The sequence below is a fragment of the Acanthopagrus latus genome, chromosome 11 (genome assembly GCF_904848185.1).
Source record: "Acanthopagrus latus isolate v.2019 chromosome 11, fAcaLat1.1, whole genome shotgun sequence".
Classification (NCBI taxonomy): Eukaryota; Metazoa; Chordata; class Actinopteri; order Spariformes; family Sparidae; genus Acanthopagrus; species Acanthopagrus latus.
This window is the reverse complement of record NC_051049.1, coordinates 7101297-7315281: the sequence shown is the minus strand read 5'-3', so window position 1 is coordinate 7315281 and position 213985 is coordinate 7101297. Positions and strand designations below refer to the sequence as shown.

Below are 213985 nucleotides of genomic sequence, written 5' to 3'. Positions count from 1 at the left end.
AATAGTCCAGGCTCATGATTGTAAACATGCACATGGCTCGCTGTTGAACAGCATGTTTCCACATCCAGCATGTGTGATTGTGCTATATTTAGCTCAGTGTGCCGTCTCCACATGTAAACTGGATGTAATCATGTAAACACACAGAGATCATATCAGCAGTCATATAGGTTATTATGTGGAAGAGGCTCAGCAGTACACTGGCCTTTCCTCCTCCAACATACGTCCCCTCTTCACCCTTCATTGTGAGTTGAAGTTGTTTATTTGGCTCCAGTCTCTCTCTGCTTATCGCTGTACGTACGTTTCAGCTCTCAGAGTTTCTCAGGCTCTCCGATAATCCAATCTAACTGTGCTCCACATCTCTCAACATACCGTCACTTTTATTACTCCTGATTTTCCTCGCTTTAGATGGGACAAAGAATATCTTTTAGAGTCAGCTTTGAAAGGAGAATGATAAAGTGCGCATGCTGTACACAGTCATCTGTATCCTATTATTGCTTTCAAAGATTGGTGGCTGCTTAGGAGGGGGAGCAGGTCATCCATTAATCAGGAAGCACTGACTCGATCCCCAGCCTCTGCAGTCCACTGTACATGTCCAGGTGTCCTTGGGCAAGATGCTGAATCCAAACCTGCACCATGTGGGTCTTCTGTGGGTTTGTGAGTGAGCACGTGAATGGTGTTGTTCCCTAAACCCAACCAAGTATTTTGTTCCCTAACCATAACCAAGTGCTTTTGTTGCCTAAACCTAACCAAGTATATTTTTGTTCCCTAACAGAGCAAGGTATTTTTGTTCACTAAACACAACTACACACAAACAGACAGACTTTCGTGACTATCTTTGCAAATAGATACCAACCAGAGGCCCCATTAAAAGGGTTTGTTTCCCAACGCAGTGATTTATTAGGTTCTAGAGGAGAACCTCAATAAGCAGTGGCCCCTGGGTGTATTAGTCTGATGTTGTATGGTTAATCTTAGACCCAAAAAGAGGACTCACGGGGCAAAATGCAGCCGTGATCAGAATACAGCTCACTCTATAAAATGTCTGGTTTACCGCTGGTCAAATTGAACAGGACAGGATCGGCCAATACAACAGAAATCAGGACAGACGTCATCGGCAACAGGCAGCCAGAACAGGCAACAGGTACAACGAAGCGAGAATGACTCAGACCCTGAAGCAGCAACACAACATAAACAATCTGGCCAACTACAACGCTAACTGCCCTCTATATATCCTGGGGAGCTAATGAGCGAACGAGCAGCAGCTGTGCAGGCAGGTGGCTGATCACAAGAGCAGTCAGGTGATTTAACAGAGGCAGGGAACTTCTGACAATGCCTACTGGGCAGGCATGGCATGACTGAGTCTGAAAAATGAACACAGAGCCCACGGACACAGGCTGGGTCACAATTCAGGGATGTTTAAAGACGGGAAACATCATAATGTGGCAGTCGCACTTTGTCTGAATTCTGAGGACACAGCCATATTCTTTGCATCCGTAAGTATCCCATAATCCTTTTTCACGGCATATATTTTGGCTTGTCATAAAAAGCAGGTGTTGCGAATATCATTAACCATGCATATGTTCTATTCAAGTGTCTAAGTGAGATATGGAAGTGTGACAGTGAGCCAGAATGAACAATGCCAGGACCCTGACACCGAAGCGGCTAAATGGAATTCATCCATTATTCATTTTTTTCCGATTTACATGTACACTTTTTCCACTGTGACAATGTTTGCAGAGAAATAAGCTCTCTGTTTGATGGAGCAATCAGGTGATCCACCACAAAATCATGGAACTGGGGGAAAAAGAAACGAATGACAGTGCGTCGGTGATCTGAAAATTGTCTTTGGGTGCCAATGTGACCAAGTTAGTTAGTTAGGCAGCTGTCTTTGGTTCAACTCAGGTTTTTTTTTTTCTGTTGTCATAAACCTGGCTCACTTTAACAAGGTATGTCACCATGGTAACCTCACCAGCTGGCAGATTGAGCAGCTCCAAACGACCAATTTTCATGTTCATTATGAAGTGGCACATCTAGTGGCAGTAGTTATTATGAAGCAAACGAAGGAGGAAGTGATGTGATGAAGTGTAAGAAACAACAAGAAAGGCAGGATTTGTTCTGTGTCCCATGTGAAACCAAATGTCAGCACTGAGTTATTTTACTGTCATCATTTTCAAACATATATTTTTAACCCTAATCACAATCTTCTCCTAAACCTAGCCAAGTAGTTATGTTGCCTACACATAAACAAACACAATGTTATCACAATGTTAACCATCTGATAGCAAAGGTCCAATAAGGCTGTCGCTGGTTTTGTCAACAGGTACTACTGACCAATCACCGCACTAGACATAATGAGTCATCATTCAGTTTTCAGGATCCTGACACCACATAAGGAGAAAGATTTCCTTTGGTGGTGGCATGTCGCTTTGGGTACAGATGTGACATGAGATGCAACCCAGAAAATCTAGGTTGAGTGAAATAGAAATTGAAGAGTGATGTTTTTAATACTCTGAGACAGGATTTTATAACTCTGGGGACATACTGTATCATGGCTACAGTTACTTTACCTTTTGTCCCGACGGTTGGACCCGACGCACTGGACCCCTGCCATGCCACCAGACTGGATCTATTAAAAAAATATGCGGTGGCTCCATGAGCTCAAGTTTCTCTGAGCGCACTCTAATAGATATTTTTATTGATCAGTAGAGGCATCCCTGCCTCTGAGGTAGTTTAAGACACAAACAGCATAATGAATGGTGATTGAAGCTGCAAATTAATTATGCATGCTGTTAATTAGCTCAGTAAAGACATGCCACACGTTGGCCACATTGTTCATTTCCGGATGATATATTTATTTTCCAATCCCCGTCTTCACCCTACTTTAGTACTTGGATATTGGTTTCTGATTGGCTGGCAGGAGTCCTTTTAAATCGCAAAACAGAAGGTAGTGTCTTACTTTCCCTTTGGTCAGGGACCCTGACACGAGCAGGAGTTTTCAATTCAACACATTCTGGATTCAAATCCTAAATCTAGGGATTGTCAAGACTGTCGTTAGGTGCTGACATCCGACTCATGGTGACCTGTACTCACACTGCAGAGTGGAAAATTTCTCGGTCCAGTAGAGGGACACTGGTCACACCTCACCTTCACACTGACCTCTGTTCACCTCCAAAAGCTGTTGATACTAAACCTGCTGGTTTATGGAGAGTGGAAGCTGTTGACAGGCAACTCCCCAGTGCGCTGTTAGCGCTGTCAGCAGCCGCTCAGCAGGAAATGCCCAGGCTTCGGGCCTATCAATGGGCCCTTTCATCAGGCACACACCAGCTCTGTTCAGGCCAGATAAACACAACGTGATTCCCACCTCCCGTGGCAACCAGAATGTATTATCGAGTCTCTGACATGTCATAAATCTTCTATCAAAAATCCTCCAAAAACAAGAATTACGATTCCACATACGGTTGTTCAGAAGGCTTATATGAGTGCACCAGCTGAGGATTTGCTGTGTCAGGTAAACAAAACCATCTCCAAACACGGAGGAAAACACTCTTGCTTGTTAGGAATTATCTGATTTGAAAGTCATTTTTGCTCACACCTGTATGCAGAATCATCTGGGTAATTATAATGAAGTGAGCTCTGAATTAAATGAGCCGAGGGACGCAGAGGGAAGGAGAAGAAGAGGAAGCGTCTGATGAGGAAGAGACGATGAATAAGAGCATTAATTGAGGACCTGCAGAAGTAAAGCCAGGATGAAATGCACGATGATCATGAAGATTAATCCACTGTAATTCCAGTTTGTGTGTGTGTGTGTGTTTACATTTTATTTCTGGGGAGAAATTAACACATTTTTAACAAGGGAGGCTTTGAAGTTAGTATTGATGAAGGTGGGGGGGCTGGGTTTGTGTATGTGTGTGTCTGAGTGTGTTTACGAGACGGAGACAAGACACAGACGGAGATAAAGGGAGAAAGGAATGGGAGGGTTACATCTCCCTCAGACAGCTGTTTTTTGTCGTTCTGCTTCACGCTCGGTCCATCTTCCTCGTTAGTGGCGACTCGCGCCGCTTTCATCAGGATTTCTCACACATCTCAGAGTTCGGGAAAGTTTCTCCCCTGTGTGGGTGTGTGTGTATATATGTGTGTCTGTGTGTGTGTGTGTGCCTCCTTTTCATAAGTCACCTTCCAGCAATTGTTCTGATTGCATTTGAGCCGGCTGATGTGATCCAGAGCCAAAAAAAAAAACAACAAAAAAAAAAACCGCAGCACAGAGCTGCTTTAATGAGGGCTTTGCATCACATAAAATATGAAACCGAAAAACATACAGGTAGACTTTGAGTGTTGCATAATGTGGCTAACCTGGTGAGTGGGAGAGCTTAATGATATGAAGCAGGGCTTTCAGATGATCTGATTATCATACTGAGTCATTCCCCTGTTGGCTGTGAGCCTTTCACATAACCTTGTCTGATCACTGATCTCCCACATCAGAAGTGTCAAGCGGCTCACATGAATTTTGGCAAATCAAAAGGCGGCACGCGGGGCGGCGCGCAGAATTATAAGTAAAAGTTGTTGCCTGGACTGGAACAAGGTGTTCTCCCCTTCTCCCCCCTCTCTCTCTCTCTCCCTGTCAGTCTGCCTCCCTCTCCTCCTGTATCACTCCCTCACCCCTCGCTCCCCACCTCTCCTTGCCGCTCTGATAAGAAGACAAAAGATAAACAACCCCTCCAGCATCTGCCATCGATCGCTGCGGGGTAAAGGCTTAATGGCTTGGCTCAAAGTAATAACACTCCTGGAGTTCTCTCTACTGATGGGAAAGATAGATCCCCTGCCCTCGGTTTGCACGCAGACAGAGTTCGTATGTGGAGGAGGAGGTGAAAGCAGGAGCACGGGGGGGAAAGAAAAGAAGAAATATCCAGCTCAAAGGAAATACTAAAATGAACAAAGGGAAAGCTCTTTTTTGTGATGCAGCGAGTGTGTCGTTAGCCGTGCCCTCCCTGGCCCCAGCGCTTGTCACTCATCTTGACGAGCTGTCCGCGCTGAAATAGTGTCTGGCTTGTTGTGGCTGAGGCAGCAGACATCCCTGTAGCCAATGTTCTTATCTTTGTTTCCTTCGTCGCTGATTTCCAATTTCCTTTTTATTACAACTTCCCGGCTTCTGATTACCGCAACCCGACAGCAAAACCCTGAGAAACAGATATTCTCTGTTCCTCCAAAAGAAAAATGTCCCAAATACAATTTAAAAAACCCAATTTCAGGCAAACAAGGAAACTGAGGCAACACACACTGATAATGTTTAACAGGATTTCATGGTCACTTTAATACAACGCGGTACATCACTGTAATACAATGAAAGATGTGCAGGGACTCAATATGGAAGACAAGCATATCTTTTAATTCAGAAAAAACAATTCACTAAGAAATGACGAGTGTCGTCAGACTGTTTTTCTCTAATGTGGATTGGGCTTCGTATCGCAATTCAGATGTTACAGCGAGCCGAACCACTCCACCAGCTTCTGTGAGTCACTGCCATCTTTTTCTTTCTTTGTGCTTTTATTGGTCTGGGGTTTACTACACATACTCTGAGATAAAATGACAGTAATAAATAAAAGAAGTACTGCGCTTGGTATCAGTTTAAACACTGATTTGCATTTTTCTTAGTATACAGAAAACTGCTTTTATGATTTTATGTTCTTGTATTGAGAACATTTTTATGAAGACAAATCGCTACTCAGAAATAAAACATCTACAGAGCTTATAGAGAGGTGCAAAATAAAAGCAATGTCTTTTCCTTAAAAAAACATTATTGAGATTGTGAATGAGTGATTTGATGTTTGTTTTGTTTATGTCTGTGAAAGAATTCTGACAATTGGTTCCAGCATCTAACAAGGTTTGTCGCTCAATAATATAATGACGTTACTATCACGTGGTGTTCATGTTTCGTCAGTATCGACAAACTTGGTATTTGATATTTGTGGAAATAAACATGTTTTCTACAGTATACGCCCAGCACACTGTACTGCCCTAATGTTAGCTTGCATGAGTAATGTAAATGTTAGCCAGCTAGCATTAGCAACTAAGGTAGTGCAACGAACTGGCAGCCACTTGAGGGGGCAGATGATCGGAACAACAACATTGGGTTTTTTAAATGCTGCTAAAAAAAAACCCCATACAATGACATCAATTAGATTAACTAGCTTAAATTCTACCATACTTATCCTTATATGGAGTGAACCATCGAGCATACTCTCACAAGGCCGAATTGTTCTTAACTTGCATTATTACTTAGGTTGAAATTTTGTGTGAGGTTTTCTTACTACACTTTGTCTCTCTTTCTGCTAAGCTGCGATGATGAAGACAGGAAGAGGAGGAGCGTCAGTGGGGGACAGAAATAGAGAGCACTACAGCAAGTCCCATCCTCCTTAATGCCTCTGTCTTTTAGATTAGTTTCCCTCAGCATTGGCTCTGACACTTTCTATAGCTTAGCCCTCCAGACTGTCCCACGAGACAGTGACTCCTGCTGCTCTCCCCAGTCAGCAGCGGCAGCTTTCTCTCCTCTGGAGTATTTAAAACATTAACTGGGGTCCCGACTCACTGCAAACATGTGTCAGACTCCATCACCCTCACATCACAACTCCCAGGTGCTGGTCCAGAGCTACAGCAGGACCAGGAGGACTGTGAGGGTTTGAAGTTTTGCTGGAGTGACACCACCTTCTCTGGTCGAGGAAAGCTCAGTAACACGGGGTTTTTGGTAATTTGGACAATTAGGGAACTAATTAGCCACTCAGTCATTACGGTGACTTAGATTCAGCGGTGTCAGAGATTGAAACAGTGTCAGCCTCCGACTAAAAATAACGTTTGCACTTCTGGTGACTTCAGTAATTCATGTGGGTTTAGAGCTGCCACGGCACGCACTGTAGCAATTCTCAAATTGGCATTAATCCGCTTAGAAAATTGTGTTTACAAGACTTTCTTCCATTTACTTTTATTGAAACGAGGATTACTCGGCCCCAATCGCTCGCGCGGGTCAAACGCCGTGAGTTCGCTGATGAGGTGACAGTGAGCAGAGACAAGCCCCCTCTGCTACTGTGGGAACAGGCGCGACCTCCGACCCCTGACCTCACCGCGGAGGCTCGCTCTCCGGTTGGCTGTCTCAGCGGCTCTGCGGGCCGCCTGATCACAAACACTCACCTTGGGCAGGATGGACTGTGATGGATGGTTCCCCGAGAGCCGCGAGGTCAGCGCAGTCAGCCTCATGCGGAGTCAACCGGCTGACCTCGCGTTGGTGTGTTTGTGTGGATGTGCGTCCCGATAATTCACGCGGCAGTTCTGAGGGGTTTTGTTTGGACCAGCTGGAAAAAGAGGGAGATGAAACTTGAAGGGATTGAGAGCTTAAATCTGCAGGTGTCAGGTGGGCATTGCTTAGCAACAAGCGGAGGCTGCACACTGCTTTTGTGTCACTTGAATGGTTCTTCTTGATGATTTAGAAAACTGAAGCCAGTAGGAATTTGTCAATATTCAGTCACGAACACTCGGCCACGTGTGCGTCTCTGTGTGTGCTGATTATTCAGCTGATGGCCTTGAGTTCCTCCTGCCGAGTCGCACTGCGGTAGCTCCAGTCTCCGTGATGATATCTCCCCTCTTAATCTTCAAAGTGAGTCCTGACACTCACGAGAATGTCCCCCGGCGTCAGCCCCGACACCCTTCCTCCACCCGGCTCCGTCGCTGGAGCGTACATGCGCATATACATATGGGAGGTGGGGGCGTTACGTAAGTGTTCCCTGATAAATGGGAGCGCTGGCTGGCTAACACGTCCTATCTCTGAGATCAGCGGGAGGTGGCTTAAAGATGATGCAGAGATGAAGAGGAGTTCAAAGAGAGAAGCTCCACCTGGTAATAACCGCCGATTACTGCATTATTAGGCAGACCACTTTGTAAATGACATTTTCTGGAACATGGTTCTGCGTGACGAGGATCCAGCCTTTGATTTTACAGCTGCAGCGGGGTAGAGAAAACCAGCTGCTGCTGAGAACACAGTGGTGCCCTCACATGATGGAGGTGTGACACTCTGATTCATTAATGACACACTAATGAAGGAGAGCATGAAGGAGGTGTGTTCGGCGTTCACATCCGCTGTTCTTTTAAAATCAGCTGCGAACAAACGGCCACATCAGTGGCTCCCCCAGGTGTCGGGCACGGGGCAGGCTCGATTGCAACTTTGTTAACACAACGCCACAGAAACTGAGAGTGGTCCACCTTTCATCATGAAGGGCATCATCAAGGTAATTGCTGATATTTCCAGAGGTAAAATTAGACAGTAGGCTGCTCTAAAAGCCCCTATAAATGGAAGCAGTCCTTTTGTTCTCCCCCTAGAGAGAAAGTCACACAGTCAGACAGGGAGGCAGATGAATCGGTTTTACAGCCCGAGTGGAAAGGCTTTTACGGAGCCCTTTAACAAAGTCTCACTGATGGCTTCCTGTCATGTAGCCATCACACAGGAGCTCACTCAAATGATATTTACCTACAGTGAGCTTAGCTTTGCAGTAGATAAGGCACATTCTGTTTTTATTTCAACTGTCTCATAAAACGAAAGACGAAGTCCCTGTGTGCCGGCTGGCTGGCAGAGGAGAAAATCACTGGAGCTGATTATGAGAAAGGTCTGTTCTCTGTTTGGAGGAGAGAGACAACAGGCCAACAAGACACTGTGAAGATAAAAGCCAGAGTGAAAGGAGCCAGCAGAGAGGCACACAGACAGAGATGTTTCTCCTCTTCAACCTGCAGTGTACCAGAAACAATCAAAGACTTGCTGTAAGTGGAGCCAGAAGTGGAATATCACGCAGAGATGGAGACAAAGGAATAAGACAAATCCTTGGATGAAGTAGTGCGAGTGCAGAGTAACAGATAGAGACAGAGAGAAGAGACTGACATGAGTAGTGACTGTACAGGCTGCGGAAAATTCGATTTTCCCCCCAATTGACGACCAACGAAGTGTCCACACTGAAGCGGCGTGTTGTCTTAAAGTTTTTAGCCCTTCATGATTCCAGGTCTTGAATGACCATGCCTCGTTTGGTACATGCACTGTTTAATGAACGGCTGCTGACAAGGTCATGATGTTTCCTGTGGCTGCTTCAAAATAAAAGCAACTTCCTGATTTGTCACATGACATGTTCGACTTAACGGTGTAAGAATTTTAGTTTGAAGCTCAAAGTTTAAAATTATTGGCAGAATATCAAGAAATAATAGTTCTGATTATTGTTGTCTAGCGGTGTGTTGCAGGGATATTTGTTGATGTTAGCATGCTAACCAGCTATCTCTTAGTCATTTTCTTCCACAAGAGGTGAAAGGCTGTTGGTAAATAACCGGGCAGAGTGAGCTAATTCGACCACTAGCAGCTAACGGCAGCAACAGTTTTGGAGTTAACGAGTTATTATTGGAGTATGAATCGACAAGCTTATACCAGCAGGATAAGGCTGTTTTTTTTTATCAAAATAAAAGGAAACAAGCAAATGAATGGCCGAGTCCACCACCGACAAACAAAAGGATCAAGAATGACTGAATGAATGAATGGAGGTAATTATAGAATGCAAAAACATCGACTGAGTAGCAGAGGTAAGAGAGACTGTGCATAATAATCTAAAATAGGGTTTGATTTTATGAACATTTTAAGGTTAGTAAGGACATTATATGTCTTTAATTAAAAGGCAAAAGCAGGACTAGGTGTAGAGATACTGGAAAATGAATGGTCGGAGAAACTGGAACATATGAATCACAAAACAAATCTGAAATATGGGAGGATGATTCATGCATGGGGGGGAAGCAAGCCTATTTTATATTCAGCTTTCTGGGTTGTTTTCAAAGATGTATGTTTAGTAACTGAAGTATGCTTTAAGAGGTTTCATTCTTTTCATGCAGGTAAATAAGGCCAGAGACAGACATAGGCCTCAGCGCACACTTACATACACTCTCGCACATTCACACACATGTATGCTCATCCTGAGGCACCAGGAGAATAATCTGCAGTTCAGGGGTCTGACTGGGTTCAAAGGTCACATATTGAGTCTGTCCTCGCAGCAACGTTCATCTCTGACACCTTTGAAGACGGGTCGTACATCATGGTGGGGAGTCCTGCGTGTCAAACGAAGACCTTGTGTAACAAGGACCATCCTTCCTGTTCGTGTGTGTGTGTGTGTGTGTGTGTGTGTGTGTGCTGGTGTGAGGGGGTTTACATCATCATCTACAATCTAGGTCCTTCCCACATCCTGGATTATTTGACCATGTCACCGGTGTTTTAGACTCCCATCATATTATTTAATAATATTTATCATGTCATATACTTTATGTAGGTGTTTCTACATGTGTGTCTGCCAGTGGATGCACAGGTTAGGTACATTAAATGTGTATATTTGTGATTTAGAGACTCCTCAGGTTGGCTATCTTAGTATTTGTTAATCGCTTTGGTGTTGAGTATTTGCATTATGTTGTTTTATAAGTCTTTTATCTGTACAGAAGACGAGTTTCGTCAGAAGGTTCCACACTCAGAAGCACTTGATCCGCGAATCCTTCACGACTTCTGGCTCCTTCCTCAATGCCCCCTCCTGAACATACCATCCAGCAGACATCGAGCAATGTCCGGTGGAGTTACAGTGGCCATCTTGGACCGGGTATCCTCTGCTCTCTCAACGGTGGATCATCAGACCACTTTCTCCCACTCCATCAGGGGTGACACGGTCCTGTCTACCCTGGCAAAGATCAGACACACCCTGTTCTTCTCGACAGAATCAAGACCTTCTCCCTCCACTGCTGCTGAGCGCGGTTGTTGATGTTGCAGCTGAACAGATTTGTGAGCTGTTTCAGTCCCGGCTCATCTGTCACCAGCTGTTGAACTTCCTGTCTCCACCCCAGTCCAGGATGGTTTCAACTTACCTCCACCTGAGGAGCAGGAATATTTCTGGTTCTCCAAAATCGGACTCATTATCAGTCTCCCCGTGCTTACGAGCAGCTTTACTTTCCCATCAGCATGTAAGTCTGGACGAGGCCGGGCTGTGCAGCCGGCACTAAACCTCGCCTGAAACAACAAACTCTCAACTGTCGAATTATTGATTCTTTCTGTTGTTCTCTGCTGCACTTGCGGTAAATAAAAAGCTTTTTATCCCTCTGAGAAACATAGCCCACTTTTCTTTTTCCTCATCTCTTTCTGCAAGGAAATCTGCTCCACTTCGGGGTCTCAGCGCAACACATCGAGAACCTCCCGTGATAAGGCACAACAACAGTGATGAAGTAGAGATACCTTCCTTCACCGGCCTATTTTCACCCGCTTGATCTATGACCCCCGTTTGCGGTCGTCCAGGTTTCTACCATTTTCTGATGGACGAGCAGCTTCTCCACCCCTCTGCTGCAGTGCCTCCACCCTCAATCCCTCAATCTCATTTTCCTTCGTCCATATCTTTTGTGCTCCCTTACGGTTTTCTCCTTCCCCTCTCGGCTATTCCTCTGTCTCCCTCCCCATCCCTCCCTCGCAGTGACTTTGTGGAATTTTTTTGCATCTCTGTTACGTAATGGCACTCAGGGGACGAGGGCACTTCAATCAATACTTCAAACAACCCGGCCCACCCGGAGGACTCGCTCCAAATGCCACGTGACAACATGACAGGATGACATTTGAAGAAGGAGGGGAGAGACAACCCCGAAATACCTACTGCTGCCAGCGGTGCTCAGACTTACGACTGGGAGGAGGAAACGGAGCGAGAACACTGATGAGAGCGATTAGAGACCACTGGAGAGAGGAAGAAATTTTGGGGGGGGAAAGTAAGAACAACGAGCTGATAAAGACACACTCGCTTGGGGACACGAGCCCAGGGTGATTCATATGTCTCACTGAGATAAAAGCCAGACGAATAAACAGAAATAGAATTATTCATACTGTGGCGTCAGAGGGGCAACAAAACTTTACTTTTAAAAGGGTAGCGAAGTGGCACACTCTTTGTTTGGGATAAATGCAGCTATTGGGACGAGTGTGCTTATCCCCCCCTGCAGCCTGATCCGATAAGGATTTCCGTATACACGATATATACATGATAATTACTGCCTACAGCCCGAAGAGCCCCTGTTATCCGGTATTCCGGTTGATGCTGAGCGAGCATCATCCCAGCGTCGAGCCCTCCGCCTGGGAGTCGCTCCGCGCTCCCCGCCCAGAGGAAGGTGAAGACTCCGGGCTCCATAAATCTCCCGCTGCTGCCTCGCTCGTTCTATTTCAGGCCCAAGTGGCCGCAGAGACCTGACTGTAATTGTGCATTCTCTTTGTATATGTCTATATTTATTTGAACCACCTCCCCACCCCTTGTGAAGGCACAGTGTCCTCCACTCAGGGTTAATCAAGTGGATCAAACACCGGGAGAGCGTTTGTGTGGAGGACGGGAAGAGAGAGCGAAGGAAACACTCGGAGTCGAGCTCATCCATCCACAGAGTTATTACAGTAACATGTTTAACTGTTATTTATTACACTGAAGCAGAGAGAGGCCTTGTGTTGCTTTAGTGTAAATGTCATGATAATTATAGGATAACGGATCGGTGGTGCAGTCGAGCAGAGGAAGGAGGAGGAGCTCATGTGTGCACGTCATGTATACAGAATGCACATGAGAGTATGAGTGAGGTGTGTGATATGAGGAAGATATCAACATTCTGTAAACAACAAAAGAGAAAAGGTTTCGCAGGCAGGATGACTTGACTGGTTTACTTCACGAGAGCACAACAGGAGCGCGTCTTTCTGTTATTTGAGGCCAGTGTGTTTCAGATTCAGACCTCCTCGTTCAGACCTGACCTGAATCTCTCAGCCTCCGGACTTTTTTTTTTTTTTTTTAAAAACACAGTTGTGTCCCCAAAGTTGTAGATCATCCTGACAGAGGAGGTTTACAATACCAGAACAGTAGTGTACTAGGTCATAGCATCTGGGTCATACCTGAATATGTGTTTGTGTGATGCATGCCTGCTTTTAGATGAAGGTAACATCAGTAATTAGGTTTAATGATTTCGTGGGCAAAGTGATGCTCATATTCTTGAATTCAGATCAAGTATAAAGGATGGACAACATTTAGTCCCAAAGACCTCAGCTTCACTGTTTGTGCCTTGATGTTTTGTGGGAATTTGGTTCTTTGCTATTTTCTTTGGTAGTTTACTCCACTAAAGCACAAACTGAAACAGTAAGGTCTGTTTTAATTAGCATGGTTTGGTGCACACATCCATGATCCCCGGAGGATTAACTGTAATAACTTCGGTGATGCCCTGACTTTTAAAAAAATGAATACTCTCCCATCAGCCTAAACTTTACTTTGTGCTAATTAGCGATTGTTAGCTCGCAAATACTCTGAAAATGACTGTGGAGAAATGATTTGATCCCTTTTCACGTCTTTGTGCGCACGATACGGTATAAAGTAACTTCGCATGATGATATTTCTGCGTTCTCATACAAATATCCTGCTACACACACCTCTCAACACTTCCACACTCACAACATGATGAAACACTTCAGTGCAGATGACCGAAGACCTTGATTCTGACACCAGCCTCCAGCCAGTGATTATAAAGCATTTACCTCACTCGGACTACTTAAGATCTTCACTTTTGTCCTTATCTGCCAAATTCTAAGTGCTGTTATATCTGCAGCTGGACTTGTTTCAGTTTCTTGAAGATACCTACGATCAAGCAACCATGACCTGGATGACAGAACAGTCATTAACATATCTGCCAAAGTTGCCGGCATGGCTTGAGATAGCCACTGTGCTAAAATCTAGTTTTTAATACCTAATATTTTTGATTAAATGATCACTAAACTAACTTTTGGAGTGCAGGCGGGACTGAATTGGTGCCCATCACCTCATGTGTTACACTGGCCCTTTGCAGAGATTAAGCAACTATTGTCTCTGTTCAATCTGATATTTACATGTGTAGAGACTTCGTAAAACTGCATTATCTAATCTAAAGTGTTATTAGATTTTTTTTTTTTTTTTTGCCAGCTCAGGGTAAATAAATAAATCCCAAACTCCAAAGCCTCTTATAATTCCATTCACTCTAAGTCATCTCCAGCAGTTTGAGCCTCGGCCAACAGCACGCAGTCATCCTCCACGGCTGCTAACGTTATGTATTGTATTTAAGATTAATAACGTCATCGAAGCCAAATCATTACTTTTGTGTCCATTCATGCATAGACTGGAGGTGCTCTGAGAGACTGTGTAGGTGTTCAGCTGTTAATACCGCAGCAGTACAAATCACAGTTGGGGGTGCTGTTCAGTCAGAGACAAAAACTTTTTCCGGCTCTGATTCATGAGTTACTCACCGAGTTTTTCCAGAAACGAGTCCGAGCTGACATTAAATCGCAAAGTGCTTTGGGAGCAGAATAACACCGACCACAGCAGGGTTGCCATTTCCAGAACTCTGAATGGAGCAATTTTATCCTACTTTCACGACCACCCTAATGTTGACAATTAGTGAGTCATGGTCGCGGAGAGGTTCTTAGTCACCACGGTAAAGAGCTCAGGCGAGTGAGGATAAATAAAGTAAAGCTCTCCAACAGTTCACTGTGGAGGATGCTTTCTGCTCCATCACCCCCTGGCATATTAAAATCTGATCAGCTGTCTAAAAAAGGTTGAAAATGACCTTCCATGTTTCGCCACTAGCAGCAGTCAGACATGTTTGGTTCAGCAGTAACGATGCGTCACTGGACTAAATGCATGTATTGTTTCATGTGTGTCCTTTGTGCATGTGAAGGCAACTTAAATCCTGCATGGGAATGGTGGACTCCGCCACTACAGCTGACAAAACAGCACAGAGATGTCCAGCACAGAAAGCTGCTGAGTTGACTGATCAAATGCAGACAACAGCAAATTCCAGAATGTTTTATTTCCACTTTTCCACACAAAAGTTTTACTGTGTTTTGACATCTGATAAACCTTCGCTGGTCTCACTGGCGCTGGTTTCGACACAGGGCTTTTTTTCATTCTGAATCCCTGCAAACAATGAAAATTACTGTAAGAAAAAAACCTTATTGCTGAATAAAAATACATTGAAGGATGATGTTACCAATAACAGTATCAACTATGGGGTTTTCATGAAAATATTAAAGGACACCCATTGTCCTTTATTGTTTTTCCTTCGGTGTGTTATCGAGGTTCTTGTGCGTGTAAAAGATTTTGACAGTTCAAATGTTTTTTGAACATTAAAACAGACAACCTATTCTAGTAGAAACCCAAAATAACATTATCAAAGTGAATTTAAACATAATATGTCTTCTTTAAGCATGACAACTTTTAAGGATGTAAAAGATGTGTCCTTAATATAAATCCTTAGATGATTGTGGGATTAATCCAAATGTTACTGTAAATATATTCCCTTAAGCTGTTGTGAACAGGAGCAAAGGCCACTGACATGATGTCCTGGTTGTATGTTATCAATCTGGATTAAGCCACTTGGTTGCACAGTTGCATTTATGGAAGCACTGTGTGCTTGTTTCTGCAACTTTGTGACTTTGGCGGTGGTTTATTCGGCAGCAGTTCAGCCCTGAAGAAACACAATCTGCACTGGCCAGTCATGGATTCTGTCTCCTCAACAGCCCAGCCGACAGCAGAGGTAAGTAATGTCTTTGCACTGAGGTATACGTTAAAGGCCAGCAGAAGTCTGTAACACCGCACACTGGGTGAGCTGTGTACAAGCAGAGTAATCTAGATGGCTGTTTCGCTGCCGTGCTTTTGTTAAATTATCTTATTTGACCTTCATTTATTCCGGATGGGTTCCCCGCGACTGAAATCTCATATTTTAGAGATGTTCTGGTTTAAATTGGTCCGTCACGGCAACACAGAGCCAGAATAGAATTAAAGGAAAACATTAAAAATCCACATTTCTGTGTGACTGCTGCATGATGAATGCTCTGCCGTGCACCTCTCAGGCTCTGGCACATGCGTCTCCTCATCTCTGTCACATCGGCTGTGACTCGGATCGTCGGCTCCACAGGCTGATCCATCAGCATCAGCGCTGACCTGTACGTATGCCATCCATCATGGCTACTTCGAAGGCGTTAGTGATGGCCTCTTCAGCGCCGTACTGCCCATGTTCAGACTCTGGAAGGCGCAGACAAGTTCCCGGAATTCATTTCATTTGGATCGGGACTGTTAGGATAATGATGATAAACATTGCTAATCCCCCTGTGTGCTTTGTTCTGGGTATTAGAATTGCAGAGTTGATCCATTGATCATTTCCCAGGGGATTTGGAGAGCGCGTGCGACAAAACACTGAATTTATTTCGGGATCCACAGGGCATTGGGCAGAAAGTTGTCTGTTGTGTAAGATAATTCTTTTAATTGCTGCGTGTTTGATTAATCCAGACTTTGTCTCCCACAAGTCTTCTGTCGAATTATTCTTTCTTGTTTCACGAGTCCTCGGCTTTGATTGTGAGATGCAATCAGTCGTTTCTCATTCACAGGCATGACAGGAAGGGAGGATTTTTGCTTGAGCGTTTTCTTTATAATGTAACTCTTTCTATCTCCGTTTGACTCAAATGGCCGTGGTCAAAGAGGGAGATGAAAAAGATTGTTATCCGCTAACCCAATTTGACTGCATCAGACGTTCATGTGTCAGCAGCCCACGTGTACCTCTTGGTGTCTGCTAAGCTACCTACACTATGATTATACCTCTCTGGATTTTAGCTGTGTGGTTAATTATCACAGTTGATGCTCTCAGAGCTGAGGGAGCAGGCTAAACTGTTTGCCTGCATTCGGTCCCAGTTCATTTAGCTGCTGCCTGGGGGACTGAAGCTCTTTATTATGAATGAGGCGCCTCATTGATGTGCCTCAAAGTCAGAGGCTCATTAGAGATAAATACTGTGTGCTGGCTGTAGTTGCATCTTGATGACTCCAGCAGCAGTAACAGTAGCACTCGGTCCAAACTCCATCATTTTGAAGACGCGTCTGGTCTCTGACATGGCTGCATATAAAAGCCAAAAGTGCATTTTTAACTCAAGCTGCTATAGAGAGATGTACTTGGAATTCTGTACCACATGTGTTATCAAAAAAATCAGCAGCTGGTTCATTTGAGAATGTGTGTATGATTGTATTTAGGTTATCAAGTATGCAGAGCCAGCACAGAAAGGCACAGTACACTGTCTGCAAAGCTAATCCGAGCTCCATCCATTAAGTTTCTACTGCGGTTGCTGTTAATGGAGCCTTTCCTAGATCACACTCAGAAAATTGTGCGAGACAGCTCAGCTCTTTGCTGAGGTTTCAAAACTATACAGCTGTTATATCTACACAGTGTAAACACCACGTGCAAGCAGTGCGTGTCAGCGCACGTGTGCTTAATCAGCTCTTATTTGTTTCTTCTTCTTTCTTTTTTTTGCATCTCAAAGGAATAGATTGATTTTTCGGAAAATATGTTTTTAATTAATTTGTTAGATGAGAGGATTGTCAACACTCTCATATCAGTCCATGCTCTGTGGCTCTCATCCACATCCTGATGAAGTGTTTTGAGAAACTGGTTCCGCAGCACATGAAAGACGACATCCCTGCCAGCCTGGACGCTCACCAGTAGTCTTTCAAAACTGAGAAATACTCAGAAGACGCCATATCCACTGGACCTCCACTCAGGCTCTGCGCACCTTGGGAATAGAAACGGCCACATCAGAAGGCTGTTTGTTGATTTCAGCTCGGCATTCAATACAATCTCACCCGTGAAGCTGATTGGAAAAATTAATGCTCTAGGCTTGAGTGCGGCACTCTGCAATTGGATATTGGACAAACCCAGACAGTTCAGTTTGGCAGTCAGACGTTCTCTACGTTGGTGCTCAACACGGGAGCAGGTGAACAGTTTAACCCACAGGCTCACTGTTTCCCCTGTTTCCAGTATCTGTGTCAGGAGAAGCGAACTGCTCCCAAACATGCGAAGAGCATCAAATGAAAACGTTGAACCTTTTCACCAAAGGTAAATACGGTAAAATCCATTCCGTGTGTTAGCTGAACGGTTCTCGCAGTGACATCCAGGCTGCGTCATTAGGCTCATAGGAGCTCAAATCCATTTTTACAGCGTACATAAAGCACGGGCAGCCGCAGCAAAGCTGTGCTTACAGCAGGGCAACTCAAGATCAATAGGAAAACATGATAGCATGAACCTCTAACGAACCACATGCTGTGCTACAACTGTGTGTGATGTGTTACCTCTTCACCACAACCACTCTTACGTAATCGTTTTGCTGTCACAGTTTGACGGGAATAACACCATCGATAACACTCCACTTTCAAATGAGCGAAAACCGAGTACTACACAGAACAAGCTGGAGCTGCTTTCATTAAAATAATTTAGCATAATGTGCATAATGACTAAACACAGATGCTTGTTTTCTTCTATTAAAAATGACAAAAGAGATTGAAATGAATTCAGTCTGTACATAATTTCCTACCTCACCAGTTCGCTGCCTCCCTTTTATTGGTCAGAGGCCTCTTTACTGCTCCTTCTCGTGTTGCTATGAGCAGCCGGTGAATATTAAGCCGCAAATTAACGCAACCTTCATTTGTGGCCGCTCGTTGCATAATACTAATAAGCAGGAGGGAGCTCTGCAGAGTGTTTGTTTTCATTTCTGTGTTTGTGTGTGTGAGAGAGAGATGGGGGGGGGTGATGAAAAGACATGCACAAAGCTCCCTCGGGAGTTGTTAACATGTTTATATGTGGGCTATGTCGCTGTTCCTCTTTCTCCTTCAGTTGACTTATTGATCCGTTCTTAATTATGTAACAATTTCAGTTTAAAAATAGGCCCTCGCCACAGTCAATAAGCATCCAGCTACCCAGCTCATTCCATCCATACCATGGGATTAGAGGTCACATAAATGGGATTACCACCCGTCCAAGGACCCCCCCCCCCCCCCTTCTTTATTCCCTCCTTCACCTCCTCCGAAATGAATAAACCACTTTGAATTTATTTTCGAGATGACGGTGGGTTTAATACAAACGGCACATCTGAGAATCTGCTCTTCATTTATCCATAATACGCAAGGTCCATGTGTGTGTGTGCGTGTGTGCGTCCTCCCTTGTCGTGTCAGCCAGCGGTTCGGCTAAATGGCTTTGTTCTGTACCAACCTTGCTCTGTCACCGTGCAGCACAGGAGCGCTGGCAGATAAAGCAGAAGCACAGTCACGCTCGGCGAACCTGAGATGTCTGATTACACCTCGACTTGTCGGAGAGGCAGAGCGAGAGAGGGGGACTGGCAAGAGACATCTGAGGGGAGGACATGAGTTCCCTGAGTCACCGGGGACATCCTACTCTGTCAGGCCTACAGTGGTTGGCATGTTATTTTAATCCTCCTCCTACAAAAAAAAAAAAAAAACCACACACACACACATATATACACACACAGAAAAGAGATTATGTTAATGCAGTATGTAACCTTTGCTAAATCCAGGAATGTGTGCGTTTTGCGTCGGCTATACTCCGTCTGCCGGCGCGTTAATGTTTGGTAACTGCCCGTGTCTGTTCACGATAGGTCAGCTTCTATTTATGTCCGAGCCCCCTCCCACTCTAAGCCCCGTCCCCTCCATCCTCTCAGTGATGCTAACCTCCACGTCTGCTCGACGTCACAGGACAGCCGCAGGGGAGGTCGATGGAGGGAGGGAGGGAACGAGGGGTAGAGGGATGAGGAGGAGTGGGATGAAAGGAGCTGGTGTTGGAAAATGCACGGGAGAGGGAGGAGACAGGGAAAACGACGGGGGGGAGGGAGGGAAAGAGGAAGAGGCAAAGCTCCAAGTGTGACCTAAGTGTCAGTCCTGGCCTTCCCTGCAGGTGGAACAGAGTCATTTTGCACAATTAGTCTGGCATTGTTTTCCTCACGTCCATCTGACCATCTCCTGCCTCTATCGCACTTAAAAGCCTCCGGTCTCCGTCATCTCCGCCTTCCTTTATCAGCCATGTCGGCTTTCTCCCTGCTTCCACTTCAACACAGCAGCTCTCCTCCTCCCTTTCGTCTCCCCCGCATCATAATAACTTAAGATTCAAACAGTGTTATTTCTTTATCTGACTCTGACCCTGTTTCTCTGCTAAGCCTTTCTCAGAAGCTCCGGCAGTGAATATCTTATGTCACCCTCAGGTTATGAAAACCGTATCTGCCATGTGTGTGTGTGTGTGTGTGTGTGTGTGTGTCTTCTGCAGATACTTGTAACAGTGCACACGCTGTACAGGACACACAAGAAGACAAAGACATATCGTTTGAAAAAGACTGTGGAAAAAAAAAGTCTCGCTAAAGAAGAAGAGGGCGAGATTCTCACATGGAAGATGGATTAAACATTCAGGAATAAAGTTTTGGATTATCTTCAGATTGGTCTGTGTGTGTCTGAGACTTACGGGGGGAAGACACGAAGACACAATACCAGAGCTGGGCATGAGTATTAAAGGTCCTCCCAAAGATTTTGTCATTTAAAAGCGGGGATGATTCAGTGTTTATTTTTGAATGCAGTGTTTAATCCAATCTACAAACTACAGCCACAGAAATGAACTAGTGGATTGTAACTAAGAAGATTTACTCGAGTACTCCAGGGAGCTCGTGTGGGCAGTTTTTGTATTCTGCTCCATTGCCTTCATTTTACTGCAGCAGGAAACAGTGACTTTGCACAAACACAAAACAGATGATGAGTTAAAGTAATTCAAGCTTAAATTCCTGAACATGACTTAAAGTAGCTGGCATGAGCTCCGTCTTAACCAGCTGCAACAAAAAAAAAATGCTTTTAAAGCTGCCATAATCGTCAATTCTACGTTCATCATGAATAGTATGACTACTTGTCCGTGGAAGGAGTCACTTCTAGTGGCAACAAAAAAACTGTTTCTCATTGCTGACTGCATTTTGACCAAATCAAGCTGCTATTTTCAGCAACAAAAAAAAAAACTCTGTATGCTAATTCCGTTCTTCAGTTCGTAACAGTCTGCTGTAGAACCCTTGTGCATCTCAAACAGTGGTTTGTCCATTCTGGGCTACTGTAGAAACATGGCGGTGCAACATGGCAACCTCTGAAGGAATGGTACCAACCTCTGTAGATATAAAACGCTCATGAAAAGATTTTCATGCAATTATACGCAAATGAAAACCTCAACTGTGAATATCGTCTCTCACGTCAGCCTTGATGAGGGACGAAGGATCAGAAAACTCGACCACTGCAAAAATTAACTGTGGCTGTTGCTGCTGAATTATTCTTCAATGCATATAAATACATATACTGTAGGAATATAACATATCATGATGAGTTGTGGTGCAGCAATGCAGGTATGGGTGCTGCTCTCCTGACTGCAAAGGTATGATCTCTCTCCTCCTGCAGTATTTCTTTGACATGGCTGTTGTCCGAGTCAATGTGAAGCTGTAAAGCTCGGCCCTGAGGCTGAATGAGAGCCATCAAGATGCTTCACATCAAAGACTGAGTTACCCACTGGTGGCCGGCTTAAGAGCAGAGCAGCTGCTGTGACTGGAGCAGTGAGGGCGACGGCCAGAGCAACACATCAGACTCCACTATAGCAACACGGAGAGACAGGCTGTGTACAGTGAAAATCAATACAGCACAGAAATACTGCAGCGGTGGCAAGAGGCTTCACAGACAGTCGGAAAACAAGAGTCTCAACCAACAGGCGTGTGACAAGAGGCACGAAATGAGGAACAGATTTCCATGGCAACAAAGGGGCAAAAACAATGGCCGTCAAGAAAAAGTCAAGAGAACAATCACGCCAGGCTCGCAAATGTGATTTCAGATGAGCGCGATTCCCTGCTGGCGCGTTCTCGTGTCTCGTTCTGAATACATGAATATTTCCTCCCAGCGAATAAACATGTTGCGTTTCACTGTACTAATACGTTTCCCAGAATCCCCTCTGGAAGCGAGCGCCCGCAAAGATCTGAGGCTGTTTGGACGCGCAGCTAAGCGATCGCAGTAGGGTAGGAGCGAGAGGAGGAGAGATCTGTGAATATTTATGACGCTTAATTCATTCAGCGCTCGACAGTCCTCCCCAAAATGATGTTTGCTTTCAGAAACACTAAACAGAAACAGGCCCCTCTCGTCCCCCCCGGCCCCGGCCCCCGCCCCGTCCTTTCATGCAGGTCTTTGGGTTTTGTCCTCACTGACCGTGCGCTGTTTCCATGCGAGGTGCTCATGCATGTGGATTGAGGGTTGCATGGCAGCAGAGTGGACTGACTGTCTAATAAAAGGATGAGAGGATTACGGCCGTGATGAATGACTCCGTCTGTTCACATTCTTGTAAGTCCTGGTCATCTGGACTGTTGCATCATAAGCCCAATTTAATCACTCCAAAATACTATGAAACGATTAGACTAAGACCTGCGCGGGCCCTAACAGGCCTCTTTTTACTGTATGCTGCAACCTGCCCCCGACTTTTTTTTTTTTTTTTTTTTTTACATAACTGTCACTAACATTATGAAAGATGGACGGAGTGGGACGAAATGACATTTCTCAGGTGAGGGTTCCGCTGATCGGAGAAGACGTTAAGGGGGAGCAGCCTCCACACAGATCCCTGATGCAAATGTCATGGACAATCAGACTGTGGACGCTCCCCGCTTGTCATCTATCCTCAGACGGTTGAGTAGGTTTTCACAGTTCTACAGAGGAAAGGAGAGCCCTGCTGGGGGATGAAGGGCTAGTCGGGAGGAACGGGGAGATGAGAAGCGTTACGGTGGATTCAGCAAACGGAGCGACTGATCTTTGCAGTTTATCTGCAGTTGTTAAAAAGAAAAAACCGCTGGGAGATCAAAGCGACTCTCGAATTCTGCTCCAAAAATCTGCATGTTGTTGCCTCGAAATCAAATCCAAACCCCCTGTATTTAAAGGGGCACTGCGTAGTTTTGGAGAAGCACTACAAACTCAGAGTTTTGATGTTGACAATGTTAATTACGTAATAATGCACACACTTTTCCATGACTGAATAAACAAGCCGTTCTCGGAGGAAAATAAGCACCCCAGAAGATTGTTTGAAGCTAGAGAGGTGGCAGGGTCCGCCACGTATAAACAAAGTAAAACAGTGTGAAGTTGCGGTGTCCTTTTGAGGTCAGTTTGTTTCTTCAGTTTATGCAGTCGTGAAAACAAAAGAGAGTTTGTTTGTTTAGTTTGTTCAGGAATTCAAAAAAAAGGATCAGTCTGCATAAAATATTTCACCCCAATTGCACCTTTAATTGCACGCATCCGCTGTGTGACTTCTCACACTAATTTTAATCAGCCCTCTCTCTCTCTCTCCTGTCACAGCACCCGCAGCCAATCAGGCTAATCTGTCGTTACCAACGGCAACGTCTGAGTGACATACGGAGTTGGCAGGGGTCGCTGGTAGCCTCTCACACTGGACCGGGATAATGAGACTGTCCCGCTGTCAAGCATCTGTGGCCCTGCTCTAGTTTTCCTTCGACAGACACTCTTCAGTACACACACATGCCCGCACAAACACACACACACACTCGGCCCGGGCTTTGATGAGCAGTGACAAACACAATTTTATCCACTCAGAGGAAGAAATATTGAAATGAATGTAAAAAGTTGTCTGCGCGTGTGAAGCCTGTGTTAGATTGATGGTTTGTGTGTGTGTGTGTGTGTGTGTGTGTGTGTGCGTGTGCGTGTGTGTTAGGGCCCTTTAGTGTGTGTCTCAATGCCAAGGTGTAGTTTTGGCAGCAGAGAGATTAAGTGCATTCATCTTCATTTGCTGGCTGGCGTTAGCTCTGTTACCTGCTGGAACAGCAACGCTCTGCTTCCCCCCCGAGACTCAGACCACCGATACGACGCTGAAAACTGAGCCAGACACGCTGCCCGCTTCCTCTCTCTCTCTCTCTCTCTCTCTCTCTCTCTCTCTCTCTCTCTCTCTCTCTCTGTCCACCCTCTTTCATTTTCCCTCGCTTCTCGCTCTGCATTCAGCCCAGCATCTGTCCCTCTTGTCCCACATGTACAAATGTCTCCCTCTTTTGTTACAGTCTGGCTCGGAGTCACTGTGACATTTGACAAATAGCATGACAAATAACACCATCCAGCCCCGTGCACCTTGAATGATGATGTTCACACCAGTGATTACTGCTTATAGAGCGGCTGTCAGATCGGGCACGCGTGTTCCTCAGCCGTTTCTTTTTTCTTCTCCCACGTCAAAAAGTGGAGGCCTCCTTTTTGACACCAGACTAATGACTTATTGAATACATCCTTATTCCCCCATAATATTGTGTCAGAGCCGGAAAAATTAATATCGACTGGCCTACTTTATCACCGCAGCTGCCTTTTTTGTGCAAACGAGGCTAGCTCTGCGATAAAAGAGCAGATGACAATGCTTCGAACCTCGTCCCCTTCCAATGTCTCGTCTCAGTGTGCGGCTCCAGACTGAAGGGTGCTGGAGGAGGGGTGGGGTTTGAGTAGGTGGCAGCGGGCCAGAGGTGTCGAGACAGGCGGTAATGGATAAGCCCCTCCTCCTGTCTGACGTGTGGCGTTTCTTTCGTGCCTATGTATGTGAAAGTGAAGCGTTTGGGAGTGATGGAAAAGCCACAATCTATTACTGCAGAGAGTGGAAGAGCAAAGGGAAACAACATGAGACAGGGAAAGGATCCGAGACAGATTTGTGTATTTCAGATGCCACCTTGAATTAGGCGGCTGAAGACCACCAGGAGAAATTGAAAATGTTTTACTCAGAAAATGTATTCATAAGAAAAAGAGAGAGAGAGAAGAAAAAAAATACACAGCTGTGGTGAAACAGCACCAGTTGTGTTTCTTAGATTGAATGAAATGAGAAGAGGTACAATAGACAGAAGAGAAGAAGCCGGTTCAGAAGTTTTTTTTGTTTTTTTTTTTCTGCGGCTGCACCACAAGATGGATGGTGAAATGGGATTGCAGGGGAGAGAGGATTGCTTCTTTTTTCGGCGATGTATGAATGTGCGTCACTCGCCTGCAGTGCAAAGAGGGTGACGTGCCGAGTGTTCTTCATTCGGGGTTGTTGAATAATTACACAGGGACCAAGTCTAAAAGCATTATCTACTGTACCAGCGCAGTTGGGGTAAAGTTCCCCAACAAACTACAACTAAAAATAGACGCGTCTTGTCACACAGATGAAGAAAGTCTGAACTCAGAGCTGTTGTGGAGGCCTGGTCTGATCAGATGAACGTAAAGGTGAAATCTGGTGTTTTTCCAACCTGGATGATGCTTGTATAGTTTTGCCCAAAATAAATAAACCTCAAAATTGGTTCCAGCAATTGAGTAAATGTGTTTGGTTGCTCTCCTCCACTGATCACGCTGATCTTCTACTCATCACTTGCAATGTAAAGACACCGACTCAAGAACAACATTGACAGAAACCCAGGAAGAAACCGTCTGACTTATTTTTGAATCAGATCTAAAAGGGAGCACAGAAAGATCCACAGAGCTGTTGGAGCTAACGTGCACTGCGGTGTAACAACTTGCCACAGCTGAGTCCATCTTTGTCGTACAGTATGTCAAAAGTCTGCAGTCCTGCTAGTGATGTTGTGAAGCTCTACATAGATTCCAAAGCAGTGTTCTGATTAAAACACCGGTATGCTAACGTGCACAAAAGCAACGCTAACATGCTGATGTTTTGTACGTTCACCATCTTCATTAAGCGTATCTCATGCTAACACGAGATAGTTAGTGCTCAACACAAAGTAAAACTCAAGCTGATGCTAATATCATCAGTGAAAGTATACCTGAGGCGGAGCAAGAGGAAAAGCAGGAGGCTCATTAAGTTCTATCTAAGTTTCTATCTTCTAGGGACCATGAATGTCCATACAGGATGTAAGATAAGTCAGTTTGAGCCGGTGTATAGAGGACATTTTGCTAAAAAAAACTTCCTATTGTAGAACTGATTTTTTGTATCTTCTCACAAACACACAGGCTCTGATCGAAAGTGAACCACTCCCTCACAGCAATCAACCAAACGATCCAGCGTGTACGCATGAACAGAGCCGGTATGTCAGCCTGCAAGTTCACCAGGAAGTGGCGGCCGTGCTATGAGGTTTATTACAGTAGCTACAGGGATTTCCAGGGGAATTTCTTTTTAAATATAGGATTTACAGGAAACACAATTGGGTGTATATCTGCTCTGTCACAGTAAACTTGTTTCTTCTTCAGAGAGGCTCACCTTGATCATTGCCGCTCCTGCTGCAATCAGCATTTCTCAAATCTCTACAACATTGTAAAAAAAAGTGAAAAAAGTTGTGGACAAACTTTTGAGGCTCCAGAAGAAGCTGCATTTAATCTCTTAAGTCGCCTCCAGAGATGTCACTCAGAGGCCAAGGTGCTTTGTGGGTAATGTAGGTGCCAGGTTTTGGAAAATACTGCTGAGAACTTTATGGACGGTTCAACTTCCACCTACATTACCCGCATAGCAGCTTGACCACTGAGTGACATGACTGGAGGCAATTTATCCGATTGCATGCAGCTTCCTCTGGAGCCGCAAAATGTGTGTTTCAATGTGCAGAACTTCTTTAACGTATTATAAATTGTAATATATATTGGTGGAGTTAAGCTTTCAAGAAATGAAAACAAAACCAAGGCTGACCAACACTGGAATTTCCCTTTAATTGTGGAGTGCACAAATACCTGAAACACTCACTTGTTTGACTTCATACATTCAGACTAAAGCAGCATTGCAAATCATTGTCATACTTTAAAGAGAACTGCAGGGTAGAATTAATAAATGAAATACAGCAACCATGGGGCTTAGTGGAGATAGAGGGCCATAAATATATTATAAATGTAGTTATACGACAGCTCAATATAATTGTTGAGTGCAGACACGTCTAAAGGTAGCTATTTTATCTCAATACGTCTGGCAAAGGCTGGTTGGAGCTAAATCGTTGCCCTTTTTTAGAGCAGGCGAAGGCTGAAAAGGCTGAAAAGGCTGAAAAGGCTGAGCGTGTATTTCTTTTGTTTGACGACCCATTTGCCTTTTTTCTCGGTCTGACCCCTAAATTTACACTCACAACACCAGAGCACACGCATCTGCATACACTCACACCTGCACCATCACACGAGAGGGACATGAAGGAGGCCGTCTCTGTGGCGACGGTGGAGTCGGCTTCGGTTGCTCCTGTTTGACGACCCTCTGTCTCCCGCTCCCCTCCTCTATATTCAGGCTACGAGGAGCATTTGCATTGAAGCCATGAAATATGGATGCTGTGTGGAAGGAAGAGAGAGACGAGCGACCTTTCACTGCCACATGAGGACTGTTGGAAAGAGAAGCTGATGAAGGGTATTTCAACGATCTGAGTTATGAGGGAAATATTCGATGTCTTTGTATCAGCCAGTTCTTTTACATCCTCATCTGCCATCCGAATTCCAGTCACTGCCGGGGACTTAGAGGAAAGTGTGTCAGAGGAATTTGAAACACGGCTAAGCTGGGAAGAGATGGCAGGAGCAGAAGAGTGTATTCAGCGTGTGTGTGTGTGTGTGTGTGTGTGTGTGTGTGTGTGTGTGTGGGAGAGAGAGAGGGAGCTAAGACAGAGGAGAGAAGGTGTCCTAGAGAGGCAGGAGGAGATTGGTTTCACCTGCATCACAGTGTTGAGATAAACTCCAGCAGCAGGGAGCTGAGGACTCAGCAGAAAATGAAACAGGATGCAGGTTCGACTCAGCACTTCAAAGAGAACTGAAGAGTTCATGAAACTCAGAATCTTTGAATCACTGTAGCAAAACAAACACTGTATAATTCGGTAACATTGCTTTTTCATGGGCATTTGCAAGCAAGTGGCGCATACTCATCAGACATAGATACCTTTAACTCTGCAGAGAATCACAATGACGAGAGTGTCTGTTCCTGTAAACATCTGTTCCATGAGTGATACGTGAACTTAAAACCGACACAAAAGTTTTACCTCGAAATGAAAACGCAACTAAACTGAACGCCTGGAAGCTGCGTCTGGTGTGAGAATTGGCAAATAAAACAACTTGCCTTCACGCTACTCAGCAGGTTTCTTCTGCTCCATTCTGATCACAACAAAACGCCCCATTTGGATCAGATAGGTAGGAGGTGGGTTTTTTTTAACATCGCTTGCTTTGGTCTGTGATTTTAACCCCCTGGAGCACAGATGTGAGCCATTTTTTTTTTGCCACCAGCACCAGAAATAATTACAGCTGCAATTACCTGATGTTTTTCAGCCAACTCTCTGGCCCTCCTGGTCCCCCCTCCATTTATAGCAATCTCCTAATATTTCTCCTTCTGTTGTTTTTTCCCTGTGGGAAGAGTTGTTTGTTGTTCCAAATAAAAAGGAAGTACATTGAGTTTAAAATTTGACTTGAACATTGAAAACAGAGTTAGAGGCGGGACTACCGACGAGGCGTTTCGGGAGCAGTGTTTTCTGTGGGAGAGAGAAGCTTCTGTTGGTGCGGACTTTGACCTTAAAACTTTCAAGAACTCTACTTGCACAAGAATATAAAAAAATAGAACACTGAAGGAAAGAGGAAAAAAATAGGGCTAATGTCTTTCATTTGGGGAATTTGGTCTGAAAACCAAACCAAGCATGAAACAAATTGAAATTTTGACCTGGTGACGACGCTCGACGAAAGGTTAAAGGCTCTATTAACTTATTATGAGTAATCCTGAAGGGGAAGATGACTTTTTATGCAAACTTTCACAGCAATCCAATAGCTGTTGAGAAATATTTCAGTCTGCACCAAAGAGGAACGCTAGCGGATGAACCCACATTGACAGACTGGTATTGTGACTAAAAAGATGATGTAAAACACACTTAAACCTACCTTTAACAAAAAAACAAACTAAAATATGGTGGGTTTTATTTCATTTTCATGTGTTTTCAAGGGGTTTCAGGTACAGTACACTCCCACTGTGCATATGTCACTTATATTCTGTGGCAGCATGAACACAGATGGAAAAAAAAAAAAAAGCGTTAAAGTGAAGTGCGCACCACAGTCAGAATATGTGACGAGCAAAGTGGGCAAAACTTGAAGTGCTTTGAGAATATTCATCACATATTGGATAAGTCGTGATTCAGCCCCACTTGCGTAAGAGAGTGACTCATGGAGAACGATCATTTTGTGTCTGCAGTTGTGTTTGTCTGGAGCACCTGTGGCTCACGGTGTCACGGTTTTAAAGAGCAGCCTGAGGTAGGAAAAGCCGAGAGGGAAACCACATCTGAAAACGAGGATAACGACTGTTTTTGTACAAAGCCGGAGTCACACGCACGGCTTAACAAAAGCAGCTATTGTCACAGAGAAGCAAAGCCACAACATAAAAAGAAGGCCCTGTACAAGCAACAAGTATTACAGAGTCTGTATTGTACACAGGTTTGAAGTACTCGCAGTATTTACATGGTAGCATTAGCTAAGCCTGAGACATGCTGTCATTAACTCAGATTATGGGCTTCCTGTTTAAAGAGCAGAGACTGGTCCTTCTGTTTACGCAAAATGGTCTGCAGGAAATCAATCATGTCGGCGTAGAAAATGTCGCGTGGGCTGTAAAGTTTTTATTGTGTTATAGAAGAAGTCCTGTCAGAGCTTGTACCTCAATCTGCTGGCGCCCTTTGGCGAGACATTTCAATATTTCATCACAGGAATAAAAAAAACAATGTTTGTCAGCGGTTCTGCAGCACTTTTTAAAAAAAAATGTCACGCAACCCCCGATTCTCCTGTTTCCCCGTGTCCAGTCCACTTTATAGGAAATGCCTGCTTCTCCCAAACTCCCTGAGCAGGTTTGGGCAGTGCTCTTGTTTACCTTTTTCTCAGGCTCCGCCCACTCTGCCCTGCCACTTCCTGATCACCTTGGCCTGCTGGAGGTGAGCAGGTTCTGAGCTCACACAGGAGCAGTATTTTACCACTTTGGGTTGCAGAATTCCCTCGAGACCCCGGGTTGGATAAAGTTTCTCAAGTCCAGGACCCGGCAGCCAATCGGCTGGCTCCGTGACTGGGACAAAGTCCTCTTCACTGAGTCATTTAACCCTCCTCTGCCCTCCCCTTCTGGGTGGTGTAATGTTACACCCTGTGCGAGGCTCTACCTGTCCAGGTGAGCTGCACTACTGAAAGTGAACGTCGCTCAGGAAGTCACGTAAGTAAACTCTCCCTAATCCAACTAGACTTCTTTTAATAGAACTTCTCGTCTTGGTCGAACTCTGACTTTGTTAATAGTTAGAGGACATTGTTCCAGTGCCTGTTACTGGCCTGTGTTATTGGACCCCTGTGGTGTGAGTGTGTTTCCACCCTCGCTTCACACACATGTCAGCGCTACAATATAATTATGCTGTACATGTAGATTTACTGTTACCTGTGTGTGTGTGCCACTGCTAATCCCGCCGTCTCAGCGGGAGTTCAGTACAGGCTGTGCCGATCCAGTCAGCCATTCTCCTGTTAGAGACACTTCACAGAGCTTCACATCTGCCCGCAGCTGTTCTCCCAGACTGAGGTGTCAGGTCTGGCTCAGACTCACCGCTGAGATTGCTATGAACTCTGCGTTCACAAACACGCACACGCCAGAGCTGTATGTGGAGGCTGTTGTGCAGGAATTACATTGTTCTGTCACACCACATCCCATATGTTCGTAGTAAATGGGACGAGATGTGCTTGATTTATTAAATAAAAAATTAAAAAAAGAGGCTAAAAATATTAAGTCATGTTACGTAAGATTGTCTGCGTGGCTGAAGCCAGACAACTTAATTTCTATATTAAAGGGGCCATATGTTGTTCTGGAGAGGAAATGCAAACTCAGACTGTTGATCTTGAATAAACAAGCTGTTCTCAGAGCAAAATAAGGTCCTAAGAATGCTGTTTGAAGCTACACAGGTGGCAGGGTCCGCCACATATAAACAAAGTTAAACAGTATGAAATTGTGCCGTCGTTTAAGGTCAGTTTGTTCATTCCGTCATGAAAACAAAGCAAGCTTGTTTATTTAGTTTGTTTAATTTAGGATAAATTAGCCTTTCTCTTTCAATTAAAATGTATTCCCCAAAAACTACATAGTGCACCTTTAAGACAGAAAGACTCCAAGTTTTACTTTTGTTTTTGCTACATGATCACTTTTACTCTCATCAGGTGCAGAAGAGAGATTAACATGCATGTAGCGATATGACTCAAATGACTCATGATGAGATTCTTGGGTGTGTTTTGTCTAACCCGTCCCGGTGAAACATACACAGCTGAGAGGTTTCAGTTACTTGTTTTCTGCCACAAACTGCAGAAATGACGCCTGATGTTTCAGTTTTTCCGCTGTTCGGTTGCAGATGTCTGCAGAAAGTCAAGAGATAATGTCTTACTGGAATTGTCAGGGGGCAGGTCTGAACACAACAGCCTGCGCCGGAGTCGCTCTTTGTACTTCAGGCTGCTTCATGTTCGTTTGTGCGCCCGTGTTTACTGAGCCGCCTGGAACGGCGGTGCCAATCTGCTATCGGCCCGCAACTCAGATTTGGACCTTTTTCAGGATTTGACGAAGAACTGGAGCATGAGCAACTTGTTGTTCAGCACTCCAACTCTGTGCCGCACTTGTGTCGGCCCTGCGATTGAGTTTCTTTCTGACATGACTCACAGAGCAGTTTGTGGTCCTGATAACACGAGACCTACGACTCCAACGACCAGGTGTGTCGGTCAGGATACACACGTACATGAATGTCAGTACAGCACAGACAATGATTTTATCCAGCTATGCTCACACACTCTGTCCGATGTGGCTGACTGTGTCTTCAGCTCTGAGGGTTTGCCCACTGTGATTGACACAGGTGTGATTGGATCTCTCAGGTGTTGGCTATATGGAGTGGATATGTACATAGCAACACGCTGGTTCAAGCGTGGACAGCGAGAATGCTGCTGACACGGACACAGTTATCTTGTCACTCTGTTGTTTTGGTTTTTTTCACACTCGATCGTTAGGAAAAGCAGCTGACTCGGCACGGCCTCGTACCATTATTAACTCGTCGGGTCATTTCTGATCGCAGGAGAGTTACCAGAGAGTGAATCAACAGCTCTATTTGCATAAAACTCACAACGAGTCAGGAAGAAGGTGGAGGCCATCTTAAACAAACAACTCTCCGGGCTCTCAATCGTTGAAATGGGACAGCCTATTGAGCCGAAGCTTGACATGACTTTGGATCAAAGGCTGGAGAAACACTTCAACCTCGGTGTTGAATTTACAATCCAAACACAGCTTTTTCTTTCGCTTTGTGCTCCAAAGTGAAATGTGGGCTGAAAGCAGCATGCCTGTCTGGATATTGGATTGCAGCTGTGGTTAATAATAAAACATCTAGGTAGTTAAGGTTCAGCCTATCAGCGCTCTGTTTTTGTCTCTTAAAATGTGTGACACGTAAAAGAAAATAAAGCCAACGTGGAAGTGCCAGCAACCGTAGTGCTTCAAAGTCCTTCGCTCGAGGCCGCCTCCAAAAGCAAATCAATTCCCACAGAACCCTGTATGAAAATGCCCAATTTTGTCGCAGAAATAAACATCTTTACAGCCTGGTTCAAAACACTGTTCTGGTCTCTAAAGCTTATTTCCACGTTGGTGATTACATTACGAGGGTGAATTTTTCTCTGACTCACTTGCTTTAATTATATTAAAAGATAAATTCCCCCCAAAATTGAAATGCAATCACCAACAAGCTGATGGAAGTCTTCAAACATCAAATGCATACAGCTTGTCAGACATAATCCAGTAAGTCTGCTGGGTTCCTGAATAGATTTGAGAAGACGTTATTTACACCCTCAACAAGCGGTAGAGCTCGCGTTACTACTGCAGATGGAGTGTGCACTAATGCTTTTAGCTTTGAAGCTAAAGCGAAGATTTCAACTTGAAATTTGGTGTAAATAATGTCTTTTCAAATCAATTTGGGATCTCTGGGCTTCTAGACACTTAAATTACGCTGGACGAGCTGTTTAGACTGATTTTACAGGGTTTTTTTCAGTTGTTTTATTTGTTTTTTACATTTCAAAACAAGTCCCCATCAAATTCAGTCGTTTCGGAGAATGATGCACCACCGTTTAGCTGTGATGCTGCAGAAATCTTTTGTGGACTGTGAAACTTCTCCTGACTTTCCATCGGGACGAGGGAGAGTAGATAATGACTGAATTTTCTGTTTTGGGTTAACTTGCTTGACAGCCAGCCGCCAGCTACCACTGAAGCCGCCCCACTGATGTCACAAGTGATGTCACAGATACCACGTCTTGTCACCTGAAGGAGCCTGAGAGAGCCGAGGCTCCTCAGGCTCGGGTGTGTCCCGTCATTGTGCCCCAGTGTACGAGCGGGTGCAGTTGCATGCTTGTATCCGACCTCATGTCTCTGCATGTAGCTACACGCTTTTGTGTGCGGGAGAAGTATTGTTACCGTGTGATCTTCATTCCAGACGTGCAAACACGGCTAATGGGTTTCAGTCGAGCTGTACAGTTTTGAATCTGTGTGGTGAAGGTGTCACCTACTTTGTTTCAGACTAAATAGGAGCTCATTCTCATCCATTCACTGCATTCTTATTGTCAGTGTGAAGTTATTGCTTCTCTTTGGATAGCAAGGTTTCCCACGAGAGTACAAACTTAAAAGATCATTATATTTTGTTCGGATCAGGAGGAGGTGGGAAATATGAAAGCGCCTTCATTTTTCCTTTTCTGAGTCACTCCTTTTTTTTTTCTTTTCGTCTCCCGCTGGCAGGTAGTTGTTCTCTCTCTCTCTCTCTCTCTGCATCTCGCTTTTTCCTGCGTGGTGATGAAAGTGCTCTGCTCCATAGATCAGGCCTGACCTCAGACGCAGCAGGTGCCACAGCATGTGATGAATCAGCCATGTTACCGCAAGCTCTCAGCGGGAAAGTTCATCTGTGTTAAGGCCGCTCAGCCTCTTCTTATTAGCCTTACCCCTCTCACAGAAAACACCAAAGACACCGAGCTTTAATGGCTGTCAGAACTTGCCCTGAGCTGTCGTCATACTGTTTATTTGCAAAGAAATGTGGAGGGCCCGTTTGTTTTGACAGCTTGGTGGTTACTTAACAGATTTGTATGTACTTGTACTTCAAATTTGTCTGCATTAGCACATTGGGTTGCACATCAAAGTCTATTGTTCTGATATTTACACTGTTTAGCACACCAGAATGGCACTGAGCACTATTTTGTCGACCCCAAACGCAAGTTGTTGTCGGTATGTTTTTTTTTAACAACATCTAGCGTCTCATTAAGCAGCCAAGACCCAACGGTGGGTCCAGAAATAAAGCTATTGGTGGGCCAACACGATGGCTGTTGCCAAGGTGACGTGTTTCTGACTGAGCCCATCTGTCAGCGTCCATGTGCTCGAGGAGCCGGCCTGTTTTGGATATGACGTGTTTGCTGGCACGCTCGCAGCATTGAGCACAATATAAACCCGTCCGGCAGTGAGAAAAAGTGAATTAACAATGATGTGTGTTTGTCATGCAGTGCAGCATGAGGGAGGGTTGCAGCGTTATCGGTGTCTATCCGTGTCTGCGCTTGCTGCTGAGATGAGTGGTATTGATGTTCCTGCACCCAGAGAAGAAGTCTCACTATTCAATATCCTTCTCTGTGCCAGCGCAGAAAATCAAACAAACTGAGGAGAGGACAGTTGGGGGGGACTGTCGCACACCGAGGGTGCTGCTGTTGTTCATGTGTGTGTGAAAGCGAAAGAAATCATCTTCTGCTCCGGCGACACAGCTTATGAATATTTTCACACACTGTTTACTTGACATGATAAATCTGACTGCTGTCTGCCTCCAGTTGTGGAAAGTACCTGAGTACACTGACAGAAGTGCTGTAGCCTACTCAAGAACAGTTAGTAACACTTTACTATTATGGTAAATTTAATTAACATTTAATGCAATATCAACATCAACTAACCGATATTTTACATTTAACTTAACTACCTTGTTATTATTAACTTGTAACTAAGGTATTTATTAATTTTACATAGTAATAAACATGAACTGACACTTGCTGTAAAATAAGTATGAAGTAATTGCATAACTAGCTGAAATGGCTACACTGAGGATTTCATGACATAGATGTTTATTAACATCCCAACAACCAATTACTTATACTAGTTAAAGCCGTAATTAAAATGCACACCGTTAATACAAGGCTAATGACTGCAACAGTCAAGAGTATAAATATAGAACACAAAAATTACGAGTAAAGAAAAATGTGTTTTAAACCGGTAAAGCTGCACAGTTTTGTGCAAACCTCTTCATCATGGGATGTGCAGAAGTTCATAGTATAGAGAATACCAGTCATGGGATGACGGTCGGAGATGTCAGAGATGTAATGTACAGAGACAGACGTCCTCTGGGGGGTTTGATGATGAGACCAGCTGCAGATGAAAAGAAAGGGCAGAGTGGTAATTCATCACTGGGGGTGGCTGGAGTGGAATGACGCTCCTGTGAAGACAAAGATGTGTCAAGGCAGTTAGTTTACTTCAGACACATTGTTTTTTTACTAGAACATGTTTATTTCACAGTGTGAACAGTGACGTGATCAGGCTCCGTGGGAACTCTTGTGTACATGTAAGATATGATATTAACCTCATCTTTATATTTCAGCTTAAGCAATACCACAGTACCTAGAAAACAGTCACATCACGCTGACTGTTACAGTCTGTGTTGTCATTAGTTACACTAACATTAGATCTTAATTACTGATCTAAAGAAACATTATGAGTTCAGCTCTTTACTCGTCCACAGCTGCCTCCAGTTTTAGAAGGCCTCATCAAAATGTTCTCCCCTCGAGCCTTTTTTTAATGTTGCTTGTTTTCTATACCGTGCACGTGGTTTCTTTTCAGGGGCTGTTGTTTGAAATGATGATTGAAAAAGCTCTCTGAGGCTTCTGCATCTACATTATGTGTTTACCGAGTAACTCATTGAGAATGTTAACCTCTCTACAGTCGTTCCTCTGGCCGGCACGACCTCTTCCTCTTCTCCTGAGGCACACTAGCTGCTACAGTGACTCACTATCGTCCCTCAGCCCAGGAGGTATTATTACATGAAGGGACAGCTTGAGAAGCGACAGTGACTCACTATCGCCCCCAGGCCAGACCGACTCAGTACGAGAACAGACGACCCTTCCTTGGCTGCGTAGCAGTCGATATCCCTGCAATACAGAACATTGGCATCTTACAGACAACACCAGATCTGTTCCTTCGTCACAGTCGATAGGGTTGATAGGGTCAGTTCATTTTTTAAATGTTTGAAAATAAGAGTATGTCCAGATCTTACAAAATGCACAAATAGATACTTTTATTTTGTACCTTTCTACAAGCTTTGCAGATTGTCAGTGTTGCTCCCAGTCTTTTTTGGCTTATTAATATTAAACAATAAAACACTGTGTCGTTTTGCGACCCCTGTCACATTTCAGAGATCTAGTAGTAGTCACTGGTTCCACCAAAGTTATATTTAATTTCTACAACATATTACATTAACATTTACCTTTAAGTACATTTTACCTGTAATGAACACTGTTGTGTTGGTACTTCTATTCGATTAAAGGACCTTAATAATCCTTAATAATTAATCTGCTGCCTTTCTCACACTATACTCACTATACTCACACTGTTCCCCACAGGTCTCTGCTGCTAATGACCTCACGGATTAAACACACATCCTGAAGCCTGCCTCTTCCAATGAGTTTCCAGGAGGAGAGCGTGCACTCTGAACTTCCCGCCATGATGGCCGAAGCATCGGCTCCGCCTCTCTCCCCCTCAGACTATGGACTGCCGTCTCCGCCTCCTGACCTGTGCGCCTCATGTGGCCACAGTCACCAGCTGGAGGAGAACCACGAGTACCTTTACGAAGACGAGGTGGACGACGACCTGGTCTGCCACATCTGCCTGCAGCCGCTCATCAGGCCGCTGGACACGCCCTGCGGACACACCTACTGCCAGGAGTGTCTCACCAGCTTCCTGCTGGAGAGCGACTTCTGCCCCGTGTGCCGCGCGCCGCTAATGCTGCAGAGCTGCAGGAAGCCCAGCCTGCTGGTGCACAAGCTGCTGGACAAGCTGACTGTGGCCTGCCCCTTCACTGACCATTGCACTGAAACGCTGCCCCGCGGTGAACTGGAGGACCACATCAGCAGCAGGTAGGATGGAGGACGCACCGTTTAGTTTGAGTCTCGAAGCATCTACAGGCCTATTACTGTGTGTTTCATATTAAAGTAAACAAGATACAATCAGTGCTATTATTAAACACATCAGCGAGCACTTGAGAAGCTTCCTTTCCCTCCTGTTTACCCTCGCTGTGTGGTAAAATCTTCAATGACCTGCAGTAAACAGGCACTCTGAGTTTCCCGCCCTCGCCTGCCCATCGTCATTAACCCCACAGCTCCGTCTCCAAAGGGAAGAGATCCTCCTCCAACCAGGCTTTCATCTAAACTCGGCCCGGCTCCTCTGTTTATATCATTAAAAGACAGTACTTTGGTTTCTCTCAGTCCGGGTGTGTTTTCATTAATACTCATTAACACTCCCCTAGCCCAAAGGCCTCTGGGATAATTAGTGCATCTCGCCACACATCACACACGAGCAGCAGAGTGTGTCCCATTCATTTGCACTTCAAGTTGTATAAAACTGTATAAAGTCTTAAAAAGTTCTTATTTCCTCTGCTCCCTTTCCCTCCGTCTACACATACACCCATTCCCTCTCTTTCTTCTCCTTTAAAAACTGTCTTCTCTGCTCCATCCTTTCCTCCATCTTTTCCTCCACACTGCTCCATGGTCTCTCTGTCTTTTCCGTCATGTAGTTTGAATCACATAATGAGGTGTGGAGCGCCGAGGCCGACTCCCAGAAGGATTCAGCTGCCCTCCCATAGTTACAAGGTGTTATCTGTGGAGGTGAGAGGCCACGTCCAGAGGGACGGCTCCACACATAGTGTGCGAGGATGAAAAGAATCATTGAAAGACCCACTTTCAACATCTCTATTCGGTTTTCTCCACAGTGGTCCAGTGATTGTAGTTATTATTTGTCCAGTGGAGTAAACATGTCTTCTGCTGAACAGTTTTTTTGTTGTTGTTGAAGAAAGCTTGTTGTTTTTGTTGGCCAAGTGTTTCTTGAGTTATTAAATGTCCAAATGTCTAGAAACCAAAGGACAAACCTTGGTTGTTTTAATAAGATGAGAATGAGACTCAAAAATGAACTATCTTTCTGTAGAACCACTTTAACCAACTTTGACCATCTCTCTTTCTACGTTATCTGCGTTCTTCTCAAGTTATATTAAGTCACCCCCCCCCCCCCAAAAAAAAGAAAAACACGCCTCACATCCGTCATAATAGATGGTGAGCTGATCATGGACAGTGTTGTTCTCTCAGATGTACTTCAGCGGCCCATTAATATACCCATGCCGCCTGCCCAAGCAAAGTCTATGTGTGGGAAACACTAGAAAAATATGAAACTACTCAGAGTGATTTCCCACCTCTAGAGCAGAGTGCTAATAGGTTTCACCAGACCATTTTCCAGTCCTGGCACAGCGCTGTGAAAATAAGTCCGGCTACGCAAGATTGGGTTCAACCAAATGTCAGACTTTGACACGGAACGTATTTCCCATTTCTCATTAAAATTCAGCATGGGTTTCTTATAACCATGGCTACAAACGTCCCCTAAAAGCAACCAAGTGGTTATTATTTCAACCATGACCCCCAAAGTCCATAACAGAGTAGTAATTTTACTCTGATTCATGATCTTTCCTTCAGCCTAACCAAATCATTTCTGCACCTCAACTTAATGAAATTGCAACCAGAGTGGTGTCAGATCAGAAAATGGTTTTATTTGTCCACCGGTACTTAGTTGGGTTGGACAGACACAATGAGGAGGAACGACACACAGAATTAATTGTATCGTTTAGTATCTTTCGGAAGAATTAGACCTGTCGGTTGACTGCAAAGGCCACAGCATATCAAACCACTCAGACACCCTTTATGTCTTATGTGGATGTAGCTGCATTATATTTCCTTGTTGGTACTTTATGTCACAGTCAATAGACTGAAAATGACAGCTCATAAACACATCTTTTCAGATGCATGCAATTCTAAATTGCCTTCTGTGGCAGAAACTGTGTTTTATTTGGTGTTGTTTAGCCCAGACACAACTAGGTTGAGATAGATTTTTCCAACCTAAACATAATGGAAGCCCGAAACAGGTATCATGGGAATAAAGACAATAAGATAAACAAGAACAAAGCATCTCCTCTGTATCGAGACACTGATATATGTTTCAGGACCTGTGTGTGATGTAACATCACTCTTCCCTGACCATATATGTTTGTGGTTTTTTGTGTTTGCGCCCGTGATGGCAGAGCGCACCGTCTGTGGCCGTTCTGCCCCAGAACCTGGCAGTGGGTCAGGAGTGGTAATGACTGAGACGGCCATGCCATCTGGTCGGAGCTGATTTCATACTCATCTAATCATTCATGACCTTTATTGGCCTTTGGTTGGAGAAATTATCATTCTGGACACAACCACTTCAATCCAGAGGGAAATCTTAATCATTCGATCTGTGGTATAATCTCTTGCTGCTTTTGTGCTTTATCCTGTGAGGGCATTCAGGAATGAAGGGCCAGCCCATCCACTCAGGTATTTTCTTGTTTTTTTGCCAGTTACAGTACATGTAGCTGCTTGTACTTGTACCGCAGGTAATGCTTAAAGCAGGTCTGCTCTGCTCTGAATGTCTCGCACGCTCATGTATTCTGTATTAGTCGAGATAATTTACACAGAGTTCCATGTGTATGTTTTACTGATGATCTGCCTTGAGCGAGTTGTTTCTTTTCTTTTTTCTCCTTTTTCTTTTTTAGGGGGTAAAATGTTTTGGCTTTGGCGCACAAAGCGCACAGAGGAATTCTTCAAAGCTTGTGTGAACATTTGGAAAAGAAAAAAGAAAGCGCATTGTCTGGCAGTCAGTATTGTCTTATTTTGCTACTTTTGCAAGTGACCTTGAGAGATAAAGACAAAGAAAAACCATGTAAGAGAAAAACACAAGGCCACAAGATGCAAAATTAGCCGTGAGTAAGCTAACCTGTTTTGCAATCCACATTTTCCCTCTCTCCTGGGTGTTTGTTTAACCTCTTCTTGGAGTTTTTGGAAAGAAATCACACCTTAAATGGGATAACGTGATCGTACCCCTCCCTCATACTACCAAGGAGATGAGAGAACACCTTCCAGAAGTGGCCTTGGATAGCAGTAACAAACTAAGTTAGCTTAACGTTAGCTAAGACTTTACAAAAGTATGGGCTTAGCTGCTCTGTGTGCAGTGGGACTAACTCTCAATCCAAACTAAATTTGTGGCACCAAGAAGTTTGTTTCAAACACAAACTACAACAAAAGTTATGGTTCCTGTCAGCAAGAGTTACTTTTAAATGCTGTCGCTAACTGTATTCTGCTCCATGACTGTACAGCTACTGTTAGCTTGCTAGCTCACTTAGCCTTGCAGCTTGCCAAGAAGTGTTGGTGTTTGCATTTGCTAATTTGCTGCATGCTAGCACAGGAGCTTTGGCCCACTGGGATATAAAGGGTTTTTCAGGCATGGGGCTAGCTAGGTTAGCATGCTAACTTGAGAAATATCCCAGTACATAGATGTCAAACCTGTTATATTTTCACATTCTGTTGATCATTTTGGTTAATTCTGAATGTTTTCACTAAAATTCTTGCATATCGGGCTCCACCTTTAATTGTAAGTAGCAACAGAATTGATAAAGTAGCTAAGAACAGCACAACTTATCCCTCAACTTCGTGATGTTTTAGCTAACATAGAAAACAGAGGTGAGACCGCCTGTTTGAGGTGTGACAGGTTGTGCTCTCACATCATTTATTTCCTACAAGCTCTGAGAAAAGAGAACAGAAAGGTGCAGCATACACTCACGGACCCTGGATAGCCACTATATCATTTCTCGTGCCATCTGGTGATTTGCGAAGCATCAATAGTCAATACTCAATATAACATGTACCTAAAGAGAGGTTCCTTGGTTTACAATTGTAATTCCAAACCCAAAATGTACTGTATCTTTGAACACACCCACTTTAACTTCAAATCAGTATGAAAAATCGTCTGTTGTAAGAAAAATGAAAATGAATAATGGGGGGAGGGGGGGATAATGTGTATATGCGCATGTTATGATGGTGTTGTGAGTGCGAGTTAATGTGCGAGTGTATGAAACGACTCCTGTGGGGCAGACTGGTTTCTGTTCACAAACTGCATCCTGTCACAATCCAATTACATTTCCATTTCCTGCGTGCCCTGTGGTCTTGTTGCTGTGCGCACTGTTCAAATACCACAGGAAAACTTATACTCCGTATGCACGCGTGCCTGCTTTAATACGCACACACACACACACACAAACAAACAGATGTGTGCACACATACACACAAACTCAGCCTGTAACCACATTATACCTCCATCCATGAAATATTCATTCAGACAGGGTATTTACACCAGTTAAGTGTCTTCCTAGAGGGTAGCAGACGGCTCAGCGCTATGAGAATCGGATAAGTTCGGGGAAAAAAAGGTAGAAAGAGGGAAAACAAGCAAAATGATGCAGGAGGGTAAAGGAAATGATGACAGGAAAGGTCACGTAAAATTTGAGCTTCATAAATAAACTCGACTCCACTTAGAATAAAAAAAAGAGCTGAATAAATAACACACGGGGAAGGGATTGAGGGTGCGATTTAGCAGGATGGGATGAAAATAGATTATAAACGCTGCCGTATTTCACATTCAAAGTAGCTTCTCTCCCTCTCGCTGTGAGAAGAAGACAGAGTGAGAGCAGAGGAGGGGATGAAAGAAAAAGGAAAAGGATGCTAGTGGAGAGAAAAAAACACACCTCCAACAGCCTTTAAATGCATCTCACCTCCAGCAGCACAGTCCGTCAACAAACACCTCTCCCCCCTCCCTCCCTCCCTCCCTCCAGTCACTTCCAGGCTGTAAGTGCCTCCCAAGGTCCCTGTGCGACCCATCAGAACAGGTGGTGATGACAGACAGGGTTAACCTTTGTTAGTGTATTTTTTTATTTATTTATTTATTTGTATATTCAGAAGTTGAACAATTGTATGAATGAAAGAGTGAATGAATGAATCGTGCACTCCGGATGGATCGATTCCACATCTTCTTATTTTTTCTCTTTCATGTCACTCACAATAACAAGCTCCCATCAGCGCCGAGAGAATTGATTGGCCGGTGTGTTTTGGTCACGCTCTTGCCCTTTTTTTTTTTTTTTTTTTGTCCCCCCCTCTCCACACATGTAGGCAGATTCTTTTGAGCGATCAGACCAATCTGCTGCGCAGGGAGCGGTCCATCGCTGGAGAGGAGGGGTGAAGGGTTTGGAGGCGACACAATCCCTTCCTCCTTCTCCTCTCCTCTCCTCTCCATCCTCCCCTTCACAGACCAACATATGTGCAGGAGGTGGGGTGGAGGGGGGGAGGTGAATGCAGAGGTTGTACGTATGTGTGTGTATGTGTGTGTTTGTGTGTGTGTCTGTGCGTGTGTGTGTACGCGTGTGATGAGGGGCAGAGCCAATCAGAGCAGCACCAGGTACCTTCCCCCCCTCCTCCTGTCTTTGTTTGGTCTGCTCCGGCTCCCCCCCCACCCCCTCAGTGGTTTCTGCTGCAGTATAAGTCACAGCCTGCGCCGTTCTCTCTGACATACACACGCGCACGCACACACACACACCGACGGGTAGACAGACATGCACACACACGCATACGAGCGCAAATCCTCTTACAACTCGCCAGTGCCCAGAGCAGATTAAGGGGCTGCACATCTCAAATTGTATTCCAAATGTGCCACCTTTGCATGGGTCTCCTTCCTCTTCTTCTTGCACTTTCTCCTCTTCCTCCTGTGCCACAACGGGACTTCTCCTCTGCACCTGCTCCTGCTGCTCCTCCTGCTGCTGCTGCTGCTTCTTCCTCCTCCTCCGCTCCGTCTTCAACCTCTGGCAACTGGCCCGCTTGCCTCTGCAGCTGAGATGACCAGGCAGCCAGCCTGAGGCACAGGAAGAAGCTGCCCCGGCTCACAAAGACAGGCACAGAGGTAGAGAAGCTGAGGGGGGAAGAAAGGAAAGAGGCTGAAAAAGGTAGGAAGCGGAGGATTAATTCCGATACCGAGAGCGCCTCTGGAAAAGGAAGGCAGGCGAGGGGGGCGGGCGGGGGGTCAGCACGGCCAGGTTCGGAGGATTGGAGGTGGAGGAGGAGGAGGGGGAGGAGGGGGGGAATAGAAGAAGAGAAGGAGAGGAGAGAGCGCAGAGAGGAGAGAGGAAGAGGGGGGAAGAGAGAGGAGAGAGAGCCGAGCGTTGACCATGAAGGCTCTGTTGCTCCTGGTCCTGCCCTGGCTCAGCCCGGCCAACTACACAGACAATTTGGGCAACCTGCACATCCTCTATTCTGAGCTGTGAGTACATCACTCAGCCTCCCTCCTGCATCCCTCTCCACCAACATCACCCCCATCGCTCCCCTCCATCAACAGTCCATGCAGCCGCTCTGTCCATGCATGTGTTGTTGTCACTTTTACCAGCCATCTGTGTTTACGTACATGCATGTGTGTGTGTGTGTGTGTGTGTAACTTTTTTAATCATCACTCCTAGAGTTCAAGTGTGCCTTTACGACCATAGAACTGATTTCTTATGCCTTGGTCACTGGTTGCTGTGGCACTGGGATGCAGTAGAGCCAGCAGGTAGGACTGTGTGCTGTCCAGGACAGTTTGGATGCTACAGCACTGCAGCATGCTCTCTCTCTCTCTCCCTCTCTTTCTCTCTCTCTCTCTCTCTCCCTCTCTTTCTCTCTCTCTCTCTCTCTCATCAGTGGCATGTGTGAGTGTGTCTGTGAGCGCCGTATTGATCCGAGCGAAATGTCAGCGCGTGTTTTCTTACAGTTGTAAGCTATATGCGCCGTGTGTGCACGACTTCCTGCTGACCATACGGGCGGCTGCTGTTGTCACGGTGTGTTTTGTTTGTGGAACAGACTCTCACCTCAGCATTAAAAATTCATGGCTGGCTACTCTCGCCTCACATCTGTTCGATATACAGTTTACATTTTACTATACGTACACATTATCTTTAATCTATTTAACGGGAACATAAAGTAAGGCGTAACATAAAACACACCTGTTTGAATGAATATTTAATCAGTAGTTACATCATCGTAAACACACAGGTGGGCAGCGACACGTTGGCAGTTGTTGTTCAGTTTCGACACCATGGAAAGAAAACATCAACACCAGCAGGCATATTCTTGTTATCAACTGAGCTATCAGCACTTTTTAGCGATTCATTTTAATTGTTTTTATTTAAAAGATGTCATAGAGGTCCTTTATGTTGCTTCTTTTGTCCGACCGACAGCCCAGAAACCCAGACAGATTCAGTCCACAATGAGACGAACAGAGACGGAGACATTTTGAAGAGTGAACCAGCGAATGTTTGGCATTTTTCTGGACTTGAATGAACAACTGATCCTCACATTTGTTGTCTGACTGAGCAGAAACGTCACACTCTCCTCTTTTCTTGGCTCGTCTCTCGCTGAACGTGTTCTCTGCTCTGTATTGGCCCTCACACTCTCTTTGTGTGGGAGTTAATGTTGAGCAGCACCGTGTGAAGCCACGGCTCTCTGATCCCAGAGCTGGGCTACCGCTCCTCTCTCCAGCCTGACGGAAATGTCCCATTATGCTCCATGAATACATGGAACAATGGAGCGCCTCGCAAATCCTCTCATTTCATTGTATGCTCTCTCCACTGAGTGGGGCTTTAGCTGCTGCAGACGCCACGAGCCCATGTTGGCCGGCGATGGATGCCAAAGAGGGGAGGAGAAGGGAGACGTGAGCAGAGGAGCTGGAGGACGAGACGGAATATCCTTGCGTCTGATTATATACGTGAAAGAATGGGAAGAGGGGGGAAGGATGGAGATGAAATGGATGAGCAGTTGAGTTTACAGAGAGGAGAGGGGAGATGAGGGAAGACAGGAGGGCGTAAGGTCACTTCCTGTGCCTGCCTTCCATCTGGCCATACGTACGGCTGCCACGGTATGTGGGTCATTTCTAAAAAAAAAAAAAAACAATCATCAGATTTCCCCCTCGCATGGCCAAGTGAGACGTATTGACAGTGTGTGTCTGAATGCTTTCCTGCGCCTGTGACAGTGATGTTTTTTTTTTTCTTTCTTTTTTTTCTGCTGATTATGACATGACAAGAGAGAGAAAGCAGGAGCAGACAAACGCGGACGTGGTGTTTTTCTGCCTGGCTGGAGAGCAGTGGCACACCATTCGTCTTTATCCACGCCGCTGACAGGAGCAGCCTCCAGCGCCTCCTGTGTGACCGGCGTTTCTGCCTCGCTCCCCCCCCCCATCCACCCCGCTTTCTTCCCTGATTTTCGTTCAATTTACCTGATTACCACAGCGACTTTTACGCCGCGTGGGAAAAATGAGAGTGGCTGTCAGTCTTACTCACACGTAAACACGCGTGCACAGGCTCGTATACGGGTCGTGTCGGTGCTGTGGACGAGGCAAACAATGCCGGCGGAGAGTAAATGTTTCTCCGTGATGAAATGCTTAATGTGGTTACTGCAGTTTGACTCTGTCAGCAGCAGCCAATAAAAAAGCGGCACTGACACACACAGGGGAGCACCTAGATTGTGATTCTTTTCTCCCTCCCTCCCCCCACCTCCCTCCCTCTCTAACACACATGCACATACACACACACACGCACACACACACACACATTAGACCTTGCCTGTTACCTCCCCCCAGCCCACATGGCCTCCCCTGATAATCACAGTGCAGTGCTGTAGAGCATTAATGATTAATCTATGTTCATTTCTGGGCCTGCGCTGAGATGTCTTAAACACTATGATTAGCTTAGCTTCCGTCCTTTCAGCCTTCATCTCGAAGGTGTTTGATCACCAGCAGCCGCGCGCACTTCCCAGTGTTCCGGACATCTTCGGCATGGACGCTTTCTAACAGGATTAGCTGCCCGGCCGCCACACACTCACCGGTTCTGAGCAATGCGAGCGCTTTTGTTTATGCCGGGTCCATCTCGAGTGAAAGGCAAGCGCACCACGCCGTGCCCTCTTCGCCTTCGAGAGCGCGGCAGGCTTTGCTAATTAGACGTTTGTTTGGATTAAATATTAATCCCTGATCTGTAGTGAGAATGCTCCCCTTGTCTTAGTGTATCCAGCAGGCCAAAACTACAAAGAAAGGCCAGGGGGAGAGCGGCTGAGAGATGGAAATCATTCAACTCGCACAGCTCTTCAAAAGGAGATAACATTAAGTCATCTTAATTATTTCTGTGTGTGAGATTTACAACATGTAGCACGTTCAGTGAATCCGTCACGAGAGCATTTATATGCATGGGTGGACAAAGTCTACAAGCTACAACAGTGTCGAGCCGTGTGTGCTGCATACGCTATCAAGCATGAGAGCAGAGGACACACCGAAGTTGGAAGAACGGACAGACAAACGTGCAAATCTCATATTACACAAAACAAATATGCGGGAAAATCTGCACACATAAACCCCTATTTGACCATGTGTAATTGAACTGCGCTGCACTTCACGTGTGCACACAGTCACAAAAGAAGAGATGAATCATGCATGTATTCATTTATTCATGAACAAAGTGAGGAGCGGGTCAACTTGTTTATTCTAGCAGAGGCCTCCTGTCAGATGTGCCTCTGTTCATGCAAAAATACAGCACAGCGGCACCAAGGTGAACAGGTATTAGTGTCAGAGAGGGTTTAAAGGGGCACTGCGTAGCTTTGGAGTAGAAATTTGAACGCAACACTTTAATACTCATAGTATTAATGAGGTAATGATACAAACTCAGAAACATTCATCTTTTCCCTAACTGAATAAGCAAGCTGTTCTCAGAGGAAATTAAGAACACTGTATGAAGCTATAAAGGTGGCAGGGTCCGCCACATACAAACAAAGTAAAACAGAATGAAACTGAGCTTGTTTATTTAGTCTTTTTAGGCTTAAAAAAACTACGTACTGCTCCTTTAAAGATCGGGATTAGGTTTACTAAACCTTATTGTACGCTGTTTTGGTTTCCGCAGTGCAGTGCACTTTCAAATCTGTGCTGAATCATTTACAACGAGCGCCCTACTTTCCTAGCCATGTCACTGAAGATGTGTGTATTGTGAAAATAGGTGTCAGTTAACCTCACACTGCCTCGCACGGGCGTTTAAGATCTCTGAGGCTTGGCGTGTTAAACATGCATTATTTGCTCTGGTCTCTTGTCTGCGGCTGGCTAATCTGTAGGAGGGGTTCCATATGAGCGACCTGAGCCGGCAGAGTGTGACCGACAGAGAGAGAGAGAGAGAGAGGAGAGTTAATCTCTCACGTGAACGGTGCCCCACTGTGTGCCAGGGCTCCGGGTCAGGCTGATCGCTGCTGGCCCTGTTTCAGCCAGTTGAACCACGGCACGTGGAGGTAGAGAAAACAGGACACTGCCAAGATCTGGTGTGGCACAGAGTGAGAAAAATATAGGCCGAAAGGTGCCGAGAGCAATGTGGGACAACAGCCTGGTGGGGATTCTCTATGTTCATGCACTGTAGTGTGGAGGGAGTTACAGTAAGAGTTGTGTGCACAGAAGTGTGTACAACATGTCCGTCACTGTTGAGGTGGACATATGTGAGGTGTATTATCCAGCTCAGCCAGAGAGCAGAGAATAAATCAGTGGCATTACTTCCTGTGCTCTTCTTCTTCTTCTCCGCTGACAAAGAGTGAGATCGACCTCTCGGTTGAAACCAGATACCAACACAATAAATGCTGCATAACTGTCCTTCCAGCCTGATCATGAGGTCAGGGCTCGACTGATGATCGTACGTATTGATCGGCTGAAAAGGCATGACTAAAGAGTTCGAGCCGTTTCCTAACCGGCTGACTCGGGCAGGGCTCTGCACTGACAACACAGCAGGGTGAATCCAGCGCGCCAAACCTGCTGAGCAGCCGCTCGCCGCGCAGGGAGAAGCACAAAAGCAAAGTTGAAACACAAAGGTGGGATTTATGTGCTGCGTGGGCCGCTGTACACATTCACTCTCGTTTTTTTTTTTTTTTTTTGTCTGCAGTCGTCTTCAAAGGGTGCAAGAAGTCGCACCCAGCTAAAGCCTCGCCTCCTACTTCGTTTTAGCAGATCCGTCTTTGGGCGCAAGCTTAGCTGAAAATTTCCTCCCACGGCGGCGTCCGGCCCCTCTAGCTGCGATCTCACCCCCTCCTCGCGCAGCAGATGGGATTACCCCTCACAACAGGCGGATCCAATCAACACACCAGCGCATCCTCTGATTAACACTCCTCTAGTTCATCATTAACTGGATTACTCTGTCTGTCTTTATGTCTCTCTCTCCTCTCTCCCTCCCTCTATGTATCTATCTATCAATATGTCAATCCCACCCCCCCCAATCAAACTTTACTTTATGTGTTTGGCACCTGGCCTGATGTGTGATAAACGAGTAATTGATATACTATTCTTAATCAAGGAAAAATGCTCAAGTCAAGCCTTTAACAACATAAATTCTAGTAATGACCAGCGCCCCTTCATGTTCTTGTTTGGCTACTTTGCGTGTCACAGGTGCTTCCCAGAGCTTTGCATGTTTTTTCCTGCTCAGTCTGGTCTGAGGCGAGGTGGTCCTTGATGAGTCTTAGCCAGCAGCTGTTTTGGACAGAGTTTGCTCTCGAGAGTCTCGTCCCTGAATCAGCTGCAAAAGATGTTGTGCAAAGCAGAAATCCTCTTCTATTTCATTAAAAAAAAAAAAAAGATATGAATAATTTCTGGATTCTAATGACGGTTTCTAACCAATGTTTGCCTTTATTAAAGTTGCCTGCGTTTAAAGTTAGCAGTGCAGCTAGCTGGACTACCAAGGCAGCATTGTTTACACCACTTTGGGCAGGTGGGAGAAAGAGGTTTTCAGTATAGCATGCTAACTTCAGTAAACACCTCTGTTTGGCACAAGTTAATTAATAAAGTGAGGCTGCGCCGCTGTCAGCGGTGTTGGCTCAGGTGTGCATGAGCTGACCAATCAGAGACAGGAGCTAAAACACAGAGTTTCAGACAGAGGGGGAATACAGCACGGTACAATACCGTATGAGAACATGTGTTAATTGAGCAACAAAGGAATGTCAACCTGTCCTAGCAGTTACCCAAAATAAAATCATTAACCTGTAAATGGATGTAAAACTCTCCTTCAGGAAAGCACTGTGAGATGTGCTGGTGAAAGTGGCAGCGTTACTCTCTGGCTTTTGAACTTTTTGGTACATTTTGTTTAATCTTCGTCACAGGCTGTCAAAACACACAAATAATCTCTCGCTCTAAACTAATCAGTAGGACTAAGAAGTCGCTAAATATTGTGCAAACAGCTTATATTCATTCCCGTATTCATTAGCGCTCCAAAAATAAACTCATTGCACACATGCTGTCACTCTTAAGCTTCTCTCACATTCCCCCATAGTTTTCACATTTACTGTGTACCACACATTCCACGGTGAGAAAAACCTGCAGGCTTCCTCCGGGCTCATGACGCAAGAGGAGATTCTCTCAATTTCTCTTGGGTTCTCACATGTCAGGTGTATTTTCGAGAGCGTCTGCAGGAGTGAGAAGTTGTCAGGAACAACTGCCTGTTGCTGTTTTCAGACAAATATGGAGGCAATAAGAAGATAAAGGAGAAAAGAAAGCTCAACTTAGCAAGTTTGCCAAACTTGTGGGTGAAACGCAGGGCAGCCCAACAGACGCAGGACGCGTTTATGAATAAACGAATCAGCCGGCGTGTGAACATGTCCGCTGAGACACATCCCAGTTTGCGTATCTGACTGCCTGACCTGGAATTGTCACCTCAGCCGAGGTAATTTGCGCTGCATGCCGTGTGTGGCCCAACACGATTGTCCGTGGCAGTCAGGGAGCGGAGAGAGTATTTGGGTTAGGAGGGATAATCCACTCACCCCTAAAGAGGATTGGAGAATCTCACAGGCTTTGATGAGTTGTGAGCTGGTGTTTATTTCACATCACAAGAACGGGGCTGTTTGTGTCACAGCCAGGGCGCCTCGGCACGACCACAGTGCCACCGAAAGCATCACGGGTAATTGTTAACGGAGAGGGTGGAAGGAAAAAAAAAGGGGGGGGAGTAGGAGGTGGAGGAGGATGAGGGATAAGAGGAGGGTGAGAGTGCTGAGGATGTTTTGGTGTCTTCGCTCCTTATCTCACCACAGATCCCGGGGTTTAGAGAGATGATGTGATAACTGAGGCTGCGCTGACCGAGACACGGATACTGCAGCGCTAATGAGCATCCTCTGAGCTCAGCGATCACCCCCCCACCCACCCACCTGAAAAATGATGAGAAAAAAAGGGTAGCTCTGCGTGAGCACTCGTGATTTTTATACATAAGGGATGTTTGTTTACACAAGGATGAAAAGAAGAAAGGAAAACAGGGATGAAAAGTGAGGAGATCTTTGCAGGCATACCTCCCTCGACGCACAGCACCTAGCAACTTAATTGGCCCGCGTAGCTCGGCTCTGAAACTCCAGGACCACCCCGGTGAGGGATACAAGGGGTTTCTGTCATGCGTCCCCGCCTTTAACCTCAGACAGCACAGACGGTGGCCTTAGCATTAAAAGTCAGACATTCAAAGTCTAGGCAGCTGAGACATGGCTACGCTTTTAAGGCAACTTATGCCCTGCAGGAAGGAGATTTTAATTAACGGGAGACAAAGCCTTTAATAAACCGATGGCACTCCAAACAAAGGCTGCTGTCTTAGACTCTCTGTCATAACGGCCTCTATGTTTCTGGGACTCATCAGACACTACAAGTTGTATCTGGTGTTCCTAGTGACAGCTCTAAATATATTTTTCTTTGGTTCATATCCTCTGTGTCTGAAATCCACCGACTATATATATGCCTGCACTAGAAACGAACCCCTTAAGATCTCCCGTTCTCAAAGCGTATGTGTAGCGTGCATTCATTACTACTCGGACAGACATTTAGCAAAAGATTTGGGTGGTCTGTAAGATTTATGTAACTGAGCGAACCTGTATTCAAAGGTATTCGGCCATCTCCACTGACTGACTGTGGTTTTCCATTTTCCACTAGCCGCGCTGAAACTGGGGAATGTTGTCTAAGGCTTCAATTCCATACAGTCAGCTTGGACCAGAAGTCCTATATGAGCCTATCAAAAGTGTGTGTGTGTGTGTGTGTGTGTGTGTGTGTGTGTGCATGTGTGTGCTTGTGTGTAAATCAAAGGGAGGCAATTGTTCAGTTAAGCGTCTGAAGTCAGTGCTGCTACACAAGACTTTGGAAGGCAGCAGATCTATATATAGATGAAGATATTAACAGCAGCTGGGAGGAATTAAACTTAATGAGGACAATGTTGCACAGGAATGGTCACAGCAGCTCTAATGTGTGTAACAGTAAGGACAATTAAAGCTGGAATCTGTAATGTTTGTCAGTCCGTTTGTTTATCTGTAAGTCTGAGTGTGGTGTAATATCCACAGGACGGAGCAGCAGCCAGGCTGGCGAGCTCGAGTGTGAGGCTGCACCTCGGCACCGCGGTGGTTTGGGGAGCTCAGTGCCAACGTCGGCGAGGCTAACGATGCTAATGATGTTCGGGGGTGTATGTTTACCGCGTTAGCACATTAGCATCCTAGCGTTTATAATTAACTAAACACAAAGTAGTGGAACAAGTGAACAAATGAAAAGTTTGATGGTGTTAAATGAAACGGCAAAGGAACAACAAAGTTAGAACGCAGCCTACAGGGAACTTTAATATCCGTAGCAAATTTCCTGGCAGTTCATCCGGTACATTTGCCTTTCTGTACTCACGTGCAAAGGTATTTGTTTGAGGCGCTCCTATTCCTGCCCTGAAGACAGTTGTGTGAGCGCCAGTGGTGTTTCGAGCCGCATACAACTTTAATTCTTCTAATTGATCGTGAGTGACACGAGGAAAGCTTCTGCCTCCTCAGGAGAGCAGCGCTGCCCTCTCCTCTGCGGCTGACTGAAATATTGCTCTGTTTCAAGCACTTCACTCAGTTAAGTGCTATGATGCCGTGCGGACATGCTTGATAGCATTCAATTTACTAACTGAATGAACAGGAATAACTGCCAGTGGCACTGCCCACACGCAGGTATATCGATATGCACACATGCAGAGACATATGCGCTGTACTGTAGTGTTATGTCAGAGCTCAAGAGTGAGATCAATAGGTACTTCAGCTCTGTGTAATGCTGTATCTAACAGTGAGTCCCATGGATACAAGTGAGATATAGGACCCACTTCAGGTTGAAATGATTTTCCCTGTGAAATATGGACAGAGTGCACGACCCACTCTGACAGCTGTGTTATTGAGACAAAATGCTGCTTCCACTGATGTGGCGCCCCGAGGGGGGCAGTGGCCTCTCCGGGCTCCAATGGCTCACCGGCATGTAATCTTGTTGTTCTCTGCAATCATGGCCACCATTTGCTTTTCCTCGACCCTTCATTCATGGCCTAACATCCCGCGTGTTAGATCCAGGGGTATCCGCGCAGGAGAATGATGCCGCTCCTTGTTTTCAGAGCTACTGTTGAAGAGGAGGCTGGGTTTGATCCAGCTCATTAAAACCCAGTTAATGTTTGTGCTGATGGCTCCGCAGAGACAGCCGGAGAGACAAGCCAGTGTTATTCCTGCCTCTGATGAAGCGTCAGCTCAGAGCCTTTATGGCTTACAGATGGAGGAAAATTCTCCAACAATACACCACCCAACTCTGTAGGGATATCTTTAATTCACACACAAACATTCCCAATTTAATAATGTCAGTGTGAAAAGCCTTTTATGGCGTGCAGCATAATAAGTGCGCAAGTGTGTACATGTGTGTATCTGTGTGTGTGTGTGTGTGTGTGTGTGTGTGTGTGTGTGTGTGTGTGTGTGTGTGAATGAGAGAGAGAGGCTGTGAATGTGTCCTGGTTGTTGACAGGGAGGAGACATCTGGAACTTGAGAATTAGATTTGTTTTTTTACAAAAACAACATGGAGACGATCTCTGTTTTATATTCAAACGCCGTGTCAGTTACCCGCCCTCTCGGCTCTCTAACGGGTGTTGACTTACATTTGTGTTCAATCATCTGTCAGGGATGCCAACACTCACGCCCACAGAGAAAACCCATCCTACATGTGATTACAGATGCCGTCACAGAGACGGCATGCAGGAATTATTTTTTTTTCTTTGTGCGAGTAAATATGACATTTCTGGTGCATTCTCAGAGAGGTGCCGCATAATTTCAAGTGAGAGCACCAGGAACTATAGTCATGTTGTTGTGGTTTATTGTACGGGCTGTGTGGTATCTCAGAGAAGTGCTGTTTGAAGTGTTGAGGTCAGATAAGAAGTCTTTGTGTGAGGCAGTCCCAAAGCAGACGACGGAGGTCGGTGTGCAGAACGCCTCAGGCTGGCCGAGATGCTGAAATCTGCTCGCATTAGTCTTGAGAATGTGACCTTTCCGTGAGACGTTAACATGAATTTGTTGACTTTCACTCTACTGTGATAATAAGAGAGAACAACAGAGTCCGAGCAACCTTTGTGAAATCATCAGTCATCATTTCATCAACATGTCCACTGTTAATCGCGCCATGCTGACAGTGTAACGTGAGTTTGAGACTGACCTTTAAACCCCTGTGTGCAGGTGTAAAGGGGCCTCTCACTATGGGCTCTCAGCGGACAGGAAGCGGCGCTCGCAGGAGGGTGAATGCACCGACAGCACGTCGGAGCTCACCATCGCCACGCTGCCCAATGACGGCCCCACCTCAGCCGCCGTGGCCCTTCTGTCGGACGAGCCCGGTCTGGTCAACCCCGCCTTCGACCCCAGCATGGAGGACCCCAACAGTCAGTCGGGCAGCACAACCAGCCTGGCCGCCCGCAGCAGCAGCAAGAAGAGTGAGTGTGAGTGGGCGAACGGATGTTTGTGTTCGTGTGTGGTCATGTTCAGTCCTGCATGACGTTACCCTGATGTTACCCGTCCAGAGACAGGGAGCTGGAGGGAGTGCTTGCCAGAATGACAGATTGAAAATCAATACAGCGTAGAGAGCTTTCCACTTCCACGGTTACATAGTCTCCCAGTCAAAACCAGATGCCAGCGACCTATGTTCAAACATACACTTACACCTGCAGACTTATAACCAGGGCGCTCGTTCAACCTCGAATACAGTCTTTGTTTTCCCTAACGTACTCTGATAGAAATCCTATTAGCCAATTAGCACCGCCGGCTTGTTTTTTTTGTTTTTTTCAGCAATCCATAAAATCTCTCTTTGAGAGTGAGAGGGCAGGTACATTATGCAGTCAAGGAGAAACAGAAGGAGAGCTGGGTTAAATATAGCTGATGAAAGTGTATGTTGATACACCCCTCTCACTCCGTGTCTCCCACCTGTGAAACCAGGAAGCAGTCACGAGTGTTCCTCTCTGCTCCCACCAACCCCACCCCACCCCTAGTGTGAGCACACACATGCAGTGGGGACACCAAATGACGCTGCACCAGCACTTTTAGCCTGGCCGGCTGAGCGCCCACCACCACCACGAGCGCCACTACTGCTGAACAAGCTGTCAGCTCCAGAAGCGGCTGGTGCTTTTAAAGAATAATGTGGCTGTCAGGAGCCCTCGCATCTCCCCGGGCCCGCAGAGGGAGGGAGGGGCGCTGCAGAGGCTCGCTGCCCCGTGCTCTGTGCAGCCAGGCTGGGACAGCTGCCTCTCCACTGCAGCCTCCTCCACCATGTCTGTTTTCTTCTTCTTCCTCTTCCAAGAAAAGCAAAGTACTAGACAACGGTCTCGCGGGGAGGGTCCGTTTTGAATGTTGTCAAGTCCAGGGTGTGTTACATCACTGCAGCAGTTATGCAACCCTGTTACTATACTCAGCACAGATTGGGTTTATTAATTAAAGAGCCACAAGTTGAAAGCTTTCATCCATCCACAAAAAAAGGACAATATTTGAGCATGTTGGATGTAACTCAACAAATACACCTCAGAAGAAAAAGGACTAGAGGCAAAAACACAGCCTCTCTATTCCTCTCAGCAAGACCACTGCAGCAACACAGCAGGTGTCCCAGTACACAGGGCTTGAAAAAAAGCTGCCTGGCTCAAGTTTTGCCTTGATGGTGCACTGTGTTTCCTTCTAAACAGAGTTATGTTTACATGCATCGGTACTGGCACAGATACTGACCTTGTAGAGCACATCAGGTACCGGCCATGACATGACTTTCGCCAGCACTGACACGGCGCTGTGTGATGACTATGACATGACCAATCCGCATTCAGTATCTTGCCCAAGGACACTTCAACATGCAGACCAGGGGAACCGAACCAGCAACCTTCTGATAACCTTCCGATAACCAGCAACCTTCCGATAACAGGACGCTGGCTCTACCCCTGAGCCACAGCCGTCATAATGAAATTCAATGTTTTTAGAACTTACATGTAATGTATGAAGTCAGGTTGAGTTGCTGACTCATTTAACTTTCATATGAGGGTACCAATGAGTTCTAAAAGTTGAAGTATTGGTACTCACAGATACCCTTAATTTCAATATTGGAGTCACATCTAGAAACCCATCGACACGCACATCCTTGTTTGTGTGCACGATACACAACCGTTACACACTAAGGCGCCACTAGAGATCAGAAACTCTAAAGAAAACTTTTAATAAAGCTCAGTTTTGTTCAGCAGTACCCTTCACAAAGGCACATCATTCCACTCTGTCTCGCCATGATCAAGATGAACGGGTGACTGATGACTGCAGACTTACCACGGTTGTAGTTGTACATCATAAGTCACCGTTCACTGTTTTGGCATCTGATAATCCTTCGGTATTATAGTTTATTGTTCAAACTGGACCTCCTGGATCACAGGTATTCCATCGTCTCAACATCGCCTATGGCAACACACCAAACACAGTTCTCACTACAGGACAGGAGAAGTCATCTGATTGGCTGTGCGGAGGCAGTTTGAGACATGTCCGGGCATGTTGAGGGTGAGCTAATCTATAAAGTGCCTCTCTTTCTCCCCCTGTCTCCTCTGCAGTCAGAAACTTTGACCGGTCTTCAGTGAGGAGCCGTTCCTTCAGGAGGTTGAACCGGGCGTTCAGCGTCCTGAGGAGGACCAAGAGTGGCAACGCGGTGAGCAATGAGACGTCCGAGGAGAGGGACAACGCCAGGAACTCCAGTGTGCCGCAGGAAGGTATGGATCGGGGCTCGCGTGTCTCGGCTTGGCTCCTGTGACGTGTGTGTTTTTGTGCTTGTTTGGTGCTTTTCTCTGTTGTGTCTTGACTGTATTATGTCACTGCTGCATTTGCACTTTGTGATTCCCTGAAGAGGGTTCCAGAGAGAGGGCGTGCTTCCAAATGTGTGTATCCGCGTTGTTCCCTCAGCTGTATGAGGAGGGTGACACGGCTGGGAGCCCACAGTGTAACAGTAGCATATGTTTCTTTAATAATTCAGCTGCAGATTGCATAAGTCCGCCGGTGCATCACTAGAGACAGATCAGGAGGGAGAGCGGTAGCCCGAGGCACTTTGGACAAGAGTGGAATAGGGGAGGTCAGAGGAGACGTCCTCCCTCCCTTCTCCTCCTCCTCTGCCTCTTCATCTCCTCATGCATCCCCCCCTTCCTCTCCTTCTGCCTCCTAAAACAACCAGGGTCAACAGGTTTGCGCCAACTTGATGGAGTAGTCTCCAGAGAGAGCAGTGTTCTTGACATGGCAATGACACGGCATGTTATGTCACAAAGAAAATGTGCTCTAGAGGTATTTAATGTAAAATCCGCTGCCCAACATCGGTGCTATTTAAGCGGAGGAAATATAGTTAACCATAAGAGAGCATTATGTCGAAGTAGAACTGCGGCGTGATGCGAAGACGAGAATGGATGTGGTATTGCGTAAGGAAGAAGGATGACGAATGATCAGGGACTAGATTATTCTCTGAGGCCATCACCGAGGAGGCTGAGAGAATAGATTAAATATTCATTGCCTGCCGCTGGAGAGACAAAGATAGAAGGAGAGGATGGAAGTCTGAAGAAGAGATGGATCCACGCAGAACAAATGGAGGGAAGAGAGGATACAGAAAATACAACAGAGACAATAAATAATGGCAGAGGAACGTCCACAAGGAGGGATGGGGGGAAAAAGAGGGAAATGACGGGGTGAACAAAGACGGAGGCTGGAAGAGTGTGATGGAGAGGAGGAGGGGTTACATAATAGCCGCAGGTCCCTGTGTTAATGTGGTCTCCACACTGGAAGCAATCTGCTGCGATAACGACAAAGTATTGACTCTGGAATGGAGAAAGTGCAGCGTGAGTAGAACGAACGACTGAGGCTACGGAGCCAGAGGCACAGAGGGAGACGGCCCATTGAGGGATACGGAGAGAGACATTTCTCATAAAGCAAGAGGAAGAAATACGACGAGGAGTTCATCTTCTCTGTCATTTATTGGCCGAGGGCTGTTGGCCAAAATAGTCACAGAAGATCCACACCCACCTCCACAAGGTCCGGTCCAGGATGTGTCATTCTGCCGCAGGGTGTAATTCACAACTGGGCATGAGGGGGAGTGAATGAAATAAAAGTAGCGGACAAGTACACATCTTTCATAAATGTTGAATGAGGATGAATGCATTACTGTTGAGAAGAACATATTTCTATGGCAGTCTGAGACGTATAAACAGGTTAAGAATGTGCTACAAATGCATATTTAAAATCTCTTGTGCAACGCTTGGGGAGATTTCGTTCAGGAAAAATGAAGAAGATATACGCCCTTTTGAGTTAACAACAACGGGCAATGGTTTGAAATACATGCATAGTTTTCTGAGTACAACTGTCCTCGCATCTCGCCCATGTAATAGCCTTGTGGAAATTAGAAATCGAGGGTTTTCCCAAGCATACTTTCTACAGATGTAAGTGACTAATGATACAAACATCGAGCAGGATGATCAGCCAAGTTGATTTTCCCTCTTGGCTTGTACAAGTTTGTTTTAGTAACCTGAGGGAGTAGAGACAGCTGGTTCCACTGCTGAACCTCTCCACCACGGTCCTCCACTCTTTCTCCCTCCATGCGTCTCTCTTCCTCCCACTTCCTGTCCTGTTTTTTTTGGCTGTTTGTCAAATTTTTCTTGTTGTACAGTAAGATTCAGAGCTAAGCGCAGCCATTTCTCTTCCTTCTGCACCTTCCCCCTTTCAGTGCTGGCTCTTCCTCAGCTGCATCATCTGATCCCTGATGGGGAACTTACCAGTATTAAGATCACGCGGGCGGATCCCTCAGAGCCGCTGGCCATCAGCATCGTCGGCGGCAATGAGACCCCCCTGGTTCGCATCCTCATCCAGGATATCTACAGAGAGGGCGTCATTGCTCGGGATGGACGCTTGCTGCCTGGGGACATGATCCTGAAGGTATCACAGTTGAGATTAGTTTTACAAATCAGTAAAAAGTAAACAAAGTTGTATATCTATGTGCTATATAGAGGGGACTGGACCTCTTGCTTGAGTTTCCTTCGTATATCACTTATCACATTATAACCATAACGGAGAAGTCCTATTTCTAAACCACATCTCTGTTGCCCCTTCAGGTGAACGGCATTGACATCAGCAACGTACCCCACTGCTACGCCGTGGCGACCCTCAAGCAGCCCTGCCAACTCCTCCGGCTAACCGTGCTCAGAGAACAGCGCCATCGCTACCGCTCACATTCGCACAGCCACCCACACGGCCACGGGCACGGCCACGACATCGCAGGAGGCCACCCGTCCCACGGCCTACCCCACCATCCCCTGAGGGATGACAGCATCCATGTGGTCCTGAATAAAACCACTCCAGAGGAACAGCTGGGCATTAAGCTAGTGAGGCGGCCAGAGGAGCACGGGGTCTACATCTTTCACCTGCTGGAGGGCGGCCTGGCAGCACGCGATGGACAGCTGTGTGTCGGTGACCGCGTGCTGGCCATCAACGGGCACGATCTGCGTTACGGAGCGCCGGAGCACGCAGCTCTGCTCATCCAGGTCAGTCAGCAGGTCTCGCTATTAAAGTATTGATTTAACTAAGACAGCGGGATTAGCATAGCTGTGACGGTAAAATGAGTCCACATGTTGTTGCACACCATAAACAACTGTGTTCTGTTCTGTTCTGACTCCAGGTCCCGGAGGTATTAAAGATAATTGTGGTGATTCAGGCTAATTGTGTTGTGCTGTGCTGTTGTGTCTGCACTCACTGCAGTTAATAGTATTTAATTGTGGTTAGTCCCTGATGGACCGAGCCATGCGGCAGTCTCCTGGTTCCTGGTTGATGCCAGTCAATGGTGGTGTGTTTGTGGTTAATGGTGGTTAATTGCAGTGTGTTTGCGGCTGGCTCTGCAGGGTCTCCGGGCCCGGAGTTCCTGTCTGCACAGGCTGCCTGGCTCTTCTGGGTCTCTGTGGAGCCAACATGGCCTCTCACAGCAGCCACTTTCTGTCAGAGATCAAGAACTGCCAGGGAAGAAATTAAATTAGCCCAATTAAGGCAATAATGGGCCGGACTGGGTAATTCAGGAGTCAGCTCTGTGCTGCAGAGACCAGTGGAAATCTCAGAGGAATGACAGAGTGGAGGGAGAGCGAAGCAGCCAGACAGTCTGCGTGTCCCCTGGACCCACTTACATGTAAATGTGTGAATGAGTGCAGCTGGACTGGCATTCAGAAGTCGAAGTTTGAGTCACAGAGAGGAGACTATAGTAGATTATTACTGGGTGGCAATGAATTTTAAACGATGACTAACTGGTTTTCCTGCTAATTTCTTTTTAAAGGGTGCTATCTGTCAACTGAACATAGGGCTCCAACCAGGGGCAGGTCAGCTTAGCTTAGCCTAAAGACTGGAAACAGCTGGCCAGGCTCGATCTGAAGATAACAAAATCCACCTACCAGCTCATCTCAAGCTCACTAATTAACACAATTTTCACCCTTTTTGAGGGTGATTTTGTGCCCAACTATTTCTAACTATTAATGACTTTTAGGAGTCCACAAACCTTGCAGGGATATACAATCAATGCTAATTCAATGTGCTGGTGGGCAGATTTTGACACCATTCAATGAATCCAGGCTACCTAAAATAAGCTAGCTTGCTGTTGGGATTAATATCAGTCTTGTCAATCTCTTGTTACAGATGTCTGTTGCCTTAATATCATTTGCAACTCACGTCTGAACTACGTGTTCACTCTGAATGTTCTCCAGGCAAGCGAGGAGGGTGTCCACTTCATAGTGTCCCGTCAGATCTGCCTACCGACCCCAGACATCTTACAAGAAGCCCCGTGGGGCATGGACGGCCCGCCACCATATTCCCCTGTGGATATAGAACAAACACTCCTGGTGAGCAGCACACACACACGCGCACACACACGTACACGGTACAAGAACACTACCAACACATGGAGTGGATCTTTGTTCCTGCGTCTCCCCTTCCCATGATAAATATTCCCTTTCAGGTGCAAATGATCCGTGGAGGTATTATTCTCCCATCAAAGCTGAGCATGTCATTACAGAAGTACATCAGGCTCTCTCCACCACTCAGAGAAGCGCTGCTGCATCCACATCAGCCTTTTTCACTTTACAGAAAACTCAGGACATCCTCCTCCATCCTTCCCTAAAAGAGTTCTCCCAGATCCTTATTGAACTTTGTGATACCTATAGTTCTAACAATGATCCATTTGACAGCTTCAACTTATTTTTTGATTAATAGATTTCATTTTTAGTTTCACTGTTTGAAGCAGAAAATGTATGATTACAAATTTGCTGTCAGTGAAGCAGGCCTCACTTTCCTTAAAAAAATGCAGCAAACCACTCAAGATTTGGGCTTAATATCCTGTAGACGGACACTTTGGGAAAGTTACTTATTCACTTTCTCGCAGAAAGTTAGATTAGTAGATTGATAACTCTCTAAAGTCTGTACAGTAAATATTGACAGTACAGGCAGCAGCCAGTTAGTTAAGCTTGGCATAGAGACTAGGGACCAGGGAAACCTGTGTCAAGGCAAGAAGTCCTACCAGCACTCCTAAAGTTGACAAAATAACTAAAGTCACTGTGAACAAGCAACAAATAAGCCCAGAAAAAAAACATGTGTACTTTGCACTCTGGTTTTATACAGTATTGACTAGAAAGATACAATATGTTGAAGGTACAATATTTAACAATTGGCCACCTTTCAAATTTACACTCAAAACAAATGATGAGGACTGCTGCTATCTGTAGCTGACCATAGCTAGTTAGCTCAGCTAGCCGGGCAGCTAGCTGTTCTGACGGAGAGCAGTGTACACTCATTCCTCTCTTGATGAAGTTGTATTATGCATGTATGTTCACAAATGCAGGACATCCCACAGGGGTGCACAGTAAACAGTCTACTCAACCTACAGTGTGTTGTGTGTATGCAGGCAGTAACTGTGTTCACACAGCCATAGTCGGCGTCGTGCCCCGGGGTCAGACATGTGACCACGAGTGATCCCCTCCTGTGAGCGCAGCAGAAATGTGTGAATGCAGCACATTAGTGAAGCAGCACAGGCTCCATCCCATCAACCTCAATGTGTCCATGTGTTATTCATTACTACTCCACTCTCCCTCGCTCTCCCCCATCTGACACACAGACACACTCGCCGTAAATAAAACCTCACGCACTTCATCCCACACACAGCCTCGCAGCTCACCAAGAGCGAGCTGCGCATCACGACGCCTATGAATAAATCAGTCTCTCTGTGTCCAGCATGCACGCCAAATGAAGAGGCGCTCGAGCTGCTTGATGTCCTATATTAATAACCGCCATATATTATACATGACCAGTTATGCTTATGAGGTCATTCATTAATTAGCAACTATGTCTATGTCACTGGACTCTTGTTCCCATAGCACAACACGGGATGGTGTTCATATGAGCTCTCCCATCATTAAGAGTCTATCGCTGCTCCCAGAGACAACGGTCCTTATTAATATGCAAATGTGCAGCTCCAAAACCCAATTAGATTATGTAGTCTATAGAAGGTGCCCTTGGTGCAACAATTAAGTTCATATCATGTTTGTTTTTTGAGTAATTGTGTTTATAAGAATGTGGATACACAAAGAACGACGCCCAGTGACAACTTCAATTATGAATATCCTGCATGTTTTTATATCTCCCACCACGGCGGTGGGACATAAATTAGTACATGGCGTTGGGGCTAAAACAGCTGTGCTGCTTTTAGATCTCCATTATTAATCTCCCCCCCACTAAAACTTGTTTCTCTCCGTCTTTTATCGCCTGTGAAGGACTCTTGTCAGAAGCCTGCATGCTACGAGAAGACGGTCACTCTGACGAAGGAGCCATACGACTCCCTGGGTATGACGGTGGCGGGCGGCATGTCCAGCCGAGGGTGGGACCTCCCCATTTATGTCACGAACGTGGACTCTGACGGAGTGGTGGGACAGGAGGGCTCCATTCGCAAAGGTAATAATGAAATACTAATGAACTCTTTGATGTCTCATTTCAGTACGCACCTGCATGCTCCATCTTATAATTATCAGACTATTACTCCCAAGTTTTATTACAAGAAACGTCATGTTCAGTGCTTCTGTGCAAATCATTTCTCATTTAGTGGATGGAGCGTTTGCTTGGCGAGGTTGTCGCCTGCTGGAGCTCACATTGCGTCACGTAGACTGTCATGGATTTGGCTTTGATGATTAATACTTTGTATATAACAGACTGAGTGATTGATGAACACTTAAGACTCATGTTTCATTATGAAGTTCATTCATCCAGCAGAAAAACTGCGCTGTGGTTCAGCGCTCCGCAAATTGGCTTTGACACACTTAGACAAAAACACAAACAAACATTAGCATAGCAGCACTAAGGACTTTCTGTGTTCCAGAGGAGAATTTGTGGAGTACGTAATTAATTCGTTATATGAAGTCAGTCAGCTCTGAAATAGAGCAAAACATGGAGCTGCACACAAATAACCGGATGTAGCAGCAGCAGTGTGTAGCCTAAAATGCAGCTGAAGTCAGGGGAGGGAGAGTTTTCTGCAAGTGCTGATTCCAGTATCTTACAACATGAACAGATTAAATCTGTCATTATGTTCATTCCTTCCTGCCAGAAGGTCTGTGTGTGAGAGGAATTGGAGAAATGCTGCGATGGAGCATAAAAACTTCATAAAAACACAAGTTAATTGAGTGTGTTTGTCCTGCGCATGGCTCAAGATGCACATTACTCTATTCATATGGGACACAGCAGCAGCAGCTGTCTGTGTTTGTGCAGTTATGAGACATGTTTGTGTATTGGAATAGACCATTCTTGTGCATTTGCATATCCATGCAGGGCTTACTAGCAAGCTAGACAGTGCCGTCTGTTTTTCTTTGCACCACTTTCATCGCGAGGAAGCCTTTTAGAGCACAGGTGGCACTCGGTTTCCTGCCTTTGTGTAGTAACGGGAAGGTTGCTGAATATTAAACAGGCAGATGATAAGTCCCTGCTCCGCCAGGTCTTTTGAAAAGCGTTCAACAGGGCAACAACCGTGGGCAGAGGATGAACTGTGCTGTCCACTTCCTTCCCCGCAGGTGACATCTTGCTAAACGTGAACGGGGTGGACTTGACGGGGGTGACGCGAGGCGAAGCTGTTGCCAACTTGAAGAACACCTCATCTCCCGTCGTGCTAAAGGTCTTGGAGATGCGTCCTCCGGAGGAAAGCATGCAAGAGTGCCCGTTGTCGCCCTGTCTCACACCCTCACCCACAGACAGCACCAAGAGCCCACTACCCAACGACGATTACTCCCCACTGTGGGTGTCATGGCTGCAGCTACCCAGGTGAGCACCCACTGATGTCTCAGTTTTCACTATACAGACATTTTTTTCTACTTTCCCCACTCCAATATAATTCACACCCCGCACCACACTGGGCCTTGTGACCTCTGCCAGCTGGTGCCAACTGCAATTTTGACAGAGCCAGCTGGGGAGAGAGAGCTCATTATACTTTCAAACTAACTTTTCAGCTTTAATATTCACCGCTATTATATCAGCTGAAGTTATGAGAAGGGAAAACTTTTCCTCGGAGTGTAACATGTGAATTTATCTCACTACAATGCACTGTCAGGGAGAGTGCGGTGCACTGACAGCAATAAACAGCTGCTGCCGCTGCTACTTAAAAGTGAAATGAAAATGTGTTTCTCCTCAAACAGTGAATTGATTAGGAGTCAGAAAGAAGTTCTGAGTCACCATGGAAATGTCTACAACAGCGGTGCATCCAAGAAGATTTTAATATCATTTTCACTCAGCCCTGGGCTATCTTTATGAGACCAATACAGAGGGTCCAACTATTCTCATTCTTCTACATCTCCTGGGAGAAATAAATCACACCTTCTTTCAAAGAGCCTTTGTTTTCAGCACGTGGCTGGTTTCAGCAATCCAGCGAGGAATAGATATAGAGTATATATAATTAAAAGATGCAGTTGAGAGATTAGTGTTTTTAATCTCTCCCTTGGCTCCCCTTGCAGGCATCTCTACTGCTGCAAAGACATTGTCCTGCGGCGGAGCACTTCGGGCAGCCTGGGCTTCAGTATCGTGGGAGGTCAGGAGGAGGTCAACTGCAATCAATCCTTTTTTATCCGCTCCATCGTGGAGGGGACGCCGGCCTACAACGATGGCAGGATAAGGTATGCAGCACATCACTTAATACTGCCCGTGAACGAAATGTTTTATTTATATCAATGGAACGTTTTTTTTGATTGCCTTCTCGGTCTGTGCAGGTGTGGGGACATCTTGCTCGAGGTGAACGGGAAGAGCACATGGGGGATGACCCACACAGCCTTGGTGCGCCTTCTGAAGGAGCTCCGGGGCAGAATCACCCTGACCATCGTCTCCTGGCCGGGCAGCCTGCTGTAGCAGTGCTCCAAGCCATCCAGCGCTGCTTCTGCGGCACTGACCAAGGAATGTGGAAGGCAGAGCTTTAAGACTGGCTGACCACCCTAAGCTTGCTGTGTGGGAGAAGCTTAGAATAGTGCTGTAGCTGTTATGGATATCACACTTCTGATGGACAGCTGAGACTTTGCCAGGAGTTTGGAGAAGGACAAACATGAGACTGGATTGTTACCAGAGGGTTGACTTGCCCCTCCAAGAATGCTGAACTGGTTGGACGCAAGACTGAGCCACTTCTAACAAGAATGGTGGGCGTCATCGGTTTAGAGGACATGGTCATTCTCTGGCACAGCACCCAGTGACTGCGGTGGGTGGATCGAGAGGAGACACAACACGTTGCCAATTCCAGTAGTTATATATTAGGGTATGCGTTAAGTTGGACTCACATTTCTTTACTGTAAATGTTGGGTGTCTAAAAAAGTACTGATCCAAGCACTTGTAATACGTTTCTTTTGTTCGTTTGTGGTATGGCCTTCAAATATAGGCTTCATTCTGTTTGTACTGACAGTGGTTGTCATCCTCATCCGTTGACCTGAGGACACGTTGCCAAGTAGTAGTCTGTGTTGAGATTTTGTTTTCTTTTTATTTCAAAAAGCTATGGCTAAATTATCAAACCACTGGCAATAAAAATATATGAAAAAAAAGGATCAGTGTGTTCATAACATGTTAAAAAATATTTAATTAGGTGAAATTGTGGAGGCCTTACTAATTTTCTTACTTTTAAGAAAAAAAAACTGACTTGGTTTCTGTGTATCAGTGGGCGGTCTGGGGACCGTCTGCTGTGGTTCTGTCTGTCACGCTTCGGCCTGTGTAGTATATCTGATGGTACATTTGGTTAAATGATCAATAAAGTCATTTGGAAAAGAGAGCTGTGTGAGAAAACTCGTGCTTAAAAGCCTCAACAACACTAAAAGCTTATGCAACATAAACATTCTGAATGCAATATATACATCGAATTATCTGTCTCTAATAATATTCTAATTAAATTCACATTTCTAGTACATTGAGATGCCACAGGGCATTTCTTCTCATTAAATAGATCGTCAGACTGAAAGTCAGTCACATTTTAATTTCCTCTCCTGCTCAGCGGAGGACACCTTGCTGCTCTCCTTGTCCTTCCTGATCCTTTTGGCCTTCTTGTTTCTGTGTCTACGCTGACTGTCTCTGTCCTCACCACCATTACTCCTACTCCTGTTGCTGCTGAGGACATGTATGACAATCACATTAGAAATCTGTCATCTTTCATTCTTTTTCATTAGAAGCATGCATATGTGTGTGAGTGTGTGTTGCTGTTTAGACCTGCATGAGGATCTTGGCTCTCCTCTTTTGTCTGTGTGTCTCCTTTCTCTTTGCCATTTTTCTCCTTTTCTGTTGAAGCTTACAGGAGTTTGGTGTTTGTGCCCTCGCTCTGTGGTCTCCCTGGGCCTCATGTGCTTCTCCCCACTGAAAAATATCAAACATGTATACAGTGTATTTTTTCCATTGGCTATTGATGAGACTTGAGTCGTATTCTCTTGTAAATAACAGAAAGGGAAAAAGAGCTTATGGCCCACAGGAATGAGACTGGTGGCCTTTCTCCCTCCTCTCAACTGGGACAGAGAAGTCAGAACTCAAGGGACCAAAACCTTAACCACAGTGCCTGCTGCTTGCCTGCCTGAGCCCTCACAGCTTCCCCTCTGGCCAAGACTTGGAGTAACAAAGAGTCGAACACTAGTGCCACAGCATGCCCTTTACATTAAAGCCAAGCGGCCGTGCTGCAGTATCCTCCAACCTGAAAAAGTCTATTTTTCACTGTAGGACTCGCAGTCCTGCGAGACCACAGGACTGATCATTACTTTTCAACTTCTCTCTCCTCCTATGACCTCTGGAAACTCACATGCTAAAACATATTCATGCGAAGGGCACAGTGACAGTGGATAGCTGCTGATTAAGCTACACCTACACATTTAATCATCGAGTAGGAACTAATAACTGATGTCAAATGATGATTGGAATGAACACCGAATGATTGGCAGGAGTTCTCAACTAAAGACTATAGAACATAACTTACATACAATTCAGTTCAATTTTATCATGTTTGTGCATCCCATTAATCTAAAATACATGTCTTATGTTTTCATATAATGACGTAACCTTTGCTAACAGTGAGTTGGAGATCCAATTTTCCACTTGGGCAACAGACTTAAGAAAATGACAGCTTGAGTTTACCCAAAAATAGCAGTTCGTTCAACTGGCGGCGAGATGTCACTGTTGGGTGGATTTGGTTAATCAAAGACTCAAGCAAAGCAACACAGCACATAAAATAAGCACAAGAGAAACTTCAGACTTGTTTGGGGTTTAAACTATTTTTAAGTCTTACAGATAGGGCTGAAAATGACAACAAACATAAGGAAATTTGCCTATATGACAAATCACCGCGATGAAAATCAACAGCCAGTTGTCTGCCCAGACGTAGCTATTCGGTGATTCCATCTATAGTGCAGTGGTTCCCAAAGTAAGAGCTGCTGCACTATAGGGATTTTTGATGACTGTGCAAGGGCACCCCAAGATTAATTCCAAACATTTTATTGTACATTAATAATAATGTTTTACGACATAAAGTAAGTAGTAAAATAAGAATGGCCACAACAGGTCAGCTGTCATGGTTACCAACATTATGCTGGTCTGGCACAGGTTTTCAGCTGCACAGCGGTCAGAGGAAGCAACTGTCAGAGCATGCATTGTAAATATTTGTCAGTGTGAAGGTCAATACATCTCAGCCCTCTACACAGTCAAATAGACAACAGAACTAAAGTATGGCTGTACAGCAAAAGCTATGTGGCTCACAACTTTTCACTGAGAGGGGAAGCTAGCTGGCCCGCACTTGAATGCCTCATCTGCAGGGAAACTTTGTCAAATGCATAATAAAAGTACAATCAAAAGACATCTCTTGATTAAGTATGATCAAGAGACCTATTAGCACATTTAATTTTTATTCACTCCTCCTTCTTGTAAGTGGCATTGGAGAGTGCCATGAAAATCACTATGAAGAGGTTTCCATCATTAAAACATGTTGGCATTTTGTCCCCAGTCAGTAGCTGCCTCATTTGAAGGATGCAGTATATTACAACGTGACCTTCAGAGGGCGTCTCTAGGAATCAGAGGCTGATTGGCTGAAATGAGATCCACTATAACATGATTGCACGTTTCTGCCACTAGAGTTGATTATGTTTCAGTTAATCAGCCATGTAAACGTTTGCACAGTTAATATATAAGACAAGAAAGTCAGTGAAGAAGGCATCGTCAGCTGCATTCTGCCTGCTTCTACCTAATGGGGATGAATGCCATACAGAATACACTGAATACAGACAATAAAGAGTAAACCTTACAGTCTGCTTAAGGGGAATTTGTGGTGTGTGCATACATTTAAAAATCCCTCACTCTCCCCCCACCTTAACACCAGATACATTGGCACAGCTTGCAGTTTCAAGTTTCAGAATAATCATTTTGACCTTTAACAATCATAACACTGAAGGCGTTTCTCTCAGCCACTATAGCACTATCATACTGCTCGAAAAGAACAAGTACAGATACTGCACCGTAAAAAGCAAACAGCTCACACATGGCCTGAGTAATTATTACCATTCACTCACTCAATACAGAAGAGAGAGAGAGAAAGCAAGAGCCTTTGGGGGCAGGGATGTTGCAAGTACAAAGCTTAATATATTCAATATTTGGAGACAGCTCTTCTGTTCGCAGCGGGGATTAGGACCCAAGGCCCACATTTGTTCTTGCTCAGAGCCATTAGCTTTAACACAGAAACTACCACCTCGCATAACACCAAGAACACAGTCAAACAGATCCCAAAGAGACCGCGTTAGAAAGAGTAAATTATAGCTCAGAAGCCTCAGGATTTGTTTTCACATTTCATGATTTTATTCATTACTGGTGCCCAGGCCTGTCGAGGCGGGCAGTAGCGCAGATTTCATAAGATGCCTGAGCCTGCTGCCGTGTAATTTCATCCACTCAATCCCTGCAGTAATTTAACTGAGAAGCCCAGATGATTAAGTGAGCCACACTGTGGATATGAAACTTGTGATTGACACAATTAAAGGTCCAGTGTGTAGGATTTAAGGGGATTAAGGGACAACATTTTAATGATAATGTTGACAGAAATGGATTAAATTTTCCTAGTGATGTTTTCATAATCACCTGAAACGGACAAAGCAAACACTCGCTCTCGAGACAGCATTTGCGTATAAGTGGCCACTGCAGAGGAGGAAACTTTCTGCAGAAGGTTAAATACTGTAGTGTTCCATTAATGCAACCTCATTTGGCTTTCATATCTCTCCCTCATCTCTCTCCTCTCCTGTTCTAAGTATTAATCTATTCTGTGGTAATCATGCTTGATATTTACATGTAAGAGCCAATTAATATGTAGATTTTACTAATGTGACCTTATTTGGTCACATTAACACACCCCATGGTGCTATGTGTCAAATGCACAGTCAGACCCACTTAGAAAATTCCAGCCTCGCCATGTCTACATCTCTCTGCGAGTGCATCTGAAGCCAAATGGTATGTGAAGAAGACGGTACTGTTTATTAAAGATTTGACTTGAGCTAAATCTTTATTTTAGTGTCCCAAACAGGATGCACGCACCTGCAGTGACAGATGTAGCACAAACAATATCAGCGATCCAGCTATCAGCACGTTTATGTGAAAGATGCAAGCAGAAGAATCAGAAACATGAACGAGGCACTTAAGTGGAAAAGAGATGAAGCAGTGAAGCGCATTAGACAATTTGGTTAAAGCAAAGAGCAAAAAGTGATATTTGACGAGGTAAAATTTATACAGTCTAATCACATGATTGAACAGAATGAGAAGCTGCATCAAACTGACAAATAACTGCATTAAAAGTAAGGCCAAAGCTTTGAGCAAAGGTGGGTAAAGAGTGAGCAATTTTGGTCTTTTGTGTGATGATGATCTATTATGAATATGTCATGCACATAAAATAGTTAAAAGTATCCTCAGAACTCTTTCTGCTGCCAAAGCAGGGAGGAGAAAAAAGAAGTCGATGCCTTTTATTTCCAATTATCATCACAAAGTCACCTTATGTTATTCTGAGCTGCACTGATGGAGTAAGAGTGTAAAAGCATCGATGCATCAGGGGTCTGTTCAGGATGAAAGAAGCTGTGCAAAAATTAAAAATGTACCTATCATTGTCATTACCTATTTATAGCGTCAGAAACTATCTCTCCCTGATACCAGAGTGGAACAGCAAAATGATTCTCTGATCTACGAAATAACTGAGTGCTCTTTATTATTTGTTCCTTTAATATGAAGGTTGTACTTGTGTCCATGTCAGGATTCTGCAGGATTAATTACTCTGCTTTTCTTTTAAGCCTTTTGTTCAATGGTTGAGCTGTTGGCAGATTTTTAGCCAGATCCTCATTGGTAACCACGAGGATGTACCCCAGTTAAAAGTGAGCCAGAAAACCTGAGTTAAAGCTGAGACTGGTAAGATTGTATAAACACGAAAGAGCAAACTACTCCTCCTTCGAAACACGTTAATGCGCACTGTCCGTCTACAGAAACACTGTGTGGTGTCGCGATACAATTCAAGAGTGATTGTAAAACAATCACAACTGGATGGCTTTCAATTCTAAGTATGAACATAAAGCACTGCATTCTGTAAAACTAAAATGTTGTATTCCATTTTACAGTGATCTGAGTTTGTAAGGACGGAACAAAACTCTTAAGTAATACTATATTTTGTTTGGGGTTTTTTTGTGTTTGTTTATCCCAAAAGCTTCACTTGTTTTTTTAGTGGATTATTTGATTTGACTGAACACAGAACCATTGAATTACTGGAGGTTTTTGAGGGGAACAATCTGTTTGCTCCAGACAGAACAAACATACTACTTAGAAGCCAAAATCTTTGTAGGGGGGGTGAGTGTAAAATCGAACAAAATTGGGGGCCCAGGTCAATATAAACCAACAAAACAATAGAGTTTGTGGCACGAGTTTGTGAGAAACAAACATGTATTGTAAAAGACAACCAGAGCGCAGTGCCCTTTGGGATGAGAGCTTAATTCCATACAAAGCAAGCAAATGAGTAAGTGTGTTTGGCTGGCTTTGGGGGGAAAAGAAGCTGAAGAACAAGATGTAAAAAGAGGAATGTACGGCACCTATTTATGTAAAGGTAAGACACAAAGTCTGTTTAATATTAAAGATGGATTGTACTGCTGAATGCAAGGGCAAGCAAGCACAGTAGAAAATATCAAAATCAATTTCGTATAGACAATGAGACTGGCTCTGGAAAGAAATTAGTTTCATGCCTGATGTTGAGTCAGAAAGACAAAAAGTATGTCACACTGAGGGCTAAGTAAGTTGAGCAGTGGGGAAAATAAAAACAGATGTAGGTGGAAGAATATACAGGCCCCAAGACAGAGCCTGAAGCCAGGATAAAAGTGGCATCAGGCACAAAAGCAGCTGAGGAAAATCAAGTCAAAGACAGGTTTTACTGTACCCCTCTCTGCCTACGGTAGAAGGAAAGAGGCAATTTGGGATCTGGCTATGCCTCCTAAATCTGAGACAAAAGCCTGGAAGAAAGACGGGGCTGTTCCTCCGAACCACACGGCTGCTATCAAAGCTGCACTGAGGAGTCTACAGGCAAGACTTACGAAAAAGTAACTCCAAATGTTTCCAACTCAGGAAGGAATCGCTCTTTCGTGCACTGAAGCAAATTGGATGAAGCTGTTATTGTTGACAGATGCAAATTTGTTTTAAGTCTGTTGAATGTCATTGCCATGCTTTGGCTGTTCTGAATTAGCAGTGTCCTAATTTGATTTCAGTGCTATGCATTACAGCTGCCTTTTTTCAATTATCACTTCCTGCTCCATATTCGCAGTCTTTTGTTAACCGTGAAACTAGCCTTACAGCATTTTCAAATAAAGCTTTTAGTGCAAGTTTAAGCAGGGAGACAATTATCATTTTAATTTCCTCATCACACCGGGACCTCTCCACTCAGTTATTATCCAATGAACTTACTGGCTTACGTGTGCAAGCGCTTCTGTCAGCCAGTGATCAAACTAGCCGAAGGGTATTTAAATTAGATTTAAGTCTCTTTGAACAGTTTAAGCAATGCCATATGTAAGTAATGGACCAAGACATAAAAGTGGATGCTGCATGTTGCCATTGTCTTGTGCAAGTGTGTGCATACGTACACATGAAAGAGATAATGACAGCGACTGAGGCAGTGCCAGCTGGAAAGATGAGAGCCACATTTATCACCCAGAGATGTGATTTATAGTCAGTGTTGACCAAATGGCCAAGCACATCCTCAGCCTACACCCATTGGTGAAAAGGTAGAGGGTGTCGGAGACAAGAAGAAGAGACATAAACACAGTATATCACTCAGTGGATAAATGCATGGGTGAAAATGTGAGTGTTAAGCTCATGGAATCTATTAGTGGTAGTGGTAAATCCAAGGCATGTGGTCACAGCCACAGCTGATAACCAGTAGCTGATGCCTGGAGGGCTGCCCTGCCACACTCTGCCTTGTGTGTGACTCAGCACAGGACATGTGGGCTACCAAGCACACCTCCTGCATCAGTAGCACCAAATGCACAATCTAACAGTCACACTGACCTCACCAATGAACAATAAGGGTGGCTGGCAACAGAGCCATGGTAGGCTCCATCTGTTTCACTCCCCTTCACACACACACACACACACACACACACACACACACGCATATTGCACACACGCACACGCACGCACGCACACACACACACACACACACACACACACACACACACACACACACACACACACACAAACAATGAATCCCTCTGGTTCCAGTCTAAAAATAGCTCAGGGCACAGTCATAAATCAATGTAACATAAAACACACAACCTACACATATGAACGTGCACGCGAGCATGTGTGTGTGTGAAACACAATGTGATCATGTGACCAGAATGTAGGGCATCAACAGAGCGCAGAAGGTGAGAGCAGCACACACTGGACTGTGGGCCACAGGAACAGTCGTCTGTGACTGTGACATTAGAGCAAATCTTATGACATAAATACCCAAATCTCCTGTGCATTCCCTGTGCGTCTGTCACACACATGTGAATCACATATTTCTGTATTTCTGCAGTTTGCCTACAGCTTCCCAGCTGTCCCCATGTCCCATTTCCCTCATTTGACCCACAAGACTGTTCTGAGCTTTTCATACAAAACCTAATTCCAGTCATCTAATGCACACAAATACTCCAGCAAGAGCTCACCACTTTAAGTAGGGGAAGTGCTGAAAAGCAGAACAGCTTATGTGGATATTTCAACAGAGCGTGGTACAGTAAGAGATACAGTTTGTCATTTTTGTTATTTTGCACTTATTTCCAAGTTCATTAATGGTGAAGCCTCAACACTTGCTGACATAGGACTTTATTGATCTCAATAGCATAACAACTTTTGCAACCACAGCCGCAGACTTTAGAAATTAGCCCAAATTTCAGTTGTACTCCTTGTATTTATCGATTTAACCAATAGACAGTCACCACCTCCAGATCTGAGGCCAGAGCCTTAATCAAGGACAATGTCAGGAGTATCCCTGATACCTAACATGTACATATTTTACTAAGGACTTGTCAATCACCATGAAATGTCACACTCACTCACCATACAATATGAGCCTTAGGTCAGCTAAGGGAGTAAGTGAGAAGGAGGGAAGATGTGCCTGTGTGTGTATTACAGTTGGCAGCTGCCTGCATTGATAATAATTAAATAGACATCTGGCTACTGGTCAAAACTGAGTGTGCAGAGAAAATGTAGGGCAGGATTTGGCTTGTGCATGCATGTGAGCATGAGTACACATATGACAACGCTCTAACTGTCAGACTGTGGGGTAGTAGGGCACTATGCAAAGAGCTGGAGTGAAAATCAGATTGGCTCTTATCATCCATGAGCCACAGGGAGGAAGGGTTCAAGCATCATGCGGAGGAGCATCGATCAATTATTTCCTGGCAGTAGCCGGTGAATACAAGGAGTTGTTCCCTCATCGAGCCTGCTCTTTCATTGCACCAGAACAAAAAGCAAATACAATACAAAAAAACAAGTTTTGCATATGTTGGCAATAATTTCTCCTTGCCTTGCAATAATCTTGATTCCTGTCACAATAGTCTTGCGCTCTTTTGCAATAGTGTGCATTTTCTCACAACAGTCATAGCTGGTTATATTATAGCTATCAGCTGAAGAAACGAGGAGCCACTCACAGAGTCAGAGCACAGTTTCAGCTGCAGCTCTCCTTCCTCTGCAAAAATGGACACTAAGAAAACACTCTGACATTACAGTGCCACGTAAAGCTATCAAAAATTACAACTAATTCTTGGAACTATACAATTAATGCAAAACAACACAATAGGCATTTCCCATTTCCCATCTAGAAGTCTTTGGTTCAGGCTCCTACAACAATTGCCATCACATACTACTACGGTTTCATACTGAAATATTATCCAGCGTGAATACCAGCACCATACTCTGCACTGTCCCACCTGGCAAACAGACTGCTTCCTCCTCCTTATCCTCCTCCTCCTCCTCCTTGTTCTTTGGTCTGTTTTTGTCTTTCGTCAGCACACATATTGAAGCAGCCCAAAAAAAATTGAATATCTGGACCAGAACCAATATACTATATGTTGGCCAATCCAGAAGGCCGCAGGTGCTGAGCAGACATTTGCATTTATTCACTACAGAGGCACGAGAGAGTGGATAGAGGGGCATGTAAATGTAGGGGTCATGCAGTGTCTTGCGCTTGATCAATGTGATACATCAAAGGAAACAGACTTGAAAATTAAATAGACTAAATATGTGTCACTCATTGAGAACCACCTGTTGTATGAAAAGGAACAATCCTCCCTGTCTCTTTCTCTGCCTCTTTTACTCTCTTTGTCATGACCATACTGTCTGGTTCTGCCTCTGTAACTGTCACACATTTCCTGCCTTATGTAGCACTCCCAGGCCTTGGCAGTTTCAATCACTCCAGTGGAAATTCCCCTGGGGATTAAGGATGGCACACCTATGAGAAGAACAGAACGATGCCAGACAGCTGATTGGAGAGTTCCAGAAACAGCACAAGTTGAGAAACACATCAGTTTTCAATCGCTAAATTTACAAACTGAGCATTCACCAATTCATTGCAGTCATGGCAGCACCTGACCCCTTTACAGAATGCCATTTTCTGTTGACCTTCTCCAAAACAATACTTATGTTTAATTCATGTAACTTCAGAGGGTAGGACAACAATAACGGTCTTTCTGGGAGCATATTTAGGACACTGAAAGTTCATACAGAATATATAGGGCAGGTACTAACAGCGTTTTTTACAGAAAATAAAAAGAATACATTAATACTGTGCTGAAAACAATATGAGCAAACTTTCAAGAGGCTGAAACTGTTCATTGATCTGTCTAAAAGGCCTCCGGGGCTGAAATCCCTTATTTTCATTGTCCTCATGGAAATGTCTCTGTATTCAAAGACAGTTGAGCACATGAAGTGAGTAAGTTCCCAGAGCAATTCACTCCTCTAAAGGGATCAATTAATACAGTACAGACAGAATACCCATGGTACTGGTACAGGAACTAGACTGAAGTCAGTATTACTAAGCATCATATATTCTGGGATTTTACAAAAGTAGACATACCTGATGAAGTTGCTGTTGAGGGTTTAAAGACTTTAGAGTATCCACTGAAAATAAAAGTGAACATACTGTCAAGTGACACATATAAACTCTACATGACCCCACACTCACATTTGCAACAAACATTTCTATTGAAATGCTTAAGAGCTGGTTTTTCTATTTGTGGTTACATCTGAAGTCCACATTTTACAGTATTCGCCTTTATCTCCTTGGTCGACTATTTTTTCCTGGCAGGCATGCAATTCCATCATTCAGCTCGATATAGTATGTCGGGTTATTCATTCTTAAACTGCCAAAAATAACAAATAAACTTACAGATGAATCAATGAATGAAAAAAAAAAAACAAAATAAGTGGATGGGTCTGCAACATGATCAAAGGAGTTATCCAAATGCGCAGCTGTGTTTTCCAAGTGTTTGAAGTGACTGGCTCATTGTCAAAACGCAGTGTGCGCTTGCCAGTCCATGAGGAACGGATGGAGGGCATATTGCTGATACTATCTAGATCTTCTGCCCCGGCCACGTGGCACAGGCCCACACCCGCTACCAATTGATCACTTCCTAATGTGCTGAAGGTGTGTATGAAGCTCATCCAATAGGAATGCTCCCCACCAGGTGTGAGTTCAAACACAGTGTGCCTTATATCTCGAAGCGCAATCATTCCATTTGCTACATTAGCACTGGCCTGGGCAGTTTACTCTCTTTAATATTTCTATTATATTGTAGCTGTAGAGATATAGAGAGGCTTGTTTGTGAATGGAGACACTGAGTGAATGGAGGAATGAGTCTGGCTGAGTGAGCATGTGGCTGCTGGCAAGGCTCTAACAGGAGGATAATAACTGTGTGTAATGGTTCTTCAAAGCACTCTGCACTACACCTCTTACTTTGTGGCCTCTGGGTTTCATCAACACGAACGCTGATGATTCTAACGTCATCTAAAATGCAACACAAGTTCCCCTAATGGTCAGCAATATATATTATGCTTATGACACATCAGTCTAAGAGGAATATGGCCCTGTTGCTGCATCACAGAAGAATAAAAACAGAGAGAACAGATGAAAAGTTAGTAGTAGGTGATATGGTAATCATTTACAATTTATTTAGGCAGTTTTACAGTCCAGTCGCCAATCTAATATGGCAATTTACTGAAAAAAATCCAAATAGCGTATTGATAATGTTTCGGTCTTGCTGTCTCTTTTCAAAGCACTGCCTGTGCTTCCTTATGAAATCCATTCCATTTACATTTTGAGGGAATGCCCAAATTATGAAAAATTCCATGCCATGTTTTCACTGCACACATAGCATGCGCACACATACGCATGAGTGTGCCGCAAAGATTAGCTACTTATTGATGACTGGATGCCACACACCATGCTTTCACTGCTTCCTTCCATCCAGGCAGTTTGACAAAAAACATGCACACACACACAAGCAGGCCGTGAACCTCAGCTCTTCATCGATGACTGGATGCCACCCTGCTGTCACCACAAAAAGCCTTACGCAAAGTGATTATACTAGACAGGAAGAAGGGAAACATGACAGGAAGAAGGCAAATGAGACTAATCGAGCGGGAGGGAAAGAAAGGGATGAAAAGAAGAGGCAAAGAAGGAAGTAAGCGAAGTAAACAAGAAGGGATGAAGGGTATCAAGGCAGGATGAAGCTTTAGCTGTAAGCTTTTATCTTTATCTTATCCTGATGCACTTGGTCACATGATAATGGTGTGAGGTAGGACAGTCAAATCACATAACTGGATGAGAGTTATTAAAATAGCTTGAGATGAATTTCAATATGTTTCTGGTTTGTAGTTGTTTACAGCATTGTACTGCAATAACTGACTGTGTGAATGTCTGTTATGGGACTGTTTTTAATTATTCCAATTTTGTTAGGGCAGCAATATGTGACAATAAGAGAAGTTTCCTATTAGATTGTGTGGCATTATTATTCTTTTTCAACAGTTGTCTGATAATCAATCAGTCCTCCCTCTAATCCACAAAAAAGCAGTTAACATGTCCAATAACACATTTCTTAACATGGAAAACCCCTAATGCCAGTGATTATCATTCAACACATACTGGGTTTATGTCACTATAAAAGCCACACACAATTATTTTTACTGGAGAGCTTTTTTCTGTGAAATCTACAGACACAGTCATGTTGGGTTTGGATTAAACAGTGTGATGACATCTAGTGTTTTCCATGGTAGTGCTTGTTCACCAGTGCTTTTCCCAGTGATAATTGTGCTCAATTTGACTTTTCATTCATCAAATACATTAGAAATAGATTTAGACTGAACGTGAGAATGTGAAATACTGGAAACCATGAATGTTCACAACTAATTCCCCTATAAATATCATCATCAGTGTATCATTTGGAAATTTACACAACTCTTGTTTACAAAACTAAATATGGAAATTGGGAGTCCTTTGGGCACTTGGCGCTCTTCATGGTACGAGAAGCCAGGGCCCAGATCATGCCAAAAATACCTGCTGTCCCTACTATTCTTGAGGAAAAGGCTGAGCACCAACTTTAGGCAGAGACTATCTGTGTAAACACTACACATGTGTGTGTAAGAGAAAAGTTAAAAAGGAAATGATTCATAAAGCTTACGGGAGATGGTTGGCAGAGTTCATTGGAACAGTAAGTCCCTGAAGGATGTGAGGATTTGGCAGATGGACTGAGATGTGAGAAAAACCTTCTTTTAGGGCAGAGTGAATTCAGGCACACGTAGACACAGCAAATTAGGAGAAAAAGGGAGAGAGTGGGATCGAGAAAAGAGAAAAAAAGATGAAGGAACAGGAAGCTGGAGAGACAGACAAACATAGAGATGGAATGAGACAGGCTGGATACAGAAAACATCCAAGGAATAACAAGCTGTGCAGCAAACAAAACTGGAGTTGAGCTGCATTTAGGGGCCTGTAAGAGAATGCAGGAGCGTCTAGGGTATAACGTGGCCCACTTGTGAACTAAGCAGTGTAAATTATAGCTGAAATGTTTGCAGACAGGTTGTGACATGGATCGGAAGAGGGGAGTGGGAGAGATGCCTTGGACACTGATAAACAGGCACAAACAAGGTTGCTGTATTGCTTTCTACCTTATTTGGCCATTTGTCCAGCTGCACAGTGATAAAACTGATCCGGCTTAGAATGAAAAGCAGCAATGTCTGAAACCCTAAATATGGGTTGTCCTTTGGTGACACTTAAGAGACACATGTTCTGCCTCAGAAATTAGGGAACTGCTTTCAACAGCAATTATTTTCAGCACTAATGCACCTTTTATTAATGATCTCCAGTCCAATCTCTGACTAATGTTTTCTTCTCTTCTTCCCACATTTCTGCTGAATTTGTTTCTTACCTGTTCCTGCACCTGAGTCAACCTCCCTGAATAAGGATGAGCTTATCAACTTGCTTTCCTTTCTCCATCCCACCTGCATTTTCTTCCTGCTCCAATGCTGCACCAAACACATACACCACTTTGTACGACACATATAGTACATAATGACAAATGAATGTACTCACCTGTCAAAAGTAGCATGGGAAGAGGAAGGAGGGGGCCTCTGTCGGTAAAGGATAGCTGTGTGAAGAAAAAGACGATCGTGAGACCTTTGAGTCATGGTCCTGACAGATTCAGATTTTTTGGATTTCTCCCCAGTGTTGAGCGTCCAGTTCCAAATGCACATTACACAACATTTCATTACATGGACAAGTCATTTTTACTGCTACCTCCACTGTTAGCCTGGAGAGGGAGTAGACTGCACACAGTATTACTTTGGGATTATTAGCTATCTTTCACTTGCTCAATGACTGTATTTCTGGCTTTGCTAAGATGAGTTTGCTTCACAGTTTCAGAAAAAAAGCAGACTGTTCAAGCCACAGTAGGGTTGCAGCAATACTGATTACAGGGTACACCACGTTACATTAGTACATTTGCTTAGAGGCTTAAAGGGGCCTAAATGTAAAAAAATAAATAAATAAATAAATAAATAGCTGTATAAAAATAGCTAAGAAGTTGCTTTAAGTATCATTCTAATCAATGGCCAATATTACTGAATATTCTGAGTTTAAATCATTTGCATAATCTGTAAACTAAACTATTTTGATTATGATTTATGAGCTCATGCAAAACTGCTCAAACATTCTGCCCTCTTTTTCAGTTAATACGTATGTTGCATAATCTGGAACCAGATACAATGTTCTCATATCACAAAGGTTTCTGTAATTTGCCTTTCACTTTACTATGTGAAGACCTAAAAAATCCAATATAAAACTGTAGTCATATGGGAAGGACAGCAATTACTTTAAAACACAGTTGACATGAGAAATAACAGACAGCTACCACAGAGGATAATGGCAAATGTTCAGCAAATCTTGGTAAAGACAGAGCAGATATATTCATATGGAAATCTTAGGACAGCAGGGGAGGATCAATGTGTCAGAATTAACAAGTGAAAGGAACAAAGAGCAGAAAACAAGTTACAAATTCAAAAGAAACGGCAATTACCAACAACATTGCCTAATAATTTATGGTGCTCCTCCATTTAAGGTAGAGAAATTAGATCAGCCTCAAAATGTCAGAGCAACAAAATGTGGCAGGTCCTACTTGCCTTTTCCTCCATCAATAAAACGGAGCGAGTCAAACGCTTGAGTGCACAGTTAATGGCCCCACTTGTTATAATGCTCAAACTTTACGTGACCAAGCAACACAATCAGTTCAGAGTCACACACTCAGGCCTGCACAAACATACACACACATATAGAGATTCCTTTGAAGCACCAAGGCAAAAAACACACATTCACATCTGGATACCATCCCCTTCTTTCTTCTGTAAAGACCCCTAACGTGAGAAGGGCTCAGAGCAGTGTTCAACAACATAAAGAAAAAAAAAAATGGCTGAAACAGGAGGAAGAATAATAAGAGCTATTGGAAGTTCAAGCTTGAATATGAAAAAAGGACACAGGGCTCTGCTGCTTTGTAAGTGAAATGTAGAACATCTTCCTTCCCTTTCAAATACAAGTCCCACCGAGTTGAGAGGGCCTGAACTGCTCACTATGGAAGACTGACCGAGTGAGGCCTTTGATACCTCAGATACCTGGACACCCAAGGGAAGACACACACAAATACAGACTTACAACAGTTTAAGAGAGGAAGAGCTTAAGTGTAGTGCTGAGGGCCGACCTGAAGCAATGCCTTTCAAGGAAACAAACCAAAAGCAAAACCAAAAACATGGTGATCCATCAGGACCATAGATTGTGCTGCATGCAGACAAACTATTGAGACAAAATATTGAGAGTTTAGTGTGTACTAAAAGTGATCAAAAAAACTGGCAAATCTGCATGCTTAATAAATACACAGACTGACACACATGCCACACATGCAATGAATGTTAGCGTGAGTAATTGCTTCTACCTGTGGTGATCTCAAATGAGTGTTTGATGAGGCCTGGAGTTCCATGCTTGGCAGCGTATGAGAGAACTAATGGCTGAGGGCTAATTGCCGCCAATTGTGCTTGCGTGGCATACTCTCTCATGCTAATGTTTCACAGAGCTACAGGCCAGAGGGCTTTAGATGGGGTTGATATTTCACATTGAAACACATGCTGCCTTTCTGCACTACAGTAGAGGTCTAAATGTGCTTTGCTTGGATAACAGCTACTGACTCAGATAGATGTGCACAATTCTTTTTGCTGGGACAGTGTCCTGTCATTGAGCAAAGCCATTAGCTGCTGGTCAAAGGCTTCCTGAGAAAAGGCTGGTTTTCTTAACTTAGAAATCAATACTGGATGCTGACTTTTCATCAAATCGAAGGAATCGCTGCAATACATGTTGTGTTCTTAGAAACCTGACGAAGCCCAAACATAAATCATACTGGTATTTTAACACATTATGTGACTGCTGAGCTTACATGTTCTCATTCAAATGATCCCTTCAATGACAAAGCTATATATAGACATATAGCTATATATAACTATAGAGGTCAGTAGTTCTTATCAATAACCATGATCTGAGGGGATGTGGTAATGGTATGGTCAATTCAGAAAAGAACTGATCATCAGCTGAGCATCAGCTATGTATCAATGGCAAATGGAAGGACACACAGGCTGTGCGGCTACACTGACTGTAGTGACCCACTAACCGGTAGCTGCAGCACAGAGCAGCCGACAGCCTCACCTTGGTGCTGCACTGATAGATGACAAGAACAACCCTGCAATGCCACAGTTCTGCTCCAAAATGTGCACCTATCAAACACATTTGGCATCTAATGTGACCTGAATGAAAAACAAACATAAAATTTAAGAAACAACTCCTTCTTTCCCTCTGCCCTATTCCCTCCTGAATAGTGGTTCTGTTCAGCACATTTCCCATGCCTGAATATGCTGGCCCAGCACTTTTTTCCAGGGGCTATTTTTATCACGTTACACATTTGCATCACAAAAGAAGGTCGGGCCTATTACTTAAAGAAAGGGGAGTGGCCTAGATAAAAAGCTACACAAATACATTTCAAAGCTGGAGTTGACTGTTCAAAGCGGCAGGATGTTTGATATTTTGGTTGCATTAGCAGCTCTGGCACAGGTTTACCAGGCAGTATGGGGCTCAATGGGGGTGTGTGAGGGGTTAGAAGGGGGCCTGAACCGGCGCATCTATTTTGGATCCTTTGAAGATGAAGATATGGCATGTGACAAGCTGTGTGCTGAAGCCAGGGAGTCTTCCTGGATTTAGATCTGATTCACTACAGAGGCCAAGAGGAAGTGTAGAGACTGAGAGCACCTGGATGGTACTACAGACACCTGCCTGGAAGGCATAGATCCATTCAGTGTCTTCAAACACATGCGTGTGCATACGCATACGCACGAATGTTCACCTCTGTCCTTCAGCTCTGCAGGATCATTTATTATGACACGTGTTGCAGCTTTACAAACACACACATACACACACGGCAGGATTGCCATTAGTCATTTGTGCAGCTGCATGCTGCGTGATGTGTCCCAATGGGGTTTCTGACAGGGCCCCTTCCATCTGAAATATTTCACTTAAATCTACTAACCCAGCTTCTTAAAGGGGCCCCATGTAGTTTTGGTGAAGTCGGGATTTTTATATTTTCAATATTAATGAGGTGATTATACAAACTCAAAAATATAATGTCCCCAGAACACTATTTGAAGCTAGAGAGGTGGCAGGGTCCACCAAATATAAAGTAAAACAGTATGAAATTATGCTGTCCTTTAACATCAGTTTGTTATTTAGTCCTGAAACCACTTTCTCTCCTGATCATTTTTTCCCCCCAACACTACTGTACATATTGTACCTTTAAAAGACAACTCATCTGTTCATAATCATAGCATCACATGAGAGAGGCTTAGATGCAAGGACATTTGCCAACAAAGTCTATGGATAAATAAGTTTATAAATAAGAGAGTTTTTTCCGGTGATGGAGTGACTTACCTGGATGAGTGGTATATGCAAAGAGAGAATTGACTTTAGACGGATGGGGCACATTATTAGAAGTAATTCTACCCTCCTCTGGGGACATCTTAGTAAGTACCTGCAACGTAAACAAAGGTATTAAAAGCTTCACTGTGTGTGTCTCTGTTTGACATTCTCACTAACACACACACATACACACACACACAATACCTGAGTGTTGTTTCCTTCGATTCTAAGATGTGTACACCCTTCCACTCTGCTGCTGCGCCCAGGTCGCTCTCCAATCACATCAATAGCAGCACTTGACTGTCTGTTGATCAGATCATATGATAAACAGTCTACATCATATGCAATCAGTTTTTTGATACAGTGCCAAAAGAAACAGATCAGACTTAGAACTCAATTTTAACCCCTACATGTGGTTTTGATGTGCACTTATTATATAACATTTTTAAAAACAGGATATTACTTTGTCCTAATCTCACTACCCAAGCCTCTATACTGCAACCCCCTGCAGGTCCATTAACGCATTAAACCTTCTTATCTGGGTCATCTCGCCTTCTTCACAAAACAGCCCTTTACAGTCCTAAACCCCCCACCCCCCCAAAGAGCATGCACACTCACACACACACAGATGGGACACTAACCCCTTTCTGTCACTAGGACTTAATCATGAGTAGAGACAAACATACAGGAAAACAAGAATTACAAGTATATGTAATGGTAACTTGATGGGGAAAGTGCTTGGAGCTCCTTAATGTCTCTGGTGCTTGCTTCAGCTTTGAAATACACACTGAATAAAATATTTAAGACAATGGCTTTGTAAAGAGGAAACACACAGTGTATTTTACATTCTCATACAACACAAATTTAAAATTCTAAACAGCCGAAAATTTTTGTCTGTATCTCATCACATCCCAGGGGACAGTTATATTGCATAGTAGGCAACACCAGTTGAGAAAATCACACTTAAATCCACTAATACAGCAAAAACATCCTTAAGCAAGCATCATATTTTCACAGTTTCCAAAAATGAGACCGCTGCTGTATCAAAGCCTAATTGAGAACATCATCCTCTACATAATAAAGTGCAAGTATTTGTCTCTGGCTTGATACAGACATCCTGGTTTCCCTCTGGTCCAGCTCTGTCATTGAAGAACAGGGAGATTCATGACAGCGCCCAGATCCACATGACCTCTCCTGAGGGGTAACCTTGCCATCGGAGGTTAACATCATCAAGGAACAAATCTTTAATTAAGTAGCAAGTCCTGCCACTCAGCTTCCTTGACAATCCTTCAACTGAATACGATGGAAAAGATGTTGGTGTATATTCACAAAAGCAATCACATGCATATAGCACCTGGTCCATAAATAACAGCGAAATGCATGCCGAGACTGGATGATATTTACTAACATGACAAGCATCTGCTGCTCATGAGTGTTTACATAAATGATGGGAGGCTGTAACTGGGTTGTAAAGCACCACTGGCCTAGTCTAACAGCCCTGTCTCCCACAGGCTTTAGCCAGCTCTGGTGCTCCAATCTTCCCCTTAAAAGCTGGCACATTTAATTTAGATGGGTTGGGTTATTCGATTATCCTATTTGTCTTATTTTTCAATAGAAATCCACCTAAATTATAGAAATGGAACATAATGTTGGCAAGAAAGGAAAAAAGGTAATGATAATAATGTTTTTATATTAATGTATAATCACTTCAAACTAAGAATTCACGTATTTTTGTTACCACAGAATGTGCCTTTAAGGATGCTTTTCATATGTTTGCATTTTAACCAGCCATTCTAGGGGAGGGGAAGACAAGGGTGTTTAAATTGTCGCAGCTTCAACAACACTGCTGAATGCCAATAAACCCCCGGAATTTTTAAGTTGCAGCTGGTCAAGGTGATATTAATTTTAATCACAACTTTCATTATAAAGATAATAATTCTAATCTAGATTTTCATCTATAACATCATATGTACATCATATGTTATGATCTGATTTTAACTAGTAGCAGCTATTAGATAACTGCAGTTGAGTATAGCACAATATTTTCCCTGAGCAATAAAGTAGTATGAGTAGAAGTTAATGGAAACACTCAAGGATAGATATGTCAAAATTGTACTTAGGTAATTGGGTACATGTACAGAATACTGAAATGTCAATAGAGAAAAAAGTCACGTTTTTTTCTGTATAAACAAAATAGATATAATCTTTCTATGAAATCTCACTTCAGCCTTTAACAGATGAACATTAGGCCTTTAGTCTCTGTTTACCTCAACACTTTTGGATCCCTTGCCAACAGAACCCTAATATGCTGAGTCCATCTTAGGATCAGAGAAAACAGATGGCCTGATAGCTGTTGTGTCACAAACAAACACAAACAACCAGCTGCCAGCCTCTCCGGGCTCTGAGCTCAGAGTTTAGAGCAAGGAATGAGATATGTGGTTGGGCACTGAAAACACGGACAGTAGGTAGAAGACATTTTCACCAACCTGGAGGCATGTGTAGTTCGGCTGTCTGAAGAAGCATAAGCAGAACAAGAGCCTTTTTTTCCATGTGTATTTTTCCAATTCTCAGCCTGAGTAGAAAAAGAACAATTTTAAACTCTACTCTGCTTTCTAATCTACTTATAATTCATTCCTAGTTAAAATGAAACCAAGAGCTATCTACTATCTGTTGTGAATTATGTTTTCAGATTAAGTTCTTCCTATTGGGTTTATGGCCTCTTCAAAAGGGAAGACTGTTAATTAAATCCCATCTGTGACATTTTGTCTTACCATGATTTGAGTGTATAGCTTTTGACTACTTGTACGCAGTTTCAACTGTTTCCTACAGTAAGTTTTCCAGCTTTCTTCATCAAAGCCATAGTTGAAGTAATCTGAGATGTCAGCACCTAAAAGCAAAACACAAAATAGTTATTAACAATCTGTGCATAATTATTTACATATTGAATCAATCATTGCACACTTTTGCACAGAAAGATTTACACAAGGCTCAAATACCATTACTGACCAGGTCTCAACCATGGCTTTTCCTGTACTTTTGCCTTTAGAACTGGGATTTGTTGTATACAGATCAATGCATCCATGTCTGATCCCACTGTATTATCACCTGTAAAACATTTTTCAAGAAATATGTCTGCAATAGATACCTCATAATTGTGACAGGCATATAAGCGAAGGGCTTTAATGAAGAAAATCATTTTTTCATTTTCAACAAGGCCATGGGACATTTTTTAGCATAAATACATCATTAAAGTGAAGTGATGTACAGCAATGAAGCCGATGTTGAAGATTTTTTAAGGTCAGATATTCCCTTGGTTGTCTGCACAGTCAAATTGCTGTTTCATAAACGAGCTATTCTGAAACTAGGCTGTATTATGAACAAGCTAAAAGTCTGCTGTTCTGTGGCTTTTTTAACAATAAGAAATACATTAATGCTGCATTTTTGGGGGCTGAATGCTCATCAGTTTTAGTTTTCCATCAGACCTTCCTGGTCTTTTTGTCTTTCTGCTTGTATTGTTTTATGTGTTGCCTCTTGTTCTGAGTCATCCCCTTCAGCAATATTTTTCAGGTGCACAGGTGAGGGCCTGGAGCTGCTAGAAAACAAGAGGCATAAACATTACCAACACAGTTAACTCCATCATCATGACATAAACTTGAACAATGAGAAACACTCCGCACTGGGTTGAGAGCTGATAACCTAATTTCGAATGGCACCTCCAAATGCAAGCTTAATATATCACAAAAAAAACATAAAAAATATCTCAAAGCTACATTTTGACAGAAGTGGGTTCCTGACAAATAATGCACATTCATATTATGCCCAACAGGCAAACACACACAATAAAAGGCTGAAACATTCTGCATTATTTTGTCACAAGATGGATAGTAAACAGTTACACTCTTATACAAACTGAATATGAGAATGTAAGTGGCTGCACACAAATCATTTTATTCATCAGCTGTTTCATTGTCACTGTTTTCATCAGCTGGGATGGTTTTCATATTACCCCATAAAACAAAAGAAAAACAAACAAAAAAATAATAATATCCACCTGCAGGTCAAAACACAGGTTATCTGGTAGGTTCTGTGACAAAAAGACAAAATAATGTGCATAGAACAAAATAATGACTGCTGGAGAGTTCAGTGTGGCTATTTTTAGCTGAGTGCTTCAATCAGAAAACTCTCATCCAGCCCAATCACAGGCTTAAGTGCCTCTTTTGCAGATTCTTTAGGGAATGATCTTACATTATTATATTTTTTTTTAAACATGCCAGTTCTGCAGCCAGTTAATAGGTGGCACAAAGGCAAACATGAACAAACCATCCAAGAAGAGGCAAACCTTTATTTTCAGCGATGGATTACAATGGCTGAAAAAGGCTTTTAAAAAAGTGTTTTTTAAGTACAGTTTTGCTTCAGTTTTGGTGGGTCATTCTAACTATCTGGCATCTAAATGTTAAATTAACTGGGACTGTCATGACATCAGATCTAACTTAACTACATGAAAAAAAAATGCTAGCAATCAAATCTGTTTATGACTGTGTTGACGGTGTGTTCTATCCCTTTTTTCAACAAATACATTACCCTCAAAATATGGGTGTCAAGGAGACATGAAAACTTAAAAAAAAAAGTGTACAGAAAGAACAACTACACAAATGAATTAAATATATTATCATATGCAATATCACAGCACCAAAAACCAAGACACTTGACTGATGAACGGCTTCACATTCAAGTTACAAATGTGAAAAAATAAATAAATAAACTTACACACAAAAAAATACTACTTTTGAAGCTTTGGTGTACATTATAATATATTCCTGTAATTGGCAGGTCATGCTACATTTACTCTGAGATAAAGAGGCTGGAGAATTGTCAGTGATCCAGTTACGTGATTTGCTTACATTAAACATTTCCCAGCTCAAAAATAAACACTGCTTCCCTGGCAGCAGATTAAATGAGCATCACAATGCTCCCTCATGTTCCACATGACTGGCTGCACACAGTGCCATCACTCACGTACTGTACAACTATAATGATCACAGTCATTATTGTACTGTAAAAAGTGTATTATCTGAATGCTTCTGTGCTTTAATATGGCATTTCTGAGGCAGGTCATGTTTGTGGTGGGCCAAGTAGTGGTTGCATTTAAATGTAGTTTTGCCTAAAACATTATTTGTGAGAGGTAATCGCATATTAAAAGTAAAGAATTAATATGCTAACAAATACATTATACTCACCTGGGTAGGATTTGATCCTCCTCACCCTCCTGCTTGTCACATGTAGTCTTCATGCCATAAATCCCTGAAACACGGACACACAAGACCACCCTCAATGTCCAAGTTTGCGGCCTTATTTTGACACTTATTTCGTATAGTGTGCTCAGTTCACTTTTAGATATTACAAAGGTAAGCGGTTGTGATTTTTACTCATGTTTAATTTAAGTTTATCATACCATTGTTGGCTAATGCAGAACATTGAAATAACAAATAATTACATTAGCATACAGCGGTTGGTCAGCTCAAACCTACATTGATAAATTTGTTCCTCTTGATCTTCATCTTCAGTGACAACTTTGGAGTCCGACTCCGAGTCAGAGACCATTTTGACACGGGAAAAGGTTGATTTAGATGCGGGAGAGTAGCTAGAAAACAGCGTAGAAAACAGTTATGTTGAATTATCTGTCACTGTCAGTATGTCAGTTGCACATGTTTTTATGGCAATTACGTGAAGTGACAGCTCGTGGCATTTACCGAGCCCTGCCATTGGTCAGAAACCGTCTCGTGCTGGGTTGACCAACGGCCAAGTATTAACAGTTAGCTTACTTGCAAATGAACGGTTGCTATATTTATAACGTTTTTAAGACTTCAGTCCTGCATTTGGATTCATTTTTCTTCCCTCTACCTTTTAAAATGTAGTTGCTGATAATGTTAATGCATTGAGTGTCTCAGTAATGACACTGAAACCAGAAAACTCATTGATAACTCTGTAACATTAACCGGCAGTTCATGCTAGGCGGTCCCTGGATGCTGCTTATTGCCATAACAACGAGTTGAAGCTTGTGTGACGTGTGTATTCTGCGACGCGCGTGTGCCACGTCACCTTTGAGAGACTCGTGTGTTTGTTTTGCTGGAGCTACTTAAGCTGTCATTCCTGATGTTTCTTCGATTTCGTGGCATTTAGCTAACACTGACGATTGGCAAAATGCTGACGACGGAGGACTTCACGCGCTTCCCGCAGCAGATGTGGGAGAAGGTGCTGTCGAAGGTAAAGAAAGCCGTTGTTTTCATGGATGACAAGTGCGCAGAAGCTCTACATTGGAGTGGAGGTGCTGCTGTCTTGTTGGAGGCTGGAGCCAGAAATTTAAAGGAGTTTTCGAGCTTCGAAGCCTGCGGTGCGAATGAACCGAAAGCCGTGTTTGTTGTGAGCACTTTGTTGAAGGGCACGACGGTCGACATCATTAAAGACATCATATCTCTCAGTCACTTCCAGTATTGTGTCGTCATCACCACCGTTGCTCACTCCGTGCACCTGCTTGCCAACAATGTCACGACAGAAATGGAAGGGAACCCCGTGTTCGAGCAGTTTGAAGAAAAGCTGTGCGAGTGGATGGGGAACATGAACTACACAGCAGAAGTCATGCACGTCCCAGTGGTCTTCGCCCCTGTGTCACAGCAGCTGATCCTCACGCCCATGTTTGCACACCTCTTCCCCCTGCTCTCACCTGACCTGGAGTCAATAAATGCAAAACGACCCGAGAAGAAGAGGTTCGGAAGCCTGGTTGACATAGACATGCAGTCTCTCCCTGTTGAACTGCAGCTTGAAATCAAATCTTTAGCTTCAGCGTTAAATTCAGTGTTTGAAGCGACAGGCACCAGGGAAGAGAGTTTTGCTGTGGGTCCCATGAGCCGCATCATAGCAGGAGAGCTGGCCAATCATCCTCAAGCCAAAAACAGAAGGAAGACAGCCCCCAATAAAGCATCAATCATTTTTGTAGACCGAACAATGGACCTAACAGGTAGAATATCTTAATCACATCACAATCATGACCCTGTGTGATGTTCTTTATAATACTCCTACCTTAAACTTCAAATGAGTGTTCTCTACCCACTATCAAGTATGGAAATGCACATGTTGATGTTGATGTCTCACTGAAAACTGCTGGTAATATCAATAGATAGTTGGTCATTTTTATTGTCTATCATTTTGATTCTTAGGAGCTGTTGGTCACCATGGTGACAACCTGGTGGAGAAGATCCTGACAGTGCTGGAACCCTTACCTGGTCATGTGACAGATGTACAGGTGGACATGCTGGAGCTCACAAGTCTGCAGCGAACCCCTCACTCCCAGACCACCCTTGCACCAGGCTGTCTTGCACAGACCCGGTGAGTTTGCCATAGTTCTTTTATAACAGTATTCATTTTCTCGTTAACTGGTGTCATATATATACACACACAGCTGTTATCATCACCTACTTTTAGAGACTTGTACTGACATTAGTTTTCTTAGTAGTGATCATTCATCACTTCTCTTCAGTACCATCATTTGAGTCTATTGTCTAGTTTAAAACCTGACACATTCAACAGACAACCAGCGACTATTAAGAAAATGAGTGTACATGACTAAATAAGGGAAATGACACAATAAGAAATATATATTGTAAAGTAATGAGGAGGTAATGAGTTGCCAACAAATGTTCAAAGATTTTGCTGGGTAGAGAAGTTGGCAGTTTATACACCTATACATGCTGTACATATATCTAAATATTTTCATGAAAGTGCTTGACTTTCAGATAATTTGGCTATGCATGTGTTGAATTTGTCAATACAGAGTTCTGGTTGTTCAGCTCACAGTAATGTCAAAGACCCAATATGACATTTAACAGATGTCTAAATGGCAAATTTTAAGGTCATCTTTTTGCAGCCTCATATTTTGCGAGCATAAGCCTGGCTTGTTTATCGAGGGGTTGTTGAATGATTTTAATATTCCCTGTGCTGATTTGTGATGTCGGTCCCATCTGGAGCTTATGGAATGTCAGATTTATCCCTAAGAGCTGCAACAATTAGTCAATTAATTGATTGGTCGGCAACAATTGATTAATAATTCAAATCAAAAATGCAAAAATTAAAGTTAACATTTGCTGCAGGACATCTTTATGAATTAATAACTTGAGGATTTTGGCCTGTTGGTCACACAAAACAAGACATTTGGCTTTAGGAAATTGTGACAGACATTTCACTATTACTAATGTTTTTTGGACCAAATGATGAATAGAGAAGATAAACAGTTGTAAATATATAAAATAATAGTGTTGTAGCTCTAGATTCAACCCCAGTAATAGTTATGTGCTGTTTTCAACACATTTAATAATTCTTCCATATTTTTATCGAGGGCTTTGATTTTAAAAGCGAATGTTTAATGTTTTTGCATACAAAGAACTTTGTTTCCCATGAAAAGAGCACAAAAGACCCCACAATCATCAAATGTAGCACTTAAGCTCCAACTGCAAGTTAGCATTTTGTCTGGCTAGCTACTCCCCATGGCTGATTTCATGTGCAGTGGAAGAGATGTACCAGGCCTATTACTTGCCCTTCAAAAAGAGCCATTTGAGTAGTTTTTTCTTACTTACCTCCCCATACAATATTTATCACGTCTTCATGGGGTTAATTCTTGTCCACTGACCAAGGATAGAGTTTGATAGCTTTTCAGGGAATCTTTACTCAGTATTATAAATAAACCAGAGATCAATAGAAATCAACAAGTCTGGTGTTACTTTACCAACTTGGAACTGGATCCAAAATGGAATTTACTATTGGCACCCACCCACACCACAGACACCACTACAATATACATTTGTACATACATTTCCCACCTGACCAAACATACATATGCTCTAAAACGCACTCACCAGCCTTCAGCCAGCCACCACTGTGTGAGCTGAGTGGCACATGACCAGCTTGGGTGCCAGTTGCTCAGTGAAGCTTGCCTCCAGTCCTGGCTGTGCAGATGCACGTGTTGGGCGCCTGCGGTGGGGCTGTTGTACATGGCAGGGATTAGTCCTACATCATGTGTTCCACTCCTGCTTCGGCCCTTCATGTGGTTGCAGGAGGAAAAGGCTTTGACTGAAAAGAAGAGTTTTGTGGCTGGAGCTGTCATGCAGTTTGTCTCTTCTTGAACGGGGCTTACACATACACTGAATTCAGCAGGGAAAGTTCTGAGCTAGGTGGGAGGTTCTGTTGTAATGGAACCAGTCTTAGATCTTTCTAGTCAGGGCTGTTTAGACAGTGTTTACTGTAGCAGATAATATGAGCACAGCGGGGGCAGGTTGTGCCGACCCTCGGATGCAGTGCTTTCAGGTCTGGGGCAAACGTCAAACAGATACCTACAGTACACCCACAAATCATGTCTCAAATCACTGCAGTTGTTCTGATTGTCTTGGCTACACAAACACAGCTGAGGAGAACTGCAAACAGATGAAAGCTTTCATATTGTATGCATGGTGCGGCTGCAACAAGCTTACCCTCTCAGATCGACTACATTTACATGCATAATAATATTCAACAATTTTCCAAATGCAACAATACTTATATGGTGTACTGGTAATGTAAACAACATATATCATTTGAATATTCACAAGAAGGTCTTATTCCAAATAAAGCATTTTATAATTGAGACATGCAGGATATACCGATATTACTCAGGTTTTTAGAGCATTCTCTGGATATCAGTAAAATGTTATGAGAATATGCATCAATTGGGGTTTTTCGTCACAGTTTGTGACACAAGGCCTCTTGCCTGTTTATGGTCAGTGTGTTGTCGAGCCAACAGCTTGTAAGCCTGGGGTAGAGACACATGCATAGGATAAGATAAGCACACATATGGATATGCCTGGAAGGAGAAACACATCTGCATTCAAATAATATGAAAGACTTGGATATCAGGGTTCTCCCCAGACTGTGGAACAACGGCGCTGTGCCGCTATACTGCTAGCTCAGCGCCACTATAGTCATTTTCAATGTTAGCTGCTTTATAGCGGGTGTTTGTGGGTTGCCACGGTCTTCTCACACAAAAAATTGTCCATCCGCCGGCTGACGGCGAGGACCATCCACCCCCGCCGCTCTTTCTGGCATAATAATATGACAGTTTAAAGTTAAGGATGTTGAAATGTCACAGTCTTTCTACTTTTTCCTGTTTCTCCCAGTGGGTTTGTGACGTTAAATGTGACACACCAGAAAAAAATCAGTAAACCAAACTCATCCATTGGCGTGGGGAACGAGTCGATCCTATTTTTTTAGTTTTTGTGCATTGAGAAATCCTGCATATACAAGCAAATTCTTGTGCAAAAATCAGATAAAGGAAACATTTAAGTGATGGTGACAAAGCACCCCAAGGAGGGATTGGTGGCCGTGGTCCCAGTGGCGGTGTTTGCAATCATTGTCCCAGATCTTTTTACCAAACATGGGTCTCAGCCAAACACTTTTATCTCACAGCATTTGGATGGCCGGTTCGGATGCTGTATACAAGTTCCAGCAGGCGTTCAGACACAAACACTCAGACCAAGTAGAAGTGTTGCTGACAGTAATAAGTAATGTGGCGGGGATTGTGTCTGTACGGAGTGTGTGTCTGATCGGGGCCGGCGGGATCAGCAGGGTGTGTTATTGCCTGTGCTATCTCTGAGCAGATGGCCCAGTTGAGCCTTATCACAGATGTTGAGGAGATTGAAGTGCTGCCGAGGCACAGCAAGAACGAAGCCTAGACTTCCCCACTTTATTGAATTGCCTTCAAGTGCCCAGCTCAGCATAGGCCGAGTTTATGTCAATCACCACACAGAACGGTGCTCTGCAACTGCATGTTTTTAGAGGTGTACTGCACTTAGACCTTAATCTCTCCAAAGTCTGCAAAAGATACAAAAGCACACAATTCTTAAACAGATTGTTTTCTTTGAATGATGTGAACTGTGCAAAGCACCAGACTCCACTGGCTCTGTGTGGTTTGATTGTCTATATAATAAGTTCCCTCCTACTGTATGTTTATACACCTATGATTTGTTAAGCTATTTTTAGCTTTCTACCACAGTGTGTTTTGATTGGTTTTGTTGTGTAGACCAGCTCAAGCCTTTAAATATTAGGTGCGGGCCTAATTTGGACCTTTTGTACAATATTTCCCCCAGTAATTCCAGGATATTTTTATAGATTACTGTGTCTTAAACATTCTGTGGGTGGTTGTTGATTCTTGCCCTGCTAGCAAGACCCCACGCACTTACTGCAATTACTGTCGTATTGTCTTTCATAACCTGGTGTGAATTTTCCTGATCCTGCAACCTGACTTTCACTCTGTGGTTCCCGTAGTCATGGCAGAGAGAAAGAGAGTATACTTTGCGTGGGTGTGTACGCCTACACACACTGGTGCACTTTTTTTGTTGTTACTCCGTTCTTATACTATGGCATTCTTCAGCCACTAAAAAGTGCCAGGATGCACAGTTTGCAGTATATAGAAGGATGTTGAGTGAAAGTGGCATTGGGAGTGGTGTTCTGTGTGTGTTTGTGTGTGTTTGTGGTCAGGTACCTTCCAGCCCAGTCTGTGTAATTTGCTGTGCTTGGCTGCACGGCCCTTGTGATCCTGAGTAGGACATATGAACCCCATTGGCAGAGGGCACCAAGTTTCCCTCAGTCTCAGGCTGAACCCTGCACCCCCGTCATCTGGCCGCCTCCGACCTTGATCCTGTGGTGGGTGTGTGTGCATGTGGGCAGAGCTGAGTACGGGTGGCCAAGGTGCTCTGGGCCTGCCTCAGGAGCTGCTGAGCTCCAGCCAGGCAGAGTAACCGACCGCACCCTGCCACGAGAAAACACTGCGAAGGCTGCCATCTCCTCAAATCTGGCCAGCAGCTCCTGCATGAGCACCACCAAGGATTGAGGGAAAACACCTATTTCTGTCCCAGCTGGGAAATATGAGCATGAATAAAAAGCCATGCACTCTTATTCCAGCGCAGGCTGTATGGGAAAAGCAAGATAGATAGTGGAGTGTGGAGAGGAGAGAGCAAATGACAGGCAGCGGAGGACAGCTAACCCTGTTTTTACCTCACCAAGAATAAAGAAAGGGTTTGGAAAGTGGCCACATTCATTCTATGGTGGTTCCTTACAGAGCAGGGATTGTTTTGCTTTTCTATACTTACTTATGCTTTTAGTTTAAAGTGATTTATAGCCCAAACAACAACGCTCCTCCATCATTACTTACAGTATTGTATGAGTTTCCATACAAGCCTGCCTAGTGAGTGTGTTTTGAGGATAACAAAATCTGTTGAGCCGTGGTACACAGGATATTAGTTCCGGACATTCTATCTTGGAACAACTTAAAGGTGCAATATGTAAGAATTGGAAACAAAATACACATACTTCATGCTCAAAACAAATAGGAGGTAGCATATCAAAGTAAAACGCTAACTGCTGCTGTTAACTTAGCTCAATTGGCTGTGCAGCTAGCAGTCTGGAAGTTTTGGCGTTCACAGAGAGAGTTTTTACTCTTTTTTTAATTTTTTTTTTTTTACCAAAATTCAATTAAGCTGAGCCTACAGCACTTTCCTGTAATGCCAACAAATACATCCTTTTTCTTTTCGAGAATAAAGCTTTTACTTGATGGAAATTGCAGCTATGCCCTATCCATATCAAATTTAGAAACAATCTGTGCTTGTTTTTTGTCATTCTTGCAATATACAGTGAAGATTAAATTAAAGTTGTCCGGCTTAATATTTTGAAGCCTTCTCCCTCCACTTAAAAGAAGCGAGCCAATTCTCCCTCTGAGCCATTTGCGTCACAAAGATTGGTTGCTTTCATCTAATCGTTTATCTCACTGATTTTATCAGTTACCCTAAAGGTCAATGATAACAGAATTGTTAGCAATAGTGTTCATATCTGTTGATTTTGAAGATGCAGAGATTTAGCCATATCCTAGGAACTGAGTGAACTGACATGTTCCCCTCTTTATTTCAGATGTCTGTGTTTCTTCTCCTACCTACATATAATTCTGTTTTCCTCTGCAGTGTAGAAAGTATCTCATTCTGAAACCCTCCCTACATCAATCACATAGATTACTTTCACCTGAACAACGTGTACTCCGTGTTTCCATCAAGACTGAGATAACAAACCCATTCTGTCTTGTATGCCGTCTTCTACTCTGTCGTTTGTTTTTCACTACAGAACAGACTTGAGTGTGCAGGCATTTATTCAGTAAGAGGATAAAACGCCCCCAAAGATGGCACTTTACATCCTTCAGCAGCACTTCTAAAAAGAGCCCCTGCTGCTGGGTTTCATTTGAACTGGTAAACTAGCCAAATGAGGGAGGAAGAGACTTCAATCACGCTTGTACAGATCCTGTCATTTCTCCCACAGGAAGAAGGTTTCTGATTTTCAATGTGATTGACATTCACTACATTTTTGTTTACCTGAGATTTTCCACCATAAATTGACATAATTCTACTACATAAATGATAAATGTATTTTTATCTTATGTCAGTATATTTGGTAATAACAGAATATTTTCATTCAAAAAGGAACTGTAATCACAAAGAATGTTAACAACAATGTATTTTACTAGAAGAGCATGTGGATTCCTGAAATGTAGTGTGAAACTGACCAATCAGAGCTCCTGCCACTTCTGTGTTGGTGTGTTTTGATTTTCATCTGTATCTCCCCTCCTCTCCCCGCTTCCTGCGGAACTCCTCTTCCTCGTCTTCTCTCCATAAATCCGCCGGGTCATTTGTCCCTCCTGCCAGGACACACAGACACTCAAGGCCAGGTCTGGTTTTGGTCCTTCTCTCTCTCTCTCATGTACATGAGGATGTTTACAGGAAACGGACAGTGTGTTTTGCCCCATTAAAAACACTCCATAAATTATCTTGCTGAGGAACAAGCCTGACCTTGCACAATTCTATTAGACTGGATATGTAACATGCAGACCTGTTGGAAATTGCACAGATCATCTGAATCATCTGTACCGGGGAACAGATTACAGTCTGCTTGTGCAGTCTGCTGACTGTGGACTTTGGATGCCCTTGATCGCATTAAAGATAGTAACATTAATATACGCTGTAGGACAGTGTAGTTTTTAGATGTGACTTGTTGTACAGAAGCTGACAAACTCCAAAAGTGATTTCAAATATTGATTAGATTAGATGCTTTGCAGCAGGCAGATCCACTTTGCGTATGTCAAGGAAGTTAGATTCTGATCAAATGCCTTGGGGGCATGTAAACTGGATAAGGACTGACTTACTGGATGACCTTATTTAGCACTCGTGTATGCAATCAAGTTGGAATCTCTAATCAGAATGAATTCAATAGTGTTGAAGTAATACTATCTATGTAACCACAGCTTTTGTGTTCTGTCTTTCACCATTACAGTTGTACCTCCTACCTAGATTTTGTTGCTGTTATGTTATATTTCAATGTTTTTCAGCACCGCAAACAAGTTTTATCATTCACTTCTGTTGTGCTACAGCAGAAATCTCAGGGACATTTACAGTAAATTATCTAAAAAATATATACAAATTGTATGATGAAGCTAGACTAGAGGTAACTGAGAAGATGTGGGTTTTTTTTCCAATACGGGCATGCTGACCCTTTAAAGACACTTCATCAATCGCATGACTCCCTTCTGAATCATGTCATGAATACCATATTTACAGTACAAGCTTGATTATGTTAGGGAGCGTCAGAGTAAAGACATAAACACTTAAACCTGCGCGCACGCATACACATACATGTTGGACCCAGTGATGAGGGGCCCACAGGATGGGGAGTAGATTTAAGAAATCCTGAGTCAGAACAGTTGGAGTAATTCTTTTCTGTTGTATCACACTCTTCCAGGAATACCATCCCCCACCCCCACAGTCATTAATGACTTGGACAGGGTCAGAGGTATTTCATCACTTTAAATGGCAGCATATGTGTTCATTCTTTCACGCGGTACGCACGTCTTCCTTCGAGCTATAGTATTCGATGCTCAACAGCCTTTTTAATGGTACGCCACTCATTACACATCTAGTGGAATTCAGTTTGGGCACAAACACCCACACTCTCCAAACACACCCACTCATCCTGTCCAAGTTGGCCAAAGAGGACTTCCAATGTGATGTGTGTACACAAGTCAGGAGCAAGAGTGCCCCCTTCAGTCTGCATCGGAGCGTCCTCTTCAACAGAAACAGCCACACTGCACTTAACGCTCCCAGATGGCCAAGCACACCGTACCCACCCACCCCCCACCCTCTCTCTCTCTCTCTCTCTCTCTCTCTCTCTCTCTCTCTCTCTCTCTCTCTCTCTCTCTCTCTCTCTCTCTCTCTCTCTCTCTCTCTCTCTCTCTCTTTCTCGTCCAGAGTATAGTAGTTACTCAAGGTTCCTGGCGGGTTATGGAGCCTGTCTCACACCTTGCCAGTATAAACTTCACCCCTGAACCCGACTCCGGTCCCCGCCTCCGTCTGACCAAATGGCCGAGGGAAAGCAGTCCAGTCCAAGGGGAGTGGGCTGGCTTGTGGGGGGCTGGGTGGGCAAAAAGCCAAATTAGAACCATATTTCATCCACACTCCACCATGGCCCTCCGTCAGCCAAGAACACACACGGATGCACAGGGGTTGTGTGCAAGCATATACAGATGCATGAACACACAGACATACACATGGCTGCTCACATATGGCCTGGACAAGTCACAGTGTTGGTATTCCAGCCATGACAAGTATGCAGGACTTCACGGTTTGCATAATCGTAGCAGTTCTGATACTTCATGAAGTGTTTTTGTGAGGGATCAAGTGTTTTCCAGAAATCACACCACGTCACTGCTCTTGACGAATGACTGCAGCACGCTACATTTTGTATTCATGTCTGAATCACAACTTAAGTAAATCAAGACATTCTCATCAAATATGTATTTTTTCTTTCTTTTTTTTTTTAACTGTGTTTCTACATCAGACTCTTGCCCTGGGCTGAGCGTTTGCCGGTCTTTGTGTCTGGTTCTGGTGTGAAGATGGCGGCCGCCCCAGTGTGAGCCCCTCTCCTCCCCATCCAGCCCCAGCCCAAGGTCTGGAACAGATTACATCTGATATTAAACACATGGCAGCAGTTAGAAAGGAGAAAAGGCGAGAGGAGAAAAAAGTTTTACAAAAAAAAGAAAAAGAAAAGAAAAACGGAGTGGATTTGTCAACGAGCTCCCTCCTACCTTCCCTCTCTCCGTACATCCTTAGCCCCTTTTCTCTCTTTGTCTTGGTCTCTCTGCAGTTTCTGGTCAATCCTGAGAGGACGCAGAAGATCATGTCCACGGGTGTCAGCCCAGCTATCAAAGGCGAAGGCATGGACGTGTAGGCTGTAGATGTAGGCAGCTGATGCCATTTTATCCAGCCAACAAAGTGTCAGTGCCTTTTAACAGGACAATCTCAGAGAAGACCAATGGAGACAGAAATGTTAAATATGCTCACAGCTTGAATTCAGATATAGGATCTGATTTATAAGAAAAAGTGTCACTTGATGATGAAGGCTCTTTTGATTCCTTCATGGAAGGCTTGAAGCTGTTTTCACTGTTCATGGCAGATGGTTATAATCTTATAAACATGCCTTGTCCTCAGTCTGCCATCAGAGATGTGGATCAGCGTGTTTCATAACCTAGCGGATAATGAGACGAGGGACTGAGATGGTATCAGGAGTCGTCTCTGTCTCCAGGCTCTGTTGTTTTGCCACTAATGTAAGGACAGCACCGATCAGTTTAGAGGAATGTTTGCAGACACACGTTTAAGGTGGATTGAGAACATTCCTGTTGTTCCCCTCCGCTAATTTCAGCTTTTTCCTGTGAGGGGTCCCATAGGGGAGTCACCAGCAGTCGCTTTATCACTGAGACGAGCGCTCAATCACGTCCATGTTGTCCTTTTGTGTTTATTGTTCAGAGCAGACTTGGGAGTCCTGCACGCTCTGAACAAACAGCAAGAGCAGAAACGGTTGCTTTGCTTGTTAGTGCTGACAACCGCTGCACAACCTCTGAAACAGGGCTGCAACGGATGATTATTTTCATTATTGATTAATCTGCCAGTTATTTTCATGATTAATCAGTCCATGTTCTCATTGATCATTATCAACTCACCCCCATGCCAATGGAGAGTCAGGGTGAAGTTGTGTAGTTCACAAAACATTTCTGGAGCTTCACAACAGAACAGAATTGCAGCATTTCCCCGCCCCCCCCAAAAAAATGCTATTTTCGAATCATAAATGACAAAGAAAGGCAGAAAATTCATACATTTAAGAAGCTCGAACCAGCAAATGTTGGAGATTTGGCTTAAAAATGACTGAAAACTGTGTTTTAATTTTCTTTTCACCAAATGACCTGTTTGATTGTTTTACCCTCCAGGTCACCTGCAGCACAGTCACTATGGGAGGCCATGCTGACCAATAAACATAAAGAGGCAGTGATGGAGGTCCGTCGGCAACTAGTGGAAACAGCCAGCAAGGAGAAGCTGCCAATCAAGATGAGCATGGGTAAGGAACATGATGCCCACTTATGCAACAAATAACACACAAGTAAAAGACATAGTTACACCAAATGCTTTGAAAACAATTTAATAAACATGAGCGTTCACATAAAGCAAAAGCCTCGCGAGTAAAGGTCACGTTGCTGTAGTGTTTTGTAGCAGAACTATAGCGCCTCCTACTGAGCTCCGACTTCTCTGCCTTTGCCGTGCGTTTGCCCATGTGGCCACAGAGGAAATCTGAACCACATGTTGGCTCTATGACACACACACACACTCACACACAAACACGCACATGCTCGCTCGCACACACACTGCTTTTGAAAACTTTTGTTGTTTGTCAATGAAGCAAAAGGGGGCCGAAGCAAGGGGTAAAAATATGTGGAGGCACGCAAAAAAATAAAGTAATTACATGCACAAGTATACAGTGCCCTCGTGCAAGTTCACCTTTACGCTACCCCTTGATTCACGTAGGTAATGAATGTACTACACACACACTTACACACACACACACAGCTAATATGCATGCTAGCATCTGGCAGAAAGGGGTCTGGGTTAAAAGGGAGGGGCAGTGTGGTCCCTCGGCTCCTATAATCTGTGAGGTAAAGAAGGTCTTGTCACTCGTAACAAGCAGGTTGTAATATGTTGGAGGTCGCACACACACACACGTGCGCACACACTCTGCCAAGCATCTGCATACACATAGTGGTTTTCCTTAACACATTTGTGCTAAACAGCAGTCCTTCTAATTCTGGATGGCTGCTAGGATTTATTTAGACAAATGCACCAATAACAAGAGCGAGAAGAAAGAGATCAGGAGTGACAGTGTACACAAGAGAGTGTGAAGAAGGTGTAACATTAAAGCTGCTCCCACCTGCACACTGACAGTCTGTTGACTTAATGTCTTCCCTGCGAGAGAGAATGAGAGAAAAGGGGGCACTGTCAGACTCCTCTCACACTGAACCTTTATACCCCACTGGCAGAGGACCAGATTCCACGAAGCCCCCTGAGCCTCACCCCCACACACTTCCCATCCTGCCCAGCAGCACCACCATCAGCGTTCTGCTCCGCTCATACGAGACCGAGACTAAACCCCATGAACATAAAAAAAAAAGCTTAGCATTAATACCTATCTGCTCTCTCAGTGCCCACTCACTCGCCAGGAGAGGAGAACTTTCCACTCGTAACCCCAACACATTCTCACTCCGGTAGGTTTATGCAGATCAGTGGAGAAAAATACAGTATCAGGATCCTCAAGCCAGGCCCCGCATTCTCACATCCACTTCAGCCCAACTTGGCTTCTTTTCATCTCAACAGGATAAGATCATCCAGAGAGAGACAGAGAAAATAATCCATTTCTCAGAGCCTGAGTATGACCCGTCAGGTTTCTCAGAGCACCAGTGGGATGATGAAATTCCCTCGCTGTGTGCATGTGTGTGTGTGTGTGTGTGTGTGTGTGTGTGTAGATGTGTAAGTGGTTCTGCACTGAATCTAGTGTTTGTCTTGGGTGTTTTTGCTCTTAGCAGGGAATTAGTGAGACAGCTTTGGTTTCATCGTCCTTAAACGTGTGTCCATCCTATCTGTTCATCTGTGTGTGTGTGTGTGTGTGTGTGTGTGTGTGTGTGTGTGTGTGTGTGTGTGTGTGTGTGTGTATGCATACGCATGCGTCACAAGGGCATGCAGTTTGTGTAAATATCATGTGCATTGATACCATGGTGTAAATGAGATGTGCTGACAGGACCTTTCTTCCTGTGGTGCACTTTGGAGGCTTTAACAGCAGAGAGAAGCGAGAATCAAGCAGAATATTTATGGCATTCGTCATTTCGTTTGGGAGTGTGTAATATCACAAGAGCCCAATTAAGTATTCATATTTTACAATATCATCTCTCCTTTTTGAATCTTTGTTTAAGTGACAATCAGAGTGCCTTTGTTAATGCCAAAAAAGCTTAGTACTTCATCTCCCAAATGATTTATGGCTTCCATTTTGTTAATGAATATCCGTCTGTAATTTGTTAGAACAAAGGAAAAGAATACGTTGAGACATAAAAGGCATTATATTAACTGTGTATGAGCAAATGAAATGAAAACATCATCACAGAACTCAGTTATTATTTACCATATTATTTACCATCACAGCCATCAGTCATTGACACTTTTATCATGTGTCGTGGCTGGATCATGTACACCATTCAACGTACTGAAGAGCTTCAGAGCTTTATATGCTACTATAAAACAAAGCAATAGTGAGGATATAAAAACATGAAAAGTAACTGCATGTTGGCTGATCATCTTTTCGCTACATGCCTGTAGAAATGCATTATCTGTATATTGTTCTGTATATATTTTGTTTCTGATAGAGATGTTTTTGAAAATTAATAACTATTAAATAAGCTACATCTTGCTATCAATAGAAAATGAAAAACAAAGTCTAACATAGCCTCTGGTCCAGACTGAAAATCTTAATCATGGTCCCCAGAGGTTGAATCCTAATAACTTGAGCAATCTCTTGAATTGTAATCCAGTAGTGAATGTTAGCTTGCTAAGCTTTGATACCATAAGACTGCCATAATGTAAATCAGGTCCAGCTGCTGCAGTTGGTATCGCACTGCTAATATCAGTGCAGACTGGCAGTATAGTAGCACAGGTTGCTAATGTTAGCCTGTGCTTATGAAGTATCGCTACTGGCCAGGTAATGAAGCAGTGTACTTTTTTTTTTTTAAAATTGATGACTTAAAAAAAAGTGAAGTGAAGTTGTAAAAGAATTTCACATGTCAATGCGTTTCTTTCTCCATCACATAAGAGGTAAATTAAATTTTGATAATAACAGGGTTAACACGGTAACACAAGAGAAATAACCAGCTGAATGCTGAAGACAGCATATTTGAAATGTCTAGTTGGGTCTGTTAACATGAATGGTATCGACGAGTTCTGATGACGAATTAGCCTTGATGAATTATACATGAACGCATGAACATGGTCCTGATGAGATCAGATTTTGTGATAAACAAAACTTAAGGCCAATGACTGGAGACAATAAAGAAGGTCTGAATAATGTGGCGGGGAATCTGCCTCTCCGTAGCCTGTGCTCCCCTCTCCTGTGCTGCAGAGTTTTGAAAGGGGCCCCAACCTGGATCCACAAATAAAAAATCCAGGGCTTTCCTCCTCTCGGAGTGCATAAATAAAAAATCTCCCTGCCTTCCTGTGTCCCCCATCCATGTAGAATTACTTATGAGGCTGTCCAGCTGCAGAGGCCAGCCACCACTCAGCCCCAAGCTGACATAAGACATCACTTAGCCTCTGAGTAACCTTGTACACCTAGAATACAAGTCATCTTCCAGTAACGGGACTAAATCATTGTTGGCCCCCTTTTTTTGCATTGTTCGGGACTTTGATCATGACTGATCCTCAATTGCCACTTGTGCACATCAGGCTAAAATGGGCAGCAGTTCAAACTGTTTATAGCATGGGGCTGAAAATGTGATTTGTTTTATGGCCAGTCCTGCAATAAATGTACCCAGAAGAAACATTAAAATGGCCAAAAGGGTCAGGTTTCTTCTGCCATCTTAGGTGATCTCCCCAGGAGTGACACAAGCTGAAGTATTATGTATCCCAACAAAACATGCTGATTGACTTACCCACAGTTCAAACCATAAAAACTTAAATAATGTGCTGATGTCTTTTAAAGCAATGAAATGAGCTACAAAACACAGTAAGCCTACAAGGTATAACTTGCCAAATATAAACCGCTGGCATGAAAAAGTCATCTCAACGCGCCAGTGCAGTGTCTTCATACATGCACAGTCCTATTTATCAGAGGCTGAAAATGAGAGTTCTGCTGTTTCTGCAGAAACACCCCAGTTTGAAACCATAGCTCAGCTGACAGATCATCTCCCTGAGATTCATTTTGCATCTGGCAACAAGATGCTTGAGGAATCACAGAGCTGTTTTGAGGGAAGTTTAGTGGCATAGATAAGAGCTGAGGCTCAGCCAGCGCGGTTTGATTGTGTAATGGAGAACAGGCTTTTGTGTGGCTTTCTTGTCTCGAGTACTTTTCTCTGTTTTTTTCCAATGTCTTACATTTTCTCACTCAGTCTCATGTGATCTACCCAAGCTGTAATGGCTGATTATATTTGGCCAACAGTGTACCATTCTTTGGTTGCCTATTCTCAGTCGGAATTATGCTTGGCTCTGGCTTTGGACCTATTTCCTGGTTCTGTGCTGAATTATGGTTGGCACATCAAGCTTAGCAAAACTTGGTTTTACTGCCAGGCTTTTATGGCTATGGATATGTTCACAATAGAGCTTTTCAGGTTTTTGAATATGTCTGGACTGAAGTCAATTCTTCAAAAAAATGCCACTTTTCAACGAAGAGAGACGTAGTTCCCTTTTGTGGACACTTCCGTGATGCCTGGTCAATGCCACACAACACACTGATTCTTTAAATGGGCAGTAAGTAAAGATGCATGGTAAAGTGCAGAACTTCATTTACAGAATTTGAAGAAATAACGGTTGTATCACCGCTAACTGAGCCAACAGTAGCTACAGTTACAACAGACTAGAGTTAGCAGCGGTTAGCTACTCTAGTGATAAACTGCCCCTATTTGGAGTGTGAGTGCAAAGGGTGGCCAATTCTTACATATCGCATCTTTTATGTTCACCTTTTAAAGTGGGATTCTATTTTGCTGTCATGTTTACTTATCAGCTTCCCTCAAATTAGTTTTTTGTCCCTGGGTGATTCTTACCACTCCTCTTTCTGAAGATGTTTCACATCAATAGATGTCGCCAATCCAGGTTAAAAAGGTCAAAAAAAAAATAATTAGTCGTAAGTGCATGGCTCTATATTGTTTTTAGTATTCTTGAGCTTTCTGCTCCATTTTTCGTCCTGCCTGTCTGTTTCTCTTCTAGTCATGTGTTTGGCCCCGCTAAAGAAAACACTGGCCATGTAGCCCAACAGGAAATACTCCCACATCTGGTGCTGGTTCAGAACATCAACATGAAGAAGTAGGCTTTATGGGGAGTTAATGTGTGCCCCCTCTCTATCCCAGCCCCTTGTACCTCCAGGCCACCCTGCACACCCCCCTTCTAGCCCTTACACCCTTTACGGAGCTCTTCCTGTGTCTCTGTGAATCTTCGCGGGAGTGGTGGAGGGAGGCCGGAAGTCTCCTCTACCCACTGCCTATATATAAATGTTAAGAGAAAACTTCTGACTTACACTCATTCATCGCTAAAAGACAGGCTCAAAGGGGCTCCTATCAGTGTTCCTGCACCTCTGCTATATGCAGACATGCTCAAGCACACGCACGTCCTTACCGATGTGTAGTCATATACTCTGACTCATGTAAACACATCACTGACAGTTACTCTCCACCTGAAGCTTGCACATAAAAACATCATTGCTTCCTGACTGGCACAGCCTCACATACGCTCTTCTTCACGGTTCTTGCTTTCTCCCAGCCCGCAGACCTTTTGCTCATTAAGATAATATTATGGTCTGTCTTGGTATCAGTCATTCCCCTCTGCCCTAAGCCGAGTGTATGATAGTTAATAAAAAGGCTGTTATGCTTGGAAAAAGGCTGTGTATTTATGCAGTTTCCACGCTCGGCTCTTCCAATCAGGAGGAATAACTGTGTGTGCTTGTGTCTCCCTTTCCACCTCGTACAGTCTAATTTGTTTGTGGCAGATGGCACACAAAAGACCATCATGCCAACAGAGTACAGTTGTGGATATCATATACCGTGTGATGTCCAATATTAATTGATGAGCTTGTGACGGCTCCAAATCTCTCCCCAGATAATAACTGCATCTTCTTCCCTCCTCTCAGGCCGTGTGACCCCCGAGCAGCTGTGCTCCTACATGCAGCTGTTCCGGAGCAATTGGGGGGCGCTAGAGAGTCACTGCGGGGTGCTCCAGCTGGGCTTGGCCACGGCCCAGACGCTCCGCCACCCCGGCCTGCCCCGCTGGGACGCCTGCCTGGCCTTCGAGAGGCTGCTGCTGCAGGTCAGAACTCATCTTACAGAAACGTATTATCCATATGTGCAGGAAAAGTGAAAAGTGTCCTTTCAGAATGGGACATACACATATATATATATATGATGTCATACCAGCTATGTTTTAAAGAATGTGGCTCAAATAACTTAAAGAATGCAGACATGTTGTTTTTCCATTATATCCTACACAGCGTTACATTGAGAGCATTGAGGAGAATAACAGCACATTCACTGGCAATTTGTAATTAGCTTGGTAATTATTCCTTCACATCTTCCCCCTCGGGTAAATATTTTATTACCAATGCTCAGCAGGTAAGTGGGTGCTTGTGGTTCGCTAGATGGTGGCGAGAATGTTGTGTTAAACTGACAGAGACAGGAAAAAACGCAGATTCCTCTCCTCCGCGAACAAGGTCAGTTTGTGTTTGTAGGGAAAACATTCTGGATCCAGTAAACACTGCGACAACGCCAGATTTCCATCATGTTGTTTAGAGGGCTTTTTAGTTCAGAGGAGGAAGAGGTCTAGTTTATGGGGGCGAACAGAGGCGGATGCACACGTGTGTTTGACTGTAGGAAGGTCAGGGAGCAAGTCTGATTTAGAGACAGAGGGGAGGGTGTAAGAATGAACCACACACTCATTCACTTCAGCTCTTGTAGCAGTTATCAATTGGTGTTTTTGTAAATTTCTGAATGGTGCCATACTCTGCACCGAAAGCTAATACTGGAGCCATTTCCTCACTCTCTTACCTTACTATTTTCATTGAGTCTCTTTATATTCCCGAAGCTGTAAAGCAAGCAGTAGGACAGCCGAGTATTTAGGAACTTATTAAACTAAATCACGGAAAAATAAAACAAGCTCGCAGCAGTACCCCGTGCCAAATTGGAATTTTAAAACAACCTCATAAACCTCGGTCCTCAGCTGGGGCCATCCCTGCTTTATTAAATAAAGGAAGAAGACTTTAGGGCTCACGGTTCCAGTTTCCATTTGCTTCATGACTCCACTTTGATCCACCCCCACCGTGGTTGTCTGCTATACCTGGATAATTCAAAGTACAACTTTCTCACAACTATTTTTTTTTTTTTTTTTTTTTTTTTTTTTTTTTTCAGTTTCATTCTCATAACTAGCAGGCCTTTTGGTGACTGTGCCCACAGGTGGAACTGGGCCTCGTTAAACTGCCGATGACTATGTTAATAACAGGCTGTTGTTGTTGTCGGCATGAGGAAAGTATATATAGCACTGGGCCCAGGTTCAAAATGACATTCTTCAAGATTCAAATCTCACAATCAAGCCTTGAGGATGATGTGAGGGTCGGTGTTTGCAATCAAAACGGGCTGGAGTTTTATTGAGGTATTAAGGGAAATGAGTTGTGTGTCCTCTGTGCCCCCTCTGTTTATTTAATTTCCATGCGAGGTTTTTGCTTTGGCTCAACATAGACAGAGGGAAGTTAATTACATTACAAAATGGCGGGACGAAATGCCTTTCAGCTCGGCCTGGCGGTTGGACCGTGTTTGCTCTGCCTGAGTGTGTGAGGGCTGCTGTGGGTACGCCTGGGCAGAGCTGGACACTTCATTGCCCGTGGACAGTGTGAGTTCATTCAGGCCGACTCCTCCGTGGTGCACTGGGGCCGTAGAGTGGGCAGTGAGGCAAAGGGCCATTGGGTTCAGGGCCTAGCCTAGTTCATGCCTTCCCCAACAGTTACACAAACACGCTGTATAAAATACTGTGTGATAGCAACTTTTTGACCTAGTGTTTTGCTCAGGAGGAGAAGGTTTCATAGTATGCAAAACATTTCTGGAGCTTTACCGCAAAACAGTGATCCAGCATTCTCTTAAACAACTGAAGTAGCTGGGGGCTCGTGTTCAAATGAAAAAAACATTAAATGGCTCCATAAACCCCGTCCAGCGTAATCCAAGTCTCTGGAACACAAAAATCCCAAACTGATTTAAAAAAAGATTTTTTTTACACCCTTGTTTAAAGGAGAAATCTTCACTGTGACGCTAAGCTAAAAGTCTGACCGTGCATCCTGTCAGAAGTGGGTTCACTCGACCAGCACAGAGTGTTTATATTACCTTTTCAAATCAATTCAGAATCTCAGGGCTTCTGCAGACTTTGCACGCTAACACTGTCACACTTTGGCTCTGAAAGGGGTGCAAATTTATTATTTAGGTTTTTTTTTTCTTTTTTTGGGGGGGGGGGGGTCATTTTTTTAACATTTTAAAACAAGTCTGCAGCCTTTTCAGTTGTTTAGGAGAATGCACCGACTCTCCCTCTGTAAATGAGTGAGTACTGTAGGTAATGACTGAATTTTCACTGTTGCGTGAAATGTTCCTTTAAACGTTCTACCTTTCAGAATGAACCTGTGCTTTTGCAGATTTAACTTTTTCTTGTCTTTACTTGAAATGCAATATACTTGCCAGGGTTTTGCAGCTGGGAGGTTAATAAGATTGTGGCACAGATGTGGTTATGTAGGTTGACATATTAGTTTGATTTTGATATAAATGCGGTTAGTGTGATACTAAATGTTTATACTCCATGTAAGGAGACTGCAGGATTTATTAGCTACCCAATATAGTACTTATATTTGTATTAGATGGGGAGATATCATCTTGGCACCGCTTCCCTGCCTGCACCTATACCCCCCCCCCTCCCCTGCGTCTTCAGGCCCTAGCTGTCTGGCATGTAACTAGGTTTTTGGTCTGAATGGCTCAGATTGAACAGTCTTGGTCCGGCTCCAGCCCGCAGTTACAGAATGTGTATGCTCGACGTGTTTCTGCGCTGGACACGGGTGGTGCAGCCAAGGCAAAACTCAACAGACTCCCTCTTTCACCACTTCCCAGAACATCACAGGCACTCTACCTTCCCATCAACGGCCCAGCCAGGGCCTCCACCTCACCAAACTAAACATGTATGCTACTACTGTACATCCCTCCCAGAGAGAGCCGAAGTAGCAGCTCCATTTTCTTTTTTTTCTTGTAATGACTTTTTAAAGCTAGTATTGTGTTTGAGTGTGCTGCCCGGCCCACTGTTGATTCGCGTGTCACATCACTGCACATGGTAGCGATGACAGCGGTGCAGTAGAGTCGAGCTCACCTCTCTCACCCCGGCCTGTTGCTTTACTCTGCTGGGATTAGCAGGGCATGCCTCTGCAAACATTCAAGCTCCGAGTTATTACTGGTCACAGTGCTGCTCAGACAGAAAGCTGCACAAGGCTGTATGTCCCGTTCACCCATGAGTCACTCGAACTGTCGTTATCTCTGTTTCTGCTGCATGTGTGTGTTTTTGTCGGAAATACTTGTCACTAAATGAGCTATGAACCCAAACACCTTAAAATTAATTAACAGCAGTGGATGAAGACTGTGTATGCGGTGGAAATGAATCATTTGCCCTGATTATTTAAGGTCACCCATAAAAAAAAAAAAGAAAATGTCTGCCTCTAGGGGAGAATGAATAAAAAATAGTTGCCAGGACAACTGATTTAAGATCGCAGATACACTTGTTTCTCATTATCTAAGATGTGACAACAGATGTGAGGCGGCCTGTATCCAAATGACTAATCAAATTGGTTTAGGTCCCATTGTGTTGTCACGATCTTGGGTCTGGGTTTCGATGTTTCAGCCTGATCTAAATTTTTGAAGGTGATATCAGTTCAAACGAGAGACAAATCAAAGGAAAAGCCAGTGTCAAGTGTCTCACTGGGCCTTGACATTGAAACTACAAGTCTCTGCAACACTATTGGCGCGATGGAACACCATTCTTCCAAAAGATATTCCCTGATTTGCTGTCTGGATGTTGGTGATGGACACCACTGTTGAATGCAATCAGCCACAATTTGTGACGCTATTTACGGATGTCTTTTCCACTGTTCCTGTGGAAACACCAGCCGGTTGAACGGTCGGTTTGACTGAAAAATTACTTGTAATGCTATTGTTTTCATATGCGACTGCTCCTTAACTGTTGCACATGCTGCTGCCAGTACTCAGAAATAGTCTCTCTTTTTGATTAAACAATGTATAGGAACATCAGGTTTGAGTAGGTTATCCATGGGTACATTTTGGATCAAGTCCAACATTCTGGAACTGTGAGGACATTCTTCACTTTAACCTGCTAAAAATTATACAAGGAACTCTGCAAACCTACAAGTTCTTCTTTTTTCCAGCTGTTTTTATGCTCTGTTGCTGTGTGTGTCCATGTCTGTTGTTGTCAGTGAGTATGTAGCCAGGTTGGAGCCTTGAGACCCACATACTCCATTAACCCCCCCCAGTACAGTGTCAGTGCGTGCATGACCCTTCACCTCTATCCCTTGACCCCTCCTGGACATTGACTGACTTGTAGATGCTTAACCTTCAGGTCTGCAGAATGTCAGTAGCCTAACGATAAAACCTGTGTCACTCTCCTCTTATGTAAAGCTGCACGGCAGCACGCCAATCCCCAGAGTACATAAAATGCAGTCATATATTCAACATCTGGATTGTATCATTTCTTATGGCGACAGAAGGAAAAATGTAGATATTGGTCCTGAGTAACTTTCATCTTATCTGAGCTGCATGCCACAGACAGGGGGCTGTAAGCCTGTAATTGGCCTTTCCCCAGGGTATGGAGCCGGTCCCCCACATCTCAGACATTCTCCATCTCCGCCGTGTCCCCCGCTGCCCCCACAGTCGGAGGTTGTTGTGTTTTGCTGCAGATTGTAACAAAGGGGTGTGAATGACTCCGGGGCAATGCCCTGAGATGTCCAGCACTGACCTTCTCCAGTTCCCCCACTGTTTAACAGCCTCACATCTGCACTGACCTGGACTGACTGTCTCCCCATCCATCCTCTTTCAGTACCACATTCTCCCTCATCCAGCCCCCTCATGTATCCTCTCTGAAGCAACGCAGAGCCTCGCACCGACTGATCAACTCCTGACAAAAGGCTCTCTCCTATTGTCGTCCGTCCAATCTTTTTCTCCGCTCTTTATCCTGCACTTCCTGTTAGATATGACATGTTTGTGACATGTTGTAATATACAGACACGCACAGCATGAGCTTCTGTGCTCAGTCTGCTCTATTTTGTGGCAAAACAAGCCCACTAAAACTGAAAGAAAGTTGAGTTTATGAAAAGCCTGAGTTATTTACCTATCTCTTCCTTCCTGTGTTTAGTTGGAGAGGATTACAGTGGGAGAGAGGAGCAGTGATGGAGTTCACTCCCAGGAAGACCCAGGAATAGCCCCCATCTGAAGCTCTCTTCCGCTTTCTCCCCCCACCCAGCCTCTCTCAGCGCCGGTACCCTGAGACGGCTGTGTTTACATTGTTCTGCACAGCTCAGGCCCTAATGTACTATCTGTTTAATAGGCAGAGAGAGGCCTGTTTATAGAGAGGGACCTTTTTAACAGAGGTGATGGGCTGCTAGGCCAGAGGGCAAGACCAGCTCATCTCACTTCCTGTTATCATTACCTCTCTTCGCTCAGACAGAAAGGTGTTGGCTCACTCTGCTTTCTGCATTACTTATCCCCAACGGCCTCGCCATCCCTCTGGCCACGACTGTGCTCAATCTGTCGAGGAACACAAGAGGGCTCAATCAAGTTGCCTCATATTAAACCTCAGTGGCTCCACTACTCAACTCAATAGTAATTTGCATGTTGTGCATTTTAAATGTTCTACTAAGCGTCTTTTTACTAAATCTATATCTCAGCCCACTGAGCTGAAACTTAATAGGAATTGCTTTGGTGTTAATAGCTGTAGAATTATAGAGCTACAGCTCTCTGAATGTTATAGCTGAGGGAGTAAGATGGGCTCATAAGGGTTTAATGCACTAAACATTTTCTCTTTTACTTAAAGTTGCCTTTTTTCTCTTGGTGTTGCTCTGCATCGAGTTGCATGTGTGCATCTGCGGATATTTTTTTGTACTGGTCTCTATTGTTTACTGCGGCTGTTAAACTGTGGAGTCAAAACCCTTCACATCAGGAGGATTTTTCATGTGGCCTGGAGATTTTTTTTTTTCCTCACGAATGTGTTTTTGAGGATTCTGAAGGATTTAAACTGACAGTCTTTCACAGCATTGGCCAAAGGTTTTTCTCACACTTGCTCAGACCGAATGTGCAGAATGAACCGGTTGATCTTTCCTGGAGATCATCCACACTCCTCTATCCACTTAAGCACACTTTTGGAAATTCAGACCTCTGTTGTACTGAGCTCTATTGTCATTTTGCACTGTTTGGGTGAGGTGGTCTAGGGAACATGATCAGAGGGGGCTCTTAGAGCGCCCACTAACACTCTCCATCCCTGGTGAATCAGGTCAGTGTGGTCTGCTGACTTGGCCTGCTGGCGTCAGACTTGATTTTGAGCATGCTCCAACAAGACACCACAGACTGGGGAAAATCCCACAATGCCCAGCATTCACCCTTAGATTGTTAATATGGAAGGCCATAGAAAAAGCTGACCATTCGGTTAGATGGCGGGGGTTGCAACAGACCCAACAATGACCCAGTGTCCCAGACGGAGCTGGCCAACGAACCACCATACCTTTATGTTCCTTTGACTGGCACACGACCCCTTCCTTCATTTGAACATGTCACTGTTTACATCGCATTTTTTCCATAATGAACTCATCTGAAACTACAGCCAGATGTGCTTGCAAGCAAGTGTGTACGGCCATGTGTGCAAGCATGCATTCATGCATGTGCATCCTTGAATGTGCTTACTCTGGTAACAGTGTCTAAACCTCCTGTTGTCACAAACAGGCGCTCTGTTCTTGTAGAAAAGCCCCACCTCAGGACAGATTAACTATCAGGTCATTTGTCACTACCTGCTGAGCCCAGGCCGGGGGAGGTCACGGCCCACAGGACATGCGTCTTTGTGTCTGTGTGTCTGATCTGAAATGGAGACAGAGAAACATTCCAGGACCTTTGCGTATCTTCTTTAGATACCGTTTGACCCCTTCGTGCCAGATTACAGATTTTTAGCCGGGCTGAGGATTTTATTGTGATTGATCAGTAAAGGGTGAAGAGTCTGTACAAGTATACCACTAGTCTTTGTAGAATTACCGTGTTTTTATGCTGCAGATGGATCATGAATGTATGATTTAGACTTGGATAAGTCAGTGGTGCTCAGCCTTGCTGCAAATGTTACCCAGTGGCACGGGACACCTCGACTGCAAATGTCATGTTGGTTTTATATTTGTAAAAAAAGCTATCTAAAAATCTTTTGATGTAATCACAGTGTAAATTTTATAGACCGAGCTGAAACCAGCAAGATAAACACTTTACATTACAAAGATATAGATAGGGCAAACCTGGAGTAGACTCAAGAAGGTCGTCCATATTCACATTCAGTGGAAATAAGCAATTGATGGCCTCGGCTCCACCTCGGAGTGAAACTGCAATGAATGACAAATCTCTGTGGGAATTTCCTTCGATGTAGACGCCAGACGAGCAATTCTAATTGACAGAATCTTTGGGTTCAGCATTTGGTTTTATGGAATATTGATGAGATGGACAACAACAGTAAAGTTCCTCGTTGGGGCACAGTAGATCAGTAGTGCCCCCTACTGCCAAGGATGAGCAAAGACTTGAGTCCTGTAAACAGAGATGAATGGGACAAGGTGGGGGAGGTAGGACCCCCCTAGGTCGTAGAGCAAAAGGTGGGACAAGGACTCCTCTTTGCTATAACGTGTAATTATACCCATCTGAAACCCCAGTCGGCACCTCCTCCTGTTCTCCACCCCCAGCCCTCTGTTCACTCATGCCCACTCTGCAGACCACCTTGTCGCCCCAGGGATTCGCCCAGTCACCCAAAGGGAACGAGGCTGACCGATCACTATGGTAACTGAGCAGTGAGGGTCAAACCGGGTCAATCAGAGACAGACTCTTGCCACCCTTGCTCTGTCATTAATTACCCATAGTTCCCTGGGGCTCTGCTCCACTTGTAACCACATAGCTCAACAGGCTTGATCCAAGTGGTTGGAGTGTATAATCAGGTGGAGCCGACCATTTGTTTCATATGTAGATCTTTGGCAGGGTCACTGTGGACTAAGTGAGTGTATCACCTCTGACAGTCGTGTGTCAAATCGATATGTCATGTTTGCAATAATAACTCAAATCTTTCCCTTGACCTGTGTGGCGTTCCAGACCTCTGACTCTAAATGAAGGCCTCATTCAATTTAATGTTTGAAAAATTTGTGGTAGACCAATCTAAGGCCAGTCCATCAGCATTTCAGTGATTGATTCGAGCAACCGGAGCGCACAGACCCCAGTCCCCCCCAACTTTAAACGCTTCGATGTTTATAGGTCGTGACAACATTGGCTGTATCTGGTTTTGAGCTCAGCTTTCAACTTGAGCTGGTATTTGCATTTGTTAGGAGCTATGTGGATGAAAAAAAATCCATAGAGCTTCCCTTCTTTTTTGTGTTTGGCAAGGTTGCCTTTTGTTGTTCTTGGAATGATGTTGTACGAGCTAGAAATTAAAATCATCTGTCGGGGGACGGATTGTAAAGTGATTGACATCAGGGTGCAGAGAATGGGGAGATGCCCCCAAGGCTCTCTGCTAGGGTCTGGAGGTAGTTAAGTGCCCCTCTTTGTTTTTCTGTCTTGCTTTTAAATGCCTCTTTTTCTTGTTTCTTTTCCTCCTCCGATTGTCTGTTCTCCTCCTCCCCTAACCCTTTTATTTTTATTGTTAACATGATTGTTTTTGCGTTGATTCGTAGAAACGTGTCTCATTATATGTGCATGGCCTTATTATGGGGCAGAAGGGCGTATCCAAAGGACTGTAGCCATATGCTGAAACATCCTGTAAGAGAATGAAACCAGAGCAACCGATGTGAACATGTACGCATTGGAAAAATATTTGTAAATGGATTTGTACGAAATGCGTCAGAACAGATGCCAAAACACTGGCTATGTTTAGTGCAATTATGGCAAAAAGAGACCGATTGCCCACATGTTTGCTGGATACAGTGTATGGAAAGATGTACAGTACAGCCTGCTCAATGAGCTACACATGACAAAAATACATAGAATGTGTTGGAATGACTCAAACATGCGGACTATCCTGCAGCAGGGAATTTCAATAGGCCCACGGAGCTTTGTTGAAAAGTTTCCACCGCCTGTCAGCGTGTATACACTTGAAGCCAAATCTAAGCTGTTCCAGCCTTCCACACTACAGTTTATCCAATAGGAAAACTTGATTTAAAAACATGCAAGGGAAAACCTCACTGATTCCTGTGTTTTCCCGCTCTAGCTTTCATCTGGAGTGAACTCACATGCCCCACTTTTCTTCTTCTATTGTTCTAAGCTTGGTGTACTTGGAGACAGATGTGGGCCCGCTTGTCCCGCTGTTGTTTTCATGGAAATGCGAAAAGGAATGAAAGTAACCCCAAAACGAGCACCGACGCCGAGCCGCTAATTATGAGTGGGAGGTGGGATGGAGGGGCTGGAGGAGGAGGAGGAGACTGGTTTCTCATACGCCCGCCATGTGCTCCCCTCACCCCCTACTCCCAGTCTCAGCCCTCCATCTTCTCCACCCCATTGTTTTTTTTTCTTCTGTTCTGAGTTATTTAAGATGCTCTGTGTTCTCTCTTTCATGTCTGCAGTCATGATGTTTCTGTTTGTCTAAACCACACAGGGGTGATATCGGCTCCTCTTCTCATATAACTGCAGGCAATGGGGGGGCCTTATTGACGGTAACAATGTTTATGGCTTTTTACATACTTTGTGTTGTAGAGGCATCATAAATTATTGCGGGTATGATTTGATAAATATGTGTTCACTTTTGGCGGTCATGTTTTGCGTCGCCATGAGCCTTCAACCCATTTTCAGCTGCTTGTTGTGGCTATTAGGATCCACGTCGAGAAAATGAGGCCTGGACTCATCTTACTGCACATCTGGCTGCGAGGATCACAAGTTCAGATGTCCTCATTCACACTGCACCAACCACCGCTCCACATCCTGCCTAAAGCATAACAATTCAGAGGTTAAACTGCAGAATCAAATTTTCATTTTTGCAAGTTAGCTTTACTGCAGTCTGCAGTTGGCTGACTGTGCTCGTACTGTAATGTTTGTTTTTCCTTTCTCTGAATAGACGAAACTTGATTTGTTCAAATGTGTCATTGTATATTACAAAGTAAACCAGTTTTGTACATGACTATGATAAACACTAATTCCCTCAGCCACAATGATATGCAGTACAGACGACCTGCAATAACTCCTGCATTTATAAAGCTCATCAGATTCAGTTTGTGTCGAGAGGCGCTGACTCAGCTCTTTGGTGATTTTCGCAGGCTCAAGTGTGTGAAAATGTCACACTGCATGAAATTATAGTGGAAGTTTCTTTGCGATATTTTGTCCAACAACATTAACTTCAGTAGTGGTGGCCAAACTGTTACAAACACCTAGTTTATGGAGTTTTAGCTCTTCATGCCAAATCATTCTCAGCTGTCTTTTATAAAAGTCCATAAATCTGCATATTTATTAGCATCCATTTCAAAATCAATTACATGTCTTTAATCCGAAAACATTAAACAACAATTAAACCATTGTTCTACAGATGTTACCTTTTTTATAACATATTTTATGTCTATTTAAAAAAAAAAAAGAGTTAAAGGGTATAACTTCACATCACTAATATGTGGTAAATTCTTATTTAATTGAACTTTAGTTAGTAGTTATTTCACTGTTGCAAACAATTTAATGCGTTATAAATAATTTATTAAACAATTGTTAACTGATCTTTATAAAACATTGCAAATGGTTATCAAATAACATGCAGTTCATCTATAAACATTAATTGGATGGTCATTAAAATGTTGCAAATTGTGTTTATAAAAGTTACTTAATAAATAGTTTATAAAGCATTTAATTGTTTGTTAACAGTGAAAACACAATTAACTAAAGGTTAGATGTATGCAGTACATTCAGCATTTATTAATGATGGCTCTGTAAAGTGTTACTAAAAGAAACGTTATGTAGCTTTGGCATTTTGTGTGTCTTTGGACTGAGGGAGGAAGTCAGAGCACCCCCACACTGAAAGGCCCCGACCGGTTGGCGGGTTCAGACCAAAAGCTCTTTAGCTTTGAGGTTACGGTGCAAATCACTGTGTCACTGTGCTCTCCTGCATCAATATTTAATCAGCATTTAAGTCTACCTTTTGACTGAAGAGGAACCAGTTTTTAAGTGTTTCATAAGGGGCTGCGGCAATCTGTGTTTCATTATGGACTTATCTGATCTTTTTAAATCAATCCATTAAGCGTTTGGTTTTCAAAGCAAAAGGAAATAAGTGACTTTAAAGATCCTGTTTTCTCCAACCAAGAGTCAAAACCTCAGAATTATTGGCTTTACTGTCATTTGAGAAGAGTCCATTAAAATGGTTAGTATTTTATAATGAAAAAAATATCCAAACGATTAATCATTTATCTAAACAGTCTTTGACAAATGTTCTGATATGTTACTTATCACCTATTAATTAAAACAAATACTTTTATGTTCCCTATATAGAGTCTCAATTTGTAAAAGTACTAGTAAGTATGACTGTCGGCTAAATGTATTGGAGTAATAGGTACAATATTTATGAGTAAAAGTATAAAGAGTCCTGAAATGGAAAATACTTAAATGGAAATACTTAAAGGTGCTATTTGTGCTATTTTGTTCGAGTCTCAGTCCCAACCCATCAAAACTGATGCTTTGGTATGGCAGCCGACCCGTCAGACATTCCCGTCAGTGTTTGATGAGTCGGGAATGAGACGCAAAAATCAGCTTCTCTTATAAAGTACACCAAAATTGTGCTTAAGTGAAATAAATGTCTTTTTAAACAAACAATTATAAACTTAAAACTTGGCTAAGTGGTTTACTTTGGATACTTGAACACTTAAGACTAAAAAGCACACAGTGACACAGTGTAATTCTCACGGTCTTAGTGTTTGGAGAAGTTGTGCCTCTCTGCCACAGTGATGTGTTTAGTCGTTGTTTAGCTGCTAGGCTCTGCGCCGCATCACAGGATAGACAGACAGACAAGGCATCAGTGATGTGTTTACCATCTGTTCAGCAAGGACAGACATGATGGGAGAGGATGAGGAAGAGAGACATTTTCACGGTGTTCGAAGGCAAGGGTGAGGGGCGGCTGAGGATTTACTGCCAGACATCAGCCATTATTTATCAGAGAGGACAGTCAAACATCGGTGTACACACTGTGGCACGCTGTCATCCTTAACTTGGAAGGCAGGCCGGGGATTGTCAGTGATGCTGTCTTTATTATACAGGACCCACCTGGGATATGGACCCCAAAGGTGACATGGAGATAATCACATTGGAAACAGCTGCCAACATTTTGACACCCCCTCCTGACTGAAAATGTAACACCAAGCAACAACTGTGAGAAATCTACCTCTTCACAGTAAGCACACGGGCAAAGAAATTAGCCATGAAAACAGTCAGAAAGTAACCCGAGGCGCCATATGGTTTGTTAAAGGAGACCTGTTATTCTTCCTGTCCTTCCTATCTAAGTTTCTGTGCATGTAAAACATCGTGAAAGTTAAAAAGGTCATAGTCCACACCAACAGAAGCTCCTCTCTCCCACAGAAAACACTGCTCCTCAAACATCTCATCAGTCGTCCCACCCTTAATTCCACAACTTTGTGACATCATGCAACTTCACCATGTTACACGTTTGAATAATTTCCGCTAGCAGTTATTCTGGCACATGAAAATATGAATCTGAAAATGAGAATGATGTGTCTCCTTGAAACAGAAAACAACTGGTGATCTCCCATCGAAACTGTTTGTAAAAGGGCCGTTACATTCAAACAGTATTTGGCAGGTGATTGGACAAATCATCTGTGTATTACCACATATCTTAGATTAACTGGAACCAATCAGATCAATAGTTACCACTCGGGCCCATGGGTTATTCTCAACTCTTGCCAAAGCAACTCGTGAGGAGGAGACAAAACATCCTTTCCAGTGAGAAAAGACTTCACTGCCGCTCTTTGCTCCTCTTTCATGAAATGCATTCTGGGCTCTGATACAGCTGCAGTACAGCATCGACACTAACCTCTTACAGAGCTGCCATTGTTGTTTTCAAATGAACGGTCGTGTTCCCACTGGTCGTCACAACTAAACACACTCTTAAGGACACTCTTAGTCTGAACTATGGCTTGGTTTCTGAGATCACATGATTTAGCAAATCCATCTGCTTTCGCAAGGTGAGTCAGAAAGTGCGTAACCGTTCAGTCATTGAGGAGATTAATTTGTGAGCGTAATACCAGCATTCAGGCCAGTGAAGGTAGCCAGTTAGACCCAGGGGAGATAAGAGAATGACTAAAGCTTGATGCAACAGGGTAAAGAAGTGGAGTTTACTGAATTTGCTGTTGCAATCGATTCACACTCCTTCTCCAACACTATCTCAGCCCTCTGGTCTCACAAAAGACCCACAGTGGAGCCATTATTTGATTTCAAACATGCTAGCGCTTGTGAGTTCCAGCAGTTTTGATTTTGTCAAGGATAAAAAGTTATGATTTCTCAGAGTTATGATAGTCTTGGGGGAATTTTTGTTATCACGTCAGGAGAGTTTAGTGTGATTTGGCCGGAGCAGAGTTGAATGTTTTCACAAGCAAGGCAATGAGAAGAGGAGAGAGGGATGCACCGGGGAGAGGCTGAAGAAATCTGGGAACAAGGGAGACAATAATAGAGAGTTATGTATTCAGTCAAAAAAAGAGGTGTTAGGGTGTATTAATGGTCGGAGCTTGTCTTGCTGCCCCTCCTGGTTGTGTTTTTAGCTGAGCTGTGGGCTTACGGCTCTGGGAATGTTTGTGCAGTCGAAACCCCGGGTGATGTTGTTTGTATTGTTCTATTTCAGCCTGTTTGTCGAACCAGTGTCAGCACAGCAGCGCTGTTTTGTTTTCACACACACACACACATAAAGAGAAATCAGCCACTCACTCATCACTCTGTCGGTCTCCATCCTGACCCTAACTCCTAGCTCTCCCTCTTCCACGTCCCTGTTTGCAGCTTTGCCCCGTTCGTGAAATGTGGGTCAATGCTCAAATGAATTGCCATACAGAGGTCCTGGTAAACCCTGCTGATAGTCAAAGTGTTATAACAGATGGAATTCATGCAGGGCGATGGGTGTTAGTGTGCAGACATGTCGTCTGCAGAAGGATCGCTGTGTGTGCTTTCTTTCACTCTGGCCTGTGCGTTGTGTCCAACCCTCCCCATGACACTTCAGTAAACACAAGCTTAACACATACACCTCCTGTTGCCTGTATGTCTGCATGTGCGTGTGTGTTGTCCAATCAGACTGGGTTCGTAGCGTTTCGGTGGGGACCTGGGTGCTTCCATGCAACCTGTGTTAGCAATGGCACGTTAGCATATGTGTGTGACAGAGGACTGCTGTGTGTGCAGAATGCCACCCTGTCTCAGGTCACAGAAAGAGCGTTTTCTTCACGGCCCACCGCTCTGATACACTGTGTTAGAGTAATATATTTAATCTTACAGCGAGGCTTTCTGTGTGAGTCAAACGCTGAAAACCCTGATGAATAAAACTTTTCTCCTCTGAACCTTTTATTTTGAAAGTTCCCTTTCCCCCCCTGCCACAGCTTACCCCTCACTGCGACTACCACTGTTTCCTAATTCTATTTTCTGTCTCTTTTTTTGTGTGAAAAGAGGTTTCCAGTAAAAGAAATTAATGGGGGAGAACATGCCTGTAAGTGATTATTACGCGGTCTCTACCCAACAATGCTTTGATTTCATTGTGTGTGTACAATTATGTGTGATTGTGTGCGTGCTACAGATCCATAATTAATCCTTTTTTTTTAAGTCTTTAGATATAGAAGCCTGTAATGTTAGCAAGAAGCATATTGATCATAATTGACTGAGAAGTAGACCATATTCACAAGGCAGACATTTTCCCTTGATGTCACGCTCAGGATGGGAAGCATGAATTCTGGGATGTTATGTTGCTGTGTTACAGGTTGAAAGTTATATTAAAAAAAAGTAGGTAATCTGTGAATTTGTTATAATTTTTAGCACTTCTAAATTGATCTGCAACTGAAGAGATGATGGGAAAATCTACGGGGACATCGGGCCATTTTTCAAAGTAAAACGACATATAAGATAACCAATTTGCTAGCGTTAGCATTCAGCCTCTTTCTAGCTTATATTTTGTTTGATTAGATCCATTTTGTTTCACTCCAAGACTTTGATAAATGTGTCCCAGATGTGCGTTGATATTTTAGAATGAATTTCCACCTTTGCTATTGCATCATGTAACTCATTCGAGCAGTAATGGTAAACAGGAAGTGGTTGTCTAACGGAGGCTATTTGGTTATCAAATATGTTGTTTTATTGTAAAATATGTCCCTCTGGATTTTCACCATCTACTGTCTTTTCAGGTGATGATCATTCAACACAACAGTAAGACAGTTGAGCTTCCCTCCCTGACCCTGATGTCAAGAGGAAAGTGGCTGCCGTGTGAATATGGTCCATAGAGAATTGGTCTGAGTCAGCTCATAAGTGTGCTCATCGGGGCTCCATGGGACCTTGCGCACTCACACTACTGATAAGATCTCTTACCGGAGGTCTTACTACATCTCCTTCCCATCAAACCCCAGCTCTACTCCCATCTTTCCTCTCTTCCCATCTTCTCTTATCTTCTTTCTTCTTGTTTGTCTTGTCTTGTTTATAAAATGTTCCGGTGTGTTTCTCATTTTGAGCATAATTCATCTCTACATCCACCCAGGTGTGTGTACAAGTGCGCGTTTTTCTGGGAAATGAAGGGAGATTAGTTGTTTTTCCCATTTCCCGTGCCTGTAATGAGCGCTCTATAAATGTTTAGGGAAGAGCAGCCGTGTGTAGGCGTGTTTGTCAGTGTCTATGAGAGAGATACGCACAGGTTGGTGGGACGGGCGCAGAATATGATGTAGAACAAAAACACGCAAACACTCTCACAAACACACATCTGAATACTGTCCACTCTTGCCAAAGCTTTTCCATAAAAACAGATGTGGGCATTAGTGGTAAGGTTTCCACTGCGACCTCTGTGTTAAAGTTGCATTATGTAGTTTTGGGGAAGACATTTTAATCAGAACAGAAAGATCTTCATTGATTTTTTTTTTGATATATCTAAACAAACTGAGTAAACAAACTAACCTTAAAGAACAACACAGCTTCACAGCTTCATCCTGTTTTACTTTGTTCATATTTGGCGGACCCTGCCGCCTTTCAAGCTTCAGACAGTTTTCTGGGAATCTTATTTTCCCCTGAGAACAGCTACGGTTTATCAGTTACGGAACAAAATTGATATATTTCTGAGTTTGTGTTATTACTTCATTGATATTGTAAATATTACAATTCTAAGTTGGAATTTCATCTACAAAACTACAAAGAGCAGCTTGAATGTGGGGTTCAGAAAAGCAGCCTTGCAACTAGCACACGCACATCGAGTACACAACCTCCAAACATACCAGCTGTACCTCAGAGTAATGACTCACAACACAGTAAACCAGCCAGTGACACAGCTCTCATGAGGAATTCAGTGTTTTATTCAAAGTTCACTACATGGCCGAGCTCTGCATCAACCACAGCAGCCTCTGATGACACCCTGCCAGGATAGAGATGACAGCATGCGTAGAGCTGAGGTCAGCGATTCAGAATACAGCCATGATCCAGCTAACATGGAGCTAATAGTTTAAAAATACCAAATACTTTGACTGCAGTCCATTTCCTGTCTATTGAAGACTCCTCCAAGACGAAGGGATGGCGTTTTGGAGGGAAAGAGAGAGAGGCAGACTCAGTTCAATTCGAGCAGGCTGAGAGCAACCGTTCTGGGGCTCGACATGGTGCAACAGTGCCCCCTGATGTCTGAAAGTCTCCACAAGCCCTGGGACTGAACTCCAGACTTTCAAAACTTTCTCTCCCTCTTATGCAAACATCCTCATATGAGCTGAAAATGTGTTTTCTTCACATAAATGAGGCTCAAATGCAGAAAAGGATCACACGCCATGTTGCCACTACACTTTTGCAAATTTGCATTCAGCAGTCAAGCCAAACTCTTATTCTGAAATAACCTCTTATGTGCTCGTTAAACTTATTCATCCCCCACCCTCCATCTCTGCGCCCTCCTTTCCATATGTGTGCTTGAAACTGGAATCAGATGGGCTGCTTAAGTCTTACACACTACATGTTTCTTCATTAAAAACGAGAAAATAAAGATACAAGATAATAAAAAGGGATTTTTTGGAGAGTTTTTTTTTGTATCAATCATATCACGTTTCAGATTGCCTGTAGTGGAAAATGTAGTTGAGCAACTGCAAAATGTCAAAGCCAGTTGTTTTGCTTTGAATCCCATCGGATAAATTGTGGTCGTTTCATTCTGCTTCGTCTAGAAACCGTCTGTTTACCTCAGGATGTTTTTTCCCTGCTGGAGCCTCCTTAGTCAATTAGCAGTGGATGTAATGTACTGTCCTTGGCAGTATTGGTGTGTGTGTGTGTGTGTGTGTGTGTGTGTGTGTGTGTGTGTGTGTGTGTGCGCACGCTTGCCTGTGTCTACGCAGGGATGCCTATGATTCAGTTTCTCGCAGTGTGAGAAAAGTGCGGGAGGTTTAACGTGGCTCCAGGCTCTTTTGTGGCTGCGGAGCAACTCTCATCTGGTGAATTACGCCATAATCTTTTGCAGCCGATGTGGCGAAAATAAAGCCTCATTAATTCCCTTATGTTTCTAAACGCTTGATACTTGATACACTTGAGTATACTGCCTGGATACACGTTTTCACATTAAAAGCTATGGCCGATTTCAATCTCGCTCATTTTTACGAGCACTGAGGGAGCTGCAGGTCTGAGTGTGATAAGCAGGCAGGGCTTGTCGTGTGCCAGGCAGACAGAGTCCAGCCGCAGTGACCAGCATGTGGCCGACCGGCGGTGACAGGGCGGCGTGCGGGGACTGTGTGTTTGTGTATGTGATTGGGTCCCACGTCTCATCTAAATTACAGCCCTCAAGTCTCTGAGCCGAGCCAACCTTTGACACACAGAGCAGCAGAGAAAAAAAAATGCAGATAAAAGACGGAGGGATGCATGTGGAGATGGTGGCTTACAGAGGATGAAAGGTGCAAGGGAGGAGGACTGATGTGAAAGCTATTGAGAGCTTTCGCCTGTATTGACAGAGAAGCAGCTGCCCGTCCGTCCCTCCTCCGGCGAGCTGACCTTCAGCTGTGTGCAGGACTCCACTGAGCAACAGTCCAGCGTGCAAGTCTGCGACGGGCCGCTCGGCTGGACGGAAACAAAACAGACTCACCTCGCACTCTGTGTGGTAATTCAGGCCTCATTTAAAGCGAAAGATTTACGCCTCGGTGTTCCCACAAACATAACAGGCATCAGGCTGATGGAGCCAGACCAGGGGTCACCTTACCTTTAAGAGCTTTTCCATTCACTGCGCCATCTATCATCCCATCTCTGACTTTACAACAGTCTGCCCAGTCAGTCAATCTAATTGTCTTATCTGTTGCTCTTTCTTGCTTTCTTTTTAGTTAATTCTAACTCGGCTCTTCACGTGTCTGTGTGTGTGTTTTGAGTTGACTGGCTGACGGACGAGCCGCAGGGTGGTGGTCAGGCTCTCGAGTACATTCGGTACATTCCATATTTACTAGAGTATTAATAGATTTGTTATAAAGAAAATCCTGCTCTGTTTTCCTTTTGCATTCAAGCAGCATTTGGCTTGAGTCATCAGAACATCCAGATGAGGATCGCTGTGGAGAGGAGAGCAGTGACAGACCTTCATGCTGAAAGATTTCAGACATGGTTTGTTTGGAGATACCTGTGGTTAATGGTGGTTAATGTCAAGTGCAGTTTCATTCTACAGAAAAACAAGCGCAGAGCCAGTAGCAAATATAAATACTTTTTTACTATACATACTTTACTTGAGTGTTTATTTTTCTAACTTTTTTGTTTTACTACCTACATTTTAACACAAACATCTGTACTTTGCACTCCTTGTATTTTTGTTTTTTGATACTTAAGTTTTAATGCATTTGGTGGGAATTATTGATTATTTGATTAATTACGATGCCTCACCAGCTCAAAATGACATTATTTGGTGTCCTGGACTTAACGTTTGTGAACAACTCGGACAAATCCTAATGATTCTCCCTTTAAGATTAGCTTTAGAGTGAGCTTTGCACAGAAATGATTTACTGTTTTACTTTGAGTACATTTCAGAGCCTGTATTTTATTACTTTTGAGTAAAGACGTTGAATCAGTGCTTCTGCTTATACCAGTAATTTATTTGCGCAAGTATCTGTACTTCGTGAGTAAAGACGGTGTGTACTTTTGCCACTTGTGTTGAGCAGCTACTTTCAGTCAACAACAATTGCAAGAACGATCCAATTTCATGCTGGCGTAGGTAGTTTTCCACACAGGGCACAGTGCAGTCGGCTACCTTGCAGATGAGTTAGAGCTCTTCATCTAACAGCTCACTGTGGCTGTCCTCACTTAAATTGTTACTCAGTGCAACATTAAACACTGATTCACTTGCAGAAAATGCCAAAATTAACTGTTTGGTTGTTGTGGAGCGGCATTTTTGATAAATCATTTGAGTCAGCGCTAACCTCGGGGAATAACACATTACGTTTTCTGTTACTACTTCACAAAAACATCTCTTGTTTTGCCAGTAAAACGTTTTTAATGCGAAGCAGCAGCAGTAGGAAATTTTAGGCGTGCATCAGCTTCAACGGCAAGCCAAATCCTTTTTTGATGCAATGTTTCCTGCGAATCCCTCATGCGTATTCAATATCCATGAATCCAAATCTTGAATGGCCCGCTCGGACACTGACAGAAAGTCAATTTCATTCATTTAAAGACTGTTGCAGAAAAATGTCAATCATGAATAAAATCAAAAATGACCTTTGATTTCTTCAAATTTTCAATACTTTGACTTTTAAGCTGAGCAACACGAAAGGGTATTAGAGAGTGCAGGTAACCACTGACATTTCGCAGATGTTTTCATCTCTTATCTTGTATTCAGGCCTCAGGAAAGTCACAATTTTCTCAATCCTAACAACAATGTTGTGGCAATGTTGCCAAATCAGAATGTTTTTCTGTAAGCCAGTTACCAACAGAAAAGATTAAGACAAAGAGAATTGGGGACATAAAGGGACGATATTCATATTAGTGCTGCACAAAGTTGGGTGATTTGATTGATATCTGATCTTCCACTGTTCGGTACATCTATGATCCTGGAGACTAGCTCCTCTTTGTGTTTACAGTCACGTTTCCGCTCTCCTTGTTAAACACCTGATCTGTTGTCCACACCTTTCACACAAGGCAGAATAATGGCTATAAAAAGAGAGCCAGAGATAAACTTTATTTTTCCATTCCCGCTCAACTTAAAGCGAGTTTCCGTCTTTTGATAAACAGAAATTTTCCGGTGAAACCGTTCAAGGATTCATCATTGTCATTGCCACAGCTAACAATGAGCATGTGTCCCTGCTGAGATGCTCTACGTGTGTGAGTGCGCCAGCAAGTTCTTGTTAGGCACACTCATCCACAATATTACTGTATTTGTGTGTGTGATCTGAGCTTTGGTGTTGTTTACGTGTTCAAAAATCCTGCCAGTCTCTGAGGGTGAAAACATACTTGTTTGTTTTCCAGCTCTTCTACTAAAAATCAATCGTAAGCTTGCTGTACATAATTTAGAGTCATCGTTTAGTTGCTGTCTTCTCACTTCAAGATTTATGTATTTTGTTTTTAAGAAGTTTGCTTGTATCCCTTCCAGCTTTGCGTGTTGTTATTTGTGAATGCAAATTGGATGTGATTACACACTTGCAAATGAAGCACATGTGTGCATTTCCAAAAGAATGCAACATAGTTTTTTTTTCTGTAGTGACTATAATAATGATGAGCTGTCTGATGTCCATGTAAGGGGACTCCTGTCCAGGGTGTCTTTGGTTGACTAGAACAATTGACCTGTAGCCAACTTTGTTCATGCTCCCACTAGGACCCCCAACTCCAAACCACCCCTCCCCCCTCCCCCCCTCCCCAGCCCTCAGGCCCAGAAAAAGGTTCATTGTGCAAGCAGGGAGCAAGCCAAGCGAGGCCTGGTTCTGGTTAGTGCGATGTGCTGCATCTGAAACACTCACCTTCCTCCAGGGTTTGCATCTGGAGCTGGTTTCCTGTTCAGGCTGTGCCGGGCAGGGGCGGAGTTTGGCTCAGCTCTGTGATTGGGTGAGATTGAGCATTTATGGACCCCAGGATGGTTGCAATTGCCAAACAGTAATCTGTCAATCACTGACATACCGATTTGAACCAGGCATTATACGACAGAGAGCCTACGATTGGTGCAAAGGCGTAAGCGAGGTGACGTCTCAGGCATTTACTAGTAATCGAGCAGCAAATTTAGGCATCAGCCAATCTGCTGCTGAGCTATTCAGAGAACAAAGAAGTGTTATGTTCTGTATTTTTACCCAGAATCAGTTTTTCTTTGGGAAATATGGTGTCATGATAAGAAACTCTCAAGTAATTTAAAGTAATGGCTTTTATTTCAGTAATTGCGGGCTCTAAAATTAGTGTTGTTTTGACAGAGCGATGCCATTGTTATTCTATAATTGTGTGTAATAGTCACATTAGAGCGTGGCAGCAGGACAAGTGCATTCAGTAATGGTGTGTAATAATAACGTTGGCTTCCTGTTATTACTGCTGTAATGCTGGTAGTTCAGGCCACGAGCACTGCCCCTAAATCTGATCGGTGGACCTTAAACGCCACATGAATTTAACAGCATTCTTTTTAGAGTCTGCCATTGAGTGGATTTTATAGGGTTTACTGCAGAAGATGTTACATTAGTATTTGAAAGTTAGATGAATGCTGTGGCAGGAAGACATACTTAACGTATACATTCATTCATTTAAATAGGATCTTTTTTGCGCATTTAATCATTTAGGGTAAGGGCCTCAATGCTCAGTACTGGTGGACCCATGTTTTCTAAATGTTTTTTTCTTCAAATTAAGCTGCTTCAACTTTCAAATGAATCTAACCAAACAGAAGGTATAATATCTGAGTGAAATACTCTGATTGCATTGCCTTAGGTGCTTTGGAAAATCGGCTCCATTCTGTTCCCGAAGGTGCACGCTACGGTTCCTTTCCATCGAGCCCGTGTGCCAGTGCTGTGAGTCGGGCATTGTTGGGTTCAGCTTCAGCGGTGGAAAGAGCTTTAGTCAGTCTTCCCACTCAGCTTCACTCACTTCTGTACCAAAGAACTCCATTTCCTGCCCTGGCGCCACGGCACGTAGCTGACAGCAGCTTTTATAGATCTCCTGAAGGGACCCAGTTACAGTGCATGCTTGCTGTCACACGTAAAAACATATACACTCACTGCACAGTCCACTCAGGGTTGCACTGGGGGGTGCAGAGTGGTGCAAAGATGAAAACGATGTGAAAAAGTTGAGCAATGTCAGTTTGTTCAGTTTGCAGTTTGTTCGCATTTGCTACAATTTCAAATTCACTGTTCTGAACTCTTTAATCTGACAGATGTATGTGCCGCTTCATGAGACACACATCAAGGCAAAGAAGGGATCATATTTTAATTAAAAAGTTTATTTTACTGCACTTTTACACTTGTTATCTAAATAGTCACATATAGTGGTGTTCCATTGTATGTTTTTTAGTTTTTAAGGTTGGACATTTTCCAGTTCTCTGGAACGCAGCATCTTTGGGTCTGTAGATAATTCTGAGGGTTCATGAGATGACCAGAATTGATAAAGACAGAGAAATATATGTTTTGCAACACAAAAACATTTTGTTTTGTTTTTTTTCTTCCATTTTTTCTTTTGAATTCTTCGGCAAAAAAAAAAACAAAAAAACGCTAAGATGAAACAGTTTGGAAGGGAAAACTCACCCTTTGATTGACATTCCCACATGTTCACGCTATGGACAGCAAACAATATTCAAATCCCACAGTGATCATAATCACTAAATGATTTCAGACATGTTTCTGCTTTGAATCAGAGCTTGTTATACACAAGGTAGCAACAAGATAAAAACAGAAAACTGCATTATGGCAACTTTGATCAAACCAACAACTTCAGTTGTTAACAGTAGTTAAGACCACATGTTAAAGAGCAGTACTCGAAATCACTGGACGCCAACAACCGAGAATGCATACTGTTGGTGAGCTCGGGGCCCAGGAGGCAACACTCGTTCAGGTTTGGGTGAAGTTCTTCTTGACAAATGATACTGGGGCCTCCTGAGCTCCTCTTTCAGCTCCTCCTCTTTCCATCCATCCATACTGAGAGGCTCTGGTGCCAAAGTTGCATGACAGCAGTTACCTCTCACACAAGCTGTGGTCAAAATGAAAATGTAACCTGCTGACAGTGGGCACGCTTCTATGAAAGCCCAGGGATCATATGAATGTCCTGCTGCACATGTCTAGACAAATGTGAATGCGATCAATAGTGAGTGAGAGTTGAAAGAGAAAGAGCTTAGCTGTTTGCATTTCAACGAGAAACCCTTAACGTCCTTTTTCTTCCTCTCCTCACTGCCAGCGAAATGAACAAGGGAACAATCCCTTAACATTGTTTGGCAGTTTGGACGAGCGCAACTTGGAGAGGTATTTGATTTCACAATGTTTAAGAAGAAAAATGTGTGATGTGATTGTGTTTGAGCGGTCCAGAGGGGCGAGTGGTTGGCCGAGGTCTGAGGCTGGGAGGAGCTGTTGGAATAGACTGCGATATCCTGATATCTTGGATGCTGGGAGGATCCGACCGATGCGGTTGTGACCTTCAGCGGTGACTCTAACTGTGGTGTTAAATTTAACTTAATATTTATGATCAAGGAAATCCCCAACATCAACAGAGTCACTGATGTTGACCTTTACTTGTGAACACTCTCCAGGAGGGACGGTCACTTTCCACAGTCTTCTCCTCAGCCACTGCTTCATGGGGACAGTCAGTCAGTTCTGTGGCTTTGGCTCACAATCTCCGGGTCCGATTGTGTTGCGCATTTGGCTGAGTGAAGAGTTCTTCTGGGTCAGACACAGGATCCCCCCAGTGGGCCCACCACAAGGTCCAAAGCCCCTCGTTCTCAGAGCCTGTTTGTCTTGGTAAGATGAACACAAAGGTCTTCACAGAGGAATCCCTCGTTAAAATGAAATATATCCACAAGGGGCATTTGTAGCTCTATCCGGTACAAACATACTGTCCTCTGTCAACAGTCATTCCCTTTACACTATCATATGAAACTAAACTCCTCTTGTAATGTGTCTTTCTCGAATCCTTTTCTTCCCCGCTTCATTTTTCACCATCTCCCCGTTGCCTCCGTTTCCCCTTTCGGGACTATATTTCATTCAATTTTCATGCTGCTCATCGGACAGAATAGCTCCACACCCCTTTTTTTTATATAGCTCTATGAGCTCACCCTTGTTGTGAGAGTGGCCAGTGTTCTGTAAACGGTCCGGTGATCGACGGCATGTTGGACCGGGGTGCAACCATCGTGAGCGGCTGTTCAGACCTGCTCAGACAGGCTCGCAAAAACAGGTCACTGCACCTCAACATTGCCCCAAATGTTGGATTTGTGAATGTGTGTGTTGGTGTGTGTGTGTCTAGAAAGAGAGAGAAAGAGAAAGCAGTTCAGTGCCCATGCAAATCCAACAAAAGAATGAAACAAAATTAAGTGTTAGCTCAGCCACTCACGGAGCCGTAAAATTAGCAAATGGAACGATGAGCTCACTCACACTGTGCTCTTAATTTAAACACAGTATTTCCTACGACAGACACAAGGACGCCAACTAATGAGAATGTGACTAATGCGAAGGTAATATCAGACGATGTAAATACAGCGGGACTCAACGGGGGGCACAGCTAATTCATCAATTAATCAACACGTTGTTTTTGCAATTCAGTCGACTTAACAAGCGAGATAAAACTTGTTTATCGGCGTGAGAGTGTTTTAATTTTCTGATCTAACTCGGGCAATAAAGCCAATAAGCAGTTTCCCAAAATGTTGATGATGCATTGCACTGCTATCAGGGGTGGCATGATTACGACAATCGAAATCAGATGCAGTATCGATGATTCGTAGATTTATCTCTGCTTCTGTCCTCTGCTGTCTCGCCGGGCTGGAGGTTTACACACCCTGAGGGACTTCATGATGCATTCAGGTGCACGTCTTAAACACTGAAATCTACATTGCTTCGTGCGACAAAGGATATGTGCACAGGGACATTATGGTGCATTCAAGTGCAGTGTTGTGACTACTGCTATATCATTGGGAGACTCACAATGGGCAGTTTTTTAAAACTTGGATCAAAACAAGCAGCGATATCATCTTTTGTATTCCACACATCTTCTCACTCAAAACCTGGCTCCTACACTACCTACACGCAGCTTGACTGCTGAAAAGGTTGAAGATTTGGGTGTCTTATGTTAGTATCAGATAATACAACCTCTAGTCTCTAGCGGAGATGAGGAGGTGACAGAGAGCTGTGACTATGATGTGTAAATTCAACTTTCCCTTTAATCAACATCCTTATTGTCTCTCTAAGGCACCGAAAATGCTGCCTCCCGATTAACCGCCTGTTTTCTGTGCATGTCTGTGTGTTTTGTGATTGTCTCAGGCCCTCGGAGACTCTGAGTTCCCTGCTGTGCTGCGGCAGCTGCTGCCCTTGATGAAGCCCCGTGGAGGCGAGGACAGCACCGCCTCGGGGTCAAGGTCCAGGGAGGATGAATGCGGGGCCGACGAGCTGATCCTTCTGCTGGTCTACCTGTACTCCCTAGCCGACGAGGCGCAGCCCGCAGACCAGGATACCGAGGAGGAGGAGCTGGACAAGGTGGAGAGGGAGCTGATAGGAGTGCTCACCCTGGTCATCACCCGAGAGCCAGAACTCAGCCCTTTGCTCCAGAAACTCACCGGTGAGTGAGAGAGTTAACGTGACCACAGTTTCATGATTATTTCCAGGAGCTTGGCCAGTTTGCCAGATTTGCTGATGTGCTAAAAGGAGTGGGAGACGGTTTATTTCCTTTGTCTGCCCCCAGTGATGTTAATGGGGGGATTTTTATCAAAGTCTTCACACCCCATCCCTCTCTCTCTATCCCCGCATTCACACTCTTTTATGCACACACACATCCTGGCCAGTTTGGCAAGCAGCTATGCGAACAGTGAAGTGTGGGAATGTCTGAACCTGGAGTGTGAGGGAGAAATTACCGTTTACATTAACATCCTCAACTTGTCTGCTGTGGCAATTAGAATGACCTGTACAGCGTACGCGTATAGAAAACCCGTTTCGGGTTTTTGTGTTTCAGTTGTTAATAGGCGCCAGTGTGCTTGTGTCTTCTGGTTTCTTTGGTTCCTCTATGCAGCACGATAGTTTTGCCAGTTTAGCTGAGCTGGTAGCTGTGTGGTACAGCAGATCAAGGCCAGCCGTGAAGATGAATTAACCGTCTACCTCCACCACCACAGCCAGCTGTACCTCCCAGAGTAATAGCATCTTTAACCTTGAGCCTGTACACACACATGGTCTCCTCCCCTGCCACATACTTCATAATTAGGGCTACTTTTAGTCTCAGCCTGCGCCGTACCTTAGCACACACCCTGAAATAATACACTGCTGTTAGGGTTTTCATCTGATATCACACACAGGCTTATATAGTATATATAGGGTTGGTAAATCTATGTAAAGCACTAATAAAGATCGTTGAGCCCTCTTGCTCTTTTTCACTCTTTTCCCTCTTGTTTTCCGTCTCTCTCTCTTCCTGTTCTACTTGGCTAAGTGCAGCTTGGATTTGAGGGGCCTCTTGGCAGGCACAGGCTGAGAGATGTGGCTCATGTTAAAAACCTGACTCTCTCTTATAAACACTTCATTGGAAATTAGCCTGTCATAGTGTGCCAGGTGTGTTACAGACATAAAAAACTGCGTGCGTCTTGCCCATTCAGAGGAATTCAGCCATGTGTAGTGTAGCGCACCCCGCTTTTGAGCCCCGGTGTGTGTACGCACACGCACGAATGTCTGCGCGAGAGTTTTTATGGCAGTCGACGGAGTGCTTGGCTGGGGTAACATGAGGCGGGAGGTGGTCTCTCTCTCTCTCTGCATCCAGAGCAAAACACTGATTGTGACATTCTCCCCAATTAAAGGAGTCAAATGGAAACCAGACGTTGAATGAAACCTGGTCGCCATGAGAGCAGTGTTTTTACAAATTCTTCTATTTTGTTCCTTGGCTACAGTTCGTGTACAAACAGGGCGCAGGAACACAAGAACAATATACACGAGCAAGAAAGCCAGAACCACAGAGGGAAAAAGAAGAGGATGAGTGAGTTTAGTACAGGCGAATGCAGCACAACCCGACCCCGCTAACTGCCTCCTCCTGGGAACTTAATTAAAGAGCATCTTCAGGAAATGGTGTTCCTCAGATTACTGTACACTGTAGATTTGTCTCGTGTTTCCTGTCTGCCCTGGTGGACTTGAGTTGTCTGTGGCACGGCATCAGACTTCCATGGACACATTGTGTTTTGTTGATAACAAAGCAGACAGCTGGTTTGGTTTGTTGCATAATTTATAAAGTGGACATTTACCTTCACTTAGGGTAAATATGGGCCTTGTCCCACGAGCATTTAAGACACAGATACTTCATGGCAAAACAGCTCATTCCAGTCTAAAAACCCGACCAATGCTCAAATTTCCTGGGGAAATATTGATGCCAAAATTAGGGAATGAAACAAATCCAACATTTATATGTCAGGCCAATATTGGCAGACCATAACATTGGCTGGAGTTTCCTGCAGTCTAGTCAATCTTGGGTGAAAAGTAAATCCACAAACATTTGGTGCACTCATTTTGATTAGGGTGCATTTTGAGCTGTCAGTTCTGCCAGTTCATCTTGACAGTGCTGACATTTTAGGGATCCGAGAGCTTAAGAGTAAAAAATGTAAGAGTTACTCACTTTTATGTTACCTCGACTGTCAGAGAATAAACATTTACTTAAAATTGCATTGGTTAGCAGACAGGGCAGTCTCTTCTCTGTGGCTTTTCCTGATTTGTCGACAAGTGTCAGCAGCAGATTTGGTGTTAGTAAGGATTCACAGCCACTGGACCGTGTTTGTGAGACAACAATTTAGCCCTGCAGTATATGGAATGGCTACAAAGGCACTAGGATTAATTCATCAGTTGGTTTGCCTTTTTATGGGATGTGTTGACAATGAGAAAATTGGAATATGCTTTATCCTGCAGCTTCACACCAGAGGGAGGACAGTAGAAGTGCCTCAACAGACTCCCCCATATGTCCTTATATAAAGTGTTAACTTGAGCTTTTGATTTCAAGAGGTTTTGCCATGTCTGCATGTTTGCATCGGTCATCACTACGTTTGAAAAGCCCGTGAAACAAGTTGACATCGTACCAGCACAGTACATTATGCCTGCATTGTTGTCTTAGGGTATGGCTTTCATTAAAGGCTTAAACAGTATTTATCCAAGAAAATGGTTCCGCTTATTGCAGCCTGGGAAATGAGCTCTTAAACCGAACGCTCCGCAGCCAACACCACATGTGGAAAGAGACGGATTGGTCATGGGCACCACCGCAAATGTTGAGCAAACACTCTGATTGGATAAGGAACCCAGTGCTCTCCTGAAACCTCGACGCTGATTCGCTGCTGCCACACCGTCTGCGGTGCGCGGGGCGGCGTGTGTGATGTGTGCAGGTTGTAAATAGCTCCGAGCAGTTACTGTTAATCCCCCCGTTCAGTTGTGGCAAAAACTACATTGGTGCTGGTGAGGGGGTGAAAAAGAGTGTTCCTCAGACTTCTTTATGGATTTGTTTCCTGTCAGCCTTGGTGGATCTCGGTTTCCCTTGGTGCCGAATCAAACCTCCTCCCTCTCATGTCTCAGTTCTTCTTCTCCACTCTCAGCACTGGGATACAGTGGGCCAAAAGAGAGAGAGAGCAGGCCAATCCAAATGTTCCTAATGCTTCAGCCGAGGACATCCAAGCTCGCTGATGGATCATAGTTTGTCTGCACTTATGTCAGTGTGTGGGCGTCTAGCTCCAGTAGTGAGAATGTGAAATCCCAGTTCCCAGATGGTGATGATGGTGATTTACTGGCGGCAGTGACAGAGGAAGTGAAGAAGGTCGCAAACTAACATTTTAGAGAATTTTAACTGAATTAGTGGCAGTTTAACATCCATGCTCCTCTCTCTCTCGCTCTCTCTGCCTTAGACACACATTGGGTTTGTTATTCATCCTGTCAGTGGGGTGTGCATGGGGCAAGGAAGAGGGGAGCGGTGGGAGAGTCGGACCTCCCCTACGCCGCTGTTTGGGTTGGCAAGGCAACGCGGGCCAGTCGAGGGACATGAAAGGGATCACACATAACTCTGGCCACCAACTCTCCATCCCGTCTGCCTACTTCTTAAACTTTTCTTCTCTTTGTTTTTTTTAAATTTCCTTCTCCATTTCTCTCCCTTTCTCTTCTTTTCCTCTTCTTGCCACCCTGTATTTCTATTTCTTCCTCGTTCCCTCTCTCTCGGGCCTTAAAGCACCAGGCTGGTTGCGGGGAGGGGGGAAGTGGAGCATAAGTTAGCCTAATGACTGCGCCTGATTAAACATATTTCCCCTGTTGCACTTTGTTTATGAAATTAGCCCCAATTAATTTTAATTGGTGGTCTTCCTATACTTCCTCCTCAGTTACACAAGCACACACACACACACACACACACACACACACACACCCTCACATACAGTACATGTATGAGGTGAAGTCTATAGACCCCAGGGTGAGCACAGCAGCCGGTGGCGTTGTTCTCTCCAGTTCACTTCATCAGATAAGCTGATGATATGGAGCTCAGGCTTTAATTAACATAGGCTCGTCAGGCCCTCACTACTGGGCCAGACAGGCCTGGTTAACGGGCAGGGCCACACACACAGTCACAATCAGACCCCCAGACTCTCACCCCGCCAAGTCTGCTCCCAAGTCGGCTCTGTGGTTGGGTCTCCATACTGGGTCTCTTGTGTTTCTTGTCTGTAACCCACTTCCTACTTTGTGCTCTTCTTGGCCGATATAGACCAACAGGAGAACGGTGTGATAGTTTTGGTTGAAGCTTAAAGGGGTGAAACGAACCAAATGGCAACAAGTCTGGGGTCAAAGAGCAGCATGGCAATATAAATCAACTGTAGAAGCAGGGTAGGTGTTTGTGTCACAACTTCATCTGCTCCCAAGATGCATGGAGAAGAGTCTAAAGGGGTCAAAACTACAGCAGCTGTTGTATATGTTCAATATATACGTGTTGCTGGTGTTCTGACCTCAGTATCGATGAGCTGACAGATTTTGAAACATGAAACCTTTTTGTGTTTTACTTGAATGTCACTTTTACTAATTGTCACCCTCCTGTGGAATGCTTTCATGAATGTGGTTGTTTATGGCCCAGTAATCTCTGATTTAATGAGATGACTTTGAGTACAAATATGTATATAAGCTGCTGGATAAGCTTGAAAATGTTCCTTTAAGATGCTTGAATTCGACTATGGAAAACAAAGACTGTGTGTCAGTATGACTAGTCACCCCTTTGAATTAAGAGACTATAAGTGTGATCCTCCATAACAGATGTGCGCATTGCAGAGTGATGAATACTCGCTTTGTTTTATAATTGGCTGAGATACTGCAGACTGTCTTACTAATTTGCAATGAAAAATGTTTCTATAGAATTTGCCTTTTCTCTATGGGGAGCACATCTTCAAACTCTTTAGCCCTCACACTTTGATTTTGTGCTACGTAAGGTATCACATGCCGCCACTGATGATGGAATTATTTGTCTTAGTGGAGATGAATCAGTGTATAATTCCTGTAAAGGATCATTTTATATAATCTCTTGAGTGATAAAGAAAGTATTTGCATTGTGCAAACAACACTTTCTTTAGGAGTATTTGATGAGCTTTGAAAGAAGAATTTGATATACTGACCCGGAATTAGTTTGTAAGTTTTAACCCGATACAATGGAAAGATGCATAGATTAGATGAATGTATCTGTCCATCAGGCTGTGTGTCCCATCATTACACTGTAAAATAAAGTGATGCAGTTACTGACTGTAACACTTACCTTTACATTGTTTCAATAATCAAGGAAGCAACCATGACTTGTCTTAATGTTCTTATCATCTCATCTGACCACTTCATTGGGTACTTTTGTTCAAGAAAATAATGATCAGGTTTGGCTGAAAATTTCATAGATACATTAATTTAACTATGTTTAAAATTGAGGTTGTAGTTTGCAGTGGTGTCGAACTCGACTGCATTATACCGAGAGGGTGTTTTATCATTTTTGCCATCTCATTTATATACATGACATTGGCAGAATATTAGGAACACCTTTTTATTATAATGCTCTCCAGTGCAACACCACTACCTACAGCGGCCTCAACAGTAAACACAAAGTAGAATTATTACTCCCCTGACAGTGTCAACAAATACTGGAAAAATTATAAGCTCCATAAATTTAATGGAACCGCTGTTGTGTTGGATCACATCAGATGTGCAAGTGTGCCTTAAGAAGTGTGCGTGTATCAGCGACAACGCAGCAAGTTTCCATCAGGTTTATTTTGTCTCTGGAGATTTTTACCCTCAAGCGATGCATGCTGGGAGGTCTGCTAATATGCTGATCATGTATCTTTTGGAAATTCATTTTATAAGTTAGATGAACTCTGAGCGGTATTCATTCTATGGTCTGCAGTATACTAATCAGATACAATGAGATGTTTCTCACCCACATCATAAAACGCCAATAAATTACTAATTAGTGTAGGACCGTAATCAGATGTGATATCACATCTGTTAAACTGTGGGGGGTTCATCTTTTTCATTTATGATGTGAAGTCTAAATAAAAACTCTGGAACAGATCAGAACAGGCTTGGCTTGTAAGTGAAACAATATGGATCAAAGGAGACTTCTGTGTGTTCGGAGGTATTGACTTTTTTATATTTTATTGTTTAATAGACATTTTCTGTCCGGAGTGTGTTGTTGACAGTGCACTATTTGCAGTCATGAAAAGCGCATTATCACACAGAAGCAAACCATCATCTATCGGAACAGTGCAGTCAGAAGTATACGTGTTTTTTTCAGGCAAAATTGCACAGATCTGGCCCGGAGTGTAGTTTACACCTCTGTTTGTTTTATGGAGTGTGTTAGCGCTCAGCGGAGAATTCCTCTGCTCCTTATTTATGACAGGAAATGCACATCATAAAAGTCTCGTAAGAACTTATATCTCCGCTGGGAATTGGAGCCTGTAGAATGGAAAAGGACACTATTAGATCCCACACAGACTCGCGAATAGATAAACAGGCACTCGAACATAAGCAGACACACACACACACACACACACACACACACACACACACACACACACATACAAGCGGGCTCCAGAGGGACTCGGCGGCCCCTGGCCCCTGCACACGCGTCAGTGCAGCCGGGGGTCAGTCTGTGACACACTGACGGAGGGTCAGCGCAGGATTCCAGCCAAGTTTCTCTACCCGCTCGCCTGTCTTGTCTTCTGCAGGGAAGCTCGCCGGCTCCTTTGGGACGACATCCCTTTTGATCCGCATACATACGTTTCTGCTTAAAGTCTGGGTCTGTGTATGTATGGGCGTCTGAGCGTGTGCTTTTTCTATAGTCTGATAACAAATGTCTCGGCTCAAACAACATTCACGAGTTAGTGTGTGTGTGTGTGAGTGTTTGGTCGACTGTGTGCGTCTGTTTTTTGCCAGAGCCACTTGGTTTTACAGTATATCTGCGTTTTATCTGTTGGTGCGGAAGAACTTGTTTACGTTTAGGATTCCAGTCAGCAGTGAAAGATGACCTGTCCTCATTTACCAGCTTTCCTCCCCAAGCTGTCCCCTCGCTCTCTCTCCACCCCGTCCCTCCTCCAACCGGTTCAACATCCTCCATATTTTGCATCTGGGGAACTCTCCAACCCCTCTCCACCCTCACACCCCGAGCTGGACATCCAGCTGTAACTCTTGGCGACATCGACTGTCAATAAAAGAGAGGCGGTCACGATTTCTTTTGCCTTCGGCAACTACGCCCTCAAACAACGGCGGGAACGGAGTGATGCTTTTTTTGCGTTAGCTTCCTGTACAAGCAGTGGGACTGGTCTCACACTCCTGGAAGTGAAACGTGTCCATTCAGTTCCGAGTCATCCTGCACGGTTCTGAGTCCTCCTGGGTGGAGAATTCCTCCACGGCCTCGACACCAGATGGAAGCTCTCCTGGCGCTATGAGCTGGCCGGGTCATTTCCTGTCAGGAGGCCTGGTGTTAATCAAAGCCTGAGCCAGTGGGAACGCCCCTACTCCCCTACCTCCTCCTCCTTTTTTTTTTTTTTTTACAACCCCTCTCCTCTTACACCCCCTCATCTAGCAGAGAGCCCAAGAAATACACATTTTCCTCCCCATTTTCCCCGCTTTGTTTCTGTTCCTTTGTCTTCCATACCATACTCCTGCTTTGTTTAGTACATGTCATACTCGGCTCTTCGGGACTTTAGGTGGTCGTAAATCATGAGGCGGTAATGGTCTGTGTTATCAAAGTGTCCCTATGGAGGACTGCAGGTCCAGCCAATAGATAAAAGGCGATTAATAGATAATGAGGAGGAGAAAGGAGTCTTTCTTTACTTTTGGTCTGGTGTCTGGTCACTTTCTGATGTAGTGTGATGGACACAGTGGGAGATAGGCTTATCTCCTCGCTCCTCCTGCTCAGCTGACCCCCTCACTGACCAGACACAGGCCTGTAAGCCAAAGGGGGGCAGTCGGAGGGAATGTTTGGACCGAGTCCTCCTGCTATGTCTACGTGCCTCATCTCCAGTGTTCAATGGTGAAACCTTGTCTCAGCTGTGGTTCTCTACATGCTTGTAGCTCATGTACCCCAGTTTTCAGGTTGATGCATAAAAACATAATTTAGTTAAGGAAAATTCAGTTCAGCTGAGCATGAAAAATGCTCTCGGGATGCAACTGGGACTCATACTTAATACTCTGGCTCGAGAACATGATGTTCCATCGGTTCTTGCTGTTGCTGTATTATCAGATTTGCGATTTAATTTTGATGACCGCGAGCAGTCCAAACTATTGCTGTTTTTGGAGAACATGTCTTTCTTGTGGAGGTCACAACCTAAGAAACAGTTCTCGTCGTGAATTCTTAAAATAAACCTTTCAGTCAGACACATCTTTACAAGTGCCAGTTTTCATTAGTGAAGCAGCAGAAAAACAACAGACCTCAGAAGCAACGAGAAAGGAGAGCAGGAGGCTACTAGCGCCTTCTCAGCACCCATGAATTCAGGTTTTACTTGTCGTTGCTCTGGAGGCCAAAACTGGTCTCGTCTATCATCTCCTGCTAAAGAAACAACACTTTTATTTACTGTTTATTTGACCTTTTATATTACCAGGAAGTCCAGTTGAGAGCAAGATATCTTTTACAAGAGACACCTGGCCAAGCGAGCTGCTCTATCAAAGTCACAACATGATAAAATGCACCACATAAAACAAGATATACAGACATCCACAGTAACACAGATGAACAGGTCTTCAACCCATTCAGCAGGTGCACTAGTGTCCCTCCCACAGCCGAGGCTTTTGAAAGAACGCACACCGATCTGACTCCCTGTTGCCTCCTCGCACGCATAAATGTGACATAACACATCAAGTTAACGACAGACTCTTCTAGACTTTCCAAATGTTATCGAACCGAATGGATCAAATTCTAACAGTAAAAAGATAAAAAGAAAGCCATTTTGTGGAGCTGAGAAAAGCCTGTGATTCTCCCTTTTAAAAGATTGTTTTAAAAGGGAAAAATGCTTTTTGGGAGAAGTCGAATACCCAGAGTGGCCACAGCGCCAAAATGGTTTTGCAGTCCAGCGTCGTTCAGGTGACTTGCAATAACAAATAAGCTGTCCAAGAAGTCTGGCTTATTTATATTTATCATCATTCATAATGGACTTACATCATTGTTATTCCTTTCATAAGAATGACTTTTGTGTACTTTTTGAGTCCTCGCTGCGAGGGCTCGTTTCCAGCCTGTTACTCTCTCCCTTGTTCCTTTCACTTAGCTCTGCCAAGGCCCAACAGTCCCCTTTTGTACTCTATCAACGTATCCAATCACTTTCCACATCTTCATTGTCTGCACTTGTCATGTTGTACTTAATTCTCTGTTGCACCTCCTCTAGCAGCAGCATCAGTTCTCTCTTGCTTGGTGTGTATGAATTTGTACTTTCTTTCAATTTTTGCCATACTCTCATGATTTATATATTGCGTTGTTGTTGATATTAGAACAGTTGAATGAAAAAAAAAAAAAAACACACATTAACTGAAGGTTAATGGAGTCTGTTCTGGGCCGTGACCCATCCTCAATCAAAGCTTCATGGAAATCTGTTTAGCAGATTTATTTTTTATTTTGTAATCCTGCTGCCAAACCAACCAACAAACAAAGGAGAAGACATCAGGTCCTTGGCAGGGGTAATGAGAAGGACTTTTAACTAATTGGTCTTTAATCTTTCCTCTGATTACTTGTTTCACTGATGCTGTTTTTTTAATAGCCTCACACAAACCTGATATGCATATAATAACACCACGTCAAAATCAAGGGGAGGCTGTAGCTCAGCGGGTAGAGCAGGTCAGCTAGTGATCAGAAGGTCGCTGGTTCCAATCCTGGCTTCCTGCGACAAAGATATAAAGCGGTTACATGACATGACTTCAAAATCTAAGTTTACCACCAGTAAACAGGTGTCTTCATAGTAATTACAAAGCCTCAGGGGGGATATTAGTCAATGTAGCGCAATCACATGCAGCAACGTTCCAGTAAATACTTTAGATAATAATTTCAGAATTCTCAAACTGCTGTAGCGCTTCTGACTGTCCCTTACATACAAAGATATGTTCCCTTGATAACACAAAGCCTCAAAAATCACCAATCTAACTTCAAAGCAGATCTGTTGTTGTTCGAGCACCGATCGATAAGAACTTTGAAATTAAAATCAGTACATGGAGGAATGTGAACCTTTATTTCTCCAAAGCAGTTTAGTAACAAGTACGGCAAACATTCTGAATGTCTTTGTGTTTGATTTTCTCTTAACACTAAGCAGCTGTACGAGCAGTTTTCCTAAACAGAATGCAGTCTGCAGAGGTTCGATAACGAGCCCTAAATCTTAAGTCTGTCCAGCCGTGTTGGAGCTGTGCTGAGTAGCCTCAGCCTGATGGAGCACAGACCGTTGCGGAAGATATCATTTAAATCCTATTATCAATTGAACCTATTTCTCCATCGCACTTTCTGTCTGCCTCTCCATCATTTCACCTTATCTTCTGTTATAGCTCTGTCCACTTCTTGGTCCTCACAGGCTGCCTCTCTGTCACACACACACACGCACAAACTTGACTGCTCTTTGATGCCGACAGCTGCTCGCCGTCTGCACCGTGTCTGTGAGCTCAGCACTATCACATCCGACTCAGCCCCGCTCCCGGTCCAGGTAAACTTCTCTCTCTGATGGCCAGAGATGGAGGCATGAATGAACCGGCTGCAGTAACATTTCCTCCGCAGTCTCGCAGATGGGCGAGAAGCGTTTTGGCGAGAAGGAGCGTCGGCTGGCGTTTTTTTATCGCCCGCCATCCACACAGCGCGGGCGTATATACGGTGATAATGACTGTCTGTGGCGAGGATTGCTGCTGTGAGGCCAGTGTAAACTCAGCCCCCCTGAAAATAAACACATTAGGACACACACATACACACACACACACACACACACACCTCCCCTTATAACTGTCGCCTCTTTCCCCCAGGCCAGAGCGACCCCCCGCCCCTATTGTATACTCCCCCAGTATATCAGCTTCTTCTCCGTCACCCCTGACCCAGAACACACAAACTCAAGTCTCCACATTGAAAACACTCTCTATTTTTGGCCCTGCTTTAATTTCCCTCTCCGTACTGTAGCGATAGCAAATCCTAAGAAAATCCACTGTAGGGGATGTGTTATTTCCAGGATGGGATGTATGGTTTTCATTTTCTCTTTTTCCTGCTCTCTGCTCCACGCCTCCCGTTCCTGTTTTTAGACTCTCCTCGCATATCGCCGCTGGAAGTGATCACAGCTCCTAAGTAACATCCCACCAGACTTTCACAAGTTGTACACAACCTCTCTGCTTCAATGATACTCGCGCTTATTTATCGAGTGTTGACACAGCGACATCATTGCCGCGGTGTCTGACTCAGTTCTTGGAGAAGGATCACACAGTGCGTCAAACGTACGGCGAATTAAAATTGACAAAACTTATGAATTATGACTGGATTCTTTTAAAATAATCATATTATCAGAAGATGTAAGTGCTTGCAGGGTGTTGCGTCTTGCTGGAGTGCCGTTAGACACACTGATGTGCGTTTCATAGCGTGGCTGCTGCAGCTCTGAGCCTCCACTGTCTGACACTCGTGCGCACACAATGCTAACATCTGTCTCTCAGGTGCGAGCAGCCGCTCTCTGGTAGGCCTCCTCGCATCACTGCACCAGTCAAGAGGCTGAGAGCACTAACACACACACACACACACACACACACACACACATTAGCAGCTGCCTCACACTTTCACTTGAACTTGATCTTAATAGTTCTAAAACTAGCAAACTTTGTAGCCCAAATGTTTGCAGTTGTGATACACTGCGCCGATGTTCCTGACCCATCCGTGACAGCCCTCCATTTCAGCGTGTGGGAGCGGATTAGCCCGTTGTGTATTTTGAATGACGGGATTATGAAGTTTGTGTGTTGCTGTAAGGCTGGCCTGTTTGGAGACTGTGTGTTAGTCGGAGTCCAGTGTGTTATTTGTGTTACGATAACCCAGTTTTGTAAGCAGTGCATCTTATCTGCCGAGGGTACAATGGTGCCCGCGGGCCAGGACTGTAACACACACACACACACACACACACACAGTCTTCAATTAAAAGACTTGTTGGCATTATTAAAGGACAAGTTCACGCAAAGATTAAAATTTAGTCATTATCCACTCACCCCCATGCCAGTGGAAAGTTTTGAAGTCCACACAACATTTCTGGATCAAAAGAGCATTAAAGCATTTTCCTAAACAACTGAAGTAGATGGGGACATTTAAAATGCTAACAAACAACCAAAAGAAAACATAAAATGTCTATACATGCTCCAGAACCTCTGAGATCCAAACTGATCTGAAAAAACGTATTTACACATTTTTTTAAGCTGAAATCTTCACTGTAGCTCCCAAGTCAAAATTGTTGACCGTCTGAAGTGGATGTGCCAGCTCACTGTGAGTGGAAGGTGTAGGTGACTTCTTTTCATATCTATTTGCGATCATCAGGTGGTTGATTGCACCGTTATTTTTTTTGTTGCGGTTTTGACACGTAGTGGAGCTGGTACGTCCGAGCAGGAGCTGAGCCGAGCAGCTGCAGGAAAGATTTCAGCTTAAAGGTCTAGTTTGTAAAAAAAAAAAAAAAAAGTTGATTTTTGAGTCTCACTCCAAATTCAACAAATATTTTGGTGCTCTGGGATGTGTTGAGACGGTGCAGGCGCCAGATTGCCCAAAATACCAATTTTCACATCGTGTTGCTTTAAGACAATGAAGAGTTGTGATTCAACCTTTGAATAAAAGTTCTGTTCTGTTTGTGACCAAAGTGAAAAAAGAGAAGCAGACAGTTCAGAGATGTTCCCTAACACGCGGGTGGCGTCAACATCTCAAGGTCAGAAATAATAAGTGGTGTGTCTGCAAGGGCTCACTGTAGCGCTGGCCTCATCCACCCTATAATCCACTTTGATGTGGACCTCAACCCCACCAGGATGTGATGTTTGTGTAGGATGCCTGCCTGGACCGGGTAAGTATATGTATGATCCTGTTGGGTCGTGGGTACCTCGGTGAGGGCTTGTGTGATGTTGTCCAGCTTAGGGGACTGGGACAGGAAGTGGGGCAGCGATTAGGAGGATCTGCCATTCGCAAGAGGAGCTTCCTGCGATAGGAGGCTTCCTCTGTGTCTGTGGGACTCCACAACTTATCTCACCACCCTCCTCACTATCTGCCAATGACTTCTCTTACAGTCCACTCTGCTTTCATTCACTGCTGCTGGCACATACCAGCTGTGTCTGTCACACATATTCATTTCTAGGTTAAAGGGCCAGTACACATGAAATACAGAAGGATATTTCTGTCCCTTACTGCCCCTGCCTCCATCCCAGTACAATTTAAATGCATTTGATTTCGTTGGGGATGCAGCTACATGATTTCAGAATCAAGATATTAGAATTAGCGGGTTTACATGGACACAAGATGTCTGGGTGCTCTGGACAATGCATTTGGCCCTCCAAGGTAAACGTATTCTGTTCAAAGCTAAAAAGCTGCTCCGAGGACTCGACCTAGGACTTGTCCTTGCTGAGAGGGAAGAACAATAAATTCATGTCACTTATTACATTACTTCAGCAGAGGAGGTAAAGTTTTCAACCATGTACGTTGCTTGATTGCTCGGTTGGTTGGTTGTTGGTCGGTTTTATGGTTGGTCAGCAGGATTGCTTCGTTGGATTGTCAGCAGGATTATACAAAAACTAATGAATAGATTTTCATGAAATCTGGATGGAGGACGGGTCTCGGTCTCGAAATAACATAAGTCCCCTTTGATTAGTAGTAAGTAGCAATAGTGATGCAATGTGCTGTGAGTTTACAAATTCTTAAAACGTAAAAACTTGGTTACAGACCAGGTTAATTTCAGTTTTACTGTTTTGTTTTTGATTGCAATCTTTGATTTCATCCTGCTGCTCTGCTGTCGACACAAGTCTTTGTACAACACATGAATGCATGTACAATAACACGCCCACTACAGTCTTGATTACTCATTTGAATGGCTGCAGTCAGATTCCCCAGAAACCATAGATCAAGGTCCATGTCTGAGAAGTCGGGTTACGGCAAGAATTACTCTGGAAAAACCGATGAGAGGTCTTCATTGGAACTACATTCTACTAAGGAAATGGACCTTGTCAACAGTTTTTCTCTGTAGCAGTTTTTATATCTTCCCAAGTATGCCATATGTTTTTCACTGCCCTGCTTTTACTCACCATAAAGCCCATTACCAACTGGTGATCTCTTTGAAAAGGTGAAGTGAAATGAGAAGTGAAAGGCCCTCTGTTTCCAGAACCAATGTCCTAGTTAGTCTGAAAAATATTTTTTATTTGGAACTTTCTTCTAACAAAGGAAAGGCAACTATTAAAACTTCGCTGTGCCTGCTGTGGCATATTTTAAGTTTTCACGAGCGTGACCCAGTACGCCACTGTGTTTCAATTCCCATAATGCCCCTCACGACCTGCAAAATCATTCCCTTTACTTCTCAGTAAAACTCTCATCTGTCTGCAGCCTCATCCTCCTCCTCACTGTGGGATTACAACCCGTTCCTCTTGCTGTGTGCTACTGTCACATTAGAGCAACATCAGACAGACTGTGCTCCTAAAAGCAGAGATCATACGTTTTTTTGTGGGGCAACCTCTCTTGTAGAAGCGGGGCTTTTTTGTCGGCGAGCGACACAAGATGTGAATCATCCCACAGCACAACAGTGCGTGTCTGACTAAGTAGTTGAGTCACAGAAAAGTGCATGTATGAGTGTACAACAAAGAAAAGCGATAAAGTGGGGAGAATAATTGTGCTACAGTATGGGAGCAGTGCATTGTCATCTGCTCTGGCTTTGCTGTGGAACTTTTACGCGTTTAGAGGGAAAAGAAAAACATTCCAGATTAATCAATCAATCTGCGCGCGTGCGTGTGTATGATGTGCACTGCGCCTCAACATGTGGCTTCAATCTCTGTTTTCTGTTGCGTCCCACCCCTCTCTTACCCTTCACAGAGACTCGGGACCATCGAAGACATCTTCGTGGTCCAAAACAAGTCTGGAGTTCACAGATTTCGTCCTCTACAACAACAAAATACTCCAATCTTATGCAACAGTGTCTTTTAGTACGGTTATTATAAGAGCGTCCAGGTTAAGATGTGTCAGTGTGTGTGTGTGTGTGTGTGTGTGTGTGTGTGTGTGTGTGTGTGTGTGTGTGTGCCCTTGTGGTGTGTTGACTGATGAGCTGGTAAACACGCTCAGCGTCTCAAATATCGGTGGAGTTTATTGCTCCGGGTTCGGATCGGGCAGGACTTGAGTTTGTTTATTTGGCTTTCAGGTATCAAATGAAACCCGCAACTCTCTCTCACAATCGCACAGTGTGTATCCACTCGGTCTGACCGTGCAGTAATGGCTTTACAGAGTCAATAAACAGTCATGCATGAACTTGTTCGCACAAATACACAACTCATTGTCCGGCACGTATAGGAACTAATCTCTCTCTTCTGCTTTCCCACAGACACACACTGGCATTGTCTCTTTTCCCCTCATCATTGCTTCGCTGCCTCTGCCCCTCTCGCCCTCACGTTGACATACACACAACATACGTGCGTATACAAGGCTACTGCTTTCTCATGCTCTGCGCCAGGTCAGCTTGGTTTCGGAGGTCAAACACAATTTCTCCTGTCCCCTCGGCACATAATCCACACCAGCAACACCCGGGGACCACCGGAGGCTCGAGGCTACACAACCACCCCGACCAACATGTCATCGCTCATCAAACACACGCATACACACACAAACATATTTAAGCATACACATCCACCACACCACCACCAGTCTCCTCCTCCTCTATCCCGGCAGCTCTATCAAAAGGATCTGAACAGCGTCAACCGTATCTGTCTCCCTCTCCCATGGGAGCAGCAGAGCACAGTTATCACACGGCAAATACAGACACACACACACACACACACTCTCTCTCTCTTTCTCCTCTCTCTGCACACACACTCGCTCATACATGCATGCACACACACTCACATGCACTTAGCATACGGAGAAGATCAAAGGTTAATTATGCCTTATCATCAGCTGCACCACCCTCTCCTCGGTCTGTCCTCCTCCTGTCTAATGTGTGTGTGTGTGTTTGTGTGTGTGAGGTTGTGGGTACATGTGGACAAGCAGACGACGTCTGTCTGCGGTTGTGGGAGCATTTCTGTCCTCACTAGTGGACTCTTTGAAAGTTTTTTTTTTTTCCCCCCCTCACACGCGGTAAATAAATGGTCTTGTCCTCCTCTTCCATTGTTTTCTTCTATCTTTCTTCATCTCCTCGATGTTTTTTCTTCTCCTACGAAGCAAAATTTCTCTGTTTACATTAGCTGATTTAATGGGAACCAAGTGTTTCTGTTGTAGTTGTAAAATTGGCTATTAATTTGATGTACGCTCCAATAAAGTCCGTGTAACAGAGCCTTTCTATAATTTGATAAGTATGTGAGATTTTAGCTGCGTGTTTAAGAGTCTGCAAGTGAACTGAAAATCCTGCTCGAGACTAAGTAGTTTGTTTTTGTCTTAGAGTTGGGAAAGAACGAAAGGGAGAGAACGGGACATTTCAGAGTCTAACCCCCCTGCGTGAACCCCAACCCTGTCTGAAACAGGAAGTGCTTATTCATTCAGGAGGTGTACATTTACAGAAAACCCTCTCCTGCACCCTTCAAATGGAGGTTGTGGAGGCACGAAATGGCCGTGAACAACTGCAGTGTTCAAAACGAATGCATGATATTCAAGGCCCACAGGTTTTTCACATATGTAAGAGTATGAACTCTATTTAATTCAGTCTTTTAATTTCTCTCTAGTCCGACATAAGCATATGGAGCAAAAATTGAGTCCATGAATGAAATTACCAGAGTAGCACAGGTGAAATGTAGCGCTGCATATGCGATGTGTGTGTTTGTGTTTATAAAACTGAAGCTCATGCTGTTCCTGCTTTGTGCATAAATGAAATACAGAAAAATCAGAAGTGCCACGATTTTTCAAATTTGAATACATTATATATAGTATATTTGACATACTCAGCGAGTATATTGAGATTTGAATTCTTATCCTTATCGACACAAGGTATTCGTTTTCTGCTGCCAGTGGGCTCATCATCAAACCAGTAAAAACAAAAAAAGATGTCATTTGATGATGTCCTACAGTAGTGTAGGATTATGGAAGTTTTTATTCTTCACTGTCACCATTGCCAATAATAAGAGTCATAAAAAAATCATGTTCACAGGCAAGATGACATTTAAATGTTTTATTCATATTATGTGTAATCAAGTTGTCAGACTTACGTCCCCGCTGTCTGATTCTTTTCCAGAAATTATAGCAGCAGCTGAATGAACAGAATCGTTACCTTGTGTAAAAGCACTGATTAGTTTGGGTTTGGTCATTATTGGAAACATTTGGAATAATTAACCCAGCTCAACAAAAAGGTCTAGTTAGTTTTTCAGATGTTTTAATGCGGAAAAAATGCATATTATATCTTTAAAAGCAGTTTAAATATGAGTGACTCTTTGCTATTCTTGAATTTTATTACTACATTGTGTGTGCTGCACTTCTCTTCTCTTCTCTTCTTCTTCGAGTGAGTTTCCGGATCAGCTCTTCGGGCACTTTGCTTGTAAAACAATTTACATAAATTGTGCATTATTTTGAAACTAGTTGAGAGTTTGCAACCAAGTTTTTATTGAATTCAAGCAGTGCATGAATGTATCAAGAGAGTCCTGTAATTATCTAGATTTAATTTTAATGTTTAAAAACTAACGATTAACTGATCCAAAATTTGCTTCAGTCTTTTCAGTTGATGTTTTCATAGACATCCTGTGCTCAGGCTCTGGAAATGATGCTTGATCGATGTCTCACACAAGCCACAAGGAGTCACATCCAAGACTGTTTGTTGTATCGAGGTTTCTCAGTGCATCTGGCTGATTTTCGCTGGGAAGTCAGGCAGCCTTGGCAGAAGAAATGATATTCTGTCATGAATTACGGCACCCTTGCTCCACAGTTCGTTAATGATAACCCCGGCAGTGAGCTTGGCCCGGAGCCGTGCCTCTCCTCAAGCTCTTCATCAGCACGGTGGTGTGGGCCTCGGAGCAGCCGGGGCTGCACTCGGGGCCGTCAGAGGCTGCCATGCACGTTATCACATTATCATGCTTCCTGGTGTGTGGGATTGAACGTTTGCCATCAGGCTTCTAAAGCACTTTCACCCACTGATCTGACACACGCTTCAAGTGCCTTTGGAAGCAACATGATTATAGTCTCATGAATAAAGCGCCGTGAATCTCTTTGAGCCTGTTACGTTGGATATGTCACGGTCTGTCTAGTTGGGCTTTCAAACAGTTTCAGTGTTTTCGTGGAGTATTTACAGTGTTCAGAATGGCAGATTCGTTGATAAGTACGTCGAGCAAATAACCAAGTACAGCCAGACCGTGTCAGTGGGCCACAACGGATCGCTTGGTGTGTACTGTGTACATTTGCAACAAGTTTAATTTCATGTGTTGAGACTAACCCTGCGAGTGTTCAGAATCCGTCAAACAGGGAGCGCTTGTGACACAGTTCCTTCTTTGAACAGTTCCCCAAGAAAAACTTGAATGGGCCCTAATGGGTGCAACTATTTATGTAACTAACTCAGTGCAACAAAATAAGCCAAAGAAAAACTTTCAATAGAAGCTAATAATTCTCTTTTTCCTCCTCCCAGATGATGCTGTCAAGTACTCTCCTGTGTTTTTCTGCTCATTCTCTCTATTACAAATGATGTGTAGTTTCTGTAACATAGCCACAGCTCCTCCGGCTCAGCCATATGTTGGATTAGTAGATCTTTGCAGCAACTGTTTTAATTATGTCTCCTGATAGTGTAAGTGTGATTAAATAGAAGCTTTGGAAGATGCTTAGCCTGACTTGTGGAGTTTTACATTTTTCCATTTGCAAACATGGAAGAAGTTTTTGAGGAGTGGTTCAACATTTTGGGAAATTTGCTTCCTTATTTAGAACGAGTTGAGATTAATATCACTGTCATGTCTATGCAGGTAATGTGAAGCTACAGCCAGCAGCCAGTTAGATTAGCGAAGTGCTAACAGGAAATAAGGTAAAACAGATAAATTGACTCTGTTCCCAACTAAGTCACACTTTATCTTGTTGTTCTGATTGTGTCGAGGGGGATTATTTCATGGCCCACACCAGTTACTTCCTGGAGTCTCAGCTGGTTGCCTGGAGACTGACAAGTAAAGCAGCTACCTGGCTTAAGATCTATATTTACTCTTCCAAAGCCTGTTTCCCAAAATGTTGAAGTTAACCTTTAACGGTGCGGTTTTGAGTTTCCTTGTAAACAAAGTTGTGATACATTCAGTGATCCTACCGAAAAAAAAACTTGTTGTGTGTCCTGAAGGCCTGACAAGTGTCGTGAATCCATTTCCATTCGTTTACATCCATGTTTGGTAGCTTGCAGCTTTTCTCTTCACTGCATTTTTTTTTTTTGGCTCCTTGCTGTGTTTCTTGTCAGCTGTCAATCAGCAGGATAGTGTGGAACCGTTAGCAAAACACAGGGGCTCACTCGTAAAAATATTGCTCCCCAGCACTTCTAGTGGTCAGAAACAACATCGAGTGCGAGATTCCTTCTTTTCCAACCCGATAAAACATCCACTCCTGGTTTCATTGAATATACTCGAGCTTATCAGTAGCTTTTCCATCTCATTTTCTGCAACGCTCTCACACATGCTATACTAGAAACTAGTTACCTCTCCATGTTCACCATCCTGCCAGTGATCAGAGGTTCCTGCTCCTCTGCAGAGCTTTGTATCCTTTCCACCTTAAAACTATCCAACATCTTTATAGTGAAGACTGTCGTCTTGTCACCTGAATACCTCTTGCAGATATCTGTCACTGAGATATATATCGCGCAGCATGTTCACTGTTTTCATGGATATATGCATTGACTCTTATAACTTGACGTTTAATCCTTACTTGTTGTTAATAATATGTGTGTATATAACATGCACAGAAAACCTTGCTGTTTGAATTTGATTAATCTCAGCCCTTTACTGAAAACAAACTATAAAGCGTCCAATAAGGTAAAAAACAGGCTTAGGTTTTAATCCTATGTATTATGTTTTCTTAGAATTCCTCCCTTGTCTTTACTCAGAGGGTTGAGTCCAGCTGTTATGCCTCGGTGTCTCCCTTAAATGCCAACCTGTGTCTACTATGGTAGTCTGTCAGTGCCCTGTGTGCTATTTGAAAGCAGAACAAGCCTCCACTTTCAACCACTATTGCCAGTTTACAGGTCACAATTTCTACGTGACGGCAGTGCACTTCCCTGATGTGGTTACAAAAATGGTACACTTTGATATTCCTGCGTGTCACACCCGGGTGTTGGACCAGTGTTTTTAGTTTTCTGATAAGCATAAGTCTGGTGTAATAAAAGAGAAGACCCAGGAGGTTAAATCCAATCATTGTACCCTGCGCTGTACACTTCAGCTTTACTGGTGTCGCTTTGTGTGTGTGTGTGTGTGTGTGTGTGTGTGTGTGTGTGTTTGGGCTAACATTAGCTCCACACGATGTTTTGCTTCTGTTTTTGTGGTCCTTTCGATTTGTAATTGGGTTGGAAAGACAGCAGAGGAGTGCCACCGGAGAGTCGGGAGAAGCAGAAAGTTAAAAATGGACGAAAAAAAAAAAAGCACATCAGGATCAGAGGAGGAGGGAAAGTGACTGTGTTTTTTTTAGCAGGTTTGGAGTTTGGTGCCTCACATCTGGGCCACAACCCCACTGTATTATCTGAGATGGAGAAGTTGGACCAAAAAAAAAAAAAAAAAAGACGTTCCCTGAGGAGAACGAGAGAAAACAGCTCAGTCGTGGCAGCAGTGTGCTCAGGAGTGGGGGCTGATGCGTGTGTGTGTTTGTGTATGTATGTGTGTAAGGGCTCTGTGTAGTGGTGTATGAGTGCCCCCTAGTGGCCGCAACGAGAACTGCAGCAGCTGAGATTGAGTGAAACTGAATAGAGAGAAGATAAGCCCACATCTCCTCCTCCTGATCAAAGTCTTTCTCTGAGCACACCAGTTCTTAGAGCGCCATCATCGCTGTTCTTCACTCAACTCTTATCAGCAGGAAAAAAAAAAAAGGGTCTGAAGGGAACTTTTTTTTTATTATCATTATTGAAAAAGGAGGCCTGTGACAAAGGCCAGATGTTCTTACCAAGTAAAATATGTTAGCGCTTACACAATATTTGCTTTGGAGACGTTTTTGAGCCTTGGATTTGTTGTTTCAATACGTTGTAAGGGAATACAACCTCTCGCCACAGCTAGAGGACAAACAGCTACAGGTGTACACAGCAGGTACACTTACATCTGACATAAAGTGAGTGTCAAAAGTACCTAAAAATCAAGGGGCCTGCATCATCGGGTCTGATATTTAGCATCAGAGTCAGTGTTTCTTAATCTGCTGCAGATAAGATAAATAAAAGGAGACATAACTGATCTCTTTAACTTTCAAGATCTTTTACATGCATAAGAACATGTAACACACTGAAGGCAAGGGGAAAAAGATTTAAAGCATAAAGGTCTCCTTTAAATTAGAAATGAGTTACTTTGGCTCCAGTGCAGCATGTAATCTGCAAACCATCTAGTAACTTTAGTTGTCAAAAACATGTAGTGGTGTGCAAGTATGACATTTGCTCCTAAAATGTAGTGGAGTGCTTGTGTAAAGATGCAGAAAATGGAAATACTCAAGTAAATTTAGTAAGTTTTACCTGAGTCAGGTACTTGAGTAAACGTACACCTTCCTGACATGCACATTCACAGAAGTCAGAGCGCCACAACAGTCCCGACATTAGGCGACATTCCTCAGGCTGCCTTTGAAGTTGTCTGGTATTTCCACAGCATCTGTAGATTAAACTCGGATTTTACAGTCTTTTGAAAAAAAGAGCAATTATGTGATGCAGCGGACGTGTACAGTACATCGTCTTCAGATTAATATTAGAGCTACATCTGTGTACGTCTCCCTCTGTGTGTGTGTGTGTGTGTGTGTGTGTGTGTGTGTGTGTGTGTGTGCGCATCCTCATGTGTGCACATGTGTTTATGCGTTTCTGTGTAACTCTAGCCCAGCGTGTTGCCCCGAGGAACGCCACAGATGTTCAGATGTTCCTCCTCGGAAAACAAACACAACAGAGGCCATTTTCTCCAGGACAGAGGGACTGTCAAAATAAGAGCTGCCCCCACCCCCCTTTAGACCTCTCCTCCAACAGTGACTCTCTTATTCACAGGCAGATCACTACTCGGTCTCTGTTTTAAAAAAAAAACTGTATTCCAGGATGTTTATGCGCCTGCATTTTGGATATATTGGGCGTCATGTGCAAGATGTATGTTTGTGCATGCGTCTGGGTCATCTATTCCTCTTTAAGAGCGCAGGGGAGGGGCTTTGAGGGTGATCATTCCTCAGAGGTGAGAAATGTAAAATCCTTGAAAACTGAGGGGAGGATTGGAGAAAACATGGTGGGAGAGTCGACCACCCCTGCCACCCTCTCCTCCTTCTCCCCCCTGCCTCACATTTGATTAATGCCTTGCTCCCCACAGTGTATGGCAGAGCTCCACAGGGCCTCACAGGGCCCCAGGTGAAGACCTCAGGGAGACAAGAGTGGAGAAAAAGGAGAGAAAGAGAGTTTCATTTACGCATAACAGACCAGCTATTTTTCTCTTGGCTTTATAATGACGATAACATGGGTTGTTTTAACCTGACACACGCATCCGTCTTGTGCATAAAAGCCTGATACGACGTGAGAACATGAGGCGAAAGCACATACCGGCACAGTCGTTCGCATCTGCACCGATGGCGGGAGATGAATGTGACAGAGCCGGAGCAGAGGGGAAGCAAACAAGCTGTTTGAGCTGTGAAATTGAAGAGGATCAAAGTGTCAGTGAGTCGTAAATAAATCCTCGTCCCTCCCTGTGGATGGATGGAGCGAACGTTGTATTACACTGATTTGAGCGCCACTGAGACGGCTCTACATGCATCAGGAAAACAAGACAACCAGCTATTTCCTCTGTGTTTGAGTGTGTGTCCAGCTGTGTAGCTGTGTGTGGATTTCTGTTATCACTCTCAATACTTCAACTGGAGATCAATGCCACGGTGGTTACTCATGAAATCTGGGGAGCTTGGTCCATTGAACCCCTATTGGCCGGCACATTTTCCCAGAACTCTGTGTGTGTGTTTGTGTGTGTGTGTGTATGTTTGATGCAATGTTGGAGACCAACATTGCTATGAGCTTGTTTCCTCTGGGCCACATGTGCTCTTTGGTGCTGAGCCGGCTCAGAGCGCAGCAGTAACGAGAAGTCCAGGTGCAGATTTTACCCTCAGGGAGGAAGTCCTTGTTTACTCATTTTGAACCTCGTTCCTGACCTCCCTCCTCTTTAGGCTTTCTGACCCCGTTATTGAAGTCACATTGGTTCAGAAACTCTTGAGAAGTTTAACTGGTTGCCACCGTGTTGTTTTTTCTTTTATATTGCACAGAGATGAAAACATTGGGGGTGGTCACTGACGTGTTTGTAATCTCATCATCTCCAGATGACGTCTGAAAGAAAAACCCAAAAATCACATTTTCACTCTGTTCACAGGACAGAAACACAGCAGAGTGACGTCAACGCAGGTGTCAGCAGTGTTTTCTTTAGTGGTTACATAATGTGGGATAAAGAATAGATGTGCGTTCACATCGAGATCATCATATTAAACGTGTGAGAAGTTGAGAATGTTGCGCTTAAAAGTAAACAAAACTGACTTCTACGTGACTTCTATTATTGTGCCATAAAATAGTTTAGACAACAGGAAAACTGCTTAGTGACGCAGTCCAAAATCCAAAGACTCTTTAATTGTCTCCATAAATGACAAAGAACTGCAGCAAATCGTTGCATTAAGAAGCTAGTAATAGTGTTTGATATTTTAGCTTGAAAACGGGCTTCAACAATAAAGCGATTGTTAAAGTAGTTGGCAGCTTTTATTTAACAACTACTTGTTGCAGCTCTGTTACTCAGAAAGAGGTGTTCTGCTCTTTTTCTCTCAAACTATCATGAGGTTTCATCATGCAGCAGCAGTATTCAAATGTTTATTTTATTTAATTTGTTTTATTTCAATTATTAAAGTTGAACCTTCTACATTTTGTGGCTTTCATCAACAGCAACAGATACTGTCTTTTTGGTGTGTTTGGTCAGTTTTACTTATAGAGCCAATAAATCACAATCACATTGCCTCAGTGGGCTTTGCAATCTGTGCGGTGAAACACATCTCCTGTCCTTAGACACTCAATTTGATTAAGGAAAAAGTCCCCCGGACAAAAAAAAAAAAAAACCTTGTTGCAGGGGTGGAAGTGAAAGAAACCTCAGAAGGAGCCACAGAGGAAGAATCTCTTTCCCTGGGACAGACAGACATGCAGTAGATCTCACGTGTCGCAGAACGGATCAACAAAATCACAAAGTATACAAATTTAATTGACAGAATACCAGATGCAAGTTGATTTTATGAAATACAAGTGAAGAATGGAGTCGTTCCACGAGGAGGCCGAGGCATCGCCAAGCGGTGCCCGAGTCACACGACGTCCTCTACACCACAAGAAACTGACTGTCTGTCGCTCTGACAGCTGTGTGGTTGTTTTTACTCTAATTGTATCAGCATCCACAACGTACTTTTTCTCTACAATTTGGGGCTCATGCACAGACACAAGCAGCGGTGGCTCTACAAACCTGAGCTGTTCAGCTGAACACAGTACAGCAGTAGACGAGACAGAGCGTTTGCTTTGTGCTTGTCTGTTTTTGGCCAACAGAGGGCTCTCTGTCTGTGGAAATATTATTTACTAGTCTCTCAGGCATTCCCCTCTACCCTAATAAAGGTTTGCCTAAAGCAGATACACTGTAATAAAGTTTAATACTGTTGAAGGAGCTGCAGCTGTACGAGACACGACTCATTCAGCTGCATTCTGACAGCAAAACAAGCTGCTTTTTGTTCCATCCTAACTGTGGCGTGGGTAGTTCTACATCTGCACTGTCGCAGCCGTCCATCAGGGGGCAGGATAACCCAACTTTGGCTCACGGTGCTTCTCCACTGAAGTTTGACCAAAAGCTCCTAAAGGCCCCTCTGCCTTTCCCCCCTGTGAGCACCGTGTCTGTGGAATGGCCCGTTGTCTCAGGAATGATCTCGAATTGAGGAGTGATGAAAACCTCTCAGGACACACACAGACACACACATTAGCACTTGTGTCGGGAGTGTGCACACCGCCTAATCATGCATGCGCGGACAAGCGCAGCATTTTTGGCCAAATTAAAAAACACTCCGTCCGTCCTGGCCTGGCACATGCACACACTCAGTCATCGCGGTGCTAATGACATTCTTTCACATACATGCAGATGTGATTGGGGATCAACGCAGTGCAGGTTCAGCTGGGTTCAGTGCCTGACCCACTGGGGAGAGGTGTTTCTCCTGAGTGCATGGATGCTGGATATTTACAACACGTATGTATTGGTAGATTAAAATGCCAACCAAAAAAAAGTTTTTATTTCCTGCAGTGTTTTTTCTAATTAGCTCAGATCACTATGGGTTTGAACTGACTTTTCTACACTTAATATGTGACACATTTCCTTTAGAAGTAAATACAAAGAGATGGAGGTTCAATCTGGAGTCTGGATGGAGTTTTTTTTTGAAGTCTCAGTTTTGCAGACAAGCTCACATTCAGTCTCATTTAATTCGTCTATACTTACGTAACAGCTGCTGTGTAAAAAGGTGTTATCTTTTTTTTCCCTTTTTTTTTTTTTTCCTTTCATTACATAACGTTTTCATTTCCAGCCAATTGCATGATAAAATACCTTGGCTCCTAAAAGGTAATGAAATCTCCCTGGACATTCACTCTTAATTAAAACTCTCTTATTTCACACTGCGGGTAATGCAAAACATGCCAGACGCTCATACATACATGCATGTGTGTGTGTGTGTGTGTATGCACAGGTAGACCACGTACTGACACACTTTAACACACACAGACACACAAAAAGAGAGAGACCCCGAGATTTTATGAGCTATATTGTGCTTATTCAATGCAAACAGTATTGTAAGCGGATGTGAAGGTTTTAGGTTGCCATGTCGACCAGGCTCTCAACCACAGTAGCATAAATCCTGCAGACTGGCAACATAAGAACCTTGTGACACACTAAATGACCTCCGACACCCTAAGTACACAAGAACACATACACTTTTTCAGAGCTTTGCTTAAAGGAACTTTAGCTCCTTAACTGCAAAACATTTGTCCTATACACTTCAGACGGCATGATCGAGTGCACGCTACAGTTTGAGATTTTGTGCAGATTAATTCCTACCATTATATCACTTGTATCGCATTTTAGTTGTATTGTTACACTGTATTTAAAGTACGGCATGATGGTGTTTCTTTTTGGCTGCTCTAATCAATATTTTTATATTAACAGTGGATGAAATTACTCTGCATAATGTCAAAATTGCCGCACAGTTGTTTAAGTTTGCCACACCACAACTTAACTGCATTTGCCCAGTTTCACCACTCTCTAACAGTACAAACCAAATCAAGCTAGCAAGTCCTTTTGCAGGGATTTAGCCATTTTAACACCAGGGCTCCAACAAGGTCCCTCTGGGAGTGTTATGCAGGTGTTCTGTCGCTGCATCCTGGGCCTTGTGCTGTTCGAGACGAATGTGAATGTTCGCAAGAAATTAAAACAAGCCTGAGCTTTTTTCCCTCTATACCAGAAAGATAGCTGGTACAGCCAAAAGGTGTGGCTATGTAGACATCTGTAGTCCCCAGATGATGAGTCAAACTGACTCTTGACTTTGACCATTGGATGGTTGCCCTGATTATTCACGTCCGCCCTGATTTACAATGACTTTCATGATGCTTTAATGTTTCATGTCGCACAATCATCCATTCCAAGCTTTGATTTGTCCAGTTCTTTGGTTCAGAACTACTGTTGCTGCAAAACTGTCAAAATTGTGTGAATGGGCGCAATAAACTAAACCAAGCCTGAGGTTGAGCCTGAGTTATTTAGATAATGTTAGCCTGATTCCTGATTTGAGCAGCTGCCTGATCTGAGTAGCGCATTAGTGAGCACATACGCCATCTTGGACAGCAGGACAGCAATTTGACAAACCACATGCTGCATATTTTAGCGCATTTTAGCATATTTTTCGATATTCATGTTGCTTTTATTGCATATCATCCAAAATGAAGTTACTTTAAGGTTGTCCCTGTCAATAATTGAACTGAGTTGAGCTGAAAAAATGCTATGCTACTACAGGCAGTCACACACCACAAAGATAATCCTTAGCAGATGTGCTCTCAATCATAAATTACCATAGTTCTGTGTGTGGTTTGTCCAAGTTGTATCTCTGTGCCTACCAGTTCGAGCAGTTACTCATATTAGGTAGTAACCACTGAGGGCAGCCTCACATAGCTGCTAGCATGGCTGCAGACTCCTACCCTTGTTTTTCACTAATAGCACCAGCACACAAAGGGACTCTCGGTGCCATGATTTTCTCACAAACCTGCCCCAAGCATCATTCAGACCATGATTTTTTATATGTGCACACATACTGTAAGAATAAACTTGTATGCATGACTTGTGTAGTGTATCCAATCAATCTGCTGCAGAATATTTTGCAGATGTGGATAAACACCTGGTGTTCCTCTGGGTTGCAGTTATGTAACTAAATGGAAATTTATTAGACAGGAGAGCGAATGCACCAGTCAGGCAGACAGCCTCAGTAGTACTGATGAGGAAAAAGGGGTTTGTTTAAGATCTCGCCATTCTACACACTGTTACACACTCACACTGCTCTCTCCTACTCCCCCCTCGTCATCCTATGGGGAGGAGGGGACTCATGTTGCATTGCGTGCAGAGTTGTAATTTTGTCTTCGTCTGGAGTCGGTGGCACTCTCTGCACCTCGCCAGATCTCACTGATATACCTTGAAACCATGCGTGATACACTGTAACTGCCGTGATTATGATACACACCACCGTTCACACACAATAAAACACACTCACGGCACCGTAATTACAGAGGATCAAAGTGAAATGCAGCGAGTCTGATGGTGCAACTAATAGTAGACGACAGTGAGGTGAAACACAAATCATGAGGAACAATATCAAAGAGCGAGCCCTGGGTCAGCATCAGTACACGCATCAGGAGTTTCTTTCACCGCCATGAGGGTTTTCATTTTCTGCAGTCATGAATCAGCTATTGTCTGGAAGAAGTGTTAGAATGAAGTCTGCGAAAATGTGATTAGAAATGGTATGAAAAGCCTTTAGCATTGAACTTAGGTGAACGTTTGTCTCAGCCTGCTGCTTCTTTCTGCTGATGAGTAATTCTTTAAGATCATCTAATATCTGGAAAAGTAAAATGTGCATCAGCTCTCTTAACACAAATGACCGTGTGTGTGTGTGTGTGTGTGTGTGTGTGTGTGTGTGTGTGTGTGTGTGTGTGTGTGTGTGTGTGTGTAATCTGCTTTAAAAGACCTTAAGTCAGACGGGGAAATTAGGGGCTGCCACTCTCTAATTGAGCAGATCATTACCCTGTGATTTAGGCCGGTGTCCCCGCCTTCTATTTTACACACATTTATAAATACACATGCAGACCCCCTGATCCTTCTATAGCAAATCACATATCTAGCCCTCATTCTTGTTAGCCATACGTCATACCCACCCACGGGCAGTATTCCCTTTGGCGGCGACAAGGTGTTTCCCCCTCACTGGGTGAGTCCTACACAGTTGCTGTTTGATGTCCTCGCGCCTGCTTGTCAGACAGGACAACATCTGAGGGTCTTGTTGCCTGGCCACTGTGCAGCCCACATGCCCATCCACTAACACAACCACCCAGCTGACATGAAAGCACTCAGGAGGTAGTGTTTGACATGCAGATCCCTCTGTTCTCCACAGCTATGCTGCCTGTGGTCCGCTCTAACCATGAAAGGTTTTCGCGGTAAGTGGCGCGGGTGCGACCGCACCCTCCTCAGCATGTGATTAATCACATCCACTGTGAGTACACATACTCCTGCAGCAGGGAAGGCTTAGGGCACCGTGGCTACTGTATGTTGCCTGTGTGTGCCCTTCATTCTCCAATGAAAAACACATGCACACTTGGTGCCACACTGTGTTCCCCTGGGGGGCTCGGTGAAGTGTCATGTCACTGAAGGAGGTTTAAAGTGACTGTTATACTACAGAAAAGCTACACTCAGCATCATTCTGAGGTGAAATTACTCTGCAGTAGTCATGGACATTTATCAGCATCTGCTCCAATCAGCGGTGATAAAAAAAAAATGTCACTTGAGTCATTTTAACCCAATTTTCTGGTGGGTTGCTATGACACTCATCGAAGTTAAGGAGAAAAATACTCCTCCATCCATTTGTTTGCTTATGAGCATTGCTTATTCTTCCTACTAACTATTTCCACCATGAGCTCTAATGAGTCAATCGCCTATTTTCAGCATGTTTACCTGTGTTTAAAAACGTAGTATATATTTGCTGATTCTGTTTAAAAACGGTATTAGAGGCCCTGGGGTCTGTGTTTGACCTTGTGTAATTCGGTATGGTTATGCACTTCCTAAAGAGTGTATAAAGCAGCCCAGATTAACAGGTCTTGTGTTTTCTCTCAAACAGGCCACTCTGGAGGGGATTAAGGCTTAATGCCGGAATTCAGACAACTGTGGGACCCAACTTGTTCGGCGCTGCCACAGCCAGCTAACAGTCGGCTGCCATTTGCCTGTAGTAAGCGTCTAGCGGTGTCCCCTTTAGCTCTAGTTGGCCTTCATCACTGGTCTTTTGGCCAGTGAAGATGCTGAAGGGGTTTTGTAAGCATCCTTTGAGAAGGAGCTGTTTAAGTACCTCTTTTTCTTCTCGAAGGAGACCTATTATTCATTTTGTTGGGGTTTTTTTTCCTTTTGTGCAGTGTTGTATAGAGGTTCTTGTGCATGTAGTCCACACAGAAGCTGCTCTCTCCCACAGAAAATGCTGCTCTTGAAACGCTTCGTCAGTAGTCCCGCCTTTAATGCTCTGGCCTCATGACGTCGCACTACGTCACCAGGTCACACATTTGCTAAAGTTATGCCAAGTGGCCAATTTGACACAGAAGAATTGATTTAGCGCGGCTGCTCTGTTGTTGTAAGTTGTGCTGGCTCAGGCGTGTGTGAGCTGACCAATCAGAGCAAACTGTGTTTTTTTTAGGGGGCTTTAAAGGGCCAGGAGCTAAATATATCAGTAGAGGTTGTTGTATTAATATACTATGTTTGTTATCTAAATTTTTTCCATTCACTTGTGGTGAATGTGGTTTAGTTCTCAAGGCTCAGAAGAAGAGTTACAGCGAAATGCTTTGTAGCTTCTTTTGACCATATTCAGTGGTCATTTCTTCCTGTACCCGCACTTTCCCTGTGTCAGTCTCATGATAGTACCACGCGGGAGTGACTTCCTCCTGACCTAGAAATGACATGGTTGCCACGGTAACAGCTAGCATCATGTAAGGAGAAGGTGGGCATGACGAGCTTGTAGTTTTTGCAAGCCCACCAGCTCTGTGTCTCCTCTTTCATCCTGAGATACAGTAGCAGCGAGATTTTCCTGCCTAGCATTCCACACAGGATCACCTCGTCTGATATAAACTCCTTGTGAAAATCCCCTCGCTGTCCCTCCCTCACTCTCCCCTCTGAAAATCACGTACTCTCATTCTTTTCTCAGACCAGAATAGAATTTTTGATCAGGTTTCAAAATAAGCCGGGATATTTATAAGTAGTCTCATTGTCTACATTCCACTGATAAGTACAGAGCGATTAGTTTTGATTGTGGTGTCAGGAGTAGATGGTGAGTTGTTGCAGTCTTTCAAGGGCGCTTGTGGAAACAGACCGTGTTTTTCTAATTTAATGTTCTCTGTGTTATTTAAGGCCGTATTTCCTGTAAGCATTTCCCATCAACAGCGTGATGCTGTTAATGGACACAAATGCCTTTGCAACCTTGACGTTTATTCAATTTTTTTTTTTCATATGCTTGTGCTGAATTTGATGTCAGCAACATCAAAACACCAGCAGCATTTGAGCCGTTCTCACATATCCTTCTGCTGAAAATACTCAGCACACACTGAGTTTACTCATCCAAGGTTGAAAATAGTTCCGAACCAAATGCACCATTTACACCCGCTTGAGTAACATTTGCTAAAACCTACATTGCCCAGCTGTTTTTTGAGAGTAAAGTCTGGATTAATTTTAATGACTTGCAAGTTGGAGTGAGTGGGCTTTGGGCTGAGGGTCTACAGAGGGAAAGTACTGAGACGGAATGGCACATTCTGGGTTCGGTTTGTGGATCATCTCATGGAATTTGTTTACAATAACAAACACCTGTGGCCACAATCACAAAAAAATAGAGAATAAAAATATATCTGGTGGTATGTCAGCAGATACTTCTGTATAACTTGTCAGATGGCACCAAGGTGAACAGGCTTTGGTAGAGGTGGGTGTTTAGTATCTGTCCGGCTCTGCACAGATGAGCACCGATGATGTTCTGGGCTTTGCACAGGCCATGTTGTGTTGAGCTCTAAAGTAGAAGAGGTGTAACTGCCAATCCAAACTGTCTGGGGTCTGTTTGTGAAGAAGTCCAATATCCACCTGCAGAGGGTGTTTAGTTTTATTCAATGGGCTTCATGGGTGAGATTGTGTTGAATGCTGAGCTGAAATCAACAAACAACATTCTGATGTGGCTGTTGTTATTCTCAAGGTGTGTGACGACTGAGCTAGATTCATACTTAATACACATTCCAACCCTGTGCTGTGTTTTGATTGATGGCTCACTTGACTAGCCATAATCTGTACAAAAGTGAGAAGAGATGCAAGATCGACCTTGTTTTTGTGACATCAATTAAAGGGTAAACATGTAAGTTTTAACTGTCACAGGTTTTAAATGGATGACTCGTCTTTGACTGTGTTACCTCTCTCTCTCTCTGTCTCTCTGTCTCTCTCTCTCTCTCTCTCTCTCTCTCTCTCTCTGCAGTTCTTCATTTTGTTATTTGATTTAATCCCCATGCAGCGCCGTTCATTAGTGATACATTCCTCTGGGCATTCTGGTTGGTAGCTTCCACCTTCTGAGCGTCACAGTTTGCACTCACACCCCTCTTAGTAACAACCGCTCACCTCCGGCTCTGTTAAATCTAATTAAAGAAGGCTTCAATCAAGCATTTCCTGCCTCTTATTGCTCACCGTAACAACCCTAAACTACATTTTCTCTCTGCTTTCTCACTCTCACTAAACCGTCTCTTAGCAGCACAGTGATGAGTCAGTCTCAGAAATGACTATGCAATTTTCGAGACAAGCTGTTGTGCTGGCAGACTCACTTGTTTTGGGAAGTAAATGTGTATAGACAGGGATGGCATTTGGACTCTAATGACATGCATTTACTCATCATTTCCCTTAAGTTTCACAGAAGGTGTAATCATATATAAACAAAGAATGATGCTCAATCATCCAGGTGATTATTCAGAAAGCGTTTAATAATACCAGGAAATCAGCTCACATGTTTGCGTGAGAGACATCAGACAGGGCGTGGTGTTGTGGTTCTGCTGTGGCGTTGTTACGGTTGGTGGCATAGCAGCATCGCCCGAGATAAACAAAGATGCAGGTGTTCATCCTCACAGCCAGGCTGGATGTTCCCGGATCCACACCTGGTCCTGGTCCTGCTCGGGGAACCTGCACCGCCACGATCAACATCTAAACCACAGATTGCCTCAGAGGAGGGTAGGAGGCCCTGCATCCAGCAGTCCAGCCGTGGGCCTGCACTGTATGCTTTGGCAGCAAGTCAACCAGCTCTCTCACGTCAGACACGCAAGCACTCGTACAGATTTACACACCTCCTCCTTTCCAAGCCCTTATAATATATCCGGCCTGCTCCCATTTCCCTCTGCTCACAAGCTCCGCAGTGGGTCAGATCATTTAACTGAATTTAGAGCATATTTGTAAGTTTTGTTTACCGTTTTCTTGCATTTTTGACGTTAAGACCTGCTCAGAGACAAACATCAGACAGCGGTTTGTTTTGCCTTTCTCCTCTGCGGGCGTCTGGAAAGATAAGACCCTCATCTGGCTGAGTCTTCACGCCCAGCTCCGTCAAATAGCCCTGCTGTTTCTCCAGTTTACAGTTTACCTCTCAGCCAGGACAGCGCAGGAGAGCCAACCGCAGGCCCAGACGCTTTACATTCCTCAAGACGGCCATTCAAAACAAAGACCCGCCATGCTAAATTTGATATCATGTATATGGGAAGGAAAAGGAAAAAGGAACAAATAACAGAGATTAAAGCCTGACGAAGTCGAGCTGTTCGGTGTGTGTTATGTAACTGTGCCGACATTGATGTATTCCTCAACATATAGGATGTGCCAAACAAAATGAAGCGAAGGCCAGTGGTCAGCCGTATGAAAGGTATATCTTGTCTTTACTGCGAGAAGGGGAGGGGGGTGGAGTGACATAGCTTTTCTTACATCCCATTAATCTAACCTGCATTAAAGGCAGAGTCAATGTTTCAATGTACATACAAGGGAGATTTTTACCACATGTTCTCTCTATGTTAGATCTTCACCGCACTCGTATATCACTCACATACATGTATCCATCTTTGCTTTCATTTCCAAACTAGGGATAGGGCTGCAATATATGAGCTCATACGTTGTTATGTAATCTCGGAGCAAGAGCTTTAATTGAGTTTCCGGTGTTTGATGGCGACCCTGTGGTGGCAGAAGTCAGGCATAACCTTCTCAGTTGAGCCTAATTAGTCTAATCAAAGCTGGAAGGCCCGGTGGTTCTGGCTGCGTTTTGCTGAGAGCAAAGCATACGGTGCTCTGGGGCGGCTGTCGCTCGTGATGTAGAGCAGGTCAGTGGCTGATCACAGGTTCAATCCCACCTCCCCCTGTCCACTTGTTGAAGCGTCCTTGGACAAGACGCTGAACCCAGATTTGCTCCTGATGGTTTCGCCGAGCCTCCTGCACGGCAGCGCGCACCCATCCCATCTTGTTTGGATGAAAGCACAGAGTAGATTAACCCAGTTACAGCACTATTTTCTGTCTTGATGTGCAATGAGGGAGTCCCAGTTTGTTATTACAGTGTTGTACAGTGGTGGACTCAGGATGTTTGAGGGGCAAGGATGAGAAAAAAAGGGCACGGGTCGTATGAGGCTGAGCACCAGCACGCAGAAGGATATGTCAGCATGAGTCGTTCACTGGAAAGGGCACCGTAAATGGCACTTCATGTTTTATCTACCATAGGGCCAAATGATTTGGTTCGAAATGAAATAGGTCAACAGCTATTAGATGGATTGTCATTGTAACATTTTTTTTTTCAGGCTTTCATGGTCTCCGGAGGATGAATCTTATTGACTTTTATGATCCCTTTACTTACCCTTTAGCGCCAAGATTATCTTGACTTTTAACACAATGCCTTGACAAATATAGGATGGGTTGATATAAAACTTGGTACAATTCTAGCCTGATTCGCACTTTACGTGATGTGATCTGTTCATGCAACACCACCCGATCAGAATTCTGGCATAGGATGAAACGGTGAAATGATTCTTTTGGGATCAGCCGAGAAGATGTTCTACGTTTCTGTGGGGGAAAAAAAAAACAAACAAACCCACACATGTTAAGTAAATTAGCTTAACTGCTGGACTGATGGGGGAGTCATCAGTTCCTCTGTTAGTTGTTCTGAGCCTCTCTGTGCTGATGCAGCTTTCAGGTGTTCTTTTTACATCTTTTATAACACAGCTGACCGTCTCGTAAACATGAGGCAGCCACATTCCTGAGCAGCTCCAGGGGGAAGTGCAGGTGCCCGTCGACCCACTTTGCCAACAGCGGCTGTAAACTTTGCTCTCATCTTCTCTCGGTCCTCCATGATCTCATTTTCTCACCCTGTTTACTTTGCTTTCACATTCGTACGCTCTTTTTCCTGCAACTCCCCACCACTCTCTTGTCTGCCTCAGCCTCTCAGTTTCATTGGTTTTATCGAATGCGCTGTCACTTTGGGTATTTTTCACAGCAGGTCTATGCTTCCCCACGCACTTCTTAAAAAAGGAGGGAACATTAGCTTTTGATTAGACAGCAGCGTTTTTCTGCCTGCATAAAGGAGCTCTTGTCCGCTCGTTGCCATGTGTTACCGTGATAATTGGTTTCAGTGTACACCCAGCTGGGAAAATTGCCCACAAAAAGCAACATGTTGCATCTTAGAAGCATGTTTTTTTTCGCAGATGCAAATGTTTTTATGCATGTTTAGCGTTCTTTAAAGGAACCTGGGTTTTTGACCCTGATCCAAAACCCTTGTGTTTACCTGAGTCTTTACCTTTCTTTTCATTTAATAAGTGTGTGTGTCCTTTTTTTTGCGTGTTAGGTTGTGCAAACCCAGAGGAGCTGACCACAGAGCGAGCCCACTCTGCCGTGGAGGAGATGTTCGACACCCTCCGAGGTTTGAGTCACACCAGAGACCACCTGAAGCAGCTGCGCTCCGTCTACACCGCCAGTGACGGAGTTCACCAGGTCTGCACACACTGTCAACATCTAAACACGCACACACTTTGTGTTACAGGACGGCTTGTAATAGCACTTTGTCTATCTGTCACACGCATTCCCTAGCACACCTTAGAAAGGCAGAACATCAAGTTAACATTGTTCATCACACTTAGCCGGGGTCTCTCATGTTTTATTTACCTGTATTTGAGCTGTTGCTGCAGCAGATACACAGGTCTGGATTGAGCAGGGGCGACCTTTTGGCCTTCGATGCTTTAGTGCCTCTCCAGCTTGCGTCACGCCATTCACTGTGAAACCCTCTTCATAAGCTGTCTGCATCTTACAGCTTATGTAACTCAGAAGGGCCTCTTTGTGTGTGCATCTGCAAGCTTTGTCCTCAGAAAGGCTCTTACCTTTTCTTTGACAGTCAACAGTGCAGCTCCATTTTCGCTGTCCTTCGCTGTGATTGGGTAGCTCGTTCAGAGAATTATGTCAGCAGGAGGAAAGGTTAGTCAAGAAAAGTTCAAATCACTTTTTTTCCCCTTTAGGGTCATGATTACTTTCTGAGCCTGATGCATGGATGTGACATTCAAAGACGTATTCAGGGCACTGGATGTTCAGCAGGGGCTTGGAAAATTCATATATCACCTATTCTGTTATTCTCTTATTGCTTTTGTCTCATGAACCTCTTTAAACTGTGTTGATTTTTTTTGCTTTTCAAATTATCAAACGTAACTCACTGTCCCAATCATAAAGCTGTGAGCTACAAAGCCTCTTCGTATTGAAGGAGCTGGAGCTCTTGTGTTCAGCAGGAGTTATTTCATCCACTTCTATGCCATTTTAGTATATTGCATTTTGAATTCAGCACAGTAATCGTTAAAGGCAAAGAATTTCAGGGCGCACATGAAAGTGTATTGGCTGTTTTGCAGAGAGATGAGAAGACTGGCACCATTCTGTTTGTATGCTTGATATGAAGCCAGCTAGCATAGTTTAGCTCAGAGATTAGGACCAGTATCTTCCCGGAGTATGTGTTGGTTGCCACACGACTGCTGCCTTATTACTAGCACCCACGATTAGGCTTGGAGAGTAATGGATCACATGTAACGGGATTATGTAATTAGGATGCAAAAACAAAAGTAACTGTATTCCGGTAAAGTCACAGGAAAAAAAAAGTTGTAATTAGATTACATAAACATTCAGTAAAGGGGATACAATTGGAAAATAAAGATAATATACAAGTCTGTAAGCTTGCGCACACAACAATGCCTCACAACATCACTCTTGTCTTGAGAGAAACCGAACACACAAGATTCTTAAAGAACATGAGAGAGATTAAATAAAAGTCATCTTATAGATTTTTCTCTTCTCTGGTGTTTAGTTTCAAATGTTTGGTATTTAGATTGTCCAAAAGGAAAGGAAAGTTTTCAAGTTATATTAATCTAATTATGATACTGTATCCGAATACGCTCCGATCTGTGCGATGTATCTCTCTCACCATCAACAACTTTTAACGCTAAACGTCATCACTCCATCCCAGTGCAACTGAATGACAAAGTAACATATGAGCTTTTTCAGAAGATGTCAGTGTCTTTGTTAGTGATATTTGTCTGCATATACCTGGAGAGCAGCAGTGTAATTATGTCAGGGCAGAACTGTCTGTCCTCACTCCTGCTGCATTATGAAAATGACTTCATATAAAAGTGGAACAGCGTGATATGTTCCTGCTACTGAATGTTCCCGAGAATGATTGGTAATTTCGACAGCTTCTATCAGCAGGCATCCTCAAGAAGTCAATACCTGCCGGTCATGATGTCCTCTTGTTGAAGAGCTCCGTGAGGTGCAGAGCCCCGGTGCCCCCGGATTCACAAGCAGCCCTCCTATATCTTTACTGTCACATGTGTGCTCCTTCATTGTACAGCTGCATGAAAATTGCACATTTCCTGAGTACATGACCTGCTGTGAGTAACTGAACACTGTAGAATTTCCTGGAAAAAAAAGACATCAGTGAGGTCCGAGTGACGGAGCCTTTCACAGCTGGAGTCCGATGCTGTCTATTGACCTAATCGGAACGGAGCATAAAGCGTACAAACACACGAACGATGGCAGTGTTAATGTGCGGAGCATGTGGACTGTTATTAAGATCTTTTGAATTGTGATGCAACGACACGAGTGGAGAGCTGCAAGCAAGTGGTTTATCCACTCAGAGAGATGGTGGCACATGGTCGAGCTTACACACCCATGAGTGTAGACATATTGAATGCACTTTTAATACAATACAAAAATAGACTGTAAATTGAGCCAGCAGATATAGAATAACGTGAAGTAAACTTGTTTAAAATTCTTTCTCCATGTTTGTTTTTTTATTGAAAATGTTAAATTCGAGGTCAATTCTGTGATAATGTTTATAAGAAGTATCTTGTTGTTACATAGATCTGTAGATTTCTTTTACATAGTTTTTCATGTGAAATTACAGATAAATAAAACAACAGTATTGATAAATTTAGAGTGTTTTAACAGTGTTTGACCATATTAAGCTCATTTCATTGTACTTCTTTGTTCGCACAGCACAGAAAACAAATTACCTTCAGAGAAGAACACGATGTGCCCTTATCGAGAAAGAACACGTCTTGTGTTCGTGAAGAAAGAGTTCGGAGCACGTGCTGATCAGAATTTAGCTCGATGTTTCTGAGGGATTTAAATGAGATGCATAGTACAACTTCATCAGTTTGACAACTCCTTTTTTCTCCAAGGACATTCCAGTCTGTTGTGTTCTGGGCTCCGTGTATGTTTTTGACGCTGTCGCCATGTTGTTTTGGAACATTAATTTGTTCCTGAAAATCTGCCGGGAAACTGATACTCACATGTGAGGCTGTGTGTGTGTGTGTGTGTGTGTGTGTGTGTGTGTGTGTGTGTGTGTGTGTGTGTGTGTGTGTGTGTGTGTGTGTATAGAGATGAATATTTAACCACCGGCATTATCATATGACTAATTCTAAAATTGTTTTTCATCGTGTGGGTGTTTGCGCCGGTGATTTAATGGGATTGCTTTTAGCTTTTTCGGATGGCAGGTGAAAATGGATCGTGCGTTCCTGCGGGTCAGATTGTTTACACCTGCGTCGCTGCTGGTCGTGTATGTGCGTGCGCAGGCGTGATATTAAGTCGGAGGTGAATCGTTAATGTGTTTACGCCCAGCTTACTTTGTGCAGGCTGACCCGTGCTGCAAAGTCATGTTGGTGGAGGTAAATATTAGTTTATATAAGTCATGTTTTTACACAATATGGACAGCAGGATTTCCCCAGCCCTAATTTGGTGGCTCTTCAGGGAGTGGAGGAGTGGGAGGCCGTGAGACGTCAGTTGAGAGTGAGACATACTGATGCAGTAGGCAGAAAACACCTGTGTGTGTGTGTGTGTGTGTGTGTGTGTGTGTGTGTGTGTGTGTGTGTGTGTGTTTATGCTTGTATCAACAGTTTAGTAGGCGGAGTCTCTGACGAGCGTTCAGATGTTCCTTTGAAAACATCCGAAGGAAAAGTTATGCTCCTTACCTCGCTCACATTTTGGCGCACAGCCTCGACGTGTCACTTGCATCTTGTAAAATGAGGGAAGTTATCCAGAAACTGGAAGACATACAGCCGGTTTCTATTTTGAGTCTATTAGTACTCAAATAAAGCTGTGCCAAACCTTATCTGGGTCTTTATTGTTCTCAGAGACAGCAAACCTCACTCCCATGAAAAAAAAAAGGAAAATCTGTCTTGAATTCCTGATCCGCTAGCTTTGAGTTCTATAAATGGTACATTCTGTTCTGGGTAGCCGGGCAGAAAAAAAGCTGCGTCCCTGATACTGTTAAAGAGTTTTTCTTTTTTTCATGGTTAGCCTTTCAAGGGTATTGGGAGGTATTTTATGAAGCTTTAGTTGAGGTTCTGCGGTGCAGCTCCTTCGAGGACATCAGTATTTTATTGAAAAACACTGTCGATACATCATGCGACCTGAAAAACTGAACCTGAGGAACTGTTACTGGTTGTCATCAGGACAAACACAAACAGCTCATTTTGATTGAGGTCAGTCCTTAATGAAAAATAAGCCGCTGACCTTCAGTATTCAAGCGTGTTCCTCTCAGACGTCAACATGGTCGTACAAGTCTGTAGCCTTGCTAGCAGCTCTGTAATAGGTACTTAAAGTCCTCATCTGGTTGGAAATGTGTTTATCTGTTGTTCCTACAGTTGAATGTTGGAGCTTCACTGTGTCGAATGTCTGTGCAGAGTTTGACACGTGACGACTGTTTGACATTCACCTGCGAAAAGTGAAAAAAATCGAGTACGATCTGTGACAGCACGAACAGTTTGGAGGCCAATCCTGATCCAACTTTCTGCAAACGCAGGTGTGATGTTGAAACTCGAGCGCTAACATGGTGACATCTAGCAGGTATACCAGGTTTACCATAATAGCCATCTCAGTTTAGCATGTCAGCATGCTACAGTTGCTAATCAGCACAAAACATCTACAATATCAGGCACATGGTAAACTTTATACATACAGTTCACTCATTCATCAATATACACAAAAGAGGTGCACGGCATTTATTCCTAAATCACTAAATCTTGCGATGGGATCACACCAGCTGCAAGCCGACATGTTTATGATCTGACCCAAGACACAGTAGTCATTACTGCATTATTAAGTGTGTACTCAGTATTCATAGGTTCAGTAGTTTATGAGACATTTCATAAAAGAACACAACTGTGACCCTCATGGTGGCTCTTTCGGATTAGTCAGTTGGATACTTTATGTCATAATGAGATATTTCAGTCTGGGGGCTTAAAGTTTAGAAGTAGAATCTCTTCCCAGAAATGGTCGTCTAAATATTTATAGTAGAGAATATATTTTTTTTTTACCTCTGACCGAAAGATATTTTCATAGTGCCAGGCAACATTTCTCCCTCAACAATCGCTCATTTTAGACCAAAGTTCTATTTTTAGCTACATCCAACAGTGGAGGCAGACTTTTTCATCCTAACTGCAGCACTGTTTCAGCTCCTGTTCCTGAAGTGACTCATAAGTTTAGCCGCTTGTTTACTCGACCTGAGCTGTTTTTAACTCTACTGTCTCCTGCACCCACGTCCATTTACACAACACGCAGAGGCTAAAAGGCGAACACTCAGAGCACTAAACACAGACACTAACGGCTCACATTTATACACGTATTTGTATACTGATTATTTATACTCAGTCACAGCTGACTCATATATATGAAAATAAAGCAGTGCTCGTGTTCATGTGTGTCATTTTGTGTTGGTGTGTTTTGCAGGCGACCTATCGTCCGTTCCTGCGGCAGATCCTGGAGGAGGTCTTCCACCCTGACAGACTTGAATGCCCCGACATCGAGCACATGTCCGGAGGCCTCACAGACCTGCTCAAAACCGGCTTCAGCATGTTCATGAAGGTCAGACATCGCTCACTATCATGCACCCTCACACACACACACACACACACACACACACTAACCCGTTTTTATGTAATGGGGTCAGCTCCGTCACATCCTCTTAAGCCTACCTGCTGCAGACAATAAAGTGCCTTCTTCCATTGCTTGAGCTTGACCTGATTTAATAATTTGCTGAGTGAGCTTCTCATGTCCGTGCATACACACTGTTTACCCAAGCAGGCCAATTAAGGCATCAAAAGCAGCGCTATGTAGCTCATGTTTACCCACCACTTCTAACTCTGCGCCGCTCTTTTGATTTACAGCACTACCTACAGTGATGTGACCAACAGATCAAAGGCCTGAACATTCAGTCTGTCCTTTTTAATCAAAAAAACACAATACTGGCACCATTCGTGCAAGGATCACATTTTATAGGTCAAACAGCAACGTGTCTCCACATGGAGTCACCAGCTGCCACTTTACAAAGCACAGTTTACTTTACTGCTGTGGAACGATGTGCCCACCGCTCCGACCGTCTTTGATCTACCACCATCTTTCCGCCTTCGATCACTTCAGTTGGGCATCCAGCCAAGTTTCATGGCAGCTGGAAATCGAACCCTACAATCACGGGTCAAATGCTTTTCTCATCTGCAACTCCCGGTTAACCCCCGGTCAGATCTGTTCATCAGTTCAACAGAAGGTCTAACTAGAAAAACTTTTAGGTGTGCTTGCACCTGTGCTGGCCTTTTTGTGTCTGCCAATCGCTCCGACTCTCCTTCCTTTGCCCACACCTGCTAAATTCCTCACAATTTTAAGGCGTTAGCTGCTTCGCCATTACCGTGTTGTTTAACCCGCCAGGTTATGGAGCTGTTGGTAGAGAAGAGCAGGTGGTTAGACTGCAGCCAGGACTTGTGTAACCGAGAACAGATTGGGCACCACATGTGCACCATCAAAAATACAGGTTATGCAGCAATCCGATGTGAGTCAGAAGTCAGTACAGTAGTTCCGGGTTGGTATTCCAAATCCATATGTGTAACAGTGTATGTGCGAACACCTCTGAACTTCACGAGCATCTACGGCAAAATGTTAAATACTACATCGAGAAAAAAAGTCACGAAATTGGAAATCAATCAGATGTTGCATTGCATCTATAAGGTGCAGTTTTTAGCTTGTTTTCAGGCCATGCCTCGATAACATTGGTAACCAGACAATGAAGAAATGGGTGCATTTTGGCTGGTCCAGATATGACACAAACCCAGTTTGGTGCAGACTGGCGGAGATGTTTAGGATACAGAGTGAAAGAAGTGTTCAGAAAAAGGAGAAATGTTTGACCAGGACCAGTGACTTGCTCAAAAAATGGCATTACTGTGAAAACAGAACAAAAAGATGTGCTCTGTGCTCAGTTAGTGCACGCATACCTCGCTACCAGACGTATAGACCATAAGTTTATCTTAATAAGCATGAAAAGGTCACTAAAGGCAAACCAGTATTTAGACAAGCACACGTTGACATATTTGGGATGCCGCATCAAATCCCAAAAGTGTTCCGTTGGATTTACATTCCTTCAGCGGGTCCAAGAGACAATTCAGTTCAATTTGTTTAGTTGATTCACTCGTTATTAATCCCTTTTAATCCAAAATGTACCTTTTTGAAAAGTTCAGTATGATTTGCAGAGCAGGCGTCATAGGGAGACGCAAAGACATGAATTTTTGCGTGACCTTAATATTTCATCCAAATGTTTTTCCCCAACAGTCATGTAGTTTGAGGCTTTCGGGTAATGTATATCCACCACAGACCAGATCACTATCCACGCTCTGATTATCCCACATCTGGGCCTGCTTAAACTGATGATTACCCGGGGGGCGGGGGGAATTAGTCTGGTTGTGTAACCGTGGCCTGGTTTTACACAAATTAAGAGACTTGGCCCACGAATCACAGACTCCGACAGACTAAACCTATAAACCTGAACTCGGAGTTTTCCATAGGAGCACGGTGCACACCCTTTATGCAGTTAAACAACCCAATAAAAGTTCTATTTATAACCACAGAGCCTACTGTGTTGAACACACCGGACCCTGTAGTCTGGACTGTGACAAAGTGAGAGCCTGGTGTTTAAACTGTCATCTTTAACTGTCTGACGTTCCACATTTAGCCTTTCTTTTGGACAGAGTTCAAGAGTTCTGGTTCCTGCACCTTCATACGTTTCTCTTGCTGCAGTACCTCCATCTGACTAACACCAACACCTAGATAAGAGTTTTCAGTCCTAAAGTCACAGGATATATTTATATATTTATATATTTATATTCATGGTGCACAATTTGCTACTTCCTTACAAGGACTATTGATCCGGCATTTCTTCTGCAGCGAGTTTCTCACATTTGCAGCAGGTATTCAAAGTGTGGCGCGCTGCTCTGTAGTCTCGAGCAAGGATGAAATGATGAAGTGATCCAAAAGGTCAAAGGTCTCACTTCAGTGAGACACCTCTGAAAATATCCTAGCCATTAATCAGGAACAAGAAATTGACTGGTGTGCAGAGGAAGACAAACACAAGACAGGTTCTTGTAGTTGTCTTACGGTACAGTGGCGGTTATGCACTTTAACGCTGGATGCCACCCGCCTTAAAGGTGTTCCGTGTAATAGTTTGTAGCATCACATGCATTAATCACTTCATAACACCATCATATGTCTTAACGTGACTGGAAAAATTAGACTTTCCCCATCGTTCTAAGTTTCCTTTACGGGCCTGTGGATGATTGGGATGAATTTTCCACAACAGTCTAAAAGATGTGACTTCATACATGCCTCGTCTCTCCGCTCTGCTGATAGAGAGCAACAGTAGTTAGTTTAGAAATGGAGTCCCCAAACAAAAACTAATGACCGGCTTCCAGCACAACACAGAAGTTCCACAGAGCCGCTTTAATACTGAACAATTATTTAAGTGTAATTGTTATTTGTACGATTTTGTACGAGGTTACAGACTCTCTCTCCACCTCCTTACATTCGCATTTTGTGTGCAATCCATTCATCGTAAAAGAGACTAAACGGACAAGAAATAACATTAAAGAGGCATTTTTTTTTTTGGTCAGTTTCTTTTACTGATGTTTTGTCGTTATCAAGTTAAAACACTCTCAGCATTTCAGTGCAAGGCGTGAAGTTGCACCCTTAGTTCAAATTACATTTCATTTTTGTTGCCCACAGGTGCAACAGGCTTTTATGCCTCTTGAGCTTCTCAGAGGTGTTAAAAGTCTCTATGCCTGTGAAAAAATCCACACACATTATATATTGGATGTCTCGCCTAAGACAAAGGCAGCTCCCTGACTTGATATTTGAAAGAATTTAAAAGCAAAGAAAATTGAGTGAGTGGCGTCTCTAAGACAGCGTGGTTGTATTTTAATATCAGGACGTGGAATAACATTTTCTATCCATCACACACACACACACACACACACACACACAGAGGCACATTTCACACCTCATCTCCTCACATTTTCATGAGCCCCGTCCCCCCTGTCGGTCCAGTGGCAGTACACATGGCTCAGACACTCCCAGCTGCTCTGCGTGTGCCGATCGTGCATAATTGCGTGCCGGGGTCTACTTGCACATGGAGTTGGCGTGCCTGCGATGAATCGGGCGCCCGCCTCCAAACATAAAACATGAGCGGAATACACTAGAAGACATTTGCTCTCATATTTCTTTGCAAAACACATGTTGAATCATCCTTGACACGCTCCACCCATGCCTGCTGGTGCTTCACGTGTACAGCCACTCTCACCTCAGGTCCGCCCCCTGCAGCTCTGATTTCTCGGTTAGCATTCACAGGCGGCAGATGTGCCCCAATCGAAGCTCGCCAACCGACACATATTATTCCCCAGGCAGCCAATCACGCTCAGTGGAAAAACAGCAGACTTGCTGTTAAAATTCATCTCTAAGTGACAGTTTATCAGTTTATGGTTTTGGCGCACCAGCATGTCTCAGTCTGTGAGAGCTCTCAGACACAGGTGATGTGGGATGGGTTGTTTGTGTGTGTGTGTGCGCATGTGTTATCAGAGAGCGTATGTGTGCGCACCTGCTTTCATGTCCACGTGTCAGGGTGCGAAGACATCGCTCATTGTTTGGAGTGGCGGTGGCCGTCCTGGCAGAGACCTCTCTCATCAGTATCAGCACAATATCCCAGGTGCCCTGCTGGGCAGTGACTCAGCACCGGCACACACATAGACACAGTTCGTAATATGCAGAGGGAATGATTTAGTGTTCCCCGGACAAAGTGGGTTGTTTATCTCGGACTGCTCTATAATAAGAACAACAGAATCAACACCTCAGCTTGCCCTAAAATACCAACCAACCAATCACAATGTCCCGTCTTAACTGCAGGTGAGTCGCCCGCGCCCCAGTGACAACCCTGTGCTCTTCCTCTTCCTGGTGGGTGGAGTCACGCCATCAGAGCTGCGTCTCATCAAAGAGATTGTCGCCGCACACAAACCGGGGACACAGGTGAGTCGAGTTCCTCTTCAGCTCTTTTTTAGCAGCATCACGGCAGATGATAAAAACAAGATCAATAGAACAGTCCGACAGGCTGCTCGGTGGTTTGGCCTTACCCCAGACTCACTCGAGGTCAGTGTTGAAAAGAAAGCAAGAACTGAATGTGGTTCTTTATTTTGAAGGCCATCCATCACTCATTCAGCTCATTCAGTGACGACTCTTTTGTTCACTTTTAGATGTGGTCTGGTCTCCATACCGCCTTTCTGTTAGTCATGTCTCAGATGGCTTTCTATAGTTGTATTAACTGGTTTTATATTGCAAATCTCTGTAGTGTTTGTTTTCTGTATTTAATTTGGCAAATTTCCCCACTGGGGATTAATAAAGCTGTGTAATCTAACACTCTCACTCCTCCACCAAAAATAAATACGGTGTTTACTAAAAGGCCCGTGGGGATGATGTAAGAGAGGATATTAAGAATTAATAGTACTGAATCTGTTTAAGACTTATCTGCACTTTGATGCTTTAGGTCCTTCTGAAAGCAAATAAAGGGCCACTCCACCAACTTTACACATTAAAGTTTATCTACAGGTCTGCATGTGTAAAAAAGTAAAGCCCTTTGTGGCTCCAGAGGAAAGTGCATTTAATCTAATAATGGAATAAAAGAGGTGGCGTTTCTGCCGTTTTGTTTCTGATAATCATTTCCATCCATAATGAGTCCGCCAGTGTTACAGGAGTGCAATGAGGCCAGTTTATCAGATTAGATGCAGCTTCCTCTGCAGCCACAAAAAGCTTTATGCTACTTTCTTCACATATGCAGCCGAGACCTGTAAGCACACTGTAATGTGTGAAATTGGTGCCGTTTCCCTTTAATAGATCATTTAGGACTCTACACAAACTCAACATCAGTTAAATGGCTATAGAATAATGACACCATCAACTTTAGATTGGTCGCCGCTAACCTTTTGTTTCAATCTGCTATTCATCTGCCATCGGGCACGAAATATCCCAGGAAAACTAAGGTTTACTGGCAATCCAGCCAGACTGGCATCCTGGCACCATTTTATCTGCTTTCGTGTCTAAATGCATGGCTAAACTCACATTTTGTCCTCTGTTGCTGGTAGTTGCAAAAACGGAAATGATATCCAGTTGTTTTTGCAACGGCGGCGCCAACAATAATACCACTCGGAAACACTGTTAAAGTTTCCATTTGAAGTTAAAGATCTGAATATTTCTCCGGCCACAGACAAAAAGGTCTTGTGGAAGCTGACGTGTAAGGCTAACGTTAATTGCAATCTGCTGGAAAAAAGGGCTTTAGACTTTGATTTAAATGAATAAATACTCAGACACGTAGAGATTTTGTGCATATGAATCATAAACATCCACTTCATGAACCTCTGTTGTGCTCGCGTCACCCATAAAACACCCAATAATCAGAATATAGATGAAACACCGTCACTCACACATCAAGGCGTCTCTCACGGGGCAGGTTTACGATCAGACAGATTTCCGACCGAGTGAAATAAAATAAACGCTGGCCTACATACAGGCAGGTGACTCAGACCATGTGTAGAGTCTAGAGATCTGATATTGACACGCATTCAGACGGTAACTGCACACAGGAGACAGGAGCTGTTGTGTCTGTCTGTGTGTTTGGGTGGTTTAAGTGCTGATTACATATGCAGACCACAGTGACATGTGAAACATGCAGATGAATGTGTTCTCTCTGTGTGAGAGCGAGGAGAGGAGGGAGATCGGGTCGGGTGATGTGGGCTCGTCTTAATAAAAGGCTTTAAGAAGGAGGCCAGAGACAATGAAAGGCCTCGCAAGGATCAAAGCCTCCCATCTGCAATCAGGAACACTGAATAAAGACGAGCTTCTACAATAACCTGCTGGCCCACACACACACTGGCCTCTGCACACACTTATGAGCCTTCACACGTACGTACAGAATATACTGCATACAGCCAAGCAGATGATGGCTGTGGAGCAGCTCCACTGAAAACAAACTGCAGTTTTTGGTCTTGCCTTCAAAAGTGAATTCCTCTGAAACAGACTGACTCTGCCACTACAAACAGGCCTGTTGCCAATTTTAGGGTGCTGACCCAGAGTTAAAGCAACAGTGCTGCATGGAAACAGAGCAGCTCTGTTATACAACACAAGAGAACTGGGGTTGTTATGTGAACTAGAAAGCACTCAGAGAGGGCAGGAGACCTTCAGGTTTGTTCTTGAGCTGCATCTGCATCAAAACATATATAATGATAGAATATTTTTTCTTTCAAGTTAAGTGCAGTAACATTATTACTACATCCACACCAGATTTAATCAATAAGTCCTTGGGTCATCGCACAAATTCCACCTTCCTTCATTGAGATAGTGATTCTCCAGCTAAAATCTTCACAGTGTGGAAGGGGAAGTGTTTGTGCCAGTAGTTTGCTTCTTTACATACAAAAATAACAACAGCTTGAATTCCCAGTGGTTACAGATGTACTGTATTCTAAAGCCCGTTTCAGACTTGCACCTTATTATGTAGACGTGATGGAAATCTTACATGTTGGTTTCTTGTCTGAATAGGCACCCAGGTCATTTTAACATTGACATTTAGTTTTGTTTTTCTGATAACCTTACCCAGGACTACCCGGAAACCAGTTTTGATACTGATTGTAGTATCCTGAAACAAACATGACCACAGGGACAAATCCGGGCACAGGAGTATTAGGATGAAAATCAAACAAAATTCTGATGACTGTGCGCTATAAGGACATTTCTAAATAGGCAGCAGTAGAATCGGTTGAGTATGATGAATGAGGAAATTGATAGAGCTTTTATTTTGGGATTGTTTTTTTGGGTCAAAATGTAAGATAACAACAGCATAAAAGCTTTTAGAATCCATCAGTGATGCAGAGTGAACACCAATCTGTATTTTACAATCCGTAACCCCGTTTCCAATGTTCCTATGTCAAAGTGACTAATGGGGACGAATATTTGGGAAATTGGTCCAGTGTTGAGCGAGCCACTGAAATGCTCAGATTCTAATTCTGAGTATGACGACATGATGGACAGGATCCCTACAGACGTGCTTTTGCAGTTTTTTTTTTTAAATAAGATCCTTTTTGTTAAAGCAGCAGCGGCCGATATCGCTCCGTAGCCGTCAGACTCCTAATGCATTCGACGTGAACATATTAGGAGACGTGCTGCGGGAAACAGAGTGCAGAGTCAGAATATTTTCACATCTAATGCAGTGAGTTAAGGAGTTATTTTGGCGAATGATAGTTTTGGTGTGTTTTTTATTTGTTTGTGTTGAGTTTGAGGTGTGTTTTGACAATGATAAAATTAATGTTTTCTTGTCAAAATGGAGTCGGTTGGCAGCTGTTTCTTCTTAAACAAAAAAGGATCTTATTCTTTAACAACAAGGTCAGTCCCTGTAAGGATCGTTTCCATGATGTTGTCAGGCACTTAAAATAGCTATCGGAGTCTGTCAGTGGCAAGTGATGCACGCGATTGCCAGCAGGATTACATTGCAGCCAGTTTCACGACTGCCAGCTGATGTTGTCTCGCTGGGTGCTGGAAAAAATGTAAAAGTCATTGTCCCCATTAGTCACCTAAAAAGGAAAAAACACTGTAAAATTAAAAAGGTACTAAGGCTCTTCTGTCCTGTCTCACATACAGTACGTCTGGATGATGAGAAGTCATCAATGAAGCCAGCAATATAACATTTTACACGTTTGGGTCTTTTTCCTGATTTTTTCAATCAGGCCACGCTGCAGACAGACATCCCTCAAAATGCTATTAAACAGGGACGTCTGTCTGCAGTGTGGCCTGATGGGGTCCACAGCTGCAGACAGCCTCCCCATTGTCTTGTAAGATAACTTGTTGAAGGTCTGAGTACCGAAACATTGTTGTCAATAAACTTGGGGCTGTCAGTCTTCGCACCTGTCGACCTGACGTGTGCAAAAGCAGTACCCTGTGGATGTTTGGAAAAAAAGAAGATTAATATCAACTGATTCTTTCAGCTCAAAATTGGGTAAACCCAGAATTTACAAAACAGCCTTTACTCAAACAGCATCACACTCAAAAGACAGATGTTGTTCGGAGTATCACCGACCAGACAGTATTCTCTGAGATGACACATCACCTGAAGAACACGAGAACACAAGCAGCAGCACGACCTCCGTGGCGGAAGTAATTAAATCAAATTGAGAAAAATAAACCAGCTGCCAAGGTGCCTTATTCATGCACGTGTTGATTGCCTATTTGCACATTACTCACCCAGCCACTCATGCCTGCTTAACTTATTTAAGTGTGGGGTTCGACACTGTGACCTGTTTTAACCTCAGTGATTGTGTTGTTCTCCGCTCCAGGTGCTGGTCTTGTCCACCAGATTACTGCGGCCGACGGATATCCCCGAGCTGCTCTTCACCACGCAACGGCTGCTCCCTGATATCGGTATCTGAAGACAGCGTTGCGTGGAAACGCATGCATGCACACGTGTAAGGGCACGTGTGCAGCGTCTCGACGCCTCTTCAAGTGAGAGTGGAGCTCGGGTGTTGAGATCGGAAGCCGCGAGTGGTTATCGAGGAGGCGAGGAGCAAAGCAACATTCCCATCATGTTAATGTCGGCGTGTTCTGTCAGATTTAATTCAGCTGTTTAATAATTGTGTAAAAGCAGCTTTTGGCTTTATTTTTCTTGGAGACAGTAAAGTAAAAATGTACATTTTGTGTGTATGACTGACAGTATCTCTGTTCCTCCTCTGAACTCAAATCTGTCAAAAGCCACAAACGGTTTACTTCCAGCACGTCTTCATTTTAAATGTCAATACAATAAAATCGACAACTTTTCAAACAGAATCTGGTGATGCCGTCCTTTGTTTGCACACAGTATCAGCCTCGGTTTCAACAAGGCTGCGTGTGTGTGTGATGTTGTGTTGATGCGTGATGACACTACACACACTGTTAGCGGCCGTTCACACCTCATCACATCATATGGTGATGACCAGCGAGAGCAGAATAATTAAGTCGTTTCTGTCAGCTCAGGCTAATTTGTTCACACCTGGCACTCACCTACACCTTCCTGAGCCCCCACAGCTCCCTCCCCTACGCACTCTATTCTCTCCAGGATGAATCACTTCGGCTAGAGCTCAGCAATTTCACCCACCTACGAGCACCTGAATAGACTGACTACACACATTTTGTCACACAGAGAGAAAGAGGAGAGGAGGAATGTAGTAATCCAGTAAATCCTGAGCTTTGACGCACTTTTTAGAGATTGGAAATGATAGTTGGGGATTCAGTAATTAGGTTCTGTATTGTAAATAAACTGTTCGCCAACATCATAACACACATCAGGGTTTATTAGGAAAGTGCATAATATAATTTTCCCTTTATCTTCTTGGAGCTGCTGATTCTCAGGAGAGGCCCTCTAAAGAAAAAAAAAAAAAAAAAAGACTTCCGCTTGCTTTTTTTGGTCAAATTGATTTTTTGGGGTCAAGGACTGCACCAAGTTTGAAGACATGAGAAGCTGCTGTACAGTCATGCCTTCATTTCGATTCGATGACATTCATAATTCAGCCCCCCCATTGTGAGTCATCCCCCTTCACAAAAGCAGAGATGTCTCAGTCTTAAGTCGTGGTCATCGTACAGAAGTTCTGAGGTTCTCTTCTGTTGTAAAATGCCTCTATGCAACTGATAAATGACACCAGAAACAGAATCAAATTCATAATAATTTTATTGTCAACACCACATGAATTGGTAACAATATAAATAAAAAAGGCCCTTTGGATTATTCCTTTTTTTTTTTTTATAAAGTGCATCAGTGATAACAACCGCCACATGCTACATACGGTGTCTGCTGCCCCTCTACAACCCCCACCCGCCTCGTCAGTCTCATGCACAATGATGGTTCAGGATGCTGCAAATATAATACATTGCAGGGTATTGACATTAAAGAGACTGAGAACATACACACACACGGTTGTACAGAGCCCTGGCTCAATAAGCTGCTCTAATAATACCAGCAGTGATGGTGCTGTGGAGTGGCAGTCTGACTAAAACTCTGCCACAAAAGGGCAGCGCAGCTAAAAATATGCTGCAGAGTCCTTCAGAGCTGCTGTTGCCAGGAGAGATGGTTTATAGTTTTGACTTTATATGCAGAGAGTCTGTGGTTCAGTCAGCGTCACACGGCTGCTCCTGTGTCCTCAGGTCTCACTCCTGAACCTCCGGGCTCCTTCTCCTCACACGGTATCTGACAAGACACCTGCCCACCCAGAGGTCATTACCTGTGTAAACAGGCAGCCTACCACTGTTTAAGTCACACCTGCCCTCACAGACCGGTACAGAACTCCAGTGGAGAAGCGTGAATCTTCTGTTCTCTCTTCCACATCAATGCTTTCTTTCTCTGTGGCCACTCTGGACCACTTTCAGCATCTTCTCACACAGAGGTGACAGTCCTGACTTTGGCCGACAGTGCTTGCTTGAAGCGCCGCTTCAGGTCTTGCATGTTGGGCGATTTTGGCCTGGGGATGAGGGGCGAGCGCCTCTTCTCCGTGGCAGCACTGGCAGTGGAGTTGTTGGAGGTGGGAGGAGGTGGCTGCTTGGCGAGCTGGCAACACAGCCGGTGGAAAGCCATGTGCACCTGGCTGTAGTCCTCGCTGGCTGATACTTCGTAGAAAGAGCAGCCCAGCGTCCCCGCCAGCAGAGGACCCTGCTGGGAGTCGACCTGCCTCAGGTGCAGCAGGTCCGCCTTGTTCGCCAGAAGGATCACGGGGGGCATATTGGCGCCGCCAGCACGGACGACCTGCTGGTGCAGCTGGTCGATCAGATCGAAGCTGCGGCGGTCTGTCACAGAGTACACCAGCACCACGGCGTCCGCCCACTGGATGGAGCAGGTCACATGATCGGGTAGGCTGATGCCATTATCCGTCATCTGAAGGAAAGAAGAGAAAGGAGATTAAAACAAAAAGTCAACAGAAGTACGTAAAAATGAAACAATTCAGATTAAAATGACTTTCTGCAACTGATCTGTAGTCATGACTGGAATGCTGACTGAGGCAGACAAGAGCGATAGGGTTACTCCTCCAGAACGGAGAGGTGTGGGTGATTGAGGAGTCTGGATGTGGATCAGGGTATCATTTACTCTGGCCTCAGACATCCATTAGCCTAAATGGGAGATTAGACAGCCAGACTGAAAGGCTCTGCTTCAGGAGAAAACACACACATACACACACAGGCGCACACACACCTCTGGTTTTGGACTGGTGCCCAGTCAGGAGAGGACTTAAATGATCTTAACAGCCAGACAGTGAATTGGATTATATCATCTCTGTACTGGATTAGTCTCGAGTCATTTTCATATTTTGTCTGTGGACTCAGTCTGCCTTACAGTCAAGCGCAGGGCAAATAAACTGCATCCGTCTTATTCTCAGTGGATCTTACCTCCACACCAGGAGTGTCTTGAACCTGGATGGTCACTTGTTCTCCATCCACCTGGACTTCTCTGGAGTACAGATTACCTGCACACGCAAAAAGGAAACAAATACAGATTTAACGCCGAGAGTTTCACCATCCTACAGTGTCGACTTAAACCACTTTTTCCATCTGTAAAAACGTTTTGCTGCTCAGTCGCTCACCAGCATTTCTCTCGTAGTCTCCGATGAAGCGCCTCGTTAAGAATCTCACCACGAGCGCTGAAATAAAAACGACACAGTATTAGAAAAACGGGATAAAAGACTAAATAAATCACTATAACACCAGAAGAAAAAGAAGTTTTTTAAAATCTTTTTTTTTTACCTGTTTTGCCAACTCCGCTGCCTCCTATCACAGCCATTTTAATGGCCCGGTTGGGGACCGAGTATTCAGGTGCAGGATACTCCGCAATGGTCGTCATGTTGTGGATGAGACGCATTTTCTTCGTTTGTCAGTTTCCGTCGGAGAAAAAAACAAAAAAACAAACTGTGTGAACGCTCACGGACGAAGCCTTCAGATAAGCCGGTTGCAGTAAATCCTGTATCACTCCCGAGGTGAAATGTAACGAACACTGATGTGAGTGCAAAGAAGTGAAGCTGCGGACTCACTGACTGCTGCTGGAGAGAAGCGGACGCAGCTTTTATACGCCCCCCCCGAACGGCGCTGACATCTGATTGGCCCGCTGGTGATCACCCTCCCTCCCTCGTGCGTCCCCCCGCCTACACGTGGATACACGAAGAAGAGACGTTGGTGTAACAGGTGGGGACCTCCGGCCGGGTGTCCTGGCTGCGCAGCCTCTGGAGAAAATGTGAGTTTTTGACTGCTGTCAGAGAATGTAGTGCGACAGAAAGAAAGCAGCATAAATGTCACATAAAGTCAGCCTGTGTTACAGGGAAACATCATTAATACGTATATTATTTGAGCTGTGGTGGTGGCATCCTCAGAATAGAGCTGTTTTTTTAAACTATATATCAGAAGGCGGCCATTTTCTTCTTAGAGGGTTGGACTGATGTCATTTAGGTTACCATAAAACAAAGCTTTAAACAAAATTTGATTACAAAATTTCATAAAATTTAAAAATCCAAAAGGAAAAAACAGCTATTTTTTTCTTAGGCACAGCAACATATAACATAACACATTCCAGATAATAATTGGCTTCCATTTGATCAGCTCCTAGCTAGCATTACTGTTTGATAGTGTTACACGATGCAACAGGCGTAATTTATCTCACACATGTATTTAAGCCAGGAAGCGAAACATACTTGATGTAAACAAGTTGGAGTGTTATCATGGGAAGTGCTGGAATGCTAACAACAGCTAAAGTGGTAGCACACATGTTGTTTTACCTTGAAATATGGGCCAATGTCCCTCCAGATTTTCACTGCCAGTCAGGGTGGGAACCTCTAATGCGTGGATGGTATATGCTGAGGTTGCAAGTCCTATAAACGTAGGAAATCTAACAAAATGTCATAATTTCACCATCTCCCATTAATCAGCAACTGATAAGGTGACGGATATTGAAAATCGTGAAGAACATTTAGTGATCTTTCAAGCCAAAAAAACATTTATTTAAAAATAAAAAAAAAAATAAAAAAAATAGCTTCCAGTAGACATCAGCTAACATTAGTATAAATAACAACATACATCTTGGACACATTTATTCAGTATTGTTAAGAGTAGCCAAAAGTCATACTTGAGTAAAAGTAAATATATCATGTTACTTTGTTAAAAGTGAAAGTAGCCTACTTGAATAAAAGTCTTATAGCATCTGCTAAAGAATGTAATTAAGTAACAAAAGTATTTTTCTGGCAATAAATGAATTCTACTCAAGTATCAGAGGTACAACTAAAAGTAAATTATACATATATTTAAATGTATACTGTTTACTATTAGTCAACAGTTTATTGGTTTATTGAGCCTTAATATGATTACTGGAGTACTGTTTTTTTTTCTTCCCCTTTTTAACCAGGGCAATGCTACTTCTGGGTTAGCCTTCCAAACTACAACATCCTATAACTCTTGAGAAACGTTCATGTAGTTGTCCCCTACAAAGTTGATGTGAGACTTTCACCACCCTGTCAGCCGTAACACCACTGTCTGTGAGGAATTATGGGATGTCAGATGGATCCTGCTCCACTTCCCAGTGTTGTGCTGCAGCTGGTAACCTGTTCAGACATGCCCCTGCACTTGTGAGTCCTCCACACAGGGGGTTAATGGCTGCTGATGTTGTAGGCTGAAAATACACACATCCTCCCCGCATACACACACACACACACACACACACACATACCTTACAAGAACTCATGCAAGCATTCATGCCATGGATGTAAAAGCTTACCAACCCTCAACATCCAGAAACGACACAATATTTCAGCAAGTTATCTCAGAATGGTAACCGAGCAGTAACATCTATTTTCAGGAGTCTGCTGCAACATAATAAAACATTTGTTGATATTTCACATGGCAAATCAAATCAGCAGCTGCTGTCTGCTCTGATTTAGCCTGTATCATCTCTTTGTCCCATTTTCTCTCCCCCCACCCACAGGTTCCCCCCCCCCTTCCCTCCCTCATCTTTCATTTGTGCTCATGTGCTCTGAGGTATTTTGGCTTGCAGTCCGTCTGTGATTATGGTCTGGTATGTATTTTTGATAAGAGTGCTGATGACAGGTGGTTGCGCTGAAATATGAAATTAGTGCCCCGGATTCGTGAGCAGACATGGTTGCTAGGTGTGTACACATTCACACACACGATAACCACATCACAGCCGGCACAGTGAACTCCACCCCGGTGGCATTATGGGAAGATTGAGCCTATTTTTTCCTTTAATAGTGTGTAAATAGCGTACATACTTGCATTTGATGACATGTAATCTGAATTCCCTCAGTGCTTCTGAGTACAAATAAAGCCCCTGCCTTTTCAAATGAATGATGTGAGTGAGGTGTCACGGTTTTGAAATCTAAGCCCACGCTGCAGCATATTTGTAACACAGAAAGATAAAAGGCATCATGGTTGTTCCCCCCTCTAACAATCTGGTGAGAAGGCTAATGATGACAGATAATAGAGGACACTGTGGAGGGTTTTTTTGTTACCCTTTGTAGAAATGGTTTGTGAGTCATGCCAGAGGTCAAAGCAGCAGTGTCAACACGGTGACTTTAAAGCAAAGGGTGTAAAATGTGAAAAACAATGTGTATGTGATGATAATAAATCTCACAAAGCAATGTTGTAACTGCCTGTGTTGTTGTGCCTTCAGGTCGGTGTTGCCTTCACTTTCCCTGAGGGAGGGCTGGAGGTAAATTAAAATACCTTTGACTTTGGGGATCAGAGTGTCACCCACGTGTGGGTGACAATAGATGGTTAGAGAGGGTAAAATGGGGGTTAATCTTACAGCCAGGGTGTGGACAATTACCAGGGAGAATTCAGGGTATTCACTGCAAACAGAGGAATGTTGAGTTAATGAGGGTTGGTGGAGGGGACGAGGGGCAGGTGAAATCTGGAAGAGGAGGAGGAGGAGGTGTTCTCCGAAGGATGTCCTTGTTGACACATAAGTGAGGACTGATTTCCCGTGGTGGCCTCGCCTTTTACAGTTGAGCTGAGAGGAGGTATACTGCCGTCACTCGCCCCCCCAGGCCTGATCCCACAAAGGACGGTCATCTGGGATATCAGAGAAACTGGGGCAGTTTGGAGCTGCCCTGGGGGGCAAACCTCATGAGCCACGGTCATATGTTTATTAGTGTCATGATAGATGTTTATCATTCTCATTGCCTTTCATCATTGCGTGCAAAGGTGATAATTAGGAGACAATTATTTAACACTAAATCCTCTTCTTAAATTGTGTTCTTCCAAAGCTGTGTGTGCTACAAAAAAACACTGCTTAATACTTACAATTTGGACTCCGACAGACACAAAGGTTCCATATTTTTATTCATGAATAAAAAGATAATTCAATGCAATGAACATTTTCCTGGAGGATTTAACTGCAGGTGCACAAACTGAAAAGCAGATCTGGTCTCACATGTTTTCATAGATCTCTTCATTTATTTGTTTATTTCTGCAGGTGCATTTGCATTTCCAGTGACCGATGGAAATTGTGTTTGGCCTGCTGGCACAAGCAGCTCTGCCCACACAAAGGAAGAGAGGTTGTTTTTTTCTTATTGAAATGTAAACCTTCCAACGTGTTCACCCATTTGCATTCCTCTGAATGTCAACAGTAGTGCGGGGGAGGTGTTGGTGGTTTTTAGGGGGTTGTGTGTACTATGGCACTGGTTCTGAATGACAAAAGTCTCCACACACACACACACACACACACGCACACACACACACACACACACACACCTCCGCCTCCTCCTCCCGTTTAAGGAATGCCACCTCAAGTTTTTAAACAATGACTGACTGGCCAACTTCTTAAGAAACATGATGAAAAATATCTACATCTTCAATCTCCATCTCTCATTCATTCACCCCTTCTCCTGTTTGCATTCCACAGCTGATCTCCAGCGTATCATTGGATAATTGGTTTCCACTGTCAGTTCAGAGGATTGACGTGCACGTGTCAGTCCCCCGACTGATGATGTGCGCCAACATGTGTGGCTCAGTGCATGTAGAAGAGACAGAAAAAGCGAAGGAGGCGGTTCAGCAATAACACAGGATCGGGGTGTTTTCGTCTGGCGTGCATGTGACCATAGACGTGTATTTAAGGTAAGACTTTAAACTGCTGGATTATCCTGTTTTTCCAATTGAGAAGTTGTTGTTCGTCTCACGTGCAAAACCTGTGAGTGGACTCGTAGTGAAACTACACCTGATCTATAGAAATGTTTTTCTTCGTGTTAACCATGTTAAGTAGAGGATGAAGCGGAAGTTTTGATGTAAATTTGGAAGCACTTTTTTTTTAAAATTGTTTTAATATTGTTTAACACCACTGGCATGCTGCAAAACGAGTCATACTTAGAGGGGTTTCTTCAACAAATTTATTTTTTTTGTTAAACAGTTCAAGGTATTTCGATGAAGGCAGATATTTTTTACTTATTAGAAAACATTTGCATAATTATTTTTTCAGTCTAATAGTGTGAAACACATGAGGGAAATGCAGAGATAATTAACCTGCACCACCAATAATTTTGTTGCAACATGCTCTGCAACTACTCTGCTCTGTCATTAGAACACATGTATATGTTAATACAATAAAGGGCCTGAGACTGACCCTTGAAGTACACCAATTGACATCAACAAGGGACATTAGGAGCAATAGAGTTATCCACTTGCAGTGGATCTCTAGATATGTTTGAGTCAAACCATTTTGCCTTCCGCCTCATTTTTATGAATCATTATTGTTCAGGCATCCATGGCAACTAATGGACACATATTATTCTGTTACAATTTCTACATTATAAACCACTGGAGTCAGCTGTAATGACATAAAATCATCATCAGTACGACAGAGGCACACAGACGGACAGGAACACTCTGCTCTGGACAGATCATGTTGGGACAAGGGGTCCAGTGGTTGAGATTTATGGTTCTGTCGGTAATTCAGATTTTCCCTCTGGGCCCTGTCTGTGTGTCTAGCCTGCTTTACTGCCCAGACTGAACGGAGCTGGAGCCCACGCTGGAGGCAGAGAGAGGTTCAGAGTAGGTTCTCTGTGGTGGTTTAATGTAGACAGACAGCTCCCTCGAGGGCTGATTCTGGGCCAGGTCTGGGGCTCTGATCTGTGGATGTGGTTAGTGAGTGGCCATACTGAAGCCACTGCCAAGAAGTGCTTTCACATACTGGAAATTACACAAACAGCATGAGAAAGTTTATGCATAGTGGCACTGCGTGTCCTGTGCAACAAATAGGAAAACAAGATGCCTCTATCTATGCCAGCTCTGATGCGATTGTTATCACTTTGATGGCCTCTTCACAGCTCTCAGCGGGACACAGTGACCCGTTGTCAGCTCATAAGTAACAAGAGCCCAGTGATGAATAGGGATAAAGATGCTGCTATGCACGTGCAGCCTGATTCAGGTTCAGGTGTAGAGCTCATGTGGTTAAACCCGTAGAAGAGACGATCAGTATGTGCAAATGGAAAATAACTTAAAATGAAATTATGTTTTCACTCAGACCTTTAGCAGACATCTATTATCATCATTCTAAGTGAATTAGTATCATCAAATTATATAGATAACCTTAAGGGATAAGTAGAAAACAAAGGAAAGTCAGGCATTTCTTGAGCTTTGCAGCAAAACAGTGTTGCAGCATTCTCTAAAACATATGAAGCAGATGAGGACTTCTCGGTCTTTTAAAATGTGAAAACAGGCAGAAGTAAACAACAGAAGAAGAAGAGAGCTCCACGCAGCTTGTCCACTGCAATCCAGCTGATTTGTTACAGCCATCTGCACCTTCATGTGGTTGCTTCTTTGTGCGCTACCATTGCTAATGCAAGCTAGATTAAATATAAATTCAAGATTCAAGGAAAAGAGATCCTTCCTACATGCTCTTTAGATGCATTACTTGTCCATGAAGTATTTAATCATGTTGTTTTGTTATTTTCAGTTTTTTGTTTTACATTTTAGTCGCCATCTACATTAGTTGTTTAGGAGAATGCTGCAACATCTACATGAGGGTAGATAAGGATTGAATTTTCATTTTTGCGTGAACTTATCCTTTAATTGCCTTGTTGTTTTCACACCTTACCCACATATCTGTCATCTTCTATCATCCCAGAGGCAGCTCTCCTGTCAGTCCAGTGTCCTCAAGACTAAATAAAGTTGTGCGTGCAAATTGACAGACAGGCTCAGTCCTGTCATTACTTCTCACAGGAAGAATGACCATGAATACAGGTGGATTAGACACCTGTGAGCACTAAATCTGATGGGATAAACAGGCACACCTAAACCAATAGAAAACGGTGAAAAACATGACAACAGTATATGTTAACAGCCTGTTTTAGTCCGTGACCTAAAGGACTTTCACTCAAAACACTGCAGACAGAGAGATGAGAGAAGCTTCTTTAAATACAACAACACAGAGGTGGTTTAAGGTCCCGCCAACAGAGAAACCTTTTCACCAGCCCAGTTTTGAAATGTTAATATCTGCTTTGACTTTTTCATTTGTCCTGGTAAAAGTGTATTTTTTTTTTCTTGTGATAAAGCCTGAGGTGCTTCTTCAGAGGGCTTAGAGCTCATTAATCCCTTGATGAATACTTCTCGCCTCCTTTCCTTCAGGTGAGCGCTCTGACTCTTAAAGGCGTACAAACTGGGAGGTAACTGCACATGTGCTGCCACTGATAAGAGTGGTTGTCACCCTGAGATGAACCCTTGATGCTGTTTAAGCTGTTCTGTCAAGTCCTTCTCTCACTTCACATTGTAACTGGCCTGCACCTAGTTTTATCTTTTTGTAGTTATTAACGCAGGATAATATAGAACACAACAACATGCGTAGGTACAAAGTGACGAGTGAGAAATGATCTGATAATTATTGCGTTGTTAATGAGCAGTTCCTGAATAACTTTGATTCAACAACTATAAAGTAAATATTAAAGAGTTGCTAGATTTGTGATTATTAAAAAGTAATGGTATGGTAATCATGTAGTAACGAGGGACCACTTAGTAACTACTTATGTACTATAAGTTGATAATGATGAGTTACTAGAGAACAGACTGGGAGATACTACATTAATGGGTTATTAAGTAATGACTACCTCATATGTGTCTGTGAATCGAAATAACTTTCTTCATGAGCTGATCCTGACTAACTGTGAATTACTACAAACTCGTAATGACTCGTTCATTACTAATGAATTAATCTTTTTCATTCAACATGAAGGTTACTCATCGTGATCTTTACCATATAGTTCTGAAGTTATTCAGAGACTTCTCATGAACAATTCATTAACTATTGGATCACTCCTTTGATGGGCTGTATGGTGTCAATTACCTCCTGTGTAATCATTTCACATCTCATTCACTGTTGAACTCACTGCATCAGGCAGAGGACAGTATCACATGTGGACTGTGGTTTGTTCGTTAAAACTTCAATATTGACTCAGGGACAATGGCATGACTGGCTAGCTATTCTTGATCCTTTCTACCGTACTGCTCCAAGTTGTCAAGGTTGAGTCTCCTACCTGTGAGCGCATACTCAGACTGGCATTGTCATGACTGGATGACTGCTTTGCGGCTTTGTTTGCTTACATATTCTGTGCCCAAATCTGTTAGTAAGGGAGGTATTCTACACATAGGCAGACCAAACCCTTTTGGTCTCTGCACATGCAGACAGGCCGAGGAACAGTGGACTCCTCCATTATGACAACATGACTGACATTCATTCATATGCACATACACACCCACACAGACATCACATGCTTTGGCGTAATCTCAGTAATTATGCAGCACGCTCACAGACACTGCACAAAGAATTGAAACATTTTAGGATGAGTATGTGGACGCAGACTCAGAGGCAGTCTGAAACGAAGCTCCCTCTAGATTCTCAAGGCCGCCTCTCTGTACAGCGTCCGTCCTTTGTGAGGGCGCTTAACAGGAAGTGAGTGTACAAGAGAATAGATGCTGAGTGTTTTAATCTGCGTGTGGGTTAGCGGAAGGGCAGAGGAAAACCTCACCGTGTTCTTTCAGCTCACCTGTGGACAGGAGACTGCTAAACTGAAAGACGCAACGGAAGACGTGACGTATATTCATGTTTATGTGGATGTTGTTCACATTTTAAGCAAAATCCTACACATTCAAATGGCTTTAAAGCAGTTAACTCTGCCTCTGCCTTGGCTCCACCGTAGTTGATACTACCACACACTCTCCTTTTTTTTTTTTTTTGCCCCCCAGCCTGGCTGTCAGAAACACATTACGTCTGCTGCAGGGAGGAGTTGTGGTGTAGCCGGGCCATTAGGTTGCCGCAGAGTGAGTAAAAGAAAACAGACGGGCTAAACTGCTCGGGGCAATAATGGAGGGTACGTGCTAGTGTTCCTGAAGGGTACAAACTGTACTATCCGTGAAAATTGGCACCGAGTACAATGAAAGAAGGGAAAGACGTGCGTCAGACTGCCTGAAGGAGGGGGTACCACAGCATCACATGCCACTTGACCCTCGTTTCATCAAAGTGCAACAGAAAGAGCTGTCCCCTCCTAATGCCTCACACTTCATGGACAGGGGGACATGCCGTGACTGAAAATGACTCTTCAGGACCTTTTTATTGTCAAAGCTGAACATTTCTGCTACTATGAGATTTTAGTTTTATCACAGATAACTTAAATGGACATGGTTTAATTTGTATATGCTCTGTCTATGTTGGATACTCTGAGGGACAGTCCCTGCATGAATATTTTCAATGAAGCCAGTCTCCTCTGTGGCAGATTCCATTTGTGTGACGCAGGTAAGCAGCTCAAGGTGAGCGTGGTGTTTATCTTCTGAGGAATGTTTTCACTTAAGAAAAAAAAAAAAGAATCACATAATATGTTTTATGCAGCTGCTTCAGAGAGGAGCTCACAGCGTCTCTTAGAAAAGTAAATTCCTGCTCGCCAAATTGAGTTAAAAGTTTATCTTTTATATAAAAATGCATTGGTCCCTGCAGACCTCAGAGAAAGAATGTGTTCACGGAGGTACACTCACAGATTTTATTAAAGCGCCCCCAAATCCCCAAATTTCCTTCCTTCCTACTTTTCACCCTCGCAGTTCACTGTTGAGATTCAAAACATCAACACTGAGCCGGGAGAAAATGTTGTGGATTTGAGGCCAGTATTGGGCAGTAATGCATTAGCCTACTTTGAAATGGGGGTACCGTTATGTGATTACTTTTTTTTTTTTTTACTAGTGTTTTGTTTTTCATCAGAAAAATGATCATACAGGTCAACAATAAAGCAATTGATAAGATCCATATTTATGTGTCTTTGAAGGGATGACCTCTTGTGCCTGTATTAATTTATAACAGCAGTAATGATCAGTAAAGTAGGTGAAGTAGTATAATAAGCAATAAAGGGAGAGGTCAGAGATGGAGAGATCGGCCAGGCGTGCACAGGACTCAAGTCCAGTGTGTATGTGAGAGTAAACAGTGAGTTGTTTAAATGTGCTTTATGTAAAAATTGGCCACCTGTTGAATTCATACTCCAAACAAATGGGGAGAGTGACTGCACAATTCATAGACATTCTAATATCAGAACCTGCTAATTCTTAACATTGTTTTTTTTTTTTTATGTTCAACTAGAATTCTTAAATATCGCCCCTTTAAACTTACAGTAGCAAAATGACATCACTCAATGTTAGTGATGTTGTGCACATGATATAACTGAAGTTTTGTACATAACCTATGTACATTCGTAACTAGTTCTTATTTTAACAAAACCATTATACTTTTCTAAAGATAACCAAGTAGTTTTAATGCTTTAACCAAACTAAACTGTGACAGTAAAACAAAGGTCTGGTTCATATTGCTGTTTTGAGAGTGTTGACGTGTCGTTTTGGGAGTCACTGCCAGTCGACCTCTTCAGTTGTTTATGAATAAGGACGTGTTGCTCGTATCAGAGGGGAGAATGTTGATATCAGTTTGCACTTTCTGCATCCAGCTGACAGACTCTGATCCGTGTGCTGAGCTGAAAGTTGATTGATGAGACTCTACATTGTTTGGTCTGATCACAATCATACACCGACCCAACGTGCCCATATTTAACCATCTGAGAATGAGTCTCATTAATCAACATCTTTCTCCATAATCACATGTTCCATGCGCCTCTTGATTTACACTCTAAAGTCTGTTTCTGTTGCACTTTGTTGCCTTTTGCTTTTATCGATAAAGTCACTTATTCACCTCAGACAAGTGTGACTTTTCTATGTTTCCACCAAGGTTGACAGTAATTCTCTAGTGTCGGGCTTTGTATCATTTTAAACACATTACGTTTGGAGTATGACGCACATGTGTGGATTCATAGTCGTATAAAGACGCATTTGATGGAGCTGGGCTGAGTAATGCATGTCAAGTGAGTGATTATTGACTTTACTGACACTGTTGTTGAGAATGCCCTACATTTCTGTATCCATAGAAACTCTTTGTGTGTCTGTTTTTCCTAGACATAGCTATACAACGAAACCTGTGTCAAGGTGCTCCCTGCTGCATCAAAATCTCCAGCCCGAGCCTCTGCTGCGTAAAGGGCAGATAAAGGCTTCAGTACATTCACTCAGCAGACCTCCGGGCTCTCAAGCACCTGGAAGGGTGAATTAATGCGGTTCACGGGACTGGAAAGTGGGTCAAGCTCCAGTGCTTTTTGCAGCCATCTCGGCTCACTGTAGACATTCAGTTATACAAGCAGATCTATTGTTATTGACCGTGATGAGGACAAGATGCTGCCGAGCTTCCAGGGGAGAAGAAGGGCAGCACAGGAATCTGGAGCTGCTATAGAAATAAGGGAAAATATGCAGGGGGATATGATATCTGTGTGTATATGTATGTGTGTGTCTGTGTGTGATAGGGGGTTGATTTCCAATGGCGTGCAGATTTCTGATACACTACCCGTGAGGCCACTTAAATGCTTGTGGAAATTAGTTTGTAGCGCGACATCTTTTTCTGCCTGTTTCTTCATTTCGTTCCTCCCAAGAGCCACTGTCGATTCACTTTTTATTATCCTGTAAAGAACAGTTACAAACACCCACGATCGCACACGACCTGATATCATAACAAACCTGGGAATGATAAGTTACGAAAACTAGGTCAGCGCTTTAAATAACCTGACACTATTATGCGCCGAATCTCTGACCTGTCAGAAAAGTCAGTGTTTGTATAAACACTTGTCACGCTTTCCATTTAGGCCACTGTGCAGTAACCTGAATGCATTATGAGTGGCCCGCATGATGATGTGCACTCACATTATATACAAAGCGGCAGACATAATTTCCAGGGCTGCCTGCATTAGATGGCCACGGTGAACTCTTCTACTCCCCGCTTTGTGCAACGAGAACAATGTGGCTATTGTGCCATTGTCGCCGTCGCGACCACAAGTGAAAGTGTTTGTCGAACAGAACAGGTGCATTTCAGGTTCGAACAGGGCCGTCACGTGAATGAAGATTTCTGTGGTTCTTTTTTAGGAATTCGTTATTGTGAAATATATTGTTTGACTTTCTGTTCGGATTTGAAATTCTCAGAATCACAAAATGGCACAGTTTGAGTAGCTTGGATAATGGGAGATGTGGGGCACTGAACTTGATGAATGTGATTACTGTGCTACATAAAACTTAATAACTTGTACTGAAACACAATTTTATGACATTATTCACTTATTTTGATTAAATTTGATCTGTACTGAGGAAAAAAAACTCAGAGGATTTGCAACAGAGTTTCCTGATGGAGCTTTACGCAGCTTTACTGTCAATTGTTTCTCAGCCAGTTAGCTGTCAGCTTGTGGTCATATACACAAATTACACTGTTTGTATTTGTACATAGTATGTATATACAAGTCTATTTGTATATCTTCCTGTTTTATGATATTGTTAATTTTTTACTATTATCATTGTTTATTGTAGTATTACTGTCCTTTGGCTGCTGGGACGCTCACATTTCCCCGTTTGCAGGACCGATAAAGGAATTCTGATTCTGATTGTGACATCGGAGAAACGTTACCACATGATGATCCAAATCAAAATCCTGGTTGTAGCCACTGTTTGAGATGGTTTCATTTTATTTCTACCAAGACTGCTGCGCCTTGTCCCGCCCTGCTGCGCTGTGATTGGCTTTGAATATCAGTCCTGTGATTTTCACAATGAAGCAGAAGGCATTAAAAACAAGGAAAAGAAAATACAAAAATAAATCAGTTTGTGGAAATAAATGGGGGGAAATCTATTGTCTATAGTCCAAACATTCATTTTTAATGTTATTTTTGGTGCATTTAATGGTGTAAATGTGTATTTATTGAGCGAGTTATTTATTTTTTTAATTTGGCATTTTCACTCCTCCATACAAGGGAGTTCTGGAATAGAAACTGTATGGGAAATGTATGAAAAGTATGTGCATTATATTTACATTGATATAAACACATATTTGTCCAGCATACGATGTGTTGGATTACATTTATGAAGGACTAAAGAGAGTAGACTAATAGATGATGACAAAGATTATGATGATTATGATGATGAAGAAGAAGAGTGTAACGCTGCCTTCCATGGTGCCTTCTTAAGTATGCAGATTTATAAGCAATTTTATAATCCATTAAGTAAATTAAAGAGCAGCAATGTCAACCATCAATTACTTCCTTCCACCTTTTAAAATGTGAGGATTTTATGTTTGTCTCTGTTTTGTATCATTTTTATCTGTAAAACCTTTGTTTGTTTTTAACTGTTGGACAAAACAAGCACTTTAAAAACACCATTCTGGGCTCTGGAAAAATCTGATTTTGCAGTGTTTACTACTTTGCAGTTTTTTTTACTACAGAAACATGTTGACATTGGAAGCCAACATTGTGTTTTAAGGCATTAAATCAAAAGAGTTTGTAACACTCTGTCAGGTTGTGCAATAACAACTTGAACAGTTTTGAAGAGCAGGGGGGGGAAATACAGCTCCCAGATATAGAAAGCTGATAAAGGCAAATCCATGCTGGCTGACTCAAGGCTGCCAAGGTTGCATCAGTTTAATATTGTTTTTGAGGTGTTGTAACAAGTATGTTCTATTTTATATGTGGAATTCATATCAGTCACTTTGCTGGGATCTGTTTCCACTTTTATATTAAAACACTTCATTAAATCAGTTTTGTTTGACTTCCAACTTCCAAGGAGGGTCAGTACCTTTCATAAGCTCTGTATTTTCTGAGCTTTTTCAAACACTAAACAATAAATCAACTTATTGAAAAGAATAGAATACTTGATAATGAACATGCACAATAGTTTCTTTGTGTTTACTTGTGTAATTGAGAAAACGAAATGCTTCCAAAATGTGCGTCCTCTTGTAGAATTTCTTAAACCACAGATGACACAGAAAACAGACTGCCAGCGTGCCAACGTGTCGGCACAGCGTGTGAGCCAGAACAAAGTGCCATTACCCAGCATGCCCTGTTCATCTGTATACAGAAGTATTGTACATGTAAACTACAGTCCAGATGAGTGCGTCTGGAACAGTTTGTACCAGGAACCAATAAGCATGCCAACGTTTTTTGCTTTTTGTGTGTGTAATAATTCACTCCCCCTCTTCTTCTCCATCCAGCTCTCTCTGTTCTGGACAAGTTCATAGAGTTGTTACGCTGTTGATGAAACACAGGAAGTGTTTATTATATTAGTTTTGAGTGTTCTGGGAAACCCCATGAGTGCAAAATGAGAGGTAACTACACTAGGCTGTTAACTCTACAAGGTTTCATCTGACTGGGGAAGTTAATCATGATTACACCAATAAAGTTGAATTGATGAGAGCATCCGTGTTCTGGAGGCGTGTTGTACTGACTGACATAAAAACAAATCTGCTCTTATGACCATACACTTGTTTTTCTTTTTCCCTGAAGTGCTTTTTTTCCTCATGAGACTTTGACTGGCAGTAGTTTAACTCACCTAACACATCTTCCTGTTTGGCAATCTCACCACACAACAAATCACACAGTCTTAATAGCCAGTTCCTAACCTTGATGCTTTATAAGCCTGCGCAGAAGGTTCATTTTCTCGGCAGTACGTAAATTATGCATTATTCATGTGCCTCTCTTTGCAGCAGCTGGAAGGTCATCAGTGCTTTTAGTCTCGCAGCCAGCTTCGTTTACTGGAAACATTTTCTGCGTGCGGGGCTTTTATTCCCCTCTCTGTTCGTCCGTGTGTAGTGCACGTGCACCAGCATGAAAATCCCACAAATCAACTCCACTTTTGATCGCAGCCAAGGCGAGCAGAGAAGGTCCTCCGAGGTTCACCTGCAACCTGAAAAACGTGATGTGGATACAAAAGTCCTGTCAGCCCCGTCCAAACATGAGGAGGCAACCATGTACTGGATGAGAGAGATTAGCTGTAGATAAACACAGACTGAATCCAGCCACATCATCTGAAGCCTCGCGTCAACACGTAAGGTGACCTGCACGGCTTGGAAAAGAAAGATTACATCAACAGACCTAGTGGAACTGTTTTCATGCCTCCTTTGGTTAATGGATGTTAAATGTTTTAGTACAGTGAGAAAATCATCCATGTCCACAAATACCTTCATAGAGCAGCTATATGACAATAAAAGCAGTGCGTGTCAGGAACAGGGCAGCTGCATCTTTAGTTTCTCTCAATCGTATGAATACAGACTGGACTGAAATAGAAATTAAGTCTGAGAACATCCTCATCAAGAGCCCACGAGCTACCGCCACATATAATTGTTCCCTGTCAGTCCAAAATACCCATGAATAAACCCAAGAGAACACGCCGATCAAATAATTTCTCAATAAACTCAAATAACAAAACTCTCCCATCCTCCACGGCTCCAACCGACACCACTGTCATTCTGTCAGATGTATTTTTCTGTGTTTATTCCTCTGTTTTTTTTGTCCCCCCCGTTTCTTTTAAAGTCAAGAAGAATCATAATTATATGTTGTTTTCCTTTCTTTTTGTTCACATGTAAATGCTAAGGAGATAATTGCCGGGGGACTGTTGTGGAAGCTCAAACAAAGCTGCAGGGAGTGAGAGCGTCCTGAGGGCCCAGGAGGACTCCTGCAGGGACCTACAGAGAGGACACTTACTTTTAAATGCCCTCCCTCTCCCTCTTATGGTCAGTTAATTGATTATTTAGTCTACAAAATGTCAAGAATGATGACAAGTGGTAATTTTTGTCTCTCAGGATGAAAGGGCCAGTCCACTTGACTGAAGACTTCTGAGGGAGCTTTCTAAAACCAGGATTACAAAGTGCTGCCACAGAGTTTAAAACAAGGTGAGTTTTGATTGTTGTTTAACGTTATGTAAGGGCAATGCTAAGTTGCTGAAGCCCCCCTTGTATTCAAATGGTTAATTGTTTTCTTATGGATGAAACAGTTTATTGACTATTAGTATTTAATCAGTTGAGCTATTTATCAAAAAAGAAATGCTGCTGGTACCGGCTTTTCAAATGGGTTTTCTGTGTTTCATGTGTATCATTGTGAATTGAATACATTCTAATTTTGGCCATTTGCTTGGATAAAACAGGCATTATTGCCAACTCTGCATATTCTTCATGGAGGATCAGGTATTTCATTGCCCTGTTTCCTCCTGTGGATCACAATTATCCTGTTTTCTCCCAGTTTATGACACCTTTTGACATCTTTTCTGGCACATTGTACAGCGTGTAATCTGCTGTAATTCCAAGCCAGACAGACAGAGAAACAAAAGTCCTGGAGAAAAAAAAAGACTTCCCATTTCTAATATTAAGTTAACGGAAAAGGGAGCGCATTCTGTATAATCTGCCATGGTGATTTTTCTTTCCATCGGAGGGGGGGGTCACAGTGACATCAAGTCACCAGGACCTTGCTCAGATTCTGTAAGAGGCAGGAGCCTAAAAATAATGTAAGAATGAAAACTAAAGAATATTAGTTATAATTCATGTCAGAGGGAAGGACCAGATCCACTCTTTAGTTTCAAAATGCTCCTTATTTTTGCCTTCTGAAGGTTGGCGAGAGTGAAAACAGGCAATTTGAGGACCACGCTCTGAATCACATTTCATAACAGCCTCTTTTCTCACATTATACACTTACTGAATCATTTTAATTATTTTACCTTACGTAGATTTTTTTATTTATACAGACCAAAATCACAATCACATTGCAGTGATCAGGGGGCTTTATGGTCTGTATAGTGAAGGACATCCTCTTAAGACCCTTGATTCAAGTCAGGGGAAGAAAACAAATATATCTAGACAAGTCAACTGCAAAAAAAATTAATTAATTCGTTAATTTAAAAAAAGATATTGCTTCTACAGCAGATGTTTTGTGAATCACGGTTTTTACATAAAGCCTACAAAATCTCTTCCACTGCGTCCCAGATACGAACTACAACTCCCCAATACCGCTGTGCCACACACTCGCTGTTCATTGGCCACAGCTCATCCAACCTTCATCACCCCCGTCTCTCATTGGCCAGCTACTCCTGTCAATCAAGCGGAGTGGATCTAAACCACTCCGCTCCGGAGTTCTTTCTCTGGGGGGCGGGGCTTGACCTCTTCTTCGCCCATCACGCTTGTTTCCTGGTCGCTGCTAACAACCTGCTGCCTGTAACTTGTCCCGTCCAGCGTCCACTCATGCACCGACGCTTTCCAGCCGCGGTGTTTCTCGAAATGCGTGCGAAGATGAAGCCGTGTCGACGCTGAGCTCAGCCCGACCCTCAGCTCCGTGCCCGGCCGCATGGTGCTCCGTGTCTCTCCGGCCGCTTTCTGACGCTTGGAGTGTTGCAGTCTGGCCTCCAGCCGCGGCTGCGAATTAACTTCAATTCTCAGCGTCGCCTTCGCTCCGAAATCATGTTTATTTTATAAAGATGGCGGCGAGGGGGACACTGTAAACTAAATGACTGTCAGAAACATCGCCTCCATTTGTAATATGGTGAGTATCTCGCCGCTTGTGTGTATGTGTGTGTGTGTGTGTGTCGGTTTGCTGCTATCGATTTGCCTGCAGCCTCTGTGTTAGGACCTGGTGTGTAGTGATGTTCACGGGTGAGTCTCCTCCTCCTCCTCCTCCCCCCTGTGCACCCGGACCCGGTGAGCCAGTCCGGTCACTGCTGACAGGATGGCCAGTGTGGTGACCTCGGTGCTCAGACAGGCCTGCGTCCCAAAACCTTCATGTCATCAGCAGACTTGACATTGTGTGTTTGCAGAGATGACACAGTGGGACACCTGCACCTCTGTCACAGGTGTGAATGTGGTGCTGCTGCAGAGACACTGGCCTCCTCTCTGTGTTTCAGACTGGGTACCAATAATGTGAAAATGCCTGCAGTGTGAGTGTCTCCTCTGGGTGCTGCTGGCCTGCATCAGTGACACCCAGCTCTGCACTGAGTTACTACACTGTACTCCATTCAGAACTACAGTGGTACAGACATGCAGGTGAAGACAGACCTGCTAGTGTTACAGCACGGTTAATGAAGAGTCCAGTTTGATTGGACTGTAGTTGTCAGCCAGGTAAGCTTCTCTGGTTCGCTGATTGGTGTGATCAGGACCATAGCCGTGATTTTAATAACACTGAGCTCATGCTTTCCCCCATCCCGACCCATCCACAGAGAACGATCTGTGCATTTCTCTGTATTTTTAAAGCAAATAGATGAAAATTGGGCTCAAATTCTGACAGAAGACAAAGAAGAAAACTAACAAATATGGCTGTTATTTAATTTCAATGGAATAAACTTGTTTATCTGCTAAAAATAAGTTATTGCATGCGAACAGTGACTGTTTGCCATCATTTTATTTGATTTGGTTTATTGAAGTCATTTCACTGATAAGAAACAATGAGAATGGTTCATGAAACATTTATTAAACAGTTGTAAATGTTAAAAACATCAGTCTCATCTCTCTAATGGCCGACCACGTATAAGGTTTAGAAATGACCTACACAGTATTTATTAACCATTTACAAATTATTCTGAACATCAGTTGCAACTTTCCTAAACAATTGATAATAATTTATAAAGTATTTAATTGTGTGTTAACAGTGAAACTATTGGTTTTCGTTTTTTATTATATATAGAATTGTCTATTTGAATTCATATGACAGATATTATGAAGTCTTAGCAGATACATATATGTCAAGATATCATAGACTCAGAAAAAATACAATATTAATGAGGTAATAACACAGACTCATTTCATAACTGAATAAACAAGCTGTCCTCAGAGGAGAATAAGGTCCCACTGATCCAGCAGGATGAAAACGGGTCGACCAGCTTTCAGGACCAATATCGATTATTAGAAATCAAGGAGGCTGAAAACAGAAATTTGTCAAACTTAAGTCAGTCGTACCATTGCAGTATGATTCACAGTTAGTGGGAGTTGCACTTTTCATTTTTACCATTCAGACACGATTACATTCATCATGATGAAGCAAAGTAAAGAGATAAAGCCTGGAAACCTCTGTACGTCCTTAAGGGCACTTAAACGCAAGTGCGTGCATGCCGATAAATGAAATCAGAGTTTAGACGGAGGAAAATTTCAAGGTTGATTAGATTTTGTTTATTATTAGTGTACACGATATATCGAGGTAAAAAGTGTTTAATTAAAGGAATACTTTGTTAGATGATTCAGGCCCCCAGATTGTGTAATATGTTGTTAGTCATCTGGGTCACGGATCTTCAGACTAAACACACACAGTTAATAGAGAAAAGTCTGAAAAGGTTCAAATCATTGTATAGAGAAGTGATGACAGCATCCTCTGCTCCTCCAACACACCTTTCACAGTTCAGAGAATCAAGGATAAAGTTTTCTCTCTTTTGAATAAATGATGCCTCTGTCTGCTCTTTGTTATGAAGGGTTCAAATGTCAAAACGTGGAATCAAACCATGTGTCACTTAGTGTTGTATGGATATTTAATGTGTCTCACATATTGTTCGGGGTTTCTCTCCAGCCTTTTGGAGTGAAGGCCAATGTTTGCTTCGTAAGATTTCCCACGAGGAAAGCGTCACCCTGTCTGTGTACAGTAGAAGGACTCAGGCCTGCGCACATGTCACTGCATCTCAGACTGGAAGCGGTAAACGGGACAAAGAGGCATTCACTGCCTGCTTTGACAGCGAGAAATGACAGTCACTGAAAGTCAAAGCCTTCCCCGAACTAAACTGTCTTCTGTGTTCGCTCAACAAAGCTGTGGTTCATTTGGAGAAACGCTTTGAGCTCTGACAGGTGAAAAGCCTCCGACAAGAGATAAGTGGTCCGTCTCAGCAATCAGGCACAAAATGCGGCCGACTTTTGACATGCGTCCATCTGTTACGGCCGTATCCTTTTTCTGCCCTGACAAGAAGTTTTTGCTGGCATTAAAAGACAGTTAGAGGAGCTGCAGCAGGAAACTGATACACTGACATTTGGCAGGAAGGATAGTTTTATTAATTATGCTGGATGAAAGAGAGGCTTATCTCTCAGAGTTGACTGCAAGCCCTCACTGGTTGTTTGTCCTTGACTTTAAAACATTTCCATGTTAGTATTGCTATATACACATAGATTTAGCAAAGGCTTTCATTTCAGCCTGGTAACTCTCCATAATAAATGTAAACTGTGTTGTATGAGCAGATTTTCATGTGTCCCGTGTTTTCTTTTTGTCTCCTTCAGGGCACCAATGCCTCTGCTCTGGAGAAAGACATCGGCCCGGAGCAATTCCCGATCAATGAACACTATTTTGGATTGGTCAATGTGAGTATCACTAAATCCTCTCATACAATAATAAAAAGGTCACTGCCTAAAAAACACTGGTGTCATTTATCAAAACAAACTGCCACGGAGCAGAGGTGACTCATCCTCTGCTGGACCGTGACAGTGTTGTTTGTGAGTCTGTTAGCCAACACATGGATGTCCAGTTTCCTGAGTTTCACAACACGCTACATGAAGTGTTTGCCAAAAGGAAAAGAACAATTTCTGACATCTGTGTTTTTCCAGCAGTTAATTTAACAGATAATCTCCAAGAAAAATGGACTGACACTGTATTTGTGTAACTTCCCTCCTCAGTTTGGAAACACGTGTTACTGTAACTCCGTGCTCCAGGCTCTGTACTTCTGCCGGCCGTTCCGGGAGAACGTGCTGGCATACAAGGCCCAGCAGAAGAAGAAGGAGAACCTGCTCACATGCCTGGCCGACCTCTTCCACTCCATTGCTACGCAGAAGAAGAAAGTGGGCGTCATCCCGCCCAAGAAGTTCATCTCCCGCCTACGGAAAGAGAACGGTGAGAGCACAGCCCAAACCTGAGACAGGGAAGATTGAATTAAGAGTTGGGTGTCATCCACAACAAATAATGGTACAATGTGAAACAGTTAAATGATGTATAACAATAATAATTAATAATAATAAAAACCTTTTATGTGGCACTTTTCCAGACCAAAGCAAGTGTTTAATATGTAGAGATACAGAATATAAAGGATGAAATGATGATGAAAAAATCCAACAAATCACCATCTTTAATAAAGAGCCATAAGATAAAATAGCTTTAAGGATGGATATAAAAGAGGACCCTCGTTTGAAGTAACATCAGCCATTTCAATCAAATGGACAGTTTTCAGAGCAGACAGAAAGCACAGGTGTAATTAATATTGACGGTGTGTGCATTCCTGTAGCTTTGCCAGTGACAGGGTTCAGTATTGTGCATACTTGCCTCACTGATCTGGTTTACTTCCACACGTGAATGCAGCAGAGACATTGTTAGTTAATTAAATTTAGATACACGTGTGCTTTTCTTAGGATTTCTGGAACTCTGTCTCATAAAAAAAAAAAGAGACATTTTTACTGCCGCTCAAATCAAATTGTCCTTGAACAGCACATGTTTTGAATAGAGGCCTATTTTATTTTGTATTCATGTCTTTGCCAGCGCCACTGAGCGCACCTCTCCTCACACAAGTCCAGATACCGCAGTAGTGTTTGCTTTAATGCAGTCTGAATATTGGAGGTGAAGGGCAGGTGCATGTCAGTGTAAGGTCATTCAGAGACGCAGAGCTGACAGAGAGCCTGACTGTTCTCTGCTGTCCATATTGAGGAAGCTCTTTATGTGACTGAACAATGTGATCTCTGTTGGGACTCAGCTTTGGTCAGCTGCCTCCTCTCTGGACTTTTTTTTTTCTCCGTCTGCTCTCTCTTTCTCTCCCTCCTCAATTCCTCGAGTCTCAGTTTTCACTTTTCACGTACAGATCTGTCACAACAAAAAGGGTGTAAAGACGTTGTTGTTGTTGTCGGTGTAGCCTGTTTATTTACAACATCTACAGTCGACACGTTAAGCGTCATTAAACTGTGACAGACATGGAGCCACACCGACGCCTCTCTACTGATTTTGTATAGAATTCTGTTGGACGCCATTAGAAAATCAGAATGGCTGTACTTCCAGTCCCACTTCATTCAATAAAGCCTAATCCAATTTCCAATAAAATGCATTTAAATCTGCAATGATAACGATGCCAAAACAGTTTTGCGTCATGTACTTGGAAAGAAATCCAAATAATTGACTGAATCACGTTAACCTGTTTTTCCATTATCGGGCATATAAACACATCAAATCAGATTATTGTCATAATCAGGGTATTCCCAGTATAATCGCATTATTGTGGTCATGTGAACTCGCTCACTGATAGTAAAACTGCTGTTTTGTCACATTCTGTTAGTGATTTTACTTAAATTGTCAACATTTTCATCTATAATTGTAGCATATTGTATGTATTGTAGTGTGTTTCTGACAGGAAATCTATGATTCAGGCCATATATTTTTAACACAAGGCTATTAAGCTGTCTGTTGAAAATAAAATGTCCTTGTTTATTTTAATGTAGGCCTGATTAAGGCTCAACTGTGCTTGGTACAGAATTACAATGCACAACAATATTCAGTGGGGGCACATTATCATTAAATGCCTGGAATAAAAATCAATGGCCAACAAACTAAACTTAAACGTCCTCATCAGTTCTCCTCTGCGAGTTATCTCCCTTTACTTCATCTTTGTGTTTCCTTCCAGATCTGTTCGACAACTACATGCAACAGGACGCCCACGAATTCCTCAACTACCTGCTGAACACGGTGGCTGACATCCTGCAGGAGGAGAAGAAGCAGGAAAAGCAGAACGGACGCCTCAAGAACAACGGCACCACCGTCACCACGGAGGCCGAGACGGAGAACAAGACTGAGCCAACATGGGTTCACGATATCTTCCAAGGCACTCTGACCAATGAGACCCGCTGCCTCAACTGTGAAACAGTATGTGTGGCTCTGCTCCCCATCAGTATATTTTATGTCCCTGTGTCACCCTGAATAAGAGCTCTCTCCTGAATAAGTCTGAAAAAGGGATTAGCCTTTTGCAAAGATGCTGAGAGATGCTAAAAAGATTCAGTGTGCGCACCCGGTGGGCTCCGGCCACCCACTTCACGTCAGGCCTGCAGATGGTTTTGTCCTCACAAGTTTGAGGGCGAGGAGTGGGACGGGTTGCCCTGAACAACCCCTGCAAACACCGCACAGACACAAAGGCTACTCAGTTTAATAAGCATTTCAAAGACTGGCTGAGTGTGTGTGTGTGTGTTGTCCTGTTACAGCACAGCGGGCTTATGGTCACTGACTCAGTCGAAGCAGATGACAGTTGAGTTACCTCATGTCTCTTCTTTCTTTGACAGGTGAGCAGCAAAGATGAGGATTTTCTGGATCTTTCTGTGGACGTGGAGCAGAACACATCAATAACACACTGTCTCAGGTAGGTTTGATTTATTATACATTCAGTCGCAGCTAAAAGGGCTCGCAGCAGATCGTATTTGGTGTGAGTGAGATTGAATAACCGAGCCTCCTGTGACATGCTCTCCCCCTCCAGGGACTTCAGTAACACAGAGACTTTGTGCAGTGAATACAAATACTACTGTGAGACATGCTGCAGCAAGCAGGAAGCACAGAAGCGGTCAGTAAAGCATTAAGCTTATTACCAACACAGTCTGTCACTGCGCACACACAAACACATTCCCTGAGCGCGCATGTTGTCTCTGCAGGATGCGTGTGAAGAAGCTTCCCATGATCCTGGCGCTACACCTGAAGAGGTTCAAGTACATGGAGCAGCTGCACCGCTACACCAAGCTCTCCTATCGAGTGGTGTTCCCCCTGGAGCTCCGTCTGTTCAACACGTCCGGGGATGCAGTTAACCTGGATCGCATGTACGATCTCGTGGCTGTGGTGGTTCACTGCGGCAGGTACAGTACATCGATCACCAGCCCAACAAAAAAAGGCCTCAGTATGAGTTATGGGGCAGTCCCGCTTGAAGATGTATGGTAGTGACAGGTACAGTTTTCAGCTGGTGGTCCTAAAACAAGAGGTGATTCTAGTGATATCCAATCACTTTATTCTGCATCATATCGAAGCAACAGTTTGAAATTTCAAGAAGAAGACTAGGATAGAATTCTTACGTCTGTACAGTAAAAAAAATGTGTGTCGATTATTGTTGGATGTTGGACCTTGACTGTGCGGGTTGATGTAAGAGCAGAGTTTGACAATAGGAGGCTCACATTCCTTCAGCTGTAAAGAGAAACATTCCTCTGCACACCTTGAAGTCCTCCTCCAGTGTATTTTGGTATTTTTCTAATATTTGATATTTTTCTTTTTGACAAAGCTTACAGTTTGACCATGACTCAATACTGCAGCATCTCAGTACACAAGAAGAACTTCTGTCTGAGTGACAACTATCACTACCTCCGCTAAAGTTCATACTAATATTCATGCTCATATTGATGCTATCGCTAATCTGTGCTAGTGATTTTGATCTAGCTAGAACGGCAGTCTGGTCATGATGGTAGAGATAATGAATGACTCTTAACCACGCTCCAATTCTCTGTTTGAGAAAAAAGAGAAACTGACTTGAGGGGGAATTAAAGTAAAAGATGTGTGAGTGCAAAATGATTTTGTAACATCACAACTAGGAAGCCGAGATCGTTCAATATGCAACATTTCTAAGGAAAGTATTTTGCAAAGTCATAAATTCTGAATATGTGACCGAGGGAATCTTGATTAAGACAGTTTTTGCTGCTTTAATAAGCTCGAAATTCATCCTTGTTGGCAGGCAAGTTAAGGTTAGTTAACATTAGCTAGCTTAAACCACAATATTACAATATTATTCAAAATCTTGCTTGGATTGGAGCGCAGTATACAGCTACACTCAATTTAAAAACGGTTATGTAACTGACAATATGAGACTGTAGACTGGATGAACTGCATTGTCACGACAGGAAGCTAAGACAGATGTGGGAGTTTTTTTGTTTGTTTTTTTTTTTTTAAGATCACATCATCTGTACAATAGAGTCACTGTCTGTCTCTGTTTCCTCAGTGGCCCAAATAGAGGTCATTACATCACCATAGTGAAGAGCCATGGCTTCTGGCTGCTGTTTGATGATGACATTGTGGAGGTGCGTCACACTCACTCTCAGCCCTGTTGTGCTCCGTGTACCTTGACTCATCTGTTTGTTCATTTGCAGGTGTGTATTAGTCATCAGTTAACTGCATCTTACTTGTGTCATGCAGAAAATCGACGCCCAGGCCATCGAGGAGTTTTACGGTCTTACCTCAGACATCTCCAAGAACTCTGAGTCGGGATACATCCTCTTCTACCAGTCCAGGGAGTGACTGGAGCTGGATCGGCGACACAGGAGAAGACTGAATAGGATTTTTTTTTTTTCTTTTATTAACCTTCGGCCGAAATAGACCCAGACTCCTGCCATCTCCATCCTCCATCCTGCTCCCTTTCTCCAGTCAGGCTTCTCTGACGTATGTGCCAATCCTCTGTCCCAACCCCGACCTCTGGGTTTACCTGTGCTTCATATCTCTCTCTCTCTCTCTCTCTCTCTCTCTCTCTCTCTCTCTCTCTCTCTCTCTCTCTCTCTCTCTCTCTCTCTCTCTCTCTGTGTAATTTGCTTCTTGCCTTTTAGTCACCTGCATTTGGACTGCACTTTAAAACAAAAGCAAAAATGCTCAACAGCATGACAGAAACAAAAAAAGGAGTCTACATTGAAGTACGGCCACCGCGCGGTTGGTGTAGACGAGCTGGAGAAGCCTGCAGAGGTGATTCTCTACCAGGAACGCTAAGAGTCTGGTGCACATACAGACTGTTTTCAGAAATTGAACTATATCATTTATATGTATATAAGGTCTACTTCCATGATGTGTCACCCCTCATTATTCCTGTCATTAGGGCTATTTTCCCCACCACTGTCCAGTCCTTTGATATGTTCCCTGTCCCAGGTGGATGCATGAGAAGTCAATGAAGTTGGAGACTGTATAATACGCGCAGAGAGATTTCATGCATTTTCCAGTGGATTTGAAGCAATATCTGAGCATTGATTAGAGAATGCACAAGCTGAAAACTACCTAGACTTTAACTGTAACTGTTGACAGTATGGAGGTTTCGTCCCTCAGAGAATCGCTCTAGCTGTGTTTCAATTTAATTTTCAAGCAAATTCACAGCAAACCTTTGGAATGTCGCACAAAAGACAAAAAACGATGCAACGCAGTCACGTTTCCATCATCAGGTTCTTTCAAAATTCTTTTTCGGGCAAATTATAATTTTTCTTCTTTGTCATCTTTGCCTTCTTCTGGCACAGAAATGGCTCTTATTATTATTATTATTATTATTATTATTATTATTATTATTATTATTATCATTCTTTTCCCCTGTTCAGAATGAAACTGCTCTTCTCATTCTTCTGTCTTTCGTCGTCTTTTCTTCCTTCACTGTGCGAAACAGAAACAGTTCTTCTTATTCATTTTCTTTTCCTTCTCCTTATTCTCCTCCTACCTTTCCTCCCTCTTCTTTTGCAGTAGAAACAGCTCTTTGTCTTTTTCTTCCCCTTGATTGTGTCACCATGTCCCGTTAAGGGAGGCAAAAACCATCTTATACGAGCTTAAAAACCTGTCGCAAATGTAACATTTTTTGAATTAGTTTTGCCGTCTCCACCAACCTTTTCTAATGCTCTACTTCAAATTGCACATGAACATATTTTGATGGAAACGCGGCCGCTGTCTGCTGTGCAGCTCATGTTAGTCCAGATATGCTCAACACTTCGATCCATCTCAGCCAGACGTTCGAACACTACACATGAAAGGAAATCCTGCTGTTTTCCTCCGTCAGTCGGATCTCCATTCAAATCAGCCGAATCTTTATAATTTTTTATTCTGATAGAAACCCCTATTTATTGAATTTAACATATTTATTACTGTTATTTGTAATGCAGACTGTTAGATCATGAAGATGTGTGTGTAATATAGCTCTTTTGAGAGCTTTGTATGTTATATCCCTCATGTGTAAGCTCTCGGTGTGAAGGAACACGGTGTATGTGATACACAACTTGATAGGACAGCTTGAAGGAAGTTGGTTTTATTAGCATCATTTTGTAGTTTGCATGTTGAATATGAAAAGAAGGATTAACAGGATGCAAGTGAGACACGACCCAGGACTGCCTGATCTTAAGATTGACATGAAGAGTGATAACAGTGCAATAAGGGGCGAGGTTTTCCAGCGTGGAGTTTCCCTGTCAGACTCGTTTAAAGTACATTTTAAATGTTGGTAGTTGTGTTTCTTAGCAGCTGATCTGTTCCCAGTGCTGTGTTTGTGATATCAAAAGTAAATGCCCCCCCTTCACTATGTGCAATGTTCCCTACCTGCTGGGATGCTAGCTGCAACCTTCATCAACAGTCATCCTTCGTTTTTTGTAACAATACTTTGCCTTTTTGTTTATTTTTCATTCTCATGTTGAACTACAGCTTCTTTTTGTTTGATGGTGTAGATTGTGTGTCGTATGTAGCACATTGGAATCCCAAATCCCATAGCGGTGTAATTCAAGCTTCAACGTCAACTCATACAGTGTCCCCCCTGTAGCGTAGAGGTTTTCTTTTTATTGGCCCTGTTCCCTCTGGGTTTGTGGCCGTGTCCTGTCGAGTAGCGTGACATCAAACGGCTTGTTTTCATGTGAATTACATTCCTATTTGCTGCTCATCAGAGGAATTACCATTTCAAAGGCATCTCATCATAAATAAGAGGTTGGAATAGGAATAATTTTTTGCTAGCTTTGTGTGTGCGTGTGTCTATTCAGGAGAAGCAGAATTTGAAAGTGACATCAGTGAAAGCCGGGGCTGTTGAACGCACTTGTTTCTGCTGTCATTTAGTCTGTTACCAGGTCACGGGAGGAATATGTGCCAAACTGGAGTCGATACTGATCTTGCAACAGTCTTTAACAGAACATTATTTTCTTTGTAAAGATACAACTTGTACATATATATTATGTAGAAAAAAAAACAAAACACTTCTGGAAATAGGAAAATATTTTTTTAAAGTGAAGATCTTTAAAATGTAAAGACACTCATGGCAAAGATTTTAGCATTAACGTTAGCCATTAATGAAACCCTGTTCAAGGAAATGCTGTTATTTTACAATCACTCGACTACATAATCAATCACATTTTGTCACCGTCTTGTCATTTTAAATTCCTTTTGCTGGGTTGAACTGAGCCAGGATAGAAAAACAGTAGCAAGGAACAGTTAGATCTTTTTTGAGCCGGGTGACGGGAAATTGACTTGACGCGCCGATCTTCCATTAACACTTATGCACTCGTCCTCACTGAGATGCTCAGTCGTTGCACTTGGTCTTATATATCTTACTGTGATAGTGTTCTACCTAGGAGAGCTCAGGTGCAAAGAGTCCTGCACCAGGTGGGATCTGATCGAGCTCGTAGGAGGGAAGGAGGAGATGAACTAGAGTCTCCATTTGGCTGTAAACTGAAAGTGCACTTTATTAGTGATGAGCTTCAATGCTTTAAGATGAAGAACCACAGTTTAACACACTCATTTTGAGGTTGTTTTTTTTTTTATTTTCTTCTGTTCAATAAAATGACTATCAATTAATTTGCTGGGGTGTTTGTTTTTTATGCCCTTGCTGCTTCCTGTTACACCTGCAGAACTGAGGTACATGATTTTACATAGGCTTACTAAATGATGAACTACCCAATACTTTGAAAAAAGTATGGATACATTGAGCCAAAAGTTGTGCTTTGTTGAAGAATCTGAACAAACTGTAGGCTCATTAATGTAAACAAGTGACTCCTGGCAGATACCACCTCTGCTTATAAGGTCAATATTAGCACTAATGCCTGTCAGTGGAACAGAGCAGTGAATCCTTAATGTAGTATGATACTATGTGTTGTTTTAAAGGAGTACTTTTACATGTGATACCATCTGTTGTATATGGCTGCAAATACTTTTATACTTCCGCTTAGAGCAGCTTTAACCCACACTCTACACTAATGTATTAAATGGTGATTTGAAAAACAACGTGAAAATGTTACACATAGTGACAAGCATCACTTCAGCATGTGGTGGAGTGATGTTTATCACGATGTGAGTACTTCTACAATGTAAAACTGGCAATTATACT

General features: G+C 43.5%; 5 protein-coding genes and 2 long non-coding RNA genes across 21 annotated transcripts; 4 read left to right on the top strand and 3 right to left on the bottom strand.

The window, feature by feature from the left end:
- Positions 1–36528: 36528 nt before the first annotated feature.
- On the top strand, positions 36529–65636 carry lnx1 (ligand of numb-protein X 1). 5 transcript variants are annotated; one of them, XM_037113684.1, is made up of 10 exons: positions 36529–37019; positions 53533–53783; positions 55917–56072; positions 58061–58269; positions 58446–58874; positions 60075–60209; positions 62133–62310; positions 63417–63663; positions 64350–64508; positions 64602–65636. In XM_037113684.1, exons 1-10 carry the CDS (start codon positions 36565–36567, stop codon positions 64735–64737), a joined length of 2355 nt encoding a protein of 784 aa, XP_036969579.1. In that variant the 5' UTR covers positions 36529–36564; the 3' UTR covers positions 64738–65636. The 5 variants fall into 5 exon arrangements, with proteins under 5 accessions (XP_036969579.1, XP_036969578.1, XP_036969581.1 ...); XM_037113683.1 differs by having other exon boundaries at positions 53533–53789; XM_037113686.1 differs by lacking the exon at positions 36529–37019 and adding an exon at positions 43150–43302.
- Positions 42496–60171, bottom strand: LOC119028126. Of its 2 annotated transcripts, none has more exons than XR_005077608.1 (3): positions 60040–60171; positions 58110–58263; positions 42496–42954 (listed from the first exon to the last, which is right to left on the bottom strand). It is a non-coding gene; the product is annotated as an uncharacterized LOC119028126 (long non-coding RNA). The 2 variants fall into 2 exon arrangements; XR_005077609.1 differs by lacking the exon at positions 60040–60171 and adding an exon at positions 59084–59447.
- Positions 65334–89034, bottom strand: fip1l1a (FIP1 like 1a (S. cerevisiae)). 9 transcript variants are annotated; one of them, XM_037113690.1, is made up of 14 exons: positions 88775–89034; positions 88402–88514; positions 88111–88174; positions 86356–86465; positions 85880–85978; positions 85645–85760; positions 85360–85445; positions 83078–83177; positions 82886–82985; positions 78965–79019; positions 75455–75498; positions 74644–74830; positions 66070–66213; positions 65334–65970 (listed from the first exon to the last, which is right to left on the bottom strand). In XM_037113690.1, the coding sequence occupies exons 2-14, from the start codon at positions 88472–88474 to the stop codon at positions 65826–65828; spliced, it is 1323 nt and encodes a 440-aa protein (XP_036969585.1). In that variant the 5' UTR covers positions 88475–88514; positions 88775–89034; the 3' UTR covers positions 65334–65825. The 9 variants fall into 9 exon arrangements, 7 of the variants coding, with proteins under 7 accessions (XP_036969585.1, XP_036969586.1, XP_036969584.1 ...); XM_037113691.1 differs by lacking the exon at positions 88775–89034 and adding an exon at positions 88624–88767; XM_037113689.1 differs by lacking the exon at positions 88775–89034 and having other exon boundaries at positions 88402–88604.
- Positions 89035–89074: 40 nt separating this feature from the next.
- On the top strand, positions 89075–182389 carry scfd2 (sec1 family domain containing 2). Its single transcript, XM_037113688.1, has 9 exons — positions 89075–89888; positions 90088–90256; positions 100248–100375; positions 106187–106362; positions 131909–132203; positions 167538–167683; positions 172952–173086; positions 177437–177556; positions 181903–182389. The coding sequence occupies exons 1-9, from the start codon at positions 89075–89077 to the stop codon at positions 181993–181995; spliced, it is 2076 nt and encodes a 691-aa protein (XP_036969583.1). The 3' UTR covers positions 181996–182389.
- Positions 182390–183248: 859 nt separating this feature from the next.
- On the bottom strand, positions 183249–185621 carry rasl11b (RAS-like, family 11, member B). Its single transcript, XM_037114493.1, has 4 exons — positions 185327–185621; positions 185167–185223; positions 184973–185049; positions 183249–184463 (listed from the first exon to the last, which is right to left on the bottom strand). The coding sequence occupies exons 1-4, from the start codon at positions 185439–185441 to the stop codon at positions 183969–183971; spliced, it is 744 nt and encodes a 247-aa protein (XP_036970388.1). The 5' UTR covers positions 185442–185621; the 3' UTR covers positions 183249–183968.
- Positions 185622–185723: 102 nt separating this feature from the next.
- Positions 185724–199525, top strand: LOC119028468. 2 transcript variants are annotated; one of them, XR_005077721.1, is made up of 5 exons: positions 185724–185810; positions 189057–189138; positions 189486–189697; positions 193814–194360; positions 196049–199525. It is a non-coding gene; the product is annotated as an uncharacterized LOC119028468 (long non-coding RNA). The 2 variants fall into 2 exon arrangements; XR_005077722.1 differs by lacking the exon at positions 193814–194360.
- A 2124-nt stretch (positions 199526–201649) lies between these two features.
- usp46 (ubiquitin specific peptidase 46) lies at positions 201650–213456 on the top strand. The gene is made up of 9 exons (XM_037114492.1): positions 201650–202476; positions 205179–205259; positions 205572–205785; positions 207554–207792; positions 208203–208279; positions 208394–208477; positions 208566–208763; positions 209891–209969; positions 210085–213456. Exons 1-9 carry the CDS (start codon positions 202441–202443, stop codon positions 210184–210186), a joined length of 1110 nt encoding a protein of 369 aa, XP_036970387.1. The 5' UTR covers positions 201650–202440; the 3' UTR covers positions 210187–213456.
- The last annotated feature ends 529 nt before the right edge of the window (positions 213457–213985 follow it).

Excerpts from the sequence above, each read along its gene's own strand:
- rasl11b (XM_037114493.1), bottom strand. The coding sequence starts at position 185,441 with ATGCGTCTCATCCACAACATGACGACCATTGCGGAGTATCCTGCACCT. Across the intron at positions 185,224-185,326 it reads CAGCGGAGTTGGCAAAACAG|CGCTCGTGGTGAGATTCTTA; the intron begins GTAAAAAAAAAA and ends TTTTTATTTCAG. Across the intron at positions 185,050-185,166 it reads AGACTACGAGAGAAATGCTG|GTAATCTGTACTCCAGAGAA; the intron begins GTGAGCGACTGA and ends TTGCGTGTGCAG.
- scfd2 (XM_037113688.1), top strand. The coding sequence starts at position 89,075 with ATGCTGACGACGGAGGACTTCACGCGCTTCCCGCAGCAGATGTGGGAG. Across the intron at positions 90,257-100,247 it reads GGCTGTCTTGCACAGACCCG|GTCACCTGCAGCACAGTCAC; the intron begins GTGAGTTTGCCA and ends TTTACCCTCCAG. Across the intron at positions 177,557-181,902 it reads CACACAAACCGGGGACACAG|GTGCTGGTCTTGTCCACCAG; the intron begins GTGAGTCGAGTT and ends TCTCCGCTCCAG.
- fip1l1a (XM_037113690.1), bottom strand. The coding sequence starts at position 88,474 with ATGGTCTCTGACTCGGAGTCGGACTCCAAAGTTGTCACTGAAGATGAA. Across the intron at positions 85,446-85,644 it reads AGCTATACACTCAAATCATG|GCTGAGAATTGGAAAAATAC; the intron begins GTAAGACAAAAT and ends TTTTCTACTCAG. Across the intron at positions 66,214-74,643 it reads TGTTCCTTTTCATACAACAG|TGGGGAGAAGCACATGAGGC; the intron begins GTGGTTCTCAAT and ends GATATTTTTCAG.
- lnx1 (XM_037113683.1), top strand. The coding sequence starts at position 36,565 with ATGAGTTTCCAGGAGGAGAGCGTGCACTCTGAACTTCCCGCCATGATG. Across the intron at positions 58,270-58,445 it reads CTGGGGACATGATCCTGAAG|GTGAACGGCATTGACATCAG; the intron begins GTATCACAGTTG and ends TTGCCCCTTCAG. Across the intron at positions 64,509-64,601 it reads TACAACGATGGCAGGATAAG|GTGTGGGGACATCTTGCTCG; the intron begins GTATGCAGCACA and ends CGGTCTGTGCAG.
- usp46 (XM_037114492.1), top strand. The coding sequence starts at position 202,441 with ATGACTGTCAGAAACATCGCCTCCATTTGTAATATG. Across the intron at positions 207,793-208,202 it reads GCTGCCTCAACTGTGAAACA|GTGAGCAGCAAAGATGAGGA; the intron begins GTATGTGTGGCT and ends TTTCTTTGACAG. Across the intron at positions 208,478-208,565 it reads AAGCAGGAAGCACAGAAGCG|GATGCGTGTGAAGAAGCTTC; the intron begins GTCAGTAAAGCA and ends TTGTCTCTGCAG.